The sequence below is a fragment of the Cyanistes caeruleus genome, chromosome Z, assembly GCF_971803275.1.
Source record: "Cyanistes caeruleus chromosome Z, bCyaCae1.hap1.1, whole genome shotgun sequence".
Taxonomy (NCBI): domain Eukaryota; kingdom Metazoa; phylum Chordata; class Aves; order Passeriformes; family Paridae; genus Cyanistes; species Cyanistes caeruleus.
The window spans coordinates 81,739,261-82,019,406 of NC_141732.1; the positions used below are offsets into that span (position 1 = coordinate 81,739,261).

Here is a 280,146-nt window from a genome sequence, read left to right on the forward strand (position 1 = left end):
TAGCCAAGGGAGCCATGCCCACAGCTGGTGGGCCCATGACAGGATTTTTTCCATGGATGAAATAGCCAGCCCCAAATCAATTGAAGAGTATTGATTATGTGCTGGAGTAAAGCCACAAAGATACAGCTCAGCCTTTTCCCTGCACTTATTCCTTCAGTTTTGAAGCTGTTCTTCCACTGTTGCTGCACAGAAAAGACACCATCCCTGTGATTTCCATTTCCCTCAACATATCCTCCACATTGTATATAAGAAAAATGAAACGAAAGAGCTTTTGTAGGGATCAAATCATGTGCTTTGTATAGTGACACCTTACTTACCAGAAGCTCTGCATATAAAATGGAAGCACAGAATAATTTAGGCTGGAAGGGACTTCTGGAGATCACAGGACTCAGTCCTCTGCTCCAAGCAGTGCCAGCCTCACAATTAGACTGCACTTCAAAGTAAGATGATTTTGCTTGGGGTTATAGCTACGTATTTCCAAGGGAAGAATCTGGCCCTCAGGTGTATGTGCAACATATGTTGCATTATCTGTCCCTGTGTCACCTTCAGTAACATTTAAACAAACCAGTTCCTTTTCTTTTTCCAGGAATTTCCCAATACTTTGGTATTTCATTTCAGAGAACTGGACCCCAACCAGTCTGCAGCAGTACTGCATGTTGCAATGCAGTTCCAGACTTTCCCCAGGCTCCCTGGGGAGTGACCAGTGTTTCACCTACAGTTGCAGAGCCCCATTTTGAGGGAAACTGCTTTCCACACACCCCACCCCCCCAGAAACACAACCCAAAAATACCAAGTGGTGTTTCTGCTGTGATTTAAAAGTAGCACATTTTAGTTTTTCTCTGCTAGTTTTGTACAACAAGCGGCATTTTGATTTTGGGTTGGTTGTTTTCTTTTTAATAGGAGTTTTCTTTTTAATATGGTCTTTTGTCTTTTTTTCTGATTAAGCATATTGTCAGATACCTTCTGTAGACTTCAAATGTAGAGTAGCATGAGGAGTTTGCACACAAGATGCTGATATAATTGCACAGCACATTTTTAGATACCTACTTTCCCCAAAACTTGTTCTACTCCAGGGGCAGACTCTGAACTAGTAGTAGTAGTAGTAATTTTGTCATATTCACACTGTGTGCATGCACCAGTCCCAAACAAGGAATTACTATTTACACAACAGAACTGGGAATAGAAATCAGCATTTTAGGAAACAGTAGATTGTTCTTGCCATGACAGATTTGCAGCCCAAGACAGTGTTAAGCAAAAAAGATCTGTCATCAGCTGGTAACAAAGAGGGTCTAAGGAGGAGAGGGCAAGGCACAGAATGCTTTCCAGATTTGATTTGATGATGGTTTTCTGCTGTTGGATGGACACATCCAGCCAAAATCAGTAAAGTGACCTGGTTCCTCACTTTTGTGAAGTATTTCTATAGAAAGCTTTGCTTCCTAACCCTCCAAACTATTTCTTCAGACTGTTCCAAAATGTTCTAATGGAACAGAAGTATGGTAATGGAAGTAAGTGAGGAAACACCTGTTAGTTAACTAGCAAATGTTCTCATACCCAAAAAAAAAAAAGAGTAGTGAAATTCATCATAATTGTGGAGGTTTATGCAATTGCCTCATTGTTGGATGAGGTTCTGGGAGATGTGTTCCATTCCTGGGTTTACCAGTGCAGTTCAGACAGCCTCAACAGAAGCCGGGCTTTCCCCCTACCTCCTAGGTGTGCTGGAAAGTAAATCTGAAAATTCCCAAGCAAAGCAGACAGTACATCAAAATTTAAGAAAGAAAAAAGATTGGCAAGCCCCAGCAGTGAACATGAGATGAGCACTGTGACCTGAGGAACTGATGAAATCAGTCTCACTGGCAAAACTAAGCAATTAATATACAGCCAGAGTAAACACTCTTCATCTCAGGGTTCAGCAAAACAAAGAGCTGAAACCCCCTTATCTTTTGCATTTTTCCCTCCCTACATGTGGTCTCTGAAGGAACAGAGAAAATTGAGGTCTCAGAGCTTTTTCCCGTTCTTTAGTCTGACTAAAGGTGACTCCGGCTCAGTGCAGCGAGGGTCATCTCCCTCCCCCAGATCAATATTTTAATATGACTTATCAGAACAAGAATGAATTGTTTACTTTAAAACCTCAGGATCCCATAAAGGGAGAGGGAAAGGTGTCCACTGGAAGCAGAGGCTTGCAGCAGCTGCCCACTGCTGGGAACTCAGAAAAGAAACCAGGACTCCAAAGGTTCGAGTACAGAGTCAGCAAAATGTCCTGCAAGAGAATCCTGGTTCTGCCAAGCCCTACCAACACACCAGAGGATCCTTTGGCTGTTGTGTCCGATGGTAAGTGCCTTCCTGTGCAAAATTCATGTGAGGAAAAGGAAATGCTAAAGATATTAACAAAAATAAAATAGTGCAGGTGGATTTCCAACACTAAGCACTTCAGCCTACCAAAATATCCGCATGTGCCCAGGGCTCAACTGTGAAATTTTACAGGATTTAATGTCTTGGACCTCGGGATCTCTACCTGCACTTGGAAGCGTTTGTTAGGGCAGTGCAAACCACCCTGAATGTTTATTGTTTTTTAAAAATTAGTTGGTAGGGAAGCTGACGGATTTCCCAGGGGACCAGGAATGCTTCCAGGTCTGGCTATATGGGAAGGACAGGTTCTGTGACCTATCTCAAAAAACCCTCTTGAAAACCCTCTTGTTTCTTACAATGTTTATCTGCATTAGAACATCCCAATAATGTTCTTTACACAGATGTCCAGCAGAAGAGAATCAAAAAGGGGATTTTTCTCTGATGATTATGATTTGTTTTCTCCCTGTAACTTCCCCATTATTTGTTGAGGTTTTTTTTTTTCCCTTGCAGTACTAAAAACTAGTGGCCATTTCTCTTTCTTTCATTATATTTTGTCTTGGAAATATTCCTGTTGATTTGCTGGAAGCTTCCACCTAGCTGAGGGACTATAATTGCCTATTTTCAGTGGCATCAGCTTTCTCCTTACATGTTCTGCAGTGGAGTCCTTTTGCCAGGATTTCTGGGCTTTCCTACTCTGCACAAGATTGCCAGGCTTTTCCTCAGGGAGTTTCATTAGTAGGATCTTGCCTGATCCTTCCCCTGTGCTGCAGAGAGAAAGCTGAGTAAAATGTGTATGAGGAAAGACAAGGGAAGACACCAACATGATGAATTAGAAAGCCAGGTATAGCACCTCTGAGCCTTTGGCATTCATTTCTCACTCTCACCAGCTGCAGCATAGGCACTTACCATTGCAATTATAAATGCATTGGCATTAACCAAAACCGGCCCCATGGACCTCAGGGCTGCAGCTGCATCCTTACTGACAGAATGTTCTGGCATGACTGGGTCTTTGCCATCATTAATTCCAAACGCTCAGTGCCCTGTGATGCTCAGAGTGTGCTCCAGCTCTTCTTCTTTCAGAGATGCCTCCTTCATAGCTGGGATTGCACAGGAGCCTGACCTGTGGATCTGCACGTCTGCCCGTTTTGTGTGTGTGTTCAAATGCTCAGCTCTGTCCCACTGCAGCACTACAGACTCAGACAGAGCCAGTGGGACATGAAAATCCATTGGATGTCAGCCATGCCCAAGCATTTCTAGGCTTCCTTTCGTGGCAGGGGTGGGAATGCCAGATTATTACTGTTGAAATAATAATTTTGGAGAAATGAAACAGCCTAATCTGGTAACCAGACTGAAGGTCCATTTTGCTCTGCTGTTCTGTCCACCAGCAAAAGGCACTCAGACCCCAGCTTCTAGTGCCAGCTCGTGGCACTGAGTTATCACAAACCCTTCCCTGAGGTTTGATTCGATGTAAATCAAGAATTATACCAATCCAGAGCCCTATTAAGTCTGCCCTGACCTATATGGTTGAACTATATTACAATTGGGAGGAAGATCCAGATAAGATATAAAGTTAGATGACAGGGGGAGGAGACCCCTGTTACACTGTGAAGAGCAGGCTGGTGGTTCACGTGTGTCAGTACAGGTGGGCAGCAGCTCATCTGGGTGCCTTGGTATCACCTCTGTGCAGGTACTTTGACATTTGATGCTGTAGAATTGAGTGGGCTGATTTGTGAGTGCTGTGCTCCCTGCACAAAAAGGATTGATGAGAAGGCTAAACCCAGGGAGGATTTCTCAGAGGATGAGCCTTTTGAGGGCTTTAACTTCCTTAACATTCTGTTCCTAAAGCAGAACCAGATCCAGAAGACTGCTGGAGAGTCTGGGTTTGCTACTTATGGGGAGCAAATTCTCCCCAGTAATAAATGAGAGGGGAGTTAAAAAGCACTACAGCAAGACATCCCATTCTCACCTCTTGCACAAAAAGACAACTGCATCCCCTCCCAAGGGGCTTCTAATCAGTCCACAGAGGATTCTCTTTTGAGCCAGAGAGTTCACTTTTCAGTACTAACAAAAAATAAAGGCTACTTCTTTTCACCCCAGCCCTGGTTTCTAACCTCCTCTCTTCCATGTGCTCCTCCTTCTCTGTTTTCTCTGCTTCTCTGCAGCATTCAGATGTGATGATGGCATATAACTGAATTTCCACAGGTTACAAATCCCTGTGCAGCATGTTTGTGTGCTCTTAATCCAGTCTTTAGCCCACATAATCTTTTATGGGATGTTTTCTGCTGAGAGTATGCAGAAATGTTATTTGGCTAGCAGGATCAAACCACACAGATAAACACTCTGAAACACCCAGCCTGTGCAGAAATGAGCACCACAGCTATGGATCCTAGAGCTTAATTTCCTGATGCACAGGTGCTGATGTGTCCCAGAAGAACACGCATGGAGCAGTGGGACCAGAAGTACAGACCAACTTGTCTGTCTTGTATGTGGGTTAGTCAAGAATGCTGCTAAAAACAAGTATGTGAAAATCAAATATAATCCCCAGCATTGTGATTCCTCAGGTCTGACATAGCTACAAGAGTCTGGTGCTGATTCTGGGCTGTCTCCACCAATTGGAGGAAGACACGGGTCATTGCAGAAATTACTCATCCCTCTCCTCAGGAATTTCTCTCTAGAATGGTACAGATTACTTTCTCAGGTGCTGGCCATCTCCCTTGTCTGTAAGGGAACTCGAAGCCACTCAACTTTTACATTCCCACAGCTCCCTGAGACACAATGTTCACCTTAAAGCAATTCAAGATCCTGTGTCCTGCCTCCTTGTGAGAACCCCGATGTGCCACATATAAATATGCACAAACCTGGTCTTGTGTCTGTTTTGCAGGTCTTTGAAACCCCCTCTGCTGAAGTCTGCAGTGATCACTCCTTCCATGGGCTAAGGACCTACTCCCAGAGCTGTGGAGTGTGACAATGGTGTTTGTGTGCAGTCTATCAAACGCCATTATCACACTAAATAGTTCCTGGCAGACAAGGCAGCAGGTCAGAAAGGTTTGGGATCTCTGGCAATACATCTTCCCACAGTACTGAGGAATAAACAGCCGTGGTACGTGCACAGCAGGATGACTCTGCTCCTTCTTTTAGAGGCAAAAGCACCAGAATATGTGAGAAATCCATACTTTGACACATGCACTTCCAGACTGCATTGTAAAGCACACCAGACTTGTTAAGGAATCATCACTATACTGTCATCATTAGGAAAGTGGATTTCCTTGGCATTAACAGGGCTATATTTACCTCTGAGATGTCAGCTTGTGATTTTCATGGAACTGACCAGGACAATAAAACTGAAGGCAATTAGCCAACAGAATGAAATTCCATTTCTGACTGTGGGACCAAACTACAACATGCATTTGGAATATTAATTGGCTGAGGTGCTCATGACATTTTTCAAACAGAACACTTCCCAAAATTCTGATAAAAATCTATTGCCTCTAACTTGAAACACCATTTTTCCAATGCTTTTAGCTTTGCTCCCATCCTGCCATGTCAAGCCCCTTGCCTTATCTTCTAAACCTTCTGTTTAGGGAACAGTCAAAATGTCTTCACAAAATTTTTTCTGAATACCATTGTAAAGCATAGGCATCATCTGAAGGAACTTCCAAAGGCCTAATCAAAGCCAGGTACCAGGAGAGCACTGAGGAGCCTAAATCCCACTGAATAGTCCAAGACTTAGGCTCAAAGGATTTATGCTCTAATTTGCAGTGGAAGTGGTAACTTTAATATTTATGTGTTCCAAAATTCACTTTTCCTGACTTCTAGTTCTAAATAACCCAGCATGCATATGCAAATGCAATACTGTGCAAAACTTGTACTTGGCCTCTTAAATATACTGATGTTTCCATAGCAGCTGAACCACAGGGCCATGAATGTAGACACAAGAGAAGATGCTCTTCTCCATTACCAATCCACAGAAGCCTGTAAGAAAATCCAGGAGATGGCTTAGTTTGTTTTCAAAACCTTGTTCCAGTGTTAAATCTCAGGCACCAAGAGCACAGGATCAGCTCCTTCCTTTGTTGCTAGCATCAGCATCAGAATGATTCCAAAACAATGTCAAAAGGCAAAAGATTAAAGTTATCCCCTCCGGTCACTGAGGTGTGTGTCACTGCTCCATGTCCTCAAGAGTAGTTTCACAAGGTGGGGTAGTGAGACTCAGTGCTCTGAAGAAATGAAGTCTCTAGGTTCTCTTGCCTTCTTGGGCACCATTTTCTTTACCGCTGATGAGTTTGGCAGATTTTTGCTTTTATTGGACGTTGTTTTCCTCTGTTTTTGATGAGTGGTTCGGAGAGATTTCAGCCCCAACATCTCACAGTACTCATTGCACTGGTGAAGGGCTCTGAACTGCTCAATGAAGGAAAAGGAGCAGTTGCCTTTAAACCCCTTGTATCTGTAGTAACAAAGGAAAAAAAAACCCAGATGGGAATTCAAGATTCATTTTCAGCACAGTGAGGCAGAGTATGACTGTTGACTCATAAGCAACTTGAAAACATTAAGCAAGTCTCTTCTACCCATGCTGGCTTGAGAAGCATTGACTGCCACAGAAACTCAGACTGGGTCACTGGGAGGTGAGGGGAACCAGGTAACATGTGGTGACAGAAAAGGGAAAAGCATTAGAGGCAAAGCTCTGTGGGCTGGGTCCTGGCACTGTCTTTCATAGCATTAAATTGGGAATAAAATTATCCCCTGGCTACCTTTTTCAGTAACACACAAATGAAATCCATGCTATATCATTCTCCATGAACAGTTCTGTTGGCCACTATGAAGAGACAAGGTTGTTGCACAAGGTGTTTCAGAACTAGAAGCTGTTTCAATGTAAACATGTATATCATTACCATGCTATGCTACTCCCCTCCCCTGGCTGCCTACAGGATCTCAAGGAGCCAAGCCTCCCAGGGAAGGATGAAAGGAATGTTCCTGAGGAAGACAGTCTCATCCAGCCTCCACAGTTCCCAAGCTGCCACTGTACCTCCCACATGAGAGGTACAGGGCACGTGTATCCTTCTCCTCACCGTGCCTCCGGTTGCTCAGTCCTCCCAGGGCCTGCTTTTTAAGCTGCATCAGCTTATTTTAAAAGGTGCACCTTCTCCTCAAAGGTGTAATTTTGGTTAAATTCTCAGGATAGAGATGGGAGAAAAAAGGTCAGGGTGCTCCTCTCTTTTTTAACCTTAATCCGTGCCTGTTCTACCCTGTTCTCTTGGTTTGCCAGACATCCAGTATCCTCAGAGGTGAGCTGTAAGTTGTGACTACACAAAACCAACCAAACAAGATTTGGTACTGAAATAAACAGAGGATGCTCATTCCCAGCATCCAGAGAACTTCCTTCCTCAGACAGACTGCACAGTGCTAAAGAGAATACTGCTGCTCTGAGAAGGTCAGACTCCTGCTGACAGACAGGCTCTGCTCTGGAGACCCCACTCAGCTGGCTCTGAACAGCAGGTGAACCTCAAAGGGATTTTCCTCTCCTCTCCAAGTAAACTGTGGATTTGTTTAACCAAAGCAGATTGAAGAGGCGTGCCATTGTTACTCCAAGACTATATCCTGGAGTCCAGCAGGATCATCAATGGTTCTCTTGCTCCCTTGGAGAAATCAGAGACTTCAGCCTTTACTTTCTGCTTTCTGCTTCAAACTTTACTGCTCCCAAGAGCTCACAGGTATGTGCTGTGTTGGTGGATGCACCAGACACACCCACAGAGCAGGAGTTCCACAGGCAAACACATCTGCCCTCAGCAAGGGAATCTTCTATCCAGCACCAAACCAAACCAAATCTTCCTTAAATCTGAAGGGCAAATGTTGGCTTTGCCCTCAGGCTTAAACTCTCCAGTGCCTCTTGTTACTATGTGGAGTAAACCTAAACTTGTCAGTGCCCTGAAACCAGGCAGAGTTTCAGATCCAGACTTGGCAACCAGCACTCCTGTTAATGCCCATAACTGTGGGCTACCGTGCTCCTGATTCCCTCATTTGTGTGCACCATTCCTGGATAAATCCCTGGGCCCTCATGCACAGTTCTACTCTGCTCACTGCTTGCACAGAGCCACGCACTGTGCTGTGGTATTTTTATTTCCATTCGCCAGAGAAGCTAGAGTAGCTGTTGTTAAGGCTCAGGTGCAGCACTGGGGCCACATAAAAATGCTTCCCAGGCTTTCCTGTTCCTTGGTGCACTCTGCCCTCTCCTGACAGATCCGCACTGCAGCTCCAGCAGCACACTGACCACACCACTGCTTTGGGCTCCTCTGCTTTCCAGTTCCCTGGCAAAACACACAGAGCAAGGACCAAAGATGAAAATTCCTTCCTCCACTCATTGCAGACCATGTTTTGGACTACAAGAGACACGTTCTGTGTCCTCTCTGCCGGCACAGTTCAAGCCATACCAGTCCCACTCTGCATTTCTGGCTCAGTAGGACCATGTGTTCTCCCTTCATGAGACCAGGCTAGCTCTCAGCAGCTCATCTGAACACAGCCCAAAGCAGCAAGACCCAGCAACACACATGAGCTCCAGGTACTTGATTTTCTCCACCCCTGTTCACAGAATTAAAAATCCAACTGCAGACATTAATCTAGAGATCATCTTTCCAGGAAAGGAGCATGAAAACAAAATACAGGACCAGGAAAAATCTGTCATCTTGCAGGAATACCATTAGCTAAATAACAAACAAAATGATACTCAACATTTTTAGAAGGTTTTTCATTTAGGGAAATTATTTTCCTTTTTACATGCCCGAGGTGATCCTTACTACAGCTCTCATTGTGTGCTCACTTCCTCCTCCCCAACACAATGTGTGTTTTTATAGGAATCATTTCACAGTGAACTGGACAACATTCACTAAAGCATTTTTATAAATCTTCTGATTCCTGAGAACAGTGTTGCCAAAATAAAACATTTATTACTTTTTTGGTTTGTAACAGGATGATGTACATTCATTTCAACTGCTTTTAGTTTGGATCCACAGCTACAAGAGTAAATCAGTCTAACTGAATGGATGCCAGCCTGCAAATGTTCAGGATTCTCCCAGAATATTCCAGAGTGACATTTTTAATAATTTTGATGATATTGTGAGGTTTCTTCTTGTATCCCAGGTATACAGACAAGGTCCAATTTAGAATAAAGGCTGAATACATGATCAGATCTTTCTCCTACCAGATTCTCAAAGGAGAGTATGAAGCTAAAGCACTCACTCCCATCCCCTTTCCCTGTCCAGCAGCCACTGCCTAACCCTATCCACAGCTCTGCTGGCCTGTGGTATAACTAGAAGCCTTAATTAACTTAAGAGAAATGGACTAAAGTTAGAATATTACAGGCCTACATCTTTACACATATGCTTAAATCTCCCCAAAAGAGCTGAAGCCTTTGCAACACCACTAGAAAACAGGCTCTAGAAATGCCCTGAATAATCTTTTGTTAAGGCTCAGGATTGCTGTTATTGAGAGAGAAAGGGGAGAGATACCATCAAATCCCTTCACAATTGTCCTTGTTTATCAGGGAAGTGGCAATACACAGCATCCCACTGAGAAGAACCTTTATAAAAGCTTGTGTCTCAAATACACATTCCAAAGTTCTGGCACTTTTGCTGGGTGCAGGAGGGATTCCAGCTTGCCTTTTACTCCCGGCTGCAGCCAGTGCTGGCCCTGTATGTTCAGCCCTATCTTCCTCCAGCTGATGGACCAGCAGGAGCTTTACCTGCTGCCACCAGAAACCTTCATGTCACTTGGGAAAGGCCATTTAGATGAGCCCATTTCAAAGGAGGCATGCAGGAAAAACAAAGTTCAATCTACAGGGTAGCTCCATTATTTCAGAACAAAATTAATGTGTTTCCTTTACAGGCAGGTTACCATAAAAATGAACATGAAGAAGTTAAAAGACTTAGATAAATACTTTTTTCTTCTAAAGTTAAACCAAGAATGAATTTCCAGTGCACCCTCCCCCATCCACATCTAACTGTGAAGAGACAGATGAGTAAAGCACAGCCATGCTTCCAAGAAATCTCATTCACTCACCCTTTGGCCAGGGTTGCTATGCCAACATCAGTTAACTTCATCCCTACACCTGCAAGGCAGCAAGGAAACACAGAGCTTAACTTAAACTGGAATTTCTAGGACAATCCTCACATATGGAGACATTAAATGTTATTTATCAAGTCATCTTTTTTCATTTTAATTATTTGTCACATTTTTTTCAAAGCATTTTAAAGCACCCCAGTTAAGAAGAGGATGTTCTCTGTGTCATCAGCAGTTTCTAGGAGTCAGGCTTGTGCCACTGTTTTACAGCTGTCAGGGTGATCAACAGCACAGCTTGTTTCCTGTGCTAGGATTTTGTTCTTTCTCCTCCCTTTAAGTTATTTCAGGGATCTTGTTTAGATCCCCTTGTTGCTATTTTTCCTGCCTTCACTTGTAAAAGAATATAGGATTGTTTCCTAAGATTCCAGCTTTTTCTATTTTTCTTCAAGAAGGATCTGTCTTCCCCTGTCCCAAGACTGAAGAGGAGTCACACCCATGGGAGCAGAGGTAGCACTTAACAAACACAAGGGTGTTTCTTCACTATTTTTCTTTTTGAAGCAATGTATTTCTTCAAAACTAGCCAGGACCTAAATGTGGAGTGCTCCACTGCCGAGTGATTGTTGGTGAGTATTTAAATACAAGGAAAAGGGGAAGACTAGGGTGCCATTAAAACCTGAAGTCTTTCACTCAGCAGCCATTTCATTAATCTCTGGGTCATGAGACAAAAAGCCGGATTTGGCTCCTACCGAGAGTCCTGATTCACTAAGGTACATATGAAAGAACAATTCTTCCATTAAGGGTGTAAGATTTGGTTTTCTTTTCCAAACTGTCCTCTTACAAGAACATAGGCTAGATGAGGATTGCCCCATACTCAGACAACTCACCTTGCAGGTCAGTGACAAGCAAGTTCCCATTGGTCTTCTCATACACCCAGTGCTGAAAGGTGCAGCACTTCTGGCCAGCCTCTGTGTCTCTTCTCAGGAAATTCACTTCCTTGCCATCCTTAACAGAGTACTTCACAAACTCCCCAACCAGCTCCTCCTCCACTGTGGCATAGGGGATGTTATTAGCAGGGCGATGAATAAGAAAAATTGGAATGATTCTGAAATCAAGGGATAGAAACTAATAAAATCCTGAGAATCCTTTCGGTAAGGGGGTAAGAAACAGAAATGGCCAGTGATCTTGGAGAGTGAATAAACAGCTACCAACTCTAAACCAAGCTGGAAGAGCTGTAACAATGTTCCCAGGTTTCCTCTTTCCTCTTTAGTCCTAGCAATCAGTGGGCTGCCACAACACAGGACAGCATATGTAAGCATATATGTATATAAAATATATATTTATACTCACTCTGGTACTTCTCCAAAGCCTTCCAAGGGTTCGGCTTCAGCTGCATATAACTTTGCATACTCTCTTGCAGTATTTTGGACATAGCACTCCTGTATTACAACAGACATGCCTATGGGAATATTGCTCAAAACATTCAATAGATCATCTGCTTGAGTATGAGGACAGCTTTTGCCCACAGCTCTGGCTTTCAAAGGCCAGGGGCAGCTCACCTGCAGTGCCAGACTGTAGTTCTTCTGCAGCAGCTCGTCCCTGCCCTTGGTGCCGTAGGTGAGGGCGTTGTGCACCTTCAGCACGCAGGTGTGGCCGGGGGCGAAGGTGGGCGCCAGGCCCTGCAGCACGCGGCTGCGGAAGGCTCTGCGGTGCATCCCCTCGCCAAAGTGCAGCCCCTCTGTCATTATTGCTCCATGCAGCGCCTCACCAAAGTAGCTGGAGCTGAGGGGATCTTCTCTAAACATCAGCTGCATGAATTCGATTTCTTCCACACCTAAAACATAACAGGAATCTCTGCAGGCACAGGGAGGGGTGGGCATGGGAGAGCAAATGCATCTCTCCAGAGAGGAGGAAAAAATGCTCCATGGAAGCACAACTTGTGTTACTGAAGCCTGGGACCCCAAGCAGCTCCTGAGGCAGATGCTTGCTTGTACAATCTAAAGCCAGCATGGGGAAAGGTGGCAGCTCAGGATCATAAGGAGAGAAGACAGAGTGTAACAAACAACTCTGTTGCAGATAAAATCAAGGAAGATTCTGGATTTCCCCCCTTTAAATGATCACTGGAATCCAAACGCAAAAAAAAAAAAAATTGTAAGGGGGAAAAAAGTTAAGCACTGAGAGAAACTAAAAAATTCTAACTGCACTACAAGTGTCTCTAAGTATAACATTTCAAGGACCATCAGTAAAGAAGATAAATAGGAGAACTACACAACAAGGTAGTCCTTCCAGCTGCCCTTGCAGTAACCTCTGCTTTAGCCTCTGTAACTATTGCCTTTCTTCGAAGCACAGAGGAAACTGCACAGATAAGGCCAGAATTAGAACACTCCTTAATTCCACCCAAAATTCTCTGATTAAAAGTTGTACAGTGCTGCTACATGCAAAGTCCTGACTTTATTTGCACAAGGAAATAAATGCTTAATTTTATTCTTCAAGGAAAAGAAAGAAAAGTCACCATGCCAACTGAAGGCCTGGATCTCTGCAGGCTGTTCAGGAATGCCAACCCCACTGGCAAGGCACTATCTTTAGCTGCAGCACAGGACACATGCTGGGTGTCACTGAACACCAGTTAACACACAGGGAAAGCATTCCAAAGCTTCATGCCTGCCTTTCTCCTGGAGTATAGTTACACAGCAGGTGACCTGCAAGAGCCATGTGTTTGCTTGTGCCAAAGAGCTGCCAGTGCTCTGTGTGTGTGTGTGTGTGTGTCTGTATGATGCCATGCAATGCTACTTCACTTTATATTTACCTTCGTAACTCTGAAAACTTGAGAGGCGTTCCAATACTAGGAGGAAACAAATAAATTAAGTTTGTAGTAAAACATCTGAAACTGTCCTTGTCATTATTATTAATCAAAACTGTAAACCGAGGCTTACCTGCAGCAGTCAGATGAAACTCAGCAGTCACCTTTCCATACATGTTATTCAAGCAGCAATAATACATTCCCTGGTCTTGGTAGCTGGCTTCAGCTATTTCCAGAGAGATGGGAGAGTCATCCTGGGCACTGGAATAGAGCATTTTGTGCTATCACATATTTTACTTTTTATCACTGGAAAAAACTGATAAATTTGATCTTTCTGAACTGTTTATTTGTTAAAAGACTGCACAGTTATTTAGCAGAAAATTATATGTATTAATATTACAATGGATATTGCAATATAACAATTAAAATCAAAAAAGTTAAAAAAAGAAGATTCAGAATGGAAAGTTTAACCAATTCATGCAACATTTTCTCTTCACTTAGAAGAACATCAAAGAAGAACCATTCCTACAAAAAATTTCATCTTCTCAGAAGTGTGCATTCTGATGGAATTTTTTCTTTCTTCCTTGGGTGATGTTTACTCTGTGTTTTTGAAACATTCTAAACAGTTTTTTAAATCAGAGTATCATTACTGCTACAAGGAAGATAACTCATTAAAGTGGAAAAGCTAGATCCTGTTAATGGCCTTGAGAAGCTTTTATTTCCACCCTTCTCTAGGTTAAATGAGGTTCAAACTTCTTTTGATATTTTTTTTGACATCTGGATGCCACTGGATGTGAACAGGTTGAGAGGTGAAGGAACACAAACTATGACCAGTATCAGTGCACTGCAAGAAGAACTGCCTCCTATGAATAGCCAAGTCACCCAGAAACTCCCAGTCCTTCAGCAACATTCCCTTACCTTCTCTGCAGCCGAGCCAGTACCTTGGAATCTTTAGTCCATGTAATGGTGGAGTCACCATGAATGTCACCAAACTGACAGCACAGCTTAATACTTCCAGAGCAGTCAGGGAACAACTCTGCTTGGATCTTCTTCAGCAGCCTGGGGGCTTGAAACAGAAGAACCACAATTTAGGATTTGAAGATAATGATATTGTTTTAGCATTTTAACATTCCATGTTAAAAACATGAATGCTGAAATCCCTGGTAAGTAATTATGACTTCTTGTGTCACAATACTAATAACATGCACATGGGCATGGTGTGAGCAGGGAGCTGGAGGGGACTTGGAAAGAAAGGGAATTGACACATACTTAGAGAAAGGTTTTGGGATCATGACGCAGCCCCACCTCAAGTGACACATCCCTGCTTGATGTAAGAGATGTAAAATGCAAGATGTTTTGTTTCCTACTGTGTGAATTCTGAGCTGTTGCACTCTGAATGAAGTAGCATGGCACTTCGGGATCCCATTCCTGCAATAAAACTCCAGTAACACCCAGCTGAAGGGTCAGGAACACTGCTGTGGTTTTTCCCCATTCCCACTTCCAGGCCCCGTCCAGTCCAGGTCTCCCCACTGGACTGGCAGTCTCTGGGTCCTGGGCCATGTGAACTTTGCTGTATCAGGACTAAAGTGACACAGACAGGATGTGACAGCTCTAGAAACAGAACTAGTGACTCCAGGTTCTTGCCCTGGCCACAGTCTTCCCTCCTGCAGCTGAAATAATGCAAAAGAACACTGGTAATGTTCCACAGCAACCAAACCAACCTTCCCATAATGCTAGGGAAAGGGCCACAACAATGCTCTGGAGCACAGACATACCTCAGACGAGACTGAGGCAGAGGAGAAACAGGTGAATAAAATTCAGTGTTATCTGACGCAGCCTGAATGTTTAAAACATTTTACAAGCGTAGCCTCAAGTAATGGAAACAGGTCAGACATTGCACAGTCCCTGCAGTTTGCTTGCTCTGCTTTGATGGAATGTCTCTCCTCCCGCACATTTGGTTCCCTGGCAAAGGACACATCTTTGAACAGAGAAAAATCTGGGGTTTTTTCAAATGTGATTAGGAAAGTAGAAGTCTCACAAGACTGCACAATAATTAGACTGTGTGAAAGCCTCCACGCATGCGCAGCTTACCTTTAGTCACTGTTCAGTCTTGTTCTGACCTATTAAATCATTTTATGGTGTGAACATGAAATGTCATGTCAAAAGGTAAAAATAAGACCTTGGTCCTTGCAAACAGAAGAAACCATAAAAACCCATAGAAACAACAAACCCCTCATCTGCCCAGCTGTCACAATCCTGCTACTGAGTCAGCAACCTTCTAGAGACTGCAGCCCGGATCTCCTTCCAATGATATATTTCCTATATCAGTTTAATATTGCTTATTTTATCCGTGTCATTTTTGCAGCAGGGCAAAGCAATGCAGAACCAATCAGAAGTCAGCACATAGGACCTCAAAACACAGTTTATCAGTGGTACTTTACTGTTAACAATAGTACTTTGCTAGTAATAAATCCTTTGGTAACCAAGACAGGACAATTGCAGTTGGGAGCTGCAGTGCAGGAGCATAACTGGGAACGCAGCCCTGTGGGAACAGAACAAGCACTGGGCTTGCAGGCGCTACGTGGTGTGTAGTTAGGTGGTACCATTATGCTGTTCATCTGTGAAAAGTTACTCCCAGAGGCCAATGAGGCAGTGACTATTTCAAATAGGTTATGAAGTTCATGAAGTGAATATACTTGCCAGCTGGGAAAAGGGTTCATCTCTGTGGCACGGGAACAGCACTCATTACTGAGCACACAAATCTGGAAATAAAGCTCCATGAGGGCAGGACACCTTTAGCTGACTGAGTCAGTCTGAAAGAGGCTTGCAGTGCCTTTCAATAATCTGAAGTTTGTACTGTAGCCAGAATTATGGGAAAGGACAAAAAAGAAAATCTGTTTTCTCTTACCTTTGCTATCCTTTTTCAAAATGAATTTCCTTTGCTCTTTTCTATCCTCTTTATGAATCACGCCTCCCTCGCTCTTCCCAGACTTTTTAACGCAGCCAGGATCCTTGCTGAAACTTCCCCTCTCCTCCAGCCTGGGTTTTTTGGACAGAGCTGCTGGTGGTAATTTCTTCTTGGCTCCAGCAGCTATATGCCCACTCTTTGTTGTGTCCTCTTTACATTTGATGGGCTCAGGCTCTGCAGCAGCCAGTGATGTCTGGCAGGATTTTGACCCTTCCCGATTTCTTTGATTTTCTGTGTTGACTGGGAATGGATCAAGTGTGGTGCACGGCAAAGAGAATGACGGAGCTCCTCTCCGGAGTGGTTGCTCTTGAAAACACTGTTTGTTCCCTGAATCAACTGGTGGCAAATTAACTAAACCACTCATTACACTCTCTGCTGTCCTGACTTCCTCCTTTTTATCATACTCAGTGGTCTTAATTGAATTCTCAGCCTCAGTTATCTTGCTAGAAGGGATCAAGTCAGGACAAGACTGCTCTGTGCTAATATTCATAATCTGTTTCAAAGCCAGGGAACCAGTCAAAGTGTGCAAAGGAGCCTTTGTTTCAGCTTCATCTGGGTTATATTCAACAGCTCTTGGAATCTCATGTTCATTTTCACACAAGGCTGCTTCCCCTTTGGTTTCTCCAGGGACCCTCTGGAGACCCTGACATGACTTGCAGGAAATTTCCAATGTAGTTAAATTTCTGTTTACTTTGACTCCGGTTTGTGTGGATCCAGTTTTTCCCTCACTTCTTGTGCCAGGACACACCACTTCAGATTCACTGGGAAGGCCCTCTGAGTGGCTTACAGGTGTGAGGAAGGGCAGGGTTTTGCTTCCAAGCAGGTTTTGGGAATGTAGCTGATCCCCAGCACCTCCATCCTCCCCTGCTGCTGTGCTGTGGTGCTCACTTTGAGCCTCCCTGGGCAGCGGGGCACTGGTTGGTGTTACACTTCCAGCTGCATAGGTGGGATTTTTTGAAGAATCTATTTTTAACTCTTCATCAGACTTGAAGGAGCTGTCAACAAAAAATGAATGTTGTTCTGCTGTATTACAGGGAGAAGCTGCAGTCTGACTCTCTGAAACCTGACTAACTCCTGAGTCACAGGAAGTTTCAGCCCTGTGTTCCTCAGGTATGCAAATCTCTCTCTGTTCTCCTCCTGGTTTCCATGGTTCACAGCTGGGCACTTTTAGATAAAAATCTCTTAAAAATGGCTCCCCAGAAGGGGGAGGAACTGCCTCTTCTTGTTTTGCTATTTCTGTCAGTTGGCCTGTATTTTGGGGTAGATTCTTATGTGTTAGGGTTTCATGAATCTGAATTAAAGTAGGTGATTGCATTATATAACTGTATTTCTGTGCATTAGAAACAACTTTAAAATCCTGACAGCCATTAGTTTTTGAAAGATGGTAGCTGTCAGAATTAGTGTCATTTGGTGCATTCAAGCCTGAGTGACTTCCTTCTTTTTGTAAATTCACGTCATAACTTGTGTGTGTGGTGTTAACAGAAGAGTGTTCTGCATGTGTAAACCGACTGGTATTTTCACTGGGGAAAATGTCTTCCTCTTCAGGGAAATAAGCTAGTTCTCCTCTTGCTGGATAACAGTCCTTAAAATGATAGCCTTCTCCAGGTACGGACTCATTTATGGTGGATATGTTGTATTCAGTATGAAGTAACTGTCCAGCTGTCCCATGTGACATACCTGATATGTCAGGTGGGTTTGCTTTGGGACATGCTAAATTACCGCTCTGAGCATTTTGTAACCTTTGAGGAGAATCTGCTTCACATCTTTGGGCAGCATTATTAACAGCAAGCTTCCCTTCCCAAGCCACAGTGGATCCACTGCTGTCCGTGACCATCGGATTTGGCTCCAAGCACTCCTGGGTACTTAAGAGGACACTGTTTGCTGAAACACAAATGGATGGTGTTTCCCTCTCGTTCCCAGTGCCAGAATCTAGATAGACACCATCTGTTCCTACCACTTGTGCAAGACAAATGTTTCCTATGGATGCGTTCTCACATGCTGCAGCTCTCTGCAGGAGGATATCAGAAATATTGCAGTCAGCTTTCTCAGTTCTGGGGTTATGAGCTGGTTCTGTGATGGGTTCCTGCTCTTCTATCAAATCCATTGGCAAAGGATGATTGGAATAGGTCTCCTGCACAAAGTTCAGTTCTGCGACTTTGATATCTGGCAGCCTCATACCTAAACTTGGGATGCCTCTGTTTTCAATTGGGATTCGATAGTCTGAGTCATCTTCATGAAGAAGTTTCCACAGCTTGTCATGCACTGCAGATATATCAGCATCTCCTTTGCACTCAGATTCTCCAGATTCCAGGACTGATTTGGGACGAGCTTCAGACACAGCCTCATCGGCTGATCGGCTGCAGAGAATATCTGGGTTACTGCTACCATGTATGTCAAGCCCAGACCTTTGCTCTCCCTCCCCTGGCTCATCACACAGCTTTGCAGAAGAGAGAACAGCACACAAGCATTCCTGTTTATCAGGAGCAGAGTCCATATCCCATAGAGAATGGGAAATGTCATTCTTTGACTTTTTGCCATTACTAATAATTTCTTGTCCAGAGAAGACCTGTTGGTGATAACCTTCTCTCTTTTCACAAGGAGCACAGTGAAGAGAAGAAGTCTGTAAATCTGCATTCTTTACTTGCAGGATGTTTTCAGCAGAGAGCAGGCTGGATCCTGCACTCTCACAAGCCCTGAAGATGACTTCCTTTTCTGCTCTGGGCTCCATACATAGGTCCTCACAATTCTGGGTAATGCTTTTAAGATTAGCACCTTGGCTCTTCAAAGAAGGAAAATAAAGCAATGTAATTAAAAATAAGAACTACAGCTTGACACAGGCTTGAAGGCTTGCAAATTTTTTAAACTTTTTAAACTTTTTTTTTTTAATTTTTGTCATCAAGTTTCTGACTTGTAACTATCAACATAATGCATTGAAATCAACCTCCTGGATCTGAGTCTGAAAGTGCTGCTGCTAGGAGAAGAATTTGTAACAAAGCTGATCCATTTTACCTCACAGTTTTTTTCTCACTGTTTTTTAAGCAGAAATGGTATTGCAAGGTAATTCTCTTCTGCAAGTCCCCATGTTACATTTATATCCCTCTGTGTGCACAAATGAAGTGTAAAAAACCATCCCTAGAATACAGACAAAAGGTACATCACTGCCTCTGAGTCTCAACTCCCTCAAGTCCTCTATGTTTGGGACTGCTTTTACTTTACATTGTTCTCCAGCAATCCACCTTAGTGGATCTTTCCACTTCCCTGTTTCCTGAATACCAACAAAATTCCCCTTTCCTAAAAATGACACTGCTTTAAATGGCACTCTTGCTTTGGAGTAGCTGAAATACCCCAATATCTGTAGTTATTACAACCTGAGCTGGACTTTGTCCTGTGGACTGGCAGGCACATCCTGCCAGCATCCTGCTATTCCTGCTCAAAAGGCAGAAAAAGATGAAGAACTATAATATGTTAAAGGACAGAAAGTGAGTTCTCTGCCAACAACATAGAGCAACAGGCTGACCATGCACAGCTGTCAGGAGTCATGCTCCAAAGCATCCAGATTTTCTAAGGGATTTTTTTTTTGGTGTGTCTCTCAGGAAAGACTGAAGCCAGCTTAAGACACGGACAACAAAATGGGATGTTATCTGCCATTCCTAGGGCAGAGCCTGCTGAGCAAGCAGGGCTGGTGTCATGAGCTGTAGTTATTCCAACCAGGTCTCCCCTGCTTGCTCTGACACAGAGCTACAGCCTGTCTGGCACGGCTCAGGCCTGGATCGCACCCTGGCAAAGTCAAGCTCTCATCTCAGCCAAATGTCCTTGGAACTTCAGCCATGCCCTGGAACTTCTGTGTCAGTTCTGCTTCTCTTCTTTTTGCATAACAAAATTTAAAATGAACTAAAAGTCACATAAATCTGTCTTGGGAAGGTCAAACTAAGGATCTCAGATTTTACGTGAACAGGCCGTTCTGACATGAGCAAAACCAAAATAATGCCTCTGTAACCCAGGAGCGACAGCAGCACCTTGTGCCAAGGATGCCAACCACACACCACTGACAGGGACAGGGTGCTGACCACTGACCACTGACAGGGACAGGGTGCTGACCACTGACAGGGTGCCAACCACAGACCACTGACAGGGACAGGGTGCTGACCACTGACAGGGACAGGGTGCCAACCACAGACCACTGACAGGGACAGGGTGCTGACCACTGACCACTGACAGGGACAGGGTGCTGACCACTGACAGGGACAGGGTGCTGTCTGGCTGCTAACAGAGACCAGCTGACACCCCAGTGACACCCAAAAAAGCTTCCTGGCTCTCTGTACACTATGTAACATCACACAGCTGGCACCATTGGTGTCTTGGGCCTATTATTAATGAAGCTGCTTTGAAGCACCAGGTAAATAAAGAATTTCACCTAGGGCTAGGCCATGTGGTCATGTAAGGAGTGAGGAGCCTCCCACCTTAATTATGTGATGGAAGGAGAAGTCACCCAGCACAGCAGGTGCTGCACAAGACACACTGCAAAGGTTGTTCCAGTTCGAACACTTGGCACTAAGGGAAAGTGTAAATCCTTGGGTCATTAGTGCTGTGATCCCGTGGCTGCTCTGTACCCCTCAGTAGACCTGATTCCCACATAGATATGGAAAATACAACACTCTTCCAAAGCAGTCAGCTGTGGGGTTTTCTGTGAGCCCCCCCTCTTGCTCCTGCAGAGCTGTCTCACTCTGGGCTCCAGCAAACACCCCAGGGCACTTTTACAGAAACCCATGTGCAGCAATAGATTCTTTCTTGCCTCTCTTAGATTACACAGGCAGAATTCTGAGCAGTTTCTGCCTTACTATATGGGTGCTGTGAGAAGCTGTCCACATTTTTGTAGGGCTCAAAAAAAAGTAGCAGTATTCCAGCTGGATGCTTTTGCTTGGCCCATTTTCAAGACCACATAATTTTGAACCTACACCTGAATTTCAGTGTCATACACATGTTTAAAAATGGGGATTTGGTCTGTGCCCAGCTCTCGCTCTTTTGTGCACACCAATACTCAATTCTTATTCAATGTAAAGTTGTGGCCATGGAATGCAGACATACTGACTACACACAGCAAGAGTCTAATTGGTTGCTCTGAAATTTATGCCAGGCACCTGACAGCTACTCTTGGCTGAGAGGCCTCTGGGATTTAAATTATTGCACAGCACTTAGGGAAAAAAAAAAAAAAAAAAAAAAAGCAAATAAGGCCTCTGGCAAACCACGGCCATACACCCTCTGAAGAGGTTCATTTCAATGAGGGGTATTCCCCATCATAAGGACATCATGTACTCCTCAAATGGGATTGGAATTTTATGCACCATAAAACCAGAGAAACCTATGAACTTTTTTCAGGAAGAATTCAGTGATTTTTGACTGCTGAAGACACCCCAGTTGTGCAATTAAAGTCACACTACTGTGATACTACACCCAGAACTGGGAGATGTTTTTGCCCAAATAATCAGATGAAGAAAAGCATGTACAGCTGGAAAAAACTTTTGTTGTGACAAGTGGGGTTTTTTCTGTGCAATTAGCTACACACCTTCAAATCAGAAAAATTGGTGGCAATAAGATTATTCATGATTTAATAGTATTTATATATCTTCAATCTTTACTATGTGAAATAAAAATGATGATTCAATTTTCCCATTTAGGAAAACTGGTAGAGCATCATACCAGTCTATACAACTGTAGTGATTTCTCCAGCTGTTTTTCTACCAACAGCATAAAATATCCAAGTACATGGAGTGTACCACAGGGGTTTGATCTTTTAATTGGTTTGTACATTTCAGCTGGAATGTCCGAGTCTTTCATTGTTTTATTTTTAAAAATCACAGAGCTCCATTCACCTCTGTGACATGAACTCTCAGCATTGAATTCCCTTCATTGTTATAAAACCAGAACAAACCCCTGTTGATTTGGTTTAGGTTTCCTACACCCTAAGTGGAGGACAGTTTTGTCTGTTGAATATGGATTGAAAACAAAGTAAATCAAAGCATTCTTTTCTCACAACAGGTATTTGAGAAACTTTCTGGGTTGAAAGAAGCATTACTTTGCTAAGATCTGTGCAATAGCCTCCATATCAGATTTCCCTATCCAGCTGTCCAGAGGCCCATTAGTGCCTCTCACCATTATCAGGCTCACTCTATAATTAGAACAGCTTAGGCTTTACTTGGGCCTTTTCTAAACCCAGATTTCCCTCCCAGCCGTAGCTGTCATTCAGAAGTACATGAATAGTATCTTTCAAAGTAATTTTGATTTTACATTATTTTGTGACAAGCAGGAATAAATTGCATTGAGATCAGCAGAGCAGCTCTTTGTGTTAAATGATAAACATGTTACTTACCCCAAATGAGACATTCTCATCTGGTATCTGGTTTTGCTCAGACAGGCCCCGAGTCCTTTTCCTCTCCCAGTGATTGTCTTTATCTGCCTCGTCTGTTGGACACAGACCAGGCTGCATTTGCACATTTTCTGTCTCCTTGGGAATCCGTGTTGAACGGACACCTTCCTGACTGGGAGACGGAGCTCTGGATTCCCCACCCTCTGCTGCAGCCTGGAAAGACTGTCCTATAGTACTTACATATTTGCAAAGTTCTATAGGGTTTAACAGCTTGAAAAGGTTTCTCCTCAGAATTTCTGTTAAGGTACAGACAGTGTGCCGCACATTTCCCTCTGGCACATTCCTTCTCCCCTCCTCCAGCAGCAGTGAGCTTTCCCCTAGCACGTCTCCACTGGGGCTGGTTTCTGTCGTTGTCCCCAAAGCCTGATCTGTGCAAGCAGCACCGATGCCATTGGCAGACGAGTCTACCTGGGCAGGGACAGCATCCGTGGGCTTTGGTTCGTCCCTTGAAGAAGCTGCAGCCAGATGGCCACTTCCATTAGTCTCTTCTTCACTTCTGGGATGTTCATTTCCAGGGGCTGCAGAAGCAACAGGCACTTGATTCTTCTCTTTGTCTTTCAAAATGCTACTTTTATCTCGGTGCTGGCCAACAGTGAGAGTCATCTCTGTCTGCAAAGCAGACTGGCTGTACATAGAGGGGTCTCTCCTTACGTTTACTTCTTTGATTTTTGACTGATGCTCACAGAAGCCAATGGGGGTATCCATAGGCGTAGTGTTATCTGACACTTGGAACACACAAGGCATTTCACTGAGGAAGTAAGCACACCCATCACAATCCTTACTCAGTTTTAGATCGTCTTCATCATCACTTTCTAATAAAAACTGTAATTTCTTTTTCCAGATTTCATCTTCATGTACTGTAAGCACATCTGAACATTCAAAGTATTCCAGGTCATCATCAGAAAAGTAATCATTTACACTTGTTACTTTCTCTGCATAAATCTCCAGAACAGAAGCAGAATTTTCAGAATCATCTTTTCCAAAATCAGTGTGATTACCTACAGAAGTGTCTGCCTGCTCATCGAGCAGGGAATTCGTGGTTAGAGGTCTGCCCAGCCCAGTCATTTTACATGCCTGGACATCTGCCAGAGACTGAGGAGATCCAGAGTCCTGTGTGTTAAGGCAACAGTTGCCTGTGTGACAAGTGGTTACATCTGTGGGGTGAGGAGGCACCGGTCTGCTGCAGTATTCCTCTGCTCTTCCAGCAGTGAGGTCAATCACACCCTTAAAAAGAAGCAGGTCAGCACCATCCTCTGACAAATCCTTTAGGCAGGACAAAGTTGCCTGGGATTTAACTACATTTTTAACATCCATGTTGTTTTCTATGTTAGGCAAGCATCAGAAGGATTTCTCAAGTGAAAGAAAAACTCCTGCTTTGCTTAGCTTCTCAAACAGTAATTGAATGATTTTTGAAGAGTCAGAACCTGATGAAATCAACACAGGCTCACCCTCACAGGGAGAACTGTTGCACTGAGCAAAATGTTTCCCATTTTGCTCATTCTACCCTGAAGTCTGCCTCGAGCTCATTCAGGACAACAACAAATTCTGGGCAAGTTTTGTTCTTTGTTTCTGGTTCTGGGTCAAGAAAAGTCATTCTAGCTGTCAATGAAGTACAGATCTTGTTCTGTGCACCTGCAAGTAAAAGAAACACAAAGTTTCAAATTACTTCTGAAATGCCTATATTTTCTCAAAGGTGGTCAGTTGACACCTTGCAAGCACTTTCAAAACAAGAAATGATTATGTAAACCCAAGATCAGACTCTAAGGCGGTAGCCCTAACCCGGCTCTCTTTGCAATAGCGCTGACTGGCAGCACATTGCAACTGTCTGCAGTGATCTGTGCTAGGAGAACAAATCCTTGAGCACACCCACGTGTCCGTGTGGCACCTTGTCGTGATCCCAGGACACACCACAACAGGTGCTTTAGTACATGGCCTTTCAACTTTTCTAAATGCAGTCAGGACCCTGCAGACAACGTACATTTCCACATGTACACCACTGCTACAGCTACCTGCTGTTTTGGTAGTCACATTGGCACAACAGCAGGCTATTATTTGAATTGCATCATAGGGACATAAATCCCAAACTCTGTTTGTAGAAATACCTGGAACAATCAGCCTGCTTAGACTTTATAGGGCAATTTCTGTTTAAAACAACTCTCTTGTGCTCTGGCTTGACATTTGTCATTCCTGTGCTGAAAGAACAATGAAAGGAGGCAGGTTGGCTACAATTTCCTGCTCATATCAAGTTTTCCCCTCAAGTGGGTATGCAGTAGCACGGTGGTGTGGCAATGCAGAATTCACATAAAATCCAAGTGAAATACACCAAAAGGCTTCCACTAGCTGAATCCAAAGAAATGTGGAATCATCTCTCTCTTCCTGTAACAAAGCCCTTGTTTCCTTAGCATTCCTAAATCTTAGGATTTTAGATACTTGAGATGTTTTTGTAAACTGCTAGGGGCCCTCTGGCTCATCCATCACCTTAGAGAAGGTGTGACATTGGTCACACTGGAAAAGTACTGTAGCAGTTTCAAGTAAATCTGACCTCCTGGAGGATGCCAAACTAACAGCTCTGAAAAACAGTGACTGTATCTATTCCAGAATTAGTGAAGTGCAGCAGGAAAAGCTTTCCTGCCATGTAATCCAATGAAGCCATTTAAAGACACCTCTGTTCATTCTCCTTTTCCTTCTCTGTGCTTCTGCTGTAGTGATGTTTCCAGCTCGGGTCCCTGCCCTGCTGTGAGTGCCACCGCCCAGCCCTTCCCAGCACTGCCTCCAGGGCCACAGGCAGGGCCCAGCGGGTGCCCAGCTCCGTGTCACAGGTATGGCAGGCTGAGCAAAGGAGCGCTCCTCGAGCTGGGCCAGAGCCTGATGGTGGAGCAGCCGGGGCTGCATGGCCGGCTGCAGTCTGCCTCTCCTGAAAGAGCGCTAAGCAACCAGAGATATCTTTGCCCCCTTTGGTCACACCTGCCACCAACACCTTTTCCACAGTCACCTGGGTGGTGAAAAGTAGGGAACAAAATTGGTTAACAGGAAGGACGCAACATCAGATGTGTGACAAACAATTTGAGTCCATGTACACCAAGGAGCACAGACCAACAGCAGATAGGGCAACCAGACCAGCCTTTCTGATTACACTCTGCTTTCCTTTTCAACTCTGAGGAATATATTTAAAAAAATAAAAATGGAGCAGTGATATTAATCTTTTCCTCATCCATTTTATTACAGTACCATGGAATTACCCTCCAGAGTTCATCCTCTCCTCTTAAATATGCATTTGCCTAATGTTTCCTGTTGCATTCTTTCAACGATTCTCTCATCTTTGTTTTTCAGAGGACCAGATGTCTCTCTCCTCTTTTTTGGAGGTTGTAAATTATTTTAAAAGCATGGTAATTTCCCCAGCTGAAAAGAGCTTTGGCAACGTGTTTTTAATGCAGATTGACTAATGAAGAGCCTTTACTAAAGCCATTGTACTAGACAGTTATCATTTCTCAGTTTGGCTGCACTCTGACATTGAGGGGAAAAGAGCTGTCAGATTTCTCCATATGAAAATTACATGGAATTTCCTTGCACTGTCAGATGCAACCACAGACATGAAAGCAAGTTAATGTTCCAGGAGGAAAACTGCAATAAATGATGGGTTTTCACCCAAGACAAAGAGATACTATTTTTTTTTTAAATCTGGGAAGAAAATAGAAGGTAATAAGATTTTTTAAGAATTCAATTGAATTTAGATAGAAACTGTAAAGAGAACTTTTAGTTTTATACCCTCTCAGCTCATCAGGAAAACTTGTAACAGAAGATGAAATTCAATGAAAATGAAATTCAATGACAATGAAATTCACAGAGGGAAGAGGAATGGAAAAGACCATGATAATTTACCATCAGCTGCTGACTAGTAACCTGAAAATTAACTCACTTTCTGATAAGCTGAGAGTTGAACACTTGCTGGCAAAAGACATGAGAACATTTAAACATGCCAGGATGTTGTGGCTGCTTGTCTCTACTTTCACTCTGAAAACCAGTGATGTTACTTGCTGAATCAGGTCCTGGCTCACAACAGGAGACACTGAAGCACAGCCACACAGGAGGAATTCACACACCAGGTTTGAGCAGGTCATGGTAGAAATATGCCTGGATTTGCTCTCTAATTTTCTGTAACCAGATTTTCCATTTTGCACTGATCAGAAGCATGGGGAATTTTTATGGCAGCCCTTGAGGCAAATGAAGCTCACGTTTATGCTCAGCAGGGTCTGCTGCTGCTTGAGCTCAGTGCCTGGGAACTGAGATTATGGGAGAACAACGCTGGGAGAACAGTAACCTAACAGCTGTGCTTGGGTGTGATTGAGGAGAAATATTGAACTGATTCAAACCTGCAGAAGTCAGATTAGCAAGAAATCAGGAGGCAGATGGAGCTGCTTCACCGAAACCCTTTGATGGCAGGAAATTATCAGTGTTTGTGAAAAACAATCCGTTTCAAATAATATTAAACAAAAGAATGGCTGGGAAAAGCATCAAAATGCCTAAACCAATCAGTTTTTCTGTAAGGCAAATATATAAGAAAACAAATTCAAGTCAATTTTCAGAGGAGATTTTTCATTCAGAATTCATATTTTCTCATAATTCTGCACTGGTTGTAAAAAGCCTATTCACTATTCATGGTAAAATTATTGTCTGAAATTCCAGTTCTAAATATAAAATTGGACTGTTTCCCTTGAAATTACATATTTCCCAATTTGAACCTTATTTTTATATGTTATCAAATATCTTCAATATTTTATCATTTATTTCAATTGAAACCAAAAGAGTTTTGAATTGCACTTTAACATGGAAGTAAAAAAAATTAAATTATTTTATATTTTGTGGTAGTTTTGGTGACAAAGACATTTCTAGTGATTTCAGAAGGACCTGTGGGATTATTCCTAATGTCAGTAAAAAAAAATGAACTGACAAAAACATCTAAACTTAATTAAACTTAAAAAGTGGCCATTAAATTTCCTCTCCTGCATCACATTTTTTCCTACTTTATTAAATGACAACCAAATCGAAAATCTTCCTTTTTAAGCGATTTTATATTCACATAAATTATTTATACAGGAAGCTTATGCATTTTAGCAATCCAGAAGTAATTCTGTGCCTTTCTGTGAAGTTCATGTCCCCTAGAGTTAGTGGAAAAATTCCCTTTATGACCTCTCTGAAGCATTTTTTCTTAATTATGACCTACTCATGAAGTAATCTCTGTTTTGTGCGCAGGCCCTCCTCAGCTCACACCCTTTTTCTCTCTATCTTTCAGCAGCACTCACTTGTCCTCGACCTTCCTGGAGCTGTCCACCCACCCAGGAATAGCCTCCTGTTATCTGTGCGGCCCCAGCCCTGTGGCTCAGGGCCCATCCCATGCATTCCCACAGCACAATGAGCACCCGATGGATGCCCACCCCTCAAAGGAGCCAAGCTGTGACCCCCCAAAGCTCCCACTCAGAGCATGTCCTGCCAAGGACCTGCCTTACACTCACCCAGCCCAAAGGGGTGGGGAGGGAGAGGCCAAGTGAGCCCACACGGGGATATCAGCAGAACGCCAGGGAATGACACTGATAATGCCACAGCGGTTCACACTGGGAAACAGCCTTTCATCAGCAACACTTTGGGCTCTTTATACCGAGCTGACAGCAGTTCTGGGATACCTGAAACATGAGAGAGAGCTCCAGAAACACTGTGTGCCTCAGAGCACATGCACCATGGCTGCAGGAACTGAACTGCTGCTGGCCACACCGATTCTGTCAGAAGCCTTTGCTTTAGGTGATTGAGGATTAACTTTCACCAAAGTTGTACATACAGAAAGGACAGTCTTTTTCCTTTGTATGTAGGTGCACCCGAGGAGGATGTGGATGTGAGCAACATGCAGTCTGCTCACCTGTTCTTCAAACATTTCTCCAGCAGACAGATCCCATTTAGAGAGTCAGTGCTTGTGTGCTTTGCTTTTTTTAATCTGAGCTTTTTGGTCTGAGACAGCTCCCCAACTGCCAGCTGAGCTTCCTACTACAGCCTTCACTCCACAGGTTTAACATTAGGATCTGGAGTTACTCTTTTGCAACACATTTATCTCCTCTCCTCGTCTATCCTCTCCTGCCCTGCCCTACTGCTGTTCTTAGATTTAGCGAAAGCTCCTTCTCCACCTGCCTGAGCATACAATATACATTTCCACACATCCCCTTAAGAGATGTTTTGCTGGCAGGTAGCTAAACCATGAAGAAAGCTGGTCAATGTCATTAGACTTCATTTAAGATGAACATGAAATATCTCCATACCAAACCACCAATAACCACAGAACTTGTGATGATGAACAGAAATGGTCATATATTACATAGATCCAACCAGAAATCTTGCTGGTATGAAGAGCAGGATGTAAGATATATTGGTTAAAAGAACAGAAAGCAGCAAAAGTAGAACAGAAACAATAGAAAAAGCAGAAAGGAATCTCCACTAACCACAGGATCCCAAAACTGACCAACTACAGCACCATATGTATAACACAAAACCTGTCACCTATGAAATCTGAGTGTCCTGCTTAAATGCTGCTATGCTCCAAGGTTAACACTAATTCCCTTGCCATTCTCCCTGGAATATTTCTCAAATATGTCTTACCTTTCCTAGAGAGTTCTGCATATGTTTTATCTAGCTCCTCTAAGAAGTCAACAGCTATAATTGTATCCAATCCCCCTTCCCACCCTGCCGACTGTTTTGTGTCTGGAAATCTACACATTTTTTAAGTCTTCATGCCTCTCAACAGTGATCTTTTGAAATTTAACATTTTTCTTCTTCCAAAAGTAAAACAAAACATAAGACTTTTCAGTTATACAATTAACACAGACATTACACACCTATTTACATTTATTAAATTTAGTATTATATGCCCTGTATGGAAATACATACAATATATTTATGATCTGAAACATATAACTTTATCTTTCCAAAAACGTTGCCATGAATGTTTTGCTATGTTTAAATGCTTTTCCTGATATTCTCTGTTTAAACTTTTCCCTTAATAGAAATCAAAGATTTCAAAGGTTTTTGGTTAAAAGTTTCACCAACACTGACATTGTGAATCTTTTAAGCATCCGTAAGAAGTAATGGAACCTAGTTCCACGTGAAATTTCTGATCCACCATTCCTGGTCTATACAAGTTTTCTGACTTGGAACACCATAAAAACATTTTCCAAATGTGTTGTGATCATGGTTACATTCTTAAACTGTTACCTTGTAAAAGTTACTATCTCCAAGAGAACAGAAAGCAGAATTCCAGAATTCACTGTAACTGTGAACTCCACTCATCACAGGGCTTTACTAAGGGTTTCTACAGCAATGAGCCTACTATGAGTGAAACGTTTGATGGAGTAGTAATGAGAACCCACATGTGCACAGATTTACATGACGCATTTTCTATGTTTTCTTCACCTCACAGGAGTTCTGCCTGGTTCGGTTCTGTCTCAAATACAAACAAGAACTAAAACCACATTATTCTTCTCAAAGTCCTTTGAGATACCACAACCAAAGGGAACACCTCAAGCAGCATACTTGTTAAAGAGTGCACAGTGTCAGAAACCAAACTACAGAAACACTGTATTATCTAAACCAGATATCACCCCATCTATTGGATTAACGAGGTCTAGGTAAGAAAAACATCAGTGAAGCTGTGGCTGTTCAAAAAGCAGATGACTGGAAAATATGCCCTTGCCAAAAATTCTGTAATATATTGCAGTTCTTCAATTGCCAATATCCAAGGCTCTTTGACAACATTTGGATTAGTGCAGTAGCCACTGTAAACTGCACCACAGTATAAAAACACCTCAGCCATAACTCATCAACTAAATGGAACAATAAATGACTGGCTCTGCACATGTCAAACAAACACCTTAATATAGAGCAATTAAAATAAGCAATCCCAGCACAACTCTTAACACCAATCGGTCTTAATCTATTTTTAACATCTGTCAAGCATCTGACCCTGTCAGACTGACCAATTCATGAAACCTGGGAATCATCTATTACTACCAAGTGACCAAATTTTTTTCTCAAGAACAGATGAACTTTTTACCTAATGAGTATTAGACCATGCAATAAATACTTAGAATGAATAAATGTGTTTTTCAGGATACCTGGTATCACTTACACACTTTTTAGAGAAGGAAGCTTGCTTTCATACAATTTTTGCAATTTTGTCTTACTGAGACTTGGTGGAAATAGTACCAGGGTGTGGCTTCAGAAACTGTGAGCAGAATTCTAAATACAATATGTTTTAAAAACCCCAAATCTATCAGGATAAACAAAAATGGCTCTTCTTTAGCAGAAGGAAATAACAAATCCCATTTCCGGGTCAATAGCAATATAAATTTCCCCATGTAGTGCATTGATAATAAAAAAACTTGCTCTTCCTCCTTTCTTTGTCTTTTATGATACACATTCTATTTGCCCACAGGAGAAAAAGGCAGCAATTTTCAAAGTCCAAACACCCCAACACCTCCACTTACCCTCGAGCTGTTTGTGGACGTTCTGGGGTAGGCTGGTGCTGGGCTAGTCCTCCCTGCTGGAGACAAAGGAGGCCGAGTTTGTGCTTGTTGTTGGGAGCTACAAGCCAGCCGATGGCTTCGGTGGTGTTTTGGAGTGTGACCTCGGTACAGGGAGTCTGATCACTGAACAGTCTGACTTTTAAGAGAGACGATTTCATTACACACAGCAGATGGCCCTTCCTGGGAAAACCTCTGCCAGACAGGGAGTTGGCAGTGAGGAGAGGGCACATCCTACTTCCATAGAAGTCCATAGGAATTTCCTAGTGGCCTTGAGACAGAGGAAGTGTTGGCCTTAGCTTTTCACAACAAAGCACTGGGTTGTTTTTTGAGGCACGTGCCTAACTGCTCTCCTAGGCACATTGGGACTTTTTTACTTGCTGGAAGTTAAACACACAAAAGTTCTGCTGAGCATGAAAAAATTCACAATGCCTAACAAGCAGGCTGGAGAAATCAAAGGTGGACAGTGGACTTTTCATAATCTCTACAGAGAAAGTCACCTAATGATTCTCATCCCTCAAAAGCAAATAAGTGAATCCTGAAGTAAGAAAGTGTTTCCACTTTTGATACCCAAGGAGACAAATCTCACACGGGACAAACTGCCCCGGGCTCAATGGATCTGGAAGAGGCTGAAAAGCAACTTTTGTGCCAAGTTTTTTTCTTAAGCATTTTTCAGGACATGCAGCTAAAACTGGTTATGAGATACTACTGTGCTAAATACTTCTTGCTCCCAGTGTTATCTAGACAGACAGGAAATTGGGGTGTTCAGCAATAAATATAGCACCTCCAACCACTCTCATTCAGAAACAGCAATAAAGATATCTATCTCTTATATAAGAGCCCAATAGTCAAAATAACCCCCAAATAAATGAGGGACAGCCACATTCAAATCAGAACAGTTTGGATTGTAAGGGACCTCTAAGGGTCATACAGTCCAACACTAACATGGGCAGGGACACCTTCCACCAGAACAAGTTGCTCCAAGCCCTGCCCAAGCTGATCTTGAACACTTCTAGGGATGAGGCATCTATCACCTCTGAGCAACCCAAATGCCTGATCACTGATTAAAAATGTTAGTAAAATTACTTTCTTAGGCAATTTCAGTCCACTTTGAGCAAATTGCAGTACCAGAGAGGTAAGAATTTGCTTCAGATCATCTGTGCGTTTGCAGGGGTGACGACCACTCACGGAAACATCTCTTTGGGAGGCTCTTCCCGAGCAGCCCCTCCTCTCCCACGCTAAAGGACGTAAGGTGTCTGACCCTTATGCTGCACGCTTGGAGAGTGGCAGCAGGCTGAGGAAAGTTGTGTCAAAGAGGAGAGTCCATGGCCGTGCTGGTTGCACTTGCATAAAGCTGTTTCTCCTCAAAGGGAGACCCCTGCCCTCAGTGTCCTGTGGGCTTTACCTGGTTTACGCCCCAGCCCCGGTTCTAAAGCCACGTTCGGCCTTCTCAGCGCCAGCTAGGGATGCTGCAGGAGGTCTCTCCTCCGCGGACGAATGCACAACACTCCCATTTCAACACGGGTACAACCACACCCGGTCTGCTCCCTCACGGTGTCGCTAGGGTCGGCCGAGGGGACGCCACGGACGCGCTCCCCTCAGGACGCGCTCCCCTCAGGGCGCGCTCCCCTCAGGGCGCTGTGGCCGCGGTGCCCGCGCTCCCCTCAGGGCGCGCTCCCCTCAGGGCGGACCCCACGCACCCCTCAGCCGGACCCCGCCCGGCCGCCCCGTCCCGCGCTGCCCCGCGCTCTCCGCGCGGCGCTTCCTTCCGGGCGGCAGCACCGCCCCGGCGGCAGCGATGGAGCGCGGCGCGGCGGGGTCGCTGCCCCTCAGCCGCCTGGCTGGGCCGCTGCTCCGCAGGCTCAGCGAGCTGCTGGACCGCGCGGCGCCCGGCAAGGGCTGGCGGGAGCTGGCGCAGCGAGCGGGGAGCCGCGGCACGGTGCGGCTGAGGTGAGCGCGGCGGCGGCGGCAGCGGCGGGTGTTTATCTCTCTCTCTGTAATCCCGTAAAACCCTGAAAGTCCACTTGATAAGTGAAGGTATCACCACATACTGAAGGTATCTCGCCCCCGGGCTTGCAAGGCACTGTGATTTAATGAAAGAAACGTTGATGAGTCTTTTTAGTGGGAATATGTAATCTTGTATTTCCTTTAGATAGCTGTCGTTATTTCCTTATTTGTGTTGTCTGAATCCGCTGTGATTGAAAGTGCGTGAGACAACACTGAAATTGAAACTCTAAAGGTCAGACGCAATTAACTACGCTGCATAGTCGGTGCGTTAGGCTGGGCTCCAGTAGTCACTTGTTTACAACTTAAAAATCAGTCTTCCTCTACTTTGAAGTTGAGTCTGACTCACCCTCTACAGCTTCTGAATTAGGCTCATGGAAATGAAAGGTGCTGTACTACTTTTTCTGCTGAGACTTTAAAAGTGAAAAATAGGTTTCCTAATACATTTGCTGAGAATCATGAGATATATGCATCTCTTGTACCATCCAGCTCACTAATACCAGTTTCTGTTTGTGGAGGTGTCACTGAATAACCTCTGATCTCCTGAAACTTGAAGGAAATGATGCAGATATGTCCAAATCAGCCAGGAATTGCCCATTTCTATTGTTACAAATATTTTTTTTTATCTACAAGTGATTGTTAACCCAGGTCCTTTCTGAGAAAAAAGTATTAAGAAGGTCTATGCCATATCTTTCTCCCATTATTCCATAGCCCTCTGGATTTGGAGCAGTGTTCCCTCCAGGTGCTGGAGCCAGAAGGCAGTCCCAGCTGGAGTCTCCTGAAGCTGCTGGGGGATCGAGGCTGCACTGTGGTGGAGCTGGCAGAGTCCTTGCAGGCCCTGGAGCACACAGAGGCCCTCCAGTATCTCGGCCATTCAGGTCAGTTCTGGGCTGTGCTTTCACTGCAACCCTGGTTTTTAGACTGGAAACACTCAATGTAACACTCTGCAGTAACTAAAAACATGTTTAGTGCTTGAATTCTGGTAGTTGGGATCCAGATAATTACCAAGGTAATTGGCTTATCTGATTCTGAGGTTAAAAGTAAGCCAAGCCTTCATACAGTGTTGTAGTAGACTTAGATTTGGCTGCATGGGTGTGCTGGGTGTTGTCGTTCTGTCAGCTGACTGGGGTTTGGTGTCAGCCTGTGCCTCTGGGTGATGTTTATGGACCTGAGATGGACAGACAGGTACTGCTGCCAGCACCTGGGTCTGGAGGTGGCAGTAACTGGACCCTTCCCCAAGTGAAGGGGAAGGGTCCAGTTAAGGCAGTTCTGGTACATGCTGGATTCGGTCCAGCTTGCTCACTGGGCAGATAAACTAACTTAGGAGAGAACTAAATTATTTTCTGCTAACACATGGACTTGATGGTACTTGTGGATCCCTTGAAGCTCAGCATATTCTGTGATTCAGTGTGGTTGTTCACAAAGTCTAGGAAGTGGGGCAGCACAAGGAGATACACAAGTAGGACCATGTAATAGCAAGTGCTACTTGCTGTAGTACAAAACCAGAACCCTCTCTTAGGTCCTTCTTCTTTAGGACAGGGTGAAATGCAGCCTCCTGGGAAATGATAAAAGCTTCCCTTTCAATGGGAAGTGGAAATGAGACCTGCAGGCTCCTTGCCATGCTGAAAGCTGTCCTGTTCTTTGGACAGTGTGTGAAAAGAAAATGCTTTTCACTCTTCCATCAAGTGAAAGCGTTTCCCAGTGTTGTCAGCTAACAATCTAACAATTAGATTATAGGTAAGATTACAAATACTGAATTTGCATGGTGTGTTTCAAAGTCTGGTAACCATAGATGCCACTTTTCCATCTTCAAAAGTAACACTTACGTTCTGCATTTTCCAGGGAAAATGGAAGAAATATTTATGTGTCTTTGTAATCAATCACAAAACTGAGCTGGACGGTTTTCCTTTTTGAACCATTAAATTCCATGGTACATACAGGAAGTGACTGTAGTGCTGAAAAAAAAACAGGAAAAGAAATGAAACTGAAGAAGTTATGGATCAGACTTCTTAGAACTTGTTTGGAATGCCTCTGACAAATGCAAAATGCTTATCTTCCAGTGATTTTTTCTAATCTATGTTCTTAAGAGCTGTTTGTGATGCAAATTGGGAGAAATTAAAAACAAAAAGTAGAATTTTTTAACAAGTCTTAATTTTTCTGTCCTTTAAATTGAAGTAATATAATTACTTTTTGTATTGGCTAATGTTAGAGGACTATGATGCTTAAAAACTACTTAACACAGTTTAACTGCGGAATGCAGCAGAGGTAGTGTTAAATAAGGAACTGAGTTAGTGCTCTCCAGTGCTAGGTGTAGAAGGAAGTGATTTTGGAGTAAGGAGGGAATCTCAAAGTGCTGCAGCTCTTTTTAGAGTAGCTGCTGGTGTGTTCCACTCCTTCCGAGTAATCCTGTGTGTGGAGACAGCTGATAGAACCCACCGCCCTGCCAGGCAAGGTTACATGATTTTCAGATGCCATGTGCTCTCTATTTCAGGCTTTTGTCTCCATGTTCTGGTCTAGTTGTACCCTCCAGAGCAAAGAATGCTTCAAATAATGATTTTTGAACTTTCTGTTCTGCAGTTGACTTCCCATCCTTCTTCTGATGACCTTGACTATACCAGTGGATCTGGTTTTGAGATCATCCTGTAACAAGATTTCGAATGGTTTAGGTTAAGAAAATAAATGCATCATATCAGGGTGGTGTCAGAGTTGCTTTTCTGGCAGTTAAGATTTGAAGTGGAAAATTTTACCTTCCAGAAACCCCTGCCCTGTGTTCTGCAGGAGTCAGAGGCATAAAGCTGAAACCAAGGATTCAGCTCATAAGAATGCATAAGAAATAGCAGGAAAACACTCTATTTGACTTAAACTCTGACTGCTTTGACTCCCTCAGGGCTGAGCCTTAATCCAAACAGCTCAAAGAAATTGTTGGGAGTGAGAAAACACTTAAAACTGGGAATATCTTTCCAAAAAGGGATCTGTGATACCATGAGACATATTATTTCCTTTAAAATTAAAATATCTGAATTATTTACTTTGAATCTTTTATGAGCTCCATTGAGTACTACTCATCTGAGCATGGATTTTGTGTAGTGGAAGACAGTTTTGAATGTCTTAAAATATATAACTAATTGGAACTGTGTGTATACACAGTACAAACAAATTATTTTCAAGTATATTTAATGACAGAAATGTTCTTTGCTTCAAGGGCAATTTAAATGAAAATATAAATTACAGACTTGTATTTCTGAATAACTTTCCTATGTGTAAATTCTGTCTTAAAGGTATAAAGATTGTTGTCCAACCAGACTCTCAAGCAGTGCTCTCTGGTCAGGTCGTCAAGTTATGCTGCTGGGCAATGGGACACCCATTTGTGCACTACCAGTGGTTCAAGCAGGAAAAAGAGGTAAGAGTTCATAAAGCATTCAGGCTTTTTAAATAGTGAAAATAACATAATGATTTTGGATCATCCTTTTTTTGAGGCTCTTATTCACAGTGAGAGAAGATTGATGTAAATACTCAGAAAACCAAAATTAGAAATGCTGGATAATGATCCTACAAACATGCTAAAACAAAACGTTGATTCCTTATATTCACACCACTTTATTCCTGGGGGCTGTGAATGTGGAATGGGGCAGAAAGCAGGCTGTAAATTCAGTTGTCTCAGCCTACCAGTAAGTTTTGAGTAAGTGAAGGAGTTGAGGATGGTGTTATGGACTTGGAAATAAAAATTATAATGCTTGGTCCTGGTTTAGATTAAACCAATCGAAATTGAAGTATTTTTGGTTCACCTGTGATGCAGGTTCCCCATGGTAATTCTCCAGAGCTGGTTTTGAGTCCAGTGAGTGTAAAGGATTCTGGCTTTTACATCTGCCGAGTGAATAGTGAATCTTCTTTTATGTTCAGTCGGTGGGCACGCCTTGAAGTTTGTGAGCTTCAGAATACATCTCATGGTGAGTGGCAAAAATGCATTCTGAAAGTGCCTCCCTGCTTCCTCAAGGCACTTGGGTCCCTGTTGCTGTGCTTATGTTGTGTCACGCTTCCTTTTCTTGTTACTTCCTTTTCATTTTTTAAGGGCACTTAATGGGTTTGCCTGAAAACAAGTTGTGCATTTGTAATCAGCCTCAGCCACAAAACCTGACAGTGGGGGATGCTTTGGTCCTAGAATGTGGAGCTGTTGGAAACCCAATTCCTCATTACCAGTGGTTCAGAAATGGATTTCCTTTGGCAAACGGGAGCAAAAATGTCTACAGAGTAAGTTACTGTAATGGGCCACACTTGGGAGCTAATGCTAACTACCTTGAGCTTACCCCAGAAAGTTCCTGTGAAGAAAATAATTTCTCCAGAACCTTGATAATTTCTGAAGAAGTGCTTGCGTGAAGTGCTGCTTTTAGTTTCTTTGCTCTTTCTCGCCTGTGGGGCTTGGATTCAAGTATTAAATACCTGATGCAGGTATTTTTTGAAGGCCTGTTGGGGTGATTGTGATGATGCTTGCATAGGTAACTTACGTGGATGTGGGACATCAAGGAACGTATTGGTGTCATGTATTCAATGACCGAGAGGATGAAGACAGCAAGAAAGTAGAAGTCATTATAGGTAAGGAGTTTTTCTATATCATACAGGTCACCTCCTTTGTCCATTTCTTCCACGTGACTAATATTTATTTTTGAAGCTTTCAGTAGTAAGCCAAGCACATGCATTCTATATTTTCAGTGTATCTGTTTGGTAAAACACCAGTGCTTGTGTCCAGCAAATGGAATTTTATAGCTTTGGGTTTTTACGGCGCAGAAGTGCTATCCCTTTTTGGCCCTGCCAGCATGTATGTGGCTTGTTAGCAGATTGCAAGCTGATTTATGCTTTTTGACAACTAAAAACCATTTTAACCCTTGCTGGGGACATGAACTCTGTTACATGGAGTCCTTCAGCAATGAGGAGAGGTGAGATTGTTCATTTCAAGTAGAATGAATGAACATGTTTCAGTGCATGTGTATTTGCAGTGAAGAGGAGCAGGTCTGTTTGTATAGCTTTCAGATCTATCTGGCAATAGTATTGTGCAATTTCCTAAGCTATGAAACACCCTAGTTTACTACTCCTGAGTTTCAGGAGTCATTACTTTCCGGTGTTATGGCCAGTGCAGATTTACACTGCTGTAAAGTGAGCCAGATTGCAGAACAGCTTGACAGTGCCCTGTGTCTTCCACCTTGTGTGCTAACTCATAACTAGAGCTCATCTTCCAATTTTTTCCCCCTCCTTAAAACACAAGGAAGGAGAGCTGTGGCAGTGGAGTGCACAGAAGGTAATGTAAACCTCTAGTTGTGAATCAGTTTTAAAAATCAGTGATGGGGATGACAGGTTGTTGAGTGTGTTGCTGAAAGGCATGTGTGGGTTGAGAGCTTGGGTTTAAAACACTGATGGATGATGCAACAGTCCTTCTGCATGTGCTTCTCTCTTCTTTGCCTGGACATCATGATCTAGTTCACACAGGTGAAAAAACAGGCTATTCTCTTCTTTTGTTATATTCAAATGAATATAAAGATGTCGAGATTTCTTTGGTGGGGCTCAGGAGGCAACATCCTAGCAAGAAAATCAGAAAATCCTGAGATGTTCAGGAGCCTGGGTGATCTTAAAGAGCTGACTAGAGCTAGTTCCAATGTCAGCACCATGTCTGCAGAAGTGTTTCTAGCAACTTCCGTAGGATGATTTCTGTTCTCCTTTGCATTGTTGCAACAGGGAGGAAGAAGTGTATTGTGACCTTTAATGTTGGTACCATCCCTTTACTACTGAGTATCTCACTCTGCAATATTCACAGCACAGGAGTTTGTGCACAGCAGTGCACAATACTCCAGGAGAGCACTGGTGCTTCAGAGATGTTAGTTCTTTTCCCTGCTTTCCAGTGTTCTCACAATAAAGAGGTGAAACCCCTGGTAGCTTAGAATGTTTGAAAATTGTGTCTGAAGTCTTTCTGAACATACATGGCTTCCCAAAATCAGATCTTTTGCTCAGGATGTTGCTTTTTCAGCAGCCCTTCAAACATCTGTTCTCCAGTGGGATGATTCTGGTACCTTGTTCCTTTTTTCTTCAACCTACTTGCATGCCTGTGGGATTGAAGTGTCGTAATTGTCCCCCCCGTTTGTTTTTACATCTACTGTACTGCAATGTTGTGTCTAGCACAGCTTAATGTATTGCTATAGGATTTTCTCTTCTCTTCTCTATGTGGAATAAACACAAAAGGTTTGATTTGCAGAAATGCAAAGCCAAAAGTATTTTAGAAAGGTAGTTTGTTTCCTATGTTCAGCTTTGTTTAATAATGGCATGACACATTTTTACTAATAAAAGTGTTTCTTCTTCTTGTTTAAACTATTATTTTATTGGTGTTTTCCTTCACAGAAGATTCATGTCATCTTCAGGAATCAGGTAAGTGGTAAGTTTTGAAAAACTTTAATTTTGCATTTTTACTTTGTTTACTTTAACTAGTCACTGAAAGCTTGCTGGGTTGCAGTATGAACTTTACAGTATTTGGATGTATCTGTAACTTAGGATTGAATAGGAGCTGGTATCACCTTAAGAGCAGCACAGCTTTCCAGTTCCAAGAGATTTAACTTGAAACCTGTAGAGAATCATAGTAGTGCTGTTTGTAAAATCACCCAAGGCTGCACATGTGCTTGCACAGATACAAAGGGAGTTAATCTTTCTTATCTGTGGTTTCTTGGGACTCTGAGTTTTAGCACATTGCTGCTTTCTCCGATAATTAAGGTGAAAAAGATGTGAGGTATCTGGCTATCACTCATGTTCATATGTTGAATGGCATATTTCTCATATTCTCATATTTCATATTGCAGTCAGCCAATGTGATTTGAAGCCTGTTACATGTTTATTGTGAAAACGTACATCCATAGTGTTGCTCTAGAGGGGATTATCCCTCATACAGTTTTCCCAAAACCTCAACTCCCAAAGATAGTTTCCTGGGTTAGATATCAAATACGTTTATGTTTGCCCAGCCTGTTTCAATCACTGAAGGGCTTCTCTGTCATACTGTGTCATGTTATCCAGGTGGCCACTTTGGCACACTGCTTACTGTTTCTCTTGGCATAGCATTGGCTCTGCCACCCCTCTATAAAATACAAAATGTGGATGCTAAATGCAAGCAGCAAGCAGGGAGCACAGTGTCTGTAGAAAAGCAAGTCACATAACTTTCTCAGACTAGCCTGAGAAAGTTGCCTGGGAAATCATAAGGAGGAATCAAAATAATCCTTAGAGATAGAAGACAGCCTTGCAGGTGTTGTTTGTCGGTTTCTTGTTCTCTTGCAAGAGAAGGTCGAGGGGTGGTGTACCCCACTGACCAATGATGGTGATGTGTTCACTGACCAATAAGGGTTTTACCTTTCTGGACCTTTGCGTACTTTGTCTACAAAAGGAGATCTGGGGTAATAAACCTTGCTCTCCTGTTTAACTCACAAGAGAGTCCATGTCGTTACTACCTTGCCATTCCCAATATAGTGTAAAACAAAATAAAATCATTTTCACATCCAGATTGGAATCCCTGCTAAGCATCCCCCACCTTGCATGTCTGCATTTTGTTTGGAGAGGACAAACTGTTCTGTTGTCACTGAAAGTGCCAGTGTGCCGTTTGTAAGATTTAGCATCTATTCTTTCTTAATCTGTAGAACTAGCTATTCACATCCTGTCAGGTTGTTTGCTGGAAGAAGGTGAAGGAAATCATCTAAAGAAAAACAACAATATCAACAAAACACCCCCAAACCCCACCAAAACAAAAATGCTTTTTCTTGCATTAAATTAGCAAATTGTTAGACAAAGCAGTGCCACTAGACTATGGCTGTGGGGAAGATGAAATTCATTTTCTGTAGTCACTGACACACTGTTCTTTTCTTCTGTTTCAAGCAGACCCACAAGAAGAATCAAGTCATAGACCTGTGGGTAAGTAGCTTTGTACTGAAATGACTGTATGTATTTGACATCTAGGAAGCAAATTCTGCTGCTTCTGAGTATTGCTACTACTGACACTGCCAGTGCAAGACCTGCAGGGAAAATAGCGAGCTCCAGGGAGGGAGATCTGTGGGTATTTGTGTATTCCTTTTAGAAAGCTTGCTTGCCCTTTCAGGAGTAAACTGTGCTAAGGGCACCAGTATTTTTAGTGACCCTGTGAAGCGTCTGCACCTTCTCATCTGTTTCAGTTCACTGCTTCAGATTCCTGTGGCCAGGCCTTAGCCAGTGTGTCAGTCCATTCCTTTGAACGCTCGGAGGCAGTGGTATTGGGATAATGTGATAGAAAGGATTGCTACCCTGTCTGCTGAGGAACTGCTGTCATTGCAAGCTCAGCTCTCCCTGTTCCATCATGTGGATGCTTTGATGCTGAGCTGAAGCTCATAAAGAGATGGATAGCACGTGTGATATGAAGAATTGTTGCTAGGTTTTTTAATCACATTCTTAAATTTGCTGTGTAGATTTGAGTGGTCAGGCATGTCCTGTTGATACTAAATGAGATGGAGAGGTTGTTGGCCTCTGTCAGAATTTTATGGCTCTTTCAGGTTCATCAGTGTGAGAGGGAGTGTAAGTGCTCCTCTCTCATGTAGGTAAGTTTCCTTCTTCAGGCTGAAAAGAGAGTTGAGCTGTGTTGTTGATGTAGAATGACTTGTAAAATCACATAAAATATTGTGCCTGAAGTGAGATTGGGTAGTTTTTTTCACTTTGGAAAACCTTAAATGTGAAGGTGTTGAATCCATAATATATAAATATATAAATGTGACACGTGTTTTTTTTTTCTCTGTGTCTTGGCAGCCACAGACAAGGTGGCTCTGTTAATAGGAAACATGAGCTACTGGAATCATCCCCAGCTCAAGGCTCCAATGGTAGATGTGTATGAATTGACCAGTTTGCTAAGGCAGCTGGATTTCAAAGTTGTTTCTTTGCTGGATCTTACTGAGTCTGAGATGCGAAATGCAGTGGATGAATTTTTACTTCTCCTGGACAAAGGAGTTTATGGTAAGGACAAGTAAAATCCCTTCTGAAGTAGGTCAGTTTTGTACGTATCAAGCAGCGAACATCTGGTATTTTTCCCTGCTAAACAAACTTCAGGGTAAATATGATGTATGTAGAATGGGAAGAATAAGTTAAAGGCACCCACCAGCATATCCTCTGACTTTGATTAAAATGTTATTTTTCCTTTACTTTTAGAGCAGATCAAATGATTGAACTTGATTCTTCAACCACTCCTAAAACTGCAGTGCAGGCTTTTATTTTGTTTGATAGTACTTTGCTTGCCTAGATTTGATTTTGGGAGACAAAGGACAAGACAGAAGTGGGGGAGAGCATGATGGAATTGCTGCAGTGAGCAAAAGCCTTGGATGGCAAAGGCCAAGAGTGATCTGGTTTGGAGTGTAAGAAAAGTTCTTACATTTTCCACTGCCACTATTTTGTCATTTTACTAAGGTTGTATAGAAAAATCCAGAAAATTTTTAGGACAGAGAGCAAAAAGTTTTCCCACGTCCCTATTTAATAAATTGCAGATTTCCTGTAGTAAAAGTCCATTTGAGAAAACATTATTTGATCCCTTTTTGGAACACAAGGTCAGCTTATTTCTTAGCATGACTTTTTTTACGGGTGTGTTACCTGATGCTCTGTCTGTGCAGAACTGCCTGCTCTGACATTTGGGCATTTATATCTGAGCCAAAACCTGCCTGACACGAAGCCTCAGTCTGGCAGGAACATGAGGCTTTTGAGAGCAGTTTGCTTTTATTATTGCCTGGGAAATAGATGGGCTTATCTGTTTGGGTGAACTTCGAGATTTTTGCACCTTCTCAATTTTTCTCTGTAGTTGTGGACATGAATGTAACAAATAAAGTACTGAAAGGCTTTAATGAATTTCTCAGCAGCACCATATCAAAGCTCTTACATGGCATATTTTTGCAATTGTACTTTTCCAGCCAGTTCATATAAAAGGTAAGCAGAACAGTTTTTTAGTGGTGTTTGGCAATGACCACTTCAGTTTGAATGATCACTTTGTACTTTCTGCATGGTGGCTATTAATTGCTTAAAGCCTATAAAAGATGCTGTCAGTGCACAAGAAGGTAATGATTTATTGCCTTTTCTAGTGGGCATAGCTTCAAATAGAAGAGGCATAGTGACTACTGCTGTTTAGTCCCTGCTACATATAAGCCTGATGGCACTAGGTTGTGTAATTCTGGCTTACTGCCAGGAAAGTGGCATTTCAGTTGGTGGTCCTTAAGAGCAGGAGTAGTAAACAAAGTGATGATGATTGTCTGCTCTGCTGTCTTAGTCTGTGCTGTTCTAAATGTAGGTTGCAATTAACACTGTATTCCACACAGGGTAAAAGCACAGACCCATGTGTTTGAAAGGCTAAAAATAATTAGGCTGCTTTCTTTTTAAATGAGAGGGACTGAGGGAGGGAGGCGGATATCACTTAAATGCTGACGTCTCTGAGGAACTTGAGCCTACTTAAAATTGTTGTGTGTGAGTCTCCGTTGAGGCCCTCCAAACATGTTTACTCCACTTACCCCAGGTATGTGCAGATTTATTTCTGATCTTGAGCTCAGCATATTAACTTTTGCAGGTACTTGGCACACAGCACAGTCATCTGCCAAGGACAGAAAAGGAATGTAGTCAGTCCAATTACTTACAGAATATATGCTCAGATACATAGAATGTCAACCCTGATTTAGGTCCAGATCCAAAATCTGGAAATCACATTAAGACTTTCCTTTTAACTTAGGGCCTGACACAAGGTCATGCAGTTGCACTTCATACCATTTTTAGCTTTCTTGAAACTCTCCAGGCTCAGGTATCCCTCATATTTTCATATCTTGTAGCTGTATGTAGTGAAAAGGCGCAAACATCTAGCACTCCCACCTCCACGAGCTAATTTAACAGTAGATCATCTTAGTTTGTTAGGGTGAGGCTTATTTTGGGTTTTCTGTGAATGTGCCAGTGTTGTAGTGACTTAAATTTCTCAGCAAATTCTAGTAAGAATAACAACATAAGAATATCCATAAGTATCTCCAGCCAGCATAAATTGTCAGATTTCTGTTGACTTTTATTCAGCTAAGCACTATATTCCAATTGCAGATCTGACTCACAGACTGCTTTGACTAGATAAATAAAAATTCTTTTTAAAATATTAAATTCTCATCATTAAGGAAAACCAGCCTGGGAATAGGCAATAGGAAAATTCAATTAAATCATACAAGCCTCTGGTAACTGCATTTTATGGCAGTAGAGATTATGGATTCTAAAAGCATCTAATAGTCATGTAAATTTATATGACTTTAATACTGAACATTTTTATTCATAGAAGAAAAATCTAGATTCTAGCTTGCAGTTCCTTTTCTTAGGGTTGAGAAAAACTTTAATTCCCTGCTCAGGTTGGTTTTTTTCTACGAAAGTATTGCATGTTTTATTGAAGATTCTAAATGCTAAAATGTTGTAGACTGTTTTGTAGTGACACATGAGGGACATGATGGCAGGATAATGATTTCTGGCTAGGTAAGCATGCAAAGAGTTTGTTTGTTTAGTAGACCCAGAAGAGTCATGAGTCTGTAACTAGGAGATATAGCTGCAATCAACTGAACATGAGCTGTTGGTAGTTTAGTAATGGGGATGTGCTCTGGAGTCCTACCAAACTCTTCAGCTTTTTTTTTTTTTTTTTTTTTTGTCTATAAACTGCAGACTTACTGCTGCTCAGAGCTTTGTAATTGCACATGTGGAGAAGATGTTTTACAGTTGGCACATTGCCTTGTTCCTATCCATCAGTTACACATCACACATAACAGAGTCTTTTAGAGGTCACAGCTACTTAGAGCATTTTAAGAGTATTTAACTTAATGTGTTTATGGAAATGTCTAACTGATTGTATTGCATGTGTGATTTTTGTGCTTCTTTTAATTTACTGTGTTAGTGTATTGATGTTAACGTGGCTTGGAGTGGCTTCAGTGAGCTCCCTGGCCCACAGTCAGCACTGTGCATGACAGTTTTGACCCACTGAAATGGACATAAGTCTCTGATGCACTGCTCACTGTCACACCTGTTTTGAACTCAGGTTTGTTATACTATGCTGGTCATGGCTATGAAAACTATGGGAACAGTTTCATGGTTCCTGTTGATGCTCCAAATCCCTACTGCTCAGCAAACTGCCTGTGCGTGCAGAACATCCTGCGGCTGATGCAGGAGAAGCAGACGGGACTCAACGTGTTCCTGCTGGATATGTGTCGCAAAAGGTATCTCCTGCATTCCTGCATGGTGAGAGCTGTCCTCAGCTCTTTGGGATCTTCACAGAAAGCTGTGCTTCCTGCTGATGAGAAGTCTTTAGGCTGAGAATTCACTGTACTGCAAAGTTCATGGTTCTGAGAATTCATAGCCTGCACCTGAGTGCTTTAGCATCAGTAAGATTCACCCACAGACTTCTGCCTGTGGCCTTGGATAGAAATGTGAACCTGATGGTTAAGCTTTGTCCCCATGGGTACATAACCTGATTTCAATGACATTTATTTCTTTTTTGCTGTTGTTTTTTTAAATGTTATAAACAGACTCAGATAAAAGTGAAATTTGGCATCTGAAAGAAGAAACAGGACCCTTTCCCCTGGGATCATTATCCATCTTCTTCATTACAGGGAGGAAGGAGAATCCCTGTGATCAAAAACACGTTAACTTAGCAGAAGGGCTCAATTGAAGTGCTTATTTTTGAACTCTTGAGAGCCATGGATTTTGCTTCTGTACTGAGGATGTTGTAGCTTTATTTAGAGGTTAAAAACCAACTGATTTATGGGATTTTTCTACACAAAGTACTGTGTTCTTTCCTTGTTAAGAAACTACTATGATAAATTAAACTTGCAGTTGAAATCAGTTCTTCAGTCAGCACTTCTGGCAGTTGGTCTCTGAGGAATGTTTTATAAGAGAAAATTGCTGGTGCTTTAGTAACTGTGGAGCCTGTAAACTTCTCTGCGAATGAAATGCCCATGACCCAATTCAGCTTCGCAATCTGCTGTCCAAATAGAAAATCCTTCAATGTAAGCCTCATACTAATGCCACCATGTTTGGTGGGGAAAATAAAAATTAAGAAAAAAAAACCACACCATTTTTGGAATAACCTAGAATGGGTGGATATTAGAATTGTGTTTTGGAGAGATTGCAGCCAAACTCTACTGGTTACTACAGCATGCCCTTCTCTGGGTAAAGCATGGTGCCTCTGTCTTTACACTGCCCTCAGGCAGAGTGCTGATGGTGCTGACTTTTGTGTTTGAGCAGTCAGGATTCATTCCAGACTTCCAGTAGGAGTGAAACAAATTACTGGTTCTGAACTCTGCTCTTTCTCATATTTTCAATTTGTTGCCATTATTAGTTCTAAAATTATTATTTTATTTTCTTGTGTTTCCATTTATTACAGAAATGAATATGATGACACAATTCTTATCTTGGATGCTCTGAAGGTTACGGCCAACATTGTTTTTGGATATGCAACGTAAGGAGGTTCTTCTGTGCCACAGAAATGACTGAGATTGTATAGAAGTTCTTCAGAACTGTGCTGTGGGCCCGTAACCTTGGTCACTTTTCAAGTGCAAAAGCTGCTGAATAGAAGTAGTCAGGAGCTTTACTAAAGTCGTCTATAATATATTTAAGCTCCTCATATGAGCAGTTCAATGAACAGGTCTAGTCTGTGATGTCATTTTAAGAGGAACTTCCATCAGCTGCTTGCAAGGGAACATGAAGAGCAGATTGGCCTGGGACAAAATCTGGTTTTCAAATTGTAGGGTTTCTTTCCCCATTCCCAATAGAAATTTATTCTTAATCATGCGGGTTTTTCAGGTTTTTTTCCTTGTCCAATGCTGATGGTCTCACAGGTGCCAAGGAGCAGAAGCTTTTGAAATCCAGCAGTTGGGGTTGGCCAATGGAATCTTCATGAAGTTCCTGAAGGACCGTTTGTTAGAAGACAAGAAGGTCACTGTTCTGCTTGATGAGATTGCAGAAGGTGAACTCCAGCTTACTGCACTAACAGTCTCCTCAGTCTGCATTACTGAAAACAACTTTGCTTCCATGTCCTTCCTCTCATGGTGAATGTGTTACACTACTTAAATCTCTTTCTTGTTGTGTTTTGTTCAAATAGGTGCTACTGGGCAGCATATTAACAACATTCCTGATGCTGAGCTTCTTTAATAGCATTCAATTTTATACTCTCCTCTTCAGTGAATATTATTTGTTCCAAGTATTTTTCTGTATGGAGCTTTGAATTGTCCATCCACAAACTCCTCTGTCCTGTGGTGCCAGCTGCTTGTGGTAGTCCAGTTGTTTGCGTGTTCATTTTGGCAATTAACATAATCCTACTTGCCTCAGAGTGCTGTAGCAATGATAATGATTTGTTCTCTAAGTGCAGTACAAAGGGCAATGCACTGTGTTAATTTGCCTGGTTCAGTGATTGTATTTTTGAGTTGATGGGAGATGTACTAAAGTGAAAAGTGTGGAGGGAAAGCCTACTGCTTCTGTGTGAACACCTGCTCCAAGCACAGAACAGTGTCAGACTGGTGTGTGTAGGTGAATCAGCCCAGCTGTGCCCTGGGTTCGGCAGTCTGGGGCAGCTGCAGGTTGCAAAGCTTTGTGTTCTCTTCAAGAGGACAGGGAAAGACTGACATTGACAGTCAGGCAGCGTGACAAGCACTGCTGTGAGTATTCCCAGGTGTTGGTGTCGGGGAGTACACAGGTGCTGTGCAGACAGTGCCAGAGGAATGTTCCCATTGAGTGTTCCATGGAAACAGCCCCTGTGGAAAAGTCTGCAGCCTGCTGGCACCGTGGTTCTTGCTGCGCCTTTGCCACAAGAGTGCAGTGCTGGCTTATGGTCAGCTTGGTGGCCACCAGGTCCTCGAGGTCCTTCCCTGCAGACCTGTGTCCCAGTGAGTCAGGCCCTTTGTGGACCTGTGCAAGGGATTATTCCTGCCTGGGAGCAGAACTTGGTGTTTCCTGTTACTGGACTTCATGATTTCCAATTCCACAGCCTGTCCAGGACCCTCTAAAGAGCAGTACGGTCTTGGGGGTATCAGCCACTCCTCTCAGTTTTTAATCATCTGCAAACTAGCCAAGTTTTATACTCTGTTAAATAATCAATATTGGGTACTTGTATCTAAACCTAAAATATTCCCCTTGCCCCCATTCCTTTAGAATAATCTCCTCCAATGGAATTACTCACATTCTTGAAATTAGTCACTCTAATTAGGACCTTACCCAGTCAGAGCTGTGATGCTGCTTGGACTGGCTGAGGAACAGGGGACAATGTTGGCCAGGCCACATACAACCTGTCAGGGCTCTGCAGAGCTGCTTTGGCCTTCAGGTAAGGAAGTGCTGAGCAAGGAATACTTGTAAACAGCTGCAGCTCTTGTTGATGGATGTGCTGGCTCTGGCATAACCACAGCAACCACACATTGCAGGAAAGTACATAAATCAGTTAGAATTGTGGCAGCATTGATTTTTAAAGAACCTCCCTGCATCTTGTTTTTAGATATGGGCAAGTGTCCCCTTACCAAAGGCAAGCAAGCCCTGGAGATCCGCAGCAGCTTGTCAGAGAAAAGGGCGTTAACTGATCCTGTTCAACAAAGCACATCTTCTGCAGAGTCCCTGGCACGGAACCTGCAGTGGGCCAAAGCTCATGGTACAGTACAGTCTGCTTTTAGGTGATCCTACTGCCATGATGGGAGAAGAGAGAGCATGTACTATTGAAATGGAAGAAATTCAAGGTTATATAGCTACATTTTCATTACTGCGTTCAGTTAGAAGTTTTTGTTCTGGGGTTTACCCCTACATGAGATAGTAATGAATAAGGTGACATGTAGAATTCATGTATATTCAGTGTATTTAAGAGCACTCAGACACTGGAGGGGACACTTATGCGTTGTCTCCTTCTGGGACAGGCTCACAGTACTGCGTGTCTAGCAGTGACATTTGTAAGATGTCGTCGATCTCATTCTAAAGTCATCACCCAAAACAGCCAGGTCAGCTGTGTGGTAAATGTGCATGATGGAAAGAAGTTTTCAATACAGACAACTAAGAAAAATAAGACTGAGATGAATTCCAGGCTTCCTAGCCTTTTAAGAAGGGCAGTGGAGTTTAAGACCTTTTTACCTTTTTCAGCTAAACTTGTTAGTGTACATCTTCAAATTTCTTTGACAGTTGGGGCAGAGGGTCAGGGATGGCATTTCTAAGACCACTTGTCATATAGGAACACTCTTTCAGAGATGGAGATGTTTATTTGTGATACCAAGCACTTAATTCTTGTTTGTTAAATGATTGGAAAAAAAATGCAGGAAATTCTAAGTTTCTATTTAGACTGTAACAATGTGTTGTTTGTTGGCAGAGCTTCCAGAAAGTATGTCCCTTGAATTCCAGTGTGGTGTTCAGATTCAGCTGGGGTTTGCAGCTGAGTTCTCCAATGTCATGATAATCTATACAAGGATAGTCAAGAAGCCCCCTGAAATCACAGCTTGCAGAGCCCACATCACAGACTTCCCACTCGTAAGTGCTTCCTGCTGCTGTCTCGTGATCTTGCTCCACTGAAGTTGAAAATTTTCTGCTCCACCCATATCAAGCTGCATCTTGTATAATAAAATGGGTCTAAAGTGCTGCAACTGCTCAGACTGAAAGAAATACTATTTTATGATCTACAAATTCTATATAATCAATTAAGTTCTTTGTTTTCTTGCAACAGGACTTGGATGTAGATCCTAAAGAGGCCAATAAAGGAACTCCCGAGGAAGCTGGAAGCTATTTAGTATCAAAGGACCTTCCCAAACACTGTCTTTACACTAGGCTGAGTTCACTGCAAAAACTAAGGGTTAGTATATATTACTCATTACAAGTTTGCCCAGATAATGGACACCATTCGTGTTGCTTTGCAGTTCTGTTGAGGCAGCTGTGTATTGTTAGTGTAGTAAGTTCTTTGGAGGGAAAGAATGGATAATAACACAGTTCAGTGACTTCAATTTCAGCTGAAAAGTAAAAGGTGGGGAATTGATGCATATGCAGTCCTGATACCAGCATGCAAGGCCCCTTTTATTTTCCATGCCTATGCTGAACTTGGCCAAGATGGTTATTTTTGGGCAGATCACCTATTGCATACTCTGAGGGTGCTCCTATGCTTTTTAGGAAGAACGTGACCTGAAGCAGAGCTGCCTCATACAAAGTCATTAGTAGGAGATGAAAGTGTTGTGTATTATCATCCTGTGCTCCTGGGCACACTGTTTTTGAAAGGTTCTCACTTCAGCAGACTGGGGCACTGCTGAGTGTCTCTGTATCTTTAGTGTCATGAACAGCTCTGCCAGACACAGCCTGGCATCTCTTCTACCTCTCTTTTGGCAGCTGAGGTAACACAAGTGCCTCTGGAAACACAGACTGCTCAGTGAACAAGTAGGGACCAAAGGAGGTCCTCAGGAAACAAGGCCTGCCCACTGTGTGTCTCTTGCTCCTAAAAAGGTCACTCTGCTTCTCCAGGAGACCAGAGTCTCTCTAAGGGTTTCTTGTAGTGTTTATTTGGAGAGGAAATATAACTTGTTCTCTCCCCCTTTTTCCACTTTTACAGGAACATTTAATCTTCACTGTTTGCTTGCACTATGAGTATTCAGGAATAGAAGATACAATGGATGAAAGAAAGAAAATTAATGTTGGAAAGCCCCTTATTGCAAAATTAGGTCTTCACCATGGGTTCAAAACCAAGAACTGTCCCCAGACCTGTTGCATGCCTGGTTATCCTTTTCATAATCCAGTAGTATCGAGTCCAGAGGCAGCTGAATACTACATCCCTAGTCATTGCCAACCCAATTCCTGTCCAGGTGTTTACCATCCAAACTGTGCTTGCTCTACCAGCATCACACAACCAGAGGCATGTTCCTGCAATGGAACTTCCAGGATATTGGATTCAAGACATGAAATACAGCATTGTTCACCCACTATGGAAAAGAGTAATGTACCAGTAGAGACCACTGATGATACTGTTGAACTGGAATTCTTCCTCTCTGACAGCCTTAGCTTCTCTGAACAGCAGTAGCTGGGATGTGTTTGGAGTAGACCAGAGTGGCACTCTTGAACAGAGGAGCCTCCACACTGCCTCTCCATCTTCTGGGGTTTGGAGACTTCCAGACAAGGCCCTGGAGAGTCTAGAGTAGGTGCTGGAAATGAGGATGGGAGGAATTTTTTTTATATCCCAAGAGACAAAACTGGACCAGTAGATTTAGGAATGAAAAAATGTAGAATTTTTTTTTTTCCTCTCACCTACTACTTGCTTGTGATACAGGGAAAAATCTGAACTGCTCAGAGTTTCCTATTCTGTTCTTTGGCCATTGTGTGTTAGGATCGGTCACTGATGTTCCAGTGCCTTGGATGTAGCCAAAAAGCAGCTCTGACTGCATTCTCCTCTCTGATTGTCAGATGTCCAGTGTCTGGCAGCATCTGAGATGTATAAGATCTGTGTAAGGAACCCAAAACCTGAAGAGCCAGCAAACTGACATCACTTTTGTTTTTAAGAGAATTTCAGATTATCAGAGGGAGCAAAGTCACAGAATCATACTGTGCTGGACTGTTTTTATTATGATTTTTTTTTTTTTTTTTTTTTTTACATAACACTCATTTTTGCTGATTTTTGCTGATCTGATATCTGTTTTTTCATGTTCTGGAAGAACACTAACTGGAAAGATGAGGGCAAGTGCCTGCTCATAGCAAGCAAGTTATTGCATAGTCAGTCTTGCAGACATGCTGAGGGCTAAAACAAGGATCATAAGAAAAGTTATCTTTTATTAGGTCTTTCAATGTCTTGATGCTTTGAAAATGCAAAAATATTGGGGTGTGAGGGAGTTTTCAAACAGGATAGTAGCCTCTCCTGCACTGGTAATATTGAGAAGAATTGCTTTCATTAAGATCCCCATCATAAAAACAGAATAAGTGAATGTTATTGAGGCAGACAAGCCAGTTTCAAACTCCAGTGGAGAGTGCTGCGATGTGGTGGCCTGGCTGGATGGGGCACCAAGGGATGTTCTGGTGAGGCCATAAAATTTTTCAGATGGGAATGTTAATGCATCTTTAACTAGATCTGGTGATCCTCAAGTTGCTCTGTGCTGAAAGGTGGATACGGGTACATGGATATAGCTATTTCCAGAATGACAGCCATGCTTAAAGCAATCTGTACATGAGCTTGAATTTCTGTTTTCCTTCTGCAGGGTTTTAAATAGTGCCATACCTGTTAATGAATGAGATGTACCTTCATTAACGATTCTGTGCAGTTGACTTCTAAATCAGATTATGGCTTGAGACCATGGTCTAGGATTGTAATACTAGCTTATACTTAGCTAATACTTTGTCAGTTTCCTAATTTGTATAAAAGCTTATTATTTTTCCTTACTGTGTAATAAATATTTATCCACAGAATTATGTATCTGTGCATATGTAGTTGCTATATTCTTCTATTCCTTCCAGCCTTAAAAAGCCCAAAACTTTATTGAAACAAAACATGTAATGAAAGAATTTCTTTAACAGAAAAGAAGGGGAAATCTGAATCATGAGCTTCAGCTCAAGATTCACAGATCTGAGCCTGGGCTGATGCCCTTGCTCCTCAAATCTCAACTCTTGCCTCTTGAGAGGTGCAAAGGCCTTTGATCTCTAATAGGTACCCTTGGACATATTTGTATATGCATCTATGTACTTCTGTGTGTGTGAATTGTTTTAAATCCCCTATGGGAAGTATAGTGTGGAAATTGCCATTTTAGATCTAGAATTAAATTCCTGCTGTGCTTACAGGAATTGAATCATTTCACAAATGTTACATCAGTCAGCAGTTAGGTGCTGCTAAATCCTTCCAGGCATAAAGCCCTGCCCAAGTCTGAACCCTGTGACTCAGCAGCAGGGTCTCCCTTAGCTTTTGGCATCCTTGGTGCCAAATCATTCTGCATTGATTCTAGACAGATTTTCCTCTGTGTCCATCATCCATGCAGCAGTTACCAGAATGAACCCTGCCATTCAACCTCATCACCCTTTTGCATATTTACATTAAACTTCTTTTGCTAATACCTTAAACAGAGGTTCTCTAAGTGACCTAAACCACTCAGATTTGTCCAAATCATTTGACAAAAGCCTGCCTGTGGCAGTAGAGTGTGTGGAGGAAAACTTTATCTTTCTGAGCCCTCCTTAAAAAGAGAATGGTGATGGAAAGGCATTTTCTCACTGCAGCACTGTCTTTAGGAATTGTTCTAACTGTTTTAATCATTAGCGTTCAGAATGAGATACTCTGGTTCTTCAGCGCAAGCTGCAAGCAGCACCCATTTCCTTTGGCCCAGGTCTAGGAAAGCACTTAAAAAGTTCAGCACACATAAATTAACATTTCAATTTCAGTGAAATTGGTAGGATTAAAAAACATGCCTAAACCTAGGCAGTTGTTACAGCTCTATTTGGTTTGTGGCCCCCTTTCTAAATAGAAGCCTCAGGATTTGGTTTTTTCCTGCAGTGAGATTGTTTGGAGATAATTAGCTTTTGCTGAAGTATCTGGCAGGCTAAATTACTTTGCCCTCTACTTTAGCATTGCTTTATGATTTTGTATCATTTAAGTGTTTGTTACCTGGCTTGGATATTGAATAGGTTTAGAAGAAAGGTTTAAGATAATCCAAAGAATCACAGGCTTCTCTGGCAAAAGAAGGGTTCTTTTGCTTCAGAAAGGCCAAGACACTCCCACTGTCCCTTTTCACACTGCAGTAAAGGTGGGAGTGCATTTACTTTCTGTACTTCCACAGAGCTCTGCAGGCTGACTCCTCTTGTTATCCTGAGATTCCTGAAACTGCCTCTGGCTTCAGAAGACCATCTGCACCATGGATCTCTTCAGTAGATTTCAGGGCTGGTGTTGCTGTCTCTGTAGTTACTGCCTTGGTTCATGCATCAACTACTTCTCCTCATTCTGTCAGCTAATTAGTAACTTTGGCAGCTCTCACATGCAGTAAGCTCTTGGGCTATGTTCACCTTGACATAAATTCCTCACTGCTGTAATGCGAGTATGTTTCAGTATTACTTCTTCCTTGCATAGAATTTTAATTCAGGCACAGTAAGATCTGCTCACGTTTTAGAGTGTAGCATTCTGAGCTACAAGTTTTTGCTGGGAATTGGAGATAGGTTTAAAGTATCAGGTGGAGGAGGACAGGTTGGGAATTTCAGGGAGTTTGGTTTGTTGGGGTTTCTTTAAAGATTGATCATTTAGTAATTGCAATAGTCAAGGAAAAGAGCGAGGACATCTCCATGTTGTGGCAATTAGGCAGTTACTAATTTCTAAGGTATTGCTGCAGCAATTTAGTCATACCAGGCTTATTTTAAGAGCTAATGAGAAGAAATGTTGTCTCCCATCGCTACTGTCGGCACGCAGTGAGCAGGAGCCCTGGATCCCTGTGGGGGTGTGTTACCACAGCGACCAGCCTCCACATCTGCAGGGATGTGGGAGGAAGCGACCAGGCCTTCCCCATCTGCCCTTCAGATAGAATCTGCTGGCACCCTGCTTTCAGCTTTCAAAGTCACTTGCAATTAGGATGAAAAGTCTTCAACCTGTTATGCAAATTACTTCACTCCCCATAAGATCAAGTAGCTTTCAGATGCTTCCTGGACTCTCTGATGACTTAACGTGGTGGTTATGATTTATTTCATCTCTCTAAACACAAGGCAGCTCTGCTTTCTGACATCTTGTAAGAAGAGGGATATTGGCTATGCATGGTGGGACAGCACAAGTCACAGACTCACTGAATACGCTGAGTTGGAAGGGACCCACAAGGATCACGCAGACCAACTCCTGGCCCTGCCTGGCCATCCCCAAGAGTCAAAGCCTGTGCCTGAGAGTGTTGTCCAAACGCTCCTGGAGCTCTGTCAGCCTTGGGACTGACTGTTACCATTCCCTGGGGAGCCTGGGTAGTGTTCTACCACCCTCTGGGGGAAGAACCTTTTTCTAGTATCTAACATAAGCCTAACCTAAACCTCCCCTGCCACGACTTCAGGCCGTTCCCTTGGGTCCTGTCAGTGGTCACCACAGAGAACAGATCAATGCCTACAGAGGTCAGCACCTCTTCTGTGGGTTATCATCAGGCAGCCTGTCAGGAACTGCTCAGATTATTCCCCTCTGAAAGGGCTGCTTGTCAGAGCTGTAGGTGTTTAAAGTGGTGCTAGGAGTCTTCTCTGCTCACATCCTGTCAGTGCCTGCCAGCTCTTTTCCTCTCTTTCCTCTTCTGCTGAATGCCAGTAGCATGCAGGAGACCTACCCTGCCAGGATCGGGATTGGTCCAGAAATTTTTCAGGACTGCTTTGAGATATTCATAACATACCAAATCCAGTATTTTTTTGGTCTGTAAGAAGCATAACAGTCTTTTAGGAAGCTACAGAATCACTATAAAATACTGGTTTGCTGATTATCAAAGCTTTGCAGGCTTTGTTTCATGCCTGCCTTAGGGATATGCAGAAAACTGCTGCAGATTCTGGTTCAGTGTTGCAGCTGCAAGAAAACACGATTTTGAAACACCCATTGGATGATCAGCTCGTATTTTAGTGGAAACAATGGGTTCATTTTAATCAGAAAGTAGCTGTGCTTCATGACAAGCCATTTACCCATGCTGACATGTAGAGGACTGCAGCTGCTTGCACTTCACTGCATCCCAGCACACAAGTCAGAGGTGGGACTCATTACCACTGCAGAACCTCCCTGCTAGCTCTTCTCATGCTGTCTGCACTGGGATAATCCAGATTTTAACATGAGTACAACGTGCTTTCCTGTGGTGGGACACACAGGAGCAAGCCACTTGCCAGCTGGAGTGAGTTTTACTTGGAATGAAGTGCTTTACCCCCTACTCTGGTGTTGCCTTGCTATCAGCATCTTTTTTCCTTTTCTGGTCTGACAAGAAGAGCCATGTGCCCGTAGTACCTTGCATGTGCTGGGACACCTTAACACCTTCCATCATCCTGTTCTATAAAACAGTCCATGGGAAGTCCTCATCTCTGCTGCTGGCAATCCAATAATCCCTTCTTTTCTTTTTAAGATCTGATAAATAAAAACCTTTTTTTGTTGTTGTTTTGTGGAGACTGTAAGTTTCCACAGCTGGAAAAGCTCTGTCTCATGTCATGCAACAATTCTTAATAGACTATGATACCAAAGATGGATTAAACCCAGGTTTGTTACCTAAAGGTTCCCAAGAGAAATAACTGCCCTTTCTCCTCTAATTTTGTTTACAGTTATTTTCCTTTTAGACTAATTAGTTACAGTATTTTCTTATTGCTGTAGTCTTGATGCTAGTCAATAGTTACAATACAGTTAATATATAGTTAATAATAGGGCTGTCTTGAGAATGGTGTTAATAATGTTTTCCCTTATACAAGTGATCCTGAGTCATTGGTGACAGCAGCTTCTCAAGGTGGCAGATGGTGTCTCTGTAAGAAAACATGTTTTCTTACCTTGTCCATCAGTTCATTTCCAGACTGAGCAGAGAACTCAGTAGTAGCATCTGTTGATGGAATAGTTCCTGTTAAACTCCATCTGCCTGCCAGCTCTAGGATGTTCAAACTATGGTGTATATATAAGGTACAAAAGGTATAATTAGAATTCTGATGTATCACAAACTAGAGTGGGTTTAGTTATATAAGACGGACATTTTTGGACAGCTCTAAGAAGTAATAAAAAAACCTCATGAGCAGAGGGATGATGCTCAGCAGTTGCTTTTTCAGCCTGCATTATTATTTGCATCCATGCAGTACAAGATGGAGATTTTTGACTGATCTGAAGCCAAGCCAGGTCTTGTACAGTGGCTGCATGGGAGCCTAACTTCTGAAGCAGAGGTTTTGGAGGTGAAGGAACAAAGAGAAAAGATCCTTGGGGCTGGAAGGTAGGATGAGCCACCCTACCCCCAGACAACGTGAGCCTATAATTTGGCCAAGAAGGTGCAGACGGCTCCCAGCACTGTCACCAGTGACAGCAGCAGCTGCCTTGCCACTGGCTCATGGTGGCCACCACACTGCATGGGAAACCCACGCTCGAGCAGAGCAGCTGGGGGAATGTGTACCCCACAGGGAGCAGTACTCTGTCATTGGGGGTCCCTTCCAGACACATACCTCTGCTGTAGCTCTTCTTTCACATGAAACAAGTCAAGAGCTTGCCCACTTGCACTTTTGTACTTCAGTGGGGAAAGCCATCTGAGACTGGTAATCTGATGGAACTAAGCATGGGCTGCTGCTCATGTGAGGCTGAAACCCTCGAGGCTGGATGCTGCTTTGGTGCCTCTCCCATCCTCTGTACCCAGGAGATTTTCCTGGTCTCATCTCTCCCCTTGTGAGGGAGAGGGTTGTCCCTAGTGCTGGCACATCCGAGGAGCAGTGGGCATGCCACAGGGTGGTGTGGTATGCCAGCACAAGTGTTTGCCTAACTCAGATGCACTCTGAAATATTTTTGGTGGTGTAGGTTGCTGGGTGCTTTTAACACTTCTTTGGAGTAGCAGAGCATTCACCAAGTGGGGAGTGCAGCAGCTTCCCTCCCTCTTGCCATGCTAACACAGGCAAAGTCATCTTTGGAGCATGGGTAATGCCAAAGCCCAGTAAGGATTAAGTGAACTGGCAAGGACAGGACATGTACCTTGGCCTGCAGTAGACCTTGGGGGTCAGGTTGTCGGGAGAGGGAAGCTGCCAACAAGCTGTTGTTTGAGCTGCAGCCAGTAGCCAGCTGTTATTAAATCCTGTCTGGTGGGAGAATCACTGCAGAGGCAGCAGTATTTGCAATCTGAAAGAAATTAAAATGGTGATGACAACCCCTGTCTATCCTAGGGAGAGACCAAAAACCAGGACATGCCAGCCACCAGGCCCCTCTGGGGGCATCTCCTGCTGATCACTATGTGTACAGAAATTTGTTCAGTAGACTTTTATGGCAGCAGACAGGAAAAGTTTGCAACACTGGAAGTAGTGTTGTTACACAAACTAAATGGAATTTGTATAATCCTGACTCATCTTTGGTAGGTGGGGATGATTCAGATGTCCTTTTTCCAGCAGGAGATGCCAAGGACCAGCATGGAAAGTATGAGTGCTTGAAAGACTCCCTGGGCATGCTGGCCACAAACCAGCAAGGCGCCTTGATTTTAACTTTGCTTCCATTGTAGGGAGATCATCACAAGCAGCTTGGAATCAGCAACCACAGCCAGGCTGAGCTGCTGCTGCCACCCTCATCTGTGAGGACAGAATTTCCTGAAGTAGGAAAAGTGACAGAAAAATCACTCTTGGGTTCCTCCTTCTTTTATTATGTGCTTATTCCATTTTCCAGAGGTTGTGGAAAGGCAGAAGTGCAAGCACAGCCACTGCTGGTTCTGAGTGCCTGTGTGCCCGTTCCTGCACAGGGGCAGTGCCCCTGGTGTCACACGGCATCACCTCCAGCACCCAGGTACCAGCCCCAGGGGACCAGCAGGAATCCTGCCAAGCTGTGGGCTTGTGCTGTGATTTGGGATGGATTTCTCAAGCTCATTGACACCCAGAGTTACACAGTGTCTTCCACTTCCTAAGACCCTCCCAAAGCAAGGGCGCACCTGTGCCTGGTCTGTTCTCCACCCACTTGGGTTCTAGAGTACAGGGTCTTGTCTCGCTTCTTAGTCTCCTCTTCCAAGAAAAAAGTGCCTGGAGCACCCAGAAGGTGTCTGCCCCTGCTCATGCCCATAAGTCATGGCAGCAGTTGTCACACCTTGCAGGACCACATATACATAAACTGCTGGCAGTTTCTGTCCTCTACTTCACTGCTTGAAGCGATGTATTGAATAGTTTGGTGGGATACATACTCAGTTATACCAAGATTTTCTAAGAAAATTATATTAGATAACATCTAGAACAAGTAAGTTTTGCAGCAACACTTGCTCTCTTTGTGTGGTTTGCAGGATCACTGCATGGGTATTAGTCATCTCCCACCCCGTGTTCAGGTTCAGCACTCTCCTTTTGCTGCGTAAATGCACAGAACACACAGCACAGGAGCTGTTGATGGCACCATCTGCAAAAGCCTAATGGCTCATTCATTAAGCAGTGGGAGCCGGCACCGCCACAGTCTAATCAGATATTGTATGATGAATAATTCAAAAATAATCCTTGTATACTTGAATAAATATCAGGAGGAGGAAGGAAAAAGCCCCATACATATGGCACGTTAAGGGAACAAAACAGGCATTCTTCAATGTGCCAGGCTGCTGAGCTCTGTGTACTGATGTTAATCATGCAGGTGGCTAATTCCTGACGAAGAACTGACTGAGGGGTTTTGGCCCAGCACTCCGAAGGTGATCACAAGTGGAAAAGAGCACAGTGTCACAGAAAATCCAAAAATCCATAAGCCTCACATTCTGCAATTTGCCCGTGGTTGTTTTGTGTAAGCAGCTGGGGGACTGAGTTTGGGAGGTCTGGCCTGAAGCCTGTGTTCCTTGTGCTGCTGGGCAGATGGCAGTGATCAGGTGTGTGCTGTCCCCCAGCAGCTCTGCCTGCACACCCTGAGCTGCTGGTCTGACTAAACTACTGGTGTGCTGCACTCGCAGCGCTGTGACCAGTGCTCAGGGAGCCTCAGGGTGTTACATGCTCTAAAAATGGAGTATACAGACATAAAGTATTAGGGTACGCATTTTTTCACCAGAGCCTGTAGTGACAGGGCAAGGATGACAGTTTTAAATTGACAAAGGGCAGGATTAAATTGGAAATAGGGGAGGAATTCTTTCCCGTGGGGGGAGTGAGGCGCTGGCAGATCACCCAGAGGAGCTGTGGCTGCCCCACCTCTGGGAGGAGTCAATTTCTCCAAAAACAATACTCCTGTGCAGAAGAAATGCCTTTCCAGCTTTTGACAATCATACAGTTTTTTCTATTTCATTTTTCTTATTTCACATCTAGAAATGCTCGGGCTCAAAGGCATGCTTTTGCCAGCCAATGTAACCCTGTGACAGTGCCTTCAGCTGTCTGCCTTGAGCACCAGTGTCACTGCTTGGCAGCTTGAGGATGAGCCAGCAAGTGCTGCAGGCATATGGCCTGTGTACCAGGCCTGCTGCGTGTGCAACACTGAGTCTCATATGTGTGCAGATTTTAAGCAAAGCCCTTTTTTCCCCACTGGGAATACACTTCATACCTCATAGTTCATATGCAGGTGAGTGCCTGAGATGTGTGTGCTCTGCTCTTGCCTGCTCAGAGAAGCTGTGATCTCTCAGCTTGGCAAAGCATGGTGTTACCTTATACCGCCCATGTATACATGTGGAAAAACTGAGATATTGACTGTAACTCCACACAGACAGAACTGTTTTAAGCCCATGATCCTCACTGGCCAACTCTGATTTCTTTGGATAATGCTTAGTTTGCTCTGGTTTGTTAACAGTCAGAAAAAAAGGTGTAATTAAGCCCTGACAAATCCTCTTGGCTTTGTATTATATCTGAACCAGCATCTCTTTTACAGATGACTAAAAATGGGAGCCTCTTGTTGTTCAAGACATTGCAGTATTTGGGTTTTGACAGTATTCAACATCCTGAGAGTCATTAGAGTTTCTCACTCTTCAGGCTACTTGGGCATTGCAAATGTTCACTCTGTAGCTGAAGATTCTCTCCTTGCAGATGGATAACACAAGTTGCCAACTTCTATGAACACATTCTTTAAATCTGGGGGAAACTGTCTGTTGTGGAGATGTTCCACAGCTCTGGGCAGTGCTTATAGATTTCTCCCTACCAAAGTCCTTCATCTTATCTCTTATGATACCACCTTCTTTTAATAAATCTTATAATTTTAAAAAGCAACCCTGGGGGTTTTAGTCCAAAATGTAATGAAGACATATTTTAATAACCAGGAAAGGAATTTTTTTTTTTTCCCGAGAAAATACCTGGAGATTAGTGATAGGAGCATCTGAAAAGGGGAAGTTTAATTGTAAGTTGGTTTTAAAATACTGAATGTTTAAACATACATGGTTAAAAGAAAGTACCACTGCATTCTAAACAGTGATAAAAAAAATAAAATACAAGTATTCTAAAACAAGAAATACAAGCTTCTGTTCTGCTCTTGTTGATCATGTTACAAGAAATTTTATGGTGAAGAAAGCAATGGAATTAACAGACACTATTAAGCTTTTGCCAGAAGTTGTAAAGCTATTACTCTGAAAATAAGTTTAGGATTGGAAATATGGAATCTGTATTTTACCCTTCTTGCTTAAGTTAAGCATGTTTTGCTAGCTAGAAAGGAAATGTTTTGTTATTGTCCTCCCCAAAAGCAGGAAGAACAAAAAAGGCAGTATTTATTCTGACATTAAAAAAATCAAATGTAAACTGACTTCAGTTTTTATTGTGTCAGTCCACCTGCAAAATCCTCTTCAGGCCCAGCACATCTTTAATGTGCAGAAGCTCTGTTTGATGCAGTTGAAATTGATCCCTGTATAGAAGGCATTAAATGAATACACCACTGTTAAGCGTTCTGAATTTCAAGAACCTTAAAATCCTTAGAAGTTAAATAATTTAGAAGTTATTATTATTGCACTCAAGTTCAGCATTCACTGTATAACATCGTAACATCAAAGTGTTCTGAGTTGGCAGCACTCCTTGCTGACTGCTCAGAAGGAACAGCAAGCTGCACTGGAGGCATTTCTTCAGGAAAAGAAAAGGAGGGGCTCCAGATTTACCTGGTTCCCAGAGAAAAAAGTACAAGTTATGGGACTCTGCAGGTGTCAGCACAGGTGACCAGGAGATCCCATCTCAGAACTGGAGTCCAGCTGGAAGCATCCACTGGTGATGGTTTCATTGGTTGGGATGCACATTGTCCATGTGAGAACAGCAGGGTTGGGAACTTTGAACCTTACTGCTGCAAAGCCAAGGGATGAAACAAGACAAACAAGGAGAATTTCTTCCACCACAGGCTCAAATTATGTGGCACAGTGTCTGGGGGAGTGAACAGGACCTCTGGTAAAAAACTTCAGAGCCAAGACAAAGTCAACATGCCAAAAACTCCTCCCAGTGCACAAGTGACTGCAGGGACATTCATGGCGCTGCATCTGTTACTTTGTGTGCTTGAATTAAAAAAACACTGCAGAAATGCTATCAGCCTGGCACAGCTTGTAAAATATACTTAAAATTCTCTTAATTTTATATTTTTTAAGAGAAATACTTAGGGTGACATTTTCTCCCATGGAGATGTCAAGGACACCTAGCTGGAAGGAGAACAAGTAGATTTGTGTGAAAGGCAGCACACACAACAACCTTTGTGCCTTGTATGAACTGTGAAATCAATTAACATTTCAGATATTAATACCAGAGTAGTAGTAGCAGCTGCCATCTTCTTTATGCTACTGTGCAAGCTGACCACAGAAATTCAATACAAGAGAGTGTAATTTTCACTTCTTTAATCAAATTGGTTTACTGGTGAATTGGGAAGAAATAGGATGTTGTAATTGTCATGGCCTGATTCTACAAGTCACTTGCAGGATAAGCCCAAGGCTTGTGCAACATGAATTGCAAGGGCCTTCTTGAACATTAAACCTAGTGCACAAATCCACTTTTATATAAATCCTAAAATCGATTTATTATATTCAAATTCTAGAAACTTGTCAGACTCACTGATTGCCACTGCTGACAATCAGTAGAACCTGTGTTCTGCTGCCGTTTTGGTTAACCGGAATAAGTTAGAATTTTTACAGGGAGGCTGGATTGGAGCAGCCAGGGTATGGCCCCATGGATAACTTCCTGCCCTACCGATACCTGCGGGCACTGCTCTTGGGGCAGAAGGAGCTGAGCTTGTGCAGAACACCTTTGGGACTCTGCTGCCTTCCTAGAGGCTCGTAAGAGACGTTAATACACCAGGATTATTGTATCTAGAATATTTATCATACTGGATGCTCACAGCATAAATTTGAAGCTGATGTTATGTATTTAAGCCATTAGTATGATTCAATAAAGCGATTCGCGTGCGAAACTTTACATTCTGAAAATGGTGCAGCACGGTGCAAACAGAGAGAGGGCGGGATCTCGTCCTGCCGTTCCTAGCAATGGCGATGCCGCCGGGATGCTGCGCAGCCAACAAAGGCGGCTGGTCAGAGGCAGCGCACGGGCCGCAGGCGCTGTGCAGGCGGGCCCGACAGTGCCCGGCTCACGGGGTGTGGAAGGAAAGGCAGCATCGCTCCGGGACCCAGTTCCAGGACGCGCCCCGGCACCTAGCGGGGGGTGACCTCGGCCGGGCCCAGGCACAGGGGCCGCAGCGCCGGCGGAGGGGCTGAACCGCCAGAGCTGGCAGCGTGTGGCTCCTCCCGTCCTTTGTTGGCCTGGAACCGGAGCAGCGGCCGCGGGCTCTGCCCCTGGCTGCCCTTCGAGGCCTGAGGCGCTCGGGCACGGGGAGAGCCCGGCGGGCCCCGGGCAGCGTCTCCCACAGCACCCGGGCGACGCCGGCTTCTGCGCTGGGGAGATCGGCCCCGGCGGCCGGCGCGGTTCTGCCCCCCGCCACCGCTGGGGAACCCTCCCCCCCCTCCACCGACCTGTCCGGGCTGCGGGAGGCCGCGACCCGGCCCCGGGGCGCTCCGCGGCCCCGCAGCCTCCCCGCCCCCGGCACTCTCCAGGGAGCCGTTCCACACGGAATCACACGGGAGCGTCTCCCCATCTGTGCCGCCGAGCACCCCCACCCCCACCGCCCAGCCCCGCAGCCTCCTGCCATTATGTTCCTCCGACGCGGGGCCGGGCCGCGCCGCGGGCCGTAGCCTTGCCCGAGCCCGCCGGCTCCGGCCGCAGCAGGTGTGTCGCATGGGGACCGGAGGTTGCATGCTATGGGGTCGCTTCCTCCCGGCCCGGCGGCGGCCGGGGCCCCGCGGGTACCCGTGCAGGGACTGCCCGGGCTGCCGGCTCCGGGCCGGCCGGCCGGGGGCGGATCGTTCTCCCCGCCGCCAAAGGGGCCACGGCCTCTCCTCCCCGGCCATCTCCAGGGTTCGCAAGGCCCGCTCGGACAAGGCCAATTCGGGCTGGCAGCGCTCAGACCCGCGGGGAGGTGCCCGGGGCCGCGGCAGCCCGGAGGAGGGAGCGGCCCCCGGACCGAGGGGCCGAGGGTGGGCCGGCCGCGGTTGCGGCCGCAGCAGCCTGTTTGGGGAAGACGGGCCGAGGCAGCGGAAGAACATGGTGGTTCTCCCCAGAACGGGGTGGGGATGAGGGATGCGAAGAAGGTGTCTCCGCAGGGAGGGGTGCAGGGTTGTGCCCGAGACCTCTGTTCAGTTGCAGGTGCAGCCAGGGGCAGAGGGGCTTGCCGGGGTCGCCCACCCGCCCGGAGGGAGCCCTGCAGAGCAGCATCTCCCGCAGTCTCCGAGAGGAGGGGGTTTCAGCGCGTAGGCGGAGGTGGTTACTGGTGTTCCCAGAGCAAGGGTGAGTAGCCAAGAGGAGCGGGGTGGCTGCTGTCTCGGTCTGGGTGCCTGTCGGCCATGCAGGAGGAAGGCCTTTGCGTGGCCGAGGTGAAGGGGAGTGGGCAGGAGCAGAGCGGCCACGGTCACAGGTGGGTGCGGACCCCCGGAGCGGCGTGGGCACCGCAGGGGCCGAGACCCTGGGCAGGCATCGCCTGAGAGGCGCAGGGCCGGACAGGCGGTCGGTCCGCACAGTCTGCGGGGTGGGAGCTGCTGTGCAGAGCCTGGCCGGGCCTCCCCAGCCGGCGGGTGCAAGCCGGGGCGGGGGGGGGGCTGCCCAGCCGTGGGGCTGCAGCTCGCTGCTTCTCAAGGCCTCCAGCATAATCGAATAGCAAAAGAAAAAAATAAAAAAAATCAAAAAAATCCGTGTAGCAGCCAAGTCGGTGCTGCGAGGAGGGAGCAAAGGAACTATTTTGTAGGCATCTTGCTGCTGCGGAAATGGATTTCTTGAGGGGAGGGAGGCGCGTTTGTGGGTACTCTGTAGTAACGCTGCTCAGAGCACAGAAAATGCCACTCGGGCGGCCCCAGATGGAACGAGGAGTGGGGAGGGCAGATGGGAGAAGCCCTTGATCGGGCACCCCATGGCCGTGGGCATGAGGGGGCAGATGTGACGTGTGTGAGTAGCCACCTCTCATCTCGGGGAGCAGAGGGGTAGCAGCCCAGGTTAGCAGCCTGTCTCCCAGGGCTGTGGCCGAGCCTGCCTGGTGCTGCAAGAGAGATCCTGTGAGGATTTTTATTGCGGTCTCTTTGTTAGCTACAGACAGGCACGCACACACAGCTCTCAGCCAGGTTGTGGGAGGTAAGTGGGGGAGGCGAGCAAGGGAGCGTGCGGGGGGCTCTGGGGAGCAGGGGCTGCTTGGGCCGGGCAAGAGGGGAGCCGGGGCACAGGGCTGTGTCGGCCCACGCCACACAAAAAACAGCCCCTGCGATTTTCAGGGTCTTGTTGGCAACTCAGCAAGGGTTGCCATAGCTTTTTATGTAGGGTGACCAGAACCGGCTGGAACTGGTTTGAGGCAGATCAGCTCCTGAACACAATGCAGTCACTGAGCTACTACACTGGGATAGCTTCCTCCCTTCATGGCAGCCAAAAGCAGAGGAGCTTGCAGAAAGATACCATCCCAAAACAGTATGTGAATGCACACTTTAGACACACAGCACTGGTATGTGGCTAACGTAGTCATAAAGGGTTCTGTATGTAAATGTACATATTTGCAGTAACTGAGATTACTTTGGCTTTTCGTGCCTTTTTATGCTTAAGGAATGGGCAAGAGCTGAGATTTATGACCCTTACTAAAATATTTTTGCTTTGCAAGGGTGGGACACTGGTTATGCAGTCTATTTTAAAACTAAACTAAATAAAACGGATTGAATTATTTGTAATTGTAGTTATGCTTGTGACTGAGGATGCTTTGCATGCTGTTTTATTTACAGGGTGCTGTCTTGTGGTTTGCTTCTTTAGGAGACATTAAGGGGGGGTTTGCTGTGCCTTTCTCTAAGGCCAGAAGGAAACAATATTGTAGAATTGTGCATAAAAGCATTGGAAAGATGCTGTAAGGCATACTCGTTTTCCCTTTTTTTTTTTCCTTGTAGGCCTATTGATTGGGGCTGCCTTTAACCCTTTGGTGTTTGCAGAGGTAATGCGGCTGTGGCAGTAACTGAGCGCTGGCTAAAAAAATCTCTCAAAGGTCAAGGTTCACAAGGTGAGATGTGGTGGTTTGGGCTGAATATAACAATAGCGTGGAGGTACATCCTGATTGCACATTTGGCACATTAGGAAGGAGTCAATTGTTTAAGTGTTACTGAAGAAATGCTATCAAGGTCCTCCAGTTTTAATAGGATTAAAGCTATTATTTGTAAAGACTTACTGATATCTTGGCTAAATACAGTATTTCCATTGAAATATGTCCAGATACGTGGTTTTTTTCACAGGGTAGTGATACGGAATAGGCCTCTGAATGACAATCATGAATTGTGGACCAGTTGTGGCAGGGAGCTGTTCTGTGCTGTATTAGAGACTCACACGTGCAGAATTTGCCTGTCTGGTTATTTACACGTTATTGTTTGACCACATCTCAGTGACCCAATACTGGGTTTTTAATTAAGGTCTTTGGTGTTAAACATGTACTTAATATTGCCTACAGACAAAAAAGCCTGTGCAAAAGAAATAGTATGGATGGTTTTTCTTAAACTGTTTTAACCTGGGGAGGATTTTGCAGCAGCTAAGTGGAAAGATATATTTTGGGGGACTGGATGGAGCTCCAGTTCATTATCAGTGGTGTGAATTATGATATTGTGCATAGGAAACCGGATGGACAGTGCAGCAGCTGCAGGGGGGTGACTTGCTTTTAACTTACAGCAGTGGATAATGATAGAATTTTTAGTTTTTCCTTCTCAACTAGAAAATACAAAATGTGTACTTAGATTTGAGCTGATGTTTTTATCTTATTGTGAAATCTGAAGGATTCAGAGAGAGGGAGAGGGGCAGAGAGAAGGAAGCAGTAATGAATCTAGCAAAGGGAAGAACAAAGGCTGTTAGAGCTTGCACAGTGGATCACTAAACATTTTGCCTGGGGGATTCTTTTGCTAGAACTGTTACTTCCTATAACAGGAAATCAGCAACTCTAGAATCCTAACCAGTGTGATTTTTTTAAAAAATCTTCCCAGTCCTGGCTGTGTTAGCTGGTTTGGTAATCTACAATCAAGATAATATGGAGGCAGAACATTGGAAATACTCTGTTGTGGTGTGAAATGAGGGTTCTTTCCTCTGTGCTCAGCAGAATAGACAGTCCTAAAAGCCTTGAGAGGTTGTGGATACCGGGTAAGTTGTGTGCTGGCTGCTATAGGGTGACAATACAAAGGAACTTTTTTGTTTCTGACTGCAGTAGATTACGTAAGGCATTGAGCTATTAATTGTAGAAAAGTGAAAATAGCATGCTAACATTTGGCCTGAAATTCTGAGTTTGTGGGCTTTACTGCAGCTGTGGTGTGTTGTTTTTCAGGTTTGATAGAGCAGTGAATAGCTTGTGGTGGAGCAAAATGCCTGACAGATCACAGTGCTGGTTTCTGCTCCTGTTCTTCAGCATCGGGATGCAGAGGGTCTATATTTGACTATAGACGTCTGTAGCAGAATGATGCTTACAAACAGGAATTCTTGGTGCATGGCAGGAATAGGATCTCTTCCGGATGAGGATGCATGTTCTTTTCCAAGTGTCAGCTAAAATTCATATATTACACAAGAGTATCTTTTGGGATTTTTTTTTTTTTTCCTTCTGCCAGAATGGTAGGCAGCTTTGAAATTCTGGGTTCTTGGGTTGTGACAAAATTCCTTGAATCTGTTTTGTTTGGGTTTTTGAATGCTATCTGTATTATGAATTTTTATTTTTAGCAAAGGAGATTTTGAATTTGCAGGGATTTTTGTTGGCTGTAAGATGAGAAAACTGAATAGATGGAGTCTGCAGTGTTCTTGGTGAGTTGTCTTTTTTCAGTCTAGCAATATCTGTAAATGCTCTTCATCAGGAGATTTGGATTGTGCATGCAGGCCAGCTTTCCAGCAGCAAATGCTAATGCTGGAGGGCTGGTCTTCTGTATCAGCACCCAGGATCTCATTTTGCACTGGTCTCAGTTACTTGATCTCCAGAATGAGGGTAGGGATTTATCACATTCCAAGTCTCTTTGGAATGAATTGACTAACTGTTGTTTTCCTAACCATATGCCTGTGTGTTAAAATACAAATGTGCAGCAGAGCACCAGGAATATATGTTCGGAAAAACCCAAACTTGACCCTAATGTACTCAGGCCTGCTTGTTGCCCTGATGGGCCCTGCCTGCCTGGGAGAGGTCTCTGGGAAGCTGCAGCTGCTCATGCTGTGCTTGGGCCACAATTGCCATCCACTTCAAAAAAAGTGCCTTAAAGGAAAGAGGTGGGAAGCTTGTGCCATTACAATGTAATTTGAGTCTGCATTAGTTTGGGAATCTCAAAATTCTCTTCATTGTTGCGCATCTGAATTATTCACTTGTTAGTGCCCCAGACTATTTTATATATAAAAGAACAAAATTAAGCCATGATTGTAATTAATTTCTAAGTAGACTGCAGAAAGAATGGTATGTAGATTTTCCTGCTTTTTAGGAATTCATCTCTGTTTCAGGAGGGATTTCGGAAGTGGCTAGACCCAAACCCTGGCCTGTACCTCTTGATAAATACAGGTGGTTTTCATGCGGCCAGCTGGGGATGGCCTGTTCAGCCCCATGTTGTGCATAAGGAGATTCCTTGCTCATGTGTTGAAATATCCCTGTTCTTTTTGCTTGCCAAATGTTGATTGTCCTGGACTTTGAACCAGCTGTGTGTGGTTTCCTTCAAGCTGTGCTAGCAATGGTTCAGATTCCAGAAGATTCCCTTCTTGTTTTCTCATACCAAAAGAGAACCTGAGATACCCAGTTCAAAAATTGATGTGTTGGACTAAAGGATGAGGCTCCTAAGGAGTCATAAATGACAAGTAACACTATCTTAGCTGTCAGAATGGTGGATCAGGTCTTTCACTCGTAGAGTTTTAAGCATGGAAACAAATTTTCCCCTTTTTTGAAGGTAGGTAGATACGGTGTATAATGTAGAAAAAGTAGGTTCTTGGGATAAATTTTAAGTGTGAAACACCCCATACTTCACAGAAATGTTTACATTAGGACTGGCATGACCTTACTGATGCTGTGGATACTAAATGGATGCTAAATAAGACTTTTATCCTGAGAAATCGAAATTTCTTAGGGTAAGATTTACTTTGCTTATTACAAAAGGAATTTCTGTGATTTGTGGAAGGGGTGTTTGGGTTTTGCAGGTCATGGGCCCTTTGACAGTGAAAAAAAACCTGTAGTTCTTGTATATGAGCATGAGAGCCATTGCTGACTGTGGTTGAAGTGGCCTCTTTCACAGCCCACTTGCCCTGAGTATGTCAAACCAGGCGTGGCTGTGATTGGAGATGTGGTTCCCATTTCCTGAAGAAGGTTTTGTGGTTAGATTAGTGTTTTGCTTTGTCTGTCTACAATGCTTGGCTTTCAGAGCAAATGACTGGAAGTGTAAGTCAGTCATAATTACTAATAACCAATCAGCTGCTCATAATCTGTGTATTAGGATGAAGTTTGCTTAATGTTAGGATTTATGTTCCTATAATTCTGATTGAATTCCTTATGTCTTCTTTACCTGATGAAATTTCTCGTCACAGCAATACAGAAACCAAAACCCAAATAAGTATGGTTTTATGCTGTTTAGGCTGGTATTATTGCTCCCTGTGTCGGCATTTTCTTCTAGAATGAGCTTGATGTTACTTAGGCATCATTACTCTTGTCTGGAAGTGGAGTAATTATTCCAGATTACTGGAATTTTGCTCTGGGGTAGTGTGTCTGCCTGGGATTCAGTAGAAGAAATGGACTAATTTCTGTATGTGGCTATACCAGAACCAAGACGGTGCCATGTTCCAGACCCTGAAAAGAGGTGGCTCGGTGTTCTCTCAGTGTTCTCATTTCACAAAACTGGAAAGAATGCTGGTGTTTTTGGAAAGACGTGCAAAAGAAAAGGTCTCCGTCCTAAAGGGTGCACAGTCCACAAATGTATGTAGTACAAACAATGGTACAAATGAATTTAGGGCAGGTAAAGGAATGTAGTCACAAGAACATGAATGCCACAGGTAGATGAAGATTAAATTTGGTGGTTTTCCTATTTTCTTTGATAACAAAGGGACTTGCTGCTGAGGGAAGCTGAAGTTGAGTAATTTTCTGAACAAAAGCAAGGAGTTAGAGATTTAAGTGGAATTTGAAGGCAAAGGGTGGGAATTCAGTAAGGTAGAAAAGATGGTCTGGTCAAGTTAAAGCAATTGTATGAGGTTGTTAGACTTGTGGTTTAGCTATTTGGAGGATCTGGATGAATAGGAAGGTGAGTGTTAAGGAGGAAAAGTTGGTTGGTTCTTCAGAGCTGAAGGATTAAATAAAAGTGAAACTTGAGCATGTAAAACCATGCTTGTGATCCTGAAATGATAGAAGCCTTCATGCATAGGGGATATTAATTGCAAAAGTATTGGGAAGGGAGGAGGATTTTTTGCCATTTCTGGAAAGCTTGAAGCTGATCTTATGCCTGATAGACAAAAACTAGGGGTCTGAGCAGTTTGGAGATAGGACCTAGCTGGGAGCTGCCAGGTTATTCTGCTTCCATGTCTTCGTTAGGCTGCTGAACTTCCCCAGAACGATTCTGACTGGAGTGTTCCCAATTGCTTGGCTTTACCCAGAAAAGTACCTGTTAATCTCAGCAACAGTTTCTAGGCAGCTTGGTCTTTCTGTGGAGAATGCTGGGCCTAATCTGCAGGTGTCCAGAAGCCAGAGCTACAAGATAAATCTGACTTGAAAAGTAAGAAGAAATGTGTGTGTTTCTCTGTTGTGTCCCCCCATCTCAACAGAGAACATGAAAGAGTAGGTTTGTTTTTCCTCATATGGCTAAAGTCTTTCTACCTGGGACAGGTGCACATACAGGGGTTGAGGAGGAGTGATAACATTTCCATGCAGTAAAATAAAAAGTCAGTTCCTCAGAAGCAGCTGTTTACTTCTAAGTCCTGCCTGACCTGCTTGCTTCTTCTACTTTAAGAGGAGAGTTCTCATGGTGTGGTTCTTGTTTTGACATAATTGCCCAAGTGAGTGCTTCACTGGATGTGGTATCAGGTGTACTGGAGTAAAAAAGGCTGACAGGGAGAAGCAAGACAGTGGAACAGACAAGGAGTGCCTTGCTTTGGCTAAAATCTATGCCGTCTTCTTCATGCTATTCATAGGAAACATTTGAGGAGATGTGTTCCCAAAGAAACAGCAATGTAGGGAGTCATGCACATGTGCTTTGGGAAAGCATGAGCACAAATAAACCACTGCTGGTTCACCCCCAGAATTTACTTCCACTAAGATACTGACACACAGATACAGGGTGGGTGTTGTGACTGAAGAGATTCAGGAAAACCATGTAGTAAGGGTATATTCAGAATCTGTTATTTCAAGTTTTTAAGACTCATTCTCTTCCCAGAAGTTCTCTCAACCACCATCAGAAAAGCAGAACCCAGAAGCATTTCACCTCACTGCTTTGTGGCTCCCTAGCTGTGTAATTCTATTTGCCATATCCAGATTTTTTCCTTGTTAGTTTTGTCATTGAATGATAAGTAAGCAAAGTAATGCTTGAATTTTTAAATAAACTGGTTTTCTGTATGACTTTCCTCAAGCATTCTCAGAGCACTTTTCAAAGAAATTCCAGCTCCCGGAAAATCACGATTTCCTAGGGAACCAGGAGCTTGTCTTATTTCCTCTTCTGAAGTATTTACAGGCATCATGTTGACCCAGAGAAGGACTAGACTCATGGTTTGTCTGGCAGCCAAGGTGTCAGTTGATTTTGATCTTGGATAAAAGGCAGAGTTTTATCCTTAAAGGAAAGAGGTGCTAAAAGGTTTGTAGAGGGGAAAAAACAAAAAGTGGGGGGGGAAGGATATGGCTGCAGAGTTCTGGCAGCTGTGGTAGAAACATAGTTTATATACTCATTCTTAAGATGGGTGCCCTGGAATATTGAGGAAGAGAGTAATAAAATGGCCAGGTTAGAACTTCTCTTCCTTGTGTATCACAACTGACTCTATCTCCCTTTTTGTTTAACTTTGCTTGAAAAGTTTAAAGAATGAGAGAAGTTCTTGATAAGGGCAACAGTAGTTCTCAGTAAAGGACAACTGTGTCTCCTCTGCTGGGCAGTTGTGATCTTAAACATACTTGGAGGAATTGTGTAAGCAGGCCTTAATTCATTGTTATGGGTAAATGTTAAACTCCAGGATATGTAATTAGAGGAAGTTTCAGACTAGGGAGACTATCTAGCTCTTTTTGAATGTATGCAACAACTGTAAAAAGACACCTATGGACAAATGTACAACCAGAAATCAACTAATTAGTATCCCAGATTATGAGAAGCTGTGTCAAAGCTTGCTGTCATTTTACATGGATTTGATATGCTTTGGTATCTGCACATCTTTTCCATTTAGTCTTTTCCATTTAATCCTCATAGAAACTTGCTTTGTGGTTTTGATAATATGCATACATCTGTTTTTGTATAAAGGATTTCGTAAGTTAGAGGGCCCAAAACCGTTATGTGAACTGTGTAAACAAATTTCCAAACCCTTCTATATATATTTGAAGATGTTTCATGAATGTCTGGGTCTATTCCAGTATACTTGAAGAATATTCCTCAGTTGCATTCTCATAGTCCACAATGACTTCTAGGTAGCCAGTGTTGATGAATACCTAAGTCTTACAGATGTTTATTACTCTTCAGATTAATAGCTCAACTGTTAAGAAAAGTCAAGACTTAAGAGAAATTACAAGAGTCTTGTGTTATTTTTATGTACATCCAGGTATTTTGCAGTCTTGGGTGGGTGAGGATAGAAGGGAGTGGTGTAGGAGGGGGAACAGGAAGAAAGTCACTGCAATTTGGGCCCAAAATAAAATTGCCAGCTTACCATCTGTGGAGTTTATGAATTACTATAGTTCTTGGTGCAATAATACAACTGTATACTTGGACTGGAACACTGTTCTGTAATGTGTAATCTCTGAAGACACTACTTCAGAAGTGAAATAACACTTCTTTGCATGACAGATGTGAACAAGTACTTGCTTTGTATAAGACTGTGCTACTAGAGCTTAAAGTGATGATTTTCTGTTTATTTTACAGATTTTCTTACAATCAAATACATGGCCATGGGGGATATGAAGACCCCAGATTTTGATGACCTTCTTGCAGCCTTTGACATACCAGACATGGTAGATCCCAAAGCAGCTATTGAATCTGGACATGATGACCACGAAAGCCACATAAAACAGAATGCTCATGCAGATGAAGACTCCCATGTCCCATCATCATCTGATGTTGGGGTGAGCGTCATTGTGAAAAATGTACGCACTATTGATTCTTCCGAAGGTCTGGATAAGGATGGCCACCATTCCACAGGCAATAGCTTGCACAATGGCTTCCTAACATCAGCAGCTCTTGAGAGTTACAGCAAAGATGAAGGGAAATCACTTAAAGATGATGGGTCAGCTTCTGAGACTACACTGAAGGATTCAGCTTTCAACCAGTTCAGCCCAATATCAAGTGCAGAAGAATTTGATGACGATGAGAGAATTGAGGTAGATGACCCACCAGATAAAGAGGAGATGCGTGCAAATTTCAGAGCAAATGTCTTGGCAGGATCTCTATCTCAGCAGGAATATGACAAATTAAAGGCACTTGGAGGGGAGAACTTAATTAAATCTGGAATCACTGTTTCAAGTAGCATAGATAAAAATAAAACTGCTAAACGAGAGACAGAGACAAACTCCATGAATTTAGGTGTCTATGAGCCTTTTAAAACTCGAAAAGCAGAGGACAAGTTACTAAAAGACAATTCTGAGAAGCTTCTTGAGAACAGGGTACTTGATGGAAAACTGAGTACTGAAAAATGTGATGCAAATCTTGCCAGCATTTCCCAGTCCAAAGCGAAGTCATCAGCAAAGCTTTCATCCTGCATTGCTGCAATCGCAGCACTGAGTGCTAAAAAGGCAGCTACAGATAGCAGTAAAGATTTACAGTCTAATTCAGGAGAGCCTTCTCCATTACCAAAAGACATGAGTGAAAGTCCCCGGGCTATTGAAAAATCTCCTGAGTCTCAGAGTCTCATTGATGGTGCTAAGAAGCCGTCTGTCAAACCGCCCGATAGTCCCAGAAGCGTCTCAAGTGAGAACAGTAGCAAAGGGTCTCCATCTTCTCCCGCAGGGTCGACACCAGCAATTCCTAAGGTTCGCATAAAAACCATCAAGACTTCTTCTGGGGAGATCAAGAGAACTGTTACTAGAGTTTTGCCAGAAGTCGATTTGGACCCTGGTAAAAAACCAGAACAGAGTGCTTCCATGGTAACCTCCATGACATCTCTCCTGTCCTCACCAACTTCAGCTGCTGTTCTCTCCTCTCCTCCCAGAGCTCCTCTGCAGTCCTCAGTTGTCAGCAATGCAGCTGGATCTGCAGAACTTGCTCCCAAGCAGGTCACTATCAAACCCGTGGCTACTGCCTTCCTGCCTGTTTCGGCGGTGAAAACAGCAGGTTCCCAAGTGATCAATCTGAAGCTGGCTAACAATACCACAGTGAAAGCCACTGTCATCTCTGCTGCGTCCGTGCAGAGCGCCAGCAGTGCCATTATCAAAGCTGCCAACGCCATCCAGCAGCAGACAGTTGTGGTGCCAGCATCGAGCCTTGCCAGTGCCAAACTTGTGCCAAAGACAGTCCATCTTGCCAACCTTAACCTTTTGCCTCAGGGTGCTCAAACCACCTCTGAACTGCGCCAAGTGCTAACAAAACCCCAGCAGCAAATCAAGCAGGCAATAATTACTGCAGCTGCCTCCCAGCCTTCAAAAAAAGTGTCTCGAGTGCAGGTGGTGTCATCTCTACAAAGCTCTGTAGTGGAAGCATTCAATAAGGTGCTGAGCAGTGTCAATCCCGTACCAGTTTACATCCCAAACCTTAGCCCCCCTGCCAATGCCGGAATCACGCTACCAACACGAGGTTACAAGTGTTTAGAGTGTGGCGACTCGTTTGCTCTCGAGAAGAGCCTGACCCAGCATTATGACAGGAGGAGTGTGCGAATTGAAGTGACTTGTAATCATTGTACAAAGAATTTAGTTTTCTACAATAAATGTAGTCTCCTGTCCCACGCTCGTGGGCACAAGGAGAAAGGCGTCGTGATGCAGTGTTCCCACCTGATCCTAAAACCAGTCCCAGCAGATCAAATGATAGCATCTCCTTCCAGCAATAACGCTGCGGCCGTGCTCCAGAGCCCAGGGGGAGCTGGCACACACTCCGTAACAAAGATCCAGACTGGCTTAACTGGGACAGTGATCTCGGCCCCTGCGAGCTCTCCTGTCATTCCAGCAATGCCGCTAGATGAAGATCCATCGAAACTCTGTAGACATAGTCTAAAGTGTTTGGAGTGCAATGAAGTTTTCCAAGATGAGACATCTCTTGCAACTCATTTCCAGCAGGCCGCAGACACAAGTGGACAAGTAGAGTATCCTATGTTTACATTCCAATGTTTCATCTATAAGCCTAGGAGACTTTGGATATGTTTTTACTTTCATTTAGCTGTTAATTATCTGAACCTCTGTGATTAAAATGATAAACAAAAACCATAAAAAGTTCTTGCAAGCACTTACATAGTGAATGTCAACACTTCTTAAATAAGACTTTTTCCTAGAATCTTTTTAGGCCCCTGAAGTCTGAAATTGACACTGTGTATTTTTGATAAAATTTAACATTAGATTTCTTACAGCTGAACATTATAATACAGAAAATAATAATGGGTTTTACTAATAATATGTTAATGCTTTTTTCTGTGCTTTGGAATTTGACTAGCCTGTGGAATCCACTTAATTGGCACCCTCATTAACAGCCCGTCTATTCAACCTGAATGATAGCTCTAAGTGATTCATTCTCGATTGGTCTTCAGGTTTTAGAGTTTTCACCAAGTGCCCTAAGTGAGCGAGGCATTCCCCTCACTTGCAGGGAGGGACTCAGGCAATGACAAATGGCACACTGACTACTGACAGGAATGCCTGCTGTTTGCCTCAGCTCTTCCTCAGAAAGTGCTAAGTGCTGTTCTCACTTGCACGTCTTCCCTTCTGTGTGACTATTGGTTTAGTTGGTTGGGTTTCTTTTTCTCTTACAAATGCTAATGAGTTCAACTTAAAAACCATTTGAAAATTCTTTACTAATGTATGCGGCCTGACCTGAAAGAAATACGTCATTCAATAAAACTTAATATTAATCAGTGTGCGATGTATTTTATAATCCTGTCAGAGTGAAGGTGGTTAATTAAATGATATGGTTGGATCTCTGTTGGGGTGTGCCAATTAAAAGGGATTCTGGTGTGTTTCAAAGCATTCAGGTGAGCTTGGTTCTCCAGCTTCTTGCTGCAGGGGAAGGTGAAAACCTGCAAGCATGCTCATGGAATGCCCTAGGAGTCTTCCTGGGAATCACACAACAGTGGACAAGCTAAAGAGTTTTAAATCCTGCAGATAGGAAAAAATGCTCTCATCCCAGGAGCACAGGCAGGTTCCTGTTAGGATATATTCACTACATGTAGGACCTATTCTGTACCATGAAGCAGCTCCACTGCACCTACCACTACAGGTAGTAATGTAAAGAGATTTGCACGTGGAAATAACCTTGATTATGTGGCTTTGCCTTAGCTCCTCCCTTTAACTGGCTAGCAGAGTTAGAACGAAATAGCCTGGATTCCAAGTGGAATGCCATGCAAGTGAATTTCTCTTTGTAAGATAGTACAAGTGTGCCTACCTAAGGGAGTTTCCTCCAGCAGAACGTGTCTATCCATAGATGTTGCTGCAGTGCTGAACAGGATCTAGTAGCTGACCATGAGTATATTCTGCACCAGCTCGAGTTGCTTAATACTGACGGTTTTTAACTAACTGATTTGGTGGTGCTTATTGACTGTAGATAGTATTTTTCCCATAATAAGCCCATTAGGTAACATTCCTTCTAAGATCCAGTTGTCCTTGCAAAAACCTATTGGTTTTGGTACTGGAAAATCAAGCAAGTAAGCGCCAGGACAAAATAGTTGGGTGAGAGACAGAGAATAGGTTGGGAGGATGAGGCTAAAATAGAAATGGAAAAAGAGAACAAAGGTAAAATGATGTTCTCACTCTTGGGGTGTGAGGATTTTTGTCTTTATGGCCAAGTAAACTAAACCTTTTGCCCTTCCCTTTCTCCCTCTGTCTGGTGCTTTTTCCCTGTTGCTGCTGAGTTTGCTCTCCATACATGTCCTATAAGTACTGTTTATCCTGGTCATTTACTAAAGGAAAGCAGTTGCAATGTTCACAGAATGTCAAAACGCAGCTGCAGGGAGGTGGAGAGAGAAGTGTGGGTTCCCAGGTACTGCTATTCAAGGAGGGAAGCCCCTAGAGCTGCAGGATCAGCTGGCATTGCCTGCTGCCTGTCAGGGTGTTTGTGTATCCTCATGGAAACTTGCTTTGCTTAAGAACTGCAGGTTTAAAAAAATCCCACAAAACACTGGGTGAAAAGAAGCGCTATTTTAATGTTCTTCCATTTGAAAAGAACACTTAATAAATGTAGTTTTAAATGTTCTTTGTTGAAATATCCTTTTAAATATTAATTAAACATTTTTCATAGTCTTTTTCATATGTCAAGCAGCCGCTGTTTTTTACATTGTGTTTGGTTGCATCCTGTAGGGGTAGTGTTTCCTGGAGAAAGACTCTGTATAGGCATTTATTACTAATATGTTGCTACTTTTTCATTAGATGTTACCTCTTGAGAAATCAGAAGAAGTCATCCAAGATTTCTTGGATGAGAAATATTCTGACTTATTTTCCTTCTTAGTGTTTGGCACTGGCTTTTTGCTGTAAACCTGCCATTATTGTGGGGGGAAGAAGACAGGAAAGTTAGATGAGATTGTTATTTTTTTCTTCGGAAGGAAGAAAGAAAGAATAAAAAGAAACACTTAGATTTTTCAAACAGGTAATAGGAAAAAGGTTATTTGTAATTTACTGTTCTATCTAGTACCCTTTCTAATTGCTCCTGAAATGGAAAATGTATAGTTTGGTGTTTCCAATGAGTAAGTAGCTGCTTTTATATTCCTGTTATGAAGGCAGAATGTTTTGCTTAATATAAGCAGTGGTAATCTTAGCAATGAAAATACATTCCCTATAAAGTTGTTACCTTTTTCTAATTTTTTATTGCCATTAATATTCCTGTTAAAGGAATATTAACCCTGACTCACTGACAGGTTTTCTGGCTGAATGAAACCCTCATCTACTTGCTGGGGGGAAAAGGTAGCAAATCTGGGCTAATGAATGTTAATATTTCTCTTAGTTATAGATAGGAGTATATAGCTCCCATGGAAACTGCATAGCTCATTTCCCTTCATACTCAGCGTATGTGTGTATCTTTATTTTCCACCTCCACCATTTTTCCTTCTAACCCTTTTTTTTTTCTGAAACTTTGACTTTAAATGCAGGCAGGTGATGATTTTCACAAACTGTGTTTTATTTTGGTGTGGGTTGGAATGAGAGACTGGAAGTTAATGCCACCTTAAGCCCAAAATAAAATGGTAAGCAAACGTGCTGAATATCAGAATTTTGCAGTAGATGCTTCTTGTTCTACTGTAATCAGTTAAAATTAAACATTTTCTGTACTCATTGAAATAGCAGAGCAGGGGCCTTAGCTAAGAGCATTATTGGCATGTTGGGTCAGCAAATGAGTCTGGCACCTTGCTGCAAAATCAGGAAGATCACTGAGCTGGAATGTTGTGTGGCTCTTCTGTGGTATCACATCCCAGTTTCCTTCAGAAGTCCTGCAAGCCAAAGGCTTTGGAAGGACTATGAAACCTCCAAATGTTTATATTACTGGAATAAGAAGTCTGGTTTGCTGTTTTCTTACATAATCAAATGATGCTGCAGATCCACCAGTATTGTATTACAGCTTGTTAATACAAGAACAGCCAAAGAGAGATTTGGGGAATGGTACTGAGCCCAGTAAATGTGGTGCTTATGGCTAGTTGTAGGGTTTTGCCTTTAGCTGAGCTTACAACAAAGTTAACAACCCAAAACAGTTCTGGTCAGTCTGAGGCTGTGAGTCCCCCACTTCTGGCCACTGTTTGGTCAATTAAGGCCAAGTATTTGGCATTTCAAAGTAAATATTTCTGTGTGTCTCGATACAGCCTTACTGTGTCCCAAGGGTTCTGAGCGGGTGCCAGTTTGAAATCCCTGTAGATAGCTGAACTCAGGCAGAGCCTTGCAGGACAGCAGTGCATCTACCCATGCTGAACTGTACCGTAGTGGGCTGACAGGAGTGCCAGTGGAATCTGCATTGCAGGGATGGCAGGTTTTCTTTGCTTAACATGCTGTATATGCAACGGTTTGCATTTTGCCACCTTGCTGTGTCAGGACATTGGAGAACTCTCGTTGTACGAAGACTGTGCTCAAGCCACAGTGCTCCCAGAGCATTTATTTCAGGATGTCTTCATGCATATGTTAGTAAATAATTAATAATGCAGCTCTGGAGATCTTTTTTTGATCAATATTCTTGCAGAGTATACACATCACTACATATACCAGACTCTTAGAACATTCCTAAAAATATACAAATACATGTTAAAAAAAAATACTGATGTCATGAAGGAGTCTTGGGTTTGATTTTAAATCTTTGCAAGTCACTGGTGAGGTTCACAAGTCCCAAGCCATAAGAGACAATAGTGATAATTTGATTTTGGAGTTGTATGTAGGCCCCTTGCACTGTTGTTAAGGTAATCTGGGAAGGCACCTGAGTAATATTTCTGTAAACCCATGTGTGTCTCCTGTGGTCAGTGGTGTATGAAGGAGCTTTGTGGCCCAGAATGCCAGTCAGTCTGGCTACAAGCACCTGCCAGCTCTGTCAGCAGGGCTTGTGTTTGTAGTTGCCTACTGCATTGGGTCCCGTCCCAGTTATGACATTTAACCTTTATTTGCTATATTGCAGTGTTTGACACAAGACTTTATGTAGAGCTGAACCAAACCTTTTGTCTCATCTATTCTGGTTTATCATTTAGAAGACATGCAATATCTGCCAGATGCTGCTTCCTAACCAGTGCAGTTTTGCATCACACCAGAGAATTCATCAGCATAAATCTCCATACACGTGTCCTGAATGTGGAGCAATCTGCAGATCTGTCCACTTCCAGACCCATGTCACTAAGAACTGCCTGCATTATACCCGAAGAGTTGGGTTTCGGTCAGTATAATGATTCCTTTTGTTGTCAATTTATGTATGATTTATGGTTTTAAAAGTGATTTTCCATTTTCATAAGCATTGTTTGGACAATACCAGCTTCATGGGTTTAAGATTGTCATGGAAACAGTACTATTAGTACTAAAATTTTGGAATAAATACATTAGGATTCTGCTTTTTTCTGAGCATCCACTTTTGTATATGATTAAATCAGAATATTAGCTAGTATCACACAGATTCGGGACTTAACAGATTATAAAGTGTAGAAAATTCACATGCATTGTCTTAATTTCATTTTTTTTAAAAAAAAATCTTGATTTTTTTCCAAAACATTGAATTTTAGATTGTTCTCTCTGGTAGAACCGTCATTTTCAGTACTTCTGGAATGTATGGTTGAGATGCTGATGGGCATACTGCACCTGTCTGGTTGTTCCCTTTTCTATGGCAAGTCAAGAATCCTTGGCTTTACATCACTTGGAAGCTGCCTTTCTCAAGCAGCCTTATCTTTTGGTTCTCCTTTGTTACTCTTCAGTTTCCCTTTGACTTTTACATTTCCCTGTAATGGCAACTCACTGAGAAAATGGGGAGCAGAGGCATTTCATAGAAATGTTTCATTTTGAAAGACTTGAAAAAATGTTTTCTGTTAGAATTTTCCTTGCACTAAATGGCAGGCAGCACAGCAAGAGATCAGAAGAGCCACCCTTAGCCTGAGCTTTGCTTAGCACTCCAAAAACACGTCCACTTCACACTGCCTGCAAAAAGGCCATTCTGAATCTTTGAGCAGGTAGCTCCTTCCACCCTTAAGGCAACACAGTTCATTTTCCAGGATGGCTGTGCAATCTTCCCCTAAGGGAAAAAAGCATTTTTGCTGCATCAAGCCTCTGTTTTCAGCTCAAATCCATGGCCTGACACAACTCCAAGATCTTTTCATTTCTTTGGGCTCTTTTCTTTTACCCTTTTCTCTCAAGTAGCAGTCTGTCTTGTCCTGCATTTCTTCCATCTGCTTCCTGCACTCCATTGCTCTTCCCTCTAATGTATGTCTTGGGTTTGTACATGGAATCACTTCTAGGGACTCCTGGCCTGCCCCAGTAACACTGGCTCTTCACCCCCTTCACTGGGGGTCACTAAACTTTTCAAGATGTTTCATAAATATCTCATGTCACACCGAGTCAGGATTTCTTGATGTGGTGAGACTAAAACAAAGTCACCCAGGCAAGCAAAAGGGTCTCTGGGAATGTTACTGTCTCCCTCCTTACATTCCTCAGCCGCTACTTAGAACTGTGGTGCTTTTATCTGAGCAGCAGGCCCTGTGTTGCCTTTCCAAAGGGCCTCTGCCAAGAAATTCCCTTTGATTTCAGTTATTTAGGCTAGTTATCTAGCAGTGAATCAGCTGAAACCTTCAGCCTGAAGTTTTCACTGCATCCTGCCAAGGTGAAAGCAAGAAGTTATTAGAACAGTCCCTGAGAGGAAGGCTTGGTCCTTAGGAACTGTGTAATATACAATGGTGGATGCTGAGGATCAGTTGTTATGTGGCATCACTAAAGAATAAAGGGAGTCATGGGAAGGTGAAAATGCCACCCGGTCCTCTGGAGGAACACCTCAGGAGCAGATGTGTTACTGAGTGTGTCACACTGTATAAAGCTGTGAAGACGTGCTCCGCTCTGTATGAGCACAGAAGATCTTAACAGACCCAAAAAAGACCTGCTTTAGAGAATGCATTGGGAAGCAGAGATCAGATGGGTATAAACTCAATGAATATTATTAAGAGTATAAATTAAATTCCCAGAAAAAGAAAGGATGACATTTCATAAAATTCAAGGGTGATAAATTTTAAAAATAAAAAGGGATCCTTGAATGCAATGTAGAACTGTATTTCCTGCTTTATTGCTATCATCAGGGCACTAAAACTATTGAAAAATTAAATTGATATTTATATGACAACAATCATACTGCCATGCTAAAATTAAAATTCTGGAAGGGTGGAGGTCGTCTACATTTAAAAAGTTTGTAAAAGTCTTAATGCAAAATATTGATCAATAAGATATTGTCTCATTTGACAGGTAATTGCTGATTGCACTGTGTTCTTGGACTGATTTGGGAGCATTTGGTACCGGAGATATAGGGCATTAAAGGGGACCGTTGTGTATATAAAAATTCTTATGTTCTAATATTAATTTGATTTTTTTAATTATTTCATTTTAGAATAGATGCAGAAAGGTCACTAATTTTCGACACAGCAGAAGTATGTTTTTGAAAAATATTTTCTGAATTCCCATATGATATATTGATCTGATAGTAGGGATTTGGTTTCGTTTTCCTGAGTTTCAATCCAAGTGCTGATTTGATTACATGTAGAGAAAATCATTACCAGTATATCTTAATTAAATCTAAACAAGGGAAATGGTGAAAATATTTTCCTTACTGGTTTTCCATTTGGTGGTAGTTTCTAAATTGCTGTGGTGTACTTTAAACAATACCCTGCATGTGATGAAAATGTGTTCTGACAGATCGCCTTCCAAATTTGCAGAAGATTTAAGCTTTTGTTGTGCAATCAATAGAGTATTTATCCACCTTTCTATCTGTTGTATTGTAATAACATAAAAACATGTTCTGACCTTACATCTCTTAGATTTTCAAATGAGAATGTGTGAAATTTCTTCCCCCTTACTTTGTGATCCACAAATCACTGGTTATGTTGATTCTTACGGGGTTCTTTAAGTTGACAGAGTAATGTAGTTTTATCCAGTTGTTATCAATGTGTGTTTCTCTCTTCCCTCTGCTTGAAAATCCATGTTGATTATGTCCAGCACTGCTTGGGGCAGGGCTGCACTGACTCTCCTCCGCTCTCTCCGCAGCTGCGTGCACTGCAATGTTGTGTACTCTGACGTGGCGGCACTCAAGTCTCATATTCAAGGTTGTCACTGTGAAGTCTTTTACAAGTGTCCTATCTGTCCCATGGCATTTAAATCTGCTCCCAGCACGCACTCCCATGCCTACACACAACACCCGGGTATCAAGATAGGCGAACCAAAGTAAGCAAAATTCATCTTCTACTGCACTTGCCTGCATTTGAATGACCTGTGAAATTGCATTCTGTCCTGTGCTTGCAGTCGTAAAAGTCACCTCTGACATCCACCAGTTTGTCAGCCTGCTGGTAATGTGGGATTTCTGTAGTGCTTTCATGATTTTTCAGCTGGCAGTTCATTGGGCAAAGGTGACATTTCTCTGAATTCACTAGCAGGTCTTTAAGCATTGCATGCTATAAGAGTGTGAGTGCAAAATATAATTACACAAATTATTTGGACAGGTAGTTGGAGTGTTGCTTGTTCTGATGTTTTAATCTGTTTAGCTCGTTTACTTTTTTACTGTGAATTAAAATAATGGGATTCCAAAAAGAGCTGCTAAGACTCATCAGTGCTTATGTGGTGATTTTCATAATGTGGTTGAAAAGTTGAGAAAAAGTGATTTTATCTGTTTATAAAAGCTTTTTTCCAATAGGTAATCTCTTTCTGGCTTAAAGCAGAAGTGGTTTCATTCCGTAGGTAGGAAAGTTGGCCATAAAGGTGGTAGCTTGCTGAAGGTGGTGACACAGGGCACAGGCTGGGCTCAGCTTCAGGGTCTTTTTTTAAAGCTGTTGGACACTGGTGAGCTCTGCTGAAGGCAGCAGGTACTTCTGTGTCTGCAGACTCCTCTAGCCTTTGGGTCTGAGCCTCTCTGAGGACCCCTTGTCCTCCATCTTCCTCTTTCTCACTGCTACAAATGCTCTGTTCAGAGCAAACACTCAGGGATTGAGCTCCATGTTTTCTCTGGGGTGTGCACAGAGCACCAGCATGGTGACAATTTGCTGGCTCAAGAACGTAGAAGGGATCATGTCATGTAATAACCAGCGTTCCTAAGAGTTCAGTTTCTCACTATTTCTTCTAGCGTCTGAACAAGAGATTTTTTTTACCTTTGTTTACACCTCCATCAAAGCAAAATGGCAACAAACTTGCCATGTTTGATACCAAATGAAGGCATTTCTGCCTAGTGGGAAATGATACATTGTTTTAATTCAGCATGGTATCAGTCAGAAGCTGTGAGATACCAGTGTTTAAAACGTTTTTTCAGGTTCCCACAGTTCACATTAAAGAAATCTAAAAGATTAAGATCAGTGTTTGTATAAGATACTACACATATGAAAACTGAACTGTGGTTGGATCTGCCAAATTGTTTCTGATCAGGTTCATGAATTAAGTATTTAGCATTAGTTTTCTTTCCATATAGATGCACTTATAATTGTATTGCTTTATGCATTTACTTCGATTAAAAAAAAAAAAACTAAATGAAATTTTATTAGGTGCTACTGTAATAAGTCACAGAATCCATAGCTGAGCACTCCTCTTAAGAAGTGGTGTTTCCTTTAAATTTGCCAGTTTTAATCACGATGCTGCCTTAAATCCATGCAGAGTGACCGGTAGGATTTTTCCAGCCCTTGCAGTGGTCAGAGTTCTTGGCTTGCCTAGTTCTGAGCAGAGGTGACAGGTTGTATTTAAGGCAGTACATTCACATTTGGGTTATCTGTGCTGCATCATGGAGCACCCACTGCAAGCCTGCCAGCCTCATTCCTGAGCCCAGGTGTGTGGCACAGTCACGTGAAGCCATGGCTTCAGCCATGTGCCAGGACCTCTGGCCCTGTGGCTGCTGAGGGACTCTGTAGCAAGTCACATTCCTCTGTTTACAGGAATTGGGCTCCTGGGGAATCTGGCTGCCTGCTTCTGCCATTTACTTGGAACTGTGTGATTTACAATCACATTACAAACAGTTGCTGCAGAACAGATGCACTAAACTATTTGAAAAATGACTTTTATATGCAGGGATTCTCAGTGGGATGAAATGAGATTATTTTAATATAGGGAAATGGATGGCTGTCTTGTCTTTCAACTTTGAGAAGATCTCTCCTGTAACAACATACTCTAAGCTTTGGTTTTCTTTTTTTTCAGTAAACAGTGTCTAGGAATGGCACTAAGATATTTTTCATGGCTGATCTCTTTTTGAATACTGGTGAAATTCTTGTTTATCAAGCCAAATTATGGAAATTTATGGTACTATCGGTGAAAAGTGTATTATCCCCCAAGTTCCTTCTTCTAGAGAAAAAAAACTTTGGGAAGGAGGAATACTATCCTCTGGTGCACAAACTTTCCAAATGCTAAATGTCTTTTATGTGACTGAGAGTATTTTCCTGTGAGATAATACCTGTATTTATTCCAAGATTATATATGAATTCGTTAAACAGATTTTTGGGGAGTGAAAAGGCCATGCACCTGCTTTGGTGTGTACTGTGGGGCAGGAGCAGTGCTGAGTAACCAACCTGGCAGTGGGACAGGTCGGGATGGGATGAACTGCCTGACTTATTCCAGCATCCCTGTAAATGACATCCTGTGGAAGCCAACTGTCTTTAAGTTTTGAACAGCATTTTAGGCAGTTGCATGTTAAACACTGACTAGTTCAATTAAATTAAAAAAAAAACAAACAACAAAACCAGCATACATGGTTGCATATATGTTGTTAAGAATTGAAAATCATGTTTTTGCTGTGTCTGAAGGAAATACTCCATTTGTGTATAGTTATCACTCATACTGTGAGGTGTGTTGGTATGAATTTAAGTGAGTACAGTCTGCCCAGAGACTTGTCTGAAGTTTGGATCTTTACCCCAGATAGTTCTGCTTCTGTGAAGGTAAAGTACTTCAGCTAGCATAGAAATTACAGAGATTCAGCTTGTGGTCTTTTTGGAGAGTTACAGGTTTTATATCCAATACATTCAGAAAGGCATTGAAATTTTTTGCAGCAGATTCACTACAGAGCTGCAGTGAAGGGTTCACCAGAGAAAGCAGGACAATAGTACATTAATCATCAGAGGATGATGTGTAAATAATACATTTATCTTGGCATATGTGAGAAACTGGGACCACTTGATACCACAAAAACAAAGCCTTTCCCAGTTAATATGAAGAAGTGTATTGTTTTTCATTTGGAATTACAGGACAGCTTGAACATGGAATGCCCATGTTCTTGTCATCTCAAAACACAGTGCAGAGTGATCCCTAGACCTTTGGAGCAATGCACCATCACTGATAATTACTTAGAGGGATATAGAAAGGACTGGGAACATTTATGTGGCTAATGAGAAGATTTAGCACTTCAGCAGGAGGGGGATTTGAGGGTTGGTTTTTTGTAGTGGAAGTTACTCTTAAAGATGGGAAGTGGCCGTTGCTGTACTGAACACCTGTGGTTGGGTTACTTTTATTTTAGCTAAAGTCTCTCTGCAGCACTACAGATTAGATGGTTTCCATTTCTCTCTCATCTGATGATATGTGGTTAGAAAACTCCTGTAAGGCCAGGAGGCTGAGGGACCTAAAAGTCACATATGCTCCAAGAGAGGAAGCATTTGGTGATGTCTCTACATTCCCATGACAGATTCATCAAGGCTTGGAATAGCAGAGCAGGGAAATCCCATCCTGCGCTGTTGGAGCTTCAGGGCATTAACAGTCTAGGTTTGGTATTCAGGAGCCTCAAAGTCATGAACATTGCCAAAAGTGTATTTATCTTGAAGTATGTTAGTAACTATGATTGAATGAGTCACTCCCTTAAAATATACTGCGTTTGTAACCTGGTGTGGGGATATTATCATTTAGCTACAATGTGAGTTCAGAAACGGAAGGTGTTGAACTGTCAGAGTATCCTGAGCAGATGTTGCTGTTGTATATGTAATGGGTACATGCTGTTGTTGCATGCTCTTAAAATTATTTTTTTCTATTTTTCTGTTTTTTCTGCTGCTCCCACATTTTGAAATTGGAGTGTGTTTTGAATTAGTTTAATTTTTTTCAGGCAATATGAAATGATTGCTTAAATATGTCAGATCTAATCAGACATATCGTATCTTATCTGTGATGAGAAAAAACATCATGATTCTTGGAAATAGATCATCAACATGACTGACATTGTTTATTATACTTCTGTTTTTAGAATAATATATAAATGCTCTATGTGTGACACTGTGTTTACTCTACAACCTTTGCTCTATCGCCACTTTGATCAGCACATTGAAAACCAGAAGGTGTCTGTTTTCAAGTGTCCAGACTGTTCTCTTCTATATGCACAGAAACAGCTTATGATGGATCATATCAAGGTGTGTAGGCATCTTCTCTTGTTTCCTTCATGATACCGTTTGTCATGCAATATATGCTGTGAGAACATACCGTGAAAAGGCACAGAATAACAAGAAGAGTGCTGAGAGAGATGTTAATAATTCTGAGAGGGTAATCTGTGAATATTGTTCTCAAATGTCAAAATGTTATATTTTGTCTGGTCTTCAGCATATCGGTGATGACTCAACCGGGTTTTACTGTAATAATGTTGATTTTGGTATACTTTGAATTTCTCAGCAAGTCTGATCCTAACAAATACTGAGTTCTATATACAGTATTCTAAGTATTATTCCAATTTTTAGGAGCTGAGAATGCTGAGTCCATCACAAAATCAAACCTTTAATGTTCAGAATTCACCAGGAAGCAGTATGTTGCTAGATGTAGAGGTTATCTGTGTGTATTCACATATGAACTTGAACATGTGTGCTTTGAAAAAAACTCCAAGTAGATGAGGAGATGAGGGAAGGGCTGAGCCAAGATGTTCAGAAATACAAGGACTGGATTTTTCCTTTGTTTCTGAACCTGCATGTTTACTTCAGGATATCTTAGATGCTCCTCTCACGCAGCAGTGCAAAACTGTTTTCTGTTTCCTTTGATCTACTCAGATGGTTGTTTTTGGTTTTTTTTTCTATATTGGCAAATTCTGTGTATTGCAGTGTATGTCTTGTTTCTGTACTTAGTATTTCTTGACTCAGATATTACTGGAAAAGTACTTTTATATCTGTTCATAAGTACTTCTGTAAGACCTGAAGACAACAATTTCAGGAACTTGATCTGACTGCAGTTAGGGCCAGAAGCTGTCTTTACAGAAATCAGGGTGCTCAGCATCTCACATTTTAAAGCCATGTTCAGTTACTTGGGCACTACGTAACTTCTTTGGCTTTAGAGTTCCGTGCCAGTATTTGGACTTTCAACCAGTGGGGTTTTAGCATGATTCACTATAAATGATTCAGGCATTTTTGAAACTAAAATTAGGGATTAGAGCATACATGTGCAGTATTGCTGGTTTTGCATTTAGGATGTGTGTATAGCAGTAGGGACTGGAGTGGAGCAAAGCAGTGTAAATTGGAATGCAGTTAAGGGGGACTGAAAAAAAACAGTAACAGCTTATTAAATAGTACCATAAAAGCAGAAAAGGATCTGGGGAGAGGATAACAGCACAAAAGGACTCAGGGAGAGTACTAGTGCCAGACAGAGGCAGAGCTGAGCTGCACAGAAAGTAATGGTTTGGTGTGTCTAGACATAAACCATCAAGGCAGAGACAGAGCTGGGTGAAAGTAGGACAGAAAGGGACAGAGGGAAGCTCAGGAGGAGATTATTTAAAGCTGCAGAAAATAACCCAGAATAATTCCTGCAGATGTCAGTATTCCTTGATGGCAATATGTATGTCTTATTTTCCTGTAATGACTTGCTACAAGAAAATCTCCAGCAGCCAGTGAGAGCAGATGGTGAAGGACTGCCCTGGCCTGGCCTGGCCCAGAGGTATCATGCTCCCTGTTTAGCCAGCACTGGGACTCCATGCAATGCTTTAATGCTCTTGGTGTAGTTTCAAATAGGAAGTGAAATTTCAAGTATTGTATTTACAGGACATTTGGAAAGTTGAGCACTAACATTTTACCTGCTTACAGGTTAGGCTGGAATGGAATCTCCAGGTCAGCTTCAGTTGCCTGAGAGTACAGGAGCCTCGTTTCCTGCTCCCCTGTGGGGATACTAAAGCCAGCCTCCTCCTTTACTACACACACTGCACTTTGCACTGTCCCAAGAGCCAAAGTATTTGCAAAAGGACTTGTTGCTGGAGTATCACATTGATACTCCTATATTCCCAGAATCAAGAATGGATTGAATGGGTTTTAGCTAAAGGAAAAATAATTCCATTTGGGCTGGTTAAATATATCATCCAAGAGGATTATAGTAAGGGTCAGTAGGTGAGAGGATCAGAACACTATCCTGGTAAAGGAAAAGTCTTCCAGACATGAGAATTCAATTGTGGGTCCCTGTTTAGCAGTAGATTAGCTCTGGGCTGCAGTCATCCCTGCTGGCCCACAACCCTCCTCATTCTTGCTGTGTCCACATCCACGTGTGGAACTTGGACACACAGCTGAAGCCCCCACAGTCCTTCCTGAACAAGTCCTGTTGTTGGAAGGCTCGGGTGTCACACCAGCACACTAAACTGGTTTGGAAATGAGGGAAGGAGGAGTCCTTCCCTTTTTACTGACCACTGACTTAAAGTGCAGACTTAAATCCCTGAGGAAGACTTCCCACCCAGGAGCTTCTGGGGCTGGAGAGTAACTTGTCAGACCCTTCTCATCTGGGGCCCTGTCAGCCCTGCAACACCATGGATTCTAAGGACTGCTAGCAAGGTAGTCCTAAATGAGCATGCTCATAACCTGACTGGAGAGTAAGACAGGGCTTAACCTCAGCCTCAGCATAAAATGTTAATAAATCCTAAATTACATAGCCATGTAATGTTTCCAGAGTTGCCTTATCTTATTTACCAATATGCCAAGCCAACATTTGGTCAGTAAAAAAGCCTTTCCTTCTTGGAAAACTCCAGTCACATAGTCTGGAATGGGGATGCTCAACTCACATGTCAGGTAAGTAAAGCGAGAAATTAAACTTAACATAAAGTACTGCTTGAGCCCTTTTTTCCTCCCTGTTAAACTGCACTGCAACTTAAACTTAACCTCTAAAGTAAGTCTCTTTATTTTTTTGTGAAAATACCTACATACAGTGTCTGTTATTGTTGGGTTGTGCTAAATCTTGCATTTACTTAACCCCGTTTCTTTACAAGAGTGATGTGATGATGATAGTATGCCAAAGAAGTAGCTGAAGGCTTTCGGTTGTGTACAGCTGTGTATGTCTTTGTCAGTTTTGTGCCTTTTCTTCTCTCTCTCTTATTGTAGTCTATGCATGGAACTTTGAAAAGTGTTGAGGGGCCACCAAACCTGGGGATAAATCTGCCTCTCAGTACTAAACCAACAACTCAAAACTCAGCCAGTCACAACAAGGAGGACACAAAATCTGTCAACGGAACAGAAAAGTTGGAGAAGAAGTCTCCTTCTCCCATAAAGAAAGCAGAACCTAAAAAAGTCACTAGTCCTGGATGGACATGCTGGGAGTGTGACAGGCTCTTCACTCAGAGAGATGTTTACATCTCCCACATGAGAAAAGAACATGGAAAGGTAAAGGAATATGTTTAATTATGAAAAGGTGAATTAAACCTGAAAGGTGAATTGTTTGTTTCTAAATTCCATTTGTGTTTTTGCAAATAATTCCTTTAAGTCCCAGCATTATTATTCACTGTTCTTCCATCTATTTCATCTTTTGTGCTTTGGCTGCTTAGTTTTTTTCAGTTTCTGCATCATTCTACTGAGAAAATCAATTGTAGGCTTGTTCATTCAGTGAGAGATACTGCTGTACTTCATCCAAGCCATCTAATCTGTTCCAGGTTCTTATTTTTTCTTTGTGCCTTCTCAGTTCCCTTTCTTTACAGTGGTGTAGGGAATGTGGCAGTGCTGGGGTAACGGTTGAACCCAATCTTAAAGATCTTTTCCAGCTTAAACAATTTGATTCTGTTCTATTCTCAGTGCCTGATAGCCTCAGGGAGTGGAGACTCAGTCATGTTTTACTGGTCCAGTGAGTGCCAACTGGTGTTTCATTTAAAGGCAGACACATTCCACAGTTGAGCTGTTGCTCTAATCTTGTACTGGAAAGTTCAGCTGAGTTAACAAGTTGAATTTTGTACTTAAAGCAGCTGAATTTGAGATTTCTTACTTAAAATGGATTTAAAGTGAAATATGGGAATGTTGCATCCTCATGTCAGCAGAGAGACCGCTTGCTGTTCTTCCTGCGTTCAACAGTATTTCCAGTTAAATGAAATTAGAAAGACTGGCAGTCAGGAAGGCATTAGTGACCCTGCTTGGCTGTGGCAGCCACCTGCCCAGCCAGTCTTCACCTTTGCTGTGTGCTGGTGGCAATGCTCTGACTCTTTTCCTCAGCTGGGAAGCAGGGAGCTAAACTGATGTACTGTGCTGCAGTACAGCAAAAGAGCAGGAATAATAGGCTGATTTGTCTGAGTGGAGGAGAACCACACTGAGTGAAAATCCATAGTTTTCAGGATGCTAATGTGCTGTAATAAATGATTGCACATTTCCAGAGATTTCTATTACAGTTATTATCTCTAAAGCTGTTCTGCGAATGATTTTATTCTGTTTATAAACGTTTTATGGAAAAGCTGAAAATGCTGGACTACTGAGTGTCATCTTCAATTTTCTTAGGACAACTTCAAGCAAATAGCACCCCAGCATCATTGCCTCCCGTAACTCCCACCCCATTCCTTCAGCTTCCTGCTGCCCAAATTTTAAACTCAGCAGAGCTTTTACTGGCAATCAGAAATGCATTTAAGACCAAATACATTGTACATTTATGCAGTTCTTAAAAACAAAGCAGCACAACCTCCCAATGAAACTGTCACTTCAGAGTGAACTAGAGAGCGATATTCAGTCTGATTCCAACCACAGCAGAGTAGCCAAAGGCATGTAAATGAAGGTTAGTAACATATCAATAATGCTTTCTAAATATTAGCTTTAAATCTGTGTCTTTCTCTCTCTGATGTTTATGTGCAATGTTACCTCAAGAACAGCCCTTATTATGAAATATTACATAATTGTTGCACTCAAATCCAGGCCTGAAGGGCTCTTTCATTGCTTCCATTCAGGTGCTGGTTTGTATCCCCATTCAAGCAGTTTCTTCAACAACGCAGGAAGCACACAGATACTAAAATGAATGGAAATACATGTCCATGTCTGTCAGAAATGGTGGGGAGTACAGATCACATGCTACATTCTTTCCCAACCTGTCAAAATTTTTAGTAATTGTTAGCTGTCAAAAAGACTATGTTGAAAAACTAAACTTTTACTATAGAGAGAATAGAAATGAGCATAAGATAAACAAGTACGTGATACAGCTCTAATAAATAGAGGAACTAATTTACAGTCTGATTTTCTTAAGAATGATAGGTGTCAGTTAAATGCTCTAAAATGATCCTTTCAGAATGGTTGTTTAAAACTGTAATTAAGCAATTCACGTGCTATTCACAAAATCCATTGTCATGCAAGGTATATGAAAATACTAGTTTCAAACTTTTAATTTCTGCTTTTGCAGGACCAGGACTTTTTTTGTAACCCCTAGCTGATCCCAGGCTGGATTATGCAGAGGTATTCATAGGAGAGGTATTGCCATATATATGCTCTTTGGACAGATCCTTAAGGTTCCAGCCCTTATTTGGAACTGTCTACACAGACAGACAGATTTGCATTTTCTGATCCTTTCCTGAGGATCCTGCATGAAGGGAGCCAGCTGTAGGGTAGGAAATTTTGTAGCCACCTTGCTGTGACTCTCTGCTTGATCTTAAGAGTGCTGCTGCTGCAAAAAAAAAAAGCTACCAGCCCAGACAGGGGAGGATTGTACAACTCCTGTCTGAAACTGGATCGCGTGTGTCTGCCTTCCACCAGGCAGGCATATGCTGAGCTCCTCGGACATGTGTACAAGTGTGTTTCTGTGAAAGGGCAGATGTTTTCTAAGTACGAATTACCAACTCCAGCTTGCTCACTGATCATCCTCTTCCTGTCAAGATAAGATGCTGTATAACAGATCATGCTGCACTTAATTACAGAACTAATTTTTCGGTTCTTTTTGGTTTGGCTGCCATTGCAAAAACAAATGCATCCAAAATCCTGTTTGGGTCTCTATCTCGAGTCTCCGCAAGGAATTTAGAACAAGCTTGGGGCGGGGGGGAGGGGGTGCAGGGGGGAGTCACAGCTGGCTACCCCACATAGTACCCCCAGGTACTGCTGAGCATCATTCCCCTACTGCTGTTCTGACCGCAGGCTTGATGCCTCTGTTCACTGCCACACAGCTACGGTCTGTGACTGCTCCAGCCCTTCTCAGTTTCTTCCTGTACTTTTTCCTTCCACTTGACCAGCTACATCAACCCCACAGAATTTCCCAAACAGATGGCCATCAAGTTGGCATCAGATCATACTGCTCATTTTGTCGTGACTTTCCCGAACCCTGTTAGTGTGTCAGTGTCGGTGAGGTTCAGGTCTGGTCCTTCTTCTGTGCTCTTCACCGCTCCTTGTATGTGGCTGAGGAGCTCCTAGTTAGTGGCTGAGGACACAGTTTGGTGATGGGAAGGGAAAACAACCCCCTCATCCTGCTGTCTTTATTGATTCAGAAATAGTCCTTTGATCTTCCCTGTTTCTTTGGTGGAAGAGATTCTCTTCACCCACTGTCCGTGACACCAGTTTACAGCTGGGGACAGGTGTGTGTCTGTATAGCTCATGGGGGCCACACTGCTTTGAAAGAGGTCCAGCTCTGACTTGTGCAGTGTAGTTGAAGGGGGGGGTGTACATGAAATACAGTACCAAAAACAGGTAAGTGATGCTTCTTTCCTATTTATCAAAAGGTTCAACACACGCACCACTTTTACTGAGCTTTTTTAATGAAAGTCTTTCTCTTCTTTTTTTTAAAGCAAATGAAGAAACATCCTTGTCGGCAGTGTGACAAATCTTTCAGTTCATCCCACAGTTTATGTCGGCACAATCGTATCAAGCACAAAGGCATTAGGAAGGTTTATACGTGCTCGTAAGTTCTGTTTTTATTTAGAAATGGAATACAAAAACCATTGTTAATTGAATATCTTTCCTTAACTGTGTAATAGCCAGTGTCCCATTCATTCAGATGCTCGGGACAGGCCAGATCAATTTGTCCTACCTGTAGAAATATGTCAGTCTCCTGAGAATGCAGTATGTAAAGTCTACAATCCAAAACTTGGCTGAGCTGAGCGTTTGCAGTTCTACTTTGGGAAACCTGGTTTTCAGGAGTCTCTCAAATACACAGCCACTCTACACAAGGCACTTGTTAAGAAACTTGTTAAGCATGACACTTGAATGTTTGTGTGTGTTTGTATGTGTGTGTGTCTGCAGGCACTGCCCAGATTCAAGACGTACTTTTACCAAGAGATTGATGTTGGAAAAACATATTCAGTTGATGCATGGAATTAAAGACCCTGATGTGAAAGAAATGACTGAATCTACCAATGTGGAAGAAAGGGAAGTAAAAGAAGACACAAAGGTAATCACTTAGAACACTCATTCCATCACTGAGAATGATTTTTTTTGTGGGTATATATTCAGGATCTTTAAATACATAACAGGTACTTTGATGCCATAAATGTCTCATCTTCTATGAAGATGAGACCCAAAAGGATTATTTATCAGAGTTGTTCTAGAATCTGCCAAGGGAAATGTTCTGACATTAGCAAGTCACAAATCGTTATGAAAAGAACTGCATATTTTTTTTTATGCTTACATGATTTCTGTCCTTTTGTTAGGTTCCTAGTCCAAAGCGTAAATTGGAAGAACCTGTGATGGAGTTCAGGCCTCCACGAGGTGCAATCACTCAGCCATTAAAGAAGCTGAAGATAAATGTTTTTAAAGTTCATAAGTGTGCAGTTTGTGGCTTTACAACAGAAAATCTTCTCCAGTTTCATGAACATATTCCTCAGCATAAATCCGATGGCTCTTCATACCAATGCAGGGAATGTGGACTTTGCTACACATCTCACGTGTCCCTTTCCAGACACCTCTTCATTGTACATAAGCTGAAGGAGCCTCAGCCAGTATCGAAACAGAATGGGTCTGGGGAGGATAATCAGCAAGAAAACAAACCCAATCATGAGGATGACTTGTCTGACAGTGCGGCATCGGACAGAAGATGCAAAGTGTGCGCAAAGACTTTTGAAACTGAAGCGGCCTTAAACACTCACATGAGAACACATGGCATGGCCTTCATCAAGTCCAAAAGAATGAGTTCAGCTGACAAGTGATCAGATTGTTTGGGATGCAGAAATCTCGCTCCACATTGGAATACTAATGACATTTTTGCTACAGAAAGTTCAAGGTATAATAGTGTTAACAGTACTGTTCAGGCTGTTGCAATATATTCTGCATAAAAGTGTCCCCTTCACCTCATTGTCTATACCCTCAGAACCTTTGAAGCAGTATTTGAGTTTAAAAGAGTTTGTATATATTTAAACTAATAATTTTTATACTCTTTTGTTATGTGTTTGTATCAGTATCTAGTGGCAAAAGTGGTTTTTTTTCTGTTTTGTTTCTGTTCTTTTGTAGTAAATTTCTTTAAAACAGAGTTCTTAATACTGGGGCAGTTCCTTAGGGTCTCCTAAACTATTTGGTTTTTGAATGCTTCTGAAAGAAAATTCATCTAATGGAAGTGCATAGGAGGAGGTGCTAGGAGGGGAGAGGAGAGAGGAAGCAATCTAAGGGGAGATTTTAAATTCTGAAGAACTTAGGCTTCCAAATGTCTAAGGAAGCTTTTAAACTTTTACTTACAAAGTATATTACATATAAAAAAAAAAAAAATAAAAGTACCACTGCATGTGTAAAATGAAATGCTGGTTTTTAGGTGGCAACACCAGAACAGGTGCAGAACCCCTGGGGTGGTAAAGTACTTTTGAAGAGTATAAATGCACAACTCTGAGAATCATGAAGCGATTTTTTTAGGTCATATGGTGCTTGTGATCAAAGCTCAAATTGTTGCAAAAGGGCTGGGCTGCTCTGAATTTAAGAAATAAGATGTAATTAGAGGAATATGTTTATAATGATCTTTTTTTTTTTTTGTCATGTAATTTATTAAACTTTATAGAAGTGAGTGCACAGCATTATGTATTTTCCTTGCTGGTTATTGAAAGGAAATAGATGACTCTTGCTACAGGGTTTGGGATTTGCCAGCTCCACATGATCATGCCAAACATTCTGGTGCTCAGTGTCACACACAGCCACAACTGGGAAGGAGCCAGCCCCAGCCAGGAGTGGGACTGGAGCTTGCAGCTTTAGCACAGGCCCTGCAGAGCTTGGCCAGACATTGCAAACTCCTGTCCAGCTAGTTTTGCTTGCACAAGTACAAAAAGGTACCATACTGTCCCTTTCACATAGAGTTCTCTGTGAGAGTATATTTTCAGTTTGTTTTTGCATTTTATACCTTGTATGTAACCCTACAAGAAATTTTTTTGTACTTTTTTTTAAAACAAATTGTGTATATATAGATAGCTGCATGATAAATAGTAGTAATTGTTGGGTTCCTTAAAAGTCTTGCTGCTGTCAGATGTTACTATACACTATGTCCATTACAACTGTATTAAACACATTTAATATGTAAATAAATGTGGAGCATTTTGCCCCAAAAGATTTGTGAGATTCTGTTATTTATCATTAAATTTTGATAGTTTTAAAATTTGAAGTGTTTAAAAAAAATATGGATCCTCTCCGACACCTCTGTAAAACTTAATTGTTCTGGCAATTGTGTATCAGATACATTAGTTCTGCTCTCTCCATCTTCATTCCTAATTTGGCTCCTGGGTAGATGCTTGTTAGCCCATTTATATTAGTGGCATATCAAGTGCTTGTGAAGTACTTCATCCTACACTGCGCAGCGGGCACAGCACCCCAGTGTGCTGCCACTGCCACCTCTGCCCTTGCCATTTAGTGGATACCTCTGAACACTTGTTTGTTGATGTGCACTGTCAACTGTACAACAAATGAGTTATCACTATGCAGAATGGTGTTTTGTATACAGTGAACAGATAATAAAATGTCAATTTTCACAGCCATTACTAATACTTTTTCTTTATTTTCCCTTTTCACTGTCTTACACCTGCAAATAACCTGATGATGCAAATGGCATCATGGTGCCAGGGTATCACACTGCCACTCATATCCCCAGAGGAGCTCCTGCACAGCCAAGAAGTGCAGTCCAGCTGCCTGGCAGTGGGCTCTCTTCAGGTCTAACTGGCAGATCAATTTAACTCTCCTGCCAGTAATCTCTTGAAAGGTTTAAGGGACAGAGGGTCTTGAACTGACATATTTCTGTGTCAGAGTTGACATACCTCCTTAACAGGAGGACAATGTCCTGAAAAGCAGGAGGTGAACAGAAGGTTTTAAAGCAACATGAGGTATGGTGAAAAGGCACAAATGTCAGTAGGCATGCCTAAAGGACTTACTTCCTCCTGTAAACTACAGAAAAAATGTTTAAACTTATTTTTGTCCAAGATGCACAACTTGACCTGCCAAAGACCCACATGTTCTCAGTTCTTAACCTCTGTCTACCTGTGGAGAATTCAGTTTGGCAAGCCTATTTACTTTTTAAAGGATTTTTATAAAACTTTGACCTTTTCATTCTGTTAATATTACCTTTCTCATTACTCTTAGCATACACACACAGCTGCCAGGCCAATAACAGCACACAGAAAAACCTATTTTAATTTAAAACCTTTCTCAAATATTAGGGTAGTTCAGTAGTCAATTCTTTGTATTTGAATTTCAGATTATTACTCAAAGGTTATCTGCCCAGGCTCTGTGAAGGGTGGCTAGGAACAGTGGGGAATGAATTGACAAGAGAAATAAGTACAGAACTGGTCAGCCATGGAAGGCACAAGCGTTCCTGACCTACATCCCCAGTCTCTGTGTACAAAGTAGATTCTGCAGCCAGAAGTGGATGCACAAAAAGGATGCACAAAAAAGGAGCACAAAAGAAGAAGCCACTTCTCATCTCATCCCTGGGCACTTCCTCACACTGAAAAAAAAAATAAAAATTGGATTTGCTCCTCAATAGTGACTGTACAAAGCATGGTTTTGATGTTATTTCTTTCATAGTTGGAAAAAAAGAGCTTGCCTCACTGGGGACCAAATAGCCCTATTAAGGGCATTGCAGTGAGGCACTGCACTGGGAATAACAGAGATTCACCTGCCTGGAAAATTAACTGGAGGCACTACAGCTCTCTTCTCCAAGCCCTAGGATTCTATTTTGAACAAGAAATGCATTTGAAACAGTAATGTGACTATTAGCCAAATAAGCTGAGCATAGAACCCTTCTCAGATATGCCCCCTTATATGATTTGGCAAAAGACTTTATGCAGTTCATTTATTTTCTGTTCTCAAATTGTGCTATTTTGTATTCAATGGCTCTAATGTGATGGTGGGGATATGGATGCAGTGCATTATCAGCATTGCTCTCCCCGGGTCAGTCCAGCACTTGGCTAACAGTGCCATACCTCTGCGGGTCAGACCAATATTGCAGGTCAAGCACAACAATATTTCCTGATTTAGTGATTGTTTCTGATTTTTTTTTCCCCTGTTCCATGGGAGAAGGGGAAGGAAAAGAGAACATTATTCGCTAAATTCAATTGAATGTTCAGATAGCTCAATCCCTCCCTCCCCTTACCCTTCCTCCTGAGAAAAAGAAATTATTTTCACAAATAAACTATCCCCTGAAACAAATCCACTCAGCCAAAATCCAATTAGCTCTGCAGACACCAGGTCGCAGAGCAGACTTAAAATGTTGACTCATACGCTCAGAAAGTGACACTGAGGTTGCAAACTGTGCCTGGGAATGGCTCCTTGCCAGCTCTCAAGACACATGACAAAACTCAGGAGAGGAAGGACACAAGACAAAAGCCACACATGAGGCCAAGCAGTGGCCTCCAAAGTGGGGATGTGCATCCATGGGCATACAGGAAGCAAATAGTCTTTCTACTGTTACAAAACTACAATGAAATACAATTATTATAAGTATCCAGAAGCGGGGTGAGTTCTGTGCCCATGACCAACCCCTTGGAAAACAAAGAGCTGTCATTCAATATTATATATATATATATATATATAGGTAGCACTAATGCCTGCTGTGTGCAAAGGTCTGGCAAATCTGCCAGAATGTCAAGAGCTACATTTTCTGTGTACTAAAAAACTAGCATAATTTTCTAGCTGTAGAGCTCCAGAAGATCAACTGTACAAATATTGAATTCAAATATCCAGCTCAGGGAAACATTTCAAAATACATGTAACCTTTAATAATCGAAATCATGCAGATGGTAAAATAACAAAGCCACCAACAGAGGTGTGGGTGATTCCCAGCATCTCTGGAAAAGGAAGAAAAGCAGCTTCCTAATATGTTTTCTCTTGCCTCACCACAAACAATGGAGGAGTCCAAATGTTTTCTGAGCTATCAAACATGAAGCACAATCAAACCAACAAGCAAAGGAACTGCAATCTCAGAATTAAGTGTGGGTTTATGCCCTGGACAAAAGGAAGTCCCATCTATGTGAACAAAAAAATAAGCAGCTTCCATCGTCCCAGGTCTCAACACAAAGCTGCCTTCTTGCTTTTCTAAGTTCTCCATACACTAAGTCTGCTTCTTCCCTCTGCTTGTTGCAGAAGTAGATTTTACCACTTTGATTTCCACTTTTAATTCTCTCCATCAGGAATGACTGCAAGGAGTTGTTCTAACACTGAGCAGCCTTTGTCATTTACATTCTCTCAGTTGCTGCTATCTCCCTGCTGAGTGGCTTGTCTTTTGCCTCCAAAAATTATATTCCTGCTGCACAATAGGCAAGAATAATTTTCTGCCTGTTTGGTGAATTAAAGCACTACCCAAAAATAACACTCAGAGATCATGCTTCTATGACAGCCATTTGCCTTTGTTCTGTTCTGTGAGTGGCACACTGCAACTCTAGTCTAGGATGAAAATTCATCCATTTATATGTTCAGACATTCCCTCTGTGACCAGGTAATAGAAAAGCATCAAATATTTACTGTTAAATGCAAATATATAATTAAACACAAAGTAAGGACTAGATCTATTCTACTTTAGGGGGAATTTGGATGTGATACGCAGTATTTTGGAACAAAAGTTGGTTTCCTGTTTTGTTTTTTTTCATATTGATGCAGATATGATACCCAGCATTAATATAATGAATTAACAGCTAAAGTGGGATGTACAGCTATAACCACAAGAAACGACAGAGATTGCCTTCCAATAGCAAAGCAAATTTAACCAAGATGTTTTTGTCAGATTGTTTCTAATTGCCTATGAATTAGTGGTCTGAATCCCAGTATAAATTACTGTTATGTTCAATGATGTTTTTAGAGACTGAGATTTGTTTGTCTCCCTAGTGTTAATTGTACAGCCTGATAATTTTGTTCCAATCACCATTTTAAATCTCTGTTTTCTTGTGGTTTTTTATAAAAACAAAGGCAAGAAGATTTGTACCCAAAGGCAAAAAAACTCTACTAAAAAAAAAATCCATCTAAATAGTATGGTGTGAAAAACCTTCTCAAAGGAATTGCAGAAAACCCTTTGCTGGGCAAGAGTCATTACAACATTTCAGTAGGCAGATCCCACTTGCACAGAACCCATAACTTTGTCATACACCTTTTTGATTAAACTCCTAATTGCACAAAGAAAATTCAGAATCTTTTCACCACCTTTGAGTCTGCTCTTATATGTTTTCCTTCTCTCTTAGTAATTCTGAATACTGCATCTGCTCAAAGGGGATAGTAGCAGATGCTTTTCTCTGAGTAGTAAAAGGACAGCAAGAGAACTAACCTGAAATCATGCAAACTTAGAGAAGCTCCTGTGTAGTCAGTAAAAGCATCCTGGTGTCACTGGAAAAATAATCAAGTGAGAAGGTGAAGGATCTTAATCTAGATCGAGCCTAGCTGACGTCCTCGGAGCTTTCTTTCCAATTTGCCATTTCTGTTCATTCCTGAGAGCATCACACCTTCTCCTGTGATCTAATGCCAGTTCTGCTTCTCTTAGTCCTAGTCTGTCTTGTCCAACTGTTTACCAGTATTAAAGTCTTGATAAATTTCTGGTAAATTGCAAAAACACCACTTCGGGCAGAGGGTTTGTTTCCATTTACCTTAGCAACATTTCCGTATGTTCTCTGTTCTCCCAGTCCCAGTCTTCAGGAGCTAATTTTAAACTTGGTGAATGCCTGACTCGGTTTGGTCAATTTAATTCCCAGGAAATCAGGCTCTGGGCTCTGGGCTGTAACTGCGTGGTTGCTTTGTTGCTTCAGGTTCATGCAACCATTCAGTGACGAACTAGAAATGGTTGTGAAATCTGCCCGTGCTGCTAGGGTTCTGACCCAGTGCCTGGCACACTGAGCAGCCCCGGCCCATCCCTGCCGGCCGCCAGGCCTGCGGGGGGCACGAGGGGCTGCCACACACGGCTGCGGCTTTTCTGGGCCTCTGTGCTCTTCTCTGATCGAGGCCGTGTCCCGGTCCCTGAGCAAACACCGGGGTCACCACTAGCTGCTGCCATGGAATGATTCCACCCGCAGACGCTGAGGAGGAGGCTGCGATGCCCCCTTTGATCCCTTCACACCCCTCCGCCTGGACGGCCCCTCACGCCGTTCCCGCCTTCAGCACAGCGCCCCCTGCCGGCCACCGCCGCCCGCCCCTCACAGCGCGCGCCCCCCCCCCCCCCCGCCCCGTCCCGCCAATGAGCTGCGCACACGCAGCGGCGGCCTCAGGGTGGCCGCGACAGCCGCCTGACCCAAAACTCTCCCCCCTCCTCCGGGAGACCGGCGCAGCCGTCCCGCTGCTTCTCGGGCGGGAGCGCCTCTTCCCGCCGAGCCGAGGGGTCTGAGCGTTCACCGACGGCTCCTTGGTGCAGCCAGCTGCTCAGGCACCTGCATGGGCAAGCAGCAAGGGGCCTCGGCATCAGGACCTTTCGCCGCGGTGCATCTGGGAGTTATACTTCACCTGGCCGCGGAGGCTCTGTGTGCGTCAGCAGGGCAGGAGAGGAAGGAGACTACAGATCCCAGAGAGCAGGGCGGGACTTGCGGTCATTCCCGGCGCTGCGCTAGGGGCGCAGGTTTTGCTGGCGCAGGAGCGGCGGGGCCGCGATGGATCTGTTCGGGGACCTGCGGCGCATGAACAAGCGGCAGGTACCGGGGCTGCTCCCGGGGCCCCCGCGGCTCTCACCCCCTCAGCGGGGAGCGGGGATTTTCAAACGCCAGCCTGCGGGGTCCTTCCCACCGCTGTCCCCGTGTGCTGCCGAGAAAAGGAACAAAAAATTAGGAGTGTGATTCAAGCTCATCCGCTTCTGGAAGGGCTGGCGGAGCAGGAGAATTTGGGGCAGAAAGTCAAAACAAAAAAGTGATTTTCTAGATGAGAGGTTTCAGTATGACGGTAGCAGGAAAGGATCCTTTGTTGTCTTTCGTCTCTTACAGCTCCTCTTTTAAACAAAAGTCACTCTCAGAAAGTCAGCCTCTGCGGATTGTCCGGTGTTGCACATGGCCCTTGGGGATATTTCTGAGCTCGGGAGGGAATCGGGGCCAGCCAGGTCCGATCGTTTGCCAGGTCGCTTCCCCAGCTTTATAAGCCTTTATCAGAGTGTTTGCCTCTGACACACGGGAGTGAATTAACCCAAGACTAAGTCACACAGAGGATTCCAGCTTTATGGTACAGTTTGGTGGAGTCTGACATGGCAATCTGTGCTACCAGACTTGTTCTGGAATAGGATTTTAGCATAAAAGCCTAGAATTTGTGGTGCACTTGAGCTGAAGTTCTATATGTTGTGCTTCTAAATACGATACAGTAGCTTTAAAACCCGATTTTCTTGTTTCACACAGCTCTATTACCAAGTCTTAAATTTTGCTATGATTGTGTCTTCTGCCCTAATGATCTGGAAAGGGCTGATCGTGGTCACTGGCAGTGAGAGCCCCATTGTTGTGGTGCTCAGGTGAGTCAATGGAAAGGCTTTCTGCTTCAAGCCCGGGTACTGTTTTGCCTTTTGTCTCCTCCCATTTCCCGTTGGATGCATTTGGAATTTGAATTCTCACCTATTAAACGAAGGACTCAAACACTTAGTTTCTTTTAGCTGTGACTGGGCTCTAGCAAAATTCACACTGTCAGTAGCCATGGCCCAGTTTCCACTGAGGTTTGTAGGAGCAGTAAATGGGTGAGACGTTTGTAAACTCCTGCCAATTGCTTTCTGGTATTTGGGTTCTTTTAAAAGGTCTGAGCAGTGTTACTGAATGGGCGAAGCTACAGATCTCAGTTAAAATTGTGGGTTTATCTGTAAGAATTAAATGTTCTCTGATTTCATGGTGCTTCTTTCATGTATGCGAACAAACTCTCTCTTTCTTATTTGTAGTGGCAGCATGGAACCAGCTTTTCACAGGGGAGACCTGCTGTTCCTAGCAAATTTCCATGATGACCCAATCAGAGCTGGTGAAATAGTTGTTTTTAAAGTTGAAGGCAGAGACATTCCAATTGTTCACAGAGTTATCAAAGTACATGAAAAGTAATGCAACTTGGCGTTTTTTTTGTATGTAAAGCTCCTTTCCCTCCCCATGGCTTTCAGTGACAGTTTAATTGTGGCTTAGTGTGTGAGAAAGGCAAGTGAGGATAAACAGTGAGAAAAAACTCAGCTGTTCCATGTGATCCACTTCTGTTCCCAGTTCTGTGCCACACTTCTCAAGGGTCTGAGACCTCTCCCTCAGAAAAGCTGCTCAGGGTTTGAGCGGGTACAGCTGTGCCAAGGAGGAATCCTGGCAGCAGGAATGAGCAGAATGCACTTCTGTGCTGATGGGTGTACAGTTGGGATTTTGGTTATAAGAGCAAATTTTTGATGAAAGTGGAGATTCAGAATCAGGGTGCAGCCTGACAGAGTGTGTGAGCTTTGCTACCTGAAGTTTTCCGAATTTGACTCAGGATAAAAGAAGAGATTTTTCTTACTCTTGTGTCTCTTGGCCACGCTGCCCGCAGCAATTCTTGCTGAAAAGCAGCAGAGAGAGGGCTTGGTTTGGCCGTGGTTGCAGATGCCTAGTCTGCTAAACAGTTTCTTTTAAACCACAGTTCTGCTCTTAGTTCTGCACAGTGGAAAGCTAAGCTGGAGGTGGCAAGCATTGACATACTTGTTTCATGAGCTGAAGGTGTTTATTTCTTGAGTTCTTCTTCCATGCTTTTTTAAAATTTGCAAGAATCATCTATTTAATCTTTTAAATTTTTGATTAGCTTTTTATGACCTTTTATTATTTAATTTGTTTTTATGAGAACTCCTAATTTCTTTATATTGGTACTTGAGCAAAATCCACTTGAAGACTGTAAACTTAAAAACTTTATTTGAATTTGTGTTCCGTTGAAGATGCAAATAGACACATAGGGCTTTTGTTGAGGAAGTTTAGTGCCTGGATGGACAATATCCCTTTCATGTCCATTGTGTAATTGCTTACATCAATTGACAATCTAGGAGTGTTGTAAAAAACATTTCTTGTTAATATCTGTTGATAGATAAAGTCAGTAAAGTCTGTAATGTTAATGATTTAATGGTGTTTGTTCAATAAGTAGAGCTAAAAGCAAACATTGTTATCTAATCTTATAGCACTTTTCATCCTCATTTGCTCTGTAGATGTTAATTGAGATTTTAAAATTAAGTGCTATTTAGTTTATCACCTCATTGCCTTCTAGAGGAAATGGGAACATCAAATTTCTGACTAAAGGGGATAATAATGAAGTTGATGATAGAGGCTTGTACAAAGAAGGTCAGAACTGGTTAGAGAAGAAAGATGTTGTTGGAAGAGCAAGAGGGTAAGTAAAGCAAAATGTACTTTGTAATTAAATAGAAAAATTAGCTCTTAAATAGATTCTGCTGTTGATACAAACCAGATCTGATGTATTTGTTAAATTTCTTAAGTAGAATTGTAATTAAAAAGAGAACTTGGAAAAGTTGCTTCCATAGTCCTCCCACTGATGTGGAGTGTGGGGGGAAAAAAGGACATTTAACAAATAGTTCACCTGAAAAGACAAAATTAACCAGCTTCTCCTTGTAATTGCTGGAAACACCTAGGAAATTGTTTTGGCATTCTACAGGAATTTTATGCAAGGTTTGAGCTTTTGACTTTGTCCCCTTCCCCAGCTGTGCTGAAATCTCTTCAGATTTTCTCAGATAACTTTGATTAAGGAAAACAGATTAATTTTACTTCCTATTCAGATCTACATTAGTCCTATGCGTAATGATGGGATTGCACTGAAATATTTCAGACTGAGTAACATTAAAATACTTCCGTGTAATATTTGAGGGTTAATTTTACATTCATCTGTTTTATCAATTACAGGTTTTTGCCCTATGTAGGAATGGTAACTATAATAATGAATGACTACCCAAAATTTAAGGTATGTATGCTGACATTTTAAATACTTGGATTGCTAAAATAACAAGTACAGACAATAAGAACCTTGCCTCTAAGCATAAACGTTAATAAATTTGTGTCTGTGGTTTGGTACCCAATGTAGGATGACCTGGGTTTCCTTGTTTACTGTTGGGCAGTAGAATTTGTTGTTTGTAAAGAGTTGAAACATGTCATTTATTAGAATTTCATTAGTTAAGTGTAACCAGTTGTGATAAATTTGATCACTTTAAAATCTTCCTGCAATTCTGTAGGACCAGAGCTCTGCAATTGTGAAAGGTGTGATGTTTGAAAGGGCGCCTTTTGAACAGTTTGTGCTTTGAGAGCTCAGTAGAGAGGAATTGTAACAAGTTTGTGTTCTGTGTTTCTTTGCAGTATGCTCTCCTGGCAGTGATGGGAGCATATGTACTGCTCAAAAGGGAATCCTGAACACAAGAACAAAGGGAAATACACAGGGGGAAAAAAAAATATATTTCAGATGGTTTCATTTCTGTATACGGTTACAGAACTGTGCAAGCTTTTATCTTGTCTAAATAAACGACACCGAATGAGTGAAGTTGTTGGCTGCTGGCTAATTACAAAATTACATATTTACCACCTTCTACAGACTGCTCTCACCTAGCATGGGACTGGTTTGGAGGACTGTCAAGCTGGAGCAGCCAAGGGCTCTCTTGCCATGCCACAGTGGGTTTTCTTGACTGGTGCTGCATCTGAACCCACTTTTGCCCTCCTGTTTGTTTTGGGGGTTATTTTTAATTTGTCACTGTCCTTTTTTCTCCACCATACAAGCTGTTTTGATCAGTGCTTATTAGGACACAGAATCTCTGAACAGGTAGTATGTTATAGGAGCTTAGTCAGGCATAAATTGGCTGGTTGTGGCTGACATAAACAGCCAAGAAGGGCAGTTTCACTCTGACTTGGTACTGAGCAGTGGGGACTTAGAGCTTTTTCCCTGAATTTGAACCTTGCTCCTTCATGGGGTGAGGAAGAAAGCCCAGATGGCCTGATTTTTAGAGGCCTGGGCCTTTTAGGGACTGTGTGCATTGCTAGTGTTCAGGCTGTTGACGATTCTACCTTTTGTGTCCTAGCTCTTAAACAAACCTAACAAAAAGGTTTTCTGGGGCTTTAATAACACTTGTAAATTACTGAATGAATAGCACAGTAGTACACTTGAGGGATATTGCCAAGAAGGGGAAACCAGAGCTCTTATGCCAGCTTGGAGAATGTGTTATTCTCTCCTATCATATAACACCTGAATAATGTTAAATATAAAATTGATTTTTCATTTAAAAACTTACCTGATAACTGTCTTTTATGAAATTTGGTATTTTTCTCTTATCTTCAAATGTCAGTGTTGCACCTTCAACAAAGCCGAACTTGTTTTCCTTGCTGGCTTTGTTTTTGTAGCTTTGATAAGGAACAGCATGATGCTTTTTTTCCTCTGGAGTTCTGTTTCTTCTATAATCCCTTACCTCTGCAAAAATACTCTATTATACAGTAATGACAGCTTTTCTGTTGTAACAGCTCACGCTCAACAGACAACTGCTGAATTTCTCCAAGTAATATTACTTCTTTTGTGTTCTACTAAGCAGTTTTCATGTCCAACTGTATTATAAAAATCACTTATTTTGTGTCAAATTGTATAGAAATAAAATTAAGTATAATAAACAGTATGGCAGAATAATGTTGGGATCCTTAATGCAGTCTTCCTGGAAGTGTATCATCCCAGTTAAGAAAAAATAATGTGTTTTTTAGAGACAGTGTATGTGGAGTAAGAATTTTTTTCTTTCTCTTGGTATTGCTGAAAGGAAGATTTATGCTGGCCAGCTACCCCAGTGTGACCAGTCAGCTCTGACTTGGAGAGTGCATTTTGCAGCTGGCCAGTGTGACACTGGAATCCAGTCGCAGGAGTGACTCAGAGCTGTGCTGGGGAGGATCAGAGTGGATGTTAGGAAGCATTTCCATACCGAGAGAGTGCTCAGACCTGGAGCAGCCTCCTTTGGGAGCATTAGCATTCCAGCAGCACTTGGACAATGCCCTTGAGCTTCTGGGCAGCCTAGAACATTGGGCTGGATGGTCTCTGTAGGATCTCTGGTCCACAGGCATGTCCATAAATGCTTCCCATTTGAATTCTCCGATTATTGAACCTCTCCACCACAAAAATCATAAGCCCAAACTTGTGGCTGCCACAGCAGCCTGGCAGTGAGCAATCACTGTGGTTAAGCTTCAACTTTCCAGGGCTTCCCGAAACGCAGCACAAACAGTATCAACTATCTTGCACTGGGCCTTATTAAATAAATGTTACTATTTCATATTATTCAGCCTCTGTAAAGTTGTGGAGATATTTTTCTGAGAAATGTCTTCAGTTCTTCAGGGAATGGTTGCAGCACTGAGTCGATGTTGAGGTTATTTACAGAGCACCTGCCCTGAGTGCAGATTGGCAATGCTGGAGATTAGTCTATTCAGCATCTTCAACATTTACAGAGTATTCCTCCGTGATCATGCCTGTTATTACGTTGGAGATAGGCTTCCACCAGTGTTTGTTCTGTACATACATCCTGGCTGTGTCTTAACACCAGGATCCCTACAAAGAAAATGATGAAAGGCACACCATTCTTAGACTATCCCTTTTTATAGCCATCAAATGTGTGTTGCTGATAGAATGATGATGCTTGTCTAAAATGTAAAGGCACAAGATTAAAGAGTGTTCTCGTGGATATAGCATTTAAAAACCATTAATGTTTTCCTGTCATGGAGCACAGCATTTTACTTTGCCATGGGATGTATGAAAAGGGGAAGGGTATTTTAAAACAGAGCTGTTTCTTGGTGTTCGAACACATTGATGTTATCAGGCTTCTTCTTGAAGGGAAAGATTGTCTTGAGTGAGTTGAGTCACTCGCAGTTCCTAACATTGTATCTAGTTCCTTTTCTGCTGTGGGGGGTCCAGAATAATATTTTCCAATATTATCAAGTTATTATTTTTCTTAGAAGGGCAATAAATTAAGAGTTAGAATAAACCCTTATGAACAAGTAAATAAATAATAAAGACATAGTACATATACAGCATATGAGAAAGGTTTATTTCTTTTGAATGGTATTTTCAGTAAGAGAGATTTGTGACTCCCGGGCAGCAAGGAACTGAGTAAGAATTCATGTTTGGTTGGTTTTGGTTTTGTTTTCTGAAAATGGACAGTTTCCTGAATTTTTCTATTTCCTGCCTTGATTGCTCCAAACAATTACAAGTTTCTCTGGATGGCAGTATTTTATTTCATCAGCTGTCACTTAGCACAGAGCACATGTCTGTTCGCTGTACTGCAGGCTGCGCAGCGAAACTTGAGGCATGAGAATACTATTGTGAATTAAGCAGGAATGCATAATTAATAACCAAAAGAAAAGAATGAATCACATTAATCAGTAAAATAAGGTGAAACAAACTGACTGAACAAGGGAACAATTTGGCTCAATACAGCAGGATACACAATTGACTTCAAAAGGAATTGTACAAGAGTTTGCCTGGAAACTATGTTAATTCACGTCCGTGGGTGCTTCCAGTCGGGATAGTTCAGTTCCAGCCATGTGGGGCTAGCTGGAGGAGCCGGGAGGTTCCTTACAGTCAGCTCTGCTCCCTGTGTATCCCACCTCCTACCGTAGTTCTCTAGACAGCAAAACCATCACATGAACTGCACCCATTTCCCGTCCCTGCTGTTCTCCTGGGTGACAAACGGCACATCAGGACTTCAGATCCCATCACTGCTCACCCACCTTTACCCTAGTGAAACCACTTGGAAGTGTGCCACTTCAGGGCCTTTCCGGGGATATACTGTCTCCATCGCGTCCCTGCAGTGCCTCTTCAGGCGGGAATTCTTTTCATCCATTTACCACAAAGTTGGCCAGTTCCAGGTGCCTCAAGGTGCTGCAAAGTTTGCAGGGTTCCTGTGCAAGGAAAGCAGAAAGTCCCCGTCACTGTCACTTGTGACGGGAAATTCAGGTGATACTGGAAATTAAAATAAGCTCTTTACACGAGATTTTCTGTTCCAGTGAGGCACAAGGAGACCCTCTGCCCCGAGTGCAGCCGAGCCGAAGCCCGCAGGGTGCGGTCCCGCGGGGCGGGGTGACCTCGCCCCCTGCAGCTGCCGGGTCCCCTCGGCGGCTGTTGCCGCCCTGAGGAGCTCCCGGTGCCCGGGCGCTGCCGGCAGCACCGCCCCGAGGTGCCCCGGGCCGGCCTCAGCACCGACCCCCGGCGAACGGAGCGGGGGAACACGAACTTGCGGGACGCGCCCGTGTTGCGAAGGTAACCGAGAGAGAGAACGGCCCCCCCGCCAGGGCAGCGGCGGGGCGGCACCGCCTCAGCTCCCCCCGCGGGCGCGGGCGGGGCGCGGGCCCGGGAGGAGGCGGCAGGCGCGGGGGCTCCGCTCGCGCCGGGCCCGGCTCCGGATAAATGGGCGGCGGCGGCGGCTTCGGAGCCTTGACGGAGCCGGAGCGCAGCGCGGCTCGGGGCAGCACCGGCAGCACCCGCAGCAGGGCAGGATGCGGGGCGGGCGGCCCGCGGCGCTGGCGCTGCTGGCGCTGGCGCTGCTGGCGGCTCAGGGCGGAGCGGCGCCCCTGCAGCCTGGCGGGACCCCCGCGCTCACCAAGATCTACCCCCGCGGCAGCCACTGGGCTGTGGGTAAGTGTAGTTTAACTCCTTCAAAGGCACTGCAACACGCGGTTCCTGCGTCCTGTGTCGAGACAGGGTAAGTCTAAAACCTACAGCTTCTCCATCCACTTCTAGTCCAGCAAATCTTAGCAGGTGCCTCTCTCTATCTCCAGGCAAAGTGCTTGGTTATCACTGCCCCTTTCTCAGCCACGTTTTCTCTGACAATGTAACACAAGAGACAGAAGAAATTAATTGTGTGTGACACTGACAAAATCTTCTGTCCCAGTAGCGCAACAATTCAACGTTATTTAGCCCCTTCCCTTCCCTTCCCTTCCCTTCCCTTCCCTTCCCTTCCCTTCCCTTCCCTTCCCTTCCCTTCCCTTCCCTTCCCTTCCCTTCCCTTCCCTTCCCTTCCCTTCCCTTCCCTTCCCTTCCCTTCCCTTCCCTTCCCTTCCCTTCCCTTCCCTTCCCTTCCCACAAAGTCCCCCTGAAGTTTGAACAAGCAAGTCTTTGCCGGTTTTGGTTAATTTTGTGCTACTTTAATTGTTGTTGCAGGACATTTAATGGGGAAAAAAAGCACTGGGGATTTTCCTTATGGCTTTGAAGAAGAAAACAAGACACCATTTTCAGCATTACCCAATAATATCAAGCAGCTGGAAGAGTATCTGCAGTGGGAAGAAATCTCAAAATATTTGTTAAGGCTGCTGGAAAGGAATGAAAATAAAAGTGGTCATTTTTTAAAAGGAGGTCTTCCCTGGTACACCAGGAACACCTGGGAGACAGATGACAATAGCAGTTGGAAACATGTAAGTAAGATAAAAACCTGTAAAGATACTCCATGTGTTAAATTTTTGGTTTACAGTAACATATCAGCTTCCCCTAACTGGTGGGTTGTCCAGAAAAGCAGCAGAAACGCATCTCATGTATTAGACATTTGGTACAGTAAGATTCTGCTCTTGATTGCAGATTGTCACTCACTGGTTGTATTTGTGATGACTTCATTTGCTACTAGGCATAAACATGGCATGCCTTCAGCAGATTTTAGTGCCTGGATCTTAGATCTTTAGTCCCTTCAAACTGGTTGGTTGGGCCATTCTTTTGTTTTCCTCATGCTTAGGTGACCACATCAGCAGCACATATTGCCCAGCAAAGCCAAGCTAGTGTGAAAAACAAGTGTGAAGGCAGGAGGAACCACATCACACTGACTGTCCCCTTCCATCAGCATTCAGGATGTTCTGCCTTGGACTGAGTAAAGCCCCAGGGCTGCAGAATTTTCTCTGGTCACAGCTTTGTCCATGTCTCCTTTGCCTTTTCTCCAGCCCATGGTGCTGGCTACTGCTGTGGTAATTCCTGGGTGTGCTAAAAGAGTCTGGGGCTACTGATGAGCTGCCCCTCCTCATCCCTCAAATTAATGTTCTTCCTAGTGCTGTTGCATGAGATAACAAGGTTTTGGAACAGATTAATTCCTAGTCTTTCTGGAAATCCTATAAAATACACTGGGAAGGATAACAGTGAGGTTTTACAGAAAGTAATTGGGGTCTAATGTAAATCATAGGACCCACAAGAAAACTCCTTTCCTTAGAATGCCTCAGGCACAATCGTGGTGATAAAGCTGCAGAATTCTTTTGGGTAACAATGAAATAGAATAAAAAGATTAGTATGCCCTCTTTAAGACATCAATGGGAAGATTTTTTCCTTCCCGTATTCTTCTGCAATATGATGTCATTAATATTCCTGGGCCAACTTCAGCCTGGTTTCCCTATTGAAATCCTGGTGCAATCAAATCACTGAATACTTAAGCTTTTATTTGAATGTGGGTAAAAATTCACCCTTTAAATTAAGCTGTAATTTAAGTCTCTCACACCAGTGATACAAATGCTGCCCACAGGTTTCTTTTTGGCTGTGGCTTTATGATAGTGATGCATCATAGTAACACATTATTAATACTATCTAAAAAAGAAACTCTTTGGTCCATCTTCAATTCTGCAGTATTCAGCTTTGTAATCGAATGAAATGAACAAATTCCTTTATTTAATGTAAAGAGGGAAATGTTCTGACTTCTAAAAGTATCTGCCAATAAATACTACTTAGGAAGGCTGCAAGTTGCCTCTGGTAAGTTGAATCATATCCGTATGTGTATACTTTCACCGTAAATTAACATCCTGTTAATGTTTCTATGGTCAGGCATCGAATATCCTTATGGAATAATGAGGTTATTGCCTTAAGCATCCAGATTTCTGCAAGGATTAGTAAAAAAGCTTATGTTTTACCTGTGACTAAGATAGAGGACAACTTACAGAACCTCATTTGGCCGTAGAACCTTTGATTTCCATCATCAACATTTCTTTGTCTCCACCCTGAAGTAAAATCTAATGAAAGTAACTGTAGCTATACTTTCATGCTGTTGGATGCAAATACCTGATGATACACAGCCTAGATAGGATATGATGTCCTCTTTTCCCCTTGGCTTCAAGAAAGCACCTGAAATTTAAGGTATTTCTGAGGTCTTCCTTCTAGGTGAAGAAAACATGAAGATCAAAAGGAACGTGCTTTTGAGGGCTGATAATTTCCTAAACATTTAAATGATGATAATTATTTTTCATTTAAAAGTTATTTTGAATAAAAGAGGCTTTATTTATAAAGGTAGATCTCTGATATACGGCATCTGACATTCATGTGCATAGTGGTACAAATGCATAACTGGCCTTTGGGTGTTGACTGTGTAGATTTGTCAGGATGTGAAGGGTTTCAGGTGCACAGACTTTGGTTAGACAACACCTTGGGGTAAGATGCTGCTGTACTACAGCTGTGGAAAGTGTCCGTGCACAGGAGAGGATTATCAGGTACAGGAAGCTGAGGATGATGGCACAGAGCATCCAGAAAATTTGTCCTTGGCATGAAATACTTTTCCAGGCATATTTTGTGTGAGTTTGGAACAGAAACTTGTTCTAGAAGAAGCCACCAGAGGACACCAGATTTGCAGCAGGTTACTGTTCCCTGTGCAGTGACCTGTTGGACTGAGATACTAAATGTGACCAAAAGAAGATAAATAATGAACCTTGCTGCCAGCTTGTGGAATGGCTGACACATGCCCACCGAGGGCTGCAATTCCCTCTCTGACAGAGATGCCAACCACGAGGAGTTTTGTGTCTGCAGCCCTGTGCTCCACCTGCTGCATGCAGCAAAGACTAGCTGTGTTGGGAACAAGCAGACTCCAAGAACTTTGTTCCATGGATGCTTTCAAATGTAGCTGATTTAATTTAAAGCCTGAATTTTAAATTTAAGATTACAAAGCCCCAAAGCTAGAAATAAATACAGATAAGTACCTCAGGTAGCTCAATTCAGGGTCTTACTAGCCCAAGTCATTCAGTGTATGACTACTGATACTCACACTGTGCTGTACATTTTTTAAGAAGAAAATTATTCTTTCTAAAGGACTCACCTAGAGGAGGGAAATGGCTGTAACACACAAATAGTCAAAAAATGGAAGAGGTGAGCCCAATACTTCATGGAGTTTGGCTTAGGATGGTGCATCTGTGGTTTTTTTTGTTTTGTTTTCAGTTAATACCTTGCCTGCTCTTTATTCTGTGAATAAATTACAGTTCATGTAGTTAAAGGGGATGGAAATCCCTCCTGCAAGTTGGACTAAGTACAAAAGTAAGTTGGAAAATAAACTTTAAATTGTTTCTATTACTTGGCTTTTTCACGCTAATGAGACAGGATATAAATGAGGTGGCACACAGAATTATTTGGGAGAATGACTTTCCTCCTACTTTGGCAGTTGGTTATTACACTAACCAAGACAAATGGAGTCTGTTTGGGAAAGATTATTAGGAATACATTTGTTGTGTGAATGCAAAGAGCAGTTATCTATTAGACTTATTAACTTATAGTAGGTTTATTAACTTAGTGAATTACTTTTTTCAGGACTGATCTATAAATAATATATTTCTCCTTTTATTAGATGATGGACTATCTGCTTCAAGTTGTGACTATGAAAGAGAGCACTCCAAGCTGAAAGAAGATCACTAAATCATGAAGAAATGGAATACTTTCTGTAAGAGACTATATTTCACACACTTGATTGTATCAGATAATCAACAAGGTCACTTTTCTGTACACAAGAATTCCTTTGTGTAAAGTACTTAAATACACATACTCTTGTATGGTTCAGCAAGGACTAAATCCTCTACTTCATTTTCAAGGTTGCATTTTCTCATTTGAATGGCTTTGATATATATCTATATGTATCTATATATATATATAGATATATCTCTAGAATTGTCATGGAAGGGTCTTCCAATTAATTATATGATGTACCTATCAAATCATGTCATTTCTTCGTTGGAAACTACATGACATTGCAACATTCGCAATAAATAGTACCAAGAAAAAGGCGGAGTTTATGCTTTTATTTCAGTTAAGCAGTGAAATTCGCTATGTGAAAGCCAGTAGCAAGGGCGGCTGCCTTCCCCAGGACAGGGCGTGTGTTGCACTTTCAGCCGCTCTGTTGGGAGCCTCCGTGTCCCGTGTGTGCCCGGGAGGTGACGCTGCCGCTCAGCGCAGTCCCCGCAGCGCCCGGCCCGCTGCCGGCAGCTCCGCTGTGCCCGGAGGCGGAACTCGAGCCCCGACCGCCCGCTCCCACCGCCTCCGGCAGGCGGCGCCCTCGCCCAGGCCGTGAGGGGAGCGCCCCTGTGAGCCCGGCACCGGCTGAGCCCAGGCCGTGAGGGGAGCGCTCCGGTGAGCCCGGCACCGGCTGAGCCCAGGCCGTGAGGGGAGCGCTCCGGTGAGCCCGGCACCGGCTGAGCCCCGGCCGTGAGGGGAGCGCCCCTGTGAGCCCGGCACCGGCTGAGCCCAGGCCGTGAGGGGAGCGCCCCTGTGAGCCCGGCACCGGCTGAGCCCCGGCCGTGAGGGGAGCGCTCCGGTGAGCCCGGCACCGGCTGAGCCCCGGCCGTGAGGGGAGCGCTCCGGTGAGCCCGGCACCGGCTGAGCCCAGGCCGTGAGGGGAGCGCTCCGGTGAGCCCGGCACCGGCTGAGCCCCGGCCGTGAGGGGAGCGCTCCGGTGAGCCCGGCACCGGCTGAGCCCAGGCCGTGAGGGGAGCGCTCCGGTGAGCCCGGCACCGGCTGAGCCCAGGCCGTGAGGGGAGCGCCCCTGTGAGCCCGGCACCGGCTGAGCCCAGGCCGTGAGGGGAGCGCCCCTGTGAGCCCGGCACCGGCTGAGCCCCGGCCGTGAGGGGAGCGCTCCGGTGAGCCCGGCACCGGCTGAGCCCAGGCCGTGAGGGGAGCGCTCCGGTGAGCCCGGCACCGGCTGAGCCCAGGCCGTGAGGGGAGCGCCCCTGTGAGCCCGGCACCGGCTGAACCCCGGCCGTGAGGGGAGCGCTCCGGTGAGCCCGGCACCGGCTGAGCCCCGGCCGTGAGGGGAGCGCTCCGGTGAGCCCGGCACCGGCTGAGCCCCGGCCGTGAGGGGAGCGCTCCGGTGAGCCCGGCACCGGCTGAGCCCAGGCCGTGAGGGGAGCGCTCCGGTGAGCCCGGCACCGGCTGAGCCCAGGCCGTGAGGGGAGCGCCCCTGTGAGCCCGGCACCGGCTGAGCCCAGGCCGTGAGGGGAGCGCCCCTGTGAGCCCGGCACCGGCTGAGCCCAGGCCGTGAGGGGAGCGCCCCTGTGAGCCCGGCACCGGCTGAACCCCGGCCGTGAGGGGAGCGCTCCGGTGAGCCCGGCACCGGCTGAGCCCCGGCCGTGAGGGGAGCGCTCCGGTGAGCCCGGCACCGGCTGAGCCCCGGCCGTGAGGGGAGCGCTCCGGTGAGCCCGGCACCGGCTGAACCCCGGCCGTGAGGGGAGCGCTCCGGTGCGTTCTGCTGCCAGCTGAACCCCGTGGCTGCGGCTGTTTGCCGTATCCCTGTCACAGCACTCTGCCCGGCTCTTCAAACCCAACCTTAGTGGGGCAGAAGTGTCATATGACACAGGGATGACTGCCAAATGTCATCCAGTTTTGACATAATGCCTTGGCAGAAGACAGAGATGCTCAAGAGGAGACACAGTATTAATTCTACCAGAGAAACTGGTAATGTCAGCATCCTGGTCTAAGGAGCTTTTTGTTTCACTCTTTTGTTGTTGTTTGGTTGGTTGGTTTGGGTTGGGTTTTGTTTTGTTTCTTTGTTTGTTTGTTTTTTGTTTTATTCCACTATCTACTCCTATGCTATATATATATATATACATATATATAAATGTCCATAATTGAAATGCCTGTCAGATGTAGCTGGGGAGAAGAAACAAGATAGTTCAACTTTCTGCAGAGGAAGCAAACAGTATTGCCCTCAACCCCAGAATCTAGTAACAGAAATTCAAGCTATGGCTGAGCAATGAGTGTTTTCATGTCACAGGGGCTGTGAGCTACCATGACAGCAACACACACAACAGCCAGCCTGCTGCTCCAGAGGGAATGACAGCTTCCGAGCCATCCAGCAGGGACTGAGGGTTCCTCCTGCATGCAGAGACAGTCCTGCTACTGGGAAGATGATGAGCTGAACCTCAAGTCAAAATCAAAGAGCTCAGGTATCTGCTAGTCTTCTTGAATACTGACAGGATTTTGAGCAGGGATAGGGAGAAGGAAGAGAGACTAGAATACATTCCTGAGAACAAATTCCATCATGGCACTTTCCTCATAATCATTCATTCCCTGGCAGTCTTTTATCTGTATTATTCTTCCTTAGAACTTCAGGTGTTGCAAAGAAGTCAAGTATAGACACTAAAAATACTATCTTGCTAATACAGTTTAAGCAAAAGAAGAAACAGACCACTCAGAAGGCTATGCTAATAGCCTTAACAAAGTTAGAGTAAAGAAGTGGTTAAGGATCTAGATGATTTAATCCAGTTTTAAGAAAAGGTTTTACAGTGAGCAATTAGATGCTGTTTAAGGAATTAATCGCTAATGGGTCATTAACTCTGACTGGTATTGTACAGTTAACAAGCCGAGGCAGGATTATTAGACTCAGCACCCAATTAAGGAGGAGAAGATATTTACAACAAAATGAACAAATGGGCTTTTAAAATGGAATGGGACAATTTGAAAGAAAGTGTAGGAACATGGAAAACTAGACAGGCTAGAAGAAATATGTGTTTGCATATGCCTCTGTCTCTTTATTTGCCTACTTATATGTAGCTGGTAAAATATTAATTTTTAGTAAAAACTCAGAGCTTTCCTTGAAGGACAACAGCACACAGTTGATCCACTTTCAGGGTTCACATGTACAAGGTATAAGAAAGACCTGTTTAACATGCCAATAAAAGAACAACCACCATAGCTTGCCATAATCTTTATTTGTTAGCAGGTGCTGGATCAGGACCTTATTAAAAGTGAGCAGATATCTTCACCTGCTACTTCTGCTGCCCTGTCATTGTGGTTTTATCTACTGCCAGTCTTTGACTATCTCAAGTAACCAAGCATCAGAGCTTGTGACAGCTGATCAGGAAGTCAAGGGCTTCTTTCCAACAGCTTTACAGGATACAGAAGAACTGTAGGTAAGAGAAAGGGAGGGTAGTAATGCTAAAATGTGGGAAAGCACTATTGAAATTTTGGGGAGTTGCTTATTAACCATGAGCAATAAGCACAGGTGAGAACTTTAGAGCAGAAATTTAATGTCCTCACCTACAAGAGGGTTTTCAGCTTCAGAGCCAGAGCTGGAGTGCAGCCAAATAATGACGAGTGAGATTGTTCCTACCCTGAAAGACACACTTTGAATAGTGTGTGTCTCTTCCTGACACAAGCCAGGCTATGCAGGCACTTCCCAAGCACACCAAGAGAAATCCTTCTCTTGCAGCTACCAGAAAAGACATGCCTTCTTGCTACCCCAGCACCACTGGTGATGCAAGCAAAGCTCACGTGTGAAAGGACCAATAGAGTGAGACCTAAAACTGAAGCAATACGATTTGTTCTCATTTACTCAGGGGTCCTTACTAGAAGTTGGCAAAATACCTTCCTGGTCCTGACAGCAATGGCAGTTCTTCTCCTGGCAGCACTTCCTCTCTCTGTCAAAGAAGCAAAGAGATGTGTGCTCTGAAGGGTGGGCACCACCACCACAAATGCACACATAATAGAATTGTCAAATCCAGAGCCCAGCAAGAGAGTCTCCCTCAGGAGGGCTTCATTCACCCCAAATTCAGGAGAGACCACTCACTTGGCTTCCCTACATGCCCTGGACCAGCACAGCTCAGGGAAGGGAAGCTGGGGGTCCTGAACAGTGTGTGCTGTAGTCCAGAGAGGCAGGTTGGATCTGCAGGGAGGCTGGGGACAGAGGAAAAGGCATTTAAAAACAAGAGGGATTCCTATTATTATCTGCAAAAGAAGCTCTCCATACAATAGATGGGGGCTGCTGTGGAGAAGGGTATGAAGGGATGTTTGGAAACTGCTGTCTAAGGTTAAAAAGCTCTCTGAAGTGAAGCTGAACAAAGCTGACATACTTGTTTCTGACAGGACTCTTAAAAGATACGCACAGATTGTGAAAATATAATTAGACGCCAGCCTTTGTCTGGCCACAATGAGTGGGAAATGGTGAAAGGAGAGGTCTCCCAGTCTGCATTGAATCATCCCCAGGACACAATGAGGGCACTTGTGCATCCTTCTCTCGTCCCTAATGAGAAACGTTAATTGCCACAACCTCCCAAGTGTGTAGAGCACCCCATGCCCAGCGGAGGAAAAGGGGTGTTTCATTACAGCTTCTCAGCCCCATTACAGGCAGTAACGGAGATAATGAAAAATAAAGATGCCGCAGTTTTAGTTTGGGCAGCCTGGCGATGGGCACTGGGTGGGCAGGGGAGCAGGCATGGCCCAGCTCTGTGCCAGCCTCCAGGGGCTGTGCTGGGCAGCCAGAATGGGCAGGATAAGCCTGTCAGGCCCCAGCTGAGTGTCAGTGCTCAGCCAGAGACTGTTTGTTCCTCCCTGTGGGCAACTGGGCTGTAGGGGGCCGGGCAGAGGCCCCTCTCTGCAGAGGCAGCAAGGTCTATCACTGACTCCAGCCTGCAAAGCCCACCTGAGCCTGGCACTACTCCATAAGGGCAGTTGTGGGAGTGGTGTGCCTGGCCCAAGGACTGCCAGGGCTCCAGCCCCACTGTGCCCACTCCCATCTGGGCACTCTGTCCATCACGGGGCTGCAGCCCCCAGTGCCATAGCCAGCTTGGGCAGGGTTCTGCTGATGGAGGAGGATAGAGAAGAGCCCACAGCCAGGGGGCTGTGATGCACCCCTCTGTGTATCACACAGAGCGGAGGGTCCAGCCCAAGATGCCCATTTGGGTTCAGAAACATGATGCACAGCCTCCATGCAGATGGTGGCATTTAATGGTGCAAAAGCAGAACCCCCTTCCCAGGTACGGTAGTCCTGGGTTCCCAGCCACCTTACACAGCTCTTTGCCCTACTGTAGCTTTTATTGCAACTAAAGCATCCAGCCAAGGGAGGAGAGCAAAAGAAATTGTTTTTCCTAAGCTATGATCAAGCCCCTAACTCTTCAGGGGATGTGGAAAAGGGAATTAAAAGGACCACAAAATACAAAAGCAAGTCAAGGCGTAGGGGAAAGGCTGGTGCAAGGGACAGCCTTCCTGTGCCTGGCCATCCGCAGCAGCCAAGGCAGGGTAAGGGTGTCCCTCGGGCGTTCTGGGATGTGCCTTCCCCATGGCTTTCTCCCAGGTGCTGAGAAGCAGTTCAGATTGTCTGCCAGGGTTTGCCAATGGACTGGATGTGCTCCTTGGCCTTCAGCCGCAGGGCTGCAATGCTGGTGTTGCGTGGGTCTGCCTCATCCAAAGGGAACTTGTCCACAAAGGTGGCCCCACACTGATAAGGCGGCGGCGGCCCCATGGCCCCCAGGGGCTGCAGCGCGTGGGTCACTGCTGGAGAGTTCAGGAAGGGTGGTGGTGTGTAGCTGCCAGGCAGGCTCTGCGGCGAGGCCACGAAGCCAGGCAGGGTCTGCAGGGCTGTGCTGCTGGGCACCGGTGGGCTGAGCCATGTCTCCAGGGGCAGGCTGCTGCTCAGAGGACCCATGGGTGTTGCCTGAGGCGAGCGGTTGAATGAGAGGATGGGCGAGTCCTGCAGCTTCATGGAGGTCACCTCTAGTTTCTCCTGCCGCCTCCACTTAGCCCTTCTGTTCTGAAACCAAACCTGCAAGCAGAACTGTGTCAGCCAGGACCCAGGTGGTGGACAGAGGCTCGCCCCTGGCTTCAGCAGTGCACACAAAACAGCAAAGGAAATACGCCTTTGCAAGCTGGGGCAGAAGGGAACCTGGGGGGCTCAGGCGTTCCTCCACGACCCACAGCCCTGCACTCGGTGAAAAACAGTCCCGCAGTGGAGCAGGCCCGCCCATCCACCCGCCACTGCCCTGGCACACAGCGGGTTCAGCGGCCCCGGGCTGGGACGCACTACTCAAAGGGCGGCAGCACCGACGACGCTGGTGCTGGACGCAGGTCGGCCCCGAACCCCGCGCTGTCCCGTCGACCGGGCCGGCCACCGGCTGTGCGGCAGCCGTGCCCAGCGTTTCAGTGGGGCCCCGTGTGTGGCCGGAGCCGTAGCCCCGAGTGTGGCCGGAGCTGTAGGCTTGAGTGTGGCCAGAGAAGTGCTGCGGTCACGGGCCCGCGCGCCGCATCGGGGTTGCTCCGGCCACCGGACCCCGGGGCTGCGCCGAAGCAGGTCGGGCCGGGCCGTGTGTGGCTTCCCGGCGCCGGGGGTCGTCGGGGCCGGGCCGTCGTGGGGGGCCGGATCGGGCGTTACCTGGACGCGGACTTCAGGCAGATTGACCTTCATGGCCAGCTCCTCGCGGCTGTACACGTCGGGGTAGTGGGACTTCTCAAAGGCACGCTCCAACTCGTGAAGCTGGTACGTGGTGAAGGTGGTGCGGTTTCGCCGGTGTTTCTTCTTGGGCTGTTCCTCTTCCGACGGCTTCCTCTCGCCGCTGCTGCCAGCGGGCAGTTCGGGGCTGGCGCTGCCGGGACAGTACGGCTCTGCGAGGGGAAGACGGGAGGGTCACCGGCGGGATCTCCCCGCAGGGCTTGCCCGAGAGCGTGGGGGAGTGGTGCCCACCCATCCACCCCGCGGGACCCCGCGTTCGTCCACAGCGCTCACCTTGGAAGCGCTCGGCGCGGCCTTGGGGTTCGGCTGGCGGCGGCTCTCCGGGCATCTTGGGCAGGCAATGCCGGGGACCCCGCCGGTCCGCCTCCTTGGCGCTGCCGTCGGGCGGGAAGGCGCCCAGCAGCCCGTCTTCCTTGGTGAACCCCAGGATAGCCTCGATGCTGTGCAGCCTCGAGGGGTTTCCCCCAGGGCTCCGCGCCGCCGGGGCGGCCAGCGAGAAGGCGCCGTCGGCCATAGCGAGCGGGGCGCCGGGCGGGTGCATACTCCGCCGCAGCACTGCGGTCTCACCCGGCTTCCGGGCAGCGCGGGCAAGTCTGGCACGGTGTCACCGGGCGTGCTGGCCTCCTTGGGGCGGGGGAGGAGTGCCGGGGGGCGGTAGGCAAGAGGGAAGGCGAGGCCCCCGCGTCTCTTCAGCATGGAGGGGGAGGCAGGGCATCCCTCGGTCCCCGCCGGCCGCCCCGCCCCTCCCCGCCGGCCCCGGCCCCGGCCCCAGCCCCAGACGGCGCCGGGCGATGCCATCCGGGGCCCCCGAGGCGGGGCGGGGCGGCCCCCGCTTCAGGCGAGAGCTAGCCCGGGCTGAGCGCCGCGGTCGGAGCTGCGGGGCAGGGGCAGCACTGTCAGAAACCGCGGTGGGACGGGCGGCGAGAGACGCGCCGGGCACGGGGGGACAGAGCCGGCACGGCGGGAGCCGCTGCCGGGGGCGCGGTAAAGGGAGATCAGCGAAGGGGACGGAAAGGGGCGGGAGCCCGGGGGTGCCGGGCCGGAGGACAGCGGGTCCCCGGCACTGCCCCGAACTGTTCGGTGGCTCTCGGCGCCTCGCCGCGTTTCTCTTGCTCGACGGCTACAGCCCAGACTCCTCCCGGACGGTTTGTTGGTGCTTCCGTTTCACGGTGGCAGCTCGAAAGCTCCTGCGGCCCCGGCCCGACTCAGGAGCACTGGCGCTGGTGCTCTGCGGGACTTTCGCTCAGCGCCCGGTTGCCTCCAAAGGCATTTCACAAAACAGGTGCTTCTGGGCAGGATGGACGCAGGATGCGGACTCAGTCTTTCAGACTTCACAAACCCGAGGAAGATCTAAGCAATATTTGTGAGAAAGCTTTCCAGCTGCTGTAGGACAGAGCCTGTGAGAAGAGCTGATTCTGTACCCTGTACTCCATGGTGCGAGTGGGGTTTGGAGTGTAGCAGGCAGGGCATGGCTTCATGGGGAATGCACAAAGTGTTTTTGGAGGTGAGGCAGGAGAGCCAAATCCCACACATCACTTTCCACACTTGGCTCGGTGGAAGATGTGGACTCACCATAGGGGGTGGTCCGACCGACCAGGGTAGGACCGACCAGGTAACAGCATCACATCTCCTGCATCGATCTTTTCCCTGCTTTTGTCTTTCTGTCATTTTATCACTTTTCACACTAGCATTTCCCAGTTCCTCTGAGGCACCAGCTACCTTTTGTCACAGTTTGTTTACATGACAAACCCAGTAACATCTAGAGTGGTTTTCAGTCTACACTTAGCTACAAAGATACTTCTGTTTGAAGTCTCAGGAGAGTGTATGTGAAGGAGAAACACCACTGCTGCTGCTCGTTCTTCCAGATATATTAGCTAGTCTAATAAGTATGACCTTTCAATAAATTTGCAGTTTTTTAATTCCCCTTCTACCCCAGCTGGCTCCATATCATATAGATTTTTCCAGAGAAATCACTTCAAAGATTAGCAGTGCTTGCTTCCAGTGTCCACACCTTTTGCAGGTTTATGTTCTGATGTCCCAAAGCTGATTTCTTTTAGGAGTGCATGGCTTCTCCTAGCTCCAGGTGAGGTTTGCCTTCACTGACTGCTGCGGGGGGAAGGGGTTGGTTTGAGGCCAAAAGAACTCAGATGTCCGTTTGCACAGAGGGAAGAGGCCAACAGAAGAGACAAGAAAAGGTTACTGTAGCTTTTGTGGACACTATAAAAAGCCAGTCAATACCATTGTAGGGACACTGGAGGCTACTCAAAGCAATCAGCCAGGGGCCATTGTGTTCCTTTAATCTACATGTGTGTTTCCCAGGAACTCTATTAGTGAAGATGAATGAACTGTGCAATGTTCCTAATTTCTTCTAATTTGAAGCTGGGGGTTTATAGCACTCAAAACCAGCACAAAACACACCTGTCCCTCCATAAGTCCTGGGCAAAAATGGGAATCAGTTTTACTTGTTGTAGCTAAGAAATACAGGAATGTGAGATGAAGGAGCAAAAACCCTTTAGTTAATGCCATAAAGGGCATTAGATCCTTGCACAGATGCTGCTTTTGGGGTACCTGTCGAAGTTGTCAGTTATAGGGTAAATACTCTATTTTTTTTTTGCTGTTAATTACAATATGAAGGCAGCCAAAAATCCTTCCAGCTCTGCAACAGGGCGCTTGACTCCCATACAAGAGGCCTTCCTTCCTGACAGAGAAGGCTCCTCTTTCCTCAGCAGTAGAATACTCTGCTTGTGTTTTCCATACATAGCTACGTTTGTCACTGTAGCATCCTTCTTGAAGGCGAGTGGAATTGCTGTAAGAGGAAACCACTCCCTTGATCCCAGTTTGAAAAAATACCTGAAGAAAACCCATAACCCTGTTATGGGAGGAGAGAGAGCTCTGACTCTTCCACCTCTAGATCTCTGTTTTCTCTCTTGCCATGCTTCAGGCATGTGTATCACTGTGTGACACTCATGAGGCGTTACAGTGCTCCAGGGAGGGAAGAAGTCTAATGGTTCTTCTGATTACACAGAGTGTTTAGATAGGCAAAGAATGGTAACTGAACATTTTCCTTTGGGTCTGATATCCTGTCTGTCAGTTGAATCTCTTGCAGCCCTCTGGGATACATATCTTATAAGTATGAAGCCTCAGAAACTGATCTTTGGTACATCACAGCTTTGCAAAGACCGTTGACCTTTGGAAACTTATGGGGGCAACAAGAATCAAATTTAAGAGTATTCATTAGGGGATGAAATAGGTAGGGTTTGTTACTTGCCTTTCCAAGGAAGTAACAAACTTCCTTTTCCCATTCCATCACCTTTTTTATTTTTTTGCAATGCATTATTAAAATTTCTGCTGAAGTTATGCTTGGAAAGTAACAAAAATTCTCAAGATGGACAATTTGTAAAGTGCAGACATCTGTACCTCCTTCTTGTACAGTGAAGACTAAAGGGAAATGTAGTCACCGTTGAGACATACACATGGGACGTGGTTTCACACAATGAAATCAGCACCATAAAATGCCACAGATTCCTCCTTCCTTTTCTCCTGCCTTTTCTTTATGTCCAGGTGAAATAATTACTGCCTTGCAGAGCAGAGATTTGAAGCTGAAGTCATGCTGCAGGAGAGACATCACTCTCCGGACCAAAGATGTGCAGCAGGGAGGGCCTCCCTGAAAGATAAATGGGGCTTCCAAGGTCAGACTGCAAATCAACAGGAGGGAAGCAAGGAAAAGGAGGAAATATTCACCTAGAGGAAACCTGTACCCTCCTGCAGTTTGTATTCTCTGTATCATCCAGCAGATCATTAAAAACAACAAAAGAAGGCTTTGTTTTTTCCCACCCCAAAAATTCCTAAGGGTGCGGTTTCAGAACCTTCTTGAAAACATAATGTATGAGGAAGGTGCTGCCTCCTCCTGTCACTGCATCACTCACGCCTTCCTTATTTTCTGCTGAGTCTTCATTTGGTCTGCCCAGGAGAATCAGCTGTGTTTTCTCCACCTCCCAGGGTATGGTCTGGCAGTCAGGAATTGCACAGAGATCTTGCTGTCTCACTGTGGGTCTGGGCTGTGGGTATGGGATAGGTTCTCAGAGCCAGGCAGCCCTTTCTGGTGGGATCCCCATGTACTGGGTGCGAGGGTGCTGGCATTTTGGCTCGCTATGGTCAGAGGGAGGGAGGGGAGGTTCATGCTATAAGGCTATATTAATGCAATCCTTCTTTACTTGTTTTCCAATTAGCCTAATTGAATTCGGATTGCTTAAAAGTGGGCACTAGAGACATTTATCTTGATGGGATGACTGTCTTGAGCTCCAGCGATCCTATTAACTCTAAGAACCCAAATCCCAGGTAGGGTCCATCCAGCAGTAACTGCCATGTGACCTAACCCTTTAATCTGCTCCTGACAAAGACACATGGACGCACAGACATGTCCCTGTCCGTTCTCACACGTGCGTAGCTGCATGCACACACATACATGTGCATTTGTGCACAAATATGGACACAAACATTCCCAGACTCACATATCAGCACATGTGCACTTACACACGTGCAGTGGCTCCCCTGTGACCTGTCCCCAGAGCTAAGCATCTTGAGAGCTGCATGTACCTGGGGTGGCCCCACCACCTCCTACTCATATGCCTCCCCAGGTCTGTGGCTGGCAGCCTGGGAACAGCCGGTGTTGGAGGGGTGAGCCCTGCAGGTGCTGCCAGGAGCAGGCAGCCACCTCTGGCAAGCTGCAGATCAGGCATCCATTTAGGGCAGCATAGATTTGCCACCCTGCCCTGGCTCTGCCACTCCAGATTGAATGTGGGAGCTCTGGTCTAACAGTGGTGCCTAAGGCAGCTCACTCCCATGCCAGCAGTGCTTCAATGGGGCTGGGCTCCCATCCTGTGCCAGTCCCAAGCCACCCCCCAGTCCCACTTGTCTCTGCCAGCCCTGACATTTTTTTGGAATCTCATTAATCATTTCTTTGGTGATTCTGACTGTACTTTCTTCTCTGACCCTTTAAACTGTGAAAATGCTGATCCTGTATCTGCTGACAAATTTAATTAGATCCTTTAAAGCACCAGATGCTTTCAGTAAGATTTTTGGGATATCCCAGGCATATTTTAATTCAAAGGTCAAAACCCTTAGGCTTGTTTATTTTGGTGTTTTATAGATAGGACAATTCAGTCTGCAAAGCAACATAACAGTGTGGAGATACCACCCAGATTTATACCAGTGCAGAGAGAAATGCACTGAGCCTCATAAACCTAAGGCTGGTTGAGCTGAGCTCGTGACTATTTTATCTACTTTATGTAAAGACCTCCTAAAAGATCCCACTTGTCTTTCCACATAGATAATTAGATTCTGTGGTGCCACGTGAGAGAAGAATCCCAAGAGGAAGAAATCAGATCAGAAGTCTTGGTGGTTTTAGGCAAAATAGCTCGGATGCTTGAGGTACCTGCTGAAGATAGGTTTTCTTCACTAAAGAAATTACCTGTTGGATGAGAGCCATTTAATGCACCAGGACATCCTCTGGAAAAAGCAAGGAAGGTCAAAACTTGTCAACTCTGTGTTTCTTAGGTAAGAAAGAAATGAGCAAGAAGAAAATGCATATTTTCTTAATGCTACAATGGGTGAAATATTGGATAATGGGTTTTCAAGCAAGTCTGTTCAGTTTCTATTTGAAGAGTGATTGATGAAAGAATTTCCCCAAGCTCTATTTGTAGGAAGGAATCTCAGCTTCCTTTTACTGTTAGCAAACTGCCTATGTTCAGGGAAACTAGAAACTACTTAAAAGAACATTTAAAATATGGTTGTGAGAATTGTTTTTAGAAAGTGCTTGTGTGCTCAGCAGAAACATTAGGGAAAAACTGGCAATCAACTTGAAATGTGACAAAAGATTCTATTCAAAAATAGGTAAAAGATATACAAATAAATGTATTTGCCAAATAAATGTAATTTGCCTTAATCAAACATGATCCATATGTGACAAACACACAAAGCTGCATGCTGCCCTCTGTTTTTTTGCAGACATGGAGGCAGGCACCACTGTGACTGTCAGTAGTAATGAGCTTTTTAAGGGCAGCAGCCTTTCTCTGGCCTTTTTCTGTATCTCAGTGGCTGTGTCAGTGCACCAGGAGGTGGTAGGGGGACTTCCCTTGCCACCTTGGCACCCAGCAGCTGTTTGAGCAGGAGGGAGGGGAACCTCTCTCCCTTGCCCTTCTTTCTGCCTCACTGCAGAGGTGACTTTGCCAAAAGGAGAATTTGACCTCCTTTCCGAATGACCGGTAAAACACTATGGGCATAGCACAGGCTCACATCCTCCCTGAGATGCTGTGTCTGTCTGTCTCTTGTCGCTGTCCCCATGTAGCTGTGGATGACTCCTCTTTATCTGTGGAACCTGTGTTATCCAGGCTTTTCCTGTACCTCTTCCTGGAGACAGATCCTCCCTGGTGGTGATGGGGCTTTCCAGGATCCATGGGATGATTAACTTCTCTCCACAAAGCCCTGTAACACCCTGGGGCTTGGCAGAGCCCCCACTGCTCTATGGGGCTGGAGGACATGACCCAAAGCAGGCAAGGGGAGCTCAGCACAGAGTGTTTTTCCACCTGGAGTGTGCTGTGGTTGTGTCTTGTGCACTTCACAAACCAATACTGGAGATGGAGAGGGAGATGGAGAGAGGGAGAGGAGAGGAGAGGAGAGGAGAGGAGAGGAGAGGAGAGGAGAGGAGAGGAGAGGAGAGGAGAGGAGAGGAGAGGAGAGGAGAGGAGAGGAGAGGAGAGGAGAGGAGAGGAGAGGAGAGGAGAGGAGAGGAGAGGAGAGGAGAGGAGAGGAGAGGAGAGGAGAGGAGAGGAGAGGAGAGGAGAGGAGAGGAGAGGAGAGGAGAGGAGAGGAGAGGAGAGGAGAGGAGAGGAGAGGAGAGGAGAGGAGAGGAGAGGAGAGGAGAGGAGAGGAGAGGAGAGGAGAGGAGAGGAGAGGAGAGGAGAGGAGAGGAGAGGAGAGGAGAGGGAAAGAGGAGAGGGAAAGAGAAAAGGGAGGGAGGAGAGGGAAAGAGAAAAGGGAGGGAGGGAGGGAGGGAGGGAGGGAGGGAGGGAGGGAGGGAGGGAGGGAGGGAGGGAGGGAGGGAGGGAGGGAGGGAGGGAGGGAGGATATAAATCATACTTAGTACATTTGTTAATTTAAAATTAATATTTTTACTTGATTGGTTGGAGACAGAAAGACAGACAGAGAGAAAGAGACTTATAAACCTGTAGGAAGGTGCCACATGTATTAATTTCCAAATTTATTTCCCAGGCTAGCTCTTGGAGAACTTACAAAGCCATTCATTTTATAGAATTCCTTGGGAGTAGCAGCCTGCATTGTCCCATAAACACAGGCAGATTTAACATTAGTGTGAGCTATGCCTTTCCTCAGATTTAGGTGCCCTACCCTGGCATAACCTTCCATGTTTATCCTTTGATGGAGATAACTTCCAGAATCAGCATGGGAAGCTGGTTTTAGCCTTGTGCTGGTACCCCAAGCCCCAGAATTTGGCACACAGAGCAAACAAGCAGAGGGTCACTGCTGTCCCTTGATGTTTGAAGTGTCTTTGAGAGGCTAGGAAATGAAAGCAGACTGGAGAAGCCTGCACTGCTCCAGAGCCACCAAGCCTTACTTTCCTACAAGTCCCCACTCAGTGTATATGACATTTTTGACCCAAGCTGTTGAGTTACATGCTTCACTTTTTGCCTTTTGCTATACTTAGTACAGAGATGATTTTAAAAAAATCAAGGTTTTGCAGAAAATGTGAGTATCTGAACACTGTGTTTGCCTCAAGTTGTTTGAAAGAGACATGTTTTTATAAGAAATATACATGTTTATTTCTGAAATTAGGATTAAATGAGCGACTACCTCTGTGTGATGTATCAGAAGTACAATTTTGTCCAAACAGACACATTTAATAGCATCTCAATCACATGGAAAAAATGGAAAAAGGCACATTTCCCCCCGCCCCCCCATATTAACTTCTTTAAAGACATTTTTTCCACGGGGGAAAAAGTTGTTCAAAACTGAGGATCAGTTCTAACTTCCTTCTAGGCAATCCCAGCAGGTAAATTTTTACTCTCCCCTCAGGGTTTTAAGTCTCTCTCTCATCACTTTTCTATATTTACACTGAATGCTACAAAGCTACGTGAATCCCTCTGCCTGCTCTCCCTCTGCAGCCCCAGCAACACAAGACTGAAGTTACAGCCCTTGGGCAGTGGTGGCTCTTCTACATCACAGAACATTTCTGCTCAGCTGCCTGTTTCATCTCAGTGAAGGTGGCTTGTGCCTTTTCTTTGATGGCATCCATGTCCATATTCTGGATGTTCTGCAGCTGGCCTAGGATAGAGTCCTTGTCCTCTTCCTCCTCCTGATCTTCTGCCACCATCTTCTGAAGGTCTTCTGGCAACCCCACATCATCTCCAGCCATCTGTATTTGATTCTCATCCAATTCGCTCTAAAGCAGGAAACAAAACCAGCAGATGAGAGTATTTCTGATCTCGCAGGATCTACAAATGAGCCTCTTGATTTGCTCTTTTTTGTTTGGTTGGGTTTTTTTGTGGTTTTTTGTTTTTGTTTTTGTGGTTTTGTTTCTTTGTTTTTAGGGGGAACTGAAACAGGTGCACAGATTTTTCAGTTAAATTTTTTGGGAGCAACTTAAGAATTCAGGGCCTCAATCAGCCTCCATGAAAGTTCTAAAATTTTTCGGGCAATGTCAATTATATTTCTTCGAAGGGCTTCAGCACTGTTAAAACTGAAGTCCTCAGCGTCACTTGCCATTTAAGAAATCTTTGCCATGCTGATAGTGCAGGAATTCCATTCCAAGTTATTTGTATCCCCCAAAACCATGCTGCAGGACACTACCGAGCCTGCCAGCTGCTGTGCCTGTCTGCCTCTGGTCAATGAAACAAGAGCTTAAGAAAAGCTGTGGTATCATTTCCTTATTCAGTTGTTGGGGGGGTGGAGTGATTTTTAGTTATCAGCACCAAACTGAAGCCTTCTGGAAGAAAGATGCATTAAACTTCAGAATGAATTACTGAGAAAAGGGTCCCCCATCTTCCCAAACTATGTCTAAACTCTCTCTGGGTCTCCGGTTGGTCTCTGAGTTGTGATAAAGAGCAGGGGCTGCCTGGCACATAATCAGTGTTGCGGTGCTGGTAAGCGGGGTAATAGGAGAACTTGGACAATAAAAGAGAGGAGGGAGGTTGGTTGCGAGTCTTAGAAAGCAAAAAGAGACAGGAGAAGAAACTGGTTGAGCAATTAAAAGGGCTGAGATGCAGTAGGCACTGCACACACTTGCTTCCTGCCTGCCCACGGAAACACTCCATCAGTGGGATTATGTCAATTTTTCAAACAATGGTGATTTTGTTCACGTTTTCTGGTGGATTCTGATGGACCCAGAGCTCAGAAGAACAGGGTATTTTGACACAGTTCACACATCAAAGATAAGCATTAATGCCTCATTACATCTCCAAAATTAAGCATGACAACAGCAAAGGCCTGATATGAATAAGCAGCAATGCTATCAGCAGGAGGTGTTTTTTAGAGTGAGGAGTCTGGGTTTGCATGAATGAAAGGACAAATGAATGCAGGGACGTATATGAGCAATATCTGTGTTGTTGCAGGCCTTTGTGAGGACAGGAAGACTGGAGGTGTTCAGCTTCATAACCACTATTTATGGTGCCATATTTCCACACTTTATGTTTGCAATGACTGTACTACCTTTAATCTGATTTTTCCCAGTATATCCTGAGAAACTGTGGAGAGCTCTAGCAGGATTATTACTGCTATGTGGATAAAGTGGGTGAGGACATCCCTTCACCTTTTTGGGTAAAGGTTGCTGCAGTCAGATATGTGAGAGCTAGAAACAATCTCCCAAACAGAGGAGGTATTTTTTATTGATTGTGTAGCAGGACAAAATGTGTTAAGCTTTAGTTCAGCATCTGATGGCTATCAGAGGAGCTAGGAGTTAGCCCTTTTGAAATCCTCAACAGTAGCAGTAGGGGATTATAAAAAAATTTAATTACTGAAGAAGTGCCCCTAATCAGACAATCAAACATGTTCTTTCCCTTAGAATTATTTCTAATTTAAGGTATTATCACTGCATGCTACTGTAGTGATTCATGTCTTCGGCAATGTGAACAATTGTCTGGCACGTTCTTGCACCAAAACCCACTGTCCTATGGAAGTCTGGGATGTGATGTGCCACAGTTTGGGGCTTCAAAGTGTTCTCTGAAAAAGAATACATTGAGATATAGTCTAAAGCCATACAGTTCTTCCCAAGCTACCTGCCTTTACCCACTTGACATTTATCTTTAATAGGCCTAATATGAGCTTTAACAGGGTGGGGTTGCTCAACAAGAAGCAAAGAACCACATGATACATGTATGGCCTCTCTCTTCCTTCTAAAATGCGAGCATTTGATTCTTGTTTACTTTGATTTGAAATGGAAAAGTGAACACAGAAGCAACATCTATTCTACTAAATCAAATATGCCTGGCACTGGTCTCTTGCCCCAAGGCCAACTGGCCTGGAAAAACCCACTAGGATGCTACTGAACTCTGTCGCCCTACCAAACAGGGTGGTCCCATCTAACTGCCGATTGGAAATGCCTAACTCCCAAACTGGCCGTGGGAACTACTTGGGAGAGTGCCCAGGCCAAAATTGGGTCAGACATTATTCTGACAATTCAAGAGCATAGGCAATAGAGTCCAAGTGCATGGTAATGTTTTTTGGCCCTGATTAGGCATCTGATGTAGTCAGTCCCAGATCTGTTTTGCTATAGATGCAATAGAGTTCTTTACATATACAGTGATACACAGGTAGGTCTGAGCAGAAAACTGTCTAAATACCTGCTTTGTTACAATTTGGTGGTAAAGTCCTCTGCCTAAATTAAGGTGCAGAGGTCCAGTTCAAAGACACCAACTTTATTTTGTAGCATTAAGTGTGTAGAGAAATGAGAAAAAAGGTGTGTGTGTGAGAGAGAGGAAGGATTAAGATAGTGCAAGCAGGAGATGGTCATCATCTGATATCACAGGGGAAATTCCTTCTCTGGCTCCCACAGGTAAAGGATACTGTTTAACATCAGACAGCTCCATGCCTGCAGGGCAGGAAAAGAAACCTCCCTCAAGGAGAGACAGCTTCTCTTACTAAAAATTTTGTCAAGCTCCCTCAAAGGAAGACGACGCACTCCAGGCAGGGAGAAGAACAATCAAAGTTTGGTATTGCTTGTAAAATTGCACTTTCGATTCTCTGAACAACGATGTTAAAGTCTTCTGCACAGCTTAAGGAGCAAAGAAGACCAAATGCTGGTTCGACACTGCTTATATGAAGTCTGCTTGTAAACAAAAAAAAGATCAAAGCTCACAGACTAATCTCCAGCGGAACCAAACTTTTTTCCAGCATTGCTGTGTGATGTACTGCTTTCTTTATGACTATCTACCTATGCTGATGTGCAGAGATCCTTAGGTAGCTGACTTCAGACCTTATCCTGTGATTCATCACCTATAATGCACAAGCAACATACAAAGTCAGAGTTCACCTTGCTTTGACCTGCAGGTGGGACTTAAATTAGCAACACAGCAGCACCACCATCCAGCACCAACACAGGCCACTGAAGGGCTGCAGGTACCTCACAAGTACGTATGAGGAGCCAAATGTTAGAACCAGCAGCCTGCCTCTCCAGAAACAGCCTCAGAGAATCCAGAGATCACAGCTTAGAGCACAGAATTGCTGAGTGGGGATGGCTCCCTCCTGACAGCTGCATTGGGACTCCATTTTTCCACAGCTCCTCATCAACTCATGCCCCTGCGTTTAGACCTTGCAGAAATTAATTGATTATTGAATCCCAAATCAGGAAAAAGGCAGCAAGTGGATAACAGAGTTTGGTGAGTTAAAAAAAAAATAAATTAAAAATCAACATTATTATTAAAATATTAATATCTGAATTTATATAATATATTTTAATGTTTTGTATGAATGTGATGCACTGTCTATGCCAAAGATGAAAAAGTTGTCCATAGATAAAATGTCTCATGGCTAAAAACATCTTTCTGATGACAAACTTAAGTTGACATCTCTGTTAATAGGATTAGGTTCATTAAGGGTCTACTTTCTCTTATAAATCTGGCCCAGATAGCACGGAGCTTTAGATTTTATATGGCAAAGGGGGGGCCCTGCTTAGTCCTGAATTTAATGTTTTTACTTAAAATGCTTGCCTGATTGATATTGGTAATATTCAGTGTTTCTAGCTATACTGGGCTACCTGAAATGACTTCCAATTTTCAAAATATTTAATGCATTATCAGAAGTCTGAGAGCATTTTACTGTCAGAATGTTGTATCACAAGCACTGAATTTTTTTTCAGAGACATACAGCGTGCATGTAATAATTTAGTTTTCCTCCTACTATAACATGTTTTCATGAGGGCTGATGAAAACCAAGAAATGCCATAGGGAGAAACAAATGTAGAAAAACATATCCTGCAATATTGTTTTCTGGCTTAGAGTTACTCTCCTACCTTGGAGACAAATCTTCCATTGTTATTACTGAAATATGGCCCCAGAGAGCACTTAGTACATGCCAAAGCCAAGACCCTGCTGGAGATGGGTCAGATCACTGCTGCATACTTGTGTGTCTATGAGGTGCTCAGCCAAGGGGGATTGGTGACCTGGACACCATCTTGAGCTGAAGAAAGCACTACAAGTGGGAGAATTTGAAAGCCAGCTCCACCGACGTTTAGTTGAGACCTGGGCACTCAAGTATACTGGAGCTTTCCAAAGCAGCTATCCTTCTTGGAGCTGAAAGTGCAGGTGAGATGCTGGGTAAATGCTGCTCAGGAGTTGTCTCAGCATATGCCTCCAAAAGGAAAGCAAAGCCTAATGATATTTTACTCCTCAGCTGCTAATTAAAATGCTGCTGTTTAGAGACTTAGGCCTTCCAATCCAATCAATCACTTAAAATCTTGGACTTAATTTTTTTGCATAATTAATCTTTCTGTAATTAAACTCACCCTCGGGGTATGTTGTCCAGCTACAGCACCAGCCAGGCTCTTAGGGGTGGAATACATTTTACCTGAGTTCATCAGGTGACAACCTGGCCTCCCTCCGGAAGAGACACAGCCACTGGGAGGTGACTCAACCCCACCTTAAATGCTTATTTAAAAGTTTGGTTAGATGAGGTTAAAAGTGCTGGTCTCTTTCTGCTGCTGAGTCCCTAAATGACTTGTTTGGATTAAGCACTACAGTTTTTAGCAGTTAAATTTACAGGAGATGGATTCTTTACCTTCCTCCATTTCAATCAGTCAAAAAGCACTGGAAAGTACTGATCAGAAAATGAGTGGTAATGACTCAGAGCTGGCAGGTGAGTAATATAAATAAACTCTCAAATTGATAAGAACCATCACACATATCCTTAAGGATATAAATGAAATATGCCAACATCTTCCCAGTAGTGACGGGTCAGAGCAAATGTGTGATCCAAAGTCCTGGAAAGAGTACTCTCTCCTGTATTACTTCTCTCCTGTCCATGGCAGAAGATTACAAAATAACACAATAATTTTAAATATTTTAACTAAGTTGCTTGAGGCTTTTGCTTTCAATATTTTGGTTTTCCTGAAAATATTAGACAGTGCCAGGATCACTAAAGAAAAAGGAATGGGCAGTTTAAAATGGGTTGGAATTTGGCCTCTGGACTAGATGAACTGATGAGCTACAGGCTTACCTTGGGCAGTCTGTACTTTTCTCTGAGGTGAACCCTCAGAACGGCTCGCTCTGCTTTTTTCTGTGCAAATGCTGCATCTCTTTCCATCCTGGAAATTAGAAAAAAATGTTCGTTCAAGATACTAATAAAAACAATCTTTTGCACTCAACCAGTTGCTTGGGTGCAAAAAGCTACACACGGGAGTTATTCCCCAAGGTAAGTAACTTGTCCAAAGGCACAAAAGGAGTAATACCAATAAAGTGATGCCAAGGGGTCACACTTCCTGTGCTTCTGTCACCTGTGAATTTTCCTGGTCTTTCTTTGTGCATTCATTGTTTCACAAGAGCAATGAATTCTAAAGCTTCGCTGTATGGAAAAGCACAGACTTAATCTGTGATTTTATAAAATGTTTTCATTAGATTTAAGAACCAGTCTGCACCATTTTTTTTTTAGATTACATATGTATTTACTTGAAAAATGTGTCTCCTCAAATATTTTTGGTAACATTTGATAATACTCACCTTTCATCCCCCTCTCCCCTTAATTTCTTTATTCTCTGGTAGAATTTTAAGGGAAATTCTATTGCAAAATTGATCTTGTTTCAGTATATGTATTTTGGCACATAAAAGCTACTTCCAAAATGAAATATTACTTTTCCTCTGCTTCCAAAATGAATTTTTGGAGTTCTCTCCCTCTAAAAACAAAACCTCCACAAGCAACCTAAAATCTGAGAAGAACCCAAAGCCTGGCCAGTAACAGGTTCAAAACTGCCTGAGCACAAATTCAACAAGGCATATTTCCTGGTGTTTCCACTTCTGCACAGCTGAACACTGGGCAAAATCCAGGGAGCCCTGAAACAGGAATATGCTCTGCCCATGTCAGAGATTTCTAACATAGAAGCAAATCTCATCCTCAGATGATCTTTTTTCTTAGAGTTTCTTTCTATCCTATATAGGGCTATTCCTGCCCTGCTTCATCCATACAGTTCGGCAGGGAAAGGACACGTGCCCCACTTAAAACCAATATAGAAGCAATTCTTTTCCCAGGCATTTCCCTGTCCCAGGAATTCTGTGTTTCTTCTCAGTCTCCATAAAGCATCTTCCTGCCAGCAAGTGGTCATTTCTCTTTTAAATATCCCTTGACTAAAGGCAGAGCAAAACATTCTGTGCTTTTTTTCAGACCAAATGACACCTCTTCAGGGCTTCCTGATAGAAATGTCTGATGCTAAATACAGACCTGGATACCTCAAATTCCATCAGTCATTAACCTGGCACCTATAATCATCTTACAAGAAGGATTTACACAACCATTATGTAATTGACCATTAGAGGAACAGATGCATTAGAGATTTAAAAGTCAATCGTTTTATTTATAATTATGCATGGTTTGAACTCCTACACACACCTAGTCCTCCATTTTACTTGTTTTGATAAACACAGCAAGTGATAGAGATTGTCTTTGCAGACAAAATTGAGACTTAATTGATTTTTAAATCAATTAAGTTCTGCTTTATTTAGTAGATTTTAGGAAAAAAATAACCATCTTAAACCTTTGCTCAAGATAAATGAGCACTCAGTACTTTTTCAAGTCTGCCATAATAAATGTGGACAACGAAATATTACATATTGAAAGTGTACTCCACATGGAGTTCTAGGAGAACAAATCATATACATTTAAGAATTAAATCCTGCACTACAAACATCTTGGAAAATTTTTCTAGATAAAGTAACATCACCTAGGAATGAGTCCAGCATATCAAGCTGTGAAGATAGCAGGAAAGCATAGGAAAGAGTTGCAGATGGGGAGGGGGAACAGGAAGAGGGAATGTAATATTTTATAATTTCCAGTTGAGGAACTTTTATTTTCCAAAGTCTTTTTATCAAAGATTCATCTGCTTTTTAAAAAAAATCAGTGAAGAGCTGCATGTTTGGCTTTTTTTTGGGTTATTTTTATCTGCACAAAGTTACCAAGAATCAGCCCCGTACTCATAATAAGGGAACAGGTACTCACTTCTCCTCAACCATTTGCTTTTGATATTCCTCATACTCCTCTCTGGTCATTCCTGCAGCTGCTGCTGGATCAGAAGGAGTGCTTTCTTCTTTGCTTTCTTCCCCTCCACCTCCAAGTCCCAAATTCTTTACCTGGTTGCTCAACATACTTTTCATTAGAAAGGCCATCTTCATAAAAGAAAAGGGGGAAAAAAAAAAAAAAATTAAAAAAAATAAGAAAACAACTACAAGAAAGCCAAACAAAAAAGGTTTTCAAACACAACAGTTTGTAAGCAAGAGAGTTTCTACAGCCACATCAGCTCTTCAAGGGCACAGCGCTAGTGAAACGTGAATGCCAAAACCAGTTTGTCAGCCATAATCTGGATTAAAGAACTCCTTAATATATAGAGGCAGATGGTTCAGATTACTCCAAAAAAAAAAATCATTAGATGCAACTACCTACTTTTTCCATTAATATCTTAAGCTAATTGTACACACACACAAAAAAATCAATTATAGTGTGCAATAGCATTTTGACATCTTTAGTCTTGTAACTTGCTCTTACTTTCAGAGAGATCACAACATTCCCTGGATCTGAATTGAAAACCTGCTTGATTCCACAACCATAGTAAAATAGCAAAACTCAGGCTACTGAGTGGAAAACCCTCAGATTTGAGATTTGAAAACTTGAAGTCTTCATTAAGCAAAACCCCTGATTCTTTTTATCCATTAATATTTTGTCCCACTGGACAGAAATATATTGTGTGTTTTTTCTTCAGCCCCTTTTCATACAGTTGGTTTATCTTGCAGATGAACGAGGCATCACTCATTAAACTATGAGTTACATTAAGTTATCAAAGTTATGGTTACTTTATTTCAAGAAACCCCACAGAAAGCAAGTCAGATCTTCCTACTTTTCTTTAGGGTTTCTGTCAGCTTTTCCCCAGGCTGTCTCCCTCTAAACTTGTGCTTTGGTGCTGCGTAAAACACCTGCTGTTTTTAATCCTAATTGCTAATAAAGGATGAATAAATCTGAATCTGTATGCCATAAAACAGTCTGGATACCTTTTGGGTGTAGATTGTTTCTCTAGGTCCTCATCTTTCAAAACTTTAACCACATCATTAGCTTCACCAAGTCTACTCAGCTAAACATTTCCAGGATATGCTACCTAGGTCATAGACTATTTTCAGAAAGAAAATCACCCAGTAGGTTCCCAAAGTTCATGAGTTTGGGTTTTGAGCATTCATCCTACTGCCCTGACTGCACATGCCATAATGCAACATTCTGGAATTTTGATTATCTAAATGGTTCTCCCAGCATTCTCATAATTTCAATGAGAACTGAGAGATGGAAGGATTCCAGTTTGCCTAATGCTTTAATCTGTATTACAGCCTTTCTAATTAAAGCAGACCTATTACTATTACCAAAAAAACAACAACAAAAACAAAAAGCAAAACCACAGGACATTCAGAAATCTTGGATTATTAGTGACTAAACAAGAAACCTTAACTTTCTTTTTGAAACTATCATTCAGAATCATGAATTCTAAGTAACAACTGCTTCATCTATATTTAAAATTCTCCTAGCTGGAACTTTGCAAACACTGATTTTTAGTGTTAGGTCTCAAGGGTCTTATCCAAGTGTATGGGAAGTCATACCTGTTAAGCTTTGTGCTGTTGGTCTTTACTGTAAAGAAGCTTCCCTGACTTTGCTGTAGGCTTTGATCCCTCTAGAAATGTTTCTAACATAAGTTTGTGCCTAAAAGTGATGCTTCCACAAGATTGAGAAAGGCAAGGACTGGACTAGGGAGGGACTGCTGAGAGGTCTTGCCCTCCAGCTCTCAACCTTGCAATCAGCAAAAGGCCTTCCCATGTTAATTCTGAGATCAAAGATAACAAAAATGGCTTTAAAAGTTACAAGGCCTATTGGCATTGAAGCTGCTGAGAAACACAGGAGAGGCTGCTAACAAAAAGCACAACACAGCCAGTACTCCCAGAGTAATTCTGTTTCAGGCAGGTGCTCTATTGAAGTTAAAAAACTTACTGCTTTTTATTGATGACAGGAAACACAGGCTTCATGAAAACATACAGACAGCTGTTAATTAAGGACTCATGTTGCCATTTCCTTTGCTTTAAATCTATGTCTTTTCCTTCTAGCTTAAGTGAAAAGAAAATTAAAGACTCTCTTCCTCTTATATATGATGAAAGTGGGTGATATATAAAAGCCTGTGTTCCATACCCAAGGAACACATGGATCTCTAATCCCAGCAACAGAATTCAGTCTTAAACAGGCAAATTCCAGAGGGAGGCCAGCCCAAAAATGCCATTCAAATTCCCAAACTTTTGTAGATTCTGTGTTCCTATCAGTCACATAATGCAAAAATACTTAGGTGTTCTTGAAAGAACCAGGGCTCTGCCCCTTGCTTCATCCCTCTACCAAGAGGATGTTGCCTTTTCTAGCAGCTGGACCATCAGAAAGAAGTATTTTAGGGTTTTGTCAGCTTGAATAGATTTAAGATTCCTCTCCTCCACTTGCTAAAAAATGTGCTCCTGGCTGGGGAAAAATGACAAAGAGGGAATTCAGAGTCAGAATGCCATTAACTCCCCACTGTCAGGTAGAACTGAACCCAGATCTGTAAGTGTTCTGACTCTGAACGAAGGGTAAAGAATGCTTCAAATACACTTGCTTAGAATTCATGGACATGTACCAAAAGAAAAGAAAAAAGCTTACTAAAAATATGCACCTTTATTCAAATAAGGTTATCTCTGAACTCCAAGTATCAATTGACATCAGTCAGAAACAAACATGAAACTGTCAGCTGTTTGAATTTAAAATAGTAATAAAAAAAAAAAAAAAGAATTTTTGGTGTTACAGTAATTGATCCATTGAGAAAGGTCAGATTTTCTTCCCACAGAAGTCACAAACCAGAGCAGTTAATTTACAAACCATAAACCAGGTCATTTACAAAGCGTATTGTGCATTTGACTTGTGAAAGATTCAGGGATGACCATGCGCTTAATAAACCCCCACCAGTACAATCCCATTATCTTGCCATTGTCAAATATTTGCACTTAATCATCCACAATTCAAATATAATTTGTTCTCCCTAATATTGTCCAACTGCATTCCAAGGTGTCTTTTCCTCATAGCTGTGAAATCTTACTGGATAAGTATCAAACACACTGTCACTGTTGAAAAAAACCTAACAGGAGGCCACATTGACTGAAGAATATTTTTAAAATCCTAATTTGCTGCTATCACTTCAAGAACAGACAGGATGAAATTTGAGCTGGGCAGCTGGGAGTCTTCTTTTGATCCAGTGACTTATGGAAGCTCCAGGGGGAGACAACTGTGAAATGAATCATGAAGCAAAGTTACCACTTTTCTGATGTTCCATTTAGACCTTCTGTTCCCTACCACAGAAGTCTTCTTATTGCACGTGGGAGAAATGTCTGGTCCAGTAGCCTCCTCTTGAAGAGAAAACTGTAGGCTTCAAGTTTCCCTCTCGACAACACCCCCAACCTGCTCTTCTTTCTAACCAAACAAGCAGAAGTATGGGCTGTTCAAGTTTTAAATCAAAGAAATGTGTGGGTAAATTCACAGTAACAAAAATCCAGGCTCATTCCAATTGACACACCAGAACTGCTCCTCATTCTGACAGATATTTATCAAAATATTTTCTGCATAAGGGGTTTTGCAAAGCCTGCTGTGAGAGAAGTTGTGTTTGGATGTTGCACCAATGCAAGGTCTGCAACTGAAAGGAAACACCACTGAAAAATTTCAGAATTATTTAAGAAAATATATTAAGTTTCATTACAAGAGTCAAGGTTGTACTAGCTTAGACTCAAGGCACCTGGAAATATTTGCTGGTGTTGAAAGAACTGAAGAGATAAATTCCAATGTGTTATTCTGCTTTATCTGAAAAGTTGTTTATTCATTGATTAGCCTGAGGCAGTAGTTTCTCTCATTAGTACAGCAAATTCTGCTCAAATTTAGAAACGAATCTATAAAGCTACACCACTTGGAGTATCCTCCATACTGCAGATGTGTTAATTGGTGTGTAGCCAGTATAATTTTCTTAGTATAATACATTCACCTTTTGGACACTGTATTTGAAGTAACAAAATATATTGCATAGATTTATCATTTCTCCAAACTGACAGGCACAATACTGAAGTGTTCTTCATTACAGTGAATTTGGCAGCACATGTTGCACTCCAAGGGAGCAGACTGTAGAAATGCTATAGGAGTAGTCATATTACAGATAATTTTTGCAGATTCAAAAAAAATTAACAGTTCTAAGTGAAATATCCTGATGTATTTGTGTATTTTATAGAATTTAGGAAACCACAGGAATACTTATTCTAATTCTACATACAACTCAAGGACAGCGTTACCACAGATATGTAAACAAGGCAAAATTAATTAATTTCACATTCCTAAGTTGGGCCCTCTGCTTTCTTTCTTTCCTGAAGCAAATGTTCACTTCATAAGCAGTATCAAAATCACATGTTTAGCCTTATGCTTTTGCTATCCAAGCAGGAATTGACACAAAATACTGGTTCTACAGATTAACAAACAAGTCTGATGCAAGTTTGTGAAGAAATGGCTTAACATTCAATACCTGCAGTTTACAATACTCACCATGTAAAGACTTAAAGCATCTGCACCTGATACGTGAAAGACACAAGATAGCTTTAGAAAAGTAAAGACAAATTCACACACTAAACATATCCTTGATACAATCAGATTGGAAGATGAATGAAGCAATCATCTTTGCTGGACAGGTTCCACAAATCTCCCAAAAAAATTATAGACAGACTTGAAACTATGAAAAGAGAAATCAGCCCCACAATATACTTGAAGAAACTGCTTTATCACATTTTCTCTCACTGCCCAAACAGGGAGAGAAGCCTTACTTTGCATGTTCTGTATAATTGATTTTTTACATCAGATATCAAGAGTCAGGGTCTTAAAGACCTGTCTTTGTGTCCACATATTAAAAAGTGTTTAAGTAAGAATTAACTAAAATATTCTTATACTGCTAAATCTAAGTGGTAAACAAAGAAAATGTTTACAATCAATTTTTACCCACCAAAATAAAATCCCAAACCCCACACAAGAACGGTTCTTTGAGGCTTGGGATTTTTTTACCTTCTTTTTCTTCTCTTTTGTTGTAACTGCTATGTTAGGACACTTAGTAGCAAGTTTTCTGCACAAATCATCCATCTGCAATTCACACTCTGAACAAACACCAAGCCTGAGTGTTTCAGCTCCTCCTCTGGAATCTCAACAACAGCAGAGGAGTGCGGAGTTTGCCTTTTTATGAAAAAGTCAGCTGAAAACACAGACCTAGATAGGGTGCAGAGTTTTCCTCCATCCAGCATTTGCTCCCTGTTTTTAGCATCAACATTTTAAATGAAAACTCATTTTATTCAACAAAATTCAATAATTTATAATATTGAAGTATATCCAACACTAAAATTTCCCTCATTTACAGAAGTGTAGAATTTTCTGTGCATACAGACTGCTGTTATGTACACACAAATCAGGGACAGGTCATCAAAAGAACTTTTTGGCTGCTGCTTCTTGTTGGCTCCTGAAAGAAAAGGCAGAAAAGAATTCTTCAAGTCTTTTTAACTTGAAACTAGATAACTGCTTTACACTTTCATTTATTTGAGGATTAGAAGATTGCACTCCTTATCAATAGAGACTTAGAGGAAATATAAGTCACGTCACAAAAACAGAACGTAATTTTTTCTATTCACAAAGACATAGGTAGCATCACTGTAGTTCCAATTTTGCATTAGACACAAAAGGAAAAAACCAAAACAAAACACATTCTGGACACAAGCCAGAAACAATGAAAGAACAAACAAACTGACTTTTAAAATACTCCTCAACATTTTCTGAAGCTTCTCAGTATCTGACTGGCCTAAATATCATCTTAGAAAAGGAAACCCATGCAACTAAGCAGGGAAATAATTAAGCTGGATTTCCTTTTCCCTTTGGCACAGATCATTAATTTTCTTAGTGCATACAGACACTGACACTGTGGATCAAACACATCCAGGTGCTGGAATTACAAACGCATCACAGAGAACTGGAGGGGACCAGCTCCTTTTTGTCTCGGAAAACATCATTCCAGCTGATGGCAAAAGGATTACCAAGCATGGAGGTTGTCCTTTTCATCAATGCAATTAGGATTTCAACATTATGACATCACAAGGAGGTGGAAGAGAACAGAAAGACTATCCCAATTAGCTTAGATTAAAAATAAATAAATAAATAAAAGAACAAAACAGTCTTCTGTTGTTCCCACTTGATACAAGTGGGTGAGTGGGGGTAGAATAAACCAAACTTCATTATGATAATTCAATATTTCTGGTGGGTTCAGGGACAGTGGTAAACTTTGCATTCTTAGAGGTTTGGAAGGCCTGGTCAGTTTAAACCCCAAGTGATCCTGTCTGAATTCAGTGTGGACCCTGCTTGGTGCAGAAGATTGAACTGGAGACCTCCCAAGGTCTCTTCCAATCTGAATGATTGCTTATTTTAACAAGCTTAACACAATGATACCATTCCAATGGCATTATCAGTCACCAGTTGTAAAACTATTTGCCCTGCTGTCTTTAAGGCATACAAGACTTACCTATACATGACATAACCAATGAGTAACACAGTTTGCACTGCCACAAATATGAAGAAGTGCATTGTAGATAAGCAGGATGGAAATGGTGGGAACTCTGGACACTTTTGTTTCTCACTGGACGGCTAAAAACCAAGGAAAGAGTAAGTAAGACATCCCATCAAAAGACTTACAGAACAAGGGCTTTGCAATGTGATGTAAAAATCAGAGCACAAGCAGAAAATGGAGAGAAATGACAGTACTCTGAAAAATAATCTTACTCCTCATCTCACTCTCCCCTTCCACCTTTACATTTCTCAGACAAATTGCCTGATGTTAAATTGAAGATTATATGGGAAAGAATACATAAATATTCTTTTTATTTATTTATTTAAATTAATCAAGGGCCTTCTACGAATCATAAGCTAATTCAGCTTAATTGCTACCTCGGCTAGACTAAGGTACTCCTAAATGTGAACAGAGTCTTTTTATTTTTGCTTTAAGAAGCCTTAAGCAGAGCCTGCCTGATTAAAGCTCTCCCTGTGTGCAGAAGCACCACAGAATCTCCTCTGTATAGAGCTGTTAAGCAGGGGGACAAACACAAAAAAAAAGCACCCAGAAAACCTAATTGCTTGACCTTGTTTCCACAGGAAATTAGACTAAAAATCATGCTCTTTGTGCAAAACTTCTCATCAAGACCCAGATCATGCAGTCAGGTCAAGGCAGCATAGTTTTTGCGAAACAGCTTAATGAACGATTAATTGCTCCCTAAATTGCATAATTGTATGCTGGCTCATCCTAGCTTTTTACTAGCAGCCAAAGAAAGCCGTGTTACGCTTATGCTTTACACTCCAGCACATAAATTACCATGTTGCGTTGTACTAAATGCTCTATGTCCCTCTTTACTACATGAAGGTGTTCTTTGATGTCATTGAAGTGCTGAGTTGTTTCATAGACTCCTGCAGTGCCAGGGTGTTGAGCCCCGCCGATGGATCTCAGAGCATCAGTCACAGAACTTCTGAAACAAGACAAATAACAAACCGGCTTTCAACACGCACCAGCTTTTCTACAAACAGTAGTTATTCTGCACAGCTTTTAGTTCATTAGAATTAGGCTGAAATACATAGTTGCACCAAAAGGCAGCAATTTTTTTCTAGCTTCCAAGAGTACCTCTCAAGAAATAATCCTTTAGTCAAGTTATGATTTTTAAAAATAGTTAATCGTGCACACAGTTGCCATTTGTAGAGTGCCCCATCTCTCAGCCATACTGAGAATAAGAACTAGCAAATATTCTGTTGCCAGACATCTGCTTTGCCTGCTCGAACTGATGAGGGCTATAGAACCAGAGTTCTGAGGTGCCTGCCAAGGCTTTAGGATCAGCAGAGTTTAATGCAATCTCTGAAGAAACCCAAAAGCTGTTTGAAAAACAAACAAACAAACAAATAAATAAAAGCAGTCATGTAAGAAATAAAAACAAGGAAGAGGCTTTAGGGATAAGAAAAGATTTAGATACATCCTTGTTTCGTGATTACCACTTATATGAGGAACTCAATTCCCATATGCATTGTCATAATACTTAATATTATCTTATTGTGAATTCATTTTGCTTCTACAACAAATGAAATTAAATCCAGAAAACGTTGAGGTTTCATAACTAATTTGGTTTGAGATAAACTAGACAATGAGAGAAAAAAACCTTAATCTCTAATCAATATGTTTATATAATTTTCCCCTACTGTGCTGTTTCTCTTGAGTTGCAAAGAGGATTATTCTACAGCTAAAATATTTATCATGTGAATGATAATCTCTTCATTATTAACAGAATAGACAATCAAAATGTATGCCTTTGGATTTCTTTTTAATTTACTTAAAACTTTCCATTTGGTTCAGGTAGGAGCATACTTCAACGCTTTCATGGAGCACTCCTAACTCTCTGTAGAACGGTCAGCAGTTTTTCATTTACCTGGACTTGCAATATATTTTAGAAGTAAATTTCTCACTGGAAGGTTTTATTGTAACAAACCCATCATGCCCACTGCCTAATAACCACTGATAATAATTCTGTCTTTCCACACCTCACAGCGCTACAACACAAGTGGGACACTCACTTGGCTCTTCTCTCTCCTAACAGAACCACCTGTACAGAATGAATGGAAATCTGCGCACCCACCTTCCCCCAGTCTGATCCAGTCTTTGTTAAAAGCAAAATAACTTCCCTTAATCGACATGGGCTGTATCAAATTGAATTTATATTGACTTTTGCATTAACAACACCCTGCTGACAGTTTCTATTGTAGGAACATACAAGATTCTTCTGTAATCAGGTGATTAAGAAATCCACAATCTTGCCCAGAAAATTACTTGGCCCCTAAGTCCTTTTCCTGCGGGATGACAAGCAATGCACCAAGGGGCTGTTTGTTTCTCTCTCTAAATAAAGCATTTCTTTAATCTAAGAAATGTATTAAGATGATGTTACACAAACTCCGAGCTCGTAAGTAGTCACTAAAAGGGCAGACTGCCAATGTTAACAAGAAAATCTAATTTGCTTGCAAGGTATAAAGATTTGTCAAGAATATTAACATAAAAGCTTCTGTGGAAGAACAAGTGCAAAAATGGAAGCACTGTAATCTTCATTCTACAAAAAACTGACCTACTTAGATAAATCACAAGAGCTGCCCTTAAACTAATACGGGGGGGGGGGGGAAAGCACAACTGTAGGAATTGTTTTTCTACTTTTTTTTAATACAAGGTAAGGAATGTTTACAAATGAAGGGCCAAACCAGCTTAAAGCCATTCCTGATTAAGACAGCAACAGTAAAACATCTTAAAAGAAGTATTGAGACATCCCAATCAAACACAAGCATCTTCACAAATCTATTTTAGCAGTATAGCACATTCAAGATAAGAGTTTTACTTCATTGTTTTTAAAACGGCTGAACTTACCTGTTGAAGTGGAATTTCATGATAAAAAAGAGACAAATTAGGGCACTTAGCAATCCTTGGGGCATGAGCTGACTTTATTACAGAAATTAAATATATGCAGGGAGTCTTCACTAAGGAACTGACACATACATCAAGTTTGCCAATATTGTCCCACTGAAATTATACACAGGATTTAAATGGAAATCATAAAATTCAAAACACAGCCATAGTATTTGGAAAGTGTTTACCTTATTTCCTTTACTTGTCTAATGACCTCTTCTTGGGTTTTCACAACCGTGTCTATCTCTTGCTGGGAAACCTAGTAGGGGCAGGGGGAGGAAAAAGATCAACACACCTTGGCAAAAACAAATGGATCCCAATTTCTGAAATCAGGCTGGGCTCTGAATCACCATGGGTTTTATTTACCTGTCCTTGCTGACCTGGAAACCCAGCTCCTCTTTTGGCAATCTCCTCGGTGACTGCAGAGACATATTTCCTCTGCTCATCCAGAATCATGTCCAGTTGCCTGTTAAGCTGTTTGATTTCCAAATGAATTCGATTCTGCCCCTCAAAGATTTGCCTTAGTTCACGATCACTCACAGTTTCAAAAACATCATCTGCTGCTAAGAAAAAAGCACAGGGGGTTCTTACACCTTCCTCACAAATTTGTGCACATTCCTCACAAATTGCATCGGATCGCTCTTCTTGCTCCCTTAACATATCCACATCCATCTACTTTCTCCTACAACTTCACCATCCCAAAGTCCAAAAGACTCTGTGGCAAAGGGATTATTTATTATCAAAGAAAAGCTGAACTAGTATCTCAAAAACACAGATCAAAATAACACATAGGACCTTTAGAACAGTCAAAACTTACCACTGTGCAACAAAGATGACAACCTGAAATTCCAAGTCTAGATGCCCAAAGTACATTCCCAGAGTATTTGCGGTCACATACAGCTATTAAAATCCACGGAAGTAACAAATGGCTTCCATTATATTTTCAAATAATCAGGTTATTGCCTGCCCAGCATTAGGCAAGCATTGAAAAGCTTTTCCATGGCAAGCACACGTTCCAAGATATGCACTAGCTCACCTTTAAAAAAAGTTTTCTATGAATGTGCAGAAACAGACCAAAAATATGTCCTTTAAATAATGAAAAGACCATGCTTTCTTAATTACCCCTTTACAGAGGGATGCATGACCTTCTCTCCCCTTTTCTTGTTCATAATTCCCACCATTTTTCCAGTCATTTGTTTTGAACTCAATCCAGGCACCACCAGAATAACTTTAGAAACAGGAAACACATTAAAATTTTTTAAATAACGCCAGTAATGTCAGTGGGAGCTTAGCAAGATCAGCTAGAGTATCCCTAGTTCTTCCCTAGAAGACAAATTTTTTCCTGGATAACTGAAAAATAGCTCAAATAACTTGCCTGGTTGTCCTTGTACATCAGGATGCTCCCTTTGAAATTCTTCCTTCTTCTTATCCAATTCTTCCTGAAAGTGTTCAAACTCTTCTTGATACTTCTCTTTATCTTTCTGAGGGATTTCTGCATCTGGTGTTGGCTTAAAAACATTATTGGAAGGAATGGCACACGTGAGATTTTTTTCTCATGTTCTCCCCCACTCAACACAACTGACTCTGCAGCAAGGCTGTTCAGATTTCAGATGTGAACACATAACAAAATTACTGTAGCACATTCATACATTTAGCTGAAGTGAAAAAAACACATATTCCCATGGAGATCAAATATATAATTTTCCCAATAAAAAATTATAACAGGTTTTACAAGAATAAATGCTGTTTAGCAGTACAGAATCATTCTATAAGTAGAGAAAGTTGAAAGTAAGAACAGATATTTGCCCACTTCCAAAAGAAAATGTACTCTGTAGTGGTTTGATTTAACATCACGAGTTTTGTTGCTTCAGTGGTGCTTCCAGGATTCTAGTCTTGAGAATATAAATGACAATATTACTGAAATATTACAATACCAGTTTAATTTTTCTAAACCAAATGACAGCACAGCTACGTGCCATAGCATTGTTTCACTTTTCACCAAAACTTTGAATCATGCGACTTAAGAGGAAATACCATAATCTGATGCTGCACATAAGATAACATGCACAATAAAATATTTTACTAATCATGCATAAAGATGCTTACTGCTTCCTTCCCAGGCTCAGTCAGCTGGAAGGTCAGAAATGACAGCACATCATGGTCATCTGTATTCAACAAACAAAACAAAACAACCTTACAGATGTCTGTAATTCACAAGCCACTCTTCCACTTGCAAAGGATCTTCAAAAACAGCATCCTTCCAAAAGTGTGCAATGGGGAATGAGACTATACAGGGGCTTTGTCAGGAAAAAACAAAAATTCTTTAGCTGGAGTCAGGAAAAGGCCAAAGCATGTCAGTAATTTGGGACTGCAAGAGGGTTAATTTCATGGCTGAAAATTGGTATCATGGATCAACACTATGTGTAGTAAAAACCCAACCAACCTCTCTTGTAAGCCTTGCAAGTCCCCACAGCATTTGCCACAATTTTTAATGTTTCCTACCTGCAAGTCCCCCTGTGGCTGCAGATATTCCAAAGTATCCTTGTGATGGCAACACCATATCTTCCACTTTGGCACAAAATTCATAATCGTCTTTATCCGGAGTAAAGCCATTATTAATTAATACCTGAAAGGACAAACACTTTGGATTTTCACCACATCTGTGTTAATTGTTTCATCAATTTGCAGTAATGCTCACAAAATACAACTTGCTGGATAACTCAGCAGCTCATACCAGAAACCAAAAACTATTTCTTTTCTGAGAGAGACATTTTACCAACATTTTACATAAGCATTCCATTTGCAAAAATCCACATCCTAAGAATGTTCTGGGCAACACAGACCTGATCTAGACCAGTCATCCCTTGCAGTTCTGATTCAAAGCTTAGGGAGATTCTGCAAATGCAACCCCAGTGAAAAAGAGAACTGCCGAGTTTAACAGCAACATCTGGGACAAAGAAGCTCCTAGACGAGGCATTAGGGCCCAGGTGAAAATAGAGAAGCCTTGGAGGCTGAAATTTAACTCTCATTCAAGACTGACAGGCAGCTTTTCCCATTACAACACAGTACAAGGTCTGCCCTCTTCTAGGTGCAATCATGTTTACATTTAGAGAAACTTCTGCTACAAAATGATAGCTCTGCACTTTATGACTGCTACCCGTGAATGTATGAACAGCACCCTTCCAAAGGAATCAGAAGCCAACAAACACACACTCTGTAGCTTTCACAACCTGGCACCACATTAGTACTTTTTTCTCTTTATCTAGAAGGAGTTCACAATCAGCTGAATAGTATTTAAGAAGTCTTAAAGACTCCCTTATACCAGTGCTTTTTAATCTTTAGTCTTCAAAGCCCTACTATTTTTTGGAGGTGAGAATCCTCAAGTAGAAAATTTATATCTACTGTTAAATAGTTTTCATTTTTTAGCCTCATTTCAAGAACCTTGGGTTAAAATATCAGCTACAAAACCCTCTGCAACTCTTAGACCATTTTAAGAAATACCAAGCTCTGAAGTTGCTCAATCACTTGCAGCCTAAACAGATCCTGACTTTGGGACACCTCTCCAGGCAAGTCAAGAGCAAAAGAAGGGTCTGAGCACATTATGAGTGTGTTTGCACGACTGCTTCCTAAGTCACATTAGAAAAATCAGCAATACCTGCATTCTCATGCAGCCAAGAGAACCTGTGTAGCATTTAAACACAGCACCTCCTTCCAACCTCTGCCTCCATTACCAAAACTGGAACTGACATACTTGTTGCAACTCTGTGAAAACCCAGTCTCACCTTTAAGAAGCTGAAAAAGAGTAATTCTGTTATTTCAGACTTACAGTCAGTGTTTTTTGGTAGTATGCAATCTTGACTCGCACAGGATAGGGCTTGTTCCGAAAGTCCCTCTGACAGGATGCCAGTGCTTGAGTGGATCCATCACTGTGCAAAAAGAGATCATCAGTAGAGCTCTGTGTTATGATTAATCAGCTGTGCCAAACGTGTCTGACTCTCACCAAGAAACCTCATCTCAGTTTTTCAATCTGCAAGCTTTTCCAAGGCTGTTCTGTAATTGCACTAAGATTTCTGCAGGGATCTCCAATACCGCATGCTGTACACAGGACACAATTCAGAGGGAAGGCAGCAATGGAGAAATATGTTTTTTTAAGATACATTCTAAGATATAATTTTCAGATATATTCCTGCATCTGGGAGCCTAGATGGAAATAAGCTGTAGTGACTGCACCAACTGAGCTAGACACTTATGCTAGCTGTTAGCTGTGTGTGGAGGACCACCATAAGCAATAGTCCGTACTGTACCTATACTGACCTGAGTTCATCCATCCCAAAGGGCATATGCCACTTAAATATCCATCAGTTGCCAATTTCTCTGCTGTTACTGCCAAAGCAGTGTTTTAACAAATAGAAACCCTCAAATGTAAAGGAAACAATAAAGTCTCACATGAAAGAAGCCTTTACGATGCTTCTCAAAAGGTTTCATGGAATATTTCATCATTCAAAAGCAAGCATTCAGCAATAACACTGAAAATAAACTTACTTCTGATGGTCATACAGCAGCTTTCCATTGTTGCCTACAACAACAACGCCAGGATTGTTTTTCTAGGAAAAGAAATGGCACACAAATGGAATTGTTTAGTTTAAGGGGAAATATCAGCAACACCTCTGACAGCCTTCTACTAAAATCAGACTAAAATGTCTAAAAGCAAGGCAAAGTTGTGCAGGGGAAGCAGAAGCACCAAAGCAGACCTACTATTGTCACTACTGTTTCAGGATCATTCTCAACTGGAAAACTGAGAACTGAAAACAGCAATCGTCATCCTCTTACATCCTGCTACAAAATCTTTGCTGCCCAGCTACGCAAGGCAGATTTCTTCCAAGACAAAGAGCATCTCTGAAGATGCACATAGAAATTGGATTCCCAGTATAAGGAAAACTCTACAATTTTATTTTATCCCTTTGAAGTAAAAGAGGGGAGGAATAGGAAAACAACATCCTAGTTTTATCCTCAACAGGCAGGAAATTACTTTGTCATCTTTGCTATAAGAGTTTTCTTCTGACCAACCTTTCCATCATTGTCAAATGAATCAAAGAAAATTCCAACACCATTCCATTTATCAGCTGCCCCAAAAACAGGACCTTCCAAGCCTTGCTCTTCTGTAAACCAGATTGCCTATGAAGAAAGCAAAAAGTCCTAAGTCAAGATTCTCTTTTAAAGCACATTTATTTTTCTCAGTTATATGCAACTGCTCCTACCAATCCATCAGCTCCGATACGGCCTCTTCCTGTAACTCGAAAGGTCACTTCCACTTCCCAATATTCAAATATTGATTTGTTTTTTGTCCACACTGAGCCCTTCTGGCTTTTCAAGGAGGTGGTTATACGGATCTGATCTGCACTTGGGATGGCATCTAGAAAGGAAACAAGATGTTCTAATTTTCTGTTTAGCAGTGTAAAAGAACAGGAAGCATACATTCAAAGAGAGATTCATTTGCTTGCATTAAATAACGCTTCTTTTAGGAATTACTTTCTAGAAAAAGCAGGGGCAAAAAAACCTCAGCTATAGACAGTTTCCCTCGTGTCACCCGTAGGTGAAATTCTTACATTTAAGAATTAAACAGTAGCAACTAAATAAAATTCTGACAAAAACCAAAACCATAGCAGAAGTTACTACAGAGAAACTGCGAAGGTGGAACTGTAAATGTCAACACCTTTGACAAGGGGGGGCACTCAGGAAGGGCAACAAGCCAGCCTTTCGGAGCACAACGGAACGCTTAACCCAGAGTGCACAGAAACTGTACAAACGTTCTTCAACCAAGTCCTATTTGCCAAGGCACACCGCATTCCGAGCTTTGGGACGATGAAACCAAACAGTTTTTCTGTCGGCACGGCCCGTGTCGACCTCGAGCGCGGCAGCAGTGACACATCAGCACTTTCCGGCAGCGCCACGAGTCCCTCACCCAGTGTCCGCGGCCACCGCACCAGGAGGCCACAGGTGCCTGCGCACCGCGGGTGGGAGCCCGGGCGGGCCCGGACACTTCCCCGCCACCGCAGCATCTCCTCCGCGCCTCCAGTGCCACGTGGAGCCCGAGGGCACGACCAGCACCCACGGACAGCTTCTCCCGCGGCTTCTCCGAGACCTCGCGTCTCCCGAGCGGACACTGCTGCCTCCGCCTCAGGAACGCCACTGGCCCAGACCCACCACCCCCGCCCGGCACTTACTGCCCGTGTGCACCCAGAACGGCACCGTGCCGTCCGCCTGGATCAGGTGCGGCCCCTTGAAGCTATACTTGTACTCGAAGCGCCGATGCGGCGCAGCCGGCGCGCCCTCCGTGGCCTGCGCGCCGGAGAGCGCCGGGCGGCCGAGGGCGAGGAAGAGCACCAGCGGGGCGAGCGGCGCCGCCATCTTGGCCGAGATGCCGGGTGATGCACAGGGCCAGCGGGGCGGCCTCTGATTGGACAACCGCGGGGGCGGGCGCGCGCGGGGCGGGGGGAGAGGCGGGGCCAAGGTGAGGGCGGGGAGCGGGCCGAGGTGAGGGCAGGGCGGGGCCGGGCTGAGGGCGGGGCCGGGCCCGGGCCGGGCTGAGGGCGGGGCCGGGGCCGGGCTGAGGGCGGGGCCGGGCCGGGCTGAGGGCGGGGCGGGGCCGGGCTGAGGGCGGGGCGGGGCCGGGCTGAGGGCGGGGCGGGGCCGGGCTGAGGGCGGGGCCGGGCCGGGCTGAGGGCGGGGCCGGGCCGGGCCACCGGGCACGGTCGGAGTCTGGCCCCGATCCCGGTCCCTCTCGGCGAATTTCCGAGGGGCTGCGTGCTGTGAGGTGGTGTGCGGCTCCCTCGGACAGCTGCGAGCCGCTAACAGTGCACAAAATGTCAGATAAATAATCTGTTCTTTCCCCTTAATATTACTTTTTTAGCGAAGACCGCAATTCCACGGGCTCTTTTCAGTTCATTTGCGGAGTAGTCGGAAGTCCCGCAGGAAAATCCACACTGTTTCTCCCAACATGCGAGGCCAACCTTACGCAAAGGTGAGCAAAACAAATCTCAGGTGACAGGCACGCCCCGACAGGTGACAGTGGTGACAGGCGGGGAGAGCCCCCGCCAGTGCCAAGATGAGAGACACGGCTGTTGGTCAGTGTGCTGCGTCACAGAGCATGGGCAGGGCTTATCTCAGAGTTAAATCAAGCACTGAACCAACAGTTAAGGGCTTCCTTTTTCATTCTCTTCATTTTCATTTAGTAGCCTGTCTTACAGCCGTATTGGAGAAGAAAATAATTACCAGGAGTGATGGGGTTTTTTTTTATTTCAGTTTCTTTACATCCTTGGGTTTTCTCCTACCTTTTTCATACCCATTTGATTTTGACATCCCTTCTTTTCCTCTTAATCTGTGAGTATGGGCAATCCGAGACTCAGTAACTAGCTTCAGAGCCTGCTGAAGAAGAGGATGATTTTGGAGGCATTCAGGAGAGATTAAGATTTTTCTAAAATGACCCACATTTCCTTCAGCGTGGGTGAAAGCAAAATCTTACATTCTCACTTCTTTTTCAGCTACACAAAGGAGCAAGCAAATATATAACCAGATGAGACTTAGTAAGCAAAATGTTTCTGAGATAAATTTTAGAATTTCTATATATAAATATATTGAGTATTCTTGATCAGTTTCTATAGAGAAAGAAGTGCTTGATGTTTTGTTTTGTATAGGGTCTTCTATCCAACAATATTCTAAAATATCCCTGGCTTATGTACCTATTTTGCTTTTTTAGAGCATATATGTGGGAGATGTCAAGGGAATTGGGATTCTCTTCTTGATAGTTTTCTAGAGACAGAAAACTCAGTTGTTTTTCTGTCCTTTAAAGATCTAGAAAGTAATTTTTGGGGTAAAATTCTGGAATTACTTCAGGAGGATAAAATGGTGTGTGCATCAGAGATGCAAAGAGAGGAGCATGAAGCCCTCTCCCGTCTGCTTCCTACATTTGGGAGTAATCTCAGAATTTATGCCAATAAAATAGCAGAACCACGCTGAAGGACACTAGAAACCAAAAAGCACAAGCCTTTAAACAACTCCCTCTTATCCACTCACCTGCACAGGTGAAAGCAGGCTGAAATTTTGCCGCCTAGGGGCATTAGCATAGACACGGTCTTAGCAATTGTGCGTGGAGGATTTGTCTTTCAAATCTCCTTTGAAAATGGAAACTCCTTTAAAAGTCTTCTTCCCAGGCATGGAAAGCTGCCCTCCAAACTGCTGTGACATGCAGGAAAACATCCAGAGATTCCCAAAATTATAGATATTAGCAGTTTAGACTCTTCAAGTCTCTTCAAATTGTTTTGCTACCGGAGTTCACTAGAGGAAACAAAAAATGTTTCCTATTTGTAAGAACTTCCTTGAATTCTGTCCTGAAAATTACGTTTGAATTCAAACCCAGTAAAAGAGAAATGAAGGCTCAGCAGAGAACAGAAAATGGCCCACTAGCCTGAAACACAATTGGATTGGCAGGGACTGAGAGCACTGGGAGGATAATAATGTGTATAATCATAATTCTGTACAATCGTAACAAATTAAATACCTTCACTGTCTCAAATTCTGCCAACAAATAGTTGATATAATTTCTCTATCATTATTCTTACAAAAATGCCATGATATTTTCCATAGGTCTCATCAGGGGATTCAAAACCCCTGTGAACACACAGCAACTATAAATCTCTCATTCAGCCTCCAGAGGTCTGAGCATTTGGACATGTTAACAAGCCCACACTGGAAAGAGTGGAGGAGAAAAAAGGAAAACAAATGAGGCTCCAGTGAGTGAACTCATAAAAAGTGTGGGGAGAATACTGCTTATGCTAGTAAACTTTTGCGGTATCTTGTGTTGAACTTGAGGATTTTGAGCAAAAATGCAAGTGGCTGTATCTGTATCCAGAGGACCTGTCTGGTCTCTTCCCATCTCAGTGATCAGTCCGCAATTCTTATAAAAATCCTTGAAAGCGAGCCTTTGCACACAGGCAGAATTATTTTCTGTGTCACAATAGATGGGAATGCTGGAACAGACTGGGATTTTTGCACTGGCTGTGCTTGAATAGATGTGCAGTTAATTAAATGCTGTGTGGAAGTCATGGAGAATTTTAGTTTTGGTTTTTCCTGAGACCATGCCTTAGCACAGCTTTATAAAGCCAATCACTGAAGCCAAAGACTCACTGTCCTTGAGTTGCCACTGGAAAAAATGGATAGGAAAAGCACTGGGCATCTTAGAGAGCATTACCTTTCCTCATTATGTCTTTTTATCAAATCAGTGAGGAGAAGGTGGATTTTCAGAAATTTTAAGCCACATTTCAACAATCCAACCCCATTTAATCTTTACTCCAAGACACCTGGAAGTAAGTTTTTCTTTTTAGAACAATAAAATTATTAAGGGTGGAAAAAGATCTATAAGATCATCAATTCCACCCTTAAGAAACACTATTTTTTTTTTGACAGAAGAATTCCTTAAAATGTACCACAGTTTAAAAAGACAAATAGTATATTGAGCCCTGTTTTTCTGTTCTTCATCTCCCTGTCACAGCCTTGAGGATTCTCCCTTGCTCCTCCTACTAGGCCAGCAATCTGTGTATGAAGTGTATTATTGAATTTCAATTACAATGTTAATTACAGAAGACAAGTGGTTACTGAATCTTGCACCATAATTAATCAACCTGATATTTACTTACTCCGTTGTTCACACTGGATTAAGCTGGGTCTGGACAAGCAGGGCAAGGAAAGTGAGTGACAGGAGCATTATCATGGCACACTGCCTCCCATTGGGAAAGTTCATCTTCCTTCTGAAAGAGACGCCTTCAGGGATCATGGAATTTGAATTCCCTGTGAATTTAGTGTCATCTTAGCTTGACCAGCTCTGGAAGAACATATTAACCTCCCCTTGTGATTTTCAGAAAACCATTCTAATTTAGCAAGTAATTAAGGGTCACATGTAGGATAAAGAGCTAGATAAGCTTGGATTACGCACAGGAAGCTTTGTTTCCAAGGCAACCCGAGCAGAGGGGGTGTTAATGCTGAGGTCGGGCACTTAATGAACTGGGAATGGTTACTGGCTGCAAAATGTATTCGAACCGGGCAAGGCGAACTAACAACTGCGTTCGCATTTAATGATTTGATAGGAGAAAACAAGTGCCTACAGGGCTACTTATGACGGCAAATACTGAAGAAAAAGCTTACGGGCGGTGGCACCGTTCTGCTAAGTGAGGTCAGGAGAAGTCCGGAGCAATGACGCTCAACAAGCCCAAAATACTTCAGTCAGCACTGATGGATTTCGTGACTTCCCAGTGTGAAGGTGTCGCTGTTTGCGTCAACTGCCGTTGCTGACACACTTACCCTGTGCTGGGTGTTCTTTCCCGCCCGAGGTTAGTCCTGCCCAGAGGTTGCTGCCTGTGGAATCACCCTGGGGGATTTAGCACACTGAAAAGCAAGACAGCTCTTCCAAGAGTTCAGGATGCAATCCACTCCTGGGACTTTAGACTCTGGGAATTAATCCCACGGGAGATTTGACAGGCCAAATCTCACACACAAATACCATGGACATGGATAAAATAGCCAAAGAGCTCATCTGTAGCAAGAGAGATGGATTTAGTAAAACACGGTAATATTTTCAAAATAGATTCTTGCATTGTTTTGTTCTGTATGACGTAAGGAACAGTTGGGAATGAGATTACTGGGTTTGAAGAGCATTAGAGAGTACAGAAGGTGGAGATGACCATTAAATACCTGCCACTTTCTCAGTTCACTTGGACCATAGCTCTGTGAGGGAAGGAATTGCACAGGCGTTTTTCAAAGCTTTCTTTCAAACTAACAGGCATTCTCTGCTTTTTGGGACAATCAGAAGAGATTCTCTAACAGCTGGGACATTCTTGTGCTAGGAGCACAGTCACATGCTTGTGCCATGCTTTTTGGAAATACATGGATCAGGGCAATTTTAGAGGCCAGCTTATGTCTGTTTTTCTTCTGTGTAGCCTTGGCATAAAAAGAGGTGATTTTACATTAGGCCACCTGTTTGCACGAGGAAAATGGAGATGTTCTGCTCTCTCAAACATAAACTGTAGGACTTTCAGTCAAGGGTAAGACTGTGCTGAAGGTGTAAGTTCCTCACAATATTTGAAAACAAACCAACGCACAAAAAAGCCACCAACCAAACAAACTCCAAACCAAGCTAACAAACAAACATCCAGAAGAGAATTTACCTTATTTGGTCACAGGTAGCCAGAAAAAAAAAAAAAGGGGGGGGGGGGGTGGAAATAGTAACCTTAAATAAGTTAAAGGTTTGAGCAGAGGCAAGGAGAATTTATGCAAGATATCAGGGGATATTTTGCTTTACTTCCGACTGCCAAATACCTGGCAAGAGGGCCGACAAGGCCACAGCCTCTCTACACAAGATTTTTGACTATGCCATCACAGTTTTTTTGGTTGATATTTTTTGATACACAATTCGATAATTATTCCTGGATCAAAGCTAAATCTTACAAATAATGGGTGGGCATCAATTGATAAAGGGCATCATGCCTTCCACAGCCCACTTCATAAAAGAGGCTAGATTTCAAAAGGATGGGCTTCAAATTGGATGGCTAAATCCACCCAAGGAGCTGCAAAGAGCTTAACATGCTTGGGAAAATCAAATGCCTTAAGCCAAATTTGGCCTATAGAAGCCTCATGGTGGCATTTACTGTTTCGATAGCGGCCAGAGTTAGGCAATCATGAGATGGAATGAAGCTGCACCATCCTCACTTTCCTCTTCAGTGAGAGGCTCCCTTCTAACATGTCCTTCTGTGATGCTGGATAGCTCTTTTTAATTTCAATTTTATTAAAATGAACAGTTGAGCCATTCACATTTATCTTGAACAGGCATGAGCTGAACAGATTTAAAACCATCTAAACATCTTTGAACATTAGGAGTTGTCAAATTTAGAATCCCTTTAATCGAATGACCCAGAAGTGAGCCAAAAAAACTATGTGAGCATCCCTGGCTTTGAACTTTGGCTTTTGGAGTGCAGGCTCTGGGTGAGCTGCCCATGTGATTCTCAGCACAGCTTGAACCACCCAATTTCTCACTGCTGCCTTTCTCCTGGTTCTGTGACAAGTCCCTGTCACTTGTCAGATGTCTCACCCAGACTCTGAGCCCCACCTCTGCTAAACTATTGTTATCTTCCTTGTTTTATTTCCCCTCTCTACTTTTGCTGTCTGCTCTCTCCAGCACATTTCTCTCCCTGCTGACTATAGCTCTTCCCTCAGCTCTGCCCAAGTTTCCATGTTCTTATGGTTTATCTAAAGCCCTAAATGTCTCAGTGGGGAGGGCAATATAGGGCATGATCCCTAGCACATCTGATGAACAGAGAACCATCCAGATCATTTTCAGTGCAAGCACATCACTCCCACTTTTCTCTATTTCTGTATGTGGGTAGGAAGGAGTTCTCAGTGGGTTGGTACCCAAAGGAAAAAGTCAGGGGCAGTCCCCTTCATTTGAGTTTTATTGAGAAGAGCTCTCATAAATACCATGAAGAAACTTATGGAACTCAGGAGGAAAGAGACATGCCCATGCACATACCCACACCAAGTCCTTTGCTGTCACCCCCTGTACTTTTTGCCTTCAAACAAAACTTGTAAACCTGTTAAACATTACGCCAAACGAATTCTTACTGAACTAACATTTCCAGAGTGACCAAAATTGAGGAAAAACCATTTTCAGACTATGAGACAAAGCAGCAGGAGGGAGGATAGGGAAGAGCAGCCTCTCCTCTGCTGCTTGCTTTCTCCAGCTTTATTGATGTCAGCAGTTGATGGGTATGCTGCCATCTGCCACTTCTCCTGCAGGGATAGCTGCCAAATTCCCTCAGAGATCAAAGATGAGATTTATTGGCCCCTGATGGTAGGAGCCACAGAGAAGATGGCCTGAAAGTGCACTCAGGTTCTGCCAGAAACAAATCAAAAAATGCTCTGCTCTAGCAAGTGCAATGCTGATTACAAAGGTGATTTGCTGCTTGGCACTCCATGAGCTTTGCGACCACTGAATTACTCTGCCTCTGCAGGAAAAAGCAGGGTTTCCAGTTTTGCATATTTCTTGGCTGTTTTATAGCTGGGTGGCAATGAGCACCCGTTTGGAGGGACTGGTTGTAACTTTGTTCTCTAGAAAACTTCTTTCTTGCAGCCAGCAAGAAATCCCTAGTTTTAATGACAACCAAACAAAATCAAGTGAACATGCATTAGAGTGAAAATAATACAGTTTAGAATGTGAATAGAGCTACAAGTTACCAAGCATAAACACAAACCCAAGGAACTCGCTGTTTGTTAAACTGATTGGGGAGAAGAATAAAAAAAAAAAAAAAAAAAAAGAAAAAAAAAAAAAAAAAGAAGAAGAAGTGAGGAAAGGAGGAGCCCTGACACTTTATTGCTCATCTACATAAATAGATAATTGAAATTGTCTTACTGAAAAAATTCATTGTCTTCTTGAGCTGACTGGAGGAGTTTCAGCTCCACTTTTCTCTTTTCATCTAATAGGAAACTACTTAGATGCTGGATTTTGAAGAATTTCGAGTGTTGACTGTTGGTCCTGAGCCTGTGCCAGAGACTGAACCCGTTGTCACTGGGCAGCCTCTTCCTGGAGCCCTAAAGGTGTTGCTTTCTTGGACAAACAGACTGAAAAAGCATCCTGTGCCCATATGTGTGCCTAGATTGGATATAAATAAACTCAGAAACAGCAGAGGATTGTGTTTAACACAGGGATTTGCAGTGTCACCTTCAAAAGGCTCACAGAATTCTTTCTGTGTCTTGGCAGGCGACATCAGCAATATAGGAAGGTCTTTTTGTACTCTTCTTTAGCACTCAGAATACTCTCAGTAGCTGGGAACTACGGAATTGGTCTTGAAAACCAGGAGCTGGTATTAACCCACCTACAGAATATATGGAAAATACAGAGTATTTAATGTTATACAAACCCTTTTTTAGGAAACACATTTGGGTATCAAAAAGACAGGACCTGTGGCTCCAGCTGTAGTAACAACAGGTTTAACACTCTGATGGCAGCACTTTAAATAAAATAAAATAAAAAAAAAAAAAAAAAAAAAAAGAATGCCAAGGACACTGGCCAAAGTGTGGGCATTCATTTAGTGCTGGAATTGTCCCTTTCTTTCCCAAAACTCAAACTCTCACAGCTATTTCCCTCATGCAATAATTTCCTTTCTCGGTTAGGTTGATTTAGGCTTGGGTTTTGAGGCTGGTGGGTTTGGTGTCGTTTATTTTTTTTTTTTTTTGGTGTGGGGTTTTGGGGTTTCTTTTGTTTGGTTTTTTTAATTTTTTTTTTTCCTAAGCCCTCATTAACTCTACTCACGCTGTCTTACTCTGTTTGCCAGTGCTTAAGTACTGCTTTTTTTAAAAAAAGCAACCAATTAGCACCTCATCAGCTTCAATTAGAGGAGACAAAAGCAGTGTAAAGATAACTCAATGAGAGGGGGTGGCACAACATCATGTAATCACTTAAGACAGCGGTGGGCATTCACTGTGCTGGCTCTGCCGGGCTGGGTCTATTCACCTTTTTTTGCTTTATTCTGGATGCATGTAATACTTTTTTTTTTTTTTTTTTTTTTTTCCCCTTCTTTTTTTTTTTTTCTGGGAAGCCAGGCCTCCCACGAGTCTCAGAGTCTGTCATTCAGGGCTACCTGTTTACAGCTCAGCGACCAGAAGGACCTAAACAATCCTATATTGTACGCCCAGTGCTTCCTTAAACTTAGGCCTCCACAAAGGCATGTTTTCAGAAGCTGGGCAGAATAAGTTAAAGGCTGGCTTTATACTCATTAAGTGTTCTGCTTGTACTGTCTTCTAATTACATGGCAGGGCAACAATGTCCTTTTTTTTATCAATGGAGTTCTTTGGAGCAGTTAATTTGGTGCCTGTACTAAATGCTTCCAAACATTAATTAGTGTGGAAGGAACCCTAATTTCCTCGGCAGCTTTCCTCTCCATTTACTTCCCTTGTTTTCACATAGGCTTGGATGAGCCTCTATAATGAAATTACCTCATTAATGCCTTTATTATTTCAGAGTAATTCATTCAAGATCTACCATTTAGTTTTAATTTAATGCTGTCAAAAGCAAAAGGTGCATTCATGTCTTTGATTAGTGCATTTTTTTTCCTCTCTAAAGAGTGGACAGATTTAAATTATTAAGATGGCAAGTAGTGAGTTATAATTGGATACAAGCAGCACTTCAGTGAATATTAAATGCTTTCAAAGCCTGGCCTATCTGCCCTGCTGACTATTAACTGTGTCCAGTGAGTTCTTCTGTGAGGTTTGAATTAACGGCACATTAGCTACTGTGTAGCAAATGAAGTTTAATTTTGTTTATAAAAAATGTTACAGTTGCATTTTACAATTTTATTTTTGTTTATAAAAAATGTTACAGTTGTCATGTCAACATGACATTTCCTAGTAGCAGAGCTCAGTTTTCCCCATTATCCTACCCTGACCTCATTGCATGGTTAGTCTAGCTCACACGGGAGCTCATCCTGTGCTCAGCCTTGCAAAGTCTGTCTGGAGACCTACCTGGCTATGGCTTGGAGGATAAGACCTGGGAAGTTCTAAGTATTGTCACCTTAGCTGCATTTAACCAGCATGATAATTTGCTTACAGAGTAGAGGGGCACAAAGTGTATTTATGATTAATGGGGAATGCACAGGCCCGGACTGGGCAAGGAGGATTTAACACCAGATCCTTGATCTTTAATCAAGACCCTTCCTCCTTTCATTGACAACTCATGTCACAAGCTACCTGGGATGCAGCAGAGAAGCACAGATGGACTTCTGCAACCTGCTTGGCAGGTGCAATTTAAGACTAATTAATTAGAGTTTATTGGGTAGCTGCAGTGCTCCCAGTCACCAAGGATCAGTCATATACTTGGGCCAGGACCTCTGCAGGGCCCTGTGCTCCCAGGGCCTTTTAGTTTGGAATATCTCCAAGGATGGAGATCCCTCGACCTCTCTGGGTATGTGTTGCCGTGATTACCCGACTCCAGAGTGATGTTTTCCTTCAGTAATTGGCAGGGAATTATTATATATTCAACACAAGTATCAAGGAAAACTTGAATTGATAATCTTTAATAAATAACATCTTTTGTAACTTTATGATGTATTTTTGTATTTTTTGTATTTCATTTATTATAAATATCTGATATATTTAGTGCATATCACATAGGATACATGTGCACTATATTATACATCTATTATGACTGCAATCACAAGGCGCACATAGAGCAGTGCTGTTTATCTTTAGAATCTTTCCCACCTGTGCTGCAAAAGCATCTTGGATTTGGATTAATTTCTCCTCCTACCACGAGCAGGAGCAAACCTTTGTATGTATTTGTTCGATGGTGGAGCAAGGTCAGCGGAATTTGGAAGTAATTTCTGAACGCATGGCTTTCACCGTAAGCTGTGTCTCACTGCCCTCTCATGGCCGGACTGTCCACGGATATCCCACTCTCATCTTCCTTAGGTTCTTGCATGAATGTTCTGGCCAACATCATCTCTCTGAATTATTTCCAGATCACAGGATCTACTGGGCTTGAGAGGGATCCTAAAATAAACCTCTCAAGTAAACGGCCCATGTGAGAATGGAACTCACAGTCTGGCCATTACTGACCTAATCGCTGCCTCGTGAGCTTGAACCTCCATAGGATGGGAATCCTTGCCACCAGCAAGGGAATTGCAACTCCTTCTTTTCTGCTAAATCTCTATACACACCAGCCGCTGGAATGGCTCTAGGGCAGAACTGGCTGGCACCTGACATGACAGCAAAAATTCTTCCCATAACCCTGGTTTCCTGCTTTTTCCAGAATTTATCCAACCCCTGTAAAAGTGGTCATGCAATGTTTTTTTTCCAGGGAGAAATGAGCAGGACAAATCCTGAGGCTTCCCTTGCTCCAAGGCCAAAGTTCTTCTTTGGAGTTCTGGGGAATGGCAGGGCTGATCCCACCTGAAGAGGGGCATTTCCTGCAGGTGAGTGTTCTTAGGCCAAAATGACATTAGCTGCTGAGGCCAGACCTGCACAGAGGCCTCAGTGTCTCCTGCTTGTTGCCTGCAATGTTCCTTGGTGTTTCCTGCCTGTGTCTTGGGTAGCTGGCAGTGTCGGGTTGAAGGAGCCCCAGTAAAGCAAGCAGAGGGGCTCAGACAGCAACTCCTGCTTCTGAGCTTCCACAACGGCTGCCAGGTGTGCCCCGGCCACCCCAAATACCTTCCCTACCAGCTGGGGGACATCATCCATCAGCAGCATTAAAGCCAAGGTAATCTTCCCTCCCAGGAATTAAATCCCAAGCAGTAGCCCTCAGAGATGCCTTAAAATCTTTCTCTCGTAGGTTAAGATGGGCACAGCTCTAGGTGGCCCATAGCTTGGGGTTCATCTCAGAAGGAGGGACTTCATTTGGTCACAGAGAAGACGTGCCTTCCCTGCAAGGAGCAGTAAAGAAAATCCACAGCCTCTTGAAGAGGCTTAAATGTGAGTAAGCTTTTGTAGCCACTGATGCTGTTGAGGAAGGTACGTGGATTGCAGTCACCTGAGGATTGGTAACTTTTGACAGTGAGTGCAGCACTTGCCACTGGCTCCCCTCCCTGGCTGCCGTGCTGTGGGTTTTGGCAGCTGCATTGTAAAATTTGTTGGTAGATTTTGGTGTCACTTGCTGTATAACCATTCACTCAGGGTTCCCTTTAACAAACACAATGTGTGACAGCAGCGAGTTGCTCTTCATAATGTAGAGATAAATTTCGATGCTTCCTTTGTCAAGAGATTGAACTGCTCAAGAAACTGCTGCCCGAGATGGTGAGGTTTGAAGCCTCTCTGGAGGAGCTGGAACTCTCTAAGGACGGGGGCTCGTGATTCACCCGTGGATTTGCGCACATGCAATGTAGCAAACCTGACTTTTATTTCAGCCAAAGCTTAATGTCACTGCCAGAAAACTGAGTATGATTTTTGGCCCATGCTTGTTTACAAATTGTGTAAGCCATTATATAATCAAGTATATCATTGAGATGTGTCTAGTAGATGTATAATGGTTATATATTGTGTGTGTGTATATGTGATGATTTCATTATTATACCATTTCACTGAACAGTCAAGTTCATTGGAGTGAAATCTGATTACTTGCGTTTTAAAAATTTTCCCCCTCCCCACAAACCCTTTTTGATTTTTTCACAGGTATTTTATAGGTACCTCCATTTCAACATTTTCCTTCCTAATCCACGAGAAAAAGGGAGATGTTGGGATTTGATCCAAAAGATCTTACAACCGATTTTGTGGTGAAACAGAGAAAAACCGTGAGCAGCCAACTCAGTGGAAACCTGCATGTTAAACGCAGAGAAGCACAAAGTGTTTGATGCTGTTAGAGTTCAAAATAACAAGGAAAAATGATGGGGAATTTACCTGCCTTGGAACAAAGTATGACCCCATCCCATACTCTCAGCTCCCGCTCCCCTTCCAGCGTGGCTGTGACCCGGGCTGGCCGTACCGCTCGGTGTCTCTGGACCTCACAGCATTTCTACGTGGCTGCTGCACCCGGGTCCCCAGCACGTCCTGCTCTGGCCGCCTTCCCCGAGCGGTCCCACGTGCACCAAGCGGGTGCTACAGACCACAGGGGCCTCTTGGCTGCAGAGCTGGGTGATGGGAGACAACAAAGCAATGCCCAGGATGCAGCTGTTCAAGCCAGCCTCGCCTCACGGAGCATTTCTTTCTCACCTGTCCATGGTTCTCTCTCTGTGTGTGTCTGTGCTCCTTTTTAAACTGCAGGGCTGGGAGGCCTGGCCATTCCACCGGGAGTGCTCACACTGGGAGCACCAGTGTCTACCTTGGGAGGAAGCAAGCTGCCACCAGAATAAAAGCAGGGTGGAGCTGCTCCCACTCCAAGGCAAGAGCCTGCAAGGCCCATCCTTTGGGGACTCGTCTTTTGTGTGAAGGCACATTGTCTAGCAGAGGAAGAGGTTGGTACCTGGTGGAGCAGGGCCAAGATTCCATTTTCCCCAGGCAGCTCCCTCCTCTGCCTGCTGTAGCGCTGGCCAGGGCTGGGAGAGGAGGGGGAGTGTGTTCAGCACTGCTGCTGGAACGGAGTGGCCCTCTCAGGAGGATCCCGGTTGCTTCAGGACCTTGCTTTTGCACTGGTTTGTGTCCACAAAGGAAAGGCATGCAGAAGGCAGCACCATCACCCCAGCCCTGTAGTCTGGACCTAGAAAGGCTTCCAATAAAGCCAGGTGCTGCTGTCCAGGGCAGTTGGAGTTGTTCTGTGCCTTCTTTGGGGGGGAAGAGCAAAGGCTGAGGGGGACGGGGTGGAGACTGGGGGGCTCCCGTGTCCCTTGGGGCACGCCGAGGTCCCCGCCAGAGGGAGGGACACGCTGCGCTGGAGGAGCAAGGTGAGCGGGGAATGGGGAGGGCTGGTGCTGGGTACCCTTGCCCAGAGGGGACCCCAAGCTGCCAGGAAATTCCCTGGGAGGGCTGGGTGCAGAATCCAAAAACCTGTGGAGTTGTTCTGGTTTTTACGGTAGCTATTGGCAAGGGACAGGAATTGACCTCTCCAAATCCCCTTGGAAAGGAACCCCCTCTCTGTGCACTCCGTCGTTAGGGTTTTGTTATGTCAGGAACGGCTTAGGGTTAAGAAAGTGGGTTTTGTCTTTCCACCTCTTACTTCCCTGTAAAATGGGAGTGTATAAAACACATGTGTGCATCCCTGAGGTATTAAAATGCACCGAGAGAAATTTCTGGGCCTAAGGTCCATAGAGACGAGCGCGTTCTGCGCTCGGGATTGAGTAGGGATTTATATTTTTGTCATTCTGACGTGTTAGCTGAAAGAATTGGGAGAGTTTCCAAGAGAAAGAAATGCAAATTTCAAAAAGCAGAACATTAGAAAGAGAAATATATAAATGTATACATGTAAAAATAAATATAGGGAAGCTAGGTAGATCTATATATAGAGAGAGAGAGCCATAAAAAAGAAAGAAATACAAGTAATCCAAGTCTAGACAAGTAGATTAATATTCAGTATGAAAACTATATGGATAGATGCTAATATAATATATTTTAATATCAGTTCTGTATGATATCTCTGTGTATAGATAAAGAAGATCAATATGATAGACATAAATATTACAAAAATTTAAATGTAGGGTCCTTTTGTTATTTATTTGGATAGAGGCATGGCATATAAATGAATAATACAGAAATGAAAATATACACTTCTATAATAAAGAAATAAATATAGGGAGATAGATAGATAGAGAGATATACAGATAGATAGGTAGGTAGATAGATAGATAGATAGGTAGATAGATAGATAGATAGATAAAGAGAGAGAGAGATAGAGAGATATAGCCATAGAAAAGAAATAAACACAAATTATCTATATCTAGACAAGCTGGTTAATATTCAATATGAAAAATATACGGATAGATGGTAATGCATTTTAATATCTGTTGTGCATTATATCTCTGTGTGTATAAATAAAGAAAATCAATATTATAGAAATAGATATTATAAATCTTTCAATCAAGGGAATTACTGGTTTTTATTTGGTTACAGGCATGGCATTTAAATGAATAATATAGTAATGAAAATATACACATCTATAATAAAGAAATAGATATAGGGAGATAGAGAGAGAGAGCCATAAAAAAGAAATAAGTGCAGATAATCTAAATCTAGAAAAATCGATTTATATTCAGTATGAAAACTATATGGATAGATGCTAATATAATATATTTTAATATCAGTTATGTCTGATATCTCTGTGTATAGATAAAGAAGATCAATATGATAGAAATAAATATTACAAAAATTTAAATGTAGGGGCTTTTTGTTTTTTATTTGTATAGAGGCATGGCATTTAAATGAATAATATAGAAATGAAAATATTCACATCTATAATAAAGGAATGTATATAGGGTGATAGATTGGGAGATATATAGATAGGGAGATAGATAGATAGAGAGAGAGAGAGAGAGAGAGGAAGAGAGAGAGATAGAGAGATATAGCCATAAAAAAGAAATAAACACAATTTATCTATATCTAGACAAGCTGGTTAATATTCAGTATGAAAAATATACGGATAGATGGTAATGTTTTTTAATATCTGTTGTGCATTATATCTCTGTGTGTATAAATAAAGAAAATCAATATTATAGAAATCGATATTATAAATCTTTCAATCAAGGGAATTACTGGTTTTTATTTGGTTACAGGCATGGCATTTAAATGAATAATATAGTAATGAAAATATACACATCTATAATAAAGAAATAGATATAGGGAGATAGAGAGAGAGAGGCATAAAAAGAAATAAGTACAGATAATCTAAATCTAGAAAAATCGATTAATATTCAGTATGAAAACTATATGGATAGATGCTAATATAATATATTTTAATATCAGTTATGTCTGATATCTATGTGTATAGATAAAGAAGATCAATATGATAGAAATAAATATTACAAATATTTAAATGTAGGGGCTTTTTATTTTTTATTTGGATAGAGGCAAGGCATATAAATGAATAATATAGAAATGAAAATATACACATCTATAATAAAGAAATGTATATAGGGTGATAGACAGGGAGATATATAGATAGGGAGATATATAGATAGGGAGATAGATAGATAGTTAGATAGATAGATAGATAGATAGACAGATGGATAGAGACATAGATAGAGAAAGAGAGAGAGAGAGAAAGAGAGAGATGGATAGAGAGATACAGCCATAAAAAAGAAATAAACACAAATTATCTATATCTAGACCAGGTGGTTAATATTCAATATGAAAAATATACGGATAGATGGTAATGTATTTTAATATCTGTTGTGCATTATATCTCTGTGTGTATAAATAAAATCAATATTATAGAAATAGATATTATAAATAGGTATAGGGAGATATATATATATAGAGAGAGCGCCATAAAAAAGAAGTAAATACAAATAATCTAAATCTAGAAAAGTCGATTAATATTCAGTATGAAAACTATATGGATAGATGCTAATATAATATATTTTAATATCTGTTATGTCTGATTTCTATGTGTATAGATAAAGAAGATCAATATGATAGAAATAAATATTACAAAAATTTAAATGTAGGGGGTTTTTGTTTTTTATTTGGATAGAGGCATGGCATTTAAATGAATAATATAGAAATGAAAATATTCACATCTATAATAAAGAAATGAATATAGGGAGATAGATAGATAGATAGATAGATAGATAGATAGATAGATAGATAGAGCCATAAAAAGAAATAAGTACCAGTAATCCAAATCTGGACAGGTAAATTAATGATCAGTATGAAAACTATAGGGATAGATGGTAATGTACTTTCATATCTGTTATGCGTTATATCTGTGTGTACAAATATAGAAAATCAATATAATAGAAATAGATATTGAAAACATTTAAAACAAGGGTTTAATTGTTTTTTGATTTGGTTAGAGGCTTAGAGGCAGGGCTTTTAAATGATTAATATAGAAATGAAAATATACACGTCTATAATAAAGAAAGAAATATAGGGAGATATATCTATATGTAATTTGAAATAAAAACCAAAAAAACCCAAGTAATCTAAAACTAGACAAGTAGATTAATATTCAGTATGAAAAATATATGGATAGACGTTCATGTATCTTTATATTGATTATGCATTATATCTATGTGTATAAATATAGGTCAATATGATAGAAATAAATATTAATTACATTTAAGTGAAGGGGTATTTTGTTTTTTATTTGGTTAGAGGCAGGGCTTGCTAAGTTTCGATGGGGGGTGGGTTTTGGGGCGTTCCTCGGAGAAGAGTTTTTGGAAGGGGGTTGCACACGTGGTTTCTTGCCTCGCTTCTCTGCACGTGCAGGGGCGCCCCCCCGCCCGCCCCGGGCTGAGCTGTGCGGCAGTGCTGCCGCCTTGTGGGCACAGAGCGGTACTGCAGCTGTGCGCCGAGGCGGGCGGGGCCGGGCCGAGCGGGGGCCGAGCAGGGCCGAGCCGATCCGAAGCGGAGGGGGCCGAACCGAGCCGAAGTGGGACGGAAAGAGCCGAGCCGAAGTGGGCCGTAAAAGGACGAACCGAGCCGAGCCGCGTCGGGCCCCCCCCTCCTCCGGAGCCGGCCGGGAGGACCCCGGCAGAGGCGTTGGCTCCAATGCCTGCCGCCGCAGGCGCGGCCGCCGCCCAGCTACGGAGCCGCTGAGCCCCGCCGCCATCGTCCTCGCCCCGGGAAAGGCGGCGGACAATCGGGCGGAGTGCTCGGAGTCGGTCGGCGTCGGCAGGTTTTTCGTTCAGGCAAGTAAGTTAGACAGATGCGCTGAGAGCAGCGGGGGCCTTAATCTTGCCTCAACAAAGATGGCCGCTGTGCCGGAAGTGGCTTCAGCCACAACAAAGATGGCGGCGAGGAAGGGCGGAAGTGACGTCACGCCACGCACAAGATGGCTGCCCGATCGTGGCCGGCTTGACCTCCCAAGGATGGCGGCCAAAAAGGCGGGAAAATGGAAGGACCCCGGGCGGTGGGTGCGTGCGATTTACTGCCTGACAAACACCCCGGCGCCGACGCCGCTCCGGCGCAATTTTCCGCGGCTTTTCCGGCCGTGTGGACACGGGCTGTGCGCTTGGCGGCGCCGGGGCCGGGCGCCAGCAGGTCAGGCGCCGCCAGGCAGCGGTGAAGACGCCTCTCTCTGCCGGGGTCCTTGCCGCGGCCGCGGTCTGGGGCTTCTGGCACTCGCGACGACCCGTACCTCGCCGCGGCTCCTTTCACTCAGTACCCCTATTTACTTAAATGCTTGACATTTAAATCAGTAATATAGAAATGGAAATATACACATCTATAATAAAGAAATGAATATAGGGTGATAGATCGGGAGATATATAGATTGGGAGATAGTAAGATAGATAGATAGATAGATAGATAGATACATAGATACATAGATACATAGATAGATACATAGATAGAGCCATAAAAGAAGAAATAAATACCAGTAATCCAAATCTGGACAAGTAAATTAATGATCAGTATGAAAACTATATAGATAGATGGTAATGTACTTTAATATCTGTTATGCATTATATCTGTGTGTATAAATATAGAAGATCAATATTATAGAAAAAGATATTAATTTTTTTAAACAAGGGGCTTTTCTTTTTTTATTTAATTAACGCCATGGCATTTAAATGAATAATATAGAAATGAAAATATACACATCTATAAGAAAGAAATATATGTAGTGAGATAGATAGATAGATAGATAGATAGAGCCATAAAAGAAGAAATAAATACCAGTAATCCAAATCTGGACAAGTAAATTAATGATCAGTATGAAAACTATAGGGATAGATGGTGATGTACTTTAATATCTGTTATGCATTGTATCTGTGTGTACAAATATAAAAGATCAATATTATAGAAATAGATATTAAAAACAGTTAAAACAAGGGTTTCATTGTTTTTGATTTGGTTAGAGGCTTAGAGGAAGGGCTTTTAAATGATTAATGTAGAAATGAAAATATACACGTCTATAATAAAGAAAGAAATATAGGGAGATATATCTATATATAATTTGAAATAAAAAACAAAAAAACCCAAGTAATCTAAAACTAGACAAGGAGATTAATATTCAATATGAAAAATATATGGATAGACGTTCATATATTTTTATATTGATTATGCATTATATCTATGTGTATAAATATAGGTCAATATGATAGAAATAAATATTAATTACATTTAAGTGAAGGGGTATTTTGTTTTTTATTTGGTTAGAGGCAGGGCTTGCTAAGTTTCGATGGGGGGTGGGTTTTGGGGCGTTCCTCGGAGAAGAGTTTTTGGAAGGGGGTTGCACACGTGGTTTCTTGCCTCGCTTCTCTGCACGTGCAGGGGCGCCCCCCCGCCCGCCCCGGGCTGAGCTGTGCGGCAGTGCTGCCGCCTTGTGGGCACCGAGCGGTACTGCAGCTGTGCGCCGAGGCGGGCGGGGCCGGGCCGAGCGGGGGCCGAGCAGGGACGAGCCGATCCGAAGCGGAGGGGGCCGAACCGAGCCGCAGCAGGCCAGAAAGAGCCGAGCCGAAGCAGGACGGAAAGAGCCGAACACGGGCGAGCTGAGTCGGGCCCCCCCCCACCACCTCCGGAGCCGGCCGGGAGGACCCCGGCAGAGGCGTTGGCTCCAATGCCTGCCGCCGCAGGCGCGGCCGCCACCCAGCTACGGAGCCGCTGAGCCCCGCCGCCATCGTCCTCGCCCCGGGAAAGGCGGCGGACAATCGGGCGGAGTGCTCGGAGTCGGTCGGCGTCGGCAGGTTTTTCGTTCAGGCAAGTAAGTTAGACAGACGCGCTGAGAGCAGCGGGGGCCTTAATCTTGCCTCAACAAAGATGGCCGCTGTGCCGGAAGTGGCTTCAGCCACAACAAAGATGGCGGCGAGGAAGGGCGGAAGTGACGTCACGCCACGCACAAGATGGCTGCCCGATCGTGGCCGGCTTGACCTCCCAAGGATGGCGGCCAAAAAGGCGGGAAAATGGAAGGACCCCGGGCGGTGGGTGCGTGCGATTTACTGCCTGACAAACACCCCGGCGCCGACGCCGCTCCGGCGCAATTTTCCGCGGCTTTTCCTGCCGTGCGGACACGGGCTGTGCGCTCGGCGGCGCCGGGGCCGGGCGCCAGCAGGTCGGGCGCCGACAGGCAGCGGTGAAGACGCCTCTCTCTTCCGGAGTCCTTGCCGCGGCCGCGTTCTGGGGCTTTTGGCACTCGCGACGACCCGTACCTCGCCGCCGCTCCTCTCGCTCCGTTCTCTCCCCCTCGGCCCCCCCCCGGGCAATGGCGGAAACCCCAATGGCATCGGGACCGAACGGTCGCTCCCCGGCCCCGGGACCGAAGCAGCCCGAGGAGGCGGCTGCTCTGTGTGTCGGAACGGTGAGAGCGGGGGCCGGGGCTGGGGCAGCTTATCAACCGAGTATATATTTGTAAGTATAAAGATGATCAAAATAGATATTAAAAAATATTGAAGATAAAGGGCCTGCTTGTTTTTTATTTAGTTAGAGGCAGGGCTTTTAGATAAATAGGAAAAATACAAATAAATAAAATATTGAAAGAATGAATATATAAAGAAAAATATATATAAATCTATATATCTATAAATATATAGAGAAAATAAAATATATATATGTAGGCGTAAAAATAAGTAATAGAAATATATACATATATGTTGATTTATAATCTATAATATGATTTCTGTACGTATAGATGGTAATATGATATCTTTTAGGATATGTTATGTGTTTTGTATATCAAGAAGGTATATAAATATGATAAAAAATATATATTAAAATATTTTTAAATACCGTGTAAGATAAAGGGACTGTTTGGTTTTTATTAGGTTAGCTTCGGGGCTTTTAAATAAATACAACAAACATAAAAACATAGAAATGTATATTAAGTATATAAAGATATAGACGTATGTGCAACCAGAAAAGTAAAGAAATAGAAGTAATGCCAATATATACAAACAGATTTATATTTAATATATATGTTATATATATTTATTTTATATATGTATTATATACATAATGAATATATATCATTAAAATGTATGTAATATATTTAATATATAATAACATACGTATACACGTTAAAATAATTTATTTTGATACTTTATATATTGCTTGTCATATATAAATGAATATAGTATATAAATTTAAACATGTGTGGTGGAAATAGATGTTAATTTGTATTTTTTTTTATTTTCATTGTTTTGGTATGTTTCTCGGAGGCAATCCTCCCCTTGCAGCTGCTGACAGCACGGAAAAGCTGTGTGCTTCGTGGTGTCTATTGCCCAGCTGGCAACGATTCCCTTGTGTTTGGTGCATTAAGTCACACCCAGCTGTGTGGAATGGCAGGTGAGCACATTGCCCGACCCTTTTAGCTTTTCTGGCTCAGGCACAACTTCCTTTCCTTTTGGATATGGAAAACAGGGAAGAGAGGGTAGTGTGACATTAGCACTAATTTCTAGCAGATTTTTAACTGCCCCTGATGCTCGTTCATCTTTGCAGTGTGGGTTTTCATGCTGACAAATCCTCTGCTTTGCCTTCTGCTCACAGTCAGCTGGGCCCTTTATTGAACAGATTTATCTGCTACAAGGCTACGCAGAAGGATGGAAAGGAGGAACACAGGGGGGAAAAAAAATAGATTCAAGGCATAGAGAAGGTAGCTGGTTTATTTGTATGACATGTAGCTTTTTTAGGATGTTTTGTTCTTTATATGGCGTTAATTTCAAAGAGAAGCCTGTGAACTTTGTGTTCCCCTTTTGGGGCTGGTTCTGGGGTAAGGGGGAAACACGAGGCCTAAGCACCTCTGGCTTATCTGTCCAAGGATCTGCCTCAGTTGTGGCTCCCATCCTTCTGAAGGACTCTTCAGCACAAGTGAGTTACCTTCTATAACTATTTATTGTTGTATTGTTGTTGTGAGTCCTCATTGCTGGGTGAGAGGACCAGGGGAAATGAAAGGCTGTATGCCACTGTTACTTCATCACTGAATTCTTGCACTCTGTTAAAATCAAAACAAAAGGGATTTACACTGTCAGAAACACTTAACTGTAAGTTAAGGTAAAGGTCACAGTGCTAAAACCTAAGAGCAGATAGGGTTGAGCTCCTTTGTCTTCCCTCTCCGGCAGCTTTTGTGACTCCTGCCTCCAAGGTATCATCAGCTATCCCCTGGATCTTGCAGTGGAAGAGATGCTGAACCACCAGCTGTTCCATATTCTACACCATGTGTCTTTTTACCATGCTCCTCTGAGAAGCATCTCTCCCGTCTCTGTTTCTTTGCAGACCAGAAGGGATAAACTGGGATTGCCTTTGTTCTTTTGCCTGTTAATAAAAAGGCCGCTTGTGGCTGTGTGCAGTGGCAACTGCATCACAGAATCTTAGAGGTGATTATTCACAGGTTAAGGAAATAATTCCTTTTTTTGTCACTGCTGCACTGAATTTCATAGGCGTGTCTGTGGCTTGATGCCTAAGATATTTAAAGCAGGTTTTATTCTTACAGGGGTTTTGCACACTAAAGTGTCTGCCCAGGTTTTGTTTCCAAAAGTGAGGTATAGTGCTGGGTGTTTAATTTGGTATGTTACTTGTTCTGTTGTGTAAATAACTGCAGCTCCCTCCCTGTGCCTGTGTATTGCAGGGGCAGGCGAGCGCTGGTTATAAAGGTGGTGATAATTAGGAAACAAGGCCTCCATTCTTGGTCTCGGGCTGTTTCAAATGGGGAGGGATCAGTGTCCTGACTTCTCTCCCTCAGAGGCAGGGTTCCTAGACGAGGTGACCCAGGACAGCTTCGTGCTGGGCCCGGGCTACGACCGCCCCTACCAGCTGGAGCCCGCGGTGAGGGAGCCCAAGAGCATCCAGCTGTACCAGCACCTCAACCTCAAGAGCTGCATCTGGACCTTCGACGCTTATTACGACATGACCGAGTTAACTGATGTCTGTGGGGGCTCTGTCACCGCTGACTTCCAGGTGAGAGGCCCATCCAGAGCTCTCCAGGTATCCCAGATCTCTCTCAGTTCTCAGGCACAGCTCTGCCGTGTGTGGAGCTGCTGCTCTGCCCTGCACAGGTGGAGCGTGGCTTTCCCCCCACCCTCACCTGGAAGAAAACAGTGCTGTGTGCATTTATTTCATTTATTTTCCATTTCATTCATTTTCCATTTATTTTATTCTCTAAATCTTCAGAGTGCCAGGAAAATACTCGTTTCTTTTAATGTAGGGCCGTACTGGAAATACAAAACGTTCTCAGCTGGGCTCCCTTTTATAAGTTTGACTGTGTTCTCGGCCAATAGAAATGAGCAGAGGCGGCTCAGGCCATGCTCCACAACATGGGATATTTTGGCTCATTCCCTAATTAAGAGACCAGAAGCCAAAAATGTTCCTCTAGAAACGAGTGGCTTTCCCTGTTTGGGGTGTCTCACTGTCCTCTCCTGGCTGCGTTATCCACGTGCAGCCCACTCCATCTCCCCCAGGCTCTCCCATTAAATTGCTTGGACCAGCATCATCTCTCTTAATTCCTGCCAGCCTGGAACTAGTTCATGAAGTTTCCTTTTATAGCTCCAATTGTTTGCACAAACCCAGAGGAGCCGCCTGGCCGGAGAAACTGCCCAGTGGAGCATGTGGAGCCTGGCCCCAGCCAGGCTGGAACATCTCCCCGAATTCTCCAGGGCCTGCAAAGTACAGCTGCACTCTGCAGATAATAAATGGAGAGCTCTGGGAGGCCTGAGCAAGCAGAATTGCTCATTTTTAATTCACAGCCTTGGAAATCAGGGGGGTTTTGAGGTGAAATTGTGCCCAGAGTTCCTTTGTCCCATGGTCCCAGGGAGCCTTAGCACTGCCCCCGCATTACAACGCCGGTTTGTCTGAGGTACCTGCACGTAAAGAACGTCCAGAGTCACCTCTGACTTCACTGCAAGGCGCATAACCCCCTTTCTGGGGTTTTATTGCCAGGTAAGGGACTCTGCTCAGTCCTTCCTGACAGTCCACGTCCCTCTCTACGTGTCCTACATCTGTGTGACGGCACCGAGGGGCTGGGCTTCCCCGGAGCACCGCAGCGAGATGGAGTTCTCCTTCTTCTACGACACCGTTCTCTGGAGGACAGGTGAGCCTGAGGCGCTCCAAGGGCTATGGAAGAAGTGGTTCCTTCATGTTTTCCCCTTAGCTCCTGCACTGCCCCCAGAGTCCTGAGGGAGCGGGGAACTCGGAATATTGCCTTCCTCTGTGCTTGCGGGGGGCTTAGGCAGCCGGTGGCTGACGGAGGGAGCGTGCAGCTGGCTCACTGGAGGCTGATCCCAGCTGAACCCTGCCTTGTGGAGGTGTCCCAAGCGCTTCTGGGGCTGGCAGAGCCCAGCAGAGGAGAGCGAGTGTGCTGTGTGGGCTCCCAGTGGCGCTTGCTGTCCTTGCAGGGATCCAGACGGACAGCGCGCTCTCGGCCTGCCTGCAGATAATCCCCATCTACATCCGCGAGGACGGCCGGCCGGTCATCGAGTTCAAGACGCAGGCCAAGTTCAGAGGTGAGGGCAGCGATCCTGGCAGGGACACAGAGCAGGGTCACACAGAGCTCTGCTCTGACGGCACAGGCAGCGGAACGAGTCCCCGTCCCCGCCGGGAGCCCCTCTGCCCCTGCGAGGTGGGGCCTCTCCGCGCTCTGCCTCCCGTCACCTCCTTGTCCTCCCCCAGGGCTGTTTGTCATGGAGCACCACAGCCTGCCAGGTGTCAGGTCCTCTTTGGTAACTCCAGAGCACCTGGGAGGCATCGAATTTGCCCTGCAGCTGCTGTGGAGCGCTCAGACTTTTGATTCTCCCTACCAGCTCTGGAGAGCAACCAGCTCCTACAACAGGTGAGGGCTGGGGGTGCAGTCCCCTCCAGCAGCTTCCCCCACAGCAGCACGTTCTCCCTGGCACCCCTCCAGCAGCCACGCCAGCAATAGCACGGAATGCTCAGGAGCTTGGTCAGAGCTGGAGCACCGTTGTACTGCGAGAAAAATCAGCTCAGCCTCTTGGAAAGGAATGTTTCCAGCAGTGCGGCCTGTGGATAGACTGATCCCAGAGTCACACTTGTCCCTCGGGGACTGCTGGATGACATTGCTGGGGCAAGGGAGAGGTGCTGCCCTGGGTGAAGAGCTTTGAGCTGTGCTTGGTGGCTGCAGGGTCTTCTGTCTGTTCCCAGGAAGGATTACTCTGGAGGATACACCATCTTCCTGATGCCCTGCACGGTGCAGCCCACGCTGCCGTGGGCAGAGCCTGGAGCCAAGCCCCTGCCCTGCCCTGCCCGGCTCACGCTCCCGAGCGGTAAGAGGGCAGGAGGGCAGGCTCGGCCCCTTTGGGGTGCACACCCGTCCAAACCTCATCTCCCCTTTGTTTCCTTCCTTGTCCCAGTTGCAGGTTTTTGATCCCGATCGCCTTCCGGCAGACAAACCGCCCACTTCCAGTTGTTTACTCCCTGAACACAGAGTTTCAGCTCTGTAACAACGAGAAGGTTTTTCTAATGGACCCCACCAAATCGGAAAGGTCTCTGGCAGAAATGGATTACAAGGGGGCTTTATCCAAGGGTAGGATTTACCTCTCCTCTTCTGCCTGTGCCCAGCATTTCTGCTTTCACAGCTTCCATTCCCTGGAGAGGAAAGGGCAGAACCCACGTGTAGCTTTGCCTCTTCTACAGCAGTAATTGACATCTTACAGCCCTGTGAAAGAACAGCGTGCTCTGGCACCGCGTTTTGTCACTCCCACACACCGAGCCCTTCCCAAACAACCCCAACCCTTCTGAACACGGACACTTGGCTCTGGCAGCGTTTTCCTGCTTGGGAAATTTCACCTGCCCCTCTTTGTCCCGACCTCCCCCCGGGCAGATCCTGTACCGGCGCGTGCTCTGGCCCCCCGAACAAAACCTCAACGCCGCTTACAAGCTGCAGCTGGAGAAGGTCTACCTGTGCACAGGCAGGGCTGGCCACGTGCCCCTCTTCGACCCCACGGGCACCGTCTACAACCAGGGGCCCCAGTACGGCTGCATCCAGCCCCACAAGTACCTGAAGCACCGATTCCTCCTCCTGGTGAGTGCTCTGCTCCTGCTTCTTCCCGTTTGGGATTTGCTCTGGCAACCGGCAGGCGGTGGCTGCAAAGGGATGAGGAAGGGAGCCCGTGGGGGATGTTTTGTGCTGCTGCTGCTGCTGCTGCCAGCTGTGAACACCAGATCAGTTTTCCCCCACCCTTTGAGTGTGTTCCTCAATCGGTGCCCACGTGTACGTGTGGAGATGGGGCATTCGGACTAGATCCCTGACACAGGTGTTTGGTGGGGCTCTGGCTTCCAGCCTCCCTTGGGAAAGCAGACAGCATCCCTCACCACACTTCTCTGACTTTCCAGCACCGAAACCAGACAGAAGTGACGGGTAAGTATTTCCACGCTGTGCCTTTTGACTCTGCCCACTTTGCTTCCCAGCTGTCCGAGTTCCACTCGGTGAGCAGCATGCCCGGAGTTGATGGATTTACTCTCAAGGTGGATGCTCTCTACCAGGTATGGAGTACCCAGTGCTTTTGGTAGCCCAAAATGGACTCCTCTGTCCAGGACCTCCCGAACACTTGGTGAATTGTAGACTCTGGGCCTTCACACTTCACCTCTGATACAAGAAATGAAGATGAGGATGTTAGTCCCGTAATTTCATTTTTTTTTTCCCCTGAGGCACTCATGAGAAAGCTCTTTAAAAACACTTTATTCGTGTTCCTGAAGGAATTAATGCCATTGCAAAGGCAGGACACCTCGCTGGGTGGTGCGTGCTCCCGAGGAGCTCCCCTTGAACAGCGAGGTGGAGCTGCCCCGGGGCGCCCCGAAGGCGGCGGGCGGCCGCTGCTGCACCGTCAGGAACCTTCATCCACCGAGGGACAGCGGCGGCCTCTGCCAGGGCCAGGGCAGGGAAGTGAAGCAGGTGCACTTGCAAGTCATACGGGTATTTTTTTAGTCTGGTGAGGAGGGGCAGCTGTCAATTCCCCCTGCTCCCGTCTTAGCGACTGCACCGCCGCCCTTCCTCCGTGCTGCTCCAGCTCTCCCGGGCTTAACTGGGCAGGGTGGCGAAGGCATCTGCCACCCCCGTGAGCCAGCCGAGGAGCAGCCGGGTTCCTCGTTGGCCTCCGGAAGAGAGTAAAGCTAAAATACAAAACCCGCTGTGATCGGGGTGTCCCTTCTTGCGCCGCCCCGCCGGTCTCCCTCATTCCCCTGGGGCGCGGCGGGCCGGAGCCCCACGGAGCTGCTGCGCCGGGGAAGGGAAGGAGGGAGACGCGGGCGCCCAGCTCGGCTCGGGCCCCGCCGCGGCCTCGGGGCCGGCGGAGCGGGGGGCCCGGGCCGGGAGCGCTCCGGGGCTGCGGGACCGGCCGGGCCCAGGCGGGGGCGCCGCGTCCGAACCGGGACCCGCAGCGCTCCCGCAGCCGGCGCCGCCCTCCCGCCGCGATGCCGAGCCCGGGACCGAGCCCGATCCGCCCCACGGGGGAGAGGCGGCACCGCCCGGGACCGCAGGGCGGACACCCGCAGGACCCGAACCCCCGCATCCCTGCTCCGGCTGTGGGCTCCGTCACCCGCTTTCGGTCAGCCCCGTCCCGGCATCGCGGCAGGAGGGGGGAGTCGAGTCCCGGCGAGGGAGTGCCCAGTCCCCCCGGCCTTGTCTCAACCCCAATCCGGCCGTGCTCCGCCGCCCCCGAGACCCGCCACCCGGGGCCGGCCGGGGGAGAGGCGGCACCGCTCCGCCGGCGGACACCGGCAGGACTCTGCCCCGCGGCAGACCCCGTCCCGAGCCGCGGCCCCGCCGCAGCGCGCAGGGCTCGGAGCGGAGCCCGCCGGGAGCAGCCCCCGGGCCGGGGCTCGCCCGGCGCCGAGCGAGAGTCCCGGGCCGGCGGCACGGGGGGCGGGGCCGCATGAGGAGCGGGGCCACGGGGCACAGCCCGAGCGCGCCTGGGAACTGCCGGGAGGTCCCGGGCGGCGCCGCCTCTCCGTCATCGAGGCGGCATCGGCCTCGGGTCCGGGATCGGTTCCGGGTCCGGGATGGCGGCGGCGATTCCCGCCGCGGAGCCCCCGTGTGGGCCCGGGACCCCGCAGGGCACCCTCTGGCGGACGCGGAGCGCCCGGTGCGAGCGCGCCGCCCCCGGCGGCCCCGGGACAGCGGCACGAGGGGGGCGAGGCCAAGGAGGGGCGGGGCCGGCTCAGGGGCGGGGGCACGGAGCGCGTGCGCAGCTCGGGACAGCAGAGCGCGTGCGCGGCGCGGGGCCGCCTCAGGTGTGCGAGGGGGGGGCCGGCACAGGTGCGAGGGGGGGGACCGAGGCCACTTAAACACCGGAAGGGCGGCGGCCGCCATTTTCTCCGGGAGGAGCCGGCTGCGGCCGCTCCGGTGAGGCGCTTCTCTCTTTTCTGCTTTTTTCTCTCCTTTCTGCTTTTATCTCTCCTCCCTGTTTTTATCTATCCTTTCTCTGCTTCTTTCTCCTCTCTGCTTTTCTCTCTCCTCTCTGCTTTTCTCTCTCCTCTCCGCTTTTATCTCTCCTTTCTGCTTTTCTCTCTCCTTTCTGCTTTTATCTCTCCTCTCCGCTTTTATCTCTCCTTTCTGCTTTTATGTCTCCTCTCTGCTTTTATCTCTCCTTTCTGTTTTTCTCTCCTCTCCTTCTCTCTCCCGTCTCCTTCTCTCCCCTCTCTGCTGTTCTCCCCCGTCTCCCCTCGCACCGCCCGCCCCCCCCCTGCCCCCGCCTCTGTTCCTGCTCTGTTCCCTTACAAACCCTGACTCCTGTCTCTGTTCTTCCTTCTCCTTCTCCCTCCATCCTCCCGCCCGTCCCGACCCTGCAGCCTCCCGTTATCCTCGCCTGTGCCCGCTCTTAACCTCCCTGTCCCCCTTCTCCTTCCTCTCTCGTCCTTATCCTTTCCCTCTCTTCCTCATCCTCCTTCTCTCGTCCTTATCCTTTCCCTCTCTTCCTCATCCTCCTTCTCTCTTCCTCACCCTCCTTCTCTCGTCCTTATCCTCTTTCTCTCGTCCTTATCCTTTCCCTCTCTTCCTCATCCTCCTCCTCTCTTCCTCACCCTCCTTCTCTCGTCCTTATCCTTTCACTCTCTTCCTCATCCTTTCCCTCTCTCTTCCTCATCCTCCTTCTCTCTTCCTTATCCTCTTTCTCTCGTCCTTATCCTTTCCCTCTCTTCCTCATCCTCCTTCTCTCGTCTTTATCCTTTCCCTCTCTTCCTCATCCTTTCCCTCTCTCGTCCTTATCCTCCTTCTCTCTGTCCCTTTCTGTCTTCCCCCGCAGCCGCGGGGCTCGGGGCGCCGGATAATAAAGCCCCGAGGGCCGGAGCCGGCGCCCCCGGCGGGAATCCCCTCACGGGGCCGGAGCCCGCGGTGCGGGTCCCCCCACGCACAACACGGCCCCACACTGCCGGGTGTCCCCACATCACACTGGGGGCTCCCGGGGGGCTTAGGGTGGGCCCCCTCCTCCGGAGGGGTCTGGGGTGGGGTAGCGAGGGTTGGGGGGCTGCGGGGGGGATTGGGATGGGGGGGTTTGGGAAGGGCCCCCTCGTTAGGAGGGGGTCCCGGGTGGGGGGGGAGGGTTAGGGGGGGTTTAGGGTGGGCCCCCTCCTCTGGAGGGGGTCCTGGGGGGGGAGGGTTAGGGGGGGTTTAGGGTGGGCCCCCTCCTCTGGAGGGGGTCCTGGGGGGGGTGGGGGGGGGGGTTTGGGAAGGGCCCCCTCGTTAGGAGGGGGTCCCGGGTGGGGGGTGGGTTAGGGAGGGCCCCCTCCGGAGGAGGGGGTCCCGGGGAGGGGCGGGGGGCGGGGCCCCCTCCGGAGGGGGGGGCCGGGGTGGGGGGGGCTGGGGGGCTCCGCCCCCTAAGCCCCTCCCACTTCGGGCCCTCCCCTCCGGAGGGGGCTCCGCCACCCGGCCCCTCCCCAGGACCCCCTCCTCCGGACCGGGGCCCGGGGGGGGAGGGGGGGCGGGGTGGGTGGGGGGGAATAGGAGGGGGAGTGCTGTCGTTAGACACAAATGTGCGATTGTGGTGTAGAGTGACGTGACCCCTCCTGCTGCCCCCCCCACCCACCCCGCCCCCCCTCCCCCCCGGGCCCCGGTCCGGAGGAGGGGGTCCCGGGGAGGGGCCGGGTGGCGGAGCCTCCTCCGGAGGGGAGGGCCCGAAGTGGGAGGGGCTTAGGGGGGCGGAGCCCCCCAGCCCGCCCCACCCCGGGCCCCCCCCTCCGGAGGGGGCCCCGCCCCCCGCCCCTCCCCGGGACCCCCTCCTCCGGAGGGGGCCCTTCCTAACCCACCCCCCACCCGGGACCCCCTCCTAACGAGGGGGCCCTTCCCAAACCCCCCCCCCACCCACCCCAGGACCCCCTCCTAACGAGGGGGCCCTTCCCAAACCCCCCCCCCCCACCCCCCCTAGGACCCCCTCCAGAGGAGGGGGCCCACCCTAAACCCCCCCTAACCCTCCCCCCCCACCCGGGACCCCCTCCTAACGAGGGGGCCCTTCCCAAACCCCCCCATCCCAATCCCCCCCGCAGCCCCCCAACCCTCGCTACCCCACCCCAGACCCCTCCGGAGGAGGGGGCCCACCCTAAGCCCCCCGGGAGCCCCCAGTGTGATGTGGGGACACCCGGCAGTGTGGGGCCGTGTTGTGCGTGGGGGGACCCGCACCGCGGGCTCCGGCCCCGTGAGGGGATTCCCGCCGGGGGCGCCGGCTCCGGCCCTCGGGGCTTTATTATCCGGCGCCCCGAGCCCCGCGGCTGCGGGGGAAGACAGAAAGGGACAGAGAGAAGGAGGATAAGGACGAGAGAGGGAAAGGATGAGGAAGAGAGGGAAAGGATAAAGACGAGAGAAGGAGGATGAGGAAGAGAGGGAAAGGATAAGGACGAGAGAAGGAGGGTGAGGAAGAGAGAAGGAGGGTGAGGAAGAGAGAGGGAAAGGATGAGGAAGAGAGGGAAAGGATAAGGAAGAGAGGGAAAGGATAAAGACGAGAGAAGGAGGATGAGGAAGAGTGGGAAAGGATAAGGAAGAGAGGGAAAGGATAAGGACGAGAGAAGGATGATAAGGAAGAGAGAAGGAGGATGAGGAAGAGAGGGAAAGGATAAGGACGAGAGAAAGAGGGTGAGGAAGAGAGAAGGAGGGTGAGGAAGAGAGAAGGAGGATGAGGAAGAGAGTGAAAGGATAAGGACGAGAGAAGGAGGGTGAGGAAGAGAGAAGGAGGATGAGGAAGAGAGGGAAAGGATAAGGACGAGAGAGGAAGGAGAAGGGGGACAGGGAGGGTAAGAGCGGGCACAGGCGAGGATAACGGGAGGCTGCAGGGTCGGGACGGGCGGGAGGATGGAGGGAGAAGGAGAAGGAAGAACAGAGACAGGAGTCAGGGTTTGTAAGGGAACAGAGCAGGAACAGAGGCGGGGGCAGGGGGGGGCGGGCGGTGCGAGGGGAGACGGGGGAGAACAGCAGAGAGGGGAGAGAAGGAGACGGGAGAGAGAAGGAGAGGAGAGAAAAACAGAGAGGAGAGATAAAAGCAGAGAGGAGAGACAAATGCAGAGAGGAGAGAGAAAAACAGAGAAGGAGAGAGGGGAGAGAAGCTGAGAAAGGAGAGATAAAAGCAGAAAGGAGAGAGAAAAACAGAGAAAGGAAAGATAAAAGCAGAGAAAGGAGAGAAGCGGAGAGGAGAGAAAAGCAGAAAGAAGACAAAAGCAGAGAGGAGATAAAAGCAGAGAGGAGAAAGAAGCAGAGAGGAGAAAGAAGCAGAGAAAGGAGAGATAAAAGCGGAGAGGTAAAAGCAGAGAGGAAAGATAAAAGCGGAGAGGAAAGATAAAAGCGGAGAGGAGAAAGAAGCAGAGAGGAGAGATAAAAGCAGAGGAGAGAGAAGAGACAGAGAGAAGAGATAAAAGCAGGAAGGAGAGATAAAAGCAGAATGGAGAGATAAAAGCAGAAAAGAGAGAAGCGCCTTACCGGAGCGGCCGCAGCCGGCTCCTCCCGGAGAAAATGGCGGCCGCCGCCCTTCCGGTGTTTAAGTGGCCTCGGTCCCCCCCCTCGCACCTGTGCCGGCCCCGCCCCGCACACCTGAGGCGGCCCCGCGCCTCGCACGCGCTCTGCTGTCCCGAGCTGCGCACGCGCTCCGTGCCCCCGCCCCTGAGCCGGCCCCGCCCCTCCTTGGCCTCGCCCCCCTCGTGCCGCTGTCCCGGGGCCGCCGGGGGCGGCGCGCTCGCACCGGGCGCTCCGCGTCCGCCAGAGGGTGCCCTGCGGGGTCCCGGGCCCACACGGGGGCTCCGCGGCGGGAATCGCCGCCGCCATCCCAGACCCGGAACCGATCCCGGACCCGAGGCCGATGCCGCCTCGATGACGGAGAGGCGGCGCCGCCCGGGACCCCCCGGCAGTTCCCAGGCGCGCTCGGGCTGTGCCCCGTGGCCCCGCTCCTCATGCGGCCCCGCCCCCCGTGCCGCCGGCCCGGGACTCTCGCTCGGCGCCGGGCGAGCCCCGGCCCGGGGGCTGCTCCCGGCGGGCTCCGCTCCGAGCCCTGCGCGCTGCGGCGGGGCCGCGGCTCGGGACGGGGTCTGCCGCGGGGCAGAGTCCTGCCGGTGTCCGCCGGCGGAGCGGTGCCGCCTCTCCCCCGGCCGGCCCCGGGTGGCGGGTCTCGGGGGCGGCGGAGCACGGCCGGATTGGGGTTGAGACAAGGCCGGGGGGACTGGGCACTCCCTCGCCGGGACTCGACTCCCCCCTCCTGCCGCGATGCCGGGACGGGGCTGACCGAAAGCGGGTGACGGAGCCCACAGCCGGAGCAGGGATGCGGGGGTTCGGGTCCTGCGGGTGTCCGCCCTGCGGTCCCGGGCGGTGCCGCCTCTCCCCCGTGGGGCGGATCGGGCTCGGTCCCGGGCTCGGCATCGCGGCGGGAGGGCGGCGCCGGCTGCGGGAGCGCTGCGGGTCCCGGTTCGGACGCGGCGCCCCCGCCTGGGCCCGGCCGGTCCCGCAGCCCCGGAGCGCTCCCGGCCCGGGCCCCCCGCTCCGCCGGCCCCGAGGCCGCGGCGGGGCCCGAGCCGAGCTGGGCGCCCGCGTCTCCCTCCTTCCCTTCCCCGGCGCAGCAGCTCCGTGGGGCTCCGGCCCGCCGCGCCCCAGGGGAATGAGGGAGACCGGCGGGGCGGCGCAAGAAGGGACACCCCGATCACAGCGGGTTTTGTATTTTAGCTTTACTCTCTTCCGGAGGCCAACGAGGAACCCGGCTGCTCCTCGGCTGGCTCACGGGGGTGGCAGATGCCTTCGCCACCCTGCCCAGTTAAGCCCGGGAGAGCTGGAGCAGCACGGAGGAAGGGCGGCGGTGCAGTCGCTAAGACGGGAGCAGGGGGAATTGACAGCTGCCCCTCCTCACCAGACTAAAAAAATACCCGTATGACTTGCAAGTGCACCTGCTTCACTTCCCTGCCCTGGCCCTGGCAGAGGCCGCCGCTGTCCCTCGGTGGATGAAGGTTCCTGACGGTGCAGCAGCGGCCGCCCGCCGCCTTCGGGGCGCCCCGGGGCAGCTCCACCTCGCTGTTCAAGGGGAGCTCCTCGGGAGCACGCACCACCCAGCGAGGTGTCCTGCCTTTGCAATGGCATTAATTCCTTCAGGAACACGAATAAAGTGTTTTTAAAGAGCTTTCTCATGAGTGCCTCAGGGGAAAAAAAAAATGAAATTACGGGACTAACATCCTCATCTTCATTTCTTGTATCAGAGGTGAAGTGTGAAGGCCCAGAGTCTACAATTCACCAAGTGTTCGGGAGGTCCTGGACAGAGGAGTCCATTTTGGGCTACCAAAAGCACTGGGTACTCCATACCTGGTAGAGAGCATCCACCTTGAGAGTAAATCCATCAACTCCGGGCATGCTGCTCACCGAGTGGAACTCGGACAGCTGGGAAGCAAAGTGGGCAGAGTCAAAAGGCACAGCGTGGAAATACTTACCCGTCACTTCTGTCTGGTTTCGGTGCTGGAAAGTCAGAGAAGTGTGGTGAGGGATGCTGTCTGCTTTCCCAAGGGAGGCTGGAAGCCAGAGCCCCACCAAACACCTGTGTCAGGGATCTAGTCCGAATGCCCCATCTCCACACGTACACGTGGGCACCGATTGAGGAACACACTCAAAGGGTGGGGGAAAACTGATCTGGTGTTCACAGCTGGCAGCAGCAGCAGCAGCAGCACAAAACATCCCCCACGGGCTCCCTTCCTCATCCCTTTGCAGCCACCGCCTGCCGGTTGCCAGAGCAAATCCCAAACGGGAAGAAGCAGGAGCAGAGCACTCACCAGGAGGAGGAATCGGTGCTTCAGGTACTTGTGGGGCTGGATGCAGCCGTACTGGGGCCCCTGGTTGTAGACGGTGCCCGTGGGGTCGAAGAGGGGCACGTGGCCAGCCCTGCCTGTGCACAGGTAGACCTTCTCCAGCTGCAGCTTGTAAGCGGCGTTGAGGTTTTGTTCGGGGGGCCAGAGCACGCGCCGGTACAGGATCTGCCCGGGGGGAGGTCGGGACAAAGAGGGGCAGGTGAAATTTCCCAAGCAGGAAAACGCTGCCAGAGCCAAGTGTCCGTGTTCAGAAGGGTTGGGGTTGTTTGGGAAGGGCTCGGTGTGTGGGAGTGACAAAACGCGGTGCCAGAGCACGCTGTTCTTTCACAGGGCTGTAAGATGTCAATTACTGCTGTAGAAGAGGCAAAGCTACACGTGGGTTCTGCCCTTTCCTCTCCAGGGAATGGAAGCTGTGAAAGCAGAAATGCTGGGCACAGGCAGAAGAGGAGAGGTAAATCCTACCCTTGGATAAAGCCCCCTTGTAATCCATTTCTGCCAGAGACCTTTCCGATTTGGTGGGGTCCATTAGAAAAACCTTCTCGTTGTTACAGAGCTGAAACTCTGTGTTCAGGGAGTAAACAACTGGAAGTGGGCGGTTTGTCTGCCGGAAGGCGATCGGGATCAAAAACCTGCAACTGGGACAAGGAAGGAAACAAAGGGGAGATGAGGTTTGGACGGGTGTGCACCCCAAAGGGGCCGAGCCTGCCCTCCTGCCCTCTTACCGCTCGGGAGCGTGAGCCGGGCAGGGCAGGGCAGGGGCTTGGCTCCAGGCTCTGCCCACGGCGGCGTGAGCTGCACCGTGCAGGGCATCAGGAAGATGGTGTATCCTCCAGAGTAATCCTTCCTGGGAACAGACAGAAGACCCTGCAGCCACCAAGCACAGCTCAAAGCTCTTCACCCAGGGCAGCACCTCTCCCTTGCCCCAGCAATGTCATCCAGCAGTCCCCGAGGGACAAGTGTGACTCTGGGATCAGTCTATCCACAGGCCGCACTGCTGGAAACATTCCTTTCCAAGAGGCTGAGCTGATTTTTCTCGCAGTACAACGGTGCTCCAGCTCTGACCAAGCTCCTGAGCATTCCGTGCTATTGCTGGCGTGGCTGCTGGAGGGGTGCCAGGGAGAACGTGCTGCTGTGGGGGAAGCTGCTGGAGGGGACTGCACCCCCAGCCCTCACCTGTTGTAGGAGCTGGTTGCTCTCCAGAGCTGGTAGGGAGAATCAAAAGTCTGAGCGCTCCACAGCAGCTGCAGGGCAAATTCGATGCCTCCCAGGTGCTCTGGAGTTACCAAAGAGGACCTGACACCTGGCAGGCTGTGGTGCTCCATGACAAACAGCCCTGGGGGAGGACAAGGAGGTGACGGGAGGCAGAGCGCGGAGAGGCCCCACCTCGCAGGGGCAGAGGGGCTCCCGGCGGGGACGGGGACTCGTTCCGCTGCCTGTGCCGTCAGAGCAGAGCTCTGTGTGACCCTGCTCTGTGTCCCTGCCAGGATCGCTGCCCTCACCTCTGAACTTGGCCTGCGTCTTGAACTCGATGACCGGCCGGCCGTCCTCGCGGATGTAGATGGGGATTATCTGCAGGCAGGCCGAGAGCGCGCTGTCCGTCTGGATCCCTGCAAGGACAGCAAGCGCCACTGGGAGCCCACACAGCACACTCGCTCTCCTCTGCTGGGCTCTGCCAGCCCCAGAAGCGCTTGGGACACCTCCACAAGGCAGGGTTCAGCTGGGATCAGCCTCCAGTGAGCCAGCTGCACGCTCCCTCCGTCAGCCACCGGCTGCCTAAGCCCCCCGCAAGCACAGAGGAAGGCAATATTCCGAGTTCCCCGCTCCCTCAGGACTCTGGGGGCAGTGCAGGAGCTAAGGGGAAAACATGAAGGAACCACTTCTTCCATAGCCCTTGGAGCGCCTCAGGCTCACCTGTCCTCCAGAGAACGGTGTCGTAGAAGAAGGAGAACTCCATCTCGCTGCGGTGCTCCGGGGAAGCCCAGCCCCTCGGTGCCGTCACACAGATGTAGGACACGTAGAGAGGGACGTGGACTGTCAGGAAGGACTGAGCAGAGTCCCTTACCTGGCAATAAAACCCCAGAAAGGGGGTTATGCGCCTTGCAGTGAAGTCAGAGGTGACTCTGGACGTTCTTTACGTGCAGGTACCTCAGACAAACCGGCGTTGTAATGCGGGGGCAGTGCTAAGGCTCCCTGGGACCATGGGACAAAGGAACTCTGGGCACAATTTCACCTCAAAACCCCCCTGATTTCCAAGGCTGTGAATTAAAAATGAGCAATTCTGCTTGCTCAGGCCTCCCAGAGCTCTCCATTTATTATCTGCAGAGTGCAGCTGTACTTTGCAGGCCCTGGAGAATTCGGGGAGATGTTCCAGCCTGGCTGGGGCCAGGCTCCACATGCTCCACTGGGCAGTTTCTCCGGCCAGGCGGCTCCTCTGGGTTTGTGCAAACAATTGGAGCTATAAAAGGAAACTTCATGAACTAGTTCCAGGCTGGCAGGAATTAAGAGAGATGATGCTGGTCCAAGCAATTTAATGGGAGAGCCTGGGGGAGATGGAGTGGGCTGCACGTGGATAACGCAGCCAGGAGAGGACAGTGAGACACCCCAAACAGGGAAAGCCACTCGTTTCTAGAGGAACATTTTTGGCTTCTGGTCTCTTAATTAGGGAATGAGCCAAAATATCCCATGTTGTGGAGCATGGCCTGAGCCGCCTCTGCTCATTTCTATTGGCCGAGAACACAGTCAAACTTATAAAAGGGAGCCCAGCTGAGAACGTTTTGTATTTCCAGTACGGCCCTACATTAAAAGAAACGAGTATTTTCCTGGCACTCTGAAGATTTAGAGAATAAAATAAGTGGAAAATGAATGAAATGGAAAATAAATGAAATAAATGAAAAGCACCCAGGCCTCCCAGCTAGTCCCAAATCCAATGAGATTTTTAGGCCAGAATCTCCGCAGCCCCACCGGTGCCTCCCCGCCCGGTTAGTTTGCAATTTAGACAAAGATACTGCAAGTTTTTAATTTACTCTCACAGCAGGGAGTAGTTTGCTTATTATAACTCATTCACTATTCCTGCCCTTTCAACATGTTTTTGTGAGAAGATGAGGCAAACCACACACCCAAACTGAGCTGTACAGGGACCGTCTGCATCTTGAAAACACAGAGCAGATACTTCCGCTTGCATCTCACGTTAACGAGAAATCTAAAGTTAAGAAGAAATACAACCTTAGATGAATATAATAAAATCAGAAGAGCGCATTTTATGACACCACAGATCAAGATTAATTCATCAGGGAGAGGCAGCACACTCACACAGTCAGCAGGCACGAAAGGCAGCTCTGAAATTCAGATCACATCTGCAGAACTGACCAACCCCCTTCCCTGAACAACCAGAGTTCATTATCCAGGACAACCATCACACCCCAACATCGCTTCCTGTTAAACTCAGTAGACGGTTCCCTTCCTCTCTCCACAGCACAGCTTAGGGAAAGAGGCCGGGCTTTAGGGATCAAGGGACATACTGGCCAAGAGGAGGACAGAAAGCACCAAGGAGGACAGTCTGTGCACCAAGTTGAGCCGTTCCCAAGGACATTAAGGGATGGATTCTTTGCTGTTCACAGCAAAGGCCAAAGGTTTTCCTGGGAGAAAAGGAAAACCTACTGCAGAAGCAGCAGTAGGGCCAGAAACTGGCCCAGAGGCTGAATAAATCCTAAACTGGGATTATTGGGCTGCTCTGCCTCCACTCACCTTATTCCCCAACCCTCTGGGCTCATTTATTTTAGCTTTGATTTCTAACAGGAACTGGAATTGTGTGTCGCTGCCTCTGGGCATGTTTTTCCTGCAATGAATGTTTAGGGCTCAAAAGCCTCCAGCATTTTGCAGCTGTGAGAGCCCAACACCTCCCAGCTCACCTGGGGAAGCCACGTGCTCCAGATGCCCCAGCTGTGGCTGCCAGGTGACCTTCAACTGGAGCTGGGAGGCTTCGCTGTCCTGGTCAGTGGCCGAGAGCTGGAGGGTTCTGATTGTCTTTGCCGAGTTCTCATCCAACACCAGCCCCTCGTTAGTGATGATGGAGGGGGGAAATCTGTCCTCTGGAAGGGTTAAACACAAAGCTGAGTTAGGAGATGCTTCTTCCCGTGGGTGCTTGGGCAGGAAAACAAAACACACGCACAAATGTTTTGATAATTCCAAACCAGGAACTTTAGGCCTTGCCATTGATCGGGGTTGATAACATTATAATGTCTTATAGACGATCTCAACAAAATGTGAAAGATATTAAGGGGAATTTTTCTACCTTTTCACTGAGTTTGTCAGAAGCCAAAGAATGAACCCTTACATCTGCAAAATCTCCCCGTGCCCCTCACTTCAAAGGCCTTGGAATTGACGGCGCATCAAAACCAAGTCTCAAGAATTACATTTCGCCTTGCAGTACATGTGGGATGGAATCTGGGAGCAGCCCTGAGCGCTGCAGCAAAGAAAGCATAACTGCCTTTTACCTATGACATGGATGTAAAAAACCCGGTCCATCAGTTTGTTGCCATCTGCATCCATCACATCAAAGGTGAAGGGGAAGTTTCCACCAGGATCCCTTTCCTGTGGCTGGCATTTTCACCACATGCCCTGGAGAGAGAGACAGCAGAAAAGAGATGCTTCTTTACAGGCTGCAGCTTCTAATTCTTACTTTGGAAGCAGGCTGACCCCATCAGCTGAGGCACCTGGGGCTTGACAGAGCTCCAGAATTTGGGTTTCACGACTTTCTCTCTTTATTCTTTTTCTCCTGCTGAGAGAGCTGTTTTAACATCTGTTCAATGATACAGGGTTCTGCTCTAATCTTACTTCTTTCCCTCCCTCTCTCATAAAGAATCACAGAATCATGGAATATCCCAAACTGGAAGGGACCCATAAGGATCATCAGGTCCAGCTCCCTACTCCTCACGGGACTACCTAAACCAGCCTTTGTTTTTACACTTGCTGTGACTGCCTCAAACCCTGCACTCACCTTTGTTTATATCGGCCTGGGTGAAACTTTGGAGGGGTCCTTTGGCAGAGATCTGGACTGAACTACCAGCTGTGGTCAGCTGCAGCTGGCCCCTGCTGGGGTCCCTCCTCAGGACAAATCTGATGGCCGTGCCCCCTGAATGAGCAGCAGCTGCCTTCAGGTGCTGAGCCGTGAGCTGAGCTGTGGAGCCTACACCAGAGAAAGCAAACCCCACCAGCAGCTTCAGCCAGCCCAGCAAAGCGACTGGTTTAGGCTGGACCATCCAGCAGGACCAAGCAATGCCTCTCTCCTCCCTGGCCCCTTACCATGTGCTTTATTAGTCTGTTTGATAGAAAAATCTGGGATGAACTACGTTCTCATGTTTAGCATGGCAGTTCACCTCTGTTACAGTCAAATGGGGATAACCCCTGTGGGATGTTAAGAGTGTGTTATCCCCTTCTTGCCTCCCTGCCCCACCTGCCCCAGCCCCCGTGATTTCGCGGTCTGTTCCTTTGTCCCCAAACCCCACGGCGGATCCCGCGGCGCCCCCTCCCCTTCCCCATCCTCATCCCTCTCCCATCTCCGACGTGGCAACCGGCGAGCTCCCCGCTCCGTGTTCCACACCCCCCCCAGCCTCGTCACCGGTGTCGCAATCCCCGCCCTGCCCGCCCCCGGCTCTGCCCTCACGGCCCCCGTTCCCTCTGTCCCCACAGGCGTCCCTCCCTTCCCGCCCGCTTAGAGCGGCGCGCCCCCGCCCCTCGACCGCGCGGCCCTCGTTACTCCTACCCCAGTTCCGGCACGCTCCGCTCCCCTACAGCCGCTCCGTGCCGCCCGCGCCGCCTATGGCGCCCCGCGGGCTCCGCTTTCCCGGCAGCCGTGCAGTCGCCGTTCCCGCCGCCGCCGCCGCCGTTCAGCGACGCCGCTCTCAGCGGTGCCGCCGGGGCCCATTCGGAAGTCGCGCCGTCCCACACCACTCCCCCATGCTGCCCTGCGGCGCTGACGTCATCCACGCATGCGCAGTCACAGGTTCTATCGCCGATGCTCCTGCCGCCGCGCGCGGCTGCCCCGTGCCCGCTCGCAGCCGCAGCTTTTCCACCGCCCTCCGTACCGGCCTCTCAAGCCGCGGGGGGGAGAGCAAGGACGGGCACGGGGCCCCGGCTCTACAACTGCTGACAGCCGCGTCGCCTCTGCCACCGCCCGGCCCAGCCGCTGTCCGGTCCCCGCCGTGCGTCTTCACGTCCCCGCGTCCACCACCGCAGCCGCCCGACGCCGGCACACGGCCCCCGCCTGTCTCTGCCCCGCTGCTAACACCGGCACAATAAATAAACGGGAATTGGGGGAAAATCGGGAACTGGGGGAAAAAACGGGAATAAAGAAAAAAACACTGGAAATCGGGAGAAAAAAAAAACCGGGAAAGAAAACAACAAACCAGGAATAAAGAAAAAAAAGGGAATTATGGGAGAAACGGAAATTGGGAAAAAAGGTAATGGGATCAAAGGGAACAGGATCAAAGGTCCCGAGGGTGCTGAGCGCCTTCCAGAAGGTACAGGATGAGTCCCGAGCGTGCTGAGCACCCTCGGTACTCATCCTGCATCCTCGGGATGGTGCTGAGCACCCTCGAGACGGCGCTGAGCACCCACGGTATGGTGCTGAGCACGCTCAGGACTTATCCTGCAACCGCGGGACTCATCCTGCACCCTCGAGATGGTGCTGAGCACCCTCAACACTCATCCTGCACCCTCGGGATGGTGCTCAGCACCCTCGGGATGGTGCTGAGCATGCTGAGGGTGCTCAGCACCATCCCGAGGGTGCAGGATGAGTGTTGAGGGTGCTCAGCACCATCCCGAGGGTGCTGAGCGCCTTCCAGAGGGTGCTGGATCCGTCCCAAGGATGCTGAGCACCTTCCAGAAGGTGCTGGATCCGTCACGATTGTGCTGCGTGCCTACCCGATGGTGCAGGATGTGTCCCGATGTTGCAGAGTGCCTTCCAGATGGTGCTGGATCCATCCTGAGGGTCCTGGGCATCTTCCAGGAGGTCCTGGATCCATCCTGAGGGTGCTGATTGTCTTCCAGAAGGTTCTGGATCCATCCCGGGGGTCCTGAAGGCTGCTGAGGTTCTCCCGGTGTTTTGGACTGTCCTGGGTGATCTGGAACCTCAGCACCGAGCGGGGTCCAGCAGAATAGTCTAGAACCACCGGACTGGTTCCAGAAACTCTGGACTCGCAGGATGGATTTTGGGGTGAAACCCTGGGGGATTTTGGCGCTGAAATTTGGGGATTTGGGGTGAAAATTGGGGGATTTTGGGAGGAAATCCTGGGAGGCTTTTGGGGTGAAATTCGGGATATTTCAACATTTTCCTTCCTAATCCACGAGTAAAGGGAGATGTTGGGATTTGATCCAAAAGATCTTACAACCGATTTTGTGGTGAAACAGAGAAAAACCGTGAGCAGCCAACTCACTGGAAACCTGCATGTTAAACGCAGAGAAGCACAAAGTGTTTGATGCTGTTAGAGTTCAAAATAACAAGGAAAAATGGTGGGGAATTTACCTGCCTTGGAACAAAGTATGACCCCATCCCATACTCTCAGCTCCCGCTCCCCTTCCAGCGTGGCTGTGACCCGGGCTGGCCGTACCGCTCGGTGTCTCTGGACCTCACAGCATTTCTACGTGGCTGCTGCACCCGGGTCCCCAGCACGTCCTGCTCTGGCCGCCTTCCCCGAGCGGTCCCACGTGCACCAAGCGGGTGCTACAGACCACAGGGGCCTCTTGGCTGCAGAGCTGGGTGATGGGAGACAACAAAGCAATGCCCAGGATGCAGCTGTTCAAGCCAGCCTCGCCTCACGGAGCATTTCTTTCTCACCTGTCCATGGTTCTCTGTGTGTGTGTGTCTGTGCTCCTTTTTAAACTGCAGGGCTGGGAGGCCTGGCCATTCCACCGGGAGTGCTCACCCTGGGAGCACCAGTGTCTACCTTGGGAGGAAGCAAGCTGCCACCAGAATAAAAGCAGGGTGGAGCTGCTCCCACTCCAAGGCAAGAGCCTGCAAGGCCCATCCTTTGGGGACTCGTCTTTTGTGTGAAGGCACATTGTCTAGCAGAGGAAGAGGTTGGTACCTGGTGGAGCAGGGCCAAGATTCCATTTTCCCCAGGCAGCTCCCTCCTCTGCCTGCTGTAGCGCTGGCCAGGGCTGGGAGAGGAGGGGGAGTGTGTTCAGCACTGCTGCTGGAACGGAGTGGCCCTCTCAGGAGGATCCCGGTTGCTTCAGGACCTTGCTTTTGCACTGGTTTGTGTCCACAAAGGAAAGGCATGCAGAAGGCAGAACCATCACCCCAGCCCTGCAGTCAGGAGTCCATCAGCTTTCCCCACAGTGAACGTGGTTAAGGTCTCCTTAACCAAAGGAAAACTCAGCACCACTACAGATGTACAGAACAGCAATTTATCCACTCCGACACACTTTTCCCATTATGTGTCCAGAAGACTCCAAGTACTGACTTTACATGTCCACAAGCGTGGCCAAAGCCACACATACAGAGCAACACCAAGTTTTCAAGGTGTACCAAGAGAAACAAAGATTTAATAACATTATTTCTTAGACAACTGTTGGGGATGAAGTCAAATGTAAAGAAAAAATGGAAATGTAAAAAATCATGGATGTTAGTGCACACAGATAGAGAGTTTCTGCTTTTGAGCTCCGCAGATGTTTTTTTCTTTCCTCTTTCCCTTCTTGTGTGAGCTGCCTTTGAGTCAGTTATGTTATGTTGAGCTCTTGTGGGCACAGAGCGGTACTGCCGCTGTGCCCCGACCGGGGCCCTGCCCCGCTCCGCTGGGTGACGGGGGGGAGGCGGCAGCGGGAGCTACGGCAGTTCCGCGGCTGCCGAGCCTGGGGAGGGAGTGAGCGGGGCGGTGTCTGTAAATAGCAGGGAGGGGTGAAATAGCGTTAAGTGTGTAAAGTGACACGGCTGGGAGCAGGGACACTGCGCTAAAAGGAGCGGCGGCCGTGCAGGCCGGCGGCTAAGAATAGCAGCAGTGGCGGGCGGCAGATCAGTTTCAGCTTCACGGACGGACTGCGGGGAGAAGGACGGTGAGCAGCGGACCCGCAGCAGGCGAGGGGCGGGCACTTAGGTATTTTGCTAAGGTGTTTACCTCGGCCAGCACCTAATCGGGCAGTCCAAGTCCTCGCAGAAGAGGAACCGCTGCGAGGGAAGAGGCGCTCAGAGCCCGCAGCGAGCTGTGCACGCCTTCCCCACCGCCGCTCCCTGCTCCGCGCTGCCATCGCAGCTTTGCGAGCTGGCACCACACCCGGGCGAGCTGGTGGCTACGCCCCTCCCCGCCCCCTGCCCCGAGTGCCGCTGGGGCGCTCCGATAGAGGCTCTGCGGGGGCCTTTTAGGCGGGACCAGGGCAATAGAGAGGGCCGGAGAAGGGGATGGGAGTCTGGCGAGAGGGGCCCAGGGCGACCGCGGACCCTGCGAGCACCCCTGGCTCAGCCTAACTGAGCACCTCGCGCTCCCATGGGCCGCAGCTTCAAAGCTTCCGGCAATCCCGGTGGATTGGTTCTAGGTTATGGTTCTAGGTCAGGGTTCTAGGTTATGGTTCTAGGTCATGGTTCTAGGTTAGGGTTCTAGGTTATGGTTCTAGGTCAGGGTTCTAGGTCATGTTCTAGGTTATGGTTCTAGGTCAGGGTTCTAGGTCAGGGTTCTAGGTCAGGGTTCTAGGTTACGGTTCTAGGTCACGGTTCTAGGTCAGGGTTCTAGGTCAGGGTTCTAGATTATGGTTCTAGGTCAGGGTTCTAGGTTATGGTTCTAGGTCAGGGTTCTAGGTCAGGGTTCTAGATTATGGTTCTAGGTCAGGGTTCTAGGTCAGGGTTCTAGGTCAGGGTTCTAGGTTAAGGTTCTAGGTCAGGGTTCTAGGTTAAGGTTCTAGGTCAGGGTTCTAGGTTAAGGTTCTAGGTCAGGGTTCTAGGTTATGGTTCTAGGTCAGGGTTCTAGGTCATGTTCTAGGTCAGGGTTCTAGGTTATGGTTCTAGGTCAGGGTTCTAGGTTAAGGTTCTAGGTCAGGGTTCTAGGTCAGGGTTCTAGGTCATGTTCTAGGTTAGGGTTCTAGGTTAAGGTTCTAGGTCAGGGTTCTAGATTATGGTTCTAGGTCAGGGTTCTAGGTCAGGGTTCTAGGTCAGGGTTCTAGGTTATGGTTCTAGGTCAGGGTTCTAGGTCAGGGTTCTAGGTCAGGGTTCTAGGTGGCCAATCACAGCCGCCCTTTGAATCCAGGCGCGGTCCCGCCAAGCTCAGCCCGCTCAGTCGTGGCCCGTTCCCGCTCCCCCGTTTTGCTGGGGTGCCGCTCCGGCCGCTGTCGCTTTGGGAGCCGGCGGAGCCGAGCTGCCGCAGCCCCAAGAGGTGCTGTTGGGTCTCGGGAAGGGTGGGCGGGGGCTCCCCGTTCAGGTCCCGGCCGTAACTTCGCCCAAAGAAACGGGGAGAAGGGGGGTAGCGGGCGGGATCGCGGGAGCGGGGCCTGAGGGGACAGCGGGGGGTCGCGAAGGCGAGCGCGGCGGGAACGGGCGGGCTGGGATTGGCGGGCCCGGCGCTGCCTCGGGCTGTGATTGGCTGGGCTGGCCGGTGTGGGCTATAAATAGCGTGAGCTGGAGGGGTGCGGGCCTTAGTTCGGCGGCGCGGCGGCGAGCGGCGGAGAGGCGGGTGGTGGCGGGAGGTGCGCGGGTGTGATCCAGGGAGCGCCGGTGCTCCAGGACGGGCAATGGAAATACTGAGGCTGGAGCTGGATAAATGCCATGGGGGAAGGGGATGGAGCTGCAGCTCAGGGCCTGCAGGAGGTGCCTGGGGGATTTGCAGCCCCTGTCTGCTGGTACCAAGGAGAGTCTGAGGGTCTGGGGGCTGGGAGGGCTCCAGGGCCTGAGAACCAGCCCAAGGGCACCTTTTGGGATGGGCTAGCAGGGGCCCAATGGCTATTCCCAGCCCCTGGTAATGCCTGGGGGGGGTGAGGGGGGGCCTTTGGGCAAGTGCTGGGCTGAGACCCAGGGGGAGGGGGAAGGTACCTGTTGGGCTAGAGGCCTCAAGTGTCCCCAAAGTTGGGCTCCCATTAGGGTGGGTAGGACAGTATCTAGAGACATTGAAGTGATAGTAATAACTGACTTGTGGCCTTATCAACAGCCCTGGGTTGCAGTGAGAAGCGGGAGCAACTTTCAGCCACCAGAAGTGGGAAGCTGAGGAGCAGGAACTCAGGAAGCAGAGCTGGAGCAGACAGAAACATGGTAGGGTTTAGGGTAAAACTGTTGTGGGGCTGGGATAAGGAATATGGAGCTGGGATGCGAACTGCGTGGCTGGAGCTGAAATCAGTGTAAGGGCGGGGATAGGGCCTTGCAGAGCTGTTCCTCCAGTAAGGATGGTCAGGTTGGGGCTGGAATGTGAGTTCAAGAGCTAAGCTCAAACCACAGGGAGCTAGAGCTAAAACAGAGATCCTGCCTGGAGAGCCAGAAAGCAGCATGATGTGTCACTGCTGGGAAGATGAGGAGGCAGAAGTGCAGCACAAGAGCTGGCAGTCAAATAAAGCTTGTGGGACTGAAGCTGAAGTCACTGGGGCTGGGATGGGGACTGCTGCAAACACTGTTCTGAGGGCATAGTGACTGTACATGTGGGAAGCAAGCATAGAATGGTACACAACGGGGCAGGCTGTAAATACAGTAAAGATTGCTTTGGGGTTGGGATGGGGTTGGAGTGGCATTTCTCAGCCTTAAGGTGAAACCTCAGAGCTGGAACCAAGAACAAAGACCCTTTGTCTCAACCTGGAGCAGCTTCACCTAGCAGAGCGGAGGGAAAAGGAAGTGGATGTGGAGCTGGAAGAAGAGAGCTTGCAGTGAAATAAAGCTCGTGGGCCAAGAGCTGAAATCACTGGGGCAGGGAAGGGATCACTAGGGCTGGAGCTATAATCACTGGGGCTGGGATAGAGACTGATAGTGGTATTGACACGGCTGGGTGAGATAACTGTGGTAGCATTCATATGCTGAAATCACTGTAGGTCAGTAATATTGATGTTGGGGCAGGGTCAAAGGGCTGAGGTCAAGTGCAAAAGGTCAGGGGTCAATGGTTAAATTGGAAAGTCAGGGATTCAAACTTCAAGGGTCACATGTGAATGGTCAGTGTTCAAAGATCAAGAGTAAAGGGTCCCAGGTGCAATGTTATGGGTTAATTTTCCAAGGTTATGTGGTTCAAGGTCAATTATCAGGGAATCAAACTTCAGAGAGCTAAAGTCAAGAGTCAAAGGTCAAAATTCAGAGGTTAAGAGTAAAAGGTCAATGGGAGGTTGCCAGGGATTTGCAGGGAAGAGGAGTATTTATAAACTTTATCCATATTTCCCTGTAATTCTGGGTGTTTGGATTTCATTTGTGCTCGTCAGGATAAGCCATAAACAAGCCCCTGAACTCTGCATCCATGCGTCAAGCACTTCCACAGAAAGGCAAGTCAGCAGTGATTCTAGAGGAAAAATTAGAGGTGATGGCTTATGATCCATGGGGAATTACATTGGGAATTGTGAAACTCAAACACATGGAATTGTGGAGGTGGAATTCCATTTTCAGCCTTGGGCACCAGGAGGAGGAGAAGTGTCCTGATCCATAGCAAGGAAAGCCTGGTGCCCCAGTGTGTCAGGTGCAGACAATGTCCTGTCCAGGGAATGAGCGACAAGTTCCTTCTGCCCCTCCCCTCACCCGTAGGATGGCAACAGCACAAACTGAATTGTGAGGTTGATGAGCTCTCAGAGCAGCCCCAGGTGTGAGCAGTTATGGTAAAGAATGGGTGGGTCCTGCCCGGGGCTATTTTAGGGGGAGGGTTTCTGTCACTTCGCTTGAGCATGGAGTGTGGAGCAGTTGGAGCAGAGGGATTTTTGGTGAGCTCCTGGGGGATATTTCATGGAGTAGTACTGGGAGTGTCTCATAGGATCTGGGAGAACAGCTGGATACACCTGGACATGGAGCATTGTTTAAAGCAGCATCTGAGCCAAGTAAGCCTGTGTGGGTTCGCAGGGATTTGCAAAAGGGATTTTCCCTTTTGATTTCATTTTGCCGTTTGCTCCCCAATTCCCCCCGGAAGAAATGGGTATTATGAGGACAAAAGGGGGGCATAAATTGAGGGAAGAAACTCCTGTTATTATCTATTTTTACACTGGGGGGGAGTCCACCTATGATTTTAAGGGTGCTGATTGGAGGAAAACCTGCCTTTTCCAGGGTGTTAGGGGTATCAGTGAACAGTGAATCCCCATGTTCCATTTTAAATGGAAGGGGGGAAATATTGTTGCTATTTTATGGGTTTGACTTGAGGGGAACCCCCCACTTTCCATCATCCTGAGGTTTAAATTGAGAAGGAAGCCTTATAGTCACTACTTTTTAAGGGTCTGATTGAGTGTTCCCCTTTTCCTATCATTTGAGAGATTTCAATCAAGGGAAAAACAACTTTTTACTTTTAGGGGATTAAATTGAAGGGGGGGAGCACTCATTTATTTGCCATCGTATTGGTTTAAGAAGGCACGAACACCCCCCCATTGCCTCAGTTTCCGGGGTTCAATTGACAGAAACACCGGCTTTTCCAGCATTAGGCGGGGTCACATGGAGCCGTGGCGCTGCTTTTGAGAGCGATTCTGACCCCTTACAGCCCTGCACGGCAGCGCTTCTGGCATTCCCTGGGGAATTTGGCGGCTGGGCAGCCCCCGAGGAGTGACAGAGCCGTGCTGAGGCCGGGCGGGCAGGCGGGAGCCGCGGCGCGGAGCTGTGTCTGTCCCGGCTGCTCTGTCCGCTCCGGGCGCGGGGCTCGGGCACCGCCGGGGCCCCTTCGGGCCGGTCCCGGTGCCGCCGGGCGGGCCGGGCTCTCCCGGGGCCGGAGCTGCCCCCGCCCGCCGGAGGAGCCGCTTTCCGGCCGGGAGCGCGGGGCCGCCCCCGGGTGCCGAGTGCCGCCGCTGCCGGGGCTCGCGTGGCTCCCCCGGTCCCCCCGCACCTGGAGCGGCGCCAGCCCGGGAGCGAGTCCCGGCGGGGGCCACTGGGGAACACTTGTGGCTTGTCAGCTTCAGAGTGCGCTGGCAAAAGCCGCTGGGAGGAGGGGAGGGGGAAAAGCCCGACCTGCCGGGCTTTTTGTCTCGGGGCTTTGTCGGTGTTGCTCTTTAGCCGAGCTGCGCCTTTAAATAACGATGTGGCGCCTTCTAGAAACTGTGTCCAATACCTTTTGTACCCTCGCAGGAGGGCTTCGAGCTCAGGTTTTTCCATTGCCGAGTTAACTGCAGGTCCGAGCTGGCAGCGTCCCGTGCATCTGGGGTGTGTGAATCTGTTTGTGATGTTCATTTCCCCTGGATGCAGAGCTGGGCTTTTCGGGCAGACTGTATTTCTCAAGCCTCGGGGTTTATTTAAGCCTTACACGCGATTTTCTGGAGACGCGGGCCGAGTGAGAACTTTGTCTTGGTGCTGTACTGGGGAATGGAATGCAGGGGGTCCCCGCAATATCCCCGTGGAAGCTGGAATGTCCGAGGGAATGGATGTGACAATTCTCGGGGCTGAACCTGGCTCCCAGCGCTCTGCAGCGTAGGATGCGAGAGAGCAGGGCCGGGGGACAGCAGGGTAGGGACAGCGAGGTGCTTCGTGCTCTGGGTTTGGTGTTGATGTTTCCAGAGCCAGAGCAGGTTGATTTGGTTCAGGTGCACTGGAACAGGATCCAAACCTTGGAAAGGTCTGAGACCAATTGGGAGGAAATGTTTTAACATGAATGTGTTTCTTGATAGAAATCAGGTTTCAGTTAGTTTTTTAATAGATTTTAAAGGAAATTTTTTTTTTGAGGAAAAGTGAAAAAAATGTTTATTTCAATAAGTAGGGCGTAGGAAGAAGAATGAATAACGTTAGATAGTTTATTTGTTGTGGAGTAGAGATCAGGAGATTTAGAAAGTTTTGTGGTTTTTATTCACGTGTGTTTGGGATGTGGCGTGGGGTGTTTTGGTGGTAGCTTGGGTTTTGGGATTGGAGTAAAGTTGAACAGTTTTAGAAGAAGTTACTATGGTTTTGGCAATTATTTTGTATTCACTAATCAATGATGTCAGGAAAATTAATCCACAAACACCAGAGGTTTATGTCCAAAAAGGAGACAGAGGAGTCCTTTTACTTTATTCGAATAAAGGGAGAGGCCATGGGGCATTCCCCTGGGGTTTCTGGAATTTTCGGAGGGCCGGCTGCTTGTCCCTTCTCTCTTTCCCCATAGGCTGAGGTACTTGAGAGGTACAGGCTTCCCGGAATGCCTGACACCTGGGGTACCTTTCCCCCCACCACGCATAATCCCTTTTTAATTCTTAGCTTTTGTGGAATTCATGATACTCTTTCAGTGCCTCTTTGATCTTTTAGTGGAATCCATCCCATTGTTTCTGTTGTCTCTCACTGATAGCTGCATCTTATCAGCAGACCCACAGCTTGTTTGTAAAGACAAACCTGTCATTCCTCTCTATGAGAAGTTATTTTCAAAAAAGTACAAAATGGATTTTTTGTTGTCTCGGTTAAACAATAGAGCTGAGAGAGAATTTGGGGTAGACTGCATTAGTATTGTATACAGATTGTACGTTAAAAGTTTTTTTTTTCTTTGTTAGTTTTGAAGTTACAGAATTTGTTTCAGCATAAAGCAGATGGTGGGGATATAATATAATGTAATTTTAGGACATCTTAATTTTTATTGTATATCTTTGGCTTAATGGTCAAATTATTTTTTACTTTTAGATATACTTTTATAGAGATACAGGTAAATATAAATAGTGGTAGTAATATTGAGTAAGCAGAGTTATTTATGTGGTTTTTATTCAATATTAGTTTTTGTGGTGGCACATAGTGTGTTGTTTCATTTTTTTGTGTTCACTACGTGAAATTTGGTTTTTGAATAAAGATGATTTTTATGAATGGGTTGGTTTGTATTTTAGGTAGAACCAATTAAAATAGATTTTGATATGTATTATTTGGTTTTGTTTATTGTATGTACGGGTTCAGATTGGGTAGGGTTTGTTTGGTTAGCTGAGTTTTGGGTGTTAATTAGGCGGCTTTTGTTAGATGCAGTTTTTAATTTTTGGCAGTTTTTTGAGTGGTTTTAAGGTGATTTTTAGTAATTGATTGTATCTTTTTTTTGGTTTGTAGTTGGTGTATAATAATGTATATGTTCTATTTATTTAATGTTGTGGTTTTTAGTTTAGGTGTTGATGATAAGTTTGGATTCCTTTCTGTTGTGGTGTTTCTTATTAGCTTCATTTCTGGGGACACAGGCATTTATATGGTGGCTTTTTATAGGTATATTTTTGGGGGTGGTGTTTTTTAACTTGTTGTAGTTTAGGTTGGTTTTTTGTTTTTAATTAGTTATTAAAATTTTTTATAGAGTCTTGGTAATTATTCAGGTATTACTATAAATGTAGAGCTTTGGGGTTTTTTTACTAATGTCTAGGGTTAGTTTAAGGGCTTTGAGTTCAGTGACTTGGTTTGATTTTTTTTTTAATAGTTGGTGTTGTCAGGAAAATTACTCCACGAACACCAGAGGTTTATATCCAAAAAGGAGACGGAGGAGTCCTTTTACTTTATTCAAATAAAGGGAGAGGCCATGGGGCATTCCCCTGGGGTTTCTCAAATTTTTGGAGGGCACAGCCTCCTTTTTTATCCTAATTCCCGGCCGCTTGTCCCTTCTCCCTTTCCCCATAGGCTGAGGTACTTGACAGGTACAGACTGCCTGGAACGCCTGACACCTGGGGTACCTTTTCCCCCTCCACCCCCAATGCATAATCCCTTCTTAACTTTTATGGAACTCATAGTGTTCTTTCAGTGCCTCTTTGATCTTCTACTGGAATTCATCCCATTGTTTCTGTCGTCTGTCACTGATAGCTACATCTTATCAACTGACCCACAGCTTGTTTGTAAAGACAAGCTCATCATTCCTTTCAGTGTGATGTGTGGAGTTCAATAGGGTTGCTTTTTATTTATGTTTAACTTTGCTGATGTGATAAGAACTGTTAGTGAAAGAGCATAGCATCTGTTTTTGCTGGTGGTTGTATGGCGTGGCTTTTGTTTGTGTTACCTGTTTTGGGTTTTTTTTTGTTAGTGAGATTAAACTTTATTTTGGGGTTAATTTGTGATTATTTTAAAGATTTTAGTGCAATTTAGGTTTTTGATTTGGGGGTGCTGTGATGAGACTGCTTTATTTGTTTTATGTGGTATTGGTGGTGTGGATAGAGGGAATACTTGTTTTTAAAATTTACTTTAGTATTGTTAGTTGAAGTGTTAGGATGCATTGTGTTTCAGTGTTGAATCTTTTTGAGGTGGTTTGGATTTTTTCTAGGTTAAGATTTTTTTCCCTTGGCTGGTGGAGGTATTGTGACTTTATTGATCATATGGGTGAGAATTTGATGCTGTTTGTTTTTTGGTTATTTTTTTTTTTAGGAATTAGATTTTTGCAGTAGACCTGGAAGAATTCACTTTATTTCAAAGCATACTAGTTTAATCACATAAAGGTTCCCATATTAACTCGTAATATTAGATTCTTTTTCTCATTTAGGTTTTCCAGAATTTACTGTTGATTTAGCAATCAAGCAGGGATGGCACTTCGTTCTTGAAAAGATGGCTATGGAAAAACCTGTGTCTAACAACAAGTACCTGACAGAGGGCAATGATTTTGCTGTTATTACAGGGCCAAATACGAGTGGCAAATCAACTTTGGCATGGAACTGCTGGAGGAGAGGAGTTTCTGGTGGGCTCCCAGTGGCATCTGATGGAGTGACGGTGAGAGCATCTCATAGGGTCTGGGGGAGCACGTGGATGCAACTGGACGTGGAGCACTGCATAAAGGAGGTGGTGAGGGACAAAGCTTTCTGCCAGGAAGCAGCACCTGAACAGCTGAGCCAGTGTGGATTTGCAGGGGTGATCTTTCTCCTTTTCCCTTTTGATTTCATCTTGGCAGTCCTTCCTCAGTGCCCTCAATCTGTCACAAGAATTCCAAAAATAAAACGGCTGAGTGAACAGTGAAAAGAAGGGGTATAGGTAAGGTGGAGTTCAGGTGTACCCCACCGCAAACCCTAAACAGCAGCCCTAACAGCGCTCCCGTTTCCTTGAGACAGCTGCAGGCAGGAACCCTAAAGCAGCAGAGTGCCAGAACCCCCGAGAGGTGCAGGCAGTTCCCTGGTGCTAGGGCCAGCCAGGAAGAGATAGTGGGGGGACGATCCGCAGGGTTGGGGAAACAGGGGGTTTCCCGCCCCGCCCCACCCTGGGCTCTCTGTCCCTCCGCAGCCGGGGATTGCTCCCACCCCTCCTCGAGGCGGCGGTTGGTAAGGCTTCGTGCCTGGCCTCCGCAAAGAGTTCGGCTCTGTCAGCCTCTGCCCTGTCTCAGGGCCAAACTTAGGTAGGGTAGGGAGCAACTGTGGATTGCCTGGTCCGGGCTAAGGGACATCTCTTGGGGCCTATGGATAAGGAGCATCCCCGGTTGCAAGCGTAGGGTTGTAAGTTTGTAGGGTTCAGCGGGGCAGCTTGGCAGTGACACGGAGAGGCTGAGGGAGGGCTTCAGAGGTCAAGGGCTCGAGGGCTGGAGACAAACAGAGAAAATAAAAGGGGTATAGGTTGGGATATAAGGTAGAGTACAGGACTATTCAAACCCTAAACAGTAGCCCTCACAGCACTCCCGTTTCCTTGAGACAGCTGCAGGCAGGAACCCGAAAGCAGCAGAGTGCCAGAACCCCCGAGAGGTGCAGGCAGTTCCCTGGTGCTAGGGCCAGCCAGGAAGCGATAGTGAGTGCTCGGGCCTACTGCTGTCATATAAGCTGGGGTTTCTATCCTTGGGGTATCCTGGGCTCCCTGTCCCTCACTGACTGGAGAGTCTTCCTCCCCTCCTTGAGGTGGTGGTCATTTGGCTGTCAGCCAATACTGCTGTGAAGCAAGCCTCTGCCTCCCTGTGGGGTGAAGTGTGCAGCCCATGAACCTGGGCATTCTCTAGAGAAGGTAAGTGCTGGGTTTTCACAGATGTGCCACTAAGATCCTGCATTGATATTTGGTCTTCTTGGTTGTAGCTGACCAGGAGACGACATCCTAGCAATGGCAGGAGCTTCCCAGATGGCGAGGAGGCCTTCCTTCACACCCCATGTGGATCCACCCCACCAAGCATCCGAGAGCTGAGTCGAAGGCTACGACCCGCAGAGGGGGGATGAAAGCGGGGTGCCGGGTCGGGGCTCGTGACCTGGGATTTTTGAGTCAGCTTTGGGGACGGGGAGGTCCAGGCTGTGGCCCCTTAGGCCGCACGGTGGGAGAGCCTCACTTTTGTTCACAGTGCTGAGGTGTGCAGGACAGAGCAGCCTCGGGGCGTGGCGTGTCACTTGTCCGTCGTGCCTTCTGTGTCTTTTGTGCCTCTTGTGTTGTACGTGCCTTGCCCTATCTCTTCTGGGGGCTTACCAGAAACCCCAGCATCACTTATAGCATCTCCAATCTCTGGGCTCCTCGGCTCGGCTGCTCTCAGAGGCCTTGGAATCGCGTCTCTTTTGAAAAGCATCCGATCGGATGTCTTTTAGACCTCTTGTTCCGAGCTGTGTCAACAGCTGTGCGCCGCGAGGATCCATTGTTGCGGCTTAGGACTTGAAGAAACGCGAAGATAGGTAGGGGACTGCGGCCCTCAGGTTCTTGAGCATCCGTCTTGGCAGTTCCTGGAGTTAATTGTTCCATCAGCATCTTCTTCCTCCCGGGTTCTGTGAGCTTCATCAGCTCGCCTTCATTCTCACCCGGCTCATCTCGTTCCGCATTCTCTCAGTCCTTGCGGCCGTCCTTGTGGCCCAGAGTTTTGTCTCCCCATTGTGTCCCCTCGTCGGGTGTCTGGTGTGTCACGGGTGTCTGGGTGTAGTTGTCCCGGAGCTGCTCTGCCCTGCTGCCCAGCCTGGCTGTAGGTGTACAAGGCCAAGTCCCAGGCCCCTGTAATTTAAACTTTGTGATGTAGGGTGTAGTTGGGGTCTAGAACATATCCCTAGATCAACACAAGATGTCTGGAGCTGTGAAGTTACCCTGCAGCGCTTTGACTTTTGTCTCAGCTCTCTTTCAGATGCGGACGGATGAAATCGGTGGCAGAGCGCCCCATCCAGGGTAAGGGGGTTCCCCCGAGAAGGTAAGTCAGTGTTTGTCTTTGCAGGGCAACTGGAACCGGTCCCTGTGTTGTTACAGGTCTCCTCTTTGTCTTTATTTTTAGGAAATAGAGCCATCTAGCAGCAGTCAAGGTGAAGTGGGCAAGGTGAGCGTTGACCGGTGGAGGGAGGCTGTTGTTATCGCTGGGCTCTCAGTTTCAGGTGCGACGCCAAGCGTCCCTCCTTGTTTGCGTGCTTTAGGCGGTCCAGTCGCGTTTCGTCGAGACCCCGTCGCCAGCCGGCCGGCACGCCTGCTTCGCCGCTCCCGTGAGCCCTGCGGAAGCGTCACAGGGACCGCGTGACGGAGCCTTTTCCACGTAAAGGGGCCGTGTGGCTGGCCTTCGGGAAGGGGCCGAGGGCTTCCCGTGAGTTGGGGATGTCGGGGGGAGGAGCGAGGGCCTGTTCAAGTCTCAGCAATGCCACATCACTTTTTCTTCTCTTAACTCAGGCGTGCCCTGTGCTGATGGCGTCCGGCACCCGGCATGTCCGTAGCATGTGGCCTCAGGACACAGCCATTCATAGGAGACCGTGAGTAGCGGAATTGTCGGGTTTTGGCTGACGCCCTACAAAGATCAGCTGCTGATTTTCTGTTTTATTTATTGTAGCTGACCTGGAGATGATATCCTGGAGATGGCAGGAACTTTCTGGATGGCGAGGCGGCCTTCCTTGGCGCTCCGTGTGGATCCTCCCCAGCGGGCATTCGAGAGCATAGTCGATGACTGAGATCCGCAGAGTGGATGAAAGTTGGGACTAGTCGGGACTCGTGACCTGGAATATTTGAGTCAGCTTTGGGGACGGGGAGGTCCAGGCTGTGGCCCCTTAGGCCGCACGGTGGGAGAGCCTCACTTTTGTTCACAGTGCTGAGGTGTGCAGGACAGAGCAGCCTCGGGGTGCGTCGTTTCACTTGTCCATTGTGCCTTCTGTGTCTTTTGTGCCTCTCGTGTTGTATGTGCCTTCCCTTATCCCTTCTGGGGGCTTACCAGAAACCCTGACGCCGTTCTTAGCATCTCCAATCTCTGGGCTCCTCGGCTCGGCTGCTCTCAGAGGCCTTGGAATCGCGTCTCTTTTGACAAGCATCCGATCGGATGTCTTTTAGACCTCTTCTTCCGAGCTGTGTCAACAGCCGTGCGCCGCGAGGATCCATTGTTGCGGCTTAGGACTTGAAGAAACGCAAAGATAGGTAGGGGACTGCGGCCATAAGATTCTTGAGCATCTGTCTTGGCAGTTCCTGGAGTTAATTGTTCCATCAGCATCTTCTTCCTCCCGGGTTCTGTGAGCTTCATCAGCTCGCCTTCATTCTCACCCGGCTCATCTCGTTCCGCATTCTCTCAGTCCTTGTGGCCGTCCTTGTGGCCCAGAGTTTTGTCTCCCCATTGTGTCCCCTCGTCGGGTGTCTGGTGTGTCACGGGTGTCTGGGTGTAGTTGTCCCGGAGCTGCTCTGCCCTGCTGCCCAGCCTGGCTGTAGGTGTACAAGGCCAAGTCCCAGGCCCCTGTAATTTGAACTTTGTGATGTAGGGTGTAGTTGGGGTCTAGAGCATATCCCTAGATCAACACAAGATGTCCGGAGCTGTGAAGTTACCCTGCAGCACTTTGACTTTTGTCTCAGCTCTCTTTCAGATGCGGACGGATGAAATCGGTGGCAGAGCGCCCCATCCAGGGTAAGGGGGTTCCCCCGAGAAGGTAAGTCAGTGTTTGTCTTTGCAGGGCAACTGGAACCGGTCCCTGTGTTGTTACAGGTCTCCTCTTTGTCTTTATTTTTAGGAAATAGAGCCATCTAGCAGCAGTCAAGGTGAAGTGGGCAAGGTGAGCGTTGACCGGTGGAGGGAGGCTGTTGTTATCGCTGGGCTCTCAGTTTCAGGTGCGACGCCAAGCGTCCCTCCTTGTTTGCGTGCTTTAGGCGGTCCAGTCGCGTTTCGTCGAGACCCCGTCGCCAGCCGGCCGGCACGCCTGCTTCGCCGCTCCCGTGAGCCCTGCGGAAGCGTCACAGGGACCGCGTGACGGAGCCTTTTCCACGTAAAGGGGTCGTGTGGGTGGCCTTCAGGAAGGGGCCGAGGGCTTCCCGTGAGTTGGGGATGTCGGGGGCAGGAGCGAGGGCCTGTTCAAGTCTCAGCAATGCCACATCACTTTTTCTTCTCTTAACTCAGGCGTGGCCTGCGACGACGCTGCCTGGTCCCGGCGTGGCCGTATCGTGCGGCCTCAGGACACGGCCGTTCGCAGGAGACCGTGAGTAGCGGAATTGTCGGGTTTTGGCCGACGCCCTGCAAAGATCAGCTGCTGATTTTCTGTTTTATTTTTTGTAGCTGACGGAGAGACGACAGCCTGGCGATGGCAGGAACTTCCCGGATAGCCAGGCGGCGTTCTTTGGCGCTCCGTGTGGATCCTCCCCAGCGGGCATCCGAGAGCTGAGTCGAAGGCTACCACCCGCAGAGGGGATGAAAGCGGGGTGCCGGGTCGGGACTTGTGACCTGGGATATTTGAGTCAGCTTTGGGGACGGGGAGGTCCAGGCTGTGGCCCCTTAGGCCGCACGGTGGGAGAGCCTCACTTTTGTTCACAGTGCTGAGGTGTGCGGGACAGAGCAGCCTCGGGGTGCATCGTTTCACTTGTCCATTGTGCCTTCTGTGTTTTTTGTGCCTCTTGTTGTTGTATGTGCCTTCCCTTATCCCTTCTGGGGGCTTACCAGAAACCCCAGCATCACTTATAGCATCTCCGATCTCTGGGCTCCTCGGCTTGGCAGCTCTCAGAGGCCTTGGAATCGCGTCTCTTTTGACAAGCATCCGATCGGATGTCTTTTAGACCTCTTGTTCCGAGCTGTGTCAACAGCTGTGCGCCGCGAGGATCCATTGTTGCGGCTTAGGACTTGAAGAAACGCAAAGACAGGTAGGGGACTGCGGCCCTCAGGTTCTTGAGCATCTGTCTTGGCAGTTCCTGGAGTTAATTGTTCCATCAGCATCTTCTTCCTCCCGGGTTCTGTGAGCTTCATCAGCTCGCCTTCATTCTCACCCGGCTCATCTCGCTCCGCATTCTCTCAGTCCTTGTGGCCGTTCTTGTGGCCCAGAGTTTTGTCTCCCCATTGTGTCCCCTCGTCGGGTGTCTGGTGTGTCACTGGTGTCTGGGTGTAGTTGTCCCGGAGCTGCTCTGCCCTGCTGCCCAGCCTGGCTGTAGGTGTACAAGGCCAAGTCCCAGGCCCCTGTAATTTGAAATTTGTGACATAGGTTTTACTTTGGAATCTAGAGGCTTTTCCTAGATCAACACAAGATGTCTGCATCTGTGAAGTTATCCTGCAGCGCTTTGAGTTTTGTCTTAGCTTTCTAAGCATTTTATTATTTGCTGCCCAATGTGGGGTTCAGAAGAGTAAGGAAAACCCATGCTGATTATGTTGTATTGGTGCTTAATGTGTGCTGGGATAAAGGACTTTGTAATGGTGTTACTTAAGTTCATGTCTCTCAGGGTGGAGGCCTTTATGTTGTTCTAGTCTCTGAGCTTTTTGGAGGTTTTAATGCCTTTCTTGTCCCTAAGTTTATTTTCTTATCCAAAAATAACTCCAATACTGTCCCTACTACATAACTTTCACAGTAAAAGAGAACAGATTACTATAGCTGTTATGCTAAGGTCAGTAATAATGATGGATAAAAACTTTATAAAAGTACTGAAATTTGTACCAAATAGCTTTAGTTTATTGTTTCTTTGGCCTACCCTACATCCCAATCCCAGTAACATGTTTTAAAAGTGTATTAGTAATTATACCCTGTTTATTAGAAGAGGAGCAAAAAACCCCACTACACTCTTTTTACTAATAATTCATACCCCATCATAAAAGTAAAACAAAACACAAAAAGCTATATAAAACCTAACACAACCCAATCTGCTTAAAAAAACCTCAACAGCTTACTAAACTGAAAACCATTCAATGAGCCCTAAGCATTACTAAAAACAACCTAACCACATCTCTACCTTCTAATTCATAAATAATAATCAATGCTCTATAAAAATAACTAAAGATTAACATTAACAATAAAAAAAATTAAACTACTAAAAAATAAGAAATCACTACAAAAACAAACTAACTGTAAAAATCCATCATATAATATATTCATATCCATCATATATATATTCATATCTCAAAAAATACAACTAATAAAAACCACCAAAGCAATAAACAGGTACATGCAACTACAAAAAAAAAAGATCAAAAATAAACTGCAGTTAACCATACAAAACCAAATTGTTCCTAACTCAATAATCTCATAATACCTTGAATCATCAAAATAAAAATACTATCTCCAAATAAACACAAAACCAAAAAATAAATTTAACCATAAACAATATTTTTCACATTAGCCATAAGTTTAAAACATACTACAATCAAACAAATGAACCTCCTCTAAGAAACAATAATCCAAATAGAAATATAAGAAACCTAACGAATTAGCTACATTACTGTACCCCCAAACATACATAAGCACTACATACTCACAATAATAAAAATACATCAATAAATAAATGAAAACCTACCCTATACCTCACACTGCTACTCAAAACATCATCCTTAACCTTAAAAAACAAGCCCTTTAAAAACATAATGCCCCTAAAAAATTAAATCAAACCATAAAACTCATTTCAAAAACAACCTTATCAACACCTCAACTAAAAAACATAATATTCAGTAAATATACCATATCCCCTATCATGCACCAAGTACAAAAAAAAAAAACCAACAAAACTATTAAAAACCATTTTAAAAACATTAAATAAAAAAGTCTTTCAAATATTAAAAAACATCTAGCAAAAGCCACCTAATTCATTAACACCCCAAACTCCACCAAGCAAACTAACCCTACCCAATCTAAACCCTGGCATGTCATTAACAAAACCAAAATCCCAGTAACAAATAAAAAATGTATTTAAAAAAGCAATTAAAATCAATTCCAGGTTAAATAGAAAAAACTCCATAAAATTGTCTTAACTCAAAAACCAAATGACACATGATAAATAATATGAAAAAATAACACAATGTATACCTCAAAAAATATATACCTCAAAAAAATCTAAGCATTAAATAAAAAATACGTATAAACCTCACTTTTTACTCAATATCTCTACTCTTATCTGTCTATATATATAACTAATTTCCAAAAGAAACAAAACACCCCACACAAGTTATTTTCAAAAACAACACTCATTCCCTCACATCCTTCTCCTAACGATATTCTGTACAACAAAACAAAAGTCTCCCTTACTTTGAATTAATTTTTAACAAACTAAAACAAAAAAATTCTCCAAAATATATATATTTTTTTCTTTCTCTTAAATCTATTCAAATGTACTCTAAACTAAAAACCCAAACACCAAAAACTCACACATCCAGCCCTCGGGGGTCTGGGCCTCAACGCTTTGCAACACCAAAAAAACTGATATATTACTAAACAAACAAAACTACACTTCCCAACAAGAACTTTCTAAATTGACCATCTCTTCAAACAACAAATAATTTTATTATTTATTATTCATTTGTTTATAATTATAAATACTTTACTCATTAAATAAACATTTTTTTCAATTTTCCTCCAAAGAAATCTTTTCCCAAACCAATTAAACAAAATAAAAAAACCACTTAAATTTTCTTTATTAAAAACCCTTTTCAAAACTTTTCTCCCAAATTTACCCTAAACCAGGAAAAATATCTCTTGTGCATTATACATATATCAATGTAGTATATAAATATATATTTGATAAAAATAGACATTAAAAAAATGTTTGATTACCATTTCAGGTAAAGGGGCTGTTTGGTGTTTATTAGGTTAGAGGTAGAGCTTTTAAATAAATAATGTAGAAATTAAAATGCACAAATCTATAAGATATAGACATAAAAAAGAAATATAAGTAATATAAACATAGACATGTAGATTAATATTAAATAAGATATATATATAGATGTTATATATGCTTATATGTTATATATGCTGCTTCATCCCCTACTGCAAGGTCACCGATGACAACAACACCCCTCCATGTTCACCAAAATCATATTGCCAATATTTCCAATAGATAGTACATACATCACGGCAGCCATGTAAATCCACCACACCGCATCAGCACATGCACACTGCTGTACCATCCACTAACCAACCCACACAGCCCTCCAAATAAACCACACCTCATCAGCACATGCACACTGCTGTACCATCCACTAACCAACCCACACAGCCCTCCAAATAAACCACACCTCATCAGCACATGCACACTGCTGTACCATCCACTAACCAACCCACACAGCCCTCCAAATAAACCACACCTCATCAGCACATGCACGCTGCTGTACCATCCACTAACCAACCCACACAGCCCTCCAAATAAACCACACCACACAGGCCCACCAAAACACGTGTGGCACAGCATCCGGAAACCACACAAATGTACAGCACCGCGTTTGGCCAGAAATGCATGACCACAACCATTTTTAACCACAAATAAATGCACATCACCATATTCAAGCCAAAATGCATCTGCAGACCACCATATCGAACCAGAAATACACATGAACCACCATAGTTACCTAAAAATAAATGCACAGCACCAAATCTGAACCAGAAAAACACAACCACCACCATTCCACTGCTGCTGGAATGGAGTGGCTCTCTCAGGAGGATCCCGGTTGCTTCAGGGCTTTGTGTCCACAAAGGAAAGGCATGCAGAAGGCAACACCATCACCCCAGCCCTGTAGTCTGGACCTAGAAAGGCTTCCAATAAAGTAGGTGCTGCTGTCCAGGGCAGTTGGAGTTGTTCTGTGCCTTCTTTGGGGGGGAAGAGCAAAGGCTGGGGACGGGGTGGAGACTGGGGGGCTCCCGTGTCCCTTGGGGCACGCCGAGGTCCCCGCCAGAGGGAGGGACACGCTGCGCTGGAGGAGCAAGGTGAGCGGGGAATGGGGAGGGCTTGTGCTGGGTACCCTTGCCCAGAGGGGACCCCAAGCTGCCAGGAAATTCCCTGGGAGGGCTGGGTGCAGAATCCAAAAACCTGTGGAGTTGTTCTGGTTTTTACGGTAGGTATTGGCAAGGGACAGGAATTGACCTCTCCAAATCCCCTTGGAAAGGAACCCCCTCTCTGTGCACTCCGTCGTTAGGGTTTTGTTATGTCAGGAACGGCTTAGGGTTAAGAAAGTGGGTTTTGTCTTTCCACCTCTTACTTCCCTGTAAAATGGCAGTGTATAAAACACATGTGTGCATCCCTGAGGTATTAAAATGCACCGAGAGAAATTTCTAGGCCTAAGGTCCATAGAGACGAGCGCGTTCTGCGCTCGGGGTTGAGTAGGGATTTATATTTTTGTCATTCTGATCTGTTAGCTGAAAGAATTGGGAGAGTTTCCAAGAGAAAGAAATGCAAATTTCAAAAACCAGAACATTAGAAAGTGAAATATATAAATGTATACATGTAAAAATAAATATAGGGAAGCTAGGTAGATCTATATATAGAGAGAGAGAGCCATAAAAAAGAAAGAAATACAAGTAATCCAAGTCTAGACAAGTAGATTAATATTCAGTATGAAAACTATATGGACAGATGCTAATATAATATATTTTAATATCAGTTATGTATGATATCTCTGTGTATAGATAAAGAAGATCAATATGATAGACATAAATATTACAAAAATTTAAATGTAGGGTCCTTTTGTTATTTATTTGGATAGAGGCATGGCATATAGATGAATAATATAGCAATGAAAATATACACATCTATAATAAAGAAATAAATATAGGGAGATAGATAGATAGATAGAGATAGAGAGATAGAGAGATAGAGAGATAGAGAGATAGAGAGATAGAGAGATATAGCCATAGAAAAGAAATAAACACAAATTATCTATATCGAGACAAGCTGGTTAATACTCAATATGAAAAATATACAGATAGATGGTAATGTATTTTAATATCTGTTGTGCATTATATCTCTGTGTGTATAAATAAAATCAATATTATAGAAATAGATATTATAAATCTTTCAATCACGGGAATTACTGTTTTTTATTTGGTTACAGGCATGGCATTTAAATGAATAATAGAGACATGAAAATATACACATCTATAATAAAGAAATAAATATAGGGAGATAGATAGATAGATAGATAGATAGATAGATAGAGAAAGAGAGAGTGAGATATAGCCGTAAAAAAGAAATAAACACAAATTATCTCTATCTAGACAAGGTGGTTAATATTCAATATGAAAAATATACGGATAGATGGTAATGTGTTTTAATATCTGTTGTGCATTATATCTCTGTGTGTATAAATAAAGAAAATCAATATTATAGAAATCGATATTATAAATCTTTCAATCAAGGGAATTACTGGTTTTTATTTGGTTACAGGCATGGCATTTAAATGAATAATATAGAAATGAAATTTATACACATCTATTATAGGGAGATATATATATATATATATATAGAAAGAGAGCCATAAAAAAGAAATAAATACAGAAAATATACACATCTATAATAAAGAAATAGGTATAGGGAGATATATATATATAGAGAGAGAGAGCCATAAAAAATAAATAAATACTGATAATCTAAATCTAGAAAAGTCGATTAATATTCAGTATGAAAGCTATATGGATAGATGCTAATATAATATATTTTAATATTTGTTATGTCTGATTTCTATGTGTATAGATAAAGAAGATCAATATGATAGAAATAAATATTACAAAAATTTAAATGTAGGGGGTTTTTGTTTTTTATTTGGATAGAGGCATGGCATTTAAATGAATAATATAGAAATGAAAATATACACATCTATAATAAAGAAATGAATATACGGAGATAGATAGATAGATAGATAGATAGATAGATAGATAGATAGATAGAGCTATAAATAGAAATAAGTACCAGTAATCCAAATCTGGACAGGTAAATTAATAATCAGTATGAAAACTATAGGGATAGATGGTAATGTACTTTAATATCTGTTATGCATTATATCTGTGTGTACAAATATAGAAGGTCAATATAATAGAAATAGATATTAAAAACATCTAAAACAAGGGTTTAATTCTTTTTTGATTTGGTTAGATGCTTAGAGGCAGGGCTTTTAAATGATTAATATAGAAATGAAAATATACACGTCTATAATAAAGAAATAAATATAGGGAGATAGATAGATAGATAGATAGACAGACAGATAGATAGATAGATAGAGAAACAGAGAGAGAGATATATAGCCATAAAAAAGCAATAAACACAAATTATCTATATCTAGACAAGGTGGTTAATATTCAATATGAAAAATATACGGATAGATGGTAATGTATTTTAATATCTGTTGTGCATTATATCTCTGTGTGTATAAATAAAGAAAATCAATATTATAGAAAGAGATATTATAAATCATTCAGTCAAGGGAATTACTGGTTTTTATTTGGTTACAGGCATGGCATTTAAATGAATAATATAGAAATGAAAATATACACATCTATAATAAAGAAATAGATATAGGGAGATAGAGAGAGAGAGAGAGCCATAAAAAAGAAATAAGTACAGATAATCTAAATCTAGAAAATTCGATTAATATTCAGTATGAAAACTATATGGATAGATGCTAATATAATATATTTTATTATTACTTATGTCTGATATCTATGTGTATAGATAAAGAAGATCAACATGATAGAAATAAATATTACAAATATTTAAATGTAGGGGCTTTTTGTTTTTTATTTGGGTAGAGGCATGGCATTTAAATGAATAATATAGAAATGAAAATATACACATCTATAATAAAGAAATGTATATAGGTTGATAGATCGGGAGATATATAGATAGGGAGCTAGATAGATAGATAGAGAGAGAGAGAGAGAGAGAGAGATATAGCCATAAAAAAGAAATAAACACAAATTATCTATATCTAGACAAGGTGGTTAATATTCAATATGAAAAATATACGGATTGATGGTAATGTATTTTAATATCTGTTGTGCATTATATCTCTGTGTGTATAAATAAAGAAAATCAATATTATAGAAATAGATATTATAAATCTTTCAATTAAGGGAATTACTGGTTTTTATTTGGTTACAGGCATGGCATTTAAATGAATAATATAGAAATGAAAATATACACATCTATAATAAAGAAATGAATATAGGGAGATAGATCGGGAGATATATAGATAGGGAGATAGATAGATAGATAGATAGATAGATAGATAGATAGATAGAGCCATAAATAGAAATAAGTACCAGTAATCCAAATCTGGACAAGTAAATTAATAATCAGTATGAAAACTATAGGGATAGATGGTAATGTACTTTAATATCTGTTATGCATTATATCTGTGTGTACAAATATAGAAGGTCAATATAATAGAAATAGATATTAAAAACATCTAAAACAAGGGTTTAATTCTTTTTTGATTTGGTTAGAGGCTTAGAGGCAGCGCTTTTAAATGATTAATATAGAAATGAAAATATACACGTCTATAAGAAAGAAATAAATATAGGGAGATAGATAGATAGATAGATAGATAGATAGATAGATAGAGAAAGAGAGAGTGAGATATAGCCATAAAAAAGAAATAAACACAAATTATCTCTATCTAGACAAGCTGGTTAATATTCAATATGAAAAATATACGGATAGATGGTAATGTATTTTAATATCTGTTGTGCATTATATCTCTGTGTGTATAAATAAAGAAAATCAATATTATAGAAATCGATATTATAAATCTTTCAATCAAGGGAATTACTGGTTTTTATTTGGTTACAGGCATGGCATTTAAATGAATAATATAGAAATGAAATTTATACACATCTATTACAGGGATATATATATATATATATATAGAAAGAGAGCCATAAAAAAGAAATAAATACAGAAATTATACACATCTATAATAAAGAAATAGGTATAGGGAGATATATATATATAGAGAGAGAGAGCCATAAAAAATAAATAAATACTGATAATCTAAATCTAGAAAAGTCGATTAATATTCAGTATGAAAACTATATGGATAGATGCTAATATAATATATTTTAATATCTGTTATGTCTGATTTCTATGTGTATAGATAAAGAAGATCAATATGATAGAAATAAATATTACAAAAATTTAAATGTAGGGGGTTTTTGTTTTTTATTTGGATAGAGGCATGGCATTTAAATGAATAATATAGAAATGAAAATATACACATCTATAATAAAGAAATGAATATAGGGAGATAGATAGATAGATAGATAGATAGATAGATAGATAGATAGATAGATAGATAGAGCCATAAATAGAAATAAGTACCAGTAATCCAAATCTGGACAGGTAAATTAATAATCAGTATGAAAACTATACAGATAGATGGTAATGTACTTTAATATCTGTTATGCATTATATCTGTGTGTACAAATATAGAAGGTCAATATAATAGAAATAGATATTAAAAACATCTAAAACAAGGGTTTAATTCTTTTTTGATTTGGTTAGATGCTTAGAGGCAGGGCTTTTAAATGATTAATATAGAAATGAAAATATACACGTCTATAATAAAGAAATAAATATAGGGAGATAGATAGATAGATAGATAGATAGATAGATAGATAGATAGATAGATAGATAGATAGATAGATAGAAAGAAAGAGAAAGAGAGATAGAGATAGAGAGATATAGCCATAAAAAAGAAATAAACACAAATTATCTATCTCTAGACAAGCTGGTTAATATTCAATATGAAAAGTATACGGATAGATGGTAATGCATTTTAATATATGTTGTGCATCATATCTCTGTGTGTATAAATAAAGAAAATCAATATTATAGAAATCGATATTATAAATCTTTCAATCAAGGGAATTACTGGTTTTTATTTGGTTACAGGCATGGCATTTAAATGAATAATATAGAAATGAAAATATACACATCTATAATAAAGAAATGTATATAGGGTGATAGATATGGAGATATATAGATAGGGAGATATATAGATAGGTAGGTAGGTAGGTAGGTAGGTAGATAGATAGATAGATAGATAGATAGATAGATAGATAGAGAGATAGAAAGAGAGATAGAGAGATACAGCCATAAAAAAGAAATAAACACAAATTATCTATATCTAGACAAGCTGGTTAATATTCAATATGAAAAATATACGGATAGATGGTAATGTATTTTAATATCTGTTGTGCATTATATCTCTGTGTATAAATAAAGAAAATCAATATTATAGAAATAGATATTATAAATCTTTCAATCAAGGGAATTACTGTTTTTTATTTGGTTACAGGCATGGCATTTAAATGAATAATATAAAAATGAAAATATACACATCTATAATAAAGAAATAGATATAGGGAGATATATATATATAGAGAGAGAGAGAGACATAAAAAAGAAGTAAATACAGATAATCTAAATCTAGAAAAGTCGATTAATATTCAGTATGAAAACTATATGGATAGATGCTAATATAATATATTTTAATATGAGTTATGTTTGATATCTATGTGTATAGATAAAGAAGATCAATATGATAGAAATAAATATTACAAATATTTAAATGTAGGGTCCTTTTGTTATTTTTTTGGATAGATGCATGGCATATAAATGAATAATATAGAAGTGAAAATATACACATCTATAATAAAGAAATGTATATAGGGTGATAGATCGGGAGATAGATAGATAGATAGATAGATAGGGAGATAGATAGATAGATAGATAGATAGATAGATAGATAGATAGAGCCATAAAAGAAGAAATAAATACCAGTAATCCAAATCTGGACAAGTAAATTAATGATCAGTATGAAAACTATAGGGACAGATGGTAATGTACTTTAATATCTGTTATGCATTGTATCTGTGTGTACAAATATAAAAGGTCAATATTATAGAAATAGATATTAAAAACAGTTAAAACAAGGGTTTAATTGTTTTTGATTTGGTTAGAGGCTTAGAGGCAGGGCTTTTAAATGATTAATATAGAAATGAAAATATACACATCTATAATAAATAAATAAATATAGGGAGATATATCTATGTATAAATTGAAATAAAAACCAAAAAACCCCCAAGTAATCTAAAACTAGACAAGTAGATTAATATTCAATATGAAAAATATATGGATAGACGTTCATATATTTTTATATTGATTATGCATTATATCTCTGTGTAAAAATATAGATTAATATGATAGAAATAAATATTAATTACATTTAAATGAAGGGGTATTTTGTTTTTTATTTGGTTAGAGGCAGGGCTTGCTAAGTTTCGATGGGGGGTGGGTTTTGGGGCGTTCCTCGGAGAAGAGTTTTTGGAAGGGGGTTGCACACGTGGTTTCTTGCCTCGCTTCTCTGCACGTGCAGGGGCGCCCCCCCGCCCGCCCCGGGCTGAGCTGTGCGGCAGTGCTGCCGCCTTGTGGGCACAGAGCGGTACTGCAGCTGTGCGCCGAGGCGGGCGGGGCCGGGCCGAGCGGGGGCCGAGCAGGGCCGAGCCGATCCGAAGCGGAGGGGGCCGAACCGAGCCGCAGCAGGCCGGAAAGAGCCGAGCCGAAGCGGGACGGAAAGAGCCGAACCGAAGTGGGCCGGAAAGAGCCGAACCGAGCCGAGCCGAGCTGCGTCGGGCCCCCCCCCACCTCCGGAGCCGGCCGGGAGGACCCCGGCAGAGGCGTTGACTGGTTAATATTCAATATGAAAAATATACGGATAGATGGTAATGTATTTTAATATCTGTTGTGCATTATATCTCTGTGTGTATAAATAAAGAAAATCAATATTATAGAAATAGGTATTTTAAATCTTTCAATCAAGGGAATTACTGGTTTTTATTTGGTTACAGGCATGGCATTTAAGTGAATAATATAGAAATGAAAATATACACATCTATAATAAAGAAATAGATATAGGGAGATATAGAGACAGGGAGAGAGAGAGCCATAAAAAATAAATAAGTACAGATAATCTAAATCTAGAAAAATCGATTAATATTCAGTATGAAAACTCTATGGATAGATGCTAATATAATATATTTTAATATTAGTTATGTCTGATTTCTATGTGTATAGATAAAGAAGATCAATATGATAGAAATAAATATTACAAATATTTAAATGTAGGGGCTTTTTGTTTTTTATTTGGATAGAGGCATGGCATTTAAATGAATAATATAGAAATGAAAATATACACATCTATAATAAAGAAATAAATATAGGGAGATAGATAGATAGATAGATAGATAGATAGATAGATAGATAGATAGATAGAGCCATAAAAAAGAAATAAATACCAGTAATCCAAAGCTGGACAAGTTAATTAATGATCAGTATGAAAGCTATACAGATAGATATACAGATAGGTAATGTACTTTAATATCTGTTATGCATTATATCTGTTCGTACAAATATAGAAAATCAGTATAATAGAAATAGATATTAAAAACATTTAAAACGAGGGTTTAATTGTTTTTTGATTTGGTTAGAGGCTTAGAGGCAGGGCTTTTAAATGATTAATATAGAAATGAAAATATACAGGTCTATAATAAAGGAATAAATATAGGGAGATATATCTATATGTAATTTTAAATAAAAACCAAAAAAAACCAAGTAATCTAAAACTAGACAAGTAGATTAATATTCAATTTGAAAAATATATGGATAGACGTTCATATATTTTTATATTGATTATGCATTATATCTCTGTGTATAAATATAGCTCAATTTGATAGAAATAAATATTAATTACATTTAAGTGAAGGGGTATTTTGTTTTTTATTTGGTTAGAGGCAGGGCTTGCTAAGTTTCGATGGGGGGTGGGTTTTGGGGCGTTCCTCGGAGAAGAGTTTTTGGAAGGGGGTTGCACACGTGGTTTCTTGCCTCGCTTCTCTGCACGTGCAGGGGCGCCCCCCCGCCCGCCCCGGGCTGAGCTGTGCGGCAGTGCTGCCGCCGTGTGGGCACAGAGCGGTACTGCAGCTGTGCGCCGAGGCGGGCGGGGCCGGGCCGAGCGGGGGCCGAGCAGGGCCGAGCCGATCCGAAGCGGAGGGGGCCGAGCCGAGTCGAAGCGGGACGGAAAGAGCCGAGCCGAAGTGGGCCGGAAAGAGCCGAGCCGAGCCGAGCCGCGTCAAGCCCCCCCCCACTCCGGAGCCGGCCGGGAGGACCCCGGCAGAGGCGTTGGCTCCAATGCCTGCCGCCGCAGGTGCGGCCGCCGCCCAGCTACGGAGCCGCTGAGCCCCGCCGCCATCGTCCTCGCCCCGGGAAAGGCGGCGGACAATCGGGCGGAGTGCTCGGAGTCGGTCGGCGTCGGCAGGTTTTTCGGTCAGGCAAGTAAGTTAGACAGACGCGTTGAGAGCAGCGGGGGCCTTAATCTTGCCTCAACAAAGATGGCCGCACAGCCGGAAGTGGCTTCAGCCACAACAAAGATGGCGGCGAGGAAGGGCGGAAGTGACGTCACGCCACGCACAAGATGGCTGCCCGGTCGTGGCCGGCTTGACCTCCCAAGGATGGCGGCCAAAAAGGCGGGAAAATGGAAGGACCCCCGGGCGGTGGGTGCGTGCGATTTACTGCCTGACAAACACCCCGGCGCCGACGCCGCTCCGGCGCAATTTTCCGCGGCTTTTCCGGCCGTGCGGACACGGGCTGTGCGCTCGGCGGCGCCGGGGCCGGGCGCCAGCAGGTCGGGCGCCGACAGGCAGCGGTGAAGACGCCTCTCTCTGCCGGGGTCCTTGCCGCGGCCGCGTTCTGGGGCTTCTGGCACTCGCGACGACCCGTACCTCGCCGCCGCTGCTCTCGCTCCGTTCTCTCCCCCTCGGCCCCCCCCCGTGAAATGGCGGAAACCCCAATGGCATCGGGACCCAACGGTCGCTCCCCGGCCCCGGGACCGAAGCAGCCCGAGGAGGCGGCTGCTCTGTGTGTCGGAACGGTGAGAGCGGGGGCCGGGGCTGGGGCAGCTTATCAACCGAGTATATATTTGTAAGTATAAAGATGATCAAAATAGATATTAAAAAATATTGAAGAAAAAGGGGCTGCTTGGTTTTTATTTAGTTAGAGGCAGGGCTTTTAGATAAATAGGAAAAATACAAATAAATAAAATATTGAAAGAATGAATATATAAAGAAAAATATATACAAATCTATATATCTATAAATATATAGAGAAAAAAATATATATATATATGTAGGCGTAAAAATAAGTAATAGAAATATATACATATATGTTGATTTATAATCTATAATATGATTTCTGTACGTATAGATGGCAATATGATATCTTTTAGGATATGTTATGTGTTTTGTATATCAAGAAGGTATATAAATATGATAAAAAATATATATTAAAATATTTTTAAATACCGTTTAAGATAAAGGGACTGTTTGGTTTTTATTAGGTTAGCTTCGGGGCTTTTAAATAAATACAACAAAAATAAAAACATAGAAATGTATATTAAGTATATAAAGATATAGACGTATGTGCAACCAGAAAAGTAAAGAAATAGAAGTAATGCCAATATATACAAACAGATTTATATTTAATAGATATGTTATATATATTGATTTTATATATGTATTATATACATAATGAATATATATCATTAAAATGTATGTAATATATTTAATATATAATAACATACGTATACACGTTAAAATAATATATTTTGATACTTTATATATTGCTTGTCATATATAAATGAATATAGTATATAAATTTAAACATGTGTGGTGGAAATAGATGTTAATTTGTATTTTTTTTTTATTTTCATTGTTTTGGTATGTTTCTCGGAGGCAATCCTCCCCTTGCAGCTGCTGACAGCACGGAAAAGCTGTGTGCTTCGTGGTGTCTATTGCCCAGCTGGCAACGATTCCCTTGTGTTTGGTGCATTAAGTCACACCCAGCTGTGTGGGATGGCAGGTGAGCACATTGCCCGACCCTTTTAGCTTTTCTGGCTCAGGCACAACTTCCTTTCCTTTTGGATATGGAAAACAGGGAAGAGAGGGTAGTGTGACATTAGCACTAATTTCTAGCAGATTTTTAACTGCCCCTGATGCTCGTTCATCTTTGCAGTGTGGGTTTTCATGCTGACAAATCCTCTGCTTTGCCTTCTGCTCACAGTCAGCTGGGCCCTTTATTGAACAGATTTATCTGCTACAAGGCTACGCAGAAGGATGGAAAGGAGGAACACAGGGGGGAAAAAAAATAGATTCAAGGCATAGAGAAGGTAGCCGGTTTATTTGTATGACATGTAGCTTTTTTAGGATGTTTTGTTCTTTATATGGCGTTAATTTCAAAGAGAAGCCTGTGAACTTTGTGTTCCCCTTTTGGGGCTGGTTCTGGGGTAAGGGGGAAACACGAGGCCTAAGCACCTCTGGCTTATCTGTCCAAGGATCTGCCTCAGTTGTGGCTCCCATCCTTCTGAAGGACTCTTCAGCGCAGTGAGTTACCTTCTATAACTATTCATTGTTGTATTGTTGTTGTGAGACCTCATTGCTGGGTGAGAGGACCAGGGGAAATGAAAGGCTGTATGCCACTGTTACTTCATCACTGAATTCTTGCACTCTGTTAAAATCAAAACAAAAGGGATTTACACTGTCAGAAACACTTAACTGTAAGTTAAGGTAAAGGTCACAGTGCTAAAACCTAAGAGCAGATAGGGTTGAGCTCCTTTGTCTTCCCTCTCCGGCAGCTTTTGTGACTCCTGCCTCCAAGGTATCATCAGCTATCCCCTGGATCTTGCAGTGGAAGAGATGCTGAACCACCAGCTGTTCCATATTCTACACCATGTGTCTTTTTACCATGCTCCTCTGAGAAGCATCTCTCCCGTCTCTGTTTCTTTGCAGACCAGAAGGGATAAACTGGGATTCCTTTGTTCTTTTGCCTGTTAATAAAAAGGCTGCTTGTGGCTGTGTGCAGTGGCAACTGCATCACAGAATCTTAGAGGTGATTATTCACAGGTTAAGGAAATAATTCCTTTTTTTTGTCACTGCTGCACTGAATTTCATAGGCGTGTCTGTGGCTTGATGCCTAAGATATTTAAAGCAGGTTTTATTCTTACAGGGGTTTTGCACACTAAAGTGTCTGCCCAGGTTTTGTTTCCAAAAGTGAGGTATAGTGCTGGGTGTTTAACTGCAGCTCCCTCCCTGTGCCTGTGTATTGCAGGGGCAAGCGAGCGCTGGTTATAAAGGTGGCGATAATTAGGAAGAAGCTGTTTAAGCTTGGATAAATGTTTAGAGATCATTGCTTAGGGTACTGCATAGATGTACCAGAAGGAACTGCACCCTGGAAGTGCTGTGTGTCTGAAACCGACTGCACCTGCTCAGTTTTAGCTCCTCTTTCTGACTCTGACTCTGCTCCTATTCCGACAGACCCGTCCGAGCCTGGCGTTCGCTACAGGCCTCCGCGTGGTGGGAGATGAGTCTAGGAGGAAATACCTTCAATCCACAGACGAGGCAGAAAGGACTCAGTACAAGGAGGACTGGACTCAGATGAAGGTAAAGTCCTTAACAGTCTATTTCTTCCCCATAACAAGTACTTCATTAGTGCATTCCTGGCCGTGTGCTGCAGGGCACGTTGGAAGTTACACGTGAGCGACGCTTCCGCTCGCGTCGAGGCGCACGCACGCGTTCCTCGTGCACCTTCTCCCTGCCTGACACGAGCTAACAGAGTCTGCCGAGGTGTGCCTGACCAGTTGTGAGGGCCAGATCTTTGTTGCCCTCATTTCAGTGAAGGAAACTGGAATTCCTTCTTGTATTCAGCACCACGTGTGGGTGTAAAGTTGAGCTGCCACGTGCCAGTTGAGAGCTGATTTGGTCAAGGAGAGGAATTCTTGCCTAGGAAGATTTGGCACTCCAGTTTCTCTTGCATGGCAGAGGCCACCCGAGATCGAAATGTTGCTACAAGTGTCCCGAGCTATTTCCAGTACGTACTTAAAAATGTCTGTCTGCAACTGGAGCGATTCTGTGCCTTATCCAGAGATGGTGCATTCTGGCTTTTCAGCGTGCACAGTGACGCTCCCGAGTTTTAAAGTGTCGATCTTTCTCTCGTAGGTTAAGATGGGCACAGCTCTAGGTGGCCCATAGCTTGGGGTTCATCTCAGAAGGAGGGACTTCATTTGGTCACAGAGAAGACGTGCCTTCCCTGCAAGGAGCAGCAAAGATAATGCACAGCCTCTCGGAGAGGCTTAAACTTGAGTAAATTTTTGTAGCCACTGATGCTGTTGAGGAAGGTACGTGGATTGCAGTCACCTGAGGATTGGTAACTTTTGACAGTGAGTGCAGCACTTGCCACTGGCTCCCCTCCCTGGCTGCCGTGCTGTGGGTTTTGGCAGCTGCATTGTAAAATTTGTTGGTAGATTTTGGAGTCGCTTCCCCTGTAAGCGTTCAGCCAGGGTTCCCTTTAACAAACACACTGTGTGGCAGCAGCGCGTTGCTCTTCATAAAATAGAGATAAATTTCTGTGCTTCCTTTTTTAAGCAACTGAACTGCTCAAGAAACTGCTGCCCGAGATGGTGAGGTTTGAAGCCTCTCTGGAGGAGCTGGAACTCTCTAAGGACGGGGGCTCGTGATTCACCCGTAGATTTGCGCACATGCAATGTAGCAAACCTGACTTTGATTTCAGCCAAAGCTTAATGTCACTGTCAGAAAACTGAGTATGATTTTTGGCCCATAGTTGTTTACGAATGGTGTAAGCCATTATATAATCAAGTATATCATTGAGATGTGTCTAGTAGATGTATTACGGTTATAGTGTGTGTGTGTGTGTGTGTGTGTGTGTGTGTGTGATGATTTCATTATCATACCATTTCACTGAACAGTCAAGTTCATTGGAGTGAAATCTGATTACTTGCATTTTAAAAACTTGCCCACCCCAACCCTTTTTGATTTTTTTTTCACAGGTATTTTATAGGCATATTTCAACATTTTCCTTCCTAATCCACGAGTAAAGGGAGATGTTGGGATTTGATCCAAAAGATCTTACAACCGATTTTGTGGTGAAACAGAGAAAAACCGTGAGCAGCCAACTCACTGGAAACCTGTATGTTAAACGCAGAGAAGCACAAAGTGTTTGATGCTGTTAGAGTTCAAAATAACAAGGAAAAATGGTGGGGAATTTACCTGCCTTGGAACAAAGTATGACCCCATCCCATACTCTCAGCTCCCGCTCCCCTTCCAGCGTGGCTGTGACCCGGGCTGGCCGTACCGCTCGGTGTCTCTGGACCTCACAGCATTTCTACGTGGCTGCTGCACCCGGGTCCCCAGCACGTCCTGCTCTGGCCGCCTTCCCCGAGCGGTCCCACGTGCACCAAGCGGGTGCTACAGACCACAGGGGCCTCTTGGCTGCAGAGCTGGGTGATGGGAGACAACAAAGCAATGCCCAGGATGCAGCTGTTCAAGCCAGCCTCGCCTCACGGAGCATTTCTTTCTCACCTGTCCATGGTTCTCTCTCTGTGTGTGTGTCTGTGCTCCTTTTTAAACTGCAGGGCTGGGAGGCCTGGCCATTCCACCGGGAGTGCTCACCCTGGGAGCACCAGTGTCTACCTTGGGAGGAAGCAAGCTGCCACCAGAATAAAAGCAGGGTGGAGCTGCTCCCACTCCAAGGCAAGAGCCTGCAAGGCCCATCCTTTGGGGACTCGTCTTTTGTGTGAAGGCACATTGTCTAGCAGAGGAAGAGGTTGGTACCTGGTGGAGCAGGGCCAAGATTCCATTTTCCCCAGGCAGCTCCCTCCTCTGCCTGCTGTAGCGCTGGCCAGGGCTGGGAGAGGAGGGGGAGTGTGTTCAGCACTGCTGCTGGAACGGAGTGGCCCTCTCAGGAGGATCCCGGTTGCTTCAGGACCTTGCTTTTGCACTGGTTTGTGTCCACAAAGGAAAGGCATGCAGAAGGCAGCACCATCACCCCAGCCCTGTAGTCTGGACCTAGAAAGGCTTCCAATAAAGCCAGGTGCTGCTGTCCAGGGCAGTTGGAGTTGTTCTGTGCCTTCTTTGGGGGGGAAGAGCAAAGGCTGAGGGGGACGGGGTGGAGACTGGGGGGCTCCCGTGTCCCTTGGGGCACGCCGAGGTCCCCGCCAGAGGGAGGGACACGCTGCGCTGGAGGAGCAAGGTGAGCGGGGAATGGGGAGGGCTTGTGCTGGGTACCCTTGCCCAGAGGGGACCCCAAGCTGCCAGGAAATTCCCTGGGAGGGCTGGGTGCAGAATCCAAAAACCTGTGGAGTTGTTCTGGTTTTTACGGTAGGTATTGGCAAGGGACAGGAATTGACCTCTCCAAATCCCCTTGGAAAGGAACCCCCTCTCTGTGCACTCCGTCGTTAGGGTTTTGTTATGTCAGGAACGGCTTAGGGTTAAGAAAGTGGGTTTTGTCTTTCCACCTCTTACTTCCCTGTAAAATGGCAGTGTATAAAACACATGTGTGCATCCCTGAGGTATTAAAATGCACCGAGAGAAATTTCTGGGCCTAAGGTCCATAGAGACGAGCGCGTCCTGCGCTCGGGGTTGAGTAGGGATTTATATTTTTGTCATTCTGACCTGTTAGCTGAAAGAATTGGGAGAGTTTCCAAGAGAAAGAAATGCAAATTTCAAAAAGCAGAATGTTAGAAAGAGAAATATATAAATGTATACATGTAAAAAAAAATATAGGGAAGCTAGGTAGATCTATATATAGAGAGAGAGAGCCATAAAAAAGAAAGAAATACAAGTAATCCAAGTCTACACAAGTAGATTAATATTCAGTATGAAAACTATATGGATAGATGCTAATATAATATATTTTAATATCAGTTCTGTATGATATCTCTGTGTATAGATAAAGAAGATCAATATGATAGACATAAATATTACAAAAATTTAAATGTAGGGTCCTTTTGTAATTTATTTGGATAGAGGCATGGCATATAAATGAATAATACAGAAATGAAAATATACACATCTATAAGAAAGAAATAAATATAGGGAGATAGATAGATAGATAGATAGATAGATAGATAGATAGAGAAAGAGAGAGAAAGATAGAGAGATATAGCCATAGAAAAGAAATAAACACAAATTTTCTATATCTAGACAAGGTGGTTAATATTCAATATGAAAAATATACGGATAGATGGTAATGTATTTTAATATCTGTTGTGCATTATATCTCTGTGTGTATAAATAAAGAAAATCAATATAGAAATAGATATTATAAATAGGTATAGGGAGATATATATATATAGAGAGAGAGAGCGCCATAAAAAAGAAGTAAATGCAGATAATCTAAATCTAGAAAAGTCGATTAATATTCAGTATGAAAACTATATGGATAGATGCTAATATATTTTAATATCAGTTACGTCTGATATCTATGTGTATAGATAAAGAAGATCAATACGATAGAAATAAATATTACAAATATTTAAATGTAGGGTCCTTTTGTTATTTTTTTGGATAGATGCATGGCATATAAATGAATAATATAGAAATCAAAATATACACATCTATAATAAATGTATATAGGGTGATAGATCGGGAGATAGATAGATAGGGAGATAGATAGATAGATAGATAGATAGGGAGATAGATAGATAGATAGATAGATAGATAGATAGATAGATAGATAGATAGAGCCATAAAAGAAGAAATAAATACCAGTAATCCAAATCTGGACAAGTAAATTAATGATCAGTATGAAAACTATATAGATAGGTGGTAATGTACTTTAATATCTGTTATGCATTATATCTGTGTGTATAAATATAGAAGATCAATATTATAGAAAAATATATTAATTTTTTTATACAAGGGGCTTTTCTTTTTTTATTTAATTAAAGGCATGGCATTTAAATGAATAATATAGAAATGAAAATATACACATCTATAAGAAAGAAATATATGTAGTGAGATAGATAGATAGATAGATAGATAGATAGATATAGATAGATAGATAGATAGATAGATAGATAGATAGATAGATAGAGCCATAAATGAAGAAATAAATACCAGTAATCCAAATCTGGACAAGTAAATTAATGATCAGTATGAAAACTATAGGGATAGATGGTAATGTACTTTAATATCTGTTATGCATTGTATCTGTGTGTACAAATATAGAAGATCAATATTATAGAAATAGATATTAAAAACAGTTAAAACAAGGGTTTAATTGTTTTTTATTTGGTTAGAGGCTTAGAGGAAGGGCTTTTAAATGATTAATATAGAAATGAAAATATACACATCTATAATAAATAAATAAATATAGGGAGATATATCTATGTATAAATTGAAATAAAAACCAAAAAACCCCCAAGTAATCTAAAACTAGACAAGTAGATTAATATTCAATATGAAAAATATATGGATAGACGTTCATATATTTTTATATTGATTATGCATTATATCTATGTGTAAAAATATAGATTAATATGATAGAAATAAATATTAATTACATTTAAATTGATGAGTTCGGTGGGAGAAATGCAGCACTCAATATGAATGATCAGCAAGTCTCGTTTATTGATAACTCTAACACCACTTATATAGCATCAATAATTAGGCTCATACATAGTGCAAAAAGCAAGCTCATTATTGGATACTTCATTTAAGGTCAACTCCACCTAATTCTACATTCCTGTGATCGCTCATCTATGCTGAATTCACATTCTTCTGATCACAGCGTCCTGCTCTCAGTTAACAGCTATCACCAAGGCCTTCCTGACTTTGCAACATCTCACACCAACTGTACTCTATTGTCTAATTCTTTCCCAGCTAACTGCTGCATGGGAATATGACCTTTGCTCTCTAGCCATTCCTCTATAATTCCCCTGTTTTCTTTTTGTACTAACAAAACTGTAGAAGTAGCCTTTTTTACCATGTTTTGCAAGCATTGCAGTATGCAAGGAATAAACAATAACACAATCACAATGATCAATATAACAACAATTGCCATTTGTGCCAAATTTTTTAACCATCCTGTGAGACCTAGGGATTGAAACCATTCCTCTAAAGGATTTGTTTCTATGGTTAATTTTTTCATATTGCTCTGTAGTTGTTGAAGACGAGCATAAATAGACATTGAATGATCAGAAAGATTCATGCAACACATCCCATCAAAATCCTCACAGCCATGGCCTTGTGCTAATAGCAAAAAATCAATAGCAGCTCTATTCTGCAATACAGCATGCCTAACACTGTTCATATCCGAAAGCAAATCAGACAAAACCTTTGATGTAATATTAAACTGTTTTCCTGTTTATTTAAACTTTAATATCTGTTATGCATTGTATCTGTTCGTACAAATATAGAAAATCAGTATAATAGAAATAGATATTAAAAACAGTTAAAACAAGGGTTTAATTGTTTTTTATTTGGTTAGAGGCTTAGAGGAAGGGCTTTTAAATGATTAATATAGAAATGAAAATATACACATCTATAATAAATAAATAAATATAGGGAGATATATCTATGTATAAATTGAAATAAAAACCAAAAAACCCCCAAGTAATCTAAAACTAGACAAGTAGATTAATATTCAATATGAAAAATATATGGATAGACGTTCATATATTTTTATATTGATTATGCATTATATCTATGTGTAAAAATATAGATTAATATGATAGAAATAAATATTAATTACATTTAAATGAAGGGGTATTTTGTTTTTTATTTGGTTAGAGGCAGGGCTTGCTAAGTTTCGATGGGGGGTGGGTTTTGGGGCGTTCCTCGGAGAAGAGTTTTTGGAAGGGGGTTGCACACGTGGTTTCTTGCCTCGCTTCTCTGCACGTGAGCTGTGCGGCAGTGCTGCCGCCTTGTGGGCACAGAGCGGTACTGCAGCTGTGCGCCGAGGCGGGCGGGGCCGGGCCGAGCGGGGGCCGAGCAGGGCCGAGCCGATCCGAAGCGGAGGGGGCCGAACCGAGCCGCGGCAGGCCGGAAAAAGCCGAGCCGAAGTGGGACGGAAAGAGCCGAACCGAAGTGGGCCGGAAAGAGCCGAACCGAGCCGAGCCGAGCTGCGTCGGGCCCCCCCCCCACCTCCGGAGCCGGCCGGGAGGACCCCGGCAGAGGCGTTGACTGGTTAATATTCAATATGAAAAATATACGGATAGATGGTAATGTATTTTAATATCTGTTGTGCATTATATCTCTGTGTGTATAAATAAAGAAAATCAATATTATAGAAATAGATATTATAAATCTTTCAATCAAGGGAATTACTGGTTTTTATTTGGTTGCAGGCATGGCCTTTAAATGAATAATATAGAAATGAAAATATACACATCTATAATAAAGAAAGAGATATAGGGAGATATATATATATAGAGAGAGAGAGAGAGCCATAAAAAAAAGTAAATACAGATAATCTAAATCTAGAAAAGTCGATTAATATTCAGTATGAAAACTATATGGATAGATGCTAATATAATATATTTTAATATCAATTATGTATGATATCTATGTGTATAGATAAAGAAGATCAATGTGATAGAAATAAATATTACAAATATTTAAATGTAGGGGCTTTTTGTTTTTTATTTGTATAGAGGCATGGCATTTAAATGAATAATATAGAAATCAAAAGATACACATCTATAATAAAGAAATGTATATAGGGTGATAGATATGGAGATATATAGATAGGGAGATATATAGATAGATAGGTAGGTAGGTAGATAGATAGATAGATAGATAGATAGAGAGAGAGAGAGAGAGAGAGAGAGAGCCATAAAAGAAGAAATAAATACCAGTAATCCAAATCTGGACAAGTAAATTAATGATCAGTATGAAAATTATATAGATAGATGGTAATGTACTTTAATATCTGTTATGCATTGTATCTGTGTGTATAAATATAGAAGATCAATATTTTAGAAAAATATATTAATTTTTTTAAACAAGGGGCTTTTCTTTTTTAATTTTTTTAAAGGCATGACATTTAAATGAATAATATAGAAATGAAAATATACACATCTATAAGAAAGAAATATATGTAGTGAGAGAGAGAGAGAGAGATAGATAGATAGATAGATAGATAGATAGATAGATAGAGAGAAAGAGAGAGAGAAAGAGAGAGAGAGAGAGATAAAGAGATACAGCCATAAAAAAGAAATAAACACCAATTATCTATATCTAGACAAGCTGGTTAATATTCAATATGAAAAATATACGGATAGATGGTAATGTATTTTAATATCTGTTGTGCATTATATCTCTGTGTGTATAAATAAAGAAAATCAATATTATAGAAATAGGTATTTTAAATCTTTCAATCAAGGGAATTACTGGTTTTTATTTGGTTACAGGCATGGCATTTAAGTGAATAATATAGAAATGAAAATATACACATCTATAATAAAGAAATAGATATAGGGAGATATAGAGACAGGGAGAGAGAGAGCCATAAAAAATAAATAAGTACAGATAATCTAAATCTAGAAAAATCGATTAATATTCAGTATGAAAACTCTATGGATAGATGCTAATATAATATATTTTAATATTAGTTATGTCTGATTTCTATGTGTATAGCTAAAGAAGATCAATATGATAGAAATAAATATTACAAATATTTAAATGTAGGGTCCTTTTGTTATTTTTTTGGATAGATGCATGGCATATAAATGAATAATATAGAAATGAAAATATACACATCTATAATAAAGAAATGTATATTAGGTGATAGATCGGGAGATAGATAGATAGGGAGATAGATAGATCGGGAGATAGATAGATAGATAGATAGATAGATAGATAGATAGATAGATAGATAGAGGGAGAGAGATAGATATAGCCATAAAAAAGAAATAAACACAAATTATCTATATCTAGACAAGGTGGTTAATATTCAATATGAAAAATATACGGATTGATGGTAATGTATTTTAATATCTGTTGTGCATTATATCTCTGTGTGTATAAATAAAGAAAATCAATATTATAGAAAGAGATATTATAAATCATTCAGTCAAGGGAATTACTGGTTTTTATTTGGTTACAGGCATGGCATTTAAATGAATAATATAGAAATGAAAATATACACATCTATAATAAAGAAATAGATATAAGGAGATAGAGAGAGAGAGAGAGCCATAAAAAAGAAATAAGTACAGATAATCTAAATCTAGAAAATTCGATTAATATTCAGTATGAAAACTATATGGATAGATGCTAATATAATATATTTTAATATGAGTTATGTCTGATATCTCTGTGTATAGATAAAGAAGATCAATATGATAGAAATAGATATTATAAATCTTTCAATCAAGGGAATTACTGGTTTTTATTTGGTTACAGGCATGGCATTTAAATGAATAATATAGAAATGAAAATATACACATCTATAATAAAGAAATAGATATAGGGAGATATATATATATAGAGAGAGAGAGAGACATAAAAAAGAAGTAAATACAGATAATCTAAATCTAGAAAAGTCCATTAATATTCAGTATGAAAACTATATGGATAGATGCTAATATAATATATTTTAATATGAGTTATGTTTGATATCTATGTGTATAGATAAAGAAGATCAATATGATAGAAATAAATATTACAAATATTTAAATGTAGGGTCCTTTTGTTATTTTTTTGGATAGATGCATGGCATATAAATGAATAATATAGAAATGAAAATATACACATCTATAATAAAGAAATGTATATAGGGTGATAGATCGGGAGATAGATAGATCGGGAGATAGATAGATAGGGAGATAGATAGATAGATAGATAGATAGATAGATAGATAGATAGATAGATAGACAGAGAGATAGATAGAGAGATAGATAGACAGAGAGATAAATAGATAGAGCCATAAAAGAAGAAATAAATACCAGTAATCCAAATCTGGACAAGTAAATTAATGATCAGTATGAAAACTATATAGATAGATTGTAATGTACATTAATATCTGTTATGCATTGTATCTGTGTGTATAAATATAGAAGATTAATATTATAGAAAAAGATATTAATTTTTTTATACAAGGGGCTTTTCTTTTTTTATTTAATTAAAGGCATGGCATTTAAATGAATAATATACAAATGAAGATATACACATCTATAAGAAAGAAATATATGTAGTGAGAGAGATAGATAGATAGATAGATAGATAGATATAGATAGATAGATAGATAGATAGATAGATAGATAGATAGATAGATAGATAGAGCCATAAAAGAAGAAATAAATACCAGTAATCCAAAGCTGGACAAGTAAATTAATGATCAGTATGAAAACTATAGGGATAGATGGTAATGTACTTTAATATCTGTTATGCATTTTATCTGTGTGTACAAATATAAAAGATCAATATTATAGAAATTGATATTGAAAACAGTTAAAACAAGGGTTTAATTGTTTTTTATTTGGTTAGAGGCTTAGAGGCAGGGCTTTTAAATGATTAATATAGAAATGAAAATATACACATCTATAATAAATAAATAAATATAGGGAGATATATCTATGTATAAATTGAAATAAAAACCAAAAAACCCCCAAGTAATCTAAAACTAGACAAGTAGATTAATATTCAATATGAAAAATATATGGATAGACGTTCATATATTTTTATATTGATTATGCATTATATCTATGTGTAAAAATATAGATTAATATGATAGAAATAAATATTAATTACATTTAAATGAAGGGGTATTTTGTTTTTTATTTGGTTAGAGGCAGGGCTTGCTAAGTTTCGATGGGGGGTGGGTTTTGGGGCGTTCCTCGGAGAAGAGTTTTTGGAAGGGGGTTGCACACGTGGTTTCTTGCCTCGCTTCTCTGCACGTGCAGGGGCGCCCCCCCGCCCGCCCCGGGCTGAGCTGTGCGGCAGTGCTGCCGCCTTGTGGGCACAGAGCGGTACTGCAGCTGTGCGCCGAGGCGGGCGGGGCCGGGCCGAGCGGGGGCCGAGCAGGGCCGAGCCGATCCGAAGCGGAGGGGGCCGAACCGAGCCGCAGCAGGCCGGAAAAAGCCGAGCCGAAGTGGGACGGAAAGAGCCGAACCGAAGTGGGCCGGAAAGAGCCGAACCGAGCCGAGCCGAGCTGCGTCGGGCCCCCCCCCCACCTCCGGAGCCGGCCGGGAGGACCCCGGCAGAGGCGTTGACTGGTTAATATTCAATATGAAAAATATACGGATAGATGGTAATGTATTTTAATATCTGTTGTGCATTATATCTCTGTGTGTATAAATAAAGAAAATCAATATTATAGAAATAGATATTATAAATCTTTCAATCAAGGGAATTACTGGTTTTTATTTGGTTACAGGCATGGCCTTTAAATGAATAATATAGAAATGAAAATATACACATCTATAATAAAGAAAGAGATATAGGGAGATATATATATAGAGATAGAGCCATAAAAAAGAAGTAAATACAGATAATCTAAATCTAGAAAAGTCGATTAATATTCAGTATGAAAACTATAAGGATAGATGCTAATATAATATATTTTAATATCTGTTATGTATGATATCTATGTGTATAGATAAAGAAGATCAACATGATAGAAATAAATATTACAAATATTTAAATGTAGGGGCTTTTTGTTTTTTATTTATATAGAGGCATGGCATTTAAATGAATAATATAGAAATGAAAATATACACATCTATAATAAAGAAATGTATATAGGGTGATAGATATGGAGATATATAGATAGGGAGATAGATAGATAGATAGATAGATAGATAGATAGATAGATAGATAGATAGATAGATAGATAGAGCCATAAAAGAAGAATTAAATACCAGTAATCCAAATCTGGACAAGTAAATTAATGATCAGTATGAAAACTATATAGATAGATTGTAATGTACATTAATATCTGTTATGCATTGTATCTGTGTGTATAAATATAGAAGATCAATATTTTAGAAAAATATATTAATTTTTTTAAACAAGGGGCTTTTCTTTTTTTATTTAATTAAAGGCATGGCATTTAAATGAATAATATAGAAATGAAAATATACACATCTATAAGAAAGAAATATATGTAGTGAGATAGATAGATAGATAAATAGATAGATAGATAGATAGATAGATAGATAGATAGATAGATAGAAAGAGAGATAGAGAGATACAGCCATAAAAAAGAAATAAACACAAATTATCTATATCTAGACAAGCTGGTTAATATTCAATATGAAAAATATACGGATAGATGGTAATGTATTTTAATATCTGTTGTGCATTATATCTCTGTGTGTATAAATAAAGAAAATCAATATTATAGAAAGAGATATTATAAATCCTTCAATCAAGGGAATTACTGGTTTTTATTTGGTAACAGGCATGGCATTTAAGTGAATAATATAGAAATGAAAATATACATATCTATAATAAAGAAATAGATATAGGGAGATATATATATATAGAGATAGAGCCATAAAAAAAAAGTAAATACAGATAATCTAAATCTAGAAAAGTCGATTAATATTCAGTATGAAAACTATATGGATAGATGCTAATATAATATATTTTAATATCAATTATGTCTGATATCTATGTGTATAGATAAAGAAGATCAATGTGATAGAAATAAATATTACAAATATTTAAATGTAGGGGCTTTTTGTTTTTTATTTGTATAGAGGCATGGCATTTAAATGAATAATATAGAAATCAAAATATACACATCTATAATAAAGAAATGTGTATAGGGTGATAGATATGGAGATATATAGATAGGGAGATATATAGATAGATAGGTAGGTAGATAGATAGATAGATAGATAGGTAGATAGATAGATAGATAGATAGATAGATAGATAGATAGACAGAGAGATAGATAGATAGAGCGAGCCATAAAAGAAGAAATAAATACCAGTAATACAAATCTGTATTACAAGTAAATTAATGATCAGTATGAAAATTATATAGATAGATTGTAATGTACTTTAATATCTGTTATGCATTGTATCTGTGTGTATAAATATAGAAGATCAATATTTTAGAAAAATATATTAATTTTTTTAAACAAGGCGGTTTTCTTTTTTTATTTAATTAAAGGCATGGCATTTAAATGAATAATATAGAAATGAAAATATACACATCTATAATAAAGAAATAGATATAGGGAGATATAGAGACAGGGAGAGAGAGAGCCATAAAAAATAAATAAGTACAGATAATCTAAATCTAGAAAAGTCGATTAATATTCAGTATGAAAACTATATGGATAGATGCTAATATAATATATTTTAATATTAGTTATGTCTGATTTCTATGTGTATAGATAAAGAAGATCAATATGATAGAAATAAATATTACAAATATTTAAATGTAGGGGCTTTTTGTTTTTTATTTGGATAGAGGCATGGCATTTAAATGAATAATATAGAAATGAAAATATACACATCTATAATAAAGAAATAAATATAGGGAGATAGATAGATAGATAGATAGATAGATAGATAGATAGATAGATAGAGCCATAAAAAAGAAATAAATACCAGTAATCCAAAGCTGGACAAGTTAATTAATGATCAGTATGAAAGCTATACAGATAGATATACAGATAGGTAATGTACTTTAATATCTGTTATGCATTATATCTGTTCGTACAAATATAGAAAATCAGTATAATAGAAATAGATATTAAAAACATTTAAAACAAGGGTTTAATTGTTTTTTGATTTGGTTAGAGGCTTAGAGGCAGGGCTTTTAAATGATTAATATAGAAATGAAAATATACAGGTCTATAATAAAGGAATAAATATAGGGAGATATATCTATATGTAATTTTAAATAAAAACCAAAAAAAACCAAGTAATCTAAAACTAGACAAGTAGATTAATATTCAATTTGAAAAATATATGGATAGACGTTCATATATTTTTATATTGATAATGCATTATATCTATGTGTATAAATATAGCTCAATTTGATAGAAATAAATATTAATTACATTTAAGTGAAGGGGTATTTTGTTTTTTATTTGGTTAGAGGCAGGGCTTGCTAAGTTTCGATGGGGGGTGGGTTTTGGGGCGTTCCTCGGAGAAGAGTTTTTGGAAGGGGGTTGCACACGTGGTTTCTTGCCTCGCTTCTCTGCACGTGCAGGGGCGCCCCCCCGCCCGCCCCGGGCTGAGCTGTGCGGCAGTGCTGCCGCCGTGTGGGCACAGAGCGGTACTGCAGCTGTGCGCCGAGGCGGGCGGGGCCGGGCCGAGCGGGGGCCGAGCAGGGCCGAGCCGATCCGAAGCGGAGGGGGCCGAACCGAGCCGAAGTGGGACGGAAAGAGCCGAGCCGAAGCAGGACGGAAAGAGCCGAGCCGAGCCGAGCAGCGTCGGGCCCCCCCCCACTCCGGAGCCGGCCGGGAGGACCCCGGCAGAGGCGTTGACTCCAATGCCTGCCGCCGCAGGTGCGGCCGCCGCCCAGCTACGGAGCCGCTGCGCCCCGCCGCCATCGTCCTCGCCCCGGGAAAGGCGGCGGACAATCGGGCGGAGTGCTCGGAGTCGGTCGGCGTCGGCAGGTTTTTCGTTCAGGCAAGTAAGTTAGACAGACGCGTTGAGAGCAGCGGGGGCCTTAATCTTGCCTCAACAAAGATGGCCGCACAGCCGGAAGTGGCTTCAGCCACAACAAAGATGGCGGCGAGGAAGGGCGGAAGTGACGTCACGCCACGCACAAGATGGCTGCCCGGTCGTGGCCGGCTTGACCTCCCAAGGATGGCGGCCAAAAAGGCGGGAAAATGGAAGGACCCCCGGGCGGTGGGTGCGTGCGATTTACTGCCTGACAAACACCCCGGCGCCGACGCCGCTCCGGCGCAATTTTCCGCGGCTTTTCCGGCCGTGCGGACACGGGCTGTGCGCTCGGCGGCGCCGGGGCCGGGCGCCAGCAGGTCGGGCGCCGACAGGCAGCGGTGAAGACGCCTCTCTCTGCCGGGGTCCTTGCCGCGGCCGCGTTCTGGGGCTTCTGGCACTCGCGACGACCCGTACCTCGCCGCCGCTGCTCTCGCTCCGTTCTCTCCCCCTCGGCCCCCCCCCGTGAAATGGCGGAAACCCCAATGGCATCGGGACCCAACGGTCGCTCCCCGGCCCCGGGACCGAAGCAGCCCGAGGAGGCGGCTGCTCTGTGTGTCGGAACGGTGAGAGCGGGGGCCGGGGCTGGGGCAGCTTATCAACCGAGTATATATTTGTAAGTATAAAGATGATCAAAATAGATATTAAAAAATATTGAAGAAAAAGGGGCTGCTTGGTTTTTATTTAGTTAGAGGCAGGGCTTTTAGATAAATAGGAAAAATACAAATAAATAAAATATTGAAAGAATGAATATATAAAGAAAAATATATACAAATCTATATATCTATAAATATATAGAGAAAAAAATATATATATATATGTAGGCGTAAAAATAAGTAATAGAAATATATACATATATGTTGATTTATAATCTATAATATGATTTCTGTACGTATAGATGGCAATATGATATCTTTTAGGATATGTTATGTGTTTTGTATATCAAGAAGGTATATAAATATGATAAAAAATATATATTAAAATATTTTTAAATACCGTTTAAGATAAAGGGACTGTTTGGTTTTTATTAGGTTAGCTTCGGGGCTTTTAAATAAATACAACAAAAATAAAAACATAGAAATGTATATTAAGTATATAAAGATATAGACGTATGTGCAACCAGAAAAGTAAAGAAATAGAAGTAATGCCAATATATACAAACAGATTTATATTTAATAGATATGTTATATATATTGATTTTATATATGTATTATATACATAATGAATATATATCATTAAAATGTATGTAATATATTTAATATATAATAACATACGTATACACGTTAAAATAATTTATTTTGATACTTTATATATTGCTTGTCATATATAAATGAATATAGTATATAAATTTAAACATGTGTGGTGGAAATAGATGTTAATTTGTATTTTTTTTTTATTTTCATTGTTTTGGTATGTTTCTCGGAGGCAATCCTCCCCTTGCAGCTGCTGACAGCACGGAAAAGCTGTGTGCTTCGTGGTGTCTATTGCCCAGCTGGCAACGATTCCCTTGTGTTTGGTGCATTAAGTCACACCCAGCTGTGTGGGATGGCAGGTGAGCACATTGCCCGACCCTTTTAGCTTTTCTGGCTCAGGCACAACTTCCTTTCCTTTTGGATATGGAAAACAGGGAAGAGAGGGTAGTGTGACATTAGCACTAATTTCTAGCAGATTTTTAACTGCCCCTGATGCTCGTTCATCTTTGCAGTGTGGGTTTTCATGCTGACAAATCCTCTGCTTTGCCTTCTGCTCACAGTCAGCTGGGCCCTTTATTGAACAGATTTATCTGCTACAAGGCTACGCAGAAGGATGGAAAGGAGGAACACAGGGGGGAAAAAAAATAGATTCAAGGCATAGAGAAGGTAGCCGGTTTATTTGTATGACATGTAGCTTTTTTAGGATGTTTTGTTCTTTATATGGCGTTAATTTCAAAGAGAAGCCTGTGAACTTTGTGTTCCCCTTTTGGGGCTGGTTCTGGGGTAAGGGGGAAACACGAGGCCTAAGCACCTCTGGCTTATCTGTCCAAGGATCTGCCTCAGTTGTGGCTCCCATCCTTCTGAAGGACTCTTCAGCGCAGTGAGTTACCTTCTATAACTATTCATTGTTGTATTGTTGTTGTGAGACCTCATTGCTGGGTGAGAGGACCAGGGGAAATGAAAGGCTGTATGCCACTGTTACTTCATCACTGAATTCTTGCACTCTGTTAAAATCAAAACAAAAGGGATTTACACTGTCAGAAACACTTAACTGTAAGTTAAGGTAAAGGTCACAGTGCTAAAACCTAAGAGCAGATAGGGTTGAGCTCCTTTGTCTTCCCTCTCCGGCAGCTTTTGTGACTCCTGCCTCCAAGGTATCATCAGCTATCCCCTGGATCTTGCAGTGGAAGAGATGCTGAACCACCAGCTGTTCCATATTCTACACCATGTGTCTTTTTACCATGCTCCTCTGAGAAGCATCTCTCCCGTCTCTGTTTCTTTGCAGACCAGAAGGGATAAACTGGGATTCCTTTGTTCTTTTGCCTGTTAATAAAAAGGCCGCTTGTGGCTGTGTGCAGTGGCAACTGCATCACAGAATCTTAGAGGTGATTATTCACAGGTTAAGGAAATAATTCCTTTTTTTGTCACTGCTGCACTGAATTTCATAGGCGTGTCTGTGGCTTGATGCCTAAGATATTTAAAGCAGGTTTTATTCTTACAGGGGTTTTGCACACTAAAGTGTCTGCCCAGGTTTTGTTTCCAAAAGTGAGGTATAGTGCTGGGTGTTTAATTTGGTATGTTACTTGTTCTGTTGTGTAAATAACTGCAGCTCCCTCCCTGTGCCTGTGTATTGCAGGGGCAGGCGAGCGCTGGTTATAAAGGTGGTGATAATTAGGAAACAAGGCCTCCATTCTTGGTCTCAGGCTGTTTCAAATGGGGAGGGATCAGTGTCCTGACTTCTCTCCCTCAGAGGCAGGGTTCCTAGACGAGGTGACCCAGGACAGCTTCGTGCTGGGCCCGGGCTACGACCGCCCCTACCAGCTGGAGCCCGCGGTGAGGGAGCCCAAGAGCATCCAGCTGTACCAGCACCTCAACCTCAAGAGCTGCATCTGGACCTTCGACGCTTATTACGACATGACCGAGTTAACTGATGTCTGTGGGGGCTCTGTCACCGCTGACTTCCAGGTGAGAGGCCCATCCAGAGCTCTCCAGGTATCCCAGATCTCTCTCAGTTCTCAGGCACAGCTCTGCCGTGTGTGGAGCTGCTGCTCTGCCCTGCACAGGTGGAGCGTGGCTTTCCCCCCACCCTCACCTGGAAGAAAACAGTGCTGTGTGCATTTATTTCATTTATTTTCCATTTCATTCATTTTCCATTTATTTTATTCTCTAAATCTTCAGAGTGCCTGGAAAATACTGTTTTTTTTAATGTAGGGCCGTACTGGAAATACAAAACGTTCTCAGCTGGGCTCTCTTTTAAAAGTTTGACTGTGTTCTCGGCCAATAGAAATGAGCAGAGGCGGCTCAGGCCATGCTCCACAACATGGGATATTTTGGCTCATTCCCTAATTAAGAGACCAGAAGCCAAAAATGTTCCTCTAGAAACGAGTGGCTTTCCCTGTTTGGGGTGTCTCACTGTCCTCTCCTGGCTGCGTTATCCACGTGCAGCCCACTCCATCTCCCCCAGGCTCTCCCATTAAATTGCTTGGACCAGCATCATCTCTCTTAATTCCTGCCAGCCTGGAACTAGTTCATGAAGTTTCCTTTTATAGCTCCAATTGTTTGCACAAACCCAGAGGAGCCGCCTGGCCGGAGAAACTGCCCAGTGGAGCATGTGGAGCCTGGCCCCAGCCAGGCTGGAACATCTCCCCGAATTCTCCAGGGCCTGCAAAGTACAGCTGCACTCTGCAGATAATAAATGGAGAGCTCTGGGAGGCCTGAGCAAGCAGAATTGCTCATTTTTAATTCACAGCCTTGGAAATCAGGGGGGTTTTGAGGTGAAATTGTGCCCAGAGTTCCTTTGTCCCATGGTCCCAGGGAGCCTTAGCACTGCCCCCGCATTACAACGCCGGTTTGTCTGAGGTACCTGCACGTAAAAAACGTCCAGAGTCACCTCTGACTTCACTGCAAGGCGCATAACCCCCTTTCTGGGGTTTTATTGCCAGGCAAGGGACTCTGCTCAGTCCTTCCTGACAGTCCACGTCCCTCTCTACGTGTCCTACATCTGTGTGACGGCACCGAGGGGCTGGGCTTCCCCGGAGCACCGCAGCGAGATGGAGTTCTCCTTCTTCTACGACACCGTTCTCTGGAGGACAGGTGAGCCTGAGGCGCTCCAAGGGCTATGGAAGAAGTGGTTCCTTCATGTTTTCCCCTTAGCTCCTGCACTGCCCCCAGAGTCCTGAGGGAGCGGGGAACTCGGAATATTGCCTTCCTCTGTGCTTGCGGGGGGCTTAGGCAGCCGGTGGCTGACGGAGGGAGCGTGCAGCTGGCTCACTGGAGGCTGATCCCAGCTGAACCCTGCCTTGTGGAGGTGTCCCAAGCGCTTCTGGGGCTGGCAGAGCCCAGCAGAGGAGAGCGAGGGTGCTGTGTGGGCTCCCAGTGGCGCTTGCTGTCCTTGCAGGGATCCAGACGGACAGCGCGCTCTCGGCCTGCCTGCAGATAATCCCCATCTACATCCGCGAGGACGGCCGGCCGGTCATCGAGTTCAAGACGCAGGCCAAGTTCAGAGGTGAGGGCAGCGATCCTGGCAGGGACACAGAGCAGGGTCACACAGAGCTCTGCTCTGACGGCACAGGCAGCGGAACGAGTCCCCGTCCCCGCCGGGAGCCCCTCTGCCCCTGCGAGGTGGGGCCTCTCCGCGCTCTGCCTCCCGTCACCTCCTTGTCCTCCCCCAGGGCTGTTTGTCATGGAGCACCACAGCCTGCCAGGTGTCAGGTCCTCTTTGGTAACTCCAGAGCACCTGGGAGGCATCGAATTTGCCCTGCAGCTGCTGTGGAGCGCTCAGACTTTTGATTCTCCCTACCAGCTCTGGAGAGCAACCAGCTCCTACAACAGGTGAGGGCTGGGGGTGCAGTCCCCTCCAGCAGCTTCCCCCACAGCACCACGTTCTCCCTGGCACCCCTCCAGCAGCCACGCCAGCAATAGCACGGAATGCTCAGGAGCTTGGTCAGAGCTGGAGCACCGTTGTACTGCGAGAAAAATCAGCTCAGCCTCTTGGAAAGGAATGTTTCCAGCAGTGCGGCCTGTGGATAGACTGATCCCAGAGTCACACTTGTCCCTCGGGGACTGCTGGATGACATTGCTGGGGCAAGGGAGAGGTGCTGCCCTGGGTGAAGGGCTTTGAGCTGTGCTTGGTGGCTGCAGGGTCTTCTGTCTGTTCCCAGGAAGGATTACTCTGGAGGATACACCATCTTCCTGATGCCCTGCACGGTGCAGCTCACGCCGCCGTGGGCAGAGCCTGGAGCCAAGCCCCTGCCCTGCCCTGCCCGGCTCACGCTCCCGAGCGGTAAGAGGGCAGGAGGGCAGGCTCGGCCCCTTTGGGGTGCACACCCGTCCAAACCTCATCTCCCCTTTGTTTCCTTCCTTGTCCCAGTTGCAGGTTTTTGATCCCGATCGCCTTCCGGCAGACAAACCGCCCACTTCCAGTTGTTTACTCCCTGAACACGGAGTTTCAGCTCTGTAACAACGAGAAGGTTTTTCTAATGGACCCCACCAAATCGGAAAGGTCTCTGGCAGAAATGGATTACAAGGGGGCTTTATCCAAGGGTAGGATTTACCTCTCCTCTTCTGCCTGTGCCCAGCATTTCTGCTTTCACAGCTTCCATTCCCTGGAGAGGAAAGGGCAGAACCCACGTGTAGCTTTGCCTCTTCTACAGCAGTAATTGACATCTTACAGCCCTGTGAAAGAACAGCGTGCTCTGGCACCGCGTTTTGTCACTCCCACACACCGAGCCCTTCCCAAACAACCCCAACCCTTCTGAACACGGACACTTGGCTCTGGCAGCGTTTTCCTGCTTGGGAAATTTCACCTGCCCCTCTTTGTCCCGACCTCCCCCCGGGCAGATCCTGTACGGGCGCGTGCTCTGGCCCCCCGAACAAAACCTCAACGCCGCTTACAAGCTGCAGCTGGAGAAGGTCTACCTGTGCACAGGCAGGGCTGGCCACGTGCCCCTCTTCGACCCCACGGGCACCGTCTACAACCAGGGGCCCCAGTACGGCTGCATCCAGCCCCACAAGTACCTGAAGCACCGATTCCTCCTCCTGGTGAGTGCTCTGCTCCTGCTTCTTCCCGTTTGGGATTTGCTCTGGCAACCGGCAGGCGGTGGCTGCAAAGGGATGAGGAAGGGAGCCCGTGGGGGATGTTTTGTGCTGCTGCTGCTGCTGCTGCCAGCTGTGAACACCAGATCAGTTTTCCCCCACCCTTTGAGTGTGTTCCTCAATCGGTGCCCACGTGTACGTGTGGAGATGGGGCATTCGGACTAGATCCCTGACACAGGTGTTTGGTGGGGCTCTGGCTTCCAGCCTCCCTTGGGAAAGCAGACAGCATCCCTCACCACACTTCTCTGACTTTCCAGCACCGAAACCAGACAGAAGTGACGGGTAAGTATTTCCACGCTGTGCCTTTTGACTCTGCCCACTTTGCTTCCCAGCTGTCCGAGTTCCACTCGGTGAGCAGCATGCCCGGAGTTGATGGATTTACTCTCAAGGTGGATGCTCTCTACCAGGTATGGAGTACCCAGTGCTTTTGGTAGCCCAAAATGGACTCCTCTGTCCAGGACCTCCCGAACACTTGGTGAATTGTAGACTCTGGGCCTTCACACTTCACCTCTGATACAAGAAATGAAGATGAGGATGTTAGTCCCGTAATTTCATTTTTTTTTCCCCTGAGGCACTCATGAGAAAGCTCTTTAAAAACACTTTATTCGTGTTCCTGAAAGAATTAATGCCATTGCAAAGGCAGGACACCTCGCTGGGTGGTGCGTGCTCCCGAGGAGCTCCCCTTGAACAGCGAGGTGGAGCTGCCCCGGGGCGCCCCGAAGGCGGCGGGCGGCCGCTGCTGCACCGTCAGGAACCTTCATCCACCGAGGGACAGCGGCGGCCTCTGCAAGGGCCAGGGCCAGGGAAGTGAAGCAGGTGCACTTGCAAGTCATACGGGTATTTTTTTAGTCTGGTGAGGAGGGGCAGCTGTCAATTCCCCCTGCTCCCGTCTTAGCGACTGCACCGCCGCCCTTCCTCCGTGCTGCTCCAGCTCTCCCGGGCTTAACTGGGCAGGGTGGCGAAGGCATCTGCCACCCCCGTGAGCCAGCCGAGGAGCAGCCGGGTTCCTCGTTGGCCTCCGGAAGAGAGTAAAGCTAAAATACAAAACCCGCTGTGATCGGGGTGTCCCTTCTTGCGCCGCCCCGCCGGTCTCCCTCATTCCCCTGGGGCGCGGCGGGCCGGAGCCCCACGGAGCTGCTGCGCCGGGGAAGGGAAGGAGGGAGACGCGGGCGCCCAGCTCGGCTCGGGCCCCGCCGCGGCCTCGGGGCCGGCGGAGCGGGGGGCCCGGGCCGGGAGCGCTCCGGGGCTGCGGGACCGGCCGGGCCCAGGCGGGGGCGCCGCGTCCGAACCGGGACCCGCAGCGCTCCCGCAGCCGGCGCCGCCCTCCCGCCGCGATGCCGAGCCCGGGACCGAGCCCGATCCGCCCCACGGGGGAGAGGCGGCACCGCCCGGGACCGCAGGGCGGACACCCGCAGGACCCGAACCCCCGCATCCCGGCTCCGGCTGTGGGCTCCGTCACCCGCTTTCGGTCAGCCCCGTCCCGGCATCGCGGCAGGAGGGGGGAGTCGAGTCCCGGCGAGGGAGTGCCCAGTCCCCCCGGCCTTGTCTCAACCCCAATCCGGCCGTGCTCCGCCGCCCCCGAGACCCGCCACCCGGGGCCGGCCGGGGGAGAGGCGGCACCGCTCCGCCGGCGGACACCGGCAGGACTCTGCCCCGCGGCAGACCCCGTCCCGAGCCGCGGCCCCGCCGCAGCGCGCAGGGCTCGGAGCGGAGCCCGCCGGGAGCAGCCCCCGGGCCGGGGCTCGCCCGGCGCCGAGCGAGAGTCCCGGGCCGGCGGCACGGGGGGCGGGGCCGCATGAGGAGCGGGGCCACGGGGCACAGCCCGAGCGCGCCTGGGAACTGCCGGGGGGTCCCGGGCGGCGCCGCCTCTCCGTCATCGAGGCGGCATCGGCCTCGGGTCCGGGATCGGTTCCGGGTCCGGGATGGCGGCGGCGATTCCCGCCGCGGAGCCCCCGTGTGGGCCCGGGACACCGCAGGGCGCCCTCTGGCGGACGCGGAGCGCCCGGTGCGAGCGCGCCGCCCCCGGCGGCCCCGGGACAGCGGCACGAGGGGGGCGAGGCCAAGGAGGGGCGGGGCCGGCTCAGGGGCGGGGGCACGGAGCGCGTGCGCAGCTCGGGACAGCAGAGCGCGTGCGCGGCGCGGGGCCGCCTCAGGTGTGCGGGGCGGGGCCGGCACAGGTGCGAGGGGGGGGACCGAGGCCACTTAAACACCGGAAGGGCGGCGGCCGCCATTTTCTCCGGGAGGAGCCGGCTGCGGCCGCTCCGGTGAGGCGCTTCTCTCTTTTCTGCTTTTATCTCTCCATTCTGCTTTTATCTCTCCTTCCTGCTTTTATCTCTTCTCTCTGTCTCTTCTCTCTCCTCTGCTTTTATCTCTCCTCTCTGCTTCTTTCTCCTCTCCGCTTTTATCTTTCCTCTCCGCTTTTATCTTTCCTCTCTGCTTTTACCTCTCCGCTTTTATCTCTCCTTTCTCTGCTTCTTTCTCCTCTCTGCTTTTATCTCCTCTCTGCTTTTCTCTTCTTTCTGCTTTTCTCTCCTCTCCGCTTCTCTCCTTTCTCTGCTTTTATCTTTCCTTTCTCTGTTTTTCTCTCTCCTTTCTGCTTTTATCTCTCCTTTCTCAGCTTCTCTCCCCTCTCTCCTTCTCTGTTTTTCTCTCTCCTCTCTGCATTTGTCTCTCCTCTCTGCTTTTATCTCTCCTCTCTGTTTTTCTCTCCTCTCCTTCTCTCTCCCGTCTCCTTCTCTCCCCTCTCTGCTGTTCTCCCCCGTCTCCCCTCGCACCGCCCGCCCCCCCCTGCCCCCGCCTCTGTTCCTGCTCTGTTCCCTTACAAACCCTGACTCCTGTCTCTGTTCTTCCTTCTCCTTCTCCCTCCATCCTCCCGCCCGTCCCGACCCTGCAGCCTCCCGTTATCCTCGCCTGTGCCCGCTCTTACCCTCCCTGTCCCCCTTCTCCTTCCTCTCTCGTCCTTATCCTTTCCCTCTCTTCCTCATCCTCCTTCTCTCTTCCTCACCCTCCTTCTCTCATCCTTATCCTCCTTCTCTCGTCCTTATCCTTTCCCTCTCTTCCTCATCCTCCTTCTCTCGTCCTTATCCTTTCCCTCTCTTCCTCATCCTCCTTCTCTCGTCCTTATCCTTTCCCTCTCTTCCTCATCCTCCTTCTCTCGTCCTTATCCTCTTTCTCTCGTCCTTATCCTTTCACTCTCTTCCTCATCCTCCTTCTCTCTTCCTTATCATCCTTCTCTCGTCCTTATCCTTTCCCTCTCTTCCTTATCCTTTCCCTCTCTTCCTCATCCTTTCCCTCTCTTCCTCATCCTCCTTCTCTCGTCTTTATCCTTTCCCTCTCTTCCTTATCCTTTCCCTCTCTTCCTCATCCTCCTTCTCTCGTCTTTATCCTTTCCCTCTCTTCCTTATCCTTTCCCTCTCTTCCTCATCCTCCTTCTCTTTTCCTCACCCTCCTTCTCTCGTCCTTATCCTTTCCCTCTCTTCCTCATCCTCCTTCTCTCGTCCGTATCCTTTCACTCTCTTCCTCATCCTCCTTCTCTCTTCCTTATCATCCTTCTGTCGTCCTTATCCTTTCCCTCTCTTCCTCATCCTCCTTCTCTCGTCCTTATCCTTTCCCTCTCTTCCTTATGCTTTCCCTCTCTTCCTCATCCTCCTTCTCTCGTCCTTATCCTTTCCCTCTTCCTCATCCTCCTTCTCTCTTCCTTATCATCCTTCTCTCGTCCTTATCCTTTCCCTCTCTTCCTCATCCTTTCCCTCTCTCGTCCTTATCCTCCTTCTCTCTGTCCCTTTCTGTCTTCCCCCGCAGCCGCGGGGCTCGGGGCGCCGGATAATAAAGCCCCGAGGGCCGGAGCCGGCGCCCCCGGCGGGAATCCCCTCACGGGGCCGGAGCCCGCGGTGCGGGTCCCCCCACGCACAACACGGCCCCACACTGCCGGGTGTCCCCACATCACACTGGGGGCTCCCGGGGGGCTTAGGGTGGGCCCCCTCCTCCGGAGGGGTCTGGGGTGGGGTAGCGAGGGTTGGGGGGCTGCGGGGGGGATTGGGATGGGGGGGTTTGGGAAGGGCCCCCTCGTTAGGAGGGGGTCCCGGGTGGGGGGGGAGGGTTAGGGGGGGTTTAGGGTGGGCCCCCTCCTCTGGAGGGGGTCCTGGGGGGGGTGGGGGGGGGGGTTTGGGAAGGGCCCCCTCGTTAGGAGGGGGTCCCGGGTGGGGGGTGGGTTAGGGAGGGCCCCCTCCGGAGGAGGGGGTCCCGGGGAGGGGCGGGGGGCGGGGCCCCCTCCGGAGGGGGGGGCCCGGGGTGGGGGGGGGCTGGGGGGCTCCGCCCCCTAAGCCCCTCCCACTTCGGGCCCTCCCCTCCGGAGGGGGCTCCGCCACCCGGCCCCTCCCCAGGACCCCCTCCTCCGGACCGGGGCCCGGGGGGGGAGGGGGGGCGGGGTGGGTGGGGGGGGCAGCAGGAGGGGTCACGTCACTCTGCACCGTAATCGCACATTTGTGTCTAACGACAGCACTCCCCCTCCTATTCCCCCCCACCCACCCCGCCCCCCCTCCCCCCCCGGGCCCCGGTCCGGAGGAGGGGGTCCTGGGGAGGGGCCGGGTGGCGGAGCCCCCTCCGGAGGGGAGGGCCCGAAGTGGGAGGGGCTTAGGGGGCGGAGCCCCCCAGCCCCCCCCACCCCGGGCCCCCCCCTCCGGAGGGGGCCCCGCCCCCCGCCCCTCCCCGGGACCCCCTCCTCCGGAGGGGGCCCTCCCTAACCCACCCCCCACCCGGGACCCCCTCCTAACGAGGGGGCCCTTCCCAAACCCCCCTCCCCACCCACCCCAGGACCCCCTCCTAACGAGGGGGCCCTTCCCAAACCCCCCCACCCCCCCCAGGACCCCCTGCAGAGGAGGGGGCCCATCCTAAACCCCCCCTAACCCACCCGGGACCCCCTCCTAACGAGGGGGCCCTTCCCAAATCCCCCCATCCCAATCCCCCCCGCAGCCCCCCAACCCTCGCTACCCCACCCCAGACCCCTCCGGAGGAGGGGGCCCACCCTAAGCCCCCCGGGAGCCCCCAGTGTGATGTGGGGACACCCGGCAGTGTGGGGCCGTGTTGTGCGTGGGGGGACCCGCACCGCGGGCTCCGGCCCCGTGAGGGGATTCCCGCCGGGGGCGCCGGCTCCGGCCCTCGGGGCTTTATTATCCGGCGCCCCGAGCCCCGCGGCTGCGGGGGAAGACAGAAAGGGACAGAGAGAAGGAGGATAAGGACGAGAGAGGGAAAGGATGAGGAAGAGAGGGAAAGGATAAGGACGAGAGAAGGAGGATGAGGAAGAGAGGGAAAGCATAAGGAAGAGAGGGAAAGGATAAGGACGAGAGAAGGAGGATGAGGAAGAGAGGGAAAGGATAAGGACGACAGAAGGATGATAAGGAAGAGAGAAGGAGGATGAGGAAGAGAGTGAAAGGATAAGGACGAGAGAAGGAGGATGAGGAAGAGAGGGAAAGGATAAGGACGAGAGAAGGAGGGTGAGGAAAAGAGAAGGAGGATGAGGAAGAGAGGGAAAGGATAAGGAAGAGAGGGAAAGGATAAAGACGAGAGAAGGAGGATGAGGAAGAGAGGGAAAGGATAAGGAAGAGAGGGAAAGGATAAAGACGAGAGAAGGAGGATGAGGAAGAGAGGGAAAGGATGAGGAAGAGAGGGAAAGGATAAGGAAGAGAGGGAAAGGATAAGGACGAGAGAAGGATGATAAGGAAGAGAGAAGGAGGATGAGGAAGAGAGTGAAAGGATAAGGACGAGAGAAGGAGGATGAGGAAGAGAGTGAAAGGATAAGGACGAGAGAAAGAGGATAAGGACGAGAGAAGGAGGATGAGGAAGAGAGGGAAAGGATAAGGACGAGAGAAGGAGGATGAGGAAGAGAGTGAAAGGATAAGGACGAGAGAAGGAGGATGAGGAAGAGAGGGAAAGGATAAGGACGAGAGAAGGAGGATAAGGATGAGAGAAGGAGGGTGAGGAAGAGAGAAGGAGGATGAGGAAGAGAGGGAAAGGATAAGGACGAGAGAGGAAGGAGAAGGGGGACAGGGAGGGTAAGAGCGGGCACAGGCGAGGATAACGGGAGGCTGCAGGGTCGGGACGGGCGGGAGGATGGAGGGAGAAGGAGAAGGAAGAACAGAGACAGGAGTCAGGGTTTGTAAGGGAACAGAGCAGGAACAGAGGCGGGGGCAGGGGGGGGCGGGCGGTGCGAGGGGAGACGGGGGAGAACAGCAGAGAGGGGAGAGAAGGAGACGGGAGAGAGAAGGAGAGGAGAGAAAAACAGAGAGGAGAGATAAAAGCAGAGAGGAGAGACAAATGCAGAGAGGAGAGAGAAAAACAGAGAAGGAGAGAGGGGAGAGAAGCTGAGAAAGGAGAGATAAAAGCAGAAAGGAGAGAGAAAAACAGAGAAAGGAAAGATAAAAGCAGAGAAAGGAGAGAAACGGAGAGGAGAGAAAAGCAGAAAGAAGAGAAAAGCAGAGAGGAGATAAAAGCAGAGAGGAGAAAGAAGCAGAGAAAGGAGAGATAAAAGCGGAGAGGTAAAAGCAGAGAGGAAAGATAAAAGCGGAGAGGAAAGATAAAAGCGGAGAGGAGAAAGAAGCAGAGAGGAGAGATAAAAGCAGAGGAGAGAGAAGAGACAGAGAGAAGAGATAAAAGCAGGAAGGAGAGATAAAAGCAGAATGGAGAGATAAAAGCAGAAAAGAGAGAAGCGCCTCACCGGAGCGGCCGCAGCCGGCTCCTCCCGGAGAAAATGGCGGCCGCCGCCCTTCCGGTGTTTAAGTGGCCTCGGTCCCCCCCCTCGCACCTGTGCCGGCCCCGCCCCGCACACCTGAGGCGGCCCCGCGCCACGCACGCGCTCTGCTGTCCCGAGCTGCGCACGCGCTCTGTGCCCCCGCCCCTCCTTGGCCTCGCCCCCCTCGTGCCGCTGTCCCGGGGCCGCCGGGGGCGGCGCGCTCGCACCGGGCGCTCCGCGTCCGCCAGAGGGCGCCCTGCGGGGTCCCGGGCCCACACGGGGGCCCCGCGGCGGGAATCGCCGCCGCCATCCCGGACCCGGAACCGATCCCGGACCCGAGGCCGATGCCGCCTCGATGACGGAGAGGCGGCGCCGCCCGAGGGACCCCCCGGCAGTTCCCAGGCGCGCTCGGGCTGTGCCCCGTGGCCCCGCTCCTCATGCGGCCCCGCCCCCCGTGCCGCCGGCCCGGGACTCTCGCTCGGCGCCGGGCGAGCCCCGGCCCGGGGGCTGCTCCCGGCGGGCTCCGCTCCGAGCCCTGCGCGCTGCGGCGGGGCCGCGGCTCGGGACGGGGTCTGCCGCGGGGCAGAGTCCTGCCGGTGTCCGCCGGCGGAGCGGTGCCGCCTCTCCCCCGGCCGGCCCCGGGTGGCGGGTCTCGGGGGCGGCGGAGCACGGCCGGATTGGGGTTGAGACAAGGCCGGGGGGACTGGGCACTCCCTCGCCGGGACTCGACTCCCCCCTCCTGCCGCGATGCCGGGACGGGGCTGACCGAAAGCGGGTGACGGAGCCCACAGCCGGAGCCGGGATGCGGGGGTTCGGGTCCTGCGGGTGTCCGCCCTGCGGTCCCGGGCGGTGCCGCCTCTCCCCCGTGGGGCGGATCGGGCTCGGTCCCGGGCTCGGCATCGCGGCGGGAGGGCGGCGCCGGCTGCGGGAGCGCTGCGGGTCCCGGTTCGGACGCGGCGCCCCCGCCTGGGCCCGGCCGGTCCCGCAGCCCCGGAGCGCTCCCGGCCCGGGCCCCCCGCTCCGCCGGCCCCGAGGCCGCGGCGGGGCCCGAGCCGAGCTGGGCGCCCGCGTCTCCCTCCTTCCCTTCCCCGGCGCAGCAGCTCCGTGGGGCTCCGGCCCGCCGCGCCCCAGGGGAATGAGGGAGACCGGCGGGGCGGCGCAAGAAGGGACACCCCGATCACAGCGGGTTTTGTATTTTAGCTTTACTCTCTTCCGGAGGCCAACGAGGAACCCGGCTGCTCCTCGGCTGGCTCACGGGGGTGGCAGATGCCTTCGCCACCCTGCCCAGTTAAGCCCGGGAGAGCTGGAGCAGCACGGAGGAAGGGCGGCGGTGCAGTCGCTAAGACGGGAGCAGGGGGAATTGACAGCTGCCCCTCCTCACCAGACTAAAAAAATACCCGTATGACTTGCAAGTGCACCTGCTTCACTTCCCTGGCCCTGGCCCTTGCAGAGGCCGCCGCTGTCCCTCGGTGGATGGAGGTTCCTGACGGTGCAGCAGCGGCCGCCCGCCGCCTTCGGGGCGCCCCGGGGCAGCTCCACCTCGCTGTTCAAGGGGAGCTCCTCGGGAGCACGCACCACCCAGCGAGGTGTCCTGCCTTTGCAATGGCATTAATTCCTTCAGGAACACGAATAAAGTGTTTTTAAAGAGCTTTCTCATGAGTGCCTCAGGGGAAAAAAAAAATGAAATTATGGGACTAACATCCTCATCTTCATTTCTTGTATCAGAGGTGAAGTGTGAAGGCCCAGAGTCTACAATTCACCAAGTGTTCGGGAGGTCCTGGACAGAGGAGTCCATTTTGGGCTACCAAAAGCACTGGGTACTCCATACCTGGTAGAGAGCATCCACCTTGAGAGTAAATCCATCAACTCCGGGCATGCTGCTCACCGAGTGGAACTCGGACAGCTGGGAAGCAAAGTGGGCAGAGTCAAAAGGCACAGCGTGGAAATACTTACCCGTCACTTCTGTCTGGTTTCGGTGCTGGAAAGTCAGAGAAGTGTGGTGAGGGATGCTGTCTGCTTTCCCAAGGGAGGCTGGAAGCCAGAGCCCCACCAAACACCTGTGTCAGGGATCTAGTCCGAATGCCCCATCTCCACACGTACACGTGGGCACCGATTGAGGAACACACTCAAAGGGTGGGGGAAAACTGATCTGGTGTTCACAGCTGGCAGCAGCAGCAGCAGCAGCACAAAACATCCCCCACGGGCTCCCTTCCTCATCCCTTTGCAGCCACCGCCTGCCGGTTGCCAGAGCAAATCCCAAACGGGAAGAAGCAGGAGCAGAGCACTCACCAGGAGGAGGAATCGGTGCTTCAGGTACTTGTGGGGCTGGATGCAGCCGTACTGGGGCCCCTGGTTGTAGACGGTGCCCGTGGGGTCGAAGAGGGGCACGTGGCCAGCCCTGCCTGTGCACAGGTAGACCTTCTCCAGCTGCAGCTTGTAAGCGGCGTTGAGGTTTTGTTCGGGGGGCCAGAGCACGCGCCGGTACAGGATCTGCCCGGGGGAGGTCGGGACAAAGAGGGGCAGGTGAAATTTCCCAAGCAGGAAAACGCTGCCAGAGCCAAGTGTCCGTGTTCAGAAGGGTTGGGGTTGTTTGGGAAGGGCTCGGTGTGTGGGAGTGACAAAACGCGGTGCCAGAGCACGCTGTTCTTTCACAGGGCTGTAAGATGTCAATTACTGCTGTAGAAGAGGCAAAGCTACACGTGGGTTCTGCCCTTTCCTCTCCAGGGAATGGAAGCTGTGAAAGCAGAAATGCTGGGCACAGGCAGAAGAGGAGAGGTAAATCCTACCCTTGGATAAAGCCCCCTTGTAATCCATTTCTGCCAGAGACATTTCCGATTTGGTGGGGTCCATTAGAAAAACCTTCTCGTTGTTACAGAGCTGAAACTCTGTGTTCAGGGAGTAAACAACTGGAAGTGGGCGGTTTGTCTGCCGGAAGGCGATCGGGATCAAAAACCTGCAACTGGGACAAGGAAGGAAACAAAGGGGAGATGAGGTTTGGACGGGTGTGCACCCCAAAGGGGCCGAGCCTGCCCTCCTGCCCTCTTACCGCTCGGGAGCGTGAGCCGGGCAGGGCAGGGCAGGGGCTTGGCTCCAGGCTCTGCCCACGGCGGCGTGAGCTGCACCGTGCAGGGCATCAGGAAGATGGTGTATCCTCCAGAGTAATCCTTCCTGGGAACAGACAGAAGACCCTGCAGCCACCAAGCACAGCTCAAAGCCCTTCACCCAGGGCAGCACCTCTCCCTTGCCCCAGCAATGTCATCCAGCAGTCCCCGAGGGACAAGTGTGACTCTGGGATCAGTCTATCCACAGGCCGCACTGCTGGAAACATTCCTTTCCAAGAGGCTGAGCTGATTTTTCTCGCAGTACAACGGTGCTCCAGCTCTGACCAAGCTCCTGAGCATTCCGTGCTATTGCTGGCGTGGCTGCTGGAGGGGTGCCAGGGAGAACGTGGTGCTGTGGGGGAAGCTGCTGGAGGGGACTGCACCCCCAGCCCTCACCTGTTGTAGGAGCTGGTTGCTCTCCAGAGCTGGTAGGGAGAATCAAAAGTCTGAGCGCTCCACAGCAGCTGCAGGGCAAATTCGATGCCTCCCAGGTGCTCTGGAGTTACCAAAGAGGACCTGACACCTGGCAGGCTGTGGTGCTCCATGACAAACAGCCCTGGGGGAGGACAAGGAGGTGACGGGAGGCAGAGCGCGGAGAGGCCCCACCTCGCAGGGGCAGAGGGGCTCCCGGCGGGGACGGGGACTCGTTCCGCTGCCTGTGCCGTCAGAGCAGAGCTCTGTGTGACCCTGCTCTGTGTCCCTGCCAGGATCGCTGCCCTCACCTCTGAACTTGGCCTGCGTCTTGAACTCGATGACCGGCCGGCCGTCCTCGCGGATGTAGATGGGGATTATCTGCAGGCAGGCCGAGAGCGCGCTGTCCGTCTGGATCCCTGCAAGGACAGCAAGCGCCACTGGGAGCCCACACAGCACCCTCGCTCTCCTCTGCTGGGCTCTGCCAGCCCCAGAAGCGCTTGGGACACCTCCACAAGGCAGGGTTCAGCTGGGATCAGCCTCCAGTGAGCCAGCTGCACGCTCCCTCCGTCAGCCACCGGCTGCCTAAGCCCCCCGCAAGCACAGAGGAAGGCAATATTCCGAGTTCCCCGCTCCCTCAGGACTCTGGGGGCAGTGCAGGAGCTAAGGGGAAAACATGAAGGAACCACTTCTTCCATAGCCCTTGGAGCGCCTCAGGCTCACCTGTCCTCCAGAGAACGGTGTCGTAGAAGAAGGAGAACTCCATCTCGCTGCGGTGCTCCGGGGAAGCCCAGCCCCTCGGTGCCGTCACACAGATGTAGGACACGTAGAGAGGGACGTGGACTGTCAGGAAGGACTGAGCAGAGTCCCTTACCTGGCAATAAAACCCCAGAAAGGGGGTTATGCGCCTTGCAGTGAAGTCAGAGGTGACTCTGGACGTTCTTTACGTGCAGGTACCTCAGACAAACCGGCGTTGTAATGCGGGGGCAGTGCTAAGGCTCCCTGGGACCATGGGACAAAGGAACTCTGGGCACAATTTCACCTCAAAACCCCCCTGATTTCCAAGGCTGTGAATTAAAAATGAGCAATTCTGCTTGCTCAGGCCTCCCAGAGCTCTCCATTTATTATCTGCAGAGTGCAGCTGTACTTTGCAGGCCCTGGAGAATTCGGGGAGATGTTCCAGCCTGGCTGGGGCCAGGCTCCACATGCTCCACTGGGCAGTTTCTCCGGCCAGGCGGCTCCTCTGGGTTTGTGCAAACAATTGGAGCTATAAAAGGAAACTTCATGAACTAGTTCCAGGCTGGCAGGAATTAAGAGAGATGATGCTGGTCCAAGCAATTTAATGGGAGAGCCTGGGGGAGATGGAGTGGGCTGCACGTGGATAACGCAGCCAGGAGAGGACAGTGAGACACCCCAAACAGGGAAAGCCACTCGTTTCTAGAGGAACATTTTTGGCTTCTGGTCTCTTAATTAGGGAATGAGCCAAAATATCCCATGTTGTGGAGCATGGCCTGAGCCGCCTCTGCTCATTTCTATTGGCCGAGAACACAGTCAAACTTATAAAAGGGAGCCCAGCTGAGAACGTTTTGTATTTCCAGTACGGCCCTACATTAAAAGAAACCAGTATTTTCCTGGCACTCTGAAGATTTAGAGAATAAAATAAATGGAAAATGAATGAAATGGAAAATAAATGAAATAAATGAAAAGCACCCAGGCCTCCCAGCTAGTCCCAAATCCAATGAGATTTTTAGGCCAGAATCTCCGCAGCCCCACCGGTGCCTCCCCGCCCGCGTACCCTGTGGTTGACGCTGGTGAAGGGCGTGTTGTCCGTGATGGTCTCGAAAGGCCAGCGGGCTTCCGTTCCCGTCCGTGGGGGCGGCCACTTCCCAGCTGAACTGTATGGAAGACTGGTTGATCCCGGCCTCGCCGCAGCGCTCCTTCATCGGGGCGTACTTGGGGACGTGAAGGTCACAGGGAGTGACACAGACGAGGGGGTAGCCTGGGGAGGGGGATTTCTTCGCACCCTCCTTGGTCACTTCTTCCACGCGGTCGTAGTGACCAGCCACGGTGACCACCTGTGGGAAACCAGAGGGCAGCACTCAGCTGGAGCCGAGGGAAAGGGTGGAAAAAGCCATCCTCGCCTCCCACGTTGCCACGGCAGCCCCACTTTCTATTTCCCAAATCCCACTGCGGTTTCCACTCTGTGCTTGAAGGGCACCAACTCACATCCACTCACCACGGGAGGTGCTGGGAGAATCGGGCTCCCCGCTGCCTCCTGATCCAAAATAGTCACTGTGGCAGTGCTGCTGTCTCCTAGAACTGCTTCCACAGGATCATCTGGGCCCAGCACCAGAGAAAAGGACTCGTGCCACTCCCGGTCTTCGTTGGACATGATCTCCACCTTAAACATGATGTGGGCCACGCCTGAGGGAGCGAGTACAAGAAAAACAGAGAGAAGTGGATTCATCACCAGAGACTGCTCTGAAGTTCTCATCCGGACCCTGCTCCCAGCTGTGACCACGGAGACATTAGGATAAAATACGCATTATAAATTTTATTTCCACTCATTGCTGCTAATAATTTACCCAGAGGAGCCCACTATAAACATAAAACTCCAGCTATGACAACTGATCCAATCGATCCGGTGATAGATTTACTAGCAGATGCCATCTGAGGATTAATAGCGACTGTCTTGTAGTAGCTGCCTGAAGGAAAAATCTGGGATGCAAAGCACATTCCCATCCCTCGTCTTCCTCACACCAGTGTGCAGAGCCATTTGGTGAGGGCTTCTTGGTCCAGCAACGTGGTCTGAGGTGTTCACAGGCCTATGTTCCTTCAGGAGGACTTGACTCTGCCAAGTGCCAGCGCTTCCTCCTCTGCTCTGATCAGCCTTCCTTTAAACACATCAGCTAATTTTGAGTAACAACATTACAGCAAACTTCATGCTTTTCCAGTGGCTTTTCCCAAACCTCCTGGAAGTCCCTGGCGCGCACAAAACGTCCCTGGTCGCATCCCCACCTCAGACCCTCCCCGCCAGGCCCCTTCACCTGGGCTGAACTTGAGCATCCAACTCTTGGGGTAGTAATCCACGCCGGCCTGTGCCGAGCCGTCGCGGGCGCTGCAGCGCACCTTGGACGTTCTGTTCTGGTCACCTCTGCGGATCACCGGGATGTTCAGCACAGCCACTCCCTCCGGGCCCGGCGGCTCCCGGCACCTGGTACGCGGCCTCTTCGAACTCGATGCTGGGGGCTGCAGGCACAGCAGGGAGGGGAAAAGCTCCGGGTTTGCACCCCTGACTGGCTCAGCTCAGCTCCTTTCAGACTCGTCTACACGCCTTCGGAGCGAGGGGCTCCTCAAAGCAGGGGCCAAAAAGGCTTGGGTGTGACTTAGGGCAGAACTTAACGAGGGCATTGGGTTACAGAGGATGGCAAATGATTCTCCCATCCCTGGCATCCCTCTTCTCCCCCCACAGATCTCTCCAGGCTGTGATGCTGTGGAGGGAGAGGAACATCTCCCAGGGGAAGCACAGCAACTTCCAGCAATGGAAACAGGAGAGGTGGTGCGTCTGAGCTCTCTTAGCCAAGCCCTCCCTTCAGCCCAGCACAGGGCTGTGACCACGGCACCGAAGGCATTCACTGCAGCCCTGGGACTGTGCCGACTCCCTGGGAAGCAGCAGGACATCCTTGCAGAGCAGCCTCACTCACCATCTTCCTCATTGGTGACAGTTACGGTTGCCACGTCCATCTTCCCAACCCGAGCTCCGCTCCAATGGTTTCCAAGGGGGCTACTCAGATAGACCTGGAACTGCTCTTCTGGTTCGAAGGCAGAGTCATCACTGATGTGGACGCTGCAGTTCTTCACCTACAGCCAAGTGAAGAGGAGAAAGCAGCGCACACTGATACATCTGATAAAGCCCCGTAAAGGCCAGGCTGTGCCTCACTATCCAGGGTTGCTGTCCATCCTGGAAGAAACCCTTCTATTTTTAGGGCTGCTACTTCAGTGTGGACAAAGCACAGCCTGTTACAGGAGGAGACACATCAGCAAAGACATCTCTTTCCACAATCCCACAGCTCTCTGTAGAACAACCCTGAGTCCTCCTGATGCATCACATTTACATTTCATAACGTAACCAGTTTCAGCATGAAACGCACAGCCCCTTCAGAGTGGCTCACGCTGCTAGGACAAGAATCTGTGCCACCTGAAACCAGCCTGGACAACTCTGCCAGCTCCCTCTGACGACAGAGAGCCGAGGAGGAGACGTGAACCTCTCTCCCAGCACCGGTTCTTCGCTCCCCCACGAGGCAGGTCCAGCTCACCTTCTCCCCTTTGAAGAAGGTGACGCGAGACTCCTCTGCATCCCTCCTCTCCGCGAAGTCCTCCGTGACCTGCGCCGTCTGGCTCCGCGTGTAGCACCTGACGGAGGACTCGTAGCTCAGGTCCCCCGTGCGGAAGATGGGGATGTGCAGGGTCCCTTCCTTCTCCTTGGCCGTGTAGGTGTCCTTGGTGAACTGCATGCTGGGCACTGCAGAGGGGCAGAAACAGAGCCCAGCAGAGCTGAGGATCCTCAGGGAGCCAAGGGGCCAGAACAGAGCAGATAGAGCTGCCAGGGGTAACTTACCGTCTTGGAAAATGTCGTTAATGGCCACGACAGCCTGGAACGGCTTTGCCAGCTCGGCTCCGTAGGGGGAGCTGAGGTAAACAACAAATGTCTCCAGCCCTTCTATCACTGGGTACTGAGCATCGTCCAGGATTGTCAGGGGGCAGAACTGGGAGGAAAGTGGAATTCCTGCTGTTAGACGTATAAAGCTTTCATCCCTCTCAGCACTCACATCTGGCAGTCTAGTGTAAAGCCATTATGTCACTGGGTTTTCTGAATCCATTAATCAATGCAAAGAACGTTCTACGTGAATCCAGCTTATCATTTCAGAGAACAGGGCAGCCATCCTTATCATGGAAGAGGTGGCACGGCCAAATCTCTCCTGGCTGGAGTGCTGATGGGATGGGAGTCTGTGCTTAGCAGACTCATTAACAGTTCTCAAGTGGCCCAGCGAGGATATTCATAACAAATGCTAGATATGCACAGAAACACAAGACAAGTGTCACCAGGCAAAGCAGACCCAGCAGGAATCCAAGTGGCTCCTCACCTCTTCTGTCTTGCCTGGCCTGAACTCTATTTTTCTGGAGCTGGGGACATAATCAACTCCCGGGCTGGCCGAGGGCGGGTCTGACGTCCGAGTGGCACACCACACCGACGTGGGCGTGGAGAGGTCGGGTCCCTGCCGGAGCACTGGGATCTCAATGTGTCCTGCAGCAGCACGTGCACATGAGAGAGAACAAACTGAGAGAGCACAAACTGAGAGAGCAGCCACGTTCCACAAACCCCTGCCTTGCCCTGCAGCACTGCTCCTGCCCCCAGGCTCCCCCTGGGCACACAGGGAACCAGAGCCCATCCGCACATCTCTGAAGTTCTGCTGTGCCCCGAATCGCTCCTTCTGGCACCTCCTGGTGGTGAAAGCTTCTACAGTGAGCATCCCAACACGACCACCTGCTCCTCACCTGCAGCCTCGCTGACAGTAAAGGTGGCATTCCCCAGGAACAGCGTGGAGGCGTCGTTGGGACCGGCGATGACCGCGTTGGCTGAAGCCCGGCTGCCGATGCGGGCGCTGTTCGAGGTGTCGGCCAGCACCACCTCAAACTCCTCTTCCTCTTCATATTCGCTGTCGTCGATCAGAGTGACATCACAGGTCACCAGGGTGACACCTGGCCCCAAAATGAGGCGGCTCTCATCCGACAGCCCCCGGGACTTGAAGTCGGAGCCGGATTCCAGCACGTGAAGGCTGCTGCCCTTGGCCGATTGGGGGACGGTGTAGCAGATGCAGACACGGTGCTGCTGGCATCCCCTAGGAAGCAACAGGGAAACTCCATAGATCTGTGGAAATACTTTTAATCTGTTTGCTGGAGATACTGGTCACTTAAAAAATAAAGCAGCATTCGGAAAAGAGGGCGAGGAATGAAAAAGAACACCGTCCCTGCTCCTGAACTTGCATGGCAGCTGGCTTAGACATGACTTCCAGGCATGCTCCTAAATCCACACTCAGAAAACCGGTGGCACTTGCCTATTAACATGCAGCCCAGTGACAGGGTCCACATAAAACACTGTCTAGGTCACAGAGAAGCAGCAAACAAATACAAGGGTTTGCTCCTGCTGGGAGCTGAAACAAATCCAAACCCAAGAAGCTTTAACAGCAGAGACAGGAACAAACACACTGCGTGTAGCTTGACGTTTCACAGTCGTGCCACATAACATCGGAGAAGACCCCAAAACCACAAGCAGGCACAGCCCAAGGGCTCGCTCTCTGTCACGAGGGTTCCCCCATGGCCCTCCCATGGGGCTCAGCATGTCCTGCCCAGCCCGACCCACCTTTCCTTTGCACGGGAGCCGAGAGCAAGCCGGCGCTCTCGCTGACGTGGAAGGCGTTCCCGTCAAACTGCAGCGTGGGCTCGTCCTCGGGGTCCGCGACGGTGACGGTGGCCCGGGTGACGTTCCCCAGCAGGGCGTAGGCCGGCATGCTGAGCTCTACGGAAAAGCTCTCCGTGCCCTCGAACACGTCGTCGTCGTTGATGGTGACGGTGGCAGGACTTGGTGTCCTCCCGCTCCTCGAACTGCACCTGGAAGGCAGAAATCCGGCTGCTGTCCTTGGACCGGGCTCTGGAGCTTCCCGTCCTTCCCGTCTCACCCTGCTCTGAGGCGTTCCCTCTTCTGACAGCAAATAACTCGCGTGACTTTAGGAATAAAACACACCCTCCTCGGTGTTTTTAGCACTTTTTGTCTGTTCTTTCCTCCAGGCTCTGTGTGAGGCAGGTGTGGTCGGGCCCACCCACCTGCCCCGCATACTCCACGTAGTCCTGCTCCCCGGGCCGTGATGCGGCTCCAGCGGTGGCCGTTCCCTGCTCGGTGCGGCACAGGACAATGCTGTACCGGTTGAGGTTCCCCACCCGCCTCACGGCGACGCTGACGGAGCCGGCGCTCTCCCTGACCTCGTAGCTGGAAAAAGGGATCGAGCACACACAGGTAACGGGCTGGGGAGCAAACCCCGTGCGGGGCTGCGGGGGTGAGCGTGGCCTCCCTGGGAGATCCGAGGAACAATAACAACCGGGGACTTGGGCGCGGGGCAGCTGCTCCACGCTTTAGGCCCCTCTCCTCACTGACAGAATTGCCTTCCCATGCTGCAGGGAGCTCAGCTAAGAGCCCAGCCCCCAGCCAAGTGCCCCTCGTGCCACTTACCTGCCGTGAGTAAAGCTGAGAAGGGACCGCTGGACGTGGAAGACGTTGCCGCTGACCACGTTGAGTTTGCTGTCCTTCACTAGGAACTGAAAGCTGTCCGCGGTCTCCTGGACCATCTCCTCGTGCGCCACGTACCGAATGAGGCCCTGGTTCACATCCTCTGCCGGGAGGGAACGTCCAAGGAGTTGGGACAGAAATCCCAAGGCAGCTTTGGAGATGAGCAGTGTGGGTCTGCACGGCCACATGGAGCGAGGATCACAGGGAGCAGTTACCCCCTCACCTCCCCTTCCCTCAGCCCCGCAAGAGTGAACTCTCCCCACATTTTGCTGGCTCTGCACAGCTAGCCACACCACTGTGATGAACACCTCCTGCAAGATCTATAACCCCTCTTCACTGCCCCAAGTCACAGCTCCAGCTCTAACAAGCCTGGAGAACCTGGGACAAGCTGCAGGACACAGGTTGGTGTCTCCAAGAAATTACAGGATTTCTGCAACTGACAGCCAAGTTCAATGCTTACTGTCAACACACTTTGGAGATCTGCCCCTTGTCTTCTCCCCTCACACCTATTTTTCCCTTATTTTAACAAACTGAATCAAGTGATGGAAAAAAGCAGCAGGACACAGCCCAGCTCCATACCCTGTGTAAAGGTGGTCACAGCTGTGCCCGGCTTCAGCTTGTTCTCCACGTGGCCATTTCTGGGACCGGCTGTTATCTCATAGATCAGCTGTTCGTCATCTGTGTCAGGATCTGTCATCAGTAATTCCTTCTTAGTGATGAGATTGGTGGCCTGGATTAAAGCCAAAACCAAGGGAGTCAAACTGAAGCTCCAGCAGTGCAAGTCTGATTGACTGTTCACACAAAAAGCCCGACCATCCCTCTGTTAAAACAGACAAAGGGAAAATCTAGGGATGTGAAAGCACAGAGCGGCCTTGAACTGAGATATCCCACAACGTGTTTGACAACACAACAAAGATTCAAATTTTGCCTCGCATCTGGTTTAATTAAGCCAGGTTTAGTTTAATTAAGAAGACAGATGTGGCTCAAAGAAAAGCAAATTCCAAAGCAGCTGCCCAGCCTTATTTAGCTGGGGCTAAAAGCTAGGACAAATCTTTGGGTTTAACTTAGAAAGTTCTGTTCCACGAGCTGTGCTGACGCTCAGGTGAGGCCCTGCTTGGCAATAAAACATCTGCAAACAGCCTCAGATTGAAGGACTCACTCAAGACAGTTCGCACAGCCTTGGAGAGCCTCCAGGAGAGCACTTTTCAAATGCCCTCAGGTGGATCTGATTCAGTTCTACCACATTTTGCTTTCTCTTCAAAAGCAGAATGTTTTTGACAGCAGGAGAAAGAGAGAAAATTGAGCTGCTCGAGGAGCAGGAGTGCTTTTCCTGAAGTGAGGAGTTTGAGCTGAGATAGCCATTTCTTAATGCAATTTCTTACTACAGCGTTTTCCACTCATTTTTTTCTGGGAAGAACCAAAGTGTTGCTTTACAGTTAGTGCTGGCTCCTCAGAAACAAGCTGAGAGTTTTATGGGGTTTTGTTTGGATTTCAGCACAACAAAGGCATTTGTTTCACAGCAAGAAACTCCTGCACCGTATCCTTGGAAAGCCATCTATCTCTGCCGCACATCATCAAGACATCTCCACCGTCAGCAAAGCTAAAAATGTACCCTGGGGAGGGTATTCTCCATCCCAAAAATCAAAGTGCTGAAGGATGAGGATGCTCTCCTGCGAAGCCCCTTCTCCTGGAGCAGCCTGAGAAGCAGCCCAAGCTGAGGCCAGGCAGCTGTTACCTTGCCATCCGTGTACTCCAGTCACTGCAGGCCCAGGTTGGTGACCACCCTGGGTGTCCCGTCATCCACAGGGAGGATGTCCACCTGGAAGCGCTGCGGTGCTGCCGTCACCACCTGACACCAGTTCAGAGACACGGGGGTTACTGTGCGAGTCAGAGCCTCAGCCACCACGTCACCAGCTCGGCTCCCTTCGGCTCTGCTGGCACCAAGGGCAGAGTTTGCAGGGAGGGGAAGAAGCAAAGACGTGACCGAGAACGTTCAGTCAGCATCTCAGTCCCCCCTGCCCCGAGAGGAGGCACCTCCCTGTGAGCTCCCAAGGCCCCCTCCCATCCCTTCTCCTCCCTGACCTTCTTCCCTCCCTCCTGCACCACGAAGAGGGGGCTGGTGCCGTCGGAGACGGTGAGGGTGAAGCGGTCCCTGAGCGCGCTGCCGCCGCCGTGCCTGCAGCTGCCGCGCTTCTGGTAGATGTGATGTCATCCCTGGTGAAGGTGGTGGCCTGCAGAGGACGCTGCCCGCGGCCGCTGCGCTCCATCAGCCCGTGCCGGGACGGCTGCACCGCCCCGAACGTCAGGGACTCCACCTGTGCCCGGACATGGAGGGGCAAAGCTGGGGACACGACCTCAGGACACTGCCCTTCCAGCTCAGGAGGCCCGGACAGGGATTCTGGCCAGGCAGCTCCCCTGCGTTGGTGTTCCCAACACAAGGGTTAGCACAGAACATTCCTGGTTCCCCCTGAGCCCCGCCCTGTCCTTGTCCCTCTCCCAAGGGATTTTGTTTTGTAGGTGTCTCCCTATAAAACAAGGCACATCCCACCGAATTCCTGCTTCAGCTGGTCTGAGACAGCTCCCACCCACCCCTGTGCCTGCTCCACGAACACAAGAGCAGCCCCCAGTCCTGCAGCCATTCCGGGCAGTGTGTCCCTTGCCACTTCTGCCAGGGCAAAAACCTTGGGGGCAGGATTTTGGCTCAGGCAGCCAGATCTCTCGCTGCAGGGGAAACAGCAGTGAGATAGAGCCAGTGTTCGACAGCTCAGCCTCTGGCCAGACCCAGGAAGAAGAGGAAGTGCCATTTCCATCCATGCTGAGCATAAATTCAGCATTAAGTCTTTAAACACAAGCCCAGATGTGCAGCACAAGAGGGGAGCAAGGAGGCTGGGGGTGGTCCTGCCTTACCTCTGTGTCAGCATCTGTCGCTTTGAGCTCAAACTCCGTGATGGTTTTTCTCACCCCTTCCTGAACTGTCATCCCAAAGATTTGCACGATGGGCAAGGAGTCATCCACGGGGTTTATGGTGATGTCAAATGTCTGGCTCACCTGGGACAGGAAGAAAAGCTTCCCTTGCCAAATTCAGCCTTCCAAGAGTGTGACTTCACCGCAAGAGCACAGCGATCCCCAGTTTGGGTCTCTTCATTTCAGCCTTGTCTGAGCTGCTAAGCCCAGATTACTTCTTTATCCCTCCCCACTCATTAATTCTCCCTCTTTCTGTGATATTTACGGACATCCACTTTCCCTCCCTCTCTCACTCAGTTTTGCTCCTCTCCCTCTATGTGCAGCTAGACTTCTTCTCTTTCAGAAAGCAGGAAAAAGGCATTTCTCCAGGGGCTGGCTGTCGTCACTACGCTGTCAGTGCACTGGATCAAAGCTGAGCTCCAGCAACAGTTGGCAAGCAGCTGAAAACCAGGCACCCAACTCTTGGTGAGCCCACAGGGCAGGTGGCTCCCTGTTCCCTGCACAGGCCTTCCTCCCTCCCTGACCTGAGCGATGTGGGAAATCCCACAGCAGGAGAAGGAGGAACAGCCACATCTGCCCACTCAGGCAAAAGTCAGGCTGGGACTGACCTCGTTTGTCCCATCAGACACAGAAAAGGTGAAGGCATCCGTGTGCTTTTCCTCCTCACTGGTGTGGATGTACTGGATGCTGCCAGAGGCCAAGTCTGCCTGGCTGAAGGAACTAATTCTTGTCCCTGGAAAACGAACAACAGGGAGGAAATGTGCAGCAGAAAGAGCAAGGCAGGGAAAAACTACGGGAAGCAGGACATATTTAGGCATGAGGACTCGGTTTTGGCTGGTTCTGATCCAAGGCAGGCTGCCCCGTGAACCCTCAGCTGAGCCAGGGATTTAGCTGGCACAGAGCCTCCTAAAATTTCCTTCTCAAAAAGAAGTCCAGGCTTCTTTTCATCTCCTCCTGTTGGGAGTGGGCCTCCTGGGGCAGAGAAGCTGGGAGAAAAACTGTCCATGTAACACTTGGATTGTCGCTGCTGGGCAGGACTAAGCCAACCGTGGCATCGCTGGGGATGAACCGAAGGCCTCCTGGCCTCACAGCAGTTTTCCAAAATGCCTTCCAAGGATCTCTTCTCTCTGCCCTTCCTTATACCCCTGCATTTAGTACCCAGTCCCATTTTCAGCACTGATTTATAGTGACATCTTTACAGCCCATTAGGTGTGACACAGCCACAGAAAGGTACCTGACAAGCATTTTAAAAAACACTTGAGCATTTTTAAATCTCTTTGCTACGTTCAACAGTTTTTACTGCTGCTGTCAACCAACATCCTGACAAGAAGTTTGCCACCAATATATCACACTAAATGGCTGCTGACAAGTGCTGGCCACACTACAGAAGACACCAGGATCTGATTTAAATAAATGAGCCACAATGGAACGATCAGCTAATATTTCCTCAGAGCTCATCAGCTGGAAAGGTTTGGGTTCTCTTTTGAACACTTCAGTATTCTCTCCTTAGGTTTAGGTCATTTGAATCATTACAGCTACTTCTCAGTCTGTGACTCGGTAGCCTTATTGGTCCCTCACAGACATGAAAAAGCAGAGAAATCAGAATCATCATCAGATTTTAAATAACAGGAGGAATAAAGCCCTTAATTCAAGTCTCCCAAGTACAAGATTCGCTGGTTAGTTTGCAATTTAGACAAAGATACTGCAAGTTTTTAATTTACTCTCACAGCAGAGAGTAGTTTGCTTATTATAACTCATTCACTATTCCTGCCCTTTCAACATGTTTTTGTGAGAAGATGAGGCAAACCACACACCCAAACTGAGCTGTACAGGGACCGTCTGCATCTTGAAAACACAGAGCAGATATTTCCGCTTTCATCTCACGTTAACGAGAAATATAAAGTTAAGAAGAAATACAACCTTAGATGAATATAATAAAATCAGAAGAGCGTATTTTATGACACCACAGATCAAGATTAATTCATCAGGGAGAGGCAGCACACTCGCACAGTCAGCAGGCACGAAAGGCAGCTCTGAAATTCAGATCACATCTGCAGAACTGACCAACCCCCTTCCCTGAACAACCAGAGTTCATTATCCAGCACAACCATCACACCCCAACATCGCTTCCTGTTAAACTCAGTAGACGGTTCCCTTCCTCTCTCCACAGCACAGCTTAGGGAAACAGGCTGGGCTTTAGGGATCAAGGGACATACTGGCCAAGAGGAGGACAGAAAGCACCAAGGAGGACAGTCTGTGCACCAAGATGAGCCGTTCCCAAGGACATTAAGGGATGGATTCTTTGCTGTTCACAGCAAAGGCCAAAGGTTTTCCTGGGAGAAAAGGAAAACCTACTGCAGAAGCAGCAGTAGGGCCAGAAACTGGCCCAGAGGCTGAATAAATCCTAAACTGGGATTATTGGGCTGCTCTGCCTCCACTCACCTTATTCCCTAACCCTCTGGGCTCATTTATTTTAGCTTTGATTTCTAACAGGAACTGGAATTGTGTGTCGCTGCCTCTGGGCATGTTTTTCCTGCAATGAATGTTTAGGGCTCAAAAGCCTCCAGCATTTTGCTGCTGTGAGAGCCCAACACCTCCCAGCTCACCTGGGGAAGCCACGTGCTCCAGATGCCCCAGCTGTGGCTGCCAGGTGACCTTCAACTGGAGCTGGGAGGCTTCGCTGTCCTGGTCAGTGGCCGAGAGCTGGAGGGTTCTGATTGTCTTTGCCGAGTTCTCATCCAACACCAGCCCCTCGTTAGTGATGATGGAGGGGGGAAATCTGTCCTCTGGAAGGGTTAAACACAAAGCTGAGTTAGGAGATGCTTCTTCCCGTGGGTGCTTGGGCAGGAAAACAAAACACACGCACAAATGTTTTGATAATTCCAAACCAGGAACTTTAGGCCTTGCCATTGATCGGGGTTGATAACATTATAATGTCTTATAGACGATCTCAACAAAATGTGAAAGATACTAAGGGGAATTTTTCTACCTTTTCACTGAGTTTGTCAGAAGCCAAAGAATGAACCCTTACATCTGCAAAATCTCCCCGTGCCCCTCACTTCAAAGGCCTTGGAATTGACGGCGCATCAAAACCGAGTCTCAAGAATTACATTTCGCCTTGCAGTACATGTGGGATGGAATCTGGGAGCAGCCCTGAGCGCTGCAGCAAAGAAAGCATAACTGCCTTTTACCTATGACATGGATGTAAAAAACCCGGTCCATCAGTTTGTTGCCATCTGCATCCATCACATCAAAGGTGAAGGGGAAGTTTCCACCAGGATCCCTTTCCTGTGGCTGGCATTTTCACCACATGCCCTGGAGAGAGGGACAGCAGAAAAGAGATGCTTCCTTACAGGCTGCAGCTTCTAATTCTTACTTTGGAAGCAGGCTGACCCCATCAGCTGAGGCACCTGGGGCTTGACAGAGCTCCAGAATTTGGGTTTCACAACTTTCTCTCTTTATTCTTTTTCTCCTGCTGAGAGAGCTGTTTTAACATCTGTTCAATGATACAGGGTTCTGCTCTAATCTTACTTCTTTCCCTCCCTCTCTCATAAAGAATCACAGAATCATGGAATATCCCAAACTGGAAGGGACCCATAGGGATCATCAGGTCCAGGATGTTAAGAGTGTGTTATCCCCTTCTTGCCTCCCTGCCCCACCTGCCCCAGCCCCCGTGATTTCGCGGTCTGTTCCTATGTCCCCAAACCCCACGGCGGATCCCGCGGCGCCCCCTCCCCTTCCCCATCCTCATCCCTCTCCCGTCTCCGACGTGGCAACCGGCGAGCTCCCCGCTCCGTGTTCCACACCCCCCCCAGCCTCGTCACCGGTGTCGCAATCCCCGCCCTGCCCGCCCCCGGCTCTGCCCTCACGGCCCCCGTTCCCTCTGTCCCCACAGGCGTCCCTCCCTTCCCGCCCGCTTAGAGCGGCGCGCCCCCGCCCCTCGACCGCGCGGCCCTCGTTACTCCTACCCCAGTTCCGGCACGCTCCGCTCCCCTACAGCCGCTCCGTGCCGCCCGCGCCGCCTATGGCGCCCCGCGGGCTCCGCTTTCCCGGCAGCCGTGCAGTCGCCGTTCCCGCCGCCGCCGCCGCCGCCGTTCAGCGACGCCGCTCTCAGCGGTGCCGCCGGGGCCCATTCGGAAGTCGCGCCGTCCCACACCACTCCCCCATGCTGCCCTGCGGCGCTGACGTCATCCACGCATGCGCAGTCACAGGTTCTATCGCCGATGTTCCTGCCGCCGCCCGCGGCTGCCCCGTGCCCGCTCGCAGCCGCAGCTTTTCCACCGCCCTCCGTACCGGCCTCTCAAGCCGCGGGGGGGAGAGCAAGGACGGGCACGGGGCCCCGGCTCTACAACTGCTGACAGCCGCGTCGCCTCTGCCACCGCCCGGCCCAGCCGCTGTCCGGTCCCCGCCGTGCGTCTTCACGTCCCCGCGTCCACCACCGCAGCCGCCCGACGCCGGCACACGGCCCCCGCCTGTCTCTGCCCCGCTGCTAACACCGGCACAATAAATAAACGGGAATTGGGGGAAAATCGGGAACTGGGGGAAAAAACGGGAATAAAGAAAAAAACACTGGAAATCGGGAGAAAAAAAAAACCGGGAAAGAAAACAACAAACCAGGAATAAAGAAAAAAAAGGGAATTATGGGAGAAACGGAAATTGGGAAAAAAGGTAATGGGATCAAAGGGAACAGGATCAAAGGTCCCGAGGGTGCTGAGCGCCTTCCAGAAGGTACAGGATGAGTCCCGAGCGTGCTGAGCACCCTCGGTACTCATCCTGCATCCTCGGGATGGTGCTGAGCACCCTCGAGACGGCGCTGAGCACCCACGGTATGGTGCTGAGCACGCTCAGGACTTATCCTGCAACCGCGGGACTCATCCTGCACCCTCGAGATGGTGCTGAGCACCCTCAACACTCATCCTGCACCCTCGGGATGGTGCTCAGCACCCTCGGGATGGTGCTGAGCATGCTGAGGGTGCTCAGCACCATCCCGAGGGTGCAGGATGAGTGTTGAGGGTGCTCAGCACCATCCCGAGGGTGCTGAGCGCCTTCCAGAGGGTGCTGGATCCGTCCCAAGGATGCTGAGCACCTTCCAGAAGGTGCTGGATCCGTCACGATTGTGCTGCGTGCCTACCCGATGGTGCAGGATGTGTCCCGATGTTGCAGAGTGCCTTCCAGATGGTGCTGGATCCATCCTGAGGGTCCTGGGCATCTTCCAGGAGGTCCTGGATCCATCCTGAGGGTGCTGATTGTCTTCCAGAAGGTTCTGGATCCATCCCGGGGGTCCTGAAGGCTGCTGAGGTTCTCCCGGTGTTTTGGACTGTCCTGGGTGATCTGGAACCTCAGCACCGAGCGGGGTCCAGCAGAATAGTCTAGAACCACCGGACTGGTTCCAGAAACTCTGGACTCGCAGGATGGATTTTGGGGTGAAACCCTGGGGGATTTTGGCGCTGAAATTTGGGGATTTGGGGTGAAAATTGGGGGATTTTGGGAGGAAATCCTGGGAGGCTTTTGGGGTGAAATTCGGGATATTTCAACATTTTCCTTCCTAATCCACGAGTAAAGGGAGATGTTGGGATTTGATCCAAAAGATCTTACAACCGATTTTGTGGTGAAACAGAGAAAAACCGTGAGCAGCCAACTCACTGGAAACCTGCATGTTAAACGCAGAGAAGCACAAAGTGTTTGATGCTGTTAGAGTTCAAAATAACAAGGAAAAATGGTGGGGAATTTACCTGCCTTGGAACAAAGTATGACCCCATCCCATACTCTCAGCTCCCGCTCCCCTTCCAGCGTGGCTGTGACCCGGGCTGGCCGTACCGCTCGGTGTCTCTGGACCTCACAGCATTTCTACGTGGCTGCTGCACCCGGGTCCCCAGCACGTCCTGCTCTGGCCGCCTTCCCCGAGCGGTCCCACGTGCACCAAGCGGGTGCTACAGACCACAGGGGCCTCTTGGCTGCAGAGCTGGGTGATGGGAGACAACAAAGCAATGCCCAGGATGCAGCTGTTCAAGCCAGCCTCGCCTCACGGAGCATTTCTTTCTCACCTGTCCATGGTTCTCTCTGTGTGTGTGTCTGTGCTCCTTTTTAAACTGCAGGGCTGGGAGGCCTGGCCATTCCACCGGGAGTGCTCACCCTGGGAGCACCAGTGTCTACCTTGGGAGGAAGCAAGCTGCCACCAGAATAAAAGCAGGGTGGAGCTGCTCCCACTCCAAGGCAAGAGCCTGCAAGGCCCATCCTTTGGGGACTCGTCTTTTGTGTGAAGGCACATTGTCTAGCAGAGGAAGAGGTTGGTACCTGGTGGAGCAGGGCCAAGATTCCATTTTCCCCAGGCAGCTCCCTCCTCTGCCTGCTGTAGCGCTGGCCAGGGCTGGGAGAGGAGGGGGAGTGTGTTCAGCACTGCTGCTGGAACGGAGTGGCCCTCTCAGGAGGATCCCGGTTGCTTCAGGACCTTGCTTTTGCACTGGTTTGTGTCCACAAAGGAAAGGCATGCAGAAGGCAGCACCATCACCCCAGCCCTGCAGTCAGGAGTCCATCAGCTTTCCCCACAGTGAACGTGGTTAAGGTCTCCTTAACCAAAGGAAAACTCATCACCACTACAGATGTACAGAACAGCAATTTATCCACTCCGACACACTTTTCCCATTATGTGTCCAGAAGACTCCAAGTACTGACTTTACATGTCCACAAGCGTGGCCAAAGCCACACATACAGAGCAACACCAAGTTTTAAAGGTGTACCAAGAGAAACAAAGATTTAATAACATTATTTCTTAGACAACTGTTGGGGATGAAGTCAAATGTAAAGAAAAAATGGAAATGTAAAAAATCATGGATGTTAGTGCACACAGATAGAGAGTTTCTGCTTTTGAGCTCCGCAGATGTTTTTTTCTTTCCTCTTTCCCTTCTTGTGTGAGCTGCCTTTGAGTCAGTTATGTTATGTTGAGCTCTTGTGGGCACAGAGCGGTACTGCCGCTGTGCCCCGACCGGGGCCCTGCCCCGCTCCGCTGGGTGACGGGGGGGAGGCGGCAGCGGGAGCTACGGCAGTTCCGCGGCTGCCGAGCCTGGGGAGGGAGTGAGCGGGGCGGTGTCTGTAAATAGCAGGGAGGGGTGAAATAGCGTTAAGTGTGTAAAGTGACACGGCTGGGAGCAGGGACACTGCGCTAAAAGGAGCGGCGGCCGTGCAGGCCGGCGGCTAAGAATAGCAGCAGTGGCGGGCGGCAGATCAGTTTCAGCTTCACGGACGGACTGCGGGGAGAAGGACGGTGAGCAGCGGACCCGCAGCAGGCGAGGGGCGGGCACTTAGGTATTTTGCTAAGGTGTTTACCTCGGCCAGCACCTAATCGGGCAGTCCAAGTCCTCGCAGAAGAGGAACCGCTGCGAGGGAAGAGGCGCTCAGAGCCCGCAGCGAGCTGTGCACGCCTTCCCCACCGCCGCTCCCTGCTCCGCGCTGCCATCGCAGCTTTGCGAGCTGGCACCACACCCGGGCGAGCTGGTGGCTACGCCCCTCCCCGCCCCCTGCCCCGAGTGCCGCTGGGGCGCTCCGATAGAGGCTCTGCGGGGGCCTTTTAGGCGGGACCAGGGCAATAGAGAGGGCCGGAGAAGGGGATGGGAGTCTGGCGAGAGGGGCCCAGGGCGACCGCGGACCCTGCGAGCACCCCTGGCTCAGCCTAACTGAGCACCTCGCGCTCCCATGGGCCGCAGCTTCAAAGCTTCCGGCAATCCCGGTGGATTGGTTCTAGGTTATGGTTCTAGGTCAGGGTTCTAGGTTATGGTTCTAGGTCATGGTTCTAGGTTAGGGTTCTAGGTTATGGTTCTAGGTCAGGGTTCTAGGTCATGTTCTAGGTTATGGTTCTAGGTTATGGTTCTAGATCAGGGTTCTAGGTTATGGTTCTAGGTCAGGGTTCTAGGTCAGGGTTCTAGGTCAGGGTTCTAGGTCAGGGTTCTAGGTGGCCAATCACAGCCGCCCTTTGAATCCAGGCGCGGTCCCGCCAAGCTCAGCCCGCTCAGTCGTGGCCCGTTCCCGCTCCCCCGTTTTGCTGGGGTGCCGCTCCGGCCGCTGTCGCTTTGGGAGCCGGCGGAGCCGAGCTGCCGCAGCCCCAAGAGGTGCTGTTGGGTCTCGGGAAGGGTGGGCGGGGGCTCCCCGTTCAGGTCCCGGCCGTAACTTCGCCCAAAGAAACGGGGAGAAGGGGGGGAGCGGGCGGGATCGCGGGAGCGGGGCCTGAGGGGACAGCGGGGGGTCGCGAAGGCGAGCGCGGCGGGAACGGGCGGGCTGGGATTGGCGGGCCCGGCGCTGCCTCGGGCTGTGATTGGCTGGGCTGGCCGGTGTGGGCTATAAATAGCGTGAGCTGGAGGGGTGCGGGCCTTAGTTCGGCGGCGCAGCGGCGAGCGGCGGAGAGGCGGGCGGTGGCGGGAGGTGCGCGGGTGTGATCCAGGGAGCGCCGGTGCTCCAGGACGGGCAATGGAAATACTGAGGCTGGAGCTGGATAAATGCCATGGGGGAAGGGGATGGAGCTGCAGCTCAGGGCCTGCAGGAGGTGCCTGGGGGATTTGCAGCCCCTGTCTGCTGGTACCAAGGAGAGTCTGAGGGTCTGGGGGCTGGGAGGGCTCCAGGGCCTGAGAACCAGCCCAAGGGCACCTTTTGGGATGGGCTAGCAGGGGCCCAATGGCTATTCCCAGCCCCTGGTAATGCCTGGGGGGGGTGAGGGGGGGGCCTTTGGGCAAGTGCTGGGCTGAGACCCAGGGGGAGGGGGAAGGTACCTGTTGGGCTAGAGGCCTCAAGTGTCCCCAAAGTTGGGCTCCCATTAGGGTGGGTAGGACAGTATCTAGAGACATTGAAGTGATAGTAATAACTGACTTGTGGCCTTATCAACAGCCCTGGTTTGCAGTGAGAAGCGGGAGCAACTTTCAGCCACCAGAAGTGGGAAGCTGAGGAGCAGGAACTCAGGAAGCAGAGCTGGAGCAGACAGAAACATGGTAGGGTTTAGGGTAAAACTGTTGTGGGGCTGGGATAAGGAATATGGAGCTGGGATGCGAACTGCGTGGCTGGAGCTGAAATCAGTGTAAGGGCGGGGATAGGGCCTTGCAGAGCTGTTCCTCCAGTAAGGATGGTCAGGTTGGGGCTGGAATGTGAGTTCAAGAGCTAAGCTCAAACCACAGGGAGCTAGAGCTAAAACAGAGATCCTGCCTGGAGAGCCAGAAAGCAGCATGATGTGGCACTGCTGGGAAGATGAGGAGGCAGAAGGATAGCACAAGAGCTGGCAGTCAAATAAAGCTTGTGGGACTGAAGCTGAAGTCACTGGGGCTGGGATGGGGACTGCTGCAAACACTGTTCTGAGGGCATAGTGACTGTACATGTGGGAAGCAAGCATAGAATGGTACACAACGGGGCAGGCTGTAAATACAGTAAAGATTGCTTTGGGGTTGGGATGGGGTTGGAGTGGCATTTCTCAGCCTTAAGGTGAAACCTCAGAGCTGGAACCAAGAACAAAGACCCTTTGTCTCAACCTGGAGCAGCTTCACCTAGCAGAGCGGAGGGAAAAGGAAGTGGATGTGGAGCTGGAAGAAGAGAGCTTGCAGTGAAATAAAGCTCGTGGGCCAAGAGCTGAAATCACTGGGGCAGGGAAGGGATCACTAGGGCTGGAGCTATAATCACTGGGGCTGGGATAGAGACTGATAGTGGTATTGACACGGCTGGGTGAGATAACTGTGGTAGCATTCATATGCTGAAATCACTGTAGGTCAGTAATATTGATGTTGGGGCAGGGTCAAAGGGCTGAGGTCAAGTGCAAAAGGTCAGGGGTCAATGGTTAAATTGGAAAGTCAGGGATTCAAACTTCAAGGGTCACATGTGAATGGTCAGTGTTCAAAGATCAAGAGTAAAGGGTCCCAGGTGCAATGTTATGGGTTAATTTTCCAAGGTTATGTGGTTCAAGGTCAATTATCAGGGAATCAAACTTCAGAGAGCTAAAGTCAAGAGTCAAAGGTCAAAATTCAGAGGTTAAGAGTAAAAGGTCAATGGGAGGTTGCCAGGGATTTGCAGGGAAGAGGAGTATTTATAAACTTTATCCATATTTCCCTGTAATTCTGGGTGTTTGGATTTCATTTGTGCTCGTCAGGATAAGCCATAAACAAGCCCCTGAACTCTGCATCCATGCGTCAAGCACTTCCACAGAAAGGCAAGTCAGCAGTGATTCTAGAGGAAAAATTAGAGGTGATGGCTTATGATCCATGGGGAATTACATTGGGAATTGTGAAACTCAAACACATGGAATTGTGGAGGTGGAATTCCATTTTCAGCCTTGGGCACCAGGAGGAGGAGAAGTGTCCTGATCCATAGCAAGGAAAGCCTGGTGCCCCAGTGTGTCAGGTGCAGACAATGTCCTGTCCAGGGAATGAGCGACAAGTTCCTTCTGCCCCTCCCCTCACCCGTAGGATGGCAACAGCACAAACTGAATTGTGAGGTTGATGAGCTCTCAGAGCAGCCCCAGGTGTGAGCAGTTATGGTAAAGAATGGGTGGGTCCTGCCCGGGGCTATTTTAGGGGGAGGGTTTCTGTCACTTCGCTTGAGCATGGAGTGTGGAGCAGTTGGAGCAGAGGGATTTTTGGTGAGCTCCTGGGGGATATTTCATGGAGTAGTACTGGGAGTGTCTCATAGGATCTGGGAGAACAGCTGGATACACCTGGACATGGAGCATTGTTTAAAGCAGCATCTGAGCCAAGTAAGCCTGTGTGGGTTCGCAGGGATTTGCAAAAGGGATTTTCCCTTTTGATTTCATTTTGCCGTTTGCTCCCCAATTCCCCCCGGAAGAAATGGGTATTATGAGGACAAAAGGGGGGCATAAATTGAGGGAAGAAACTCCTGTTATTATCTATTTTTACACTGGGGGGGAGTCCACCTATGATTTTAAGGGTGCTGATTGGAGAAAAACCTGCCTTTTCCAGGGTGTTAGGGGTATCAGTGAACAGTGAATCCCCATGTTCCATTTTAAATGGAAGGGGGGAAATATTGTTGCTATTTTATGGGTTTGACTTGAGGGGAACCCCCCACTTTCCATCATCCTGAGGTTTAAATTGAGAAGGAAGCCTTATAGTCACTACTTTTTAAGGGTCTGATTGAGTGTTCCCCTTTTCCTATCATTTGAGAGATTTCAATCAAGGGAAAAACAACTTTTTACTTTTAGGGGATTAAATTGAAGGGGGGGAGCACTCATTTATTTGCCATCGTATTGGTTTAAGAAGGCACGAACACCCCCCCATTGCCTCAGTTTCCGGGGTTCAATTGACAGAAACACCGGCTTTTCCAGCATTAGGCGGGGTCACATGGAGCCGTGGCGCTGCTTTTGAGAGCGATTCTGACCCCTTACAGCCCTGCACGGCAGCGCTTCTGGCATTCCCTGGGGAATTTGGCGGCTGGGCAGCCCCCGAGGAGTGACAGAGCCGTGCTGAGGCCGGGCGGGCAGGCGGGAGCCGCGGCGCGGAGCTGTGTCTGTCCCGGCTGCTCTGTCCGCTCCGGGCGCGGGGCTCGGGCACCGCTGGGGCCCCTTCGGGCCGGTCCCGGTGCCGCTGGGCGGGCCGGGCTCTCCCGGGGCCGGAGCTGCCCCCGCCCGCCGGAGGAGCCGCTTTCCGGCCGGGAGCGTGGGGCCGCCCCCGGGTGCCGAGTGCCGCCGCTGCCGGGGCTCGCGTGGTTTCCCCGGTCCCCCCGCACCTGGAGCGGCGCCAGCCCGGGAGCGAGTCCCGGCGGGGGCGCTGGGGGACACTTGTGGCTTGTCAGCTTCAGAGTGCGCTGGCAAAAGCCGCTGGGAGGAGGGGAGGGGGAAAAGCCCGACCTGCCGGGCTTTTTGTCTCGGGGCTTTGTCGATATTGCTCTTTAGCCGAGCTGCGCCTTTAAATAACGATGTGGTGCCTTCTAGAAACTGTGTCCAATACCTTTTGTACCCTCGCAGGAGGGCTTCGAGCTCAGGTTTTTCCATTGCCGAGTTAACTGCAGGTCCGAGCTGGCAGCGTCCCGTGCATCTGGGGTGTGTGAATCTGTTTGTGATGTTCATTTCCCCTGGATGCAGAGCTGGGCTTTTCGGGCAGACTGTATTTCTCAAGCCTCGGGGTTTATTTAAGCCTTGCACGCGATTTTCTGGAGACGCGGGCCGAGTGAGAACTTTGTCTTGGTGCTGTACTGGGGAATGGAATGCAGGGGGTCCCCGCAATATCCCCGTGGAAGCTGGAATGTCCGAGGGAATGGATGTGACAATTCTCGGGGCTGAACCTGGCTCCCAGCGCTCTGCAGCGTAGGATGCGAGAGAGCAGGGCCGGGGGACAGCAGGGTAGGGACAGCGAGGTGCTTCGTGCTCTGGGTTTGGTGTTGATGTTTCCAGAGCCAGAGCAGGTTGATTTGGTTCAGGTGCACTGGAACAGGATCCAAACCTTGGAAAGGTCTGAGACCAATTGGGAGGAAATGTTTTAAAATGAATGTGTTTCTTGATAGAAATCAGGTTTCAGTTAGTTTTTTAATAGATTTTAAAGGAAATTTTTTTTTGAGGAAAAGTGAAAAAAATGTTTATTTCAATAAGTAGGGCGTAGGAAGAAGAATGAATAACGTTAGATAGTTTATTTGTTGTGGAGTAGAGATCAGGAGATTTAGAAGGTTTTGTGGTTTTTATTCACGTGTGTTTGGGATGTGGCGTGGGTCTTTTTGAGCCGTGGGGTGTTTTGGTGGTAGCTTGGGTTTTGGGATTGGAGTCAAGTTGAACAGTTTTAGAAGAAGTTACTATGGTTTTGGCAATTATTTTGTATTCACTAATCAATGATGTCAGGAAAATTAATCCACAAACACCAGAGGTTTATGTCCAAAAAGGAGACAGAGGAGTCCTTTTACTTTATTCGAATAAAGGGAGAGGCCATGGGGCATTCCCCTGGGGTTTCTCAAATTTTTTGAGGGCACAGCCTCCTTTTTTATCCTAATTCCCGGCCGCTTGTCCCTTCTCCCTTTCCCCATAGGCTGAGGTACTTGACAGGTACAGACTGCCCGGAACGCCTGACACCTGGGGTACCTTTTCCCCCTCCACCCCCAATGCATAATCCCTTCTTAACTTTTATGGAACTCATAGTGTTCTTTCAGTGCCTCTTTGATCTTCTACTGGAATTCATCCCATTGTTTCTGTCGTCTGTCACTGATAGCTACATCTTATCAACTGACCCACAGCTTGTTTGTAAAGACAAGCTCATCATTCCTTTCAGTGTGATGTGTGGAGTTCAATAGGGTTGCTTTTTATTTATGTTTAACTTTGCTGATGTGATAAGAACTGTTAGTGAAAGAGCATAGCATCTGTTTTTGCTGGTGGTTGTATGGCGTGGCTTTTGTTTGTGTTACCTGTTTTGGGGTTTTTTTTGTTAGTGAGATTAAACTTTATTTTGGGGTTAATTTGTGATTATTTTAAAGATTTTAGTGCAATTTAGGTTTTTGATTTGGGGGTGCTGTGATGAGACTGCTTTATTTGTTTTATGTGGTATTGGTGGTGTGGATAGAGGGAATACTTGTTTTTAAAATTTATTTTAGTATTGTTAGTTGAAGTGTTAGGATGCATTGTGTTTCAGTGTTGAATCTTTTTGAGGTGGTTTGGATTTTTTCTAGGTTAAGATTTTTTTCCCTTGGCTGGTGGAGGTATTGTGACTTTATTGATCATATGGGTGAGAATTTGATGCTGTTTGTTTTTTGGTTATTTTTTTTTTTAGGAATTAGATTTTTGCAGTAGACCTGGAAGAATTCACTTTATTTCAAAGCATACTAGTTTAATCACATAAAGGTTCCCATATTAACTCGTAATATTAGATTCTTTTTCTCATTTAGGTTTTCCAGAATTTACTGTTAATTTAGCAATCAAGCAGGGATGGCACTTCGTTCTTGAAAAGATGGCTATGGAAAAACCTGTGTCTAACAACAAGTACCTGACAGAGGGCAACGATTTTGCTGTAATTACAGGGCCAAATACGAGTGGCAAATCAACTTTGGCATGGAACTGCTGGAGGAGAGGAGTTTCTGGTGGGCTCCCAGTGGCATCTGATGGAGTGACGGTGAGAGCATCTCATAGGGTCTGGGGGAGCACGTGGATGCACCTGGACGTGGAGCACTGCATAAAGGAGGTGGTGAGGGACAAAGCTTTCTGCCAGGAAGCAGCACCTGAACAGCTGAGCCAGTGTGGATTTGCAGGGGTGATCTTTCTCCTTTTCCCTTTTGATTTCATCTTGGCAGTCCTTCCTCAGTGCCCTCAATCTGTCACAAGAATTCCAAAAATAAAACGGCTGAGTGAACAGTGAAAAGAAGGGGTATAGGTAAGGTGGAGTTCAGGTGTACCCCACCCCGAACCCTAAACAGCAGCCCTAACAGCGCTCCCGTTTCCTTGAGACAGCTGCAGGCAGGAACCCTAAAGCAGCAGAGTGCCAGAACCCCCGAGAGGTGCAGGCAGTTCCCTGGTGCTAGGGCCAGCCAGGAAGAGATAGTGGGGGGACGATCCGCAGGGTTGGGGAAACAGGGGGTTTCCCGCCCCGCCCCACCCTGGGCTCTCTGTCCCTCCGCAGCCGGGGATTGCTCCCACCC

The 280,146-nt window shown here is 45.9% G+C and overlaps 12 protein-coding genes, 7 long non-coding RNA genes and 1 pseudogene across 54 annotated transcripts in view; 13 read left to right on the forward strand and 7 right to left on the reverse strand.

Annotated features, from left to right (window-relative positions):
• Positions 1-5,812: 5,812 nt before the first annotated feature.
• Positions 5,813-101,874, reverse strand: ALPK2 (alpha kinase 2). Of its 9 annotated transcripts, XM_086867195.1 has the most exons (15): positions 101,005-101,848; positions 43,670-43,749; positions 35,601-35,783; positions 34,970-35,098; positions 31,104-31,519; positions 22,525-24,213; positions 16,098-18,936; positions 14,108-14,255; positions 13,323-13,450; positions 13,196-13,231; positions 11,949-12,223; positions 11,740-11,828; positions 11,277-11,494; positions 10,393-10,441; positions 6,099-6,787 (listed from the first exon to the last, which is right to left on the reverse strand). In XM_086867195.1, the coding sequence occupies exons 6-15, from the start codon at positions 23,893-23,895 to the stop codon at positions 6,553-6,555; spliced, it is 5,388 nt and encodes a 1,795-aa protein (XP_086723321.1). In that variant the 5' UTR covers positions 23,896-24,213; positions 31,104-31,519; positions 34,970-35,098; positions 35,601-35,783; positions 43,670-43,749; positions 101,005-101,848; the 3' UTR covers positions 6,099-6,552. The 9 variants fall into 9 exon arrangements, 8 of the variants coding, with proteins under 8 accessions (XP_086723321.1, XP_086723322.1, XP_086723324.1 ...); XM_086867196.1 differs by lacking the exons at positions 31,104-31,519; positions 35,601-35,783 and having other exon boundaries at positions 101,005-101,874; XM_086867198.1 differs by lacking the exons at positions 13,196-13,231; positions 31,104-31,519; positions 35,601-35,783 and having other exon boundaries at positions 101,005-101,874.
• Positions 32,880-52,562, forward strand: MALT1 (MALT1 paracaspase). 8 transcript variants are annotated; one of them, XM_086867244.1, is made up of 17 exons: positions 32,880-33,089; positions 33,855-34,021; positions 36,422-36,543; positions 36,940-37,090; positions 37,213-37,391; positions 37,637-37,733; positions 38,401-38,433; positions 39,525-39,551; positions 41,037-41,072; positions 41,934-42,137; positions 45,208-45,385; positions 46,552-46,626; positions 47,006-47,133; positions 48,652-48,801; positions 49,504-49,661; positions 49,855-49,980; positions 50,725-52,562. In XM_086867244.1, the coding sequence occupies exons 1-17, from the start codon at positions 32,938-32,940 to the stop codon at positions 51,187-51,189; spliced, it is 2,448 nt and encodes an 815-aa protein (XP_086723370.1). In that variant the 5' UTR covers positions 32,880-32,937; the 3' UTR covers positions 51,190-52,562. The 8 variants fall into 8 exon arrangements, with proteins under 8 accessions (XP_086723370.1, XP_086723371.1, XP_086723375.1 ...); XM_086867245.1 differs by having other exon boundaries at positions 41,040-41,072; XM_086867249.1 differs by lacking the exon at positions 48,652-48,801.
• On the forward strand, positions 63,605-97,234 carry ZNF532 (zinc finger protein 532). 11 transcript variants are annotated; one of them, XM_086867204.1, is made up of 12 exons: positions 63,831-63,893; positions 64,365-64,511; positions 66,137-66,246; positions 67,211-67,364; positions 73,268-75,627; positions 80,184-80,365; positions 83,218-83,394; positions 87,365-87,527; positions 90,450-90,728; positions 94,079-94,191; positions 94,533-94,680; positions 94,940-97,234. In XM_086867204.1, exons 4-12 carry the CDS (start codon positions 67,295-67,297, stop codon positions 95,432-95,434), a joined length of 3,987 nt encoding a protein of 1,328 aa, XP_086723330.1. In that variant the 5' UTR covers positions 63,831-63,893; positions 64,365-64,511; positions 66,137-66,246; positions 67,211-67,294; the 3' UTR covers positions 95,435-97,234. The 11 variants fall into 11 exon arrangements, with proteins under 11 accessions (XP_086723331.1, XP_086723332.1, XP_086723336.1 ...); XM_086867205.1 differs by lacking the exon at positions 67,211-67,364 and having other exon boundaries at positions 63,605-63,893; positions 64,371-64,511; XM_086867206.1 differs by lacking the exon at positions 67,211-67,364 and having other exon boundaries at positions 63,652-63,893.
• Positions 101,875-101,890: 16 nt separating the features above from the next.
• SEC11C (SEC11 homolog C, signal peptidase complex subunit) lies at positions 101,891-107,282 on the forward strand. Of its 2 annotated transcripts, none has more exons than XM_023944209.2 (6): positions 101,891-102,352; positions 103,040-103,149; positions 103,564-103,713; positions 104,880-104,999; positions 105,527-105,584; positions 105,974-107,282. In XM_023944209.2, the coding sequence occupies exons 1-6, from the start codon at positions 102,311-102,313 to the stop codon at positions 106,025-106,027; spliced, it is 534 nt and encodes a 177-aa protein (XP_023799977.2). In that variant the 5' UTR covers positions 101,891-102,310; the 3' UTR covers positions 106,028-107,282. The 2 variants fall into 2 exon arrangements, with proteins under 2 accessions (XP_023799977.2, XP_023799978.2); XM_023944210.2 differs by having other exon boundaries at positions 101,934-102,348.
• LOC147648637 (uncharacterized) lies at positions 104,880-109,686 on the reverse strand. Its single transcript, XR_015280174.1, has 3 exons — positions 109,618-109,686; positions 109,361-109,531; positions 104,880-108,182 (listed from the first exon to the last, which is right to left on the reverse strand). It is a non-coding gene; the product is annotated as an uncharacterized LOC147648637 (long non-coding RNA).
• Positions 109,687-109,999: 313 nt separating this feature from the next.
• On the forward strand, positions 110,000-114,631 carry GRP (gastrin releasing peptide). Its single transcript, XM_023943925.2, has 3 exons — positions 110,000-110,264; positions 110,790-111,040; positions 114,199-114,631. The coding sequence occupies exons 1-3, from the start codon at positions 110,126-110,128 to the stop codon at positions 114,250-114,252; spliced, it is 444 nt and encodes a 147-aa protein (XP_023799693.2). The 5' UTR covers positions 110,000-110,125; the 3' UTR covers positions 114,253-114,631.
• Positions 114,632-117,531: 2,900 nt separating this feature from the next.
• RAX (retina and anterior neural fold homeobox) lies at positions 117,532-121,722 on the reverse strand. Its single transcript, XM_086867261.1, has 3 exons — positions 121,336-121,722; positions 120,985-121,214; positions 117,532-120,378 (listed from the first exon to the last, which is right to left on the reverse strand). The coding sequence occupies exons 1-3, from the start codon at positions 121,601-121,603 to the stop codon at positions 119,926-119,928; spliced, it is 951 nt and encodes a 316-aa protein (XP_086723387.1). The 5' UTR covers positions 121,604-121,722; the 3' UTR covers positions 117,532-119,925.
• Positions 121,723-128,872: 7,150 nt separating this feature from the next.
• Positions 128,873-152,836, reverse strand: LMAN1 (lectin, mannose binding 1; the record flags this gene model as incomplete). Its single annotated transcript, XM_086867262.1, has 14 exons — positions 128,873-129,517; positions 134,782-134,869; positions 136,771-136,937; positions 144,242-144,392; positions 146,545-146,615; positions 146,723-146,919; positions 147,732-147,864; positions 148,463-148,521; positions 148,859-148,982; positions 150,183-150,282; positions 150,899-150,960; positions 151,424-151,531; positions 151,615-151,769; positions 152,581-152,836. Coding segments are annotated over 14 exons (1,899 nt in total), but the record flags the coding sequence as incomplete, so codon positions are not given.
• A 252-nt stretch (positions 152,837-153,088) lies between these two features.
• Positions 153,089-160,095, forward strand: LOC111941026 (uncharacterized). The gene is made up of 3 exons (XR_015280177.1): positions 153,089-153,170; positions 153,267-153,377; positions 159,881-160,095. It is a non-coding gene; the product is annotated as an uncharacterized LOC111941026 (long non-coding RNA).
• A 3,569-nt stretch (positions 160,096-163,664) lies between these two features.
• LOC147648638 (uncharacterized) lies at positions 163,665-165,621 on the forward strand. The gene is made up of 2 exons (XR_015280176.1): positions 163,665-163,861; positions 164,558-165,621. It is a non-coding gene; the product is annotated as an uncharacterized LOC147648638 (long non-coding RNA).
• A 5,741-nt stretch (positions 165,622-171,362) lies between these two features.
• Positions 171,363-179,039, forward strand: LOC147648639 (extracellular matrix organizing protein FRAS1-like). Of its 3 annotated transcripts, none has more exons than XM_086867265.1 (8): positions 171,363-172,321; positions 173,146-173,254; positions 174,648-174,862; positions 175,841-175,991; positions 176,296-176,403; positions 176,570-176,729; positions 177,059-177,180; positions 177,268-179,039. In XM_086867265.1, the coding sequence occupies exons 1-8, from the start codon at positions 171,734-171,736 to the stop codon at positions 177,279-177,281; spliced, it is 1,467 nt and encodes a 488-aa protein (XP_086723391.1). In that variant the 5' UTR covers positions 171,363-171,733; the 3' UTR covers positions 177,282-179,039. The 3 variants fall into 3 exon arrangements, with proteins under 3 accessions (XP_086723391.1, XP_086723389.1, XP_086723390.1); XM_086867264.1 differs by having other exon boundaries at positions 171,739-172,321; positions 173,128-173,254; XM_086867263.1 differs by having other exon boundaries at positions 171,738-172,321; positions 173,128-173,254; positions 177,059-177,439.
• A 5,990-nt stretch (positions 179,040-185,029) lies between these two features.
• Positions 185,030-192,492, reverse strand: LOC147648640 (extracellular matrix organizing protein FRAS1-like). 3 transcript variants are annotated; one of them, XM_086867270.1, is made up of 13 exons: positions 191,928-192,145; positions 191,468-191,569; positions 191,163-191,351; positions 190,660-190,783; positions 190,075-190,254; positions 189,911-190,001; positions 189,685-189,801; positions 189,283-189,365; positions 188,078-188,228; positions 187,666-187,773; positions 187,340-187,499; positions 186,889-187,010; positions 185,030-186,801 (listed from the first exon to the last, which is right to left on the reverse strand). In XM_086867270.1, the coding sequence occupies exons 9-13, from the start codon at positions 188,118-188,120 to the stop codon at positions 186,788-186,790; spliced, it is 447 nt and encodes a 148-aa protein (XP_086723396.1). In that variant the 5' UTR covers positions 188,121-188,228; positions 189,283-189,365; positions 189,685-189,801; positions 189,911-190,001; positions 190,075-190,254; positions 190,660-190,783; positions 191,163-191,351; positions 191,468-191,569; positions 191,928-192,145; the 3' UTR covers positions 185,030-186,787. The 3 variants fall into 3 exon arrangements, with proteins under 3 accessions (XP_086723396.1, XP_086723397.1, XP_086723395.1); XM_086867271.1 differs by lacking the exons at positions 189,685-189,801; positions 189,911-190,001 and having other exon boundaries at positions 191,928-192,492; XM_086867269.1 differs by lacking the exons at positions 189,685-189,801; positions 189,911-190,001; positions 191,468-191,569 and having other exon boundaries at positions 191,928-192,142.
• On the reverse strand, positions 185,477-186,656 carry LOC147648641 (extracellular matrix organizing protein FRAS1-like). Its single transcript, XM_086869819.1, has 4 exons — positions 186,540-186,656; positions 186,131-186,331; positions 185,795-185,819; positions 185,477-185,669 (listed from the first exon to the last, which is right to left on the reverse strand). The coding sequence occupies exons 1-4, from the start codon at positions 186,654-186,656 to the stop codon at positions 185,563-185,565; spliced, it is 450 nt and encodes a 149-aa protein (XP_086725945.1). The 3' UTR covers positions 185,477-185,562.
• A 4,278-nt stretch (positions 192,493-196,770) lies between the features above and the next one.
• LOC147648642 (uncharacterized) lies at positions 196,771-205,450 on the forward strand. Its single transcript, XR_015280180.1, has 6 exons — positions 196,771-196,834; positions 197,293-197,393; positions 203,818-203,909; positions 204,088-204,167; positions 204,819-204,908; positions 205,016-205,450. It is a non-coding gene; the product is annotated as an uncharacterized LOC147648642 (long non-coding RNA).
• Positions 205,451-206,191: 741 nt separating this feature from the next.
• On the forward strand, positions 206,192-207,895 carry LOC147648643 (uncharacterized). The gene is made up of 5 exons (XR_015280181.1): positions 206,192-206,243; positions 206,347-206,388; positions 206,483-206,646; positions 206,730-206,809; positions 206,887-207,895. It is a non-coding gene; the product is annotated as an uncharacterized LOC147648643 (long non-coding RNA).
• Positions 207,896-208,017: 122 nt separating this feature from the next.
• On the forward strand, positions 208,018-209,945 carry LOC147648644 (uncharacterized). Its single transcript, XR_015280182.1, has 4 exons — positions 208,018-208,084; positions 208,179-208,342; positions 208,426-208,504; positions 208,582-209,945. It is a non-coding gene; the product is annotated as an uncharacterized LOC147648644 (long non-coding RNA).
• An 11,357-nt stretch (positions 209,946-221,302) lies between these two features.
• Positions 221,303-246,062, forward strand: LOC147648645 (extracellular matrix organizing protein FRAS1-like). 4 transcript variants are annotated; one of them, XM_086867268.1, is made up of 9 exons: positions 221,303-221,457; positions 238,572-239,344; positions 240,154-240,280; positions 241,672-241,886; positions 242,864-243,014; positions 243,319-243,426; positions 243,593-243,752; positions 244,082-244,203; positions 244,291-245,614. In XM_086867268.1, exons 3-9 carry the CDS (start codon positions 240,274-240,276, stop codon positions 244,302-244,304), a joined length of 777 nt encoding a protein of 258 aa, XP_086723394.1. In that variant the 5' UTR covers positions 221,303-221,457; positions 238,572-239,344; positions 240,154-240,273; the 3' UTR covers positions 244,305-245,614. The 4 variants fall into 4 exon arrangements, 2 of the variants coding, with proteins under 2 accessions (XP_086723394.1, XP_086723392.1); XR_015280179.1 differs by lacking the exons at positions 221,303-221,457; positions 238,572-239,344; positions 240,154-240,280 and adding an exon at positions 245,636-246,062 and having other exon boundaries at positions 241,559-241,886; positions 244,291-245,297; positions 245,423-245,551; XR_015280178.1 differs by lacking the exons at positions 221,303-221,457; positions 238,572-239,344; positions 240,154-240,280 and having other exon boundaries at positions 241,559-241,886; positions 244,291-245,297; positions 245,423-246,062.
• On the forward strand, positions 244,436-246,062 carry LOC147648646 (extracellular matrix organizing protein FRAS1-like). Its single transcript, XM_086869820.1, has 3 exons — positions 244,436-244,552; positions 244,761-244,961; positions 245,348-246,062. The coding sequence occupies exons 1-3, from the start codon at positions 244,436-244,438 to the stop codon at positions 245,447-245,449; spliced, it is 420 nt and encodes a 139-aa protein (XP_086725946.1). The 3' UTR covers positions 245,450-246,062.
• Positions 246,063-253,454: 7,392 nt separating this feature from the next.
• LOC147648647 (extracellular matrix organizing protein FRAS1-like) lies at positions 253,455-268,863 on the reverse strand (annotated as a pseudogene).
• A 4,274-nt stretch (positions 268,864-273,137) lies between these two features.
• Positions 273,138-280,146, forward strand: part of LOC147648648 (uncharacterized) — a 12,512-nt gene continuing 5,503 nt past the window's right edge. Inside the window, exons 1-4 of one of the 3 annotated variants that reach the window (XR_015280184.1) lie at positions 273,138-273,662; positions 274,432-274,532; positions 279,532-279,695; positions 279,802-279,881. This is a non-coding gene — a long non-coding RNA (uncharacterized LOC147648648). Of the gene's footprint in view, positions 273,663-273,908; positions 273,973-274,431; positions 274,533-279,531; positions 279,696-279,801; positions 279,882-280,146 lie in introns of those variants that run through there. The other 2 variants (XR_015280183.1, XR_015280185.1) reach the window with 2 other exon arrangements.

Bases quoted from the DNA above. Each gene is read 5' to 3' on its own strand.
- GRP (XM_023943925.2), top strand. From the start codon at position 110,126: ATGCGGGGCGGGCGGCCCGCGGCGCTGGCGCTGCTGGCGCTGGCGCTG. The intron at 110,265-110,789 runs GTAAGTGTAGTT...TTGTTGTTGCAG, and splicing joins CGGCAGCCACTGGGCTGTGG to GACATTTAATGGGGAAAAAA. The intron at 111,041-114,198 runs GTAAGTAAGATA...TCCTTTTATTAG, and splicing joins ACAATAGCAGTTGGAAACAT to ATGATGGACTATCTGCTTCA.
- LOC147648645 (XM_086867266.1), top strand. From the start codon at position 241,635: ATGGGGAGGGATCAGTGTCCTGACTTCTCTCCCTCAGAGGCAGGGTTC. The intron at 241,887-242,863 runs GTGAGAGGCCCA...TTTTATTGCCAG, and splicing joins CTGTCACCGCTGACTTCCAG to GCAAGGGACTCTGCTCAGTC. The intron at 243,015-243,318 runs GTGAGCCTGAGG...CTGTCCTTGCAG, and splicing joins CACCGTTCTCTGGAGGACAG to GGATCCAGACGGACAGCGCG.
- LOC147648646 (XM_086869820.1), top strand. From the start codon at position 244,436: ATGGATTACAAGGGGGCTTTATCCAAGGGTAGGATTTACCTCTCCTCT. The intron at 244,553-244,760 runs GTAGCTTTGCCT...CCCCCCGGGCAG, and splicing joins GGAAAGGGCAGAACCCACGT to ATCCTGTACGGGCGCGTGCT. The intron at 244,962-245,347 runs GTGAGTGCTCTG...TTTGCTTCCCAG, and splicing joins AGCACCGATTCCTCCTCCTG to CTGTCCGAGTTCCACTCGGT.
- LOC147648640 (XM_086867271.1), bottom strand. From the start codon at position 188,120: ATGGAGTTCTCCTTCTTCTACGACACCGTTCTCTGGAGGACAG. The intron at 187,500-187,665 runs GTGAGGGCAGCG...GTCCTCCCCCAG, and splicing joins GACGCAGGCCAAGTTCAGAG to GGCTGTTTGTCATGGAGCAC. The intron at 187,011-187,339 runs GTGAGGGCTGGG...GTCTGTTCCCAG, and splicing joins GCAACCAGCTCCTACAACAG to GAAGGATTACTCTGGAGGAT.
- SEC11C (XM_023944209.2), top strand. From the start codon at position 102,311: ATGGATCTGTTCGGGGACCTGCGGCGCATGAACAAGCGGCAG. The intron at 103,714-104,879 runs GTAATGCAACTT...ATTGCCTTCTAG, and splicing joins GTTATCAAAGTACATGAAAA to AGGAAATGGGAACATCAAAT. The intron at 105,585-105,973 runs GTATGTATGCTG...GTTTCTTTGCAG, and splicing joins ATGACTACCCAAAATTTAAG to TATGCTCTCCTGGCAGTGAT.
- LOC147648639 (XM_086867263.1), top strand. From the start codon at position 171,773: ATGGCGGCGAGGAAGGGCGGAAGTGACGTCACGCCACGCACAAGATGG. The intron at 173,255-174,647 runs GTGAGCACATTG...TCTCTCCCTCAG, and splicing joins CCAGCTGTGTGGAATGGCAG to AGGCAGGGTTCCTAGACGAG. The intron at 176,404-176,569 runs GTGAGGGCAGCG...GTCCTCCCCCAG, and splicing joins GACGCAGGCCAAGTTCAGAG to GGCTGTTTGTCATGGAGCAC.
- MALT1 (XM_086867244.1), top strand. From the start codon at position 32,938: ATGGAGCGCGGCGCGGCGGGGTCGCTGCCCCTCAGCCGCCTGGCTGGG. The intron at 33,090-33,854 runs GTGAGCGCGGCG...ATTATTCCATAG, and splicing joins CGCGGCACGGTGCGGCTGAG to CCCTCTGGATTTGGAGCAGT. The intron at 47,134-48,651 runs GTGAACTCCAGC...TCTTGTTTTTAG, and splicing joins GCTTGATGAGATTGCAGAAG to ATATGGGCAAGTGTCCCCTT.
- RAX (XM_086867261.1), bottom strand. From the start codon at position 121,603: ATGCACCCGCCCGGCGCCCCGCTCGCTATGGCCGACGGCGCCTTCTCG. The intron at 121,215-121,335 runs GTGAGCGCTGTG...TTCCCCTCGCAG, and splicing joins CCGCGCCGAGCGCTTCCAAG to AGCCGTACTGTCCCGGCAGC. The intron at 120,379-120,984 runs GTAACGCCCGAT...TTCTGCTTGCAG, and splicing joins TGCCTGAAGTCCGCGTCCAG to GTTTGGTTTCAGAACAGAAG.
- ZNF532 (XM_086867203.1), top strand. From the start codon at position 64,298: ATGAGGGATGCGAAGAAGGTGTCTCCGCAGGGAGGGGTGCAGGGTTGT. The intron at 83,395-87,364 runs GTAAGCAAAATT...TTCTGTTTTTAG, and splicing joins ATCAAGATAGGCGAACCAAA to AATAATATATAAATGCTCTA. The intron at 94,681-94,939 runs GTAATCACTTAG...TCCTTTTGTTAG, and splicing joins AAGTAAAAGAAGACACAAAG to GTTCCTAGTCCAAAGCGTAA.
- LOC147648641 (XM_086869819.1), bottom strand. From the start codon at position 186,656: ATGGATTACAAGGGGGCTTTATCCAAGGGTAGGATTTACCTCTCCTCT. The intron at 185,820-186,130 runs GTGAGTGCTCTG...CTGACTTTCCAG, and splicing joins AGCACCGATTCCTCCTCCTG to CACCGAAACCAGACAGAAGT. The intron at 185,670-185,794 runs GTAAGTATTTCC...GCTCTCTACCAG, and splicing joins AAACCAGACAGAAGTGACGG to GTATGGAGTACCCAGTGCTT.
- ALPK2 (XM_086867196.1), bottom strand. From the start codon at position 23,895: ATGGATGTTAAAAATGTAGTTAAATCCCAGGCAACTTTGTCCTGCCTA. The intron at 13,451-14,107 runs GTAAGGGAATGT...GCTCTATTCCAG, and splicing joins CTGGCTCGGCTGCAGAGAAG to TGCCCAGGATGACTCTCCCA. The intron at 10,442-11,276 runs GTGAGTTGTCTG...GCTGCCTTGCAG, and splicing joins GCTTGTCACTGACCTGCAAG to GTGTAGGGATGAAGTTAACT.